At 40.9% G+C, this 288,358-nt stretch overlaps 1 protein-coding gene across 4 annotated transcripts; it reads right to left on the bottom strand.

The window, feature by feature from the left end:
• Positions 1-73,166: 73,166 nt before the first annotated feature.
• On the bottom strand, positions 73,167-231,489 carry Snx10 (sorting nexin 10). Of its 4 annotated transcripts, none has more exons than XM_071613858.1 (8): positions 231,234-231,489; positions 194,144-194,187; positions 181,818-181,904; positions 178,458-178,558; positions 177,997-178,095; positions 170,554-170,766; positions 140,986-141,067; positions 73,167-73,351 (listed from the first exon to the last, which is right to left on the bottom strand). In XM_071613858.1, the coding sequence occupies exons 2-8, from the start codon at positions 194,165-194,167 to the stop codon at positions 73,304-73,306; spliced, it is 654 nt and encodes a 217-aa protein (XP_071469959.1). In that variant the 5' UTR covers positions 194,168-194,187; positions 231,234-231,489; the 3' UTR covers positions 73,167-73,303. The 4 variants fall into 4 exon arrangements, with proteins under 4 accessions (XP_071469959.1, XP_071469962.1, XP_027788447.1 ...); XM_071613861.1 differs by lacking the exon at positions 73,167-73,351 and adding an exon at positions 118,023-120,760; XM_027932646.2 differs by lacking the exons at positions 73,167-73,351; positions 140,986-141,067 and adding an exon at positions 158,607-159,634 and having other exon boundaries at positions 231,234-231,486.
• Positions 231,490-288,358: the final 56,869 nt, after the last annotated feature.

Below are 288,358 nucleotides of genomic sequence, written 5' to 3'. Positions count from 1 at the left end.
CGCAAATAAGAAGCAATTTCTTTTGAGAATCAAATGCATGTGCTCACGCGTGCGCACACAGACATAAACATACATTTGGAACAAACTTTTAATTTTCAACTTCAAATCCAATTCTTTGATTTCTAAAACCTGCTTGTCTAAAACAACCCAAGAGGAATTTTCTGGCAATTTTTCTTTCAAGAAAATTTCACCATCTATTTTCCCCAAGAGCTACATCACAACCTTAATTGGGAAAAAATAGCCAATTTTAATGAGTTTGGTTTGTTCATTCTGTAACTGTTCGTAGCATCCTCCTGTTATTCTATTCAGCTGCCAGAATGCCTTTCATGAAACTGAAATCTGATCAGAGTAAAATTCCCTTCAAAAGGTTTTCCTATAAAACAAGGTCTGAACGCCCCAGGCTGGCCCACCTACTCTTTCTCTGTTAGGCCTAATGCACCTCTCGCCCCATCTGAGTCTCCCAATGCCCCGCCTTGTGGCATAGGCTACAGTAGGTGTCTTGTAGACTCTCCAGGACTTGAAAGAGCCCGCCTTTCCCATTCTTTAACTAGATAACTCAGAATCACTGTTACTTCTTTGAAATCTGCTCAGTGTCCGATTCTCCAGCCAGTCATTGTGGACTCCTCGCTATCCTTGCTCTATTTGGGTTGGGGGACTGCTTCTCATGCCTCTATCAGAAGCCTGAACTTACTTCTATCATGGCACTTATTCTTTTTCATCAACCTGGGCCACGAAGATATGGATCCTCACGGCATGAAGATTTAATCTTGACTGCATGATAAAATGACCCAGAAAATCTGATTTAATTATCAGTGATAGGGTAGCACTGAGAATCTCAGGCCTAACCAAGGTTTGCTGACCAACTGATTGAATAGATGAATGAATGAAAGAATGAGAAACACATTGAGACCCACAGCCTGACACTCCACCATTCCTGGAGAGCTGTAACTCATACTTTCCAGAATTACTTAGAAATTGTCTAACAAGGCTTCTTATTCGTGCACCAGGTCAGGAAGCTCTCAGGTTCTTTGACTTCTTGTTGGAATTTAAAACCATGAACCAACTTCCACTTGGCTCAAAACACAAAATGAGAACAATGGTTCCCTCCCACAAGAAGGAACCTGGAAAATGCTTTTGAACTGGGTGTCACTAGATCCTCTTAGGTAACAGACAGCTCATCTCAAGTTCTCTGCCAGCTAAGAATTACAGAATTTTGAGTGACAGGAAGGAGTGATAGCACTGCCTGGTGACCACTGGTAACACCACCATGAACTAAATAACTCATCGGCTGTGGTTTGGATCTCAAATGTCCCCCACAGGCTCATGCATTGAAGGCCTGGTCCCCAGCTCTGCACTGGTTAAGAGACAGGGTCTACTGGGAGATCTTCCAGTCATTGTTGTGCCCTTGAAGAGGACATTATGACCTCAGCCCTTCCTCTTCTTTCATTCCCAGCCACTAGATGAATGGACTTCTCCCACCATGCACTTCCCACAATGATGTACTGCCTCATCACAGGCCCAAAACAGTGGGCCCAGTCAATCACAGACTGGAACCTCTGAAACTATGAGTCAAAACAAACCTTCTCTCTTTATAAGCTTATTTTATCAGGTATTTTGTTACAATAACAGCTGACTAACTGATCAACCTAACACAAGCTATACCTCAGAGAGAAGCTTCTTTTTCCCTTCCTTTAAGCCCCAGACCTGAGGTTATGGTGGAGCAAATTCCCACCATCATAAAACAAGGAACATCTTGAGAGGCTAGTCATGGAATGATTCAACTTAATTCCTCCATTGCTGACAAAGGCAGGCACAGAAAGAGAAAGGAGAGAGAGAGACCCCTTGCTAAACCCATACCACTTTGTCCTCATTCTGAGGAGAAAAAAGACAGAAGTCCTAGAGAGTTTAGCTCGCAGAGCTCAATCTAACATGCTATAAAATAGTTGGAGATCTCTTGCATTTGAAAAATCACAGCTGCATGCTCTGCCTTCCAGCACCAGGCAGGAGAAATGAGACAAACAAGCTTTGAAAATAAATCTGACTCTCTTGCGGCTCCAGATAGCCGACAAGTGTTCGTCCATCTGCCGCAAGCATTCACACTGTGAATTCATTGATTTGATAATACTCTCGCATAATTGATTGAAGACCAGACTGGCTTCTTGACTTGCCTCCACATTGCTGTCTGATACCTTCCCGGCATCGCTCTTTCTGTTTTATGTGTGATGAAGAAAGGAGAAACCAATGATTTTTTTTTCCAGCACTTTCTGATGGGGTGACACATTCACTGGTGGCTTTCTGGAGATAGTACACTGTTTGAGTTTTTGAATGGCAGCAATTGTTAGTTTTGTGCTTCTTTCTATGGAAATATTTCACTCCATCTTCTCCATACCAGACACTCTCGCCACCCTGGCTGTCCCTATTGCATTTATAACAAACAAACAAAAATACCTAGAGTTCCGCTGATACGCCTGAAGTCTCTCCCTGGTAAGAGGGAGCCTGGCAGCAGCCATCAACTGACACAGAACAGTGATAACCGCAGAATTGTCATATGAGATATTAGCCCGGGGAATAATACTGATCTTTCTCTTCTCAGCAGCCGCAACAAACCCGTCCGCCTCTCTGCTACTATGACATTCAGATGTCACCACCATTTCATTAAATGGAATCAAAACAGCTGTGAGGATTGCTGTTTTATTTTATAGCACAAAGTCATCATAACTTACTTTACAAAGCAGCTAGCTCTAGCCAGCGTGGCTGAAATGGAAGCGAGGCTTGCAAAAGGAGGAACATGACAGAGAGCAAACTGCTGAACAGCGAGAGGCTGGCGGAGGTGGGAGACAGCTGGGAGCCCCTGGCTGGCGGAAAGCGACCCAGGCGCCCATGATCATGTGGTCATTTGCATTTCACTATTAATCAAAGATCTACCAGAGAGCCAGTTGAGTTTAGTATCTACTAAACACACACCGAGATTACTTAGATTCAGTTCGGCCTGAGATCGACCGTACTGTGTGGCCATTCCTAGAGACAGCCGCTCAGGTAGTACAGCCCTCCAGTCCCGTCTCCTACCCATGATACCCAGTCCCTGGCTCTGACTCATGGAAAACCCCCACAACATATGGTGTGTTGTTTTGTTGGGGTTTTTGTTGGTTTTTTCGTTTGTTTGTTTTAGTGCCAGGGATTGATCCCAGGAGTGCTTAACCACTGAGCCACATCCCTAGCCCATATATACATACATTTTTTGTTGTTGTTGTTTTTAATTTAGAAACAGGATTTCTCTGATTGGGTGACACATTCCGCTTGCTCAGATGCTGAGGCTGGCTTTGAACTTCCAATCCTCCTGCCTCAGTCTCCCTAGCCACTGGAGCTACAGTGATTACAGCTGTGCACCCTTGCGCCCATTTGAAATATGGTTTTGAAATCTGGGGAGGCATGCCAGCCTCCTCAGCTGGACAGCATGGCCAGGGCAGTGCTAGGGGCCTAAGCCATTGACTTTCAAGGGATGCAGAGTCTGGATTGCATTCTGTCTGTGCCATGCATTAGGTGTGTGCCTCTGGAAAAGCTACTTCTCTGTAACATGGGCTTCTTGGGGAGCAGACCTTGTTGGTGCCCTGTCCTTACCTTCAGCCTTACCCTTTCCAACTTCATTCTTTGCCTTAAGGTTTTTGTTTTTGTTTGTTGAGAGGTTTTCTTGTTGTTGTTGTTTGTTTTTCTGGCAGATAAAGTGCATTGCACCTGCTCACCTGTCAGGACTCATGCACCAGAGAATTACTGTTCCCAGGAGCAGCTCTCAACCAATCAGGATGGGAATTGATATATAAATATGCACTGGCATGCATGCACTTCAGCTCCCTTGCCCCTTGGGTGGAATAATTCTAAGATGCAGGCTCTACATTGGCTCCTAGATTTCTACAGCAAGATCAAGCTCTAGCATACCACAACTGTCACGTGTTTAACAACAAACCCTTTATTAGCTGCCTTTCTTCTTTGTCTCGTTTTGCCCACTCATCTTCTGGGATTTCCTGAAATTATCTCACCCCACATCATATTTATACTATCTGGTGGATCAATACTACCTTCTGACCAAGTAAACCACTCACTGTCCCTCAGAGTCACAGTCCCACATCTCCAAGGACGGCACAGAAAATTTCTTTATTACCAACCAACTCCATTTTCTTCTTGACTTCCAATATACAGCTAGGAATATTTCCACAGGGTAAAAAGAAATCCATGAATAAATTGTCTTCTCTTAACCTTGTAGAATCTTGTAAGAATTCAGGCATTCAAAAAATAAGCAAATATACACTAAAGATGTAAACCTTAGTAATGATGGTACTTAGGAATTAACAGTTATTAGTGGGAAGGTTGATGTCTAGAGCTTGTTAGCACACTTAGTTGGAGCAAAGGTGTTAATGCAAGTAGTGTTTGCATTTATTTCTCATCAAGGCTAAATGAAACTAGGTAGAAGAGTCAGATCAAGTTTGTCTTCTGGGGAGAAAACCAATTCAGAAAACACACTCTCTTAATAGAGAGTCAGTTACATAAGAATAACAGCCAAACTTGTTATTAATCCAAATTATTTTAACTCTGGCTTTGGGGCCAAGGCCCTATGCAAAGGAGTTTCTGTGGGCTGGGCACCTGGGAGCCTCATGCAGCTATACAACCTGGTTGTGGGACTTCACACAGGCTACCATTTTCTAAATGGCAGACCAACATCAGCACCCTCCGGGAAGCTGATTCCTCTCTGACGATCTGTAATCTTTGGGAAGCCTAGTAACTCTGATATGTCTCAGGGTAGCACTTACTTCAATTCTTCCCCCTGTTTAATCAGTTCAAAGTCAGACCCATTTCAATGCTGATGGGCCAGCATCACTCTCTGGGAATACTCATGATCCCTTTTCTGTTCATTGAAGGGATTTAGGAATGCTTGGTGGACAGTATCTCATTGGAACCAATGAGGCCCATATAAAGCTTAAGGGATGTTGACAAGCCTACTCTAGCTGGCATAGAATTTCTTCCTCTGGTGCTCAGGGCAGCTCCATAACTTGCCCATGGATAGGCCTGCCACAGAAAATTGCCTTCTTTATGGTGGCAATTCAGTCTCACATCTGAGTCCTTGATAGTAAAAGGTATTTAAATTTAAAAGCATATTTGGATATAAAGTCTATGGAAAGTCCTCTCTCTACTAGTTTATTTGGATACTCACACCAAACAGAGACCTTGGGGCTGGCTGCTTCCTGCCTATTTCGTTTTCCCATTCAATCCATTTTCACTGAACAGGAGACATAAGCAGTGAAGCCAATATAGTTTTATTGGATCCAATGCACTGCCACTAAAACAAATATATGTACACTCAGGCCAATACACTTTTATTAAAACAAATAGAATTTAATTCAAACCAGCATTCAATACGTTTTCTCAAAGCAATGAAATTAAGCTCTACCAGTACTTGTGCTCAATATGTTTTCCCAATCAAATCCATTTGAACAAAGCGAAATATATTTATCATAGATAACACATTTTTATTAAAAACAAATTCACTGAAACCAAGTTTCCCTTTGAACTGATAGATAGAAATTCTAACCAATTGTACAATTAGATCATAGAAACAGATGTATTTTTACTTTAACAAAAAGCATTTCTATTGAGGTCCACTTTAAAACACACTAATGAATAATAAAAGTTGCTCTGACAACGTCTTCAATGAAGTATTTTCCAAAAGTATGTCCTTTAGGGTTGACGTACAATCTAGAATATAAAAAAGCACTTAGGGAAAAAGAATAGGGCTAGAATAGGATTGCAATAAATTCAGGTACTTAATGATTAAATATTAATTCTACCTGTGTATACTAAAGAGTGAATTTGTTGGATGTACATAAACATAATAAAGACATGTGTAGATGCATTTTTGGTTGTGTTTGATGCTTTACTACATTATCTAGAAAAATCTTCCTTATCAATGTTCAAAAATATTATCAATTCTTTTTTTTAGTTCACAATTAGATTTTATTTCCTTAGATTTCTTATTTCTTTTTTTATTAGTAGTTGTTCAAAACATTACATAGCTCTTGACATATCATATTTCATACATTTGATTCAAGTGGGTTATGAACTCCCATTTTACCCCGTATACAGATTGCAGAATCACATTGGTTATACATCCACGTTTTTACATACTGCCATACTAGTGTCTGTTGTATTCTGCTGCCTTTCCTATCCTCTACTATCCCCCCTCCCCTCCCCTCCCCTCCCATCTTCTCTCTCTAATCAATTCTTATCTGTCTGAGGATCACCATGGATGCCATGCTCTGTGATGGAGAGAACTCAATGGAAGGGAGATCATGTATTTGTGTGGCCGTTAGGAGGGAATTGCAGCCTTGGTTAGATCAAAAAACACAAATCTTTCAAAAAACCATGGGGGAAGAGAACTACTTCCAAGTGCCAAACACACTTTGGGAGCAACATATTCAATATGAGCAAGAGTATTCAAGTATGTTCCATGTCCTTGCAGGGCCACTGTGCTCCTGACACCAGGCTGACCCTCAGATAGAGAAGCACCTGCTCCCTACCACTTGCTCCCTGAAAGGAATACTAGCACTCTAATCTTCAGCTCAAACAAATCCCTCACCATCTCCCTCCATGGTGGCCTGCACACTCTGTCTTCTCTGCATCCCATTGCAGCCCAGAGCTGCAGAAAGAACCTGGAGGATAGAAAGAAAGGATTCTATTCCCTTCATTAAGCCGCCCAGAAAAAACTCTTATAACCAAAACTGTAGAATCCCAGTATTACTGCCTTCTTCCTGCCTGGAAAATTACAAAAAGTAACAGATTGGGCCTACAATTAATTGGGTAAATACTTCATGGACTTCTGGGGCACACTGGTCTCGAATGGACTGGATACTTCTCTGAAACACAGCTAGTCCTAGAGGATACCTGGAGAACAGATAACCTAAGATGTTCATCACAGAGTAGTTAAAAAGACAAAATGTTGAGAAACCCAAATATATAGTCCTTGATAATAAAAGGTATTTAAATTTAAAAGCATATTTGGATATAAAGTCTCTGGACTTTATATCCATAGGAGTGTGTGTGTGTGTGTGTGTTTCATACAGGGGATTGAACTCAGGAGCAATTTACCCTTTTATATTTTTTATTTTGAGACAGGTTTCGCTAAGTTGCACAACATGCTCAACTATGTTAATTCTGTTTGTCCCATAGGGTTCAAGATATGCAATGAGGTCACCTGGAGGGCAAAATGGCAGTTACCACCAAGATGGCCATAGTCATGTCAAGCTGGATCCTACACAGCATTCAAAGTGATTTTGTAGAGATATTTAATTGAGTGGGAAATATTCATGGCATATAATCAAATATAATGTGTTAAAAATCATATATAGTACAAATTTTTATCTTTGTAAAACAGACTTGCATGTTTATGCATAGACAAAATAACTGGGAAGATGATACTGTAAGGGTCCGGCGAAGCGTCGGAGAAAGAGACCACCAAGTGACTACTCATGCAATTGGCAGAAGGGGATTTATTGAACCAGCATGCTGGGGCTCCGTGCCCACTCAAGAAGGGAAAGCAGCCCAGAGCCCCGAGCAGGGGCTGAGCACTGCTTAAGTACACTTTTTTGGGGGGAGGGCGGGGATTTTACATACATCACAGTCTCCTTTAACAAATCATCATACACCGCGGGAAAATCAAACAATAATTCTGAGACATGATTAGTTCATTCATTGGCGGGAACAGGTCAGGAGGGGGTGATTGGTCACTCCTAAGCGGGGTACACATTCAAACTGATTGGTTTTAGACCCTGCAATGCCTACGTGCAAGATCACACAGAGCCCTGAATTATTAAACAACCAAGCAGTCAGGGGGAATATTACTGGGCGGTTCCAAGCATTGTCTTAATAGCTACAGGAATTTCAGGTTAACAATACTTAATCCTTTACATTTTAACTCAGGCCTTGCAGCCTAGAAACTTTATACAATGCCCGGTCTTTTACACTTTAATTTCAATTTCTTTTACCCTTACAATACTAAAATGTTAATAGTAGTTAAATGAGTATTATAGAATTCTGTCTTTTGATCCATATTTTATAAATTTCTTACAATGAGTATATAATACTTTTGATGTAAGAAAATTTATTTTAAACAAGATATTTTTTCAAAGGTATTAAGTCCAATTTAAAAGGCAGTGACCCAATCTTGGGTTTGCCTCTATAATTTTGATTCTGTCTTTTTTTAAGAAAAAAAATCAATATTCCATGTCACATTCTTTATCTTTTTGCAAGACTCTATTTGAAGGCTTTGTTCAACTGGCCAACCAACATGGACTTAAACAAGAACAACCCAGGTTGTGATTTCCACCTTGAGTTTGTCCCAGGAAGCAGTGTGGTCAGCACAGAAGGTGTGCATGCTTGGTTTTGTCAGAAAATAAGAATTATGATGTTCATAGTTCATAGGTGTTCCAGATTTCCCCTTTTGCCTTATCTCAGATCTGTTGTTCCAATGATCTCATCTCAGATGTCTGGATTTATCTAATTCCTCGGTTTTCATTTGATAATTTCAATTCTACTTTCTTCTGCTATCATTCTGTTTTTCATTGTGTTTATTTGGGAAATAGATTCAGTTTTTCATTTGGAAATACATTTCAATTACAAAAAAATCCTATAGAAGCAAATTCTAAAACAATATTTGGCCATTATTATGCAAAGCCAGCTCCCTTTGCATGCTTGGGGGCTTGGTCCACTCATAGCTAAGCTGGGTAAGTGACATCTGAGGAACATCCATGGAGCGGATCTCATTTCCCTGGCTGAGGTGCAAGGGCTTCTGCCTGACACTGACAAGGACAAGTCAAATTCCTGCTTGGGGGTGCAGCTAGGGCAGCCTTCTGGGACTCTGAGACCTGGGAGAGTGAACCAAGGAACGGAAGCTTTCCTTCCTCCTTCCTGGGGCTCCACAGTGTGCCCTTCCGCAGGGGATCAGTGCTTCTCAGCATGTGGTTCCTAGTAATAGGTTCAACCTCTTAGGAACCAGTGCTTCTCAGCATGTGGTTCCTAGTCACAGGTTCAGCCTCTTAGTTCAACTGGGTCCTTCTTAGGTGTTTACCTGGACCCAACAGTGAGACTGGAGAACTGGGATAAGAAGGAAGAAAGGAAGAGGAATGGTGTGATGGCAGGGGGTAGAGAAAGAGATAAAGATAGACGCACACAGAATACATGGGACATGTTGTCTAGCTGCATGGAAACCCAGGTAGAAATAATGTGATATCCATTGCATTGTTTAAGGTATAAAAGGTAGAAATAAATAAAACTGTCAGAGTTGTACACTTTCCCATCTTCGTTATAAAACATTGAAAAATGAAAAGCAATTGGCAAGAAGACAAGTGTTTTCCACCATTTCGTTTTCTTTCCCCAAAGTAATGTCCCCATGAACCTTGGCATTGAGATGTCCTGTTTTCTATACTGATATCTATAGTCACTTCATATAAATTCACTTGAAAGGGTCACATAGAGTCCTTCTGGTCTGCCCCAAGGCCAAGGTTCTCTAGTCTGTACTTCCTCAGAGACTAGCTTTCCTTCCTCACTTCCATTCAAAGCATCCCACTCACCAGTCTTCCTTGTTTTCAAAAGGTGCCTACTCCAGAAGTTGTCTGTGTCTTTGCCAATGGAACCACCTATGACCCTTTGAGGAAGGCCCTGTATTATACAGGTGGAAACCAAGCCTCAGAGAAGTTGAATAGCATGACCAGGGTCACACAGGTCCTGTGTGATCTGGATGACTGAGCTAAGCTGCCTCCAGCACAGATGCACTACCCAGCTCCTTGCTGCTGTCCTTCACAATCTTAGGAATCATCTGGCTCAGTGTGCACCTGGTGCAGTAGAGGAAACGGTTCCACAGAGGTAAAGTGGCTTGCTCAAGGTCAACCCAAGTGTGCCAGTTACTCGGGCTCTCTTTAACTCCACTGTGCGGCGCAGCTCATTATATTAAATTATTTTAGCTAATATATTCACATGCCAAAAACCTGCCACCAAATTTACTGCCAGCATTTTCTAAGAGAAAACAGCTTAGTTCCAACCTCTTTCTCCATTTTTATCATTATTATTATTTTCAACCAAAGGCCTAATAAACAGCACAGCTGTGGTTTTGTTTCATGTCTTTTCATTTCCTCATTTCCTCTCCCTACCCTGGGGGGTGAGGTGGGGGTGGGGGGTGTGAACCAGTGTGTGACAACAGGACTCTGAATGGGTCACCAGGAGAAGGAAAAGGCCTGGAAGGACAGGAAGAGAATCAGTGACTTCTCCCTCTCCCTCTCTCTCTTTCTTTCTCTGTCTCTCTTTCTCTCCTTCCTCCTCCCTTTCCACTCCAATGTCTTCCCTGTGTCTGGGAATCTACCCTCAGTCTGTTGGGTTTGGGAAGTGACTGAAGTCAAAGGCTGACCCATGAGAGAAAGAGGAGATAGACACACCAGGGAACAGAGAAGCATTTTGAAACCTTACTCCACCCGCCATGGTGCAGGGAGTGAGTTGACCAAGCCCCTGCCCATTGCTGCTTCTCCTAGCTTGGGCACATATCAATTGCCCGTTTGAAGCCCGTTTGAATATATTAGCATTCATGGTTTCCATCAAGAAGAGAGCCCAGTCTTAGACATTTAATATTTATTGGAACTTGGAGATTTAACTACTGATTGAGATACATGGGATGGATAGCGAGTGCATGGATTTGAGAATCAGATGGATTTTGTTTTAAGTTGGGGGCAAGCTCCAGACTAACCTCCCCACTAGTGGTCCTGGAGAAGTGATTCAACCTCTCTCATCTGCTAAATGGGCCACTAGGCACTGGCTCTCGATATCTATTTGTTGAATTGCAACAAGAGTATTCAAAATCATTTGTGTTTTCAAGTTTAAAAATAAGAAGAATGACCCAATTCCTATCCATTTTAGAATGCAATTTTTCAGTTTAGAGTTCAAAGGCAACAAAGATCCTAATGTTAGGTAGGAGTGCAGGGATGCGAAGATGGTAGGGGCAGGATACAACATAGGGAGGTGGGTCACCATGTTCCATATTCCAAGACCCATCACCATGACAACTCCCACCACAGGTTCAGTATTCTAAAATGACCAGTGCAGGTAAAGTGGACAGTATTCCAATTAAATATTCTAAAGTAACCAATGAGGGAAAGTTGGAGCGCATTCTAATCAGGTACCATAGGGTAACCAATGGGAGCAAATCAGGTCCGTATGAGGAAGAGACCACCTTACAGGTCGAGATACAAGACACAAATCTCCAGACATCAGGCCTTGAGCCTTTCTCCCTCTCTCTGCCCACTCTACCCTACCTTACTTAGTGCTACTTCCATCTTCACCTTCAACAAATCTGTACTTTGCCTGTTATTTCTGTGTGTCTTACTCAATTTTTTGCTTGGAACACTAAGGACCTGAACCCCAACTGGATACCCCAACAATAGCACTAACAGCTAAATATCCTTGGGGTAACCCTAAAATAGATTAGGACATCTGCAAGCTTTTTCGATGATCTTACACTGAAGGCAATGCCCACTGCCCAGTCAGACCTCCTCAGGGTTTGTTAAACTAATCTGAATTAGCAGCACCACCTTAGAGTAACCACTGCATGAACATGCACACCCACGCTCATTCACATAGCCACAGAACTCACACTCAGAGAGGGGCGAATCATTACCTTCAGCTACAATGACCTCCTACAGAGCTCCACAGAGAGTCTGAGTTGTCTCCCCTTTATCCTAACAGGCTAGAGTTCTCAATGTTTATATCTTCCAAACCCTAGCAGACATTTTACTGAAATCCAAAAGTGAATGTCAATGAAGAAAAGGATCAACTAAAGAAAAAAAAATAGTGGGGTTTAGCAGCTGTTTACCATATTGCAATTTCAACCAAACAAGCCTATCCTTGTCCCTCCTGGCTCGGCCAGCAGCAGGAGCACACTGGGGCAGATTTCAGTTTTAGAAGGCCTCCTAATGTCATTTGGGCAAATTAGCTTACATGGCTGGACATTGTGTTCCAGCCACAGAGAATGTTCTTTTCCTGTCAGAAGTTCCAACAGCCCGCTGCCACAGTGAAATACCAGGAACCGCTTAACATTTTTCTTGATTTCTTTAAGAGTGAACATTAGACATATTAAGAACAACAACCCAATCATTAAGCCCTGTGTGGTTCTCCTAGGAGCCAGCTCTAACGCTTTAATCAGGTTATGGACAACTCATTCTTATCCCAGCCATTTATCTTCTTTGTTTACGCACACACCGAGCAGCATTCTTCTTAGCATCAAAAAATAGTAATCAAAATTGAAACCAACAAAAGACCTTTCATTATTTACGGTGTTAAGTAACATCTATTTGCTTTCATTAGTTTCCAAACAACAAAGTACACCAGTTCTGATTAAACCTGGCATGTGTTAATTATACCCGAGGTCTGGGGTTGTTTTGTCTATTCTAAAGGATGACCTAAAGGTGAAGCCTGAGCGGAAATTTGAGGCAGCCAGGCCAGAAGTCACCTGCCTCTGTGCACTTCCTCAGTGAAAGTTCCCAGCCTCCGAATGACAGAAAGGGGTGTGAGCTTGTCACAGAAAGTTACACTTTTTTTTTTTTTGGTCTGTTTTGTTTCCAATCCCTCAGCTTTATCACCCGTTTTATGGGCTGGAGTTAAATGGCAGTACAATGCAGTTTGCTCTCTTACTGCTCAGCACTAACTGCCATGATGAGCCATAATTAGAAGTAAAACCACCACATAAATAACATGGCAGAAAAATTGCCATGAGGAGAAGCCAGACTTTGGTTATGGGAAACTTCAACCAGTCCTGCGTATCCATCACACTTAAGGGCCACCGCGTGTTTTAGCCCATATTTGTCTCACTAAAGCCAAAATGGGAGCCATTTAGACTTTCAAATAAGCTTTTGAAAATAGAGAGTGCAGGTTTAAACAGACTGTCTGCTGCTAAGTGTGATGTAGAAACCCATCCCCAGGAGGCCAGACAGCTGCAGGGGCTGAGAGGGGGAGCCCAGAGGCCAGGGAGGGACAGAAGCAGCAGGGAAGAGCAGCCAGGACTCCCTTAGGGCTCACACACTTCAGTGGCAGAGCCCAAGGTCCCCCACCTCTGAGCACAGCAGCCCAGGCTTCCTCTGGGTAAATGGGAGCTGGGACTCCTTGCAAAGTTACTTTCAAACCCCACCCTTGGTAATGAAGCCCGAGCAAGGAGACTAGCATTTGGGAGCTCCTAGTATCTCCTATGTTTTCTACATTATTTTCTTTAATTCACAAAACAGCCTTAGGAAGTCAAGGGAAAGGAAGAGAAAATAGTGTTCTCTTGAAAATGGCCTTGAAGAAACAGTTAGCTTTCTGCTTTCAGACAGCCCATTTGCAAAGAGGCCAAGAAATTCAAGAAATGAATGTTAAGGACTGAGGCTTATCAAATGGAGGAGGAGGAAGGATCCCAGCGATTTCTTCTTCACCTGATTTAGCTTCTATTATACCAAGGATCAGGAAACAAACCCACAACAGTGAACTGTAATAGAAGGAATGCTTCATTTTGGAGTGTTTCTCAAAGCCTAATTCATTTTTTAAATTCATTTAAGTATACTAAGTAACATCACATATGTGTATTTTTCCATGGATTGTTAAGATCCAAGAATTGTTAAGGGCTGATCTTCTGTGGAATGTAAGGGAACATTCCTCTGGATATTCTAAAAATCCACATGCATTCTCTAAGGAAGATGGTTTGCTTTCTCCTTTTCTTCCTTCCTTTTTCAGAATCAATCAAACGAACAAACAAAACTCAAAAAAAAATAAAGCAAAACAAAATTCATTTAAAGACCCCATCTGAAGAAGTTTCTATCATTTTGCTCTAAACATGCCCGGTATTAAGCAATACATTAAGTGAAGTGGCGTCACACTTGATCCAGCTTCGTTTCACACGTGGATTTTGTCTGCATTTAAATCTCTGCAGGCCACATATTGCCTGACACTGAACATTTTTAAAATTAAGATATGAAGTGCACCCCCCCCCCTTTTTGTGGACCTGTTATATTCTAACAAATTTACAACACGTCTTAGAAAACACATAGCTTTGCCAAAGTTGGTGAGTAGCCCAGCATGGTTTATCTCCAGCCCACAGCTCTTTCCCTGAATTCAATACTGCAGGCACAATTTAATGCAAACCCAATTTATGACTTAATGCTCTAGGGACCTAGAGGGAGATTGTTACATTATTCTTTTCTAATCCTATTTGTGTTTTAATTTGCTAAGTCTGTAATGAGGTGCATGCCTTGAATAGATTCAAGATCTTTCACATTGCTTTTGACTTTGTTTAATATAATAGATTTTACAGTTTGCATTAAATACCTAGGTGCTACGGTCAGTATTATCTCTTTATTTTCTCAACTAGAGTGAATAAAATTACACCGTGAAAGTAATTGTGTACATGTTTCCTTGTTTATTGTAATGGTTTATTTCCTATTATAATTCTTGATTCAAATTACATCTGGTTCTCCAAAAGTCAATTCTCCAAGGCCTCCGACTTCCCCTTTTCATGCAAGTGTAAGCCTCTGAAGCGATTGGAGTATTGGCTGACAATTGATTCGTTGAATAATAATAGAATAAGTTTTCTAGTCGAATTTATGATGCTTCAATTAAACAGAAAGGAGGAAAGGGGAAAAGAGCAGGAAGGGAGAAAGAGAAGAAGGAAGGAAGCAAGCAAGGAGAGAAGGGAGGGAGGGAGGTGCCTGCTGTGTCACTCTGTGTATGTCGCTGTTTTATTTCTGGTGTTCACCTGAAACGTACCATCCCTAATCAGAGCCGCCACATCACCCAACTCCACAGTGTGTCATTTGCTGTCCATAACTGTGTTATAGCCAATTATAGCTAAATTCTCTGTTCTGTATGCACAATCAAAGGGCGTCTGGAATGCATTTTGCTATTTTCTGAATCCTATTATTGCAGACATGTTTATTACATTCAGAAGATGGCTTTCTGAAATTACATTGGAATTGTACAACCCACCTGCCATCCACAAACAAAAGGACCTAAACATTCTTAACAAGGAGAAAGTTCATTTAGTTTTTTCCTGGTAACTTTTCCAATGTTATTTTCTCCTATACCCTTTTTTTTTTTTTAAAGACTCACTGCCCAACTTTCTCTATATTTTAAAGATAACTAAGCTCTCCAGCTAATATTTATTTTTAAATTAATAACACAGCAGGTCAAAAAGGAGTTGTAAACTAGTTTTTGGCTCCTGGGGTGGATGCTGTCTGTAATTTTTATTATTAAATTTTTTCTCAAACTATGACTAAAGGGATTATAAAATGGATCCCAAATTAAAACTATTTGATAGTGCTAAAGTAGCTCCTTTGGGTTAGATGGCAAAAGAAAATATTTTCAAGTTACGTCCTTAAATTTCATTTGGGGCCATTTTAAGAGGAAAGTAGATGGTGTTAGAAAGACACATGATACCTATTTGAAAACGTAGCACCTCATCATTAATTATTAAGGGAGAAATGAAAGTGTTTCTAAACCAAATACTTTCCTTTCCCTTACACTGAAGTTTATACTCTTAAAATTTTTCCCCCAAGCTTACTTTATTACTGGCATTTGCCTCGCAGAACCAGGGGATATTACTACCTTTTTATTTGCTATTTTTACAGGACCCAACAAAGTGCTTTTAAAATATATAACCACTTAATTCAAGTCAAGTTTCTTCAATACTCCTTTCATTCAAGCCCTTTCTAATTTGTTTTCCTCCAGCCAGGAGCCTGGAGAAGACACTGTGATTTATGTTTTCATTTATTTATTTTATTTGGGCTTTTCATTTAAGAAAAGAAATTCTGCACAACCCCCACCACCCTCAATTCTACATCATCTCACCCCCATCCTATCCCTCTGCACTCAGCCCAGTGAGACTTCTTCAAAGCCAGACTACGGATCGATGACTTGGGAGCTTTGACCATGCACTGAGAAGGCCTGGCCTGGGCTCCTTACACCATGAGTGGCAACACCCAGGGATTCAGAGTCCATCGGGAGAGCACAACTTCTCCTTCCCATTCTTTATCCCTTCCACCCCACCCAGACAGAGCTCCAAATGCACAGCCCCAGAAGAACCAGCATTTCCCTAAAGATGATAATTGTTTTGTATGGAGCTTAAATTTCCACAAAGATATGATGAGAGGTGTGCATCTTGACCGCAGGAAAGATATTACCATTCAAATCAAGGTATTATTTTTGTTTGAGGGCTGGGGAAGACGGTGGGCAGAGAAAATTTCTTCATGAGGTATAAGCGCTCCAGCAGCCCTGGGCTAAGGCTCAGCTCCACATCCTACCAGTGATTCTGAGTTATTCTTTCTGCCTATACTGATCCATTGATCCAGTCTGTCAACCAACACTTGTTAGGCACCTACTGTATGCCAAGCACTGAGTGGATATCTACATAGACAGGGTTTCTGTCTGCACTGCTTAGTGGGGCAGATAGACAGGCATTTGCAATAAGATGTGACAGGCATGATAAGAGGGGAATCCAGGGAAGCCTTGAAAGTAACAGATAAGTGACACGAGATTGGTTTCCTTAAGGACAAAATAGGGGGTACTACAATACCTCGTAGTACCTCGTGGGGTCCCTATGAGACTAAGTAAATTAATGTACAACTATGGCTTTGCATTGCTGATCGCATAAAGTAAAGACTTGGTTTTAAAAAATCAGTAAAGCAATTATTGTCATTATTGCTAAGTACCATCCCAAGATTCCCAAAGAAATTAATAATTAGTAATGTGACATTTCACCTGCAAGAAGATACGAGCTTTACCCTGTAATTCTAATTCTTTTTTATAGCAAGAACTAAACAATAATGTCTGTAGAACATTAAAGCAAATTTGAAGATAAATGAACTAAAATTAATAGGCTCTCTCAAGTAAAAATCACTCGCAATCGAGTCTTTATCCAACACCAGCCCCTGTATGATATGACTTCAGTTCTACTCACATCTTCCCCACCAAAGCTTGGATGTCCCCAGTAGTAGAATGTTCCCCCTAGGGTCTTCTTACCAGTTTATCAAAGGTAATAAAATTTAATTCTATTTTAAAATAGTCAAGAAGCATTTGTAAATGAATATCTACACATTGAGAATCATATTTGCTCATCATAACTTCAGAAACACATGCTTGCAGAAACAAACCTTGACTCCATCCACAATCAGACAAAACTACCCTTAGGAGACCACAAGTCACCCCAGGAAGTGCTGTACCTTGGGTGACCCAGTGTGGGTAATGGAGTTCTCCAACACAAATCCTGAAAAGAATAAGATATTCAAGTATTCATGTACATGATCTTTGAATACTTACATAAAGGTCACAAATATTTGACAATAGCCATCTATTAACTCAGCTGAGACAGAATTCCTCTTAGGGGAGAGAACTGCCTTTGTTTAGGTAAACACTTAAATGGACCATTTTGGCAGCCTTCAGATGGGACCAAGACAGGTAAATTGCTTTGAATAATAACGTGGGAGGAATTTTGAGCTCTGGGTGGAGTCTAAGAAACAGTGAAAGGTGGGGGAAATGTTTTGACAAAAAGGGAAAAAGCAGCTAGGCAGTGGAGGAACACAGGAGGAAAGCTAGCAGGTTTACCTCAATGAAGCCTGATAGAGGAACTATTACCAAGAAAACAATGTTTAATCCTCAATTCTATTCATCAGTTAGTGATTTGCTAAACTGGATTGCTAGGGAACATCTACTATACACATGCATGTGCACTCACACACGGAGGTGTTGCTAAGGGTCTATATACATTGCCTGAGTAGTGACTGGAGACCCTTAAGGGTCTACCATGGGATAGAGAAAAACAGCCTTGAGGTCCAAGAGAGACTCGGAAGTCAACAAGAACAATCAGCTAGAGGAAGAGACCCTAAGAATGGGAGCCCCAGAAAGTCACAGAAATCCTGGGCAAGGCAGTGAGATTTGTACAGCCTATGGACAAGAGAATTTGAGTGAGTTTTACCAGAGCTGAGCTATCTTTATGTGTAATTATAAAAGCTGATTCTTTTTTCATTGGAAATTCTTACTAGCTCAAGGTAACCTGAAAATATAAGAAGCTGTACCAGATGAGCCTCACTTCAGATTTTGGAATAACCGAAATATTGGAAAGACCAAGGGGAGCCTACTTTTTCATCTTCAGAGATACCAGCAATGGCTCCTTTGTATGTTAATAATACGGTCCCTTTAAGTAAAACCCTGTCATCAATGAATGGTTGCTGATCTAATGACTAATTGATGGCAAAGAGTCTCTAATGACCTAATAGCTCATTAGGGTTGACTGAGCCAGCAGGGGTGTTGGAAAATGTTTTGAATTCCACTCTGAGGCTTTGTAAGTTTTTCTGTACACATGTCAGACCACTGCCTAGTTTATTAAATGCACAAATATGAAACCACTTCAAGGAGGGGGCAGATCCATACAAATAAAACTTGGAAGTATAAAAGTAAATACGGAACCTACACGACAGAGCTGTGTCACACTGCCAAAAGCACGTTATGAGAAGCTCAAGAGGGACATGCTGGGAACCAAATGGGTTCCCTATAGGTAACTACTTATGCCAAGAATTGAGTTGTCACCGTGGTAGTGTGGAAACAGAGTGGGTTAATTCACCATTCATTCATCATTTAATAAATTAATGTTTATTAAATATTGATTACCCATGTGGTGATATATAGAAATACTTTATATACATTAAATGGAGTTACATTATATGTACTTTAAATATCATACAGCCAGTGAAGAACAGATCTGGAGTTCAAATCTAAGTCTCTCTCCAAAAAATTAATTATATTTTTCTTATCACGTTGTTCCCTATTAAAGTTGAAAAACAGTTGAGCACCTTACGTTTTGGAAAAATATTCATTTCTAAAGATAAAAGAAAAGGTGATTATAGTTAGTATCCATTTAAAAACAAATAGCCAATTCCATATTTTATAGCAAAGAAATAGCATAATTTAAATATTCGGGGAAATCCAAAGTGATGATGGTAAATTCTCACTCCGTTCTCCTTTCAAACACAGAACCAGCCACACCTGGGCTATTACCAGGATAGAGTGGATGCTCAATGAATGAATGGGTTCTCTTCCTGGCAACAACCCCACCCACTGCTAAAGCTGAAACTGCCCACAAACAGGGAGGAAGATGAGAAGCAAATACCCTACAAGACTGACCCATTGTGCAAAAGTCTCGTTAAATTTAAGAAGACACTAATTATAATATTTTTCATCAGTGCAACCAACCACAACCTTCTGTTTCACTGAAGTTTTAACTGAAGGCAATCATTGGAGAAGCAACCAGCATATCAAGAACACAGCCAAGGGACAGATGCCGAGGCAGAGGTATGTCCATAAATTTGGCCAAGATATTTAGTTTCTAACTCCTGTTGCCATAACTGCTCTGGGAGGCACAAGTTTCCTGGCAGTTCAGGTGTGGGCTGGCAAACAGAGACCTGCTGGTGGAATCCTTGCTGGAGGATGCTGAAGACAGGTGCAAGGGATATGAACAGGGTTCTCTGAAAGTCTCTGCCACATCTTCACTTTTTCTAGGAGAATGTTCAGAATAACTCTCAGCTCACATGTGTCCATGAATGCACAGAATAGGAACATATTTTCACCTCCGTAGTGTGCAGTGGATGCACCCACCCAGTACCATGAGAGTATATAATAGCTACATAAATGTCCCAAAATATGCCAAGATATCAAGAGGCAGCTGTTCATCTCTCTTTTGAAGGATGTAGGCAATGTTGGTTGACCTCTATTATAGAACCGGCATAGATTAGCTGAAATAATACTTTAACAGTTTTTTAGTACCCAACTATATGTTCTGTTATAAGGAATAGCAAATGTTTAATCATAAATATTTTAATGGCTTCAGGGATTCATGGTATTCAATGACCGTGTTAAATGATAATAATCACATCTGGTTTATTACTATAGTAATTCAGCAGCTTCTCTTCAGCAGTTATTTTTTATTATATGTGCTGTGCTACTGTCATGGTCATTTATAGCAGTAATATTTTAAAGTGGCTCATTTGTTTGTTTAAGGACAGTTTCACAATATATTTCTGTATTAATATACGTTTTGTACTATTATTTCCAAGCTGCCACTGGAAAATTGATCCTAGCCTGTTATGACTAGAGAGGCGGGAGACACCAAAAACGTCCAAACAGAAATGGAGTAGGGGACCATATGGGACTGTCCTGCACCCACTGGGATTATGAAACTGCTGTGAAGCCTTATTCATAAAGAAATGCACTAAGAAAGAGTTAAGAAGTAATAATAAATGTAAAGAGAAGACCACAGATTTAGGAAGCATCTCCTGTAAAAACTGTACTGCAAAGGCCTCTGGGAAGAACCCCAAGACACATGGTTTGCAAGTCCGAAGGTGATCTTGGAGCTTTTTGGTTTCAATAACAAAATTATATGGGGGAGGGGAAGAGTGAACTGGCATGAACTTGCCCATGTGAACCGAGGGCAGCTCAAGGTCACCCACTGCCTGGCTTAGCCACTGACATCAATTTCAGGTCCACTCCCTATGGCCGTGGGAGTGAATGCCAGGCACAAGCGAGCAGCCTCCCCTCCGCATCTGTTCATTCGAGTGGTCCAGAGCAGCAGGTACCACTCAGGCTTGTGCGTGAGGCTGGCTGCATCTCTGCCCCTTCCGTAGGTGCATGCAAGGTGCTGCTTGTAATGGGGTAAATATTGGCCCGAAATCATACATCGTTCCATAGTAGGGAGGGGGAGGAAAGGGGTCTTAATAACCCTGGGGAGTTAATCTTCTGTGACATTCTGATGAACCAGGTTGTGGAAATGCAGAGGAGCCCGAAGAAAACTGCCAGACTCTGGCTCTGCTTCCTCCTGCCTGGATCCTGATTGGTTGGGTGACAGAGGGCAAATGGCTTTTACGGCCATGAATGATGTATGACCGTAAAATGGTCTGTAACCAGAGGTGCCAACTGACAAGCCTGCTGATTTAACAGACACCCAGGGTTATGTTTGTAGAGACGCTTAAGTAAACACGTGCTAGGTCTGAGGCCGTTTACTAAGCAATCATTTCTCTTGCTCTTCCTTTCCGTTTTATTTTACTTCATCATAAAAATGAGGATAGTAAAGCTACGATTCCCTTTTTTATAATAATGAAGATTTACTCATCGCGATGGCTGTTCCTCTTTCTCCACGGCTACTGTCTGGCTCTTTTCCCTCTTTCTACCTGCAGGGGTTGCTGTGACAGACTTGGGGAGCCCCTGCGAAGTTGGAAAAGCAGCCACTTGAATGTGCTGCCCCTTGGGAATGGGAGAGATGTTGTCTAGTTTGTTTTTGCATTTGGAGAATTAGGAAAAGAAAACTGTGTGGTCACAATTAGATCAGTGGACCAGGAAGATTTCTGTTCAACTACAAATCAGCAAAGGTGTCTGAAGACCAGAAAGACAAACTTCCCACAATGGTCTTCACACTGGGAAATATTCTTGGAATCCATTGGCTTCTGCAGCCTTGGGTTTCTCTAATTCATTGGCTACTCTCATAGCAGGGATGATTAATGCAAAATCAGATTTAGGTTTGGGGGCTTGATTTTTATATGGCCACTGAAAGGTAATTAGAGGAATGTAAATTTTCCCTAATGTGGAAGTTTTCTCAAATAAATTGATCAGAAATCTGTAAGGCATCATAGAGTAACTCCTGGCTATATTTACAGAAACTATCTACATAGACCCATTGGTTTTATGTTCCAATCCGAGTGAGGAAGGGCAAACTAGTTCCCTATTTTTTTCCCACTGGATGTCAGCTGTGCCTCAGCATCTCTTTCCAGAGGCTCCAACAAACACTACCCATTTGTGAGAGTTGGCCCTCAAGATGAAACCTATTTGCTTTCCTTCTAGAACTTTCAGCTCTTTACTTCCGAAGACAAGAAATCTAAAGAACTTGAACTTTTCAGCTTTTTCTATTGCCTGGATTAAAACAAACACACACACACACACACACACACACACACACACGAAGAGGAATATTTATTTTTTAAAGAAGGTGTAACACTGTGGACCCACCTGATTCTGGTGATTTTTTTCAGTGATAAATCTTTAATCAACTTTTTTCTATGGTAATTGATCTGTTCAAGTTTTTATTTCTTCTTGGATTAATTTTGGTAGTGGTTAGTTGAATGTCAAATGGTTGCTGTTTTAGTGGTCCTGACAGCCAGTTTGGGAATTTATTCATTCTTCCTATTCTCTGTATGTTTCTTGTGTCATTTATTCCAGTTTTTCCTTTAGTGATTTCTCAGCAGAGTTTCATTTGTTTTCTGTATTGTTGTTGTTATCACAGTCATTTTTCTAATTCCCAAAGATTAGTACTTGGATTTTGATTTTTTATTTTTGAACTATTTTAATAACAGAAGCAGGGGTCACCAAACTATTATACATGAACTGCCACAGTCTGGCTGGGCACAAATCACGAGCCACCACACAGCTTGTAGATTCAAACAGCAACTCTTTATTCCCGAACTCACACCAGCCGTCTACAATCACGTTCTGGGGAAATCCACGTTCTCTGCCCAAATCCACGTTCTCTGCCCAAATCCACGTTCTCTGCCCAAATCCACCTCCACTGGGCTTCTATCTCCAAAATACACTGTCTGAATCCCATGAGAACTCAAGGGGAACTCAGGCAGCAGGATACGCCCTATTCCCGGGAGGAATAATCTTAAACCTTAAACCTGGAACCTAAACCGGGAACGCCCTAATCCGCCTTGGTCCTTGAGCAAGGTCACCTACATTCAATGTCACTGCAACATGGGGTATGCTGGCAAGGAAATTGTCATACCTACTTACTTGGCTAATGGCTCCCAGCATCTCCCCACTTCTGATTAATTAAACAACAAGCAATGTGGCTTAAGGACTGTGCCTGGTAGGTTGTCCAATTCAACATATGGTTCTTACCCGTCATCGGAAAACTGACCTTTAGGCGTCAGCCTCCTGTCTTAGGTTGATACCACTGCAATTGAATCATACCCGTCACTGACTACCGGTCCAGCATACAGCCATACTTGTGGATAGGTCTATGCACCAGTGGGGGGGTGAGGTTCTTTGCCTCACCTCTGTTGGCCCCCAAATTTGGCCTTGGTGCCAGTGGGGGAGTGAGGTTAATGTGGCTTATGGACCGTGCCTGGTAGGTTGTCCAATTCAACATATGGTTCTTACCCGTCATCGGAAAACTGACCTTTAGGCGTCAGCCTCCTGTCTTAGGTTGATACCACTGCAATTGGATCATACCCGTCACTGACTACCGGTCCAGCATAAGCCATTGGCCCCCAAATTTTAGACCATCACTAGCAGAAGGGAGGAGGATACAGAAATGCCACGACACCAAGCCAATTGACGGCTCCTTGGGAAAAAATTGCATCACTGGTGACACCATCAGCAAAGATATGTCAGCACTACCACAATTAACATGGGGTGCGCTGGCAAGGAAATAAAAATTGCATCACTAGTGACACCATCAGCAAAGATATGCCAGCATTACCACAATTCGCTGCACCAAACGATAGTTACATAGTCCAGGCAAGTTCTGCAAGCAGTTCAAAGCAGAGGACTCTATCAATATGTCCATTTCCTCCCAAAATCCGTTTCCTCCCAAAGTAAGTTGACTCTTTGATTGAGCATTACTTGTTGAGTTCTTCACCGGCACTGGGATGGAGATAGGAATTCTGGCAATGATGCTAAAGAGACATTATCCTGAAAAGAATTATTAAATATAATGAAAAGGAAAGGTGAAAGTAAACAAACAGGTCTGTTAACCTACTTTAAAAACAATCCTTAACAGCTGTTTACTTAATTTAAATTAGTAAACAAACAGATCTGTTAACCTCCTTTAAAAACAATCTTTAACAGCTGTTTACCTAATTTAAATTAAACCATTTAAATCACGTGAATAAAAATAATAATAATTCGGATCCATTTTTTCATGAGCGCTCCTCATATAAGAAATATGGACATACGCACATACAGACATACAACACAAAACACAAGAGTGTACACAAACGTACAACACATAAGAAAATAGTAAAGGCCTTGTAGCTTTATCTAGGTGAAATCTCCATTGCAATGTTTAAAAACTCCACAGTCAAAAAATAAAACTGATCAGAAAAACATTAAACTAGGTTTGTATGAGCTCAAAAAATAAAAATAGAACCTTATGATGTGGAAAAATGCAATAATAAAATAGCTATTGAAAAAAGCATCCTGGTTAATCATTGTCGCAGATGTAAGAATGGCCAAGCTGGAGTTCTGGATATCAGCTGTTATGGATTTGAGTCAAATCATCTTCTTTTCGATCTGTAGAGACTGTTTTAGTTAATCTCTCTGGAATCCAAATGGGCTGCTGTTCTCCCTGTGGAAAAACACAAACAGACCCCCGACTCCAGACAATCACTGGGTCAGGACCTTTCCATTGTCCTGTTAGAATATCTTTCCAAAGTACTTTAGGCTTATGTACATTTTTTGGATACATATGTCTTTCTGCAGCACTAAATCCTGATGAATCCAAATTTAAAAAGTTTAGAGTAAAAAGCGTTATTTTAAGTTTATCTTGGGGTGATATATACCCCTTTCCAATTCCCTCTTTTTGCTTTAATAAGTATGTTTTAATCTAATAGTTGTCTTAGCTTTTTGCATTTTCTACCTGAAATACCTTACTTGAATCCTATTATCTTCTCATTTTTTTAAAGTAATGCCTTTAAGATTAACTAGGCTTCGAATGATGCAATAAAGCAATCTTTTTTCCACCATGAAGGTATCTCGACCACCTTCAATTTAACCTTTTAATTATCATCTATACTGTACTTTTAAATGTACTTTTTCACCACCTACAACTTCACTCTTTTAAACGAGGCTTAGATTTTGTTTAAATCGCTTCAATGTTAGTTTACATGGCTGCCCTTCAACCAAAGGCTTTTTTTTTTTTTTAACTCCATTGAGAAGCTTTGTCTCAATCTGCCATGTACAAATATCTTTTTCTTCTTTCTTCCTTTCTCAAGCTTTTAAAGTTAAGTCTAGTTTCCTCAAAATCTTTTTAAATGGCATTTTACAACTTTTTACTTTACCACACAGAGATTATCTCATCTAGAAACATTTTTTTCCTTTAACCTTTTATATTAAAATATATTTCCACATCTTGAATCTTTTTTTCTCTTTTTTAACCGTTAACCCTTTTTATAAATTCACATTTTGAAACAACTCTTATAAAATTTCTGATTTAGACAAATTACTCCACTTTAATAAGATGAAAGACTTTTATGTTTTTTATGATACTATAATACTATAATTGAAACCCAACTGAAAATTTTTCTACTCTTTGTATATAAATTACACATGATAGAATCTTAACACTTAGTAACCTTGTTTTAGCAAAGACATAGACCAAAGCAATATTAAACATTTTTCCATTTACCAATTTATGAAAACACACATAATGTTTAAATATATTACCTTATGGAACTTAATAAGTAAAGAGTACTTGATTTCATATTTAGTGGTTGATATTTTAACACTTTAGCTTTGTAAATTAATCAGATGTCTGTATAAACCAAGATCTTAGACAAATGTAGTAAACAGAATTAGCCATCTCTTTCTTGTTGAAGAAAAATCCTTCTACAGGATACCATGATGGTCCCATTGATATACTTAATAACTCGTCTTTAAAAAGCCATGGGCTACATTTTTGTATTGTATCAACATATGCCCTAATTGTTCTTGGTCTCACTGGGGTGCCTCCTTCCTCTAACAATTTCTCTTGCTCGGAGGCAAACAACTTCAAACCTTGAGTCAACCATTTTCCCCAGTTTGCCTGAGAAAGTTCTAGGAACAGGCAACTTGAAATAAAAACAAAATAAATCAAAACGAGAACACATTGTTTTTTGAATTGGTCACCCATTCTTTCTCTCTTCCTCAAGGGTGAGAAATTTCACTTACCTCTAAGCTTCAGAAGTTCCCCGCACGGGCCGCCAAATGCCACAGTCTGGCTGGGCACAAATCACGAGCCACCACACAGCTTGTAGATTCAAACAGCAACTCTTTATTCCCAAACTCACACCAGCCGTCTACAATCACGTTCTGGGGAAATCCACGTTCTCTGCCCAAATCCACGTTCTCTGCCCAAATCCACGTTCTCTGCCCAAATCCACCTCCACTGGGCTTCTATCTCCAAAATATACTGTCTGAATCCCGTGAGAACTCAAGGGGAACTCAGGCAGCAGGATACGCCCTATTCACGGGAGGAATAATCTTAAACCTTAAACCTGGAACCTAAACCGGGAACGCCCTAATCCGCCTTGGTCCTTGAGCAAGGTCACCTACATTCAATGTCACTGCAACATGGGGTATGCTGGCAAGGAAATTGTCATACCTACTTACTTGGCTAATGGCTCCCAGCAATGAACCACATTGGAACCACAATCTGTTTTTGTATAACTTGAGTGTTAAGAATAATTTTTTTTTACCTTTTTAAAGGATTGTAGACAAAACAACCAAACAACAAAAAAATAAATCTATGGCAGAGACCATAAGGTCCACAAAGTTCTTACCTTTTACCAGAAAAAAAAAAAAAAAAAGCTTGCTGATTCTTGAAATATTCATTTAAGGCTATTCTTCTACCTGAGTACAGTTTTCACTCTGTCCCATAAATTTATATACTTTTGTGACTTTCTCTTGCTTCCTAGATATTTTGTTAGTTTACTTTTTTATATTCTGTCTTTTATCAAAGGATTATTCAAGTACATTTCATAATATCTAAATTATTTATGTCTTGATTATTTATGTCTAATTTTATCAGCTCACTGCAAGAGAATGTGGCTGCTCTTTGTTCTTTAGCTTGATCTAGAACCTTCCAGTCCTTTCCTCTGACTGGTTGTTTCTGTCTGTTCCTGCAGGCATTTGGGTTTACTACTTTTCTAGTATTTCTTAACCTTTCTAAATCAATGTTCTTCTTTCCTCAACTACTTTTGATAAGATAAAATCTTGCCCTCCTTTAATAATAATTGATATTCAATCTAAATAAAATATTAGGAATAAAATAAATCAAAGCAATGGAATAAACCATAGCTCTGTTCTTGAAGTGCACACTCTTGAGACACTGGCTCCATCCCTCAGGTTGACTGTCATTGCTTCATAGAAAATTGCTGTAGTCTAATAGCTTGCATTTCTGGCCTCGAAGAACTCTGTGGACTTCTTCTTCACTGTGTGACCTTATTATAATCCAGGTGACAGAGCTCCTGATGGAACGTGGGTGATATATACAAATGTATTTGAACCCATGCATTGGCGAATCTGTTAGTTCCACAAAATGAAGATATTCAAGAATTCAAACCTTTTAAGAAAAAGTGACACTTCTGATACAGTGAATTCTGATGCAGGTACCCCATAATCATACCAGTGAATCAGATAGAATAAATGACTTAATTGTCTGGGTTTTAAGGAAATAAATTTTCAGTCTGCATGAGCTATACAAAACTTGTCTTAAACCTCATAGTAAAAACCGCAGGTTTTAGCCCAGAAAGACAGCTGGCCACTCAGTTTGAAAGTAACATTTATCTTTGCAAATTCACCTGTCCAGTCTCTGGCTTCAGTTCTACAAAAACATAACTTCATCCATGACTGCCAGTTGATAGCACTTGGGGACATTGTTTCAGGGTAGTCACAGAGAGACTAGTCTTGTAAACAATATTCCAACTCATTTATTAACCATTAGAAATGGAACTACTATGTTTATAAAACAGTAAACATGTACATGACTAACTCATTGCAGTAATCTGTCCTATAAAGTCATTAATACATTGCACCTCTCTTCTTTTTGTGATATTTTTATAGTTACATTAAAAGTACCACTGAATTCATCAGTAGAATGGATGAATAGAATTCATCTAGTGGAATATGATTTGGCAAAAAAAAAGAAAAACAGATAAAGTACTGATACATATTATAACATGAATGAACCTTAAAAACATGCTAAATTAAATAACCTTGCACAAGAGTTGCCTATTGTATCATTCCCTTTATAAAGCGATTAGAACAGGCAAATATTTACAGATAGAAAGTAGATGAGGGCTGGGGTTGTGATCCAGTGGTAGAGTGATCGCCTAACATGTGTGAGGCCCTGGGTTTGATCCTTAGCACCACATAAAAATAAATAAAATAAAGGTATTGTATCCAACTACAACTAAAAAGTAAATAAATATATAAATACATAAATAAATAAGAAAGTAGATGAGTGGTTACCTAGGAATGGAGAGAGAATTGGGGAGTTGGAAGTGAGAGGTAGTTGCTAAAATGTATAGCATTTCTTTCTTTTCTTTTTTTTTTTTTAAGTTGTAGTAGGACACAATATCTTTATTTTATTTATTTATTTTTATGTGGTGCTGAGGATTGAACCCAGTGCCTCGAACGTGCTAGGTGAGTGTTCTACCACTGAGCGCTAGCCCCAGCCCCAATGTATGGCATTTCTTTGGGGGATGATGAAAATATCCTAAAACTAACTTTGTTGATGGCCACAAAACTCTGTGACTACATGAAGAATCTTTGAATTATATACTTTCAATGGGGGAATTGTATGTTATTGAATTACATCCAAATAAAGCTGCAGTAAAAAAAAATTTTTTAAAGGATCACTGAGATAGTTTTGGGTCATTACTCTTCTGGGTTGATATTTCCATATCTTTGTATTTTCATACGTAAAATGAATTGTATTTTCATCAAGTTCGTAACCTTCTCATGGTAGGTGGCAAATGTTTAAGAAATCAAGCAAAACCCAATACCTAAAGCCTGGAACTGTGTCACAGCCACGAGCATCCTATTGGCCAAGCAAGTCATTTGGCTAAACCAATGTTATGATGAGAGGATGTAGAGTCTGCCTGCTCTGCCAAGAGTTACTGCCAATGTCAAGTGGGAAAGGCTGTGGGTGCATTATTCTATTACAGGAAGGGGATGGAGAATCTGGAACAATAATCAAATTCACCACAAGTGCCATCTTCTTTCTTGGGGTGGTAGGGTGTGTGGCCCTGACACAATGGAATATTGGCATGTTTCATCTCCTCAACCTAGCACACCAAGAGCATCTCCTCACCTTCCACCTTTTCTACCATAGTTTTTTTGTTGTTGTTGTTTTTACTTGTTCATTTTTAAACTACTGAAAAATAAATTTAACCATTATTTTTGTGTTTCACAACTTGCAGAGCTGATTTCATCTACTTTGATAATTATCATATTTCCAACGTTTATAATTTTTTTCCTCCAGAAAATAAGTGGATATATTAGGACTTAAATTTGACTGAAAGTAACAGAGACCCAAAATGACACCATCTTAAACAAAATAAAAATTTGTCTCTTAAAAAATACCACAGAGAAAACGGTTCAGGTGGTGTGGCAACTCTGCTCCACGAAGTCTTCAGGGATCCAGGCTCCATCCAGGAGTAACTCTTTAGGTCATGATCCAAGACGGTGATCACAGCACGCACCTTTCATGCATCAGGGTGAAGTAAGAGGTGAGAAAGAAAGAGGCAAGGAGCAAGAGCTAATCATTAGGAATATTTCCAAAAGCTGTCCATTTCCATTTAGAAATCTCTAAATATCTCATTTGCCAGAGTTTTGCCTCATGGGATAACTGGGAAATATAGTATATATTCCAAATGACCAGGTAGTCAGGTAAAAATGAAGAGTTGAGGGAGAGACAGAGAGAGAGAGAGAGAGAATAAATGGATGTGGTAGACTTCTAACAATCTCCGTTACAGAAAAATTGTCCCCTATTCTGTGGCCCTGGTATTACACAAATGGTTTGGGTGTTCATCATTTTACATGATGAATATTACAGTTTCTTAGACAGTAGATTTTAGAAATATGCCATTGCCTAATGTTTATATCTCTAGACCCAGGAATCATGCTATTGGTGTTTAAGTCTAAGTAGCCTTCTGTAATAATAGTGTGATGGAGGGTTAGTTTCTCCTCTTTATTTCAGTTTGTTCATCAGTAAAAGGGAGATAATAGTAATACCAGCTTCAGAGTGTAGATCTAAGAATTAAGTGAGCTGACCCATGAGCTATTATTATTAACTGGTGTCTACCCCTTTCCTTCTGCAATGGAAATCTGATCCCTTAAACCCCTGGAAAGTTCTCTTAGTATCAATGTAATAAAGGTCTGAATCCATGGCACGGTTCTTTGTAGTCTATTGGTCTCTCCTGGTTTGTCTGGTGCATCCCCCACATGTAAGCTGCACTTACAATTCTTAGAACAGGGAATGTCACGTTTTCCCATCCTCCTCTCTGCATTCCCTCCACCTCAAAGCTTAACCTTGTTTTCCAAAGCTGCCCCTCTCCTGGCTCTAACATCTTCTCTGTATATGGGATGAAGTGGTGTGACTGTGCTCAGTGGAAGTCTCCCTGCATGAAAACTTGGTCCTCTGTGCACAGAAACCTAGAGTATACATATCTGAGCCTAGGATATAGAACTCAATATTTGCCAAAGAAATGGTGAACGTATCCAATCCTAGACAAATATTTGTTAGGCAAAAAAAAAAAAAGGAAGAGATGTTGCAAAGAAAGAGTTTAGAGTATACTTTTTCCAAGTTATATATTTTATAAAGCAAAACCAAACCATAAAATCCAATACCAGTAATCACTTTACAAATAGGAAGAGTATCTGTTTTATTAATAATATATTACAGACACACTGAGAAATCTAAGCCCTCTTCTTCACGTCAATGTGTGTTAACTATGATATACTTGCCCTATCTGCTGCCAGAAGGCGAGTGCTTCATGGCGAGGCCAGGAAGGGCACCGCCAGCCTCATCAGAGAATGGCTCTGACTCAGAGCTTGGACATTTCCCTGTCACATACAGGTAACAGGTGATTTTCACAAGAGCGGCAGAGTTCCACATATCATCTGTAACTTCACCTTTTCCTTTTCAGCAATGATAATGCCTAACATTTAAGGAACCTTCCCCTGGATCTACAAATGTTAGGGGGGCACCTCACTTGACTCTGAGCAACTAAGACCATTATGACCCCAATGTCACCAAGGAGGAATTTCTGATCTGGAGAGGGAAGTGGTAGAGCTGGGAGGTCAGGCAGTCCCATCCACTCTTTAATAAGGACTGCCTCTGTAAGAAACATCCAGTACAGGTGTGAGAGGAGACAGATTCACTCAGTGGGAAGAAATGTATCATTCACAACTGGAAATAGTAACAAACTTGTATGTGACCTCTTAAGTTATGGGACAATGCTGTCACCACCTGCAATTGAGAGCCTTGCACCAGCCCTTCTTTCTTGCCCAGGTGGTCTGAACTGGGAGTTCTGGAAAGCAGTGTGCAGATGGGAAGGCTTTGGAGTCAACCTAACTCAAGTTCAAATCCAGCTCCTCCACTACCAAATCTCAGCAGGTTCCCATCTGTGAAGTGCTCTCATGAGATGCCCTCAGCATTAAATTAAATTAAATTGACTAATACACATAAACATCCCAGAACATAATGAGCTGCTAAAAATGCTGGCATTCTCTTCCCTCTCCAATGTGGGAGGAAAAACCATAGAACAGTTATAAGTTATTGTGAATTGTGCTGCTATAAACATTGATGTGGCTGTGTCCCTGTAGTATGCTGTTTTTAAGTCCTTTGGGTATAGACCAAGGAGTGGGATAGCTGGGTCAAATAGTGGTTCCATTCAAGTTTTTAAAGGAATCTCTATACTGCTTTTCAGATTGGTTGCACCAATTTGCACTCCCACCTGCAGTGTATGAGTGTGCCCAACCTAGATGCCCTTCAATAGATGAATGGATAAAGAAACTGTGGTATATATATACACAATGGAATATTACTCAGCAATAAAAGAGAATAAAATTATGGCATTTGCAGGTAAATGGATGGAATTGGAGAATATCATGCTAAACAAAGTAAGCCATTCCCAGAAAACCAAAGCCTGCATGTTTTCTCTGATAGGTGGATGCTAATCCATAATGGGGGTGGGGGGAGATGAGTGGAGGAACTTTGGATTGGGCAAAGGGGAGGAAGAGGAGGGGAGGGCATGGGGATAGGAAAGATGGTGGAATGAGATAGATAGACATCATTACCCTAGGTACATGTATGATTGCACAAATGATGTGACTCTACTTTGTGTATAAATAGAGAAGTGAAAAATTATGCTCCATTGTGTACAAAGAGTACATTCTGCTGTCATGTATAACTGATAAAATAAATAAATAAAAATGAAATAAAATAAATGAGCCAATTATTCTAATTCAGCTACAATTGGAGTGGGAATCACAAATCAAAAGTCTACACCTAAAACAAGCAAAACACACCTGACCTGCACCCCTTAGTCTCGAGACTGCAAGGGGCAAATTAGTTCAATTCAGAACCAAATTCTACTACTTTCTAAATGCAAGTAATTGCCAAGTGTAAGAGATTAATCTTTTAGAGTCAGTTTAAATATGTGTGTGTGTGTGTGTGTGTGTGTGTGTGTCTATTTGAAGCAACTGAGTTCCAGCAGCCATTCTGCTAAAGCCAGCAGAAATATCTGCAAGTAACCTGCCCCACACCCTGGCTTCTCCCAGTGAAGCCAGAGCTTCCCAGTGAGCTTCTCAGAAGTTGGGGAGCAGTTGCTAGAGACAGATGGGAAGATTTTGTCAACCCGACAAGAGGTCCAAGAAGGCATTAAGTGATGTCCTGAGATTTCTAATGAGCAAGAAGCCAGTTGTACTGCTATAATAAAAGGTGATCAAAGGACATGCAGTGACCAGTCTTCAGGCCACTTGCCAACTCCCCCTCTGGACATGCAGATTCCTGCCCCAGATGCATCAGCCACTTTTCCACATGTGATTGATTCCACACAGGCCACAGTGGCGAGAAGAGGCAGAAAACACAAGTGTGGATAAGCAAAGAGCAACATCCTCCAGAATTACTGCTGTAGTGTTCACAGTTGGGGGTGTTTGTGGTTCATCCTGGAGTGGTCGATGTTCCCTAGGTGCTCACCCTCTGGGTGCTCACCACCGCTGCCCACACCTCCCCCCCACACACTCTAGGCCTGGCTCCTTGAGGGTCTAGACACCGAAGTTCACACAGGGAAGCTGGTCCAGGGAGAAAGCTACACATTGTACCCTCAGGGCCCACTTCCAGTGCCAGGCCTTCACGATGTCACTCGCTCTTTGGACTTGGCACCCCCCTGTGACACAGTGCTAAATGACCCTTACTGCCCAGATGAGAAAAATTTGCAAAGTCTGGGTTAAAGGCAGAGGTGTACAGTCAGGCTTGCCTCTGAACCCCTCATCCTGCCACTCACCAGCAAAGGGTCCCTAGGTGAGTTCCCCTAGCCTCATTCAGCCTCAATTTCACTGTCTGTAGAATAGGGATGATACTACCTACCAGGGAAGAGAGGATTTACAAAGACTAAATTAGATAATGAATGAAAAGTGCTTAGTGCAATACCTAGGCCCAGTAACTCTAAAAATGACAGATGTAACTATTTCCAAACTAATGCCTAGATGACGGGGTCAGTGTCACTCACAGCAGGCAGTGCATTACTTCTTCCAGCAGGATGTGGAATCCAGTGCTGTAACATCTTCACCCCTTCCTCTCCTATATTTTGCCCCATGCTAGTTATTGTTCACAGCCTGAGATCAAGCTCAGGGTACTTTGTTGTTCTCAGAAACCTCAATTTTTGTATCTTTTTCAATTTTCATTTTACATCTCCTGCTCACGCAGATTCTATCCATCCTTTTTACCCATCTTACTGAGTACCCATCATTCTGGGAACACCAAGCCTGACAGAGGAGCCCCAGCAGTGAATTGGAGCAGTAAGTTCTAATTGGGGAGATAAATAGAAAACCCAAAAGTAAAGTCTACCACACATCAGAGGGTGATAAGTACTATGGGAAAACTCAAATGGGGTTGGGAGAGCAGGGTGGAAGAGAAAGCCCCAGGGGACCACCAGTGCCATGAAAACCAGCCTGACAGGAGGGTCTCCTGTAGGATTGCTCACAGTGAGCCCCCTCCTCCCACCAAGGTGCTGGCTGAGCAAAGAATCCCAGGAAATCCAGACATCTGGGGAGGGGCATTCCAGCCAAAGGGGCAATGAGAAGGTCAGGGGGCTATAGCAGAGTTGCAATTGAGGTCAGAGAGGTAATTAGAGTGGGGTTGGCTGATGGCCTTGGTGACCGAAGTAAGTATGTGGACTTTTATTCTGCATTAGGTGGGAAATCTTTGGAGAGTCTTAAGCAAAGACATGGCATGATCTGGCCTGTTCTCTAAAGCACCTGGCATCTATGTTGAGAACAGACGGTGGTAGGGAGGGGTGTGGGGAGGAGAGCAGCATGGGAGCTGTGAGGGGCTGGGCTGTGGGGCTGTGAGAAGTCATGGGATCCTGGGTGGGGCTTGAAGTTCTTTGGAAATAAAATCTTCCCTGACAACCATCAGTTTTAATCCTGTGCTGTTTCTCCTGGGGATCCACCAAATTCTCAGGAATATACTTAAGTGCAGAAACCATGCATAGAATTTAAAGAAAACCAGAGTTTGGGGAAAGACAAAAATGTGTCTGGTTTTTCAATGACAAGTCAAAATCAACCGCCTTGTAGATCATCTTCTAAAAATCACGCAGGTCCAAGTTGCCATTTCTACCTGACACTCCCTGGGAGCAGTGAGCATGTGCTCTCTACAGGCAAACCCTCTTTACTGTCCCCTCCTTTTCCTCTGGGTCCCTGCAGAGCTCTTTGTAGATTTCCTGGGGACGACCTGACACTGTGGGGACACATACACATTGATTCCTTTGACTGCCACTCTCAGCGCCTGGGGACAGCCAGGAACCCAGCCTGCTGGCCTTGCAGAGTCTCCTGCTGGGCCTGGGACTCCGGCCAGCAGCAGGTTGTGGAGTCTGCAGTGAAGCGAGGGCAGATTGCTGGAGTTTGGTCAAGAGAACAGATGTGCGTGATGGGCCAATCTGACCACAGAGAGACATTCCCTGTACCTTTTAAAGGTGCACAATTGCCTGGTTAAGCCAAGGTAATTTGACACACATTACCTTCTTCATAAACAGACAGAGAGAGAGAGAGAGAGCCCTTCCTCCCCGAGGGTGTGTGAACGGTAGGAAGGGAAGCCAAGTATCTCGGAAATGCCGCAGCACAGCTTCGGGGAAACAAATGTCCATGGAAAGGGCCCAACAGCATATTAATGGCCTGGATGTTACCACACCCAGGCCAGAAGCAAGAAGCTATTGATCGTCTGTTCACTCTTCATTTCAAGGCCCGAGTGGAACCATCTTTTCATGGGGGGACAAACCTTCCAATCCATTTAAAGGAGCCTCGCCTGCAGACTTCCTCTGCCTTGTGAACACCCACCTGGTTTCTGTTCTCCTTAGCAGTGCCTGCTACTTCTAGTCACCTCAAGGATTCCCAAGGAAGGGAACAGCATCTTTATTCTGAAATGACTGAAAATAGAGCAGGGGAGACCAGGTGTCCAGTAAGTGGAAGACCCAGGGCAATAGAGCAGGGATCTGAGAGGGAATGAGGCGAGGGCTGCACCCCCTCCATTTTGCCTGGAATATTCTCCATCCTCTCTGCCACTATCCTGCCATCTTCAGCCACCCCCAGCTTCTCCTGCAGGGCTGAGCTCAGAGTCCATTGCTGGGTGAAACCTCCTTGAATCTGACCTCCCCACCACCCACACATCCCTGCTGTCTGCTCTTGGGAGGGGCAACTCTAGCACAATTCTTTTCCATGCTTCTGCCTTTTCCACCAAAGTATTCACAAAGCTCAGCTCATAATGTGTGCTCCGTTCATATGTTCATGAAATGAAAGCCTGGGCTTTGACTTATCTGAAGGAGATTAAGGGGAAAGTTTCTACAAGGAGGTAGAACATCACCTCTGTAAGGAGGTGTGACATCCAGCCAAGGGCTTTTCATGACATGTGGACTAGAAAGAGTCCTGAGATTATTCAAAATATATGCTTTTTTTAAAAAAAATGTTGATTTTTGAGATATGTTAGTTTTCCCAGCAGGGGAAAGCAATGTGATCTCAAAGTCTGGACTTGGTAACTGTGTCACCAAGGTGGAGGGGGTGAGATGCAGGAGTATGGCAGGTGTGAGCAGATGGGGGAATTTTGGAGCATTTCAAGGAATTTGGTTCTGACACATGGAATGCAGAGGAGAGAGACACTGTCCCATGAGCATGAATTCCTGGAACAAGCTCAGGTGCTCAACCCCTGGGGGGAGGTGACTTCAAGAAATGCATTTTCACCCTGGAATCAGCGGGGCAACACAGAAGCCAGAAGATAAAAGTCAGGAAGTCTCTGAGCAAGAACTTTTCCAGGAATAGAGTTCTAGAAAGAAGGGAAACATAGGAGAGTCGCAGGATTAACCTAGGCCGCATTCAAAGATGTGCAATTACTCTGGACACTTATAGGAATGCCTTACCTTCTAAAAAATCCCCACACTGCAGGAAGGGAATTTGAATCATAAATCTCAAGTGGTGGTTTTGAGAAGGAAAAGGTGATAGTGATTTACTATAAAAGCACCATACGACAGCATTGTCCACGGGTTCATTCATGGAGCAAATACTCTTAGTAGCAAATATGTGTAAGATATTCCGTTGGGCACTCTGAGGGCTGAAACATCACTGTTCGTATCCATACTGTCAGAGCTTAAAGACAAAATGTCAAGCATACTTTATTAACTATAATCAAGGTTAAAAAAAATGATTAATGTCACAAGTCAAAGTCCAGAGGAAGGTGAGGTTGTTTCAGAAAAGATTCTGTAGGGAAAGTATCATTTGGGCTGAACTTTGATAGATAAGTAGGAGTATGTTACTTAAAAATTTTGGACAGGGTCCTGTACATCACGAGTGCTATATGAGGGCTTACTATTAATATTACAATTGAAGCCAACACACTTGACACTACCCAAGACAATTCAATCTCTTTTCTCATAATGGTCTTTTGTGCTGGAATATCCTTCCCCTTCCCAACACCTTTCTTCCTGGCCCTATTTGTCTTTCAGGATCATCATCTCTCTACAGACATTCCTCAGTTCCCCCAGTATCCTGCCCTCCATCATGCCATCACTGTGGTCTGGACACTGAGCACACCCTAACATACCCACCACCCAAGCAGGGTCCCTGTGTGGCTTCCTATATTGGTTGTGAGCAACCAGAGGGCCCTGCCTGGCTTAGGTTCACTGTCACTAGACCCAGGCCGGAGCAGACACTGGATAAATGGAGATGAGAAATGAAACCAGAGGGTAAATGAGATGGCCACATGTCCAGAGCAGAGGTAAGGGCCAGAGATAGATTGCAGACTGTCTAGAGTTTGGAAGAAGTACAATGAAAACCTGTGCCAGCGAGGAACCCTGCTTGCCCAGGAGATAGACCCGGAAGGTGACTTGAATATCACTGGGCCTTCCCTTACTCATTGTTCCATCAGGAAAAAAAAAAAAAAAAAAACTCCCCTGTTGTCATGGAGATATCTTGTCAAGAACAGATCTCCTCTGTCAAGATTCTTGTCCCTTCACCACACAACCTTCAACCCAACATATTAACATACAATTCCATGGTGTCTTTTTTCCATTGCCTGCACACTGTCTCAATCTATTTCCTACTCCCCCAAAAAGGCAAGGTGAAGGTAGATATTGATCCAGGGATGTCTCATCCAGAATCACATGTGAATTGCCACAGATTGCTCCCTATGTGTCCAGAGAGGAGGCCCAAAGAAAGAGGGGACATTTTGAAGAACTCATGAGGAAAGAATAAGATCTATTGTTTCACAATTGAAGACACCAAAGGACATGCAATTTTGTATTTGCCTGTTCTCTCTCTCTCTCTCTCTCTCTGTACCAGGAATTGGACCCAGAAGTGCTTAACCACTGAGCCACATCCCCAGCGCTCCCCCCCTTTTTATTTTGAGGCATGGTCTCAATAGGTTGCTTAGCCTTGCTACATTGTTGAGACTGTCTTTGAACTTGCAATTCTCCTGCCTCAGCCTCTGGAGCTGCTGGGATTACAGGTGTTTGTCACTGTACCTGGTTGTTTGCTTGTTCTCTAAAACATGGGTCAGGCAAGATGCATTCTGCTTCAAAAATTAAAACAAATTGGAATACATTCTGCTGTCATATATAACAAATTAGAATTAAAATATTTAAAAAATTAAAACAAAAAATTCACCTCTGCCAACTTACCAAATACCAAGAGGTGACACAGCTTAGTGTCACAAGTAGTTTCTTCCTTTTCCCTAACTTCCAGATTCCTCTCCAAGAAATAGATGCTATACACCAAGTTTTTGCTTTCTGGGTGGTTTCATGACACACTATGGGCATCACTCCCATAGCAGAAAGCCTTTTGATTTTATTTATTTACTTTTATTATTATTATTTTGTGTGTACACATGTGCACATGTATGATACTGGGGATTGAATCCAGGACCTCATGTATGCTAGGCAAGCACTCTACCACTGAGATACATACCCAGCCCTTTTAATTTTGTATTTTGAAACAGGGTCTTGCTAAGTCACCCAGGCTGTCCTCAAACTTGCGATCCTCCTGCCTCAGCCTTACAGGTGTACACCACTGTTCCCATTTTAAAGGCTTTGGGTGGGGCGGGAACTGGGATTGAACTCAGGGGCACTCGACCTCTGAGCCACATCCCCTACCCTATTTTGTATTTTATTTAGAGACAGAGTCTCCTGAGTTGCTTAGTGCTCACTTTTTGCTGAGGCTGGCTTTGAACTCACGATCCTCCTGTCTCAGCCTCTCAAGCTTCTGGGATTACAGGCATGTGACACTGCCCCTGGCTCAAAAGCTTTTTATTTTAGTTTTTTTGTGAGGAGGAATATACCCAATGCCATTCCAGAGCCTTGTTTATAACAAAAGTCAGCAGCCTGTGTTATGAAACACACACTATTTGTCCTTGAAATATAATACTCAAACAAAAAATATATATATAGTGTGTTTACTTATAAACTCTTTTCTATTTCACCAGACAGTAAAGTATGCTGACTCTTCATCAGACACTTTTCTGAAGCCAGTGTAGAAATTCCTGTCCTTCTCCTGGTTCTAACAAGAGGCCAGTCTGTTTCACATTCTACACCACTATAGAAATTCTGGAAGGAGAAGGGAGACAGAAAATCTAGTATTTATAAGTCTGAGGTGTTGGGTAGATAATTAGCCAGTCTCCTACCTGCCCTAAACATCTGGGCAGAAAAAAAAAATTCAGTATTCCAAGTGATTCTTTCAAGGATAAGAGAGGAGTCCTTCCTCTTTATGACTGTTGCTGCTTTCCCAGAGGAGCTATCTATTTCCAAAAATGTATTTGGACTCACCATGGACACCAAATGTCCCTTCCCTTAGAAGAAACAGACAATTTGAAATAGAACCAGAAGGTTCTTACTGCCCAGTGGGGAGGGCAAAATCTCAGTAGAAGCGGCTTCTGCCTGAGTTGCTACTACTCCCCTACTTGACTTTCTGAGCCTCAGTTTCCTGATCTGTATGTTATAGTACTTCTCTGAAGAACTGGTGAGCTAATTCCTGTGGTCTATAGGTGCCAGAGAAAAAGAAAAAAAAAAAAAAAAAACAGAAAAACTTCCTATGACTCAACTCCCCTTCTGAATGTGAGCCTGCACCTTGTCCAAGAAGAGAGCAAGTGGTGGCTGACTCACTGTCCTCCATCATACAGGTTGCCACTAAGGGGGTGTACATTCCTCCCCAAGTGATCCATTTGGACCTGGCTGGTTTGGGTAGGAGCCATGCAGGGGGCAGTAACCTCTGTCAGACTTCCCCTGGTGACTCCTTCTCAGTACCTCTGCCTGAGAGAGCCGACACGGGGCCTAGGCTCCAGGCCCACATGGCCTCTCAGGAGAAGTGGTTTCAAGTCTGAGGAGGGACACCCCCACTTGCTTCTCCCAAGCACTTTCTCTTTTCCTTGTATCTTCTATATGCTGATCAAATTGGTCCCCTGAGGTGATGGATATGAAAGCTGATGGAGAGTGAGAGAAATATCAGGAGCTAAAAGAAAGAAGGGTCTCACTCAGGTAAAGTGTTGGGAACATGGTGTGTGATCGATTCATGTTAATTGTTGCAATTATAATTATTATTATCTGGAGTGGGAGAGTTGGAGAATGAGGAGCCCCAGTTTGTGGTAGGAATTAAGGCCTTACCACTAGGCTAGCCACAGGGGGCCACCTTCCTCCCCTGCTGCTCAGGGAAGCAATGCCAGCCAATTTCCAACTCACGTGACCTCGCTTCCATCCAAGACAATTTGAATTAATTTTGTGCATGAAATTTGGTGGGAGGCAGTGCCAAATGTTTAACTGAAATCAAGATGCAAACTTCCCTTCATCTACTCGTTTTATAAATCCTGTCAAAAATAAAATAAAAGCCATTAAGTGCATCTGGCAACATTTCTCCTCTATGCACCGTGCTATAGGTCGTTCCTGATTCTCTTATTCTCTGTTTGCAAGCCCCCTCCTGCTCTCCAGTATTTGTTCTGGTATATTTACTGGTCCCTGGGCAGGCCCGGCACACTGTCAGTTCTACTGATGTTGCCAAGCCTAAGATCCCTTTTAGGGACTTATTTTATTTAAAGAGCACCCCATTAATGGGTTTAATGGCCTTTCAATCACTTAGCGTGCATTGTCAATGAGGGAGAATCGATTTTCTGAGAATTCCTGTTCTTGGGGGAAAACAAACAGCTCTTCCTTCCCGTTGCAATTTGGCCAAGGAACAGATGATGCAGAACCGTGCTCCAGCCGAGATTCTCAAAGCTTTCCTTGCAGCGCTGCGGGCCTGCTGGCTCATCCAGCACCACACTGAGCAAGACTTGGGGATTGTACTCACTGGGCCATGGGGCACCTTGCCTATGAACCTCGGCTGAGTTTGACTGCTGCTCTCCCAAAAGACCCACTCCCACTTTAATGCCACCCTATTTGGTAAAGAATTGAATCATTATCTGTGGACATTTATCAGATCCTCAGGGTCCACACCAATGGATAGGAAAGAATGGCTGGCACTCTAATGTCCCCCAGACACAGACTTCTTAGAAGGGCCTGACGTTTCCACCATCTGGTGCTCCACAACCTGGAAGTGGCCATCAAGCACATACACTCTCCCTGGGGGAAACTTGAACTCCATCCATATCTGCTGATGACCTTCTGTGTGTCAGATCCTCTGCTTGACACCAGAGGAGATACATGCCATGACAGAAGGAAGACTGAGCCTCGGGCCACACTCAGCACTGGCTCGTGCATGTTAGGATGTTCTGTAGGAGTTGCTAAGAACAGCTCTCTCCTGGTCTCCCCACCCAATCCTCTCCTCTCTCTTCTTCTTCCTCCCTCTCTGCATCCCCCTCCCAAGAATCCTGCCCAAACCCCCACATCCTCAGCAACAGCCTCACCTGGTGGAAAGTGAGTAGGCGAGTCCCCTCCTCTGCTATCTGTATGCACAGCGATTCTCTCCTCAGCTCTATGTGAATGCTATTACCACTGCTGTCCTCATTTCATAGAGAGGGGACATTCAGTTGAAGGGAGATCAAGTCATTAGCCATAGAACCAGATCCATCTGACATGAAAAGCTTTTCTCTGAAATCTATGCTTACTTCGTCTTCTCTTGCTCCTTTCAGGGTACCTGCCTCCCCCTGGGAGTCCTAACCAGCAGGTGCTCACTGTCCTAAAGTAAGAAAATGAAGTTCCATCCTGTGCCAAACACCTCATATAACTTTTTTTCCCCTCAATCCTCACAAAACTACCTCAAGGGATAGAAAAAAGATATCATGGGTTTAACTGACTTGCCCAAGGTCTCACAATTATTAAGCAAATAATAATGAGGAATGTTCTAGCATTGATTGAAGCCCTATTACATGTCTATCACTGGGTGAAAGTTTTTGTATCTATCTCTCTCTATTTATCTATCTGTATCCTAGCAAGGTAAGTATTATTTACAGCTTATAGATGGGAAAACTGAGGCTCAGAGATTAAAGGTAATTTGCCCAAGGTTATCAGTCCAGGATTGGTGGTACACAGCGTTAGAAACCAACATGCGATGCCTGTGCTTATAGTAATCATGTCATGGTCATTTCCCAAAGCCCATGTTCTTTCTATTGCATCAAGCTGCTTCTGTCCTCTCTTGGAACCTTTTGGAAAATGGTTTATAAGTTTCTCCAAAACCATAGTTAAAGCTGAACCCGGGAGATTTCAGGTTTTGTGGCAGAGCTGTCTCTTAACAAGCTCCCGCCTTGAACTGGAATCTCATTTGCATTTGTCCTTCTGCAGTAGCTTCCAATTCCCAAGCAGAACACAATTTAACTGTAAAATTCACCTTAACTAGGCAGCTGTCTGCTGCAGTCAGGCACTGGGCTCAGGTGCGACTCCCAGTAGGCTCCCCCAGAGCAGCGTGCCAGTCTCTGCAAAGCAATATAAAGTCACCTCCGAGAAATTAGATGCCACTTGGAAGAGGCACCTGCTGCCAGGCCCGCTTGTTGTCAGTTCAGAAAAGTGCAGGGGGCGCCAATCACGACTCAATTACTCCCAGGACTTCTCTCCTGAAGGCTTTCCTGTCACTTAGGAGAACTGATGCAGGGCACACTACCAAATGTCCTCAACCACAGGTGTTACTTTGAGATAGTTAAGGGAGGGTTTGTGGGTTGAATTGGCCTCCTTTTACCACCATGTCAAAAGGCCATCAAAAGGAGACATGCCAACAGCCAATGGGTAAGATGATACTACTTGACATCATCACCTGCATCTCTGCTGTGTTTAGGGCATGATACTGAGGACCACGAAGGTAAAGCAAAGGGACCTTCTCATCCTGCCATGACCCACCATTTAGACAGGTGCGTGGAGTGCCCAGTGGAGCAAGATGAGGTGCCCTTAGAAAGGATGACACTAAGTCCAAGGACATCTAATCAGAGCTTCAGTTGAAACACAGGAAGCAGATGAGATTATTGAAAAACTATAGAAAATAACAAGGAAGAGGAAAATGCCCAGGAAAGAAACTTCTACAGATGCCTAAATCCATGGACAGAGGAAATGGAAAGGACGTTCCAAAACAAGAAAAAGGGAAAAGAATAATGGCATGAAATCCCAGGAAGCCCAGGGTGACAGGTGGGAGGGACGTGTCCCTAGTATCCAATGAGACCAAAATGGTGATCCAGGAGAAAAGGTCAGGGACTGTTAATTGTGGGGCTGCTGAGAAGTCTTGGAAAAGAGTATCAAGAAGGGGCAATCTGCCATTTGCCCAAGGTCAAGGAGACAGGGAGGTGGTGAGGAAAGTAACTAGAGAGTGGAGACTACTCTTGAAAAAGAGGCAGGGCAGGGCAGGTCCTGCTTTGCAGGCTGAAAGAGACAGCATACTTGCAGGTCCCAGGAAAGGAGAGCTAGAAGGTCCCAGGGGAGAATGTGTTCCTGATGGGGCAAGATCCAGGGCAGCAGGAGGGACCAAGGGCATGTGGGGACTCATTCAAAGTGGGAAGGTACAAAGGCCCTTCAGAGACAGGAGCAAGGAAATAGGCAAGAAGCTGTTGTCACTTTGAGATGGAGAAGGGGATGTGGAAGGAACTGGGGACTGGCCCCTCTAACTTTGTCACCATCACAAATCACCTCTAATGGGGTATGGTACTGTCACAACAGGTGGGACTGTCCTAAAGTAGAAGACAGTGCTAGAGGAATGGAAAGAGATCACTTACATTCATTTTTCAACAATCCGATTTTCATCTTATTCTTTTCTGGCTGGTTTTCTAAAATTACATTTATAATAATGGCGAATGCAGTTCTTCCCCCTTCCCCATCTTCACTTCTCAGGAGCATCTTATAACCCTCAACTCAAGGATTTGCTTCCTCCTGTTACCATCAGCTCTAGAACCCACAGGGGCCAGTCATCCAGTCTGAAGGTGACCTGGGTCTCTCTTTCTCACCTCAGACCCGTGCATCTCAGCCTTTGCATGGCTCACCTGCAAAAGCATGAAAAGTGAAAACTCAAACCAGTTTATTTTATTACTTATTTTGGGATCTAACCAAACTATTAGTTCAAATGATATTGGGGGCCTAGCTCAGATCTGCAGCTATTTCATTAACCCTGAATAGGGTCACTGCCCGTGGTTAGTCCTAAAACCAGAAGGATGAAAATGTCTGTGGGGAAAAAAAGACACCTGAGTGCAAGTCCCACTGGCAGAAGTCTAAGCTCATACCTCTTGGTTTTTCTGGCCATCTTCTTGCAATTTACCCTGAGTCTCACTCTCTCATGAGAACTATCTAATTTGAGATTTCAGTGTGGTGTTTTCAGACGAGAAGCACTGACAGTATTAAGGGACCAGAAGTTCTTCCAGGCCCTGAAGTGTGACCTAAAGGAGTTCTTCAGCCCTGTGATGGCTTCTAATGCTTCAAGCTCTGCTCTTCTACTTGGAGCACAGGTCACCATCTGATGATGGTGCCTGGTTTCTGTTTCCCTCTTACTGAACTTCAAGAGGTGTGCATTTTCAAAAGGCTGCGATAGATTGTGACATCATGCTGGTAGGTTTGTAAGATGCTGTCACTGGAGGAAAGGAGTAGGAGAACCGAGGGTGCCTCCCAATTATTTCTTACAACCGCATATGAATCTACAATCATCTCAAAATTAAAAGTGTAATTTAAAAAGGGGAGGGGAAATGGGGAGTTATTGTTCTCAGTGGACATAGATTTTTAGTTTTGCAAGAGGAAACCGTTTTGAAGATCTGTTATACAACATGAACAGGTGAACTTGACACCACCAAACTGTACACTTGAAAATGATTGAGATGGTAAATTTTATGTTATGTGGTTTTTACCACAATTTGAATTTTTAAAAATATTTTTTTAAGTTCTCAAGAATGTCTGACCCTGAGAGCAACAAAATCTAACAATTATTTTCACATATTCAATACAGCCACCATAATATCTAAAATTTAAAAACTGACAATGCCGAGCGTTGTTGGGATATGGAGGAAATGGAATTCTCATACTCTGCTGGTGGGATGAACAACTGCTTTGGAAAACAGCTTGGCTATTTCTTTTGTAATTAAACACATACTTATAATATGATCCAGAAGTTCAACTTGCAGAAATACATGTCTACAAAAAAAAAAAAAAAAAAAAAACTTGAATGTCGTGCCTCTATTCAAAATTGCCCCCAAAATGGAAACAATCCAAATGTTCATCAGCAGGCAAATGGACGAGCAAATTATGATATCTACAATGAAATCTGTCGTACAATGAATGATTAAAAGTACTGATACATAACAACATGCATGCATTTTGAATTTTGTTATATGTATTTTGGCACAAACATTTTTTTTCTTTTGCAGTACTGGGAGTTGTACTGAGGATCTTGCCCATGCTAGGCAAGTGCTTTTATCACTAAGCTACACCCCCAGCCCGACATGCATGAATTTTTAAAACATGCTAAGTGAAAGAATTTAGATGCACAAGTCTATGCCGAGTGACTACATTTATTTATTATCCTAACTCAGGCAACACTGGCCTATGGTTAGAGAAAGCAGATCTGTGGTTTCCTGGAGACATGTGTAGTCAAGGGTCAGGACTGATTGCAAAACAAAACAAAGGAACTTTAGGGGTGACAGAAATGCTCAATATCTCAATGGTAGTAGTGGTAACTCAGGTGTTTATGTGTGTGTATTTCATTTCACATGAAGAACACCTCAATAAAGTTGATTTTTAGAAGGAGAAAGCTCCAAAACCTTTAATCTGTTGAAAATTTTAAAATGATAGTAATAATAAAACCTAGCTATGGTTTTCTTATACTCAGTAGCCCGACAATAGGCACCCTGAGTCAACAAACTCTCACTTAGATCAGCCAGTAGAGGGAACTCTTTCTCAAATTGGGGCTGGGTCAACCCAATGACCTACCAAAAAAAAACTTGAATGTCGTGCCTTTATTCAAAATTGCCCCAAAAATGGAAACAATCCAAATGTTCATCAGCAGGCAAATGGACGAGCAAATTATGATATATACAATATCTCCAAGCTGTGAAGATTTGACTCACTTACTGTCTTCACCTGTCCCTTCTCCACAGGTACAGCTACTTAACCCCAGTAGGAGCTCAGACTACACCAGTTGAGAAGCTAACCCTGTTCTCACGGAAGGGCAGGGGAAGGAAGAGTTCTAGACCGGTGTCCAAGCTTCCCACTGTGGTCCCACTCTGAACTTGTAGCCAAGGTTGCTAATTATTAAGAGATGGCTGTGGCAGGGTCTTTGTCCTTATTCCCCAGCCACAGCAGTCATCCCTGCCATCATGCTTTTGCCTCCACCCTAGGTGTCTGAGAGTGGGGTCCTGACTTGTTTTGCCGGTTGTTCTCTAACCTGTGCTGTCTAACACCAGCCCAGCCCAACCTGCCTGAACTGCCATTCATCTACAGCCATGATGTGGTACTTTGTGTTTTAATAGGACCACACCTAGGACACCCTCTTGCAAGAACTCCTAGAAACCTGGTCTTGCCCACTTCTGCTCTGCCTCACCCCTGTCATGCCACTTGCCTGTACTGAGTGTTCTTGTCACCAATTCCTGGTGTCTTCCAAGATTTATGAGTCCCAGATTCATCCCCAGGGATGCCTTCCCACCACCACTCTATTCTGGTTCTCAAAGGCTTTTCATCAGAAAACATGTGACATTTGAAAGTCATGATGAATTCTCCTAAGTAGAAGAATTACATAACAGTATTTCAGTTTCATAAAGATTTTCTTGACTTTCATGTGTAGAAGTGACTTGAGAGGGACAAAAGTGAAGACAGGAACATTCATGAGGAAGCCACCATGAGAGCCGGGGGAAAATGCCACCTTAAGCCTTACCTAAGATGGTAACAGTGGAAATAGCAAGAAGTGAACTTACTGGAGAAGTGCTAGGAACATTGAACCAGTAACACTTGGATGTAGGTGTTTCTGGTTTGACTGGATGGTGACAAGGTCACTAAGAAAACACACTACAGATAAGGAAAGCCCAGTGTGGGTCTGGGGAGCTGGGGCATGCTGCTTTGTACATGTCAAGTCAGAGGTGTTTGTGGGACACAGGTGAAGATGTTGAGCAGGTGATACCAGCACTCAGAGGAGAGATCTGGGTCAGAGATACAGGTGAGTGAGTCATGGCCCATAAGTGGTTGTTGAAAACATGGGTATGGATGAAGTCTGCCAGCAGAAGTGTATTGCATGACAGGAGAAGGGGACTGAGAACCAAACCCTGGCAAACAGCATTTTTGCAATGGGCACAGGTCAGGAAAAGCAGAGAGTGGCTAGGAGGAAAACCAGGATACAACTGTAGCAAAATAAGGTTTCCAAACATTTGCCCATCCTGGGCTTGACATCCTTTGCTGCTGTTGCCATCTTGTTTTGTTTTACAGTAGTGTTAGAGTCTGTAAACAAGTCAAAATAACACCTGGCATTTTGCCAGGGGAATGTTAGAGTTCGTAAACAAGTCTGGATGGTGCCTGGCAAAATGCCAGAGGGAGTGGTTTGAGAAGTAACAAAAGCGAGCCATTAAGTGTGGAGATTCCTGATTGGTTGACTGATGTATCTAGTTTATGCTAATTAGATAAGCTGTGTGGAATGTATAAATACTGCTCCTGTCCTGCAATAAATGGCTTCCACTCCTGCTGTATCAATCTACACAAGTTGTTCGTCACCCCCCGGTTATTTTGCAGCCAGCCGGCCTTCTACACAGTAGATAGTTTTTCATTAGATAGTTTTGATGGACACAATATTCCAGAGGTATGTTCCATGGGGAAACTACTTCACACATTCTGAACTTTATTCTTCTAAAAACACAGGCAGCATACCCTGCTGGATCACACTGAACTGGTCAAATAGAATAACCTAAAGCTTTGCAACAATTGATCAACCAATCAATCATTATTGAGCCTGAATGTGCTAAGATTTTATATGCAGGGGTATAAAATTGCTGGGAGCCATTAGCCAAGTAGGTATGACAATTTCCTTGCCAGTGTACCCCATGTTGCTGACATGTTGCAGCGACATTGAATGTAGGTGACCTTGCTCAAGGACCAAGGCAGATTAGGGTGTTCCCGGTTTTAAGATAATCGTGTTTAGGGCGTTCCCAGTTTAGGTTCCAGGTTTAAGGTTTAAGATTATTCCTGCTGGGAATAGGGCGTATCCTGCTGCCTGAGTTCCCCTTGAGTTCTCACGGGATTCAGACAGTATATTTTGGAGATAGAAGCCCAGTGGAGGTGGATTTGGGCAGAGAACGTGGATTTCCCCAGAACGTGATTGTAGACGGCTGGTGTGAGTTCGGGAATAAAGAGTTGCTGTTTGAATCTACAAGCTGTGTGGTGGCTCGTTGTTGTCTTTTTGGTCTAAGCATCCTGTAGTTTTTCCTAAAATGACAAGAAAAACACCTATCATGAATGCTCCAAATATATTCACTGATGGGTCAAATAATGGTACAGCAGCAGTAGTTACCCCTGATCAAACTTTTACATTTTTAGTACCCAAACAATCAGCTCAAAAGGTAGAGCTTAATGCAGTTTTACAAGCTTTTTTGATGTTTAAAGATTCTGTATTTAATTTATTTTCTGATAGTCAGTATGTAGTTAATGCTATAGTATCTCTTGAAGATGCTGGTAGGATTTCCCCTTCTTCTACTGTTTTCTCTTTGTTTTCCACTATACAAAGTCTAATCTGGGACAGAAAAGATCCATTCTTTATAGGACATATTAGGGCACATACAGGATTGCCTGGAGCCCTTAGTTTAGGCAATGATTTAGCAGATAAAACTACACATGACATACATATTTTCTCTACATTTGAAGAAGCTACAAATTTTCATAAAAGGTTTCATGTTAATGCTAATACTTTACAAAAGCGTTTTAAAATAACTAAGGAACAAGCCAGACATATAATAAAACAATGCCACAGTCTGGCTGGGCACAAATGCCGCAGTCTGGCTGGGCACAAAATCACGAGCCACCACACAGCTTGTAGATTCAAACAGCAACTCTTTATTCCCGAACTCACACCAGCCGTCTACAATCACGTTCTGGGGAAATCCACGTTCTCTGCCCAAATCCACCTCCACTGGGCTTCTATCTCCAAAATATACTGTCTGAATCCCGTGAGAACTCAAGGGGAACTCAGGCAGCAGGATACGCCCTATTCCCAGCAGGAATAATCTTAAACCTTAAACCTGGAACCTAAACTGGGAACGCCCTAAACACGATTATCTTAAAACCGGGAACACCCTAATCTGCCTTGGTCCTTGAGCAAGGTCACCTACATTCAATGTCGCTGCAACATGTCAGCAACATGGGGTACGCTGGCAAGGAAATTGTCATACCTACTTGGCTAATGGCTCCCAGCATAAAATCACCATTACTAACCCCTAGAAACATACATTATGGTTAAAGAGATCAGAGATAGATGTATAGATAAGTACAGGTGACCCTGTTTTGGTTGTCAAGATCAAAACTTGCTGCTCCCCAAATCCATGCATACTCTTTCATGTCTACCTGCCTTTACATGTTCTCTTCCCTCCATGTGGGATTCCCTGCTGTCTTGAACCAATTATCAATTCAATGCCTCTCCACTCCAAATTCACCCTTTTTGCCTTCTCTGTGAAAATGAATCTGGGCCCTTGAATGGATCTTTCCTTCGCCAGCTGCCACAATGTTAATCTGTGTGGGTAGAGGGTGCTAGAGAGACATTCAGGAGGCAAGGGGTTTGCTTTGCTGTCTCCTGTGCTTGCTCAGCAGGCTTCTTAGCAGGTTTCCCAGTCCCCAGCTTCTGCAGTACCTAATTGAGAAGCTGCACTGGCATGCCTTCTCTTCAGACAATTTCATAGCCAAGTACTTCCTGTGAGACACCTTTCCTCATCATCCTGAGGAGGGGAGATTCTGGCAAGTTCCAGGTGGCAAGTTTCACTAGCGTGGCCTCATAGCATCTTCTCTGCCAATTATGAGTCACAATCAGGTCCCCTCTAAGAAGATCAGAATTCCAGACCCACACATTATGGCTGCTCCTTATACCTGATATTCTCATTTTCTTCAGCCCTCTCCTTACTTCTTACCAGATAATACCTTGTTACTAAAATCCCGATATAGGCAATAATTTATATAAAGTTATCCCTGTTCAGATTATAGCACAGTTTTGCTCTCCTGATTGAACCCAGATGATATACTTCCATGATGCTCCTGGCAACCTACTTGAGCAACATTGTTGTACTTTGCCTAGCAACAGGCTCAACAGATACATGTTGAATGCACCTATAAGTTCATCTTGGCCTTGAATGGGGGTTGTTAAAAGTGTGGCACATAACACAATGTGAACTGATTTATATATTTTTCTATAATAGAGAGGAAAGATTTATACACTGTGAAATTTTCCTACCCTATCATTATTTTCTTAACATTCCCACTCCTATTGCATGCCTCCTGAAAACACCTCAAAGTACATATTTAACTTTCAACAAAAAGTAAATAAAGACTGTCAGATGCGATATTTTAGTTTTCCTAAACCTTTTGAGGCAACTAAAAACATCCATTTTTATAGTGAATACATGAATGAATGAATGGGTGGATGAATTCCACAACTGTTTGGAAATTATTTAGGAGCCAGGTTGGCAAGTGAGCCTCCACTTCTTAGCTTATTAATGATCAGAATCCTAGAAAGGCCAGGATTAGGAGACCCTGGATTTGGTGTCTTAGGGACAGAGGCTGGCCCCCTTGGAGTCCGTTGTCCAGACTGAGTCTTATCAACCCAAACAAGGCATTCTTAACCACGGCTGCCCCCCAACACAGCTCTAACCTGTCACTACACCTGAACTGTCAGAATTATAAGTTCAGAAATATTGTGAAACTTGGGGTCTCACACCCCCCTGTAATTGGCCTCATCTCATGGTACAAAGATGGGGACTGAACAACATTCCTCCAAAGATATTTATCTTTGAGTTGCTATGAAAACCTTAGCAAGAAAATATTTTTAAATTTTTTTAATATCAAACAAACATGTATTTAGTCTAACAGTTTCAAAACCCTGGTTTCCCCATACAGATGGATAATTCTAGTTACCTCAGAAAGTTTGAAAAAACTCTCAAAAAGATTCCAATGAACAGTCTTCTTTTTTTTTTTTTCCCAACGAACAGTCTTCATTTACTTTATTTTAAAAATTAAAACCATGCTTTGTAACACTTCCAAAGAGTATGAAGTAGGAGCAGGAATGTTAAAAAAAAGAGAAAGAAAAAAATAATGATAGGGTAGGAAAGTTTCAAAGTGTGGAAATACTTCATGCACATCATAGGAAAATGTATAAATCAATTCATGTTACCCTGGTACCTGAAACACCTTTAACAACCCCAAAACAAAAGCATAAAAATCATTATATGCATACACAGAGACCCACACACACATGCACACATACACACACATAACTGTTTGCCTTGCTTCATCTTGCCCACATAGATTTTATATACATATAAATATTTGTATGTGTTCACAAATATACTCCTATTGTATTATTTATCACACTATTTTTTTACCTTTTTTGCTATTTTTTGTTTCTATATTCTTCCCTCAGTTTCTCCCATCTGCAGAATGTTGTATATAAAGATTGAAAAAGTTAACATTCATAAAGTTTTTGGCAGAGTGCCAAACCTAAATTAAGCAATATTTTAGAGTTAAAAAAATAAACTGAGCAGGAATAAATTTTAACTATGGAAGCAAAGGGCTTGCAAACTGAAAACTACAAAACATTGCTTAAAGAAATTAAAGATATAAATAAGTGGAAGACATTCTGTGTTCATGAATTGGAAGATTTAATATTGTTAAAATGTCAATACCATTCAAAGTAATCTATAGATACAATGCAATCCTTATCAAAATCTCAACAACCTTTTTTGCAGAAATAGAAAAAAAAACACCCTAAATTGTATATGGAATCTCAAGGGACCCTAAAGTTCTAAAACAATGTTGATAAGAAAAATAAAATTGGGGCTCTCCCCTTTCCTGATGTTAAAACTTGCTGCAAAACCACACTAATGGAAACAAAGTGGCACCAGCAGAAAAACAGAACAAGGGGGAGAGACTAAAGAGTCAGAAATAAACCTTGACATATATGGTCAAATTATCTTCAAGAAGGGTACTGAGTTCATTTGATGGTGAAAAGTTTGTTTGTTTGTTTGTTTTTCTTTCAATAAATGGTGCTGGGAAAACTGGATATTCACATGCAAAGTAGGATCCTTACCTTACACTGTTTACAAAAATCAACTCAGAATGGAGCAAAGACCCAAACATAAAAGCTAAAGTTATAAAACACTTTAGAAGAACACTCGGGGGAGCCAGGTGTGGTGGCCCACGCCTGTAATCTCAGTGGCTCAGGAAGGTGAGCCGGGAGGATAGTGAGTTCAAAGCCAGCCTCAGTAAAATCGAGGTGCTAAGCAACTCAGAGAGACCCTGTCTCTAAATAAATACAAAATAGAGATGGGGATGTGGTTCAGTGCCCCTGAGTTCCATCCCTGGTACCCCCAGCCCAAAGAAAGAATCACACAGGGGGAATGCTTCATGACATTGAAGTTGGCTATGATTTCTTTCTTGGATATAAAACTAAAAGCACAGGAAACAAAAGAAAAAAAAACAGATTAATAGGATCTCATCAAAATTAAAAGATTGTGTGTATATAAGGACACTATCATAAGAATGAAACGGTAGTTTATGGAATGGGAAAAATATTTGCAGATAACATATCTGATAGGGAATTAATATCTACCATATATAAAGAACTCCTACAACTTAACAACAACAACAAAAACCTATCTTAACATGAGGAAAGGTTAAAAGTACAGAGTTTCAGTTTGTGATGATGGAGATGGACAGAGGTGATGGTTGTGCAATAATGTACTCAATGCCATTGAATTGTAGACTTAAACATGGTCAAAACAGTAAGTTTTATGTTATGCATATTTTATCACAGTAAAATAAATCTGAAAAGTAATAAAAATAAATTAAAAACAGGAAATTGAGTATTTCTTATGTTCCAAGTGCTGCTCTAAATGCTTTTCATGTGTTCTTCGAGTTGATCCTCTCAGCAGTCCTATGAAACAAGTATTATTATCCCCATTCTACAGATGAGAAATGGAGGTCAGAGATTTTAAGTGTTTTTCCTATGGAAGTGAGAAGAGTAAGCAGTAGAGTTGGGAGAGGGAACCCAAAGAGTCAGGCTCCTGAATCAACCTTAAGTCACTGCCAACACAAAAGAAAGGCCAGCTACCTCCCTGTCAAGAGGAGAAAGGTCTCTTTAAGCATTCTATGAGAAAAGGCCTGAGGGAACTTGTGTTCTCTAAAGACACCTGGCAATTACTTGACCCTTCATTCAGCTACAAATTCTTTGAAGTTTCTTTTAAAATAGAGTAACTAATGCTGTGGGTGAATCATTTACTAGAATACCTGTACAATCAGGGTTTGAGGAAAATTCTAGACTGAAAATTCCAAAATGTTAATGTTTTACCAATGTGTAGGCTGGTTTGCAATCTATTATTAAGTAGTAATATCCTAGTCTTTAATCTATTAGTAAATCAAACTAATATATTATTAATTAATAGTATGCTGTGTTTCTCTCTCTCTCTCTCTCTCCCCCTCTCTCTCATCACAAAGGACCTGTAAAATATTTATTGAGCGTTTGTTCTAAGCTCTTTGCATGTATTATTTAATCCTGACACCATCTCCAATTTATTGCCAAGATATTGTCCAATGTTGAATAGCAAGTCCTTGGAGAGTTGTGAGTCATACCAGTTTCGTCCAGATCCTTCCTAAAAACTAACTTGCCCATGACCTTGGGAAATTGCCTTCCCCATCAGGTGGGCTCCTTTCTCCTCCTCTGTCAAATGAAGGAACTGGGCCAGATGTAGGAGGTTCATTCCAGCTTGAGCACCATCTAGTTCCTCCTCCTTGCACACAAAATGATCTTCCACCAGGGCTTCCCAGAGGGCACCCACCAACACCAAGCAGAGCAAGGCAGAAACCACAGTGATGACCTTGAGATGTTTCGCTGCTCTGCCCTCCTCACTCAGCCTCCACTCTTCACCACTCTTCACCGCACTAACCTATTAACCTCCAGTTACCTAGGAGTCTCAACCAACTTTACGAGGTCTCCTCCACCCTCAATGACCCAACAAGTAAAAGCCACAGATAAAAAGATTTGAGATCCAGGAGGAGAATAGCTTTCTTGATATTTTACTTACACTTTTCTCTTTCTTCCCCTGGAGTCACAGAACTTCTGGTTTATGAATTTCCTAACAAGCTTAGGCAGTGATGTACTGGTAAATATTTAACCATCAGGCCTGGGTGTGTGTGGGAATCTCGATTGGAAGCATTTTCTGAGTTCTATAGTTTATCTGTTCCCACCGTGGCTGATATCACCTACCAAAGCAAAGTCACTCATCAGGAGATTGGAAAGAGATTGGGAACCAGGAGGAGCTGGCACCAGGATACCATGGAATCTGGATCAGTGATCTTTAAGCCTTGCAGCCTGAAGTATTGTTAAATGCATTTATTCATTGATACAATGAACTTTCAAAAAAGTATACTTGGAATATGAACGTGTTCCTAAAAAATAGCTACTTTTTTCAAATAAAACCCCTATTGAGCTTATTACAAATTGTTATTTTTCCAAGATTTTCTCAGATGTTTCTTGGGACAGGACAGGTGAAATGATGACTTTCCTATTCTCAAATAAATGACTTATCCAAATCACATGCTATAATTACTTCTTCTGGGTCAACAAATTCTCAGAACATTCTAAGCATTGGGGAAAATGGCATCAGAGTAGCTTTGACTAATAAAAAAACCCAAATCTGCTTATTGTTGAAGGTTTACAAAACCAATGCAAGAAAAAAAATCACCTCTGTAAAATGCTAACCTTGACATACACCTTCTATACTACTTTTTCTCTGCATTGTTATATTCAAGATACATGTGGAATGGAAAAACATGGCCTCTTTGCTTGGATTCAAATCCAAGTTTCACCACTTATTTGGTATGTAATCTTGGGCAAATGACTTAACTTCTCTGTGTTTTGGTTTCTTCACTGTAAAATGGGATTTACGATAATAATAATAGCAGCTATTGAGAAGATTGAGCAATATACATTCAATATCCAGAACAAGATACAAAATTCTATCTAAGTGTTATCAGTTATTATCATCCAACACAATCAAGGATTTTTAAAATATTTTCCAGACATCTTCCCAACAAGATCGTGTAGTCCTGACATCATTTTTGCAGTTCCCCACAATGCCTTGCACATGGTATGACTTTAATAAATTCTTGCTAAGTAAGCAAATGAAGCCAAGAATTGATTAAACACAATTGATCAATGTGACTCCAAAACATCCAGTGCTACAAATAAACTATTCTGTCTTCAGGATCTTGAGCATACTTTAAGTCTCTACCAGTCCTTCTGAAGCTAAGGAAGACACTAATGAATATGGACATGGAGTAATTTGTCAAAGTTATCAACATACATTTATGTTCAGTAATGTTTACTTAATATAAACAAGAAAAAAATGAAAACAAAAAATAGTCTAAATGTTCATCGGCCAAGGAGAAGTTGAATAAAGTTGAATATCTCATGTAACCATGAGATATTTATGCTTTCTATAAGTATTTAATCACATGAAAAAAGAAGGCCCTACTTGTAGTAAGTAGGAAAAAGTGGCATATAAAGTTGTGTAAACAATATAACACCAATGTTTGTTTTTCAAAAACATGTTTGCATAAAAAGAAAAATTAAAAGAGACTTAACAAGAACTATACCAAAAAACTCATTAATAGCTTAACTCTGATGGGTGGGATTGAAGGTGATTTTTAATTTTTTTTTCTTCTTTATATACTTCTATGTTTTCTAGTTTTTCTAAAAAGGATAAAAAGAATAGAATTGCTATTAAGCAAAATAGATCTGACCTTGAAATTGGTGTCTCAGGAACAAAGCTGTGTGTCCCTCTATGCATATAGATTCACAGTGTAACCACCTCTGTGGATCTGCTTCATCACCTATCCACACACCTGCCCAGTCTGAGATTCACAGCCAACAATCCCCATTCCATTCCCAAATTCCCAAAGTATCCCCAAACTGACCTTACAGCATAATCCATGTGTTGCAAATATGACACCAACATCATGGTACTTGGAAAGACCAATGATTGTCTTAATTTTTCACCCTTTTCAAATATCTGGCATTGGGCAAATATACAGCCAAGTTCATGTAGACATATCTCAGCTATTAAAAACCAAGCACATTTGTGTTATCTCCTGCCCTTGACGTGCCTGATACAAGGGAAGCGTGATTGAGGATCTTACCCATAAGGCTGAACAAATTCATCTTTTGAAATAGGCCACAGGAAAATCCCCGATTGGATTTGGGTGATATATATTAAAATCAGCCAAATTTGGGTAAAGTCAATCTCAATTTAATGAAATGCAAATTCTATAATATTTGTTTTTAAGGAAAGTCATTTTATTACTTTCAAATCCACAGGGACTCAAGGTATAATATTGTGAGTCTAAGCCAAGGTAGAAAGTACATAATAGGCCCCTGCTTTTAGGAATAGGTAAGAATTGTTTATAAGAGCCTATTAATCAACTATGATTTTGTCCTTCTGATGTGTTTAAAGACAACTTATTTGAGATAATAAAAACAAAGCCAATTATTCCCTTAAGTAATACAATTTTCTCAGTCTTATTTTCATTCTAAATTTGCTTACATCAGCTCCACAAAACAATCTTGGGCCAAAGCCCACCTAGGTCATCATCAATGTCAAACAGCTGGCTAAATCAATAAGATTCTGTAGTACAGCTAAAAGATGGAGAAGGAGGACGAGGAAGAAGAACTGGAGGGGGAGGAGTTGGAGCTGGAGTTGAAGAAAGAGGTTGTTAACCAAATATAGCTAGAGAAATGCAGGTATTTCCATTCGATCTCCCCTTGCTGAAGGACCAAGCAGAAGTTCTACTTTCATTCATGAAAAAGAATCTCATAAACCTTGGACACTTCACTGGATGGGATCAGCCCCGAGAGAAAAGAGACAGGACAGCGGGTTGGCAGTTCCAGAGACACTTTAGAGGAAGAAATTGCTAAAACTAAGGAATATTTTAGTATGGACAGAAATGTATTCTCTCAGGTGTTTAGTTGATAACTTCATGGAGGTCTGGGATTGTAGCTCAGTGGTAGAGCACTTGCCTAGCATGTGTGAGGCTCTGGGTTTGATCCCCAATACAGGGGGGAAAAATTGTGGCAATAATATTTACCTAGCATTTGTTTAAACACCCAATTCTCAATCTCTGCTTTTTGTTCATTTTTCTCTTCATTCTTTTCTTTTAGGGGAAGGGGTACAGGGATTGAACTCAGGGGCACTCGGCCACTAAGCCATATCCCCAGCCCTATTTTGTATTTTATTTAGAGACAGGGTCTCACTGAGTTGCTTAATGCCTCGCCATTGCTGAAGCTGGCTTTGAACTCATGATCCTCATGCCTCAGCCTCCCGAGCTGGGATTACAGCATGTGCCACTATTTATTCTTATTTTGATTGCCTTCCCCAATTAGAATGAAAGCTTCAGGAAGAAGTGGATTTTTTTTTAATTTTTTATTCTTGGTTGTTCAAAACATTACATAGTTCTTGATATATCATATTTCACACTTTGATTCAAGTGGGTTATGAACTCCCATTTTTTACCCCATATACAGATTGCAGAAAGAAGTGGATTTTGTTTGGTTTTGTTTTATTTTTTGCTGTACAAAGTTAGAATGTGCCAGAACATTGGAGGTGGTACCAAAAAAATAAAAATAAAAATTGTTGACTGACTCAAGTTCCCTCATAATCAAGGAGGATGCGTCTTAGTGAAAGTCTATGGTAAAACAGAAAAGCACTGGATTCCGATTTCAAATTAAGTGGCACTTTGCTTGGTTCGTAGCAGACACTCCTTGCCCATTTTTAGTGTGGACAGCTGGGTGGAGGATCAACAAATATGATAGTGGTAATTCTTCTTATCTGTAAAATAGGCTAGTTGTTTGTTAACAACTAGCATTGACATTTGAGTGGTTCCGGAATTCTTCCTTTAGTAGATGTAGAAAAAAACTGGAACAGGGCAGTGAGAATCCTAGCAGTATAAAACAAAGAAAGAAATCATTTAAACTTTGGTGGAAATGAGAGGAGACAGGAATTGGGCAGAAGTGTATGTTTTTATTCTGTCTAGCAGTGCTGCCAAGTCAAGGCGTGTGAGCAAAGAGACAGGCGAGGGCCACAGCAGGTGACCCAGTGCTGGCTTGCAATGAGATGTCCATGAAAACCAGCTTTCAGTTTCACTCCAATGGCCTCCTTGAACAGAGAAACAGTCATCTGTCAGGTGAGGTAGCAAAAGCCTTGCATAGTCACTCTGGTCTCTGCTGGCAGGATCTTGGTTCTGGTCCTTGAGACTCAAGGGCAAGTAGCTTGTTGGCTCGTCCTGCTACAAGAGACGGAGCCTTTGCTGCACAGGTGGCCTCTTCTTGGGCCTCACAGGCTAAGCTTTTGGACTTGCAGGGTAGGTAGCTTGGTGAAACCTGGATCCTTGAGAACACAACACCATCTTCTTTGAGCTGGGAGTTGGGGGCAGGCCAGGATACCTCTGAGCAGGTTCACTTTGGGTCCAGATATCTTGGGGAGCTGATGCTCTTGAAAGTGTTTCTGACACTGGAAAGTAAATCTGAGTAGAAAGAGGTAACTAGAATTGGTTCAGGGGACTTTGGCTACCAGACATTCTTGGATGGCCAGTCCCTTTCCTGGTGGCTGTGTCCTAAGAAGATAGGTCAGGATGAAGAGCAGAAGGAAACCACAGGCCAGCATTGGGGTGGGACTTTGGCCCCTTCAATAGCAGCAGGCAGGTTTTGGAAGATGTTCCAGGACCCAGAGACACAGCTCCTCCTGAAGACATCAAAAATACCCGCTGGAAGGTAACTGGGGTCACCTGACTGAGAATCGAATTTTCTTCCTGTTGTTGCTGACTTGGTTGTGGGAATCTCAACCGAATGCTGTGGTATGCTTAAGAAAATTACCTTGTTTGGGGACCTTAGTCACCCTGGCATCAACTAAGTGATTCAAGAGGCAAATTCTTTTCCTACCAAAAAGAGACCATCAGGCTTCCATGGGACAGCCACCATTTCTGTGAATGTGAATTGCTCTAAGTCTCTGTGGCTGCAGGGCCTAGACCGTGGGAGACTAAACCGTGGACAACCTTGAAAATCAAGCCTTTGTATCTGGAGCTGATAAGAAACACCAAGAGTGCCTTTCCCCCAGGCCATTATTAGCACAAACTCTCCTCTGGTAGGAGATGGTGTTCTTGCCTCTGTCTATAGGGATGGTAAGGCTGCACAGATGTCCTAAATACAGAAAGGAGCCGAGAACAGCCTGCTTGTTGGCTGATTTCCTACTTACAGTGCGGCTCTCAACAGGAAGGTGCAACTCTTGATAACCCACATGCAAAACAACTCTTGCTGAGATGTGGCAGATCTATGATTCCAAGTATAAGTATCCTCCCTATGCCTTTGTATGATTGTTATTCTAGGGAAACAGTTCTTGGTAATGAACATACTACCCTCATGTTCACAAGATCACCTCTGGCCTCTAGTCTCCTTAGTTGTTAGAATCTTAACTCCTGGGAGCAGTGGTTGGCACTGTTAGTAAACCAGATAAGGCAAACAAAGGGAAAATATGGTTTAGGGAGGAAAGATCTGGAAACTGCTTTCAAAGGAAGAATGAATATGATTCCATGTCTTACTAACCTTGTTGCTCAGAAATACTACTGAGAGTCAGAACAAGGAGAAGAGGGGGTCCAGAGCAGGTTCTGGGCAGGGTGCAGCTGGGGCTAATCTCAGTTGGGAGTGGGGTTGGGGGATACAGTTGACCACATCCCTGGATGTCTCCCATCCCATGAAAGGAGATGTGACCAAGGCACTAGAGTTGAGGTACTAGTGCAGAAGGGATTCAGGGTCTCCACCAGACTGTGGGTGATAACATGGTCCCTCCTTTGTCCCTTCCCACAGCTCATTCTGGGTTACCAGGAGAAGTGGTAAACTGCCCTTATCATGTCATAAACTCAGCCAAGCTTTCCTCCCACTATGCCTACATCCCAGGGTCCCAAACTGTTGGGTCCCCTAAAAGAGCCACTATTTACTGACATTGCCTAAGTGCTAGAATAATGTTCAGCACACACCAGGTGCTTAAAAAAAAAGATGTGGAACAAATATGCTCATTGATCTCTTCCTGTGCTAGTCATTATGCTGAGTTTTACATGATATTTCATTTATTTTTTTCACAGGACCCTTGTAAGATAAATATCAACTTAGTTTCGGGTGATGAAACAGAGACTGAGAATGTTAAACAAATTTTTTATGGACCTATCACCTGGTATAACAGGAAATTGAGTCTGCTCCCACCCCCGTCGTCAAACACTGAACTCTTAAACAATTATGTTGCTTTTTTGTTCCATCATACACTGTGGGTAGGATCTAGAACCAGAACACCCGAAGGAAGGAAAGACAGAAAGTGAGCTGGCTTTTTGCAATCCCTCCCTGGTAATGGCCTCTTGGAACTGGGACGAGGGCCCAGGGACCCAGAGAGGCATGTTATGGCTGGTCTCCAGTTGGATGACCTGTTTCCTTAAGATTCTCAGTCAAAGTTTTCCCCGTCCTCCTGCCTCTCAGCCTTATCTTTCAGGGTAATTGGGTTGGGAGGAGTGATCTGTGGAAGTAAAATTTCAAATTAAGTTTCTCAGGTGGAAGATAGTGTCATAGATGGCACCTTATTATTTCATTTACAAGTTATTGTTGTTTTTTAAATCCAGGATGGTTGCATACAGCTGCTTTTGAAGTTTGGTCACTAGGCCTCCAATGTGAACACTGAGTGTGTGTGTGTGTGTGTGTGTGTGTGCGTTCCTTCAAGATAGATTAGCTAAAACTATCCACCTGGAATCATGTTAGCAGAGCTTTCAAATGGATGTCCCTGTGGAGCAAGAGGCTTCAGCGTGCACCAGCTAACACCATTGTTGAATGGAGATGTCCTAGCAGAAGACACCGTCCCTCCTGGTACTCAACTGTGAGTCTCCACTAAATCAAGTGTCCTTTCAGTTTTCCAGAAAAGCTAGCTCAAGATCCAATCCACCAGCCTTTGTAGGCTGGATAATCCAAACAAGAGGGTGTAGGCCAGGAAGGGCCGGGAACTAGAGCACTCCCCAAAACTGTCCAGCTTATTCATGTCCTTCAGCCAACCAGAAGTGAGTCCCACGAGAGGCTAGGGAAAGGTGCTGTGGAGAGTGTAAAAACACCAAGCTGCTGCCCTCTACGCTTTTCGTCCAGTAAGGGAGACGACTTACACACAACCAGTGAGCCACCAGACAGGCCTGGACTAGAAGTGTACAAGAACTGGCGACGTTGTCCCAGGCTGGCTGACTGGGAAAGATTGAGAGAGACGTGGAAGGCACTCAATGCCTTGCAAAATGACTTAGAAGGGTGGAGAAGGAGAAGCACCAGGGAGGAGTGGGGACATGTTTACGTGTGACAAGAGAACGCTCAATTATCTGTCATTCATCCCAATCTGAATACTGAGGTGTGCCATAGGCTGGTTTGGCAAACCCTGCCTGCAACTCCCGAGCACATAGGCATTCCTGGTTTTGTCTTCAGGACATCGCATGCCCACAGCTGCACAGCAGAGGCTGCCCTGTCTGGTAAGCCAAGTGCTGACCCAAGCCACCAGCGGACTCTGACCTGCGACGTGAGAAACCTCTGTGGTTTGGCCAGTCCTTCACACAAGTAGTTTCGTGATCAGAGCCCAAATTTAAATTGGCTCAAGTTTGAGGTTCCCAAACCCCACCGTTCACCAGCAATCTTTTTTCTCTAAGTGTCTCAGAGGTCCTTTCATTAGCCACCGCTTACCCTGACATAGCAACCACAGAGCTCCCTAAATTTGGATTATTATGGCCCTTACCACTGTCCCCAACTGGTCCTTAGACTAACTCATTCACTAAAAGTTGTGAAAATGTGAACTCTTTGACCCACGCATTCCATTTCTTAAAATTTATCATTGACCAATTTTTCTCTTCTTTCCATTCTTTTGTTTGTTCGTCTAATGTGTACCAGGATTCTTTCAGGTGGCTGGGACTGCTTGGTATAAAGAAGCCGGAAACTCAAGGCTCTGAATAGAGCCTGTGCTGTTTGGTTTTCTCCTGAATTCAGGCTGTTTTTTTCTCTTTGGCGAGACATATCTGTAATACTCTCAGAGAATACATAATCACCGTGTCATGGTATAGACGAGAGGTTGAGTAGGAGGAATAATTTCTAATGTTCCTCTAATGTTCTATCTATAAGTACAGTTGACAACAACTAACTGAATATTTTTAAATAGTAGAGAGAATTTTGAACATTTCCAACACAAAGAAATGACATGTCTGAGGTGACAGATATGCCTGTTTCCTTGATCTGATCATTACACATTGTGTACATACATCGAAATGTCACACTGTACCCCATAAGTATGTACAATTACTATATATCAATGCATAATGTTTTTTAAAAATTCCATTGACCATGATGCAGACACAAAAGGACATTTACAGAGAGAATAGAAAAAAAGGAAATTGTTCCAGATTGGAGCTTTTAAAATGACACATCATTTCTCACAAGCCTCAGGGATGAGATGGGGTGTGGATGCCTAGCAGAGAGAGAAACGGACAGTTTATCTATGCATGACGTGAGAACCTTTATGTACCCAACATCCACACCCCCCTCTCTTCACCCAAGGAGTTCGTTATCATTTTTTCCGTGGCTCTGTGGAACTTTTGAGTAAGAGTTCTTTGAACAGAATGTTCTGGGACAGCAAAATTTTGAAAACCACTAGTTTTCTCAAGTTTTCTACAGTGTTCCTATAGTTAGTCTGGAAATCATCCAGACTGAGGATTTTTTTCCATGTTCTTCTTAAATCTATCTTTTTATGTTAGTTAATTGGCTTCAATGATATCTGATCCATTCTGGGTGTACAATTAATGAACAATAATAACATTGACATGATGAGTAGAAATCTCATTGACCACGCAAGCATGGCAGAGAATAAAAGCCTTAAAACCATCTTGCCCAATATATAATGGGAATGGGTGGACTGGCTTAAGAATGCAAATCAAAAACAACAATAAAAATCATAAAGTTTTAACCAAATAAATGTGAATTCTCTTTTTAACTTGTTCTTTTTAGATATACATGACCATAGAATGTATTTTGACATAGTATACATACCTGGACTATAATTTCCTATTCTTGTAGTTGTACATGATGTGGAGTTACACTGGTCATGTATTCATATGTGAACTTAAGAAAGTTATGTCCAATTCATTCTACTGTCTTTCCTGTTTCTATCCCCCCTCCCTTTCTGACATTCCACTTTGTCTAATCCAGTGAACTTCTGTTCTTCCCCCACTCTGTATTGTATGTTAGCATCTGCATACCAGAGAGATATCCACATATCATCCCTTGGTATTTTGGGACTGGTTTACTTCACTTAGCATGATAGTCTCCAGTTCCATCCATTTATTGGCAAATGCTACAATTTCATTCTTCTTTATGGCTGAGTAATATTCCATTATGCATATATACCTCAGTTTCACAGTTTTAACCAATGCAACATCAATTCTTGAAAACATTTTGTTTAATATTTTCTGGGTTTCCACAATGTGCTGGTTGACAATCTCTTTTGTCTATTCTCTTTACACCTTAAATTAAATTAATTAATATCCAAACTCTTACCATTCATATACCACCAACATGGTGATTTTTTTAAAACAACATCTGCAGGCCATTTATATTACTGAATATTTTATTTAAATATGTTTATTTTGTATTTACATAAATTTATTTTTAGAGAAAACTTTATATTACTACCTGTAATAAACACTTGCCATAATAGAAAGTAACTGAAACAGTGAATTCACAATAATGAAAATGATAAATATTTAAATGTAAAATTCTCTTTGATCAGGTATGGGTACCATGGTTTGGGAAACATTTGGCTCATATCACAGTTGAGAAATGATAAAGCAGGTAAGGGTGTCCCTGTTCCCTGCACCTTGCCTACAGATCACATGTACGCACACACCCACGTTCCCCACTCCCTTCTACGCCTGTTCCTTGGTTTAAGGTAACACTAAATAATTGATAAGGTATTAAACTCCTATTTTTGCATATTCATGAGACTATTAATATTTCAAAATTCAAATAACAAAATTGTTCTTGAAATTTTAGACATAATGCAAGAAAACTATGCCATTAATTCAAATCACATGCAATTGTTGATCTACTGACCACTTCCCACTTATAAGCCAGTCCTCATATCCTCCTACCACAGGCTCATATTTAGATTTTCTCCAAACATGGAAATTTGCCCAAGAATGTATTAAAGGTGTTAAGAGGGCCTTTTCAGATTGTGATGACATCCCAGCAAAAAAAAAAAATACAGATCAACCACCTCATTAGCATATATCACACCTATGATTATATCTCCCCCATACACTCAGGAAAGAGGGCTGGAAGATGGTCATGGAGTTTTAATATTAGATTTACATCAGGGATGATGGCTGTCACTGCATTGGAGTGGGGCCTTTGTACCCCAGCTTGGTCAGTCATTAGATGCAGGATACCCAGGGATGGGTTTAACTTGGAGCAAGACAGCCATCTTTGGCCAAAGACCAAAGGATTCTGCTGTAAGCCGCTAGTAGGCTGGAATATTGGTGAGTGGATAAATGACATCTCAGTCTTGAAGGAGAATAAAGGAATTGCACCATGGCATCTGCTTCTAGATTGGAACCCTGTGCCTTGCTCCCTAGCCCCTCCCACTTGATGGTAACATGAGTAAGCCATAGGCCTAATTCTCAGGCAATTCCTAGCTGTGATGACTCAGGAGGCCTACTGGTGTGTGTGTGTGTGTGTGTGTGTGTGTGTGTGTGTAGCAGGACATGCCACATAGATGTTTCTCATTCATCTCCCCACTGAAAAAATCCTGGGCAGGAAACAAATATGGTCTCAATGCCTGCCAGGTTATCAATCTTGAGACAACATTCAATTCAAGGTTATTTGAACAAAAATAAGTTACAATCTTTAGAGAAGCTGAATTTCCAGAAAGATAAGGGCACTAGAAGGTATGAACTGGGGTGAACCTTATAAGCAAAGTCTCAGGCATCTTTGGTTGACAGACTAGTCAAGCATTTCTCTCCTTGGGGTTGGGGAGATCTACATGGAGCTGGAACTTCAGTCCAAAGCCAAAGGTAGGAGAAGAGCTCGGACTGCAGATTTACTCCTTGGTCAACTTTCTTCCCCAAAGCCAGACACACAAGGTGAGGGATAAAGCAGAAGTCACGAATGGTTGGCCTGTATTATTTATTTTGTTCTTAGTAAACAGTGGAATCTGGAACCAAATCTGTCCTTCTATATATTCTTCTCAAATGGCTCTGACTCAGGTAGAGAAAAGACCACCGCCATTTTGTACTTGGTGTTGAGGACGATGAGAAAAAGTTTCACTTAGGACTCCTTTACTAACTGCAGGGTGGAGCCCTCATCGTCTTCAATGTGGGTGACTGAAGTTATTTGTCATGAAGAAGTCTGACCTGGAGTTTCTCCAAATGAGACCAGAAATCCTGGGAAGACCCAAGGGAAGGCCCAGCAGAGGAGCCCAGTGACTTTTAGTGATGGCAGCAGGTTGGCCATGTGACTGGAATGAGCCACCTTCTCTCCCTTGGTACACTCTCTCCCAAACCCTAAGCTGTGCTATTTCTTACAGAAGAGAGACAATCTCTGTGTGGAGGGGCTGGGCAGGCATTTGATTTTGGTTACAGACCATTCAGAGAAGAGTTTGAGCTTCTCCACGAATATGAGAAGCTGCCTGAGTCCCTCATTCTAACTGGATTTTGACTGGTTCCTCCAGTGGATCAGAAAAGTCCTCTGTAGCATAAAAGTCAGCGTGGCAGGTGCTACACAGTCGCTACTTGCTGAGCCTACAGTGGGCCAGGTTCCCTGCCAGGTCTGCCCGTGTCCTTCCTCATGCTTGATCCTTCCAAGCACCTTCTGGGACAGACCAGATCATTCTCTTTTCACCTAGAGAAACCAAAGAGCAAAGAAATCAAGTTATTTGCAATGGACTCCCAGACACACACCCCATAAGAGGCTGAGTTGGGGCTTGAACCCGGGTCTGCCTGACTCCAGCCTATTTCTGTTGATGGTCAGAAGGCCAGCTCTCCTGCTGCCAGGATTCCACCCTGCAGTTGTCTTGTCCTTTAGATAAAAGGGACATTTAATGGCAACTGGTAATATACTCACAATGAATCCCCTCACCTCCATGCCCAGCTCAGGTGCCCTGGGCTCCCGTTGCCTCAAGGACAGGGGCTTCTCCGCCTCTTTCCAACCTTCCCAGTCACCCATTGCAATGCCCTCAACACAGCAAGAAACTCAACGAGCATCCGTCACTGACTGGCTGGTTGATGTACAAGTGAGGCTGTAAGATAAATCAGCCCGGGAGAGAGCCGGCCCATATTTTCACCAACTGGCAGTGTGTCATTCTAAATAAAATCCTTGTATGTGCCCTGTTTGATTCTTGGGGCCCAAACTTGCCTTGCTTGCTCAGAAAATCTGGATCACCATTTGATCATGTTATGCTGATCATTTATTTAAAATTTTTATTTTTAACTCAGGGAGAAAATGCCACTGCTAATTAAGCCTGAGACAATAATTAATACCTGTCACGGGTGAGGCTCCTGCTCCTGATGGAGGCACACTGGCCCGTGTAGACCCCAGTACGAGTGGTCATACCTGTTTATGTATGACTTGTCCTTCTCCATATTTCACAGATGATAGGATACGGCTCTGCATCTCTTCATGTTAATTCTATTTGAAATACTCCCCACCAACATCTTAGGCCTCTGCCATCTAATAAGTGCAGCCAATTTATTGATAGTAAATCTAGGACAAGACAGACTCACGTTGATGTGGGCCACAGGGCATTTAAATTAAACAGGAACTCTCCAGCCATCTGTGTTTTAACTTTTTTATGCCTTGATAATAAGCCCTGTTTAGAATAATTTGCTGTGGAAACTGGGACTTCGTGACTGACAGAGAAAGGCCGGGTATAAACAACCCAAGCAGGCCCCTGAATTTGCGAGAATGTCAGGCGAATTTAGACTCATCATAAAAGAATTCTCAGTGACTGTATTTCAATATGACACTTTTATGGTTTTTTATTTTCTAGCCCATTGCAGCCCCAGAGCCCTGGCATGATTTATATAGCCTGGCAGTGCATAATCTTTTGTATAAGATATACAGGCCTCCGGAGGTTTAATTTCTTTCCTCACCGCCACTGACAGCATTTGTGCTTCCCTTCTCTTCTATTTTCATTTCTAATGAGATATTGGACTTTGCTCAGTGAGAGGTGATATTTCCACATTTGCAGGCTGACAGGCTAAATCACCAGATCTCAGTGGTGAGGATACAAACCCATTTAAACTGTGTCAAAATATTCATGGAGCCCCATTGATTTGGGCAACGGTTATTAGGAAGCTATTTGGAAAGTTCAGGTTTAATTTTTGGAGCTTTCTGCTGCAAAATCACTCAGTTACATCACAGAGAAAATGGTATCAGAAGAATAGAGAAGAGTGAAAGGTGTGGGGTGTTGCCTTTCTTTGGTGGGGATTATTTTTAGTACAGAGATGACTTTTGTTTCAAAAATAAATAAATAAATAAAGCCCAGAAGATGTATTGGTAAGTATATGGCAAGAAGTAAAGTAAATTCTTCCCATTGCATATAAATGAATAATATGTCAAGCCATTGAATGTTTTTTTTTTTTAAAAAAAGCAACAGTGAACGCAACTGACATAGGAGATTAATGCTTTGCATTGCTACACTGACTTTTACCTCTGCCTTTGATCTTAAATCTAGCTGAAACTATTGCGACAGGAGTTTAGTCGTCTAAGTGGGATGGGTTCAAATAGCCCTGGTTCTCTTAGCATTCAGGAGTGTCACAGAGGAAAATTCCCATGAATGGGGGAGGCGAATGTGGCTGTCCCTGTGGCTGTCAGGATGGAAATGCAACAAATGGCCATCTGAAGGAATTTGGGAGCTCCCAGCAGACCTCAGGAAGTGCACATGGCTGAAGAGACCCTTGATGCAAGCCCAATGGAACAAAGTACTGAGATGTCCTTGGACACAGCAAAAGATCAAAGTCCTTTGATGGGACCAAGAACAGTTGACCTTTCAATGGTAAGGTCACTTGCAATAGTTGCCTGATTTACAACCTGGGACTTTATAGGAAGTTTATATTTACTAGGGTTCCAGAGTTCACAAGGACCTCATTAAAAATGGCACACACAACATACATACACACACAGGGGGAAATCGCTTGGGCAATTTGCGGGCGATAAAGTGTTTTCTGTACCACTTTACAATAAGTGGACATTAATGATTGCTAAATTACAGTGGAATTCCTATGGAACGGCATATTACATTCACATTAATACCAAATGAGTTCATTGTGAGACACGTTATTATAGCAAATATCACAGGAATTAGTGAGGAATTAGGAAATGCCAGGGCAATTAGACCCATGTGGGGAGAAGTGGCCACCCATTCCGATGTTGGGCCACTCTAAGGTCAACACCTTCTGGCCCAGCTTGAGTGAAAACATTGGCACAGAGAGGTTTGCAGAGCCCTTTCTGCACTAACACACTTGGGAGCTTCTCGTAATTCAAGATCCAAAGTCCCCAAGGGTAACTGCCATGTGAGTTCTCTGAAAACCGCATCTCCCAGATCTGGGAAATGTACGCAAATAGGGTGAGAAAGTCAGAGTAAATGTAAATTAGAAATCCTTGCAAGTCAAATTTGTTAAAACAGTGGAACAAGCCACTTGAGAAGTGTTACAGAGGCTCCCTCTCCTGGGTGCTTTCAGGGCAAGCTTGGCATGGAACAAGCCTCCTGATGATCCCCGTCCTCCAAAGCCTGAGGACTTGACCTCTTTGAAAGAAGCCAAGAAAATTCCCAGCACAGGAGCCATTAAGCCATTTCTAAAGCAGCAGAGCCCTGCGGCAACCCCCAAGTCCCCGATGTTCTGCTAACTCACACAGCTTCCCCCTACTCCCCTAAAAACAGACACCCAGATATCCTCTTAGAGCAGGCTCACAGGCTCATATGTACCAAAATATGATCCAAAACTTATGCATCTCCATAAGGCTATGGGCCATGAGAAAAGAAAGCCCTGTCTCCTTGCTAAAAGTCATTCAGTCAAGATGTCCATAGGAAGAGCCCGAGTGGGCATCCCTGGCAGGGGCAACCCAGGTCTGCGACAGGCTTGTCTGGTTGTGGATCCTCTCTCAGTTTCCATTTCCTGAAGTACAAAATGAGGTTGATAGAGTAGCTTTGCAAAGCTGGTGGTGAAGTTCAAAGAAAATATTGTTGATGTGATATGCAGCACGGTTGCTTGTAACTAGTGAGAATATAAACTAGACCTTTAATGAGTGTGACCTTCCCTTCTCCTGCTCATCCTTTCTCCTCCTCATCTCAGCTGCAGTCTTCACCAGGCCCAATTCGCTGGTCTTGCATATCAAACACAGGCTGGCTTCCGAAGACTATGCCATAAACAGAAAAGATGGCCAAGGGACAGAGAGACAAGTTTTGCCACCTTCCTAAATGTAAACTGTCAAAGAGTGTTTTGTGCAAATAAAAAAGAAATTCCATCCTAATTTCTAATCCCAAAGTATAAGGGACCATGGAGTCTTTTTTTTTTTTCCTCTCTCTCTATTTTCTGATCTTTCTGTGTTTTACTCTTACCATGAGTATTTTATGTAACAATTAGTTGACTTGCTCATATTGAGATAGGCTATTTGTTCAGCCTCTTTGAGCACTTTCTGAATATAGGCTCTGTGCTAGGCAAGATAGCACGTCAGGGGTATTCAAGAGGACTGTAATCCAGCCAGAAAGATAAGCCCTGAGGAAGTTTGCTTCCCACTTGGGGTTCCCATGGAAAAGTTCCCTGTTTATATTTGTCAGTGTCATTAGGGCAGTGAATGAAGGTTTCACAATCTGCTGAGAAGGGAGGGGCAGGGAAAAACTGTCTCTCTGGATAAACTGTAAGCTTACTGCACATATATTTGTAAATTTTTACTGATTTGGAAGATATATAGCACATCATTTACAAACAAAAATAAAATTAGGGCTAGGGATGTGGCTCAGTGGTACAGTGTTTGCCTAGCATGCACAAGGCCCTGGGGTCAATCCCTAGCACACAAAAATAAATAATCAATTAATTAGATTAGCATGACTCTTTATTATAATTCCTAATAGTCAGTGGATTCTCTCACGAACAGATTTGCCAATTTTGGACAAACTTTTCTAACCCTTCCTATTGTAGGTTGCAAGTGAGGAATAAGAATCTGTTGTGACACAAATAGCACTGCCATTGTCATTTACAGTAATGAGTAGAACAAACGTGAAAAAGATGAGGACATCTGTCAAAACCACATATGTTCCTCAATGACAGGAGTGACTTCTTTGCTGAATCAGATAAAGTTTTCAAACACTAGAAGAATATTTCCTCAGATTTTTGTGCTATTCACCATGTAATAACTCTAGACATGACACCCTTTAATTTCAATCTGCATTAGTAACATTGTCTCCATTGCTTTCTTAACTCTACCTACTACAAAAACAATAAATGGAGGACTGGTTTACATCATTTCCTCATTTCTGTGATGTAAACACTCCAGCCATGGTCAACTTGAAGTAGCCAAGGCAATGTCACAATTAGGATAAGACACATAGTATCCATACTCACCATTGTATAATATTTCTACTACGTAAATACAATAAATAAATTCTAGACACAAATAATAAAAAAATAGAAATTAATGTTTTAAGTATTTATTATCTTTCTTCCTTGTTTATTTATTTATTTATTTATTTATTTATTTATTTATTTATTTCCAGGGATTGATCCCAGAGTCATTTAACCACGGAGCCACATCTCCATCCCTTTTTCATATTTTATTAGAGTCAGGGTCTCACTGAGTTACTTAGGGCCCCTCTAAGTTGCTGAGACTGGCTTTGAACTCGCAATCCTCCTGCCTCAGTCTCCTGAGTCACTGGGTATTATCTTTCTTTATAATAAATAGACTTTATTTAATTGAGAGTGTGCCATGAGCTTTCTTCCTAACTCCCATTGGGTCCTCGTGTCTCTGCCCCTCCCCTTCAGGAGCTGCCTTCCAGTGGGTGTTTTCCAAGAGGAAAGGTGGATACAGGTTGTATAGCCTAGGATGCTCCCTCCCATGGCAGCATCTTATCAAATCTGACCCTCCTGGAAGCCCAGATGTTTTCTCCAGTGACCCAACCTCCTGGAGGTGGCTCTGCAGCTTCCTCAAAGGCACCATCTTTCTCAGGCCCCTGGAAAACTTTGTTATTGAGCATTCATTTGCATAATTTTTATTCGAGAATATTTTTCTTCTTCCTCCCCTCTCCCTCTTGTCTCTTTACCACAAAATAGTATTATGCAGCTAATTCTTTTGGAGAGCAGAATGCAATGTTAATATTTCTGGTTTGAGCCTTTCTGTAAATTACTACTGAGTAAATTATTACTCTGAAACACTTCTTTATAGTAGAGCCAGAAGGGGAGGAAGAGGGATGGAGAGAGAAGATAGAACAAGGAATGAGAACAGAGGAGAACTGTAGGGAAGAGGGTGGGGTCTGGGTAAAGAGGCAGCCTGTGATCCCCTGCCAGCTCCCTGCCATCCCCTCATTACCAATCACTTGAGTCCACTCCCAGCCCCAAGCCTTCTCCTGAGCATCGCCTGAGTAAATTACTTAAAATTCAGAGCTCTGGGCCCCTCCCCTACACCTGCCACAGTTTGGGGGATAGGGGCTCGCGAGCTTGCTTTTCAACAAGTTCCCACAAATAATTCCCATATACCCTCAAATTAGAGCCACTAGGTTAGATCCTATGCTGGAGAGAATCTGACTTCTGATGATTTTGTAATTTGAGAGTTTTCACATGGCAAGTGAAGATGGCCTTGATTGGTTGGTTCGCAGGAATTAGGCCCCTTCAAGAGTAGAGAGAAATTAATAGTACAGAATGGTGTAGCAATTCTATTTGTAAGCCAAAATAGCAGATAAAAGTAGGGAAACCTGGCCTAAACGACAGGAGAAGGCAATAATCAATATACTAACATAAAACAATAATGCAGCTGGTACAGTAAAGCCATCCCACAGGGAGCCATCGAAAGCATCATTAGTGTCCCGCTATAATGAAGCCCACAGAATGCAGCTCGCATTAGCCAGGGCAAAGCCTCTTCAATGCTGAATATTCTGCCACGTTGCAGGCACATTTATTTTATTTGAAAGAAGAATGGTCCTGTTGCCAAGCCATCAGATGGTAAAAAGAGATATATTTGATGGATAATAAAAAAGGGTCTGCCATAGCCTCACAGAATACGTTTCTAATGAAAATGCTTCTAGCACATGGAATTCGTCGCCTGATGTGTGGATACCTGCAGACAAGGCGAGGAGGGACTTGGAAAAGTGACTTAGGGTGAGTCAGGAGTATGGCTGGAGAAGGGGAGACCATTATTTTTAACAATAACAAACAACAACAAAAAAAGCCACTCGACAAACATCACTCACTCTTTCTCAACCTGTTCTTGTGATACAGACTGACAGCCCTTTTAATATGAAATAAATCAGGCAGGAGAAGAAGTGTCTGGAAGAACATACAGATTGAGGGCTGACTGACAGAACGCCCCAAAACGCGCTCTGTTTGCATTTGCCTTTGTAGCAGCTAACTTGAAAGGATGTCAGGTGCTTTGAAAGGCTTCCAGGATGCGCTTTGAACTTGGAGAATGCAAATGCAATGTGCTTATTTGAGGATCCTCTTCACACTGGAGCCCTGCTGTGTGTGTGCCACCAAGAAACTGGAGCAAACGACCCTGCAAATAAATTCAAGATGCCGTTCCAGTCTCCCTCCTGACCTTGGGGTACAAAGGTATTTCATTAAATATCTGGTTTCATACTTAGTTAGGACCAGCTCATCCTCCCAAGCCAGGGCACTCACACCAGAGCATTAGGTCGAGTCACTTCTCACCAAGAAAACAGGCTGGTAACGAGCTGTGACACCTTTCAAGGAGGCGTGTGGTCAGCAGGCATCCCTGTCAAGCACTCCCTCACCTCCGTCTGACCTGTGAGATGCTGAAGTCCCTTTGGTTAGCTGTCTTCTTGGATTTCCGGGACTGTCTGGTGTCCACAGTGATTCTACAAAGCAAATGCCAGTCCCCATCAGTCATGAGACAACCAAAGTCCGTTTCAACATCTCCCACCACACAGGGGAAGTTAAGTATTTCTGCTGGGAGACAAAAAGATGCTTGAAAGGCAGGGGTGAGTTAGGAGTGAGCCTGATGCTGGAAGGGTGTCCTTATTCCTAAGCCCCACACCTGTCCTTTTCAGCACCTTTTCTCCCTTCCGCCTTGAGAGCCCACCCAGTCTGCACACCTGCCAGGCATCCAACCTGCAGTCCGCTCCTGGTACCCTGCTCCTTGTCATTCAGCAGCAGTGGCTGAGCATCTATGAAGTCCTGTTCAACACCCTAGATGCTAGAGCTAGAATGACACATAAATCAGACAGGGCTGCTGTCTTCATGGAATTTACATTCCAGTGGTAGACAATAAAGAAACAAAATGCTATTGCCAACAAGTATAGATTGTGGTAAATACTACAAGGGAAAGAGAGTCAATCTAGTAAGTGGAGCTTCTCCCACCCACCCCTGCTAGCCAGGAGGCCTATTTCTGTGATGTGAACAGATACAGTCTGCCAAAGGAGGTGACACTCATAATGTGAAAAGAACCCAGCTACATAACCATGAGCAGGAGAACAGACCAGCCCAGCTAACTTAAAGTGCAAGGGAACTGAGCTAGGGAAACTTTTGAAAGGGCTGAGAATCAACAAGAGGTTTGCATGGCTAGGATGGAAGAGAGGGGGAGAAGGTAGGGGAAGGCCAGTTTGGAAAGGAGAGTGGGACAGCTATTGCAGGGCCTCTACTGGGCTTTGGAGCCAGACCCTGTGTCTGCCTCCCAGTGCCTGTGTGACTTTGGACAAAGAAACTGACCTCCCCAGTGGTCTCCAACTGGGCCAGTAAACCTGCTTCGTAGCGCTTACCTCATGGGGCTTTGGGTGAAGATTACAAGAGCTGAGGTTATGTGTGCAAACTTATTTTACACCCTGCTTGGCACGGAGTCAGCATTTAAGAAATGTTAACTGCTGCTATAATTTTCAAAGACTTGGGTTCATTTTGGGGTGCAATGAGAGTATTCAGTCAGCTTCCTGGGGCCACTCGAAGCCAGCGTACCTAAGTTCCCTATGATGTCAGGCCACCAAAAGCATTTGAGTGCAATTATAAAGAAATTACTTTCCCAGCAATTAATCACCAGTATAAGATTGCCAATACACATCATCGCGGCATTATGACACATGGCATCACACGAGCAGAATACAGAGTAGAAAGGAGGCCATTTGTAGCTGACCTTATTCAAGTCGAATCAGCTCAATCAATTGAAAATCAGTGGGAGTTTTGCCTGAATAAGGGTCAAGACCAGTTATTGGAAGGCATAATAAAACAAGGGGATGTTTTTAAAGATATTAGATCTTGTAGTAATTTTTCACAGATACGTTGAGGTAGTGCCTCCATAATTCAGGAAACACATTGTTCATAAAGGTTTTCTAGCTAGTCCATAAAGTCTATCTGCAATTTCTTACAGATTCAAGAACAGGGTAAAAGGTAAAAATAGCCAAGGTATGTACCTAAAACTGAAGACTTTTCACCAACTAACTACCAGTTGTGTGCTAAATTGGATCATTGGGGCCTTTAGGGTAGCAAGATGGCAGGAAATACCGGAAAGTTCTGCAGCCTCGTGTTGGCCATCAGATTTGCCCTCCATCTTGAAGTCCACCTGTGCTTGAGAGAACGCAATTAATTCAAAACATGGGCTTAAACTAGTTTTAGTCAGAATTATAAAACTAAAAAACTAGCTGTTTTGCATATTTCAGAGCCAACGCTATCTGTGGGTTATTTGCTCGTTTAATATTATCTGTGAATTCTTTTCCCTCAACTCTCTGAAAACATCAGCAAGCAACTAGGAGAAAAGGCAGCTTGAGCCTGCTATGATCTTGTAGTGGCTCCAGCTACAGAATTTTCTCCTCCCCCATCTTCTGGGTTGGTTGGCATCTGCAGACTCCTTCCCATCGAGGTTTTTAATGGCTCCAACAACATCATTTGGATTTTGGAACATGTTGATCAGAAGACTTTTATAAAACATTTTATTTGTCTAATTTGGCAAGTGTGCTTCATTCTGAGTAGGGGACAAAAAGTAAAATACACGGTAGACGATAAAACAATTTGAGAACAGAATCAAATCTTGTGTTCTTTGTATCTTTCATCATATCCTGCATTTTCTCCAATAAATGAGCACTATGTAATTGGTAAGTTACAAAGGAGTTAAATTGCTTTGTCTAGACAGAGAGGATTGATTTGGAGTGTGTGAGTCAAACTGATGAACCTGAAGTTCAGAGTCTATGCATGAACGGTGAGAGTGATCTTCGACATGAAAGCTTGGTACATAATCTACAATAGATGTTACACAGTTCAGAGGGAAATCAGCTGAAACTTTGCAGTAAAAAGGGTCCTGAAATCCTACAAGAATGCAAAAGTTGGGAAATGTATTTTGTACAATGAGCTTGTGGCATTATTCAGGTTTGAGAAGAGGTCAGCTAATGGATAAGATATAGTTGCCCAGTTTTCTAGAAAAGTGGAGTTTGAGTAAAAAGCTTATGTGCTAAAAGTGTGTCTGGGGTACAATCCCAGAGAAGCTAAAGTGAGGGAAAGGAATGAGTCAGGGGAGGTAGGAGGATGAGGAGGTAAGGTATTAAATGGGGTTCCACTCAGGCACAAACATCCCAGTTGTGCAGGATGGTCTTCAGAGAGGTCGTCTGAGTTACTGTGTTTCAGGCCATCTGTTAGAGGAGGGGCAGTTGGGGGCAGGGGGCAGGAAAGGATAAGGAGAATATTTATTCACCAATTCCCATACCTCAGCAGTCAAAAGTTTCATCTCACAGGGTATTAGCCCCTTGTCATGGTTAATTTTATGTGTCAAGTTAGAGGATATTTTTGAATGAGATTAACATTCAAACCAGCGACAGCCTGCCATCCTCCAGGTGGAATGCTCCATTGGCTTTCCTGAATCTCAGGGTAGATTCAAGGGGGCCCACCCCAGAATTTGGACTTGCCATCTTCCACAATCACACAGGCCAATTCCTTTAAATAAACCACTTAAGACATATAGTTTTAGTCCATTTATACTGCTGTAACAGAATACCTGAGATTAGATAATTTATAAAGAATAGAAATTGATTTGGCTCATGGTTCTGGAGGCTGGGAAGCCCAACAGCCTGGTGCTGGCAATCGGGAAGGACTTCATGCTGCACAACCCCAGGGTAGAAAGCAACAGAGAGGTAGAACAAGAGAGTCAGGGCCAACAAATTCACTACCACATTAACTAACCTGCTCCCATAAGGATGACATTGGTCCATTCATGATGGTCTATTATGGGTCCACACTGTTACATTGGGCATTGAGCTTCCAATGCCTGAACTTGGGGGGACATAGTCAAACCAAAGTATACATCTATACATCCTGTTGGTTCTGATTACCTGTGGAACCTTGACTAACACAGCCCTGTATTTCCAAGCTGCTCATGCAGAGGTGCAGAGCAGGATTCCCCATAATCTTATGAGTCAGTGCCAAGAGGGAGACCCATGGACAGCCATGAGAAAGGCACTTCCAGGTTTTACCCATAAAAAGCAACCATCATGGAAGCTGAATGAAGCAAGTAACCAGTGGTGCAGGCAAGGGGATATGAGGTGAAGCCTAAGGAGCAGGTAATGTGGAGAGAGATGCCAGGACAGGTTCTGACTCTAGGATAAAGTCTCTAATAACAGTCTTATGGATAAAATGAATAAATGTGTGCCCATTTTCTTTTCTTTTATTTTTTGGTACCAGGAATTGAACTCAGGGGCACTGAGCCACATCCCCAGCCCTATTCTGTATTTTATTTAGAGACAGGGTCTCACTGAGTTGCTAATCACCTCACCATTGCTGAGGTTGGCTTTGAACTCGTGACCCTCCTGTCTCACCCTCCTGAGCGGCTGGGATCACAGGAGTGCACCACCGAGCCCAGCTACATGTGCCTATTTTCAAATAGTAAGACAACTTATATTCAAAGACTATGCATGGTTTAATTTCATTATCTAGACTTCAGGAAAGCAAGGTGGCCCATCTAGCTTTTAGTGCAACAACTTTTAAAATGAGAGCATTGGATTGATGATGAGCAAGTTTCCTCCCAGCTCTGAAATTTCTATTTTTCTCTATCATTTGGACAAAGATAAAGGAATTTGAGAAAGATACAAATAAGGCACATTAAACACCAAATTCAGAATTTTCAAATATTTCATTGATAGAACTAACAGGCCAAAATCAATATGATGAAATTTAGCAAAACTGAATGACAACTAATTAGAACAAAACAAATTTAAATTTTAAAAAACCAACTAAATGACAAGTATTACAATCAATTCTGCAAGGACAGAATAGGAGAAATTTGGCTTGAAAGTTATCTGTTTTTAACAACCACCACCAACCTCGGAACTGTTAATGATCTCAAAGTCAACAAATGATTCAGTTGATGAATAAGCATGTCCTTATTGGAGTTTCTTCACTTCAAGAAAAGATAGAGATGCTGGATCGCATGCCCTCTGACGAGCCACCTGAAGATTCTAAGGTTCATTGGTACCGATCTCCTCCCTCAGCCTTTGCCCCAGCACAGTCAGGACGGTTACATTATGGAGCAGGCACAATCACTGCAATGTCAAGTGCTCCTATATGATCTTGATGGGGTCACTAAATGGAAAAAGGTCACTCTGAAGGCCTTTGGTTTTTCCTTCCCCTCATCCCCAAGGGGTAATTGCTCTGGATTGTGGCTCCCCTGCCTTGTGTATAAAGTCACCTAAACACAAAGCTCACAGCCAGAAGGCAGTTTTGGGAACCCTCGCTCAGCTTTTTAAGAGTTACAGGCATTAAAAGGTAGTCCCCTGGAGTGTGCGGCCACTCTGCTGACTGGAACCGAATCCATCTTAAAGTTGGAAATATGACCCAGTGGGGGACAGACTGTGATTTAATGCCACTCAAGTACTACAGGGCACACTTCTTAAAGAAACCATTGTAAATTATTTGTGGCTAATTCTGCTGGTGGATGGAGGGCATGGTATATTCTCAAGTACAAGAGCCCAGCTTGTATCTAATAATTGTTATATCTTCTCTGAAATTTACTGCCGATGTCTCAATTTTAACAATTTAAATAACAAGCTTAACCAAGTGGAACGAGGCTCAGGCAGGCTGGCGCTCTGGATGAAAGAAAGCAGGACAACTCTTATGTCTGAGAGCATTTTTACTTTGACATGAGCAGTGACACACAGAGATGAAATCTGGTTAAAGCGGCAGCCTTCTCAGCCCCATGACAGCTTCTTAGGCTAAGCAAAACAATTTCAAGAGAGTGCACACATATACTTGTTAACTTTACTTAAGAAGACTGATTAGAGACAATGCTTATGAATATGATAATAAGAGGTGGGAACCGGAAAGGTAAGCCATGGAGCTGGGTAATTGGCACTGCTGTTTTCTTCATTACTAATGGATTGCTCAGGGGTCTTAATCTGTGGGTGCACCAGTTTGTTTAGGAGCTAGATGGATCTCCTCCACGCTCCAAGGATTAATGGTGAGAGCACATTTCCATTTTACCTGCTGTTGAGTGATGTTGGAACTATGAGTAGTCTGGTAGATTATATTCTCATTCCCCTCTTGAGACTATTTACTCCATATCCTGGGAAATTCTCCCAATTTCAAAAGATGTTTCATGCCTGAAGTTATCTAACACATGCAAAAAAAAAAGACCTATTTTGAAGGGGTATCTGTGCCCGTGGAGGCCATAACTGTAACTTGCAACTTATAGACTTGCAATTAGCAGAATTTCTCCCAAATTGTAGGACCTTATAGAAGAGTGAAGGGACAGGTCTGAGAGCTGAAAGACTTTGAAAAGACCACTTCACCTTTGTGGACCAGTGCTTCCTCTTCAGCAAGTAAGGAACTGGATTCTGATCTCAAGTGCATTCTAGCTCCACTGTTTCTGATCTTACGTGCGTAATCTAAGGGCACTTTGAACTACTTCAGGTTCATTATTTAAATTAAATATCAAAAGTTTTAAGGTAGCCCAACCACTTAACCAGTTTAACAGTTTCTTAAAATGTTAAACATACATATACTAGATGAGCCAGCCATTGCACTCACAAGAATCTACCCAAGAGAAATGAAAGCCGAAGTCTATGCAGAGTCATGGACACAATATTCACAGCAGCCTTATTTCTAGCAATCCCAATCTGGAAACAACCCAAATAATCATCAGCAGGTAAGTGAATAAATTATGCTCTATGCATGTGCTGGCACGCTCAACAACACAGGCAAGTCTCACAATAAGTATGCTGAATGAAAGAAGCCAGACCAGAGGACATACTGTATAACTCCAGAAAATGGAAATTAATCTATAATAACAGAAATGAAGATCAGTTGTGGAGCTGGGGTTGTGACTCAGTGGTAGCATGCTTGCCTAGCATGCATGAGGTACTGGGTTCAATTCTCAGAACCTCATACAAATAAATAAAATAAAGAATCATCAACAACTAAAAAATATTAAAAAAAAAAAAAGATCAGTTGTTGCTTGGGTAGGGAGGGCCACCTGGAGGGAGGGGTTTCAAAGGAACACAAGGTGATAGATATGTTCACTATCTTGATAGTGATGGTTCCATGGATACACATGTATTCAAGACTTATCAAAATATACACTTTAAATATGCACAGTCTATTGTATACCAATTATACTTCAAGAAAACAGTTTTTAAAATCTAAATATTATGCAGACACCTTAATTTCAGCTCTAAGTATGTATCACAAAAATGGTGGTAAGGTATAGCATAAAAGGCATTCATTGCAAATCTATTTATAAATACACAAATAACTGGAAACAACTTAAATGTCTAAGAGAATTCATTAAGTAAGAGTGGCATATCCATATATTAAGTTAAGATGTAGCCATTAAAAGTTATTCTGCAGACAAAATATTCTTGTCATGAAAAATGTAATTTACTTTTCAGTTAAAAAGAAAGGTGCTTTTTCATATGTATATGCCAATACTTGTGCAATACTTGTTAAAACCTCCTATGTTGGGGGTTGTTAATTAATCACACTTCTCTCTTCATCTCAGAGTTAGAAACCAATTGAGATACACTAAAAAGAAAAATGTAAACTGGTAGAAAAGAATTCTTGAGCTTCCCAGAGCTGTGATGTTGGGCAGTATTTGGGCCTGAGATGACTCTGCCATACTTGATATTTCAGGATCTGTGTCACATACCTCGTGAAGTGGCCATTTGGGGACATTACCCATCTTTTATAACAGTGCTACCCTGAAAGTTCCAAAGTGCTCAGTAAACAAGCACTTTTATTTTTTCTTAGCTGATTAAAAGAGTGGCATGAAATGATTTTTCTAAAATACCCTCAACTTAGCATCCTCATGAACTTGACACTCAGGCATGCCCCAGATCAATCTTTTCAAATTGATTAAACCAAAGCTTCAGTCTATTACAAAACTGAAGTTACCAAAATGATAGGCACTTGACTATCTAAAGCACTTTTTAAAATATTTTTTAGTTATCAATGGACCTTCATTTTATTTGTTTGTTTGTTTGTTTGTTTATATTTGGTGCTGAGAATCGAACCCAGTGTCTCACACATGCTAGGCAAGTGCGCTACCACTGAGCTACAACGCCAGCCCTATCTAAAGCATTTAACAACAAAAAAGCACATTCAATTTAATAGTACTATTCATAATATAATTACATTTGTTTTATGTATTAATTTATAAAGCTTTTCCTTTCCTTTCTAGAAAACAAAGTTGTGTGTAAGCCATCTTTAGTAGTATCCTATTATCAACAACTATCTATCCTATTATTCAATAACTATTTGTTGAATCAAAAACAAGACCTTAATGAAACATTCTTACCCTCTGGAGGTGCAATGCACTCTGATGTTTTCTATTCCACCAAATTCTTTTTCATTTATGTAAAAAAAAAAAAAAGTAACAAATGGCAACCCACTAATGTGACATAGCCACCACTAACAAGTAGCAAGCTTCAGCTTGAAAAGCCCTGGAACCAGGAGCCCTGAAACATGTTCTGAAAGGAATGTTAAGTCTATCCCTCACTGAAAATTATAAAAACTTTGTCAAGGTGAAGCAGGGGCTTGGGGATGTTGAGGGAAAACAGGTGAGCACTGGGCAGCAACTAGGTCAGGCAGAGGAGGGCCACTGGGTGGAACGATGCCAACACAGAGCAGCAGGGCACTGTTGGCCTAGGGCAAGGGCACTGCTTTCTGGGAGCACAGCTATGCTCTGTGTCTTGGTTCCACAAGTGCACACGCTGCCCCCAATGTCCTCACACAGGAAACCATTCTTCAAATCCCAAAAATTTTTGCAATCAAAAGTCAGTGGGCACTTTGCTCCATTGTAAGTCAAAGGGTCAGGAAGAAGGGAAGACAAGGGCTATTTAGCAGCTGTGAAAATCATGGAGTAACTTGGTAAAGGAAAAATCCACTCAGATCCACAAGGAGCACAAAAGTGAGGAATTAAACAACTTTGTAAATAAAGGGATCATTACTCTCGATGCATTAATACACACTTAAGACCTATTGAAAACTTCCCATTTCAAGATAAATGAAGAGCATTAGCAGCTCATTTCCCAAGCTGAATGGGCTGTTTTTGCAGCCTAGTGCTGGAAGCCAGAGGCCTGGGTCAGCTGGGGCTGGCTCAGGTGGTGGGGGGCTCCATGTTGGGGATGCAGAGGGAGAAATCCCTGCATTTCTGCTACTGTGAAGGTTGCAAACAAAGCCCTGTTTTTCACTAAAGGAGGTGCTCAGGGCACCCTGATGAAGTTGGGAGGAAAGTTCTACGCCAATGCATTTGCCTCCTCCATGTTCCTTCATCATTCACCAAATAAGTATACTTGCTCCATGTTTAAGAGGTGCTGGGAGCAGAGGCGCTGCTGTAATTGCCTAATGGGCTGGCAAAATGAGGTGTGAGGCACATCGGTGTGAATAAAGCGATAGCCACAAGTTTATTAACATTGAAAATTAAAATAAGCTGGGCCTAGCTAGGCAGCCTTTGCTGAAATGAATCCCATTATCCCTCTAATAACTGTGCGGGGCTCCATTTGATGCCACCCAGGGGGTAGAGAGGCCTCAATACAGGTCACCTCTCCGCCAGCTTCAGGGAGCTGAAATTCTCTGGTTCGCTAGTAACAATCCCGGAGGAAATACAAACATCCAGCCTCCCTTGCAGCTTCTTTCCGCTTAAATCCCTCCAGCATTTGAAGAGCTGTGAAAGGGGAAGACTAAAGTGAGTTAATGTCTTTCTAACCTGGGTGCCTTTTTAAAATAGTTGCTGAATGGAATTCACAAAGGTGTGCGGTAGAATTTTGAATTGAACATTGCCAGGGCTGTGGAAGGAAATTGGGCTCCTACCTATGGCCGAGCAACCATAGGTTGTTTTGCATTTTGACCCAATCATCAAATATTTCTAAATGTCTCTTGCTAGAAGTAGAACTGTCCTTGACCTCAAAATCATTCCCTCTATGTAAGAAACCAGGGTGTCCCAGTAAAGTAATCAGAAAACAGTTCAGTGTATGCTCCATATACTATCTGCAGCAATTTCTCTCATCTTAAAAAAAAAAAAGTCCTCTCTGAACCTCCAGTTTCAGCTCCTGACCCACTTAATTGCTCCAATTTGCAGAACCATTCTTCAAAAGACCTGTCTACACTGGCAGGCTCCATATCCTCCCTCTATTTTTTTTTTTTTTTTTTTTTTTTTTGTACCAGGGATTAAACCCAGGGACACCTAACTGAGCCATATCCCCAACATTTTGTTTTTATTTTGCTAAGTTGCTTAGGTCCGCACTAAGTTGCTGAGGCTGGCTTTGAACTTTCGATCCTCCTGCCTCAGCCTCCAGAGCTGCTGGGATTATAGGTGTGCACCACCACGCCTGGCTTCTCATTCACTCTTGAACTCACTCCAGTCAGCTTCCCACTCCAACCCCAACAAAACCTTCACCAAGGACAACAGCATTGTTAAATGTGATGCTGGAGCCTCCATTCCCATTTGGTTTGGACTCTTGGCAGCTTCTTTTAATTTGGCTCTCAGAACTGCTCCTTCTTCATCTCCACCTGTTTTCTTATTTTTTTTTTCAACCTCTAAATCTGAGAGCATCCCAGCAGTGAGTCCTTGAACCTCTTCCTTCTCTAAACCGTATCCCTAGTTGATCTCATACAGCCTAACGGCTATAAACACCATCTATTTGCTAATAAGCTCCCAATTTATTTCTCCACCCTGGACCACTACCAGAGTCCAGAGAGATCTCTGCATGAATGTCAAGGCATCTTGAACTTAATAGTACCAAGATGAACTTCTGTTCCTGCCCCACCTTCCAACCCCCACCACACACATATCCAACCTGCTTCTCCAGCTGTTTTGTCAACTAACGTCACCCTCTTCCCATCCTTTACAGAGGACCATGACCTTATTCATCCTTGACCTTTTCACATCCTCACCCTCCAATCCATCAGAAAATCCAATTGACTCAATTTCCAAATTGTATCCTGACTCTGAGCCCTTGTTACCGCCTCTATTGACCTCTCCCTGCTCCAGACCACTGTCCTGCCCCAGGATGGCTGCAACGGTCTCCTAACCGGTCTCCCTGCCTCCACTCTTGCCCCAGTGCCGCAGTCTGGCTGGGCACAATCAGAAGCCACTTGTCAAAAGAAAGTAACTTTATTTTTAGAACCACACACGCCAAACAAAACAGCCTCTCAGGAAAAATCCTCAGAGCCTCAACTGCCACCACCGGCTTTTCACAAGCCTCTCTCTCCCCCGACAAGCTTCTTTCCACCTCCCACAATCCTCCTGCTCTTGAGGCCAATTGGCTGGGTCACGTGGGCGGAGCCAAAAAAGTCCCCCAATGAGCAGCTCCGTGGTCTGAAAGGGCAGGGAAACAGTCCAATGAGCATCACCGCAGAGGAGCCAATCAGCTAGATGTTGCTGGGGCCGAGGAGCCAATCAGCTAGATGTTGCTGGGGCCGCTGTGAGCCAATCATCAGCCGGCAGCTGGAAGTTTGCTGGCAGCTGGAAGTTTGCTGGGGCCCCTTCGGCTGTGGCTCTCAACACCCCAGTATGGGCTATTCTCAGCATATAGCTGGAGCCATCCTTTAAAAATAAAAGCCAGGTTATGTCACCTCACTAATGACTTCCATCTAATGACTTCCCAGATCCTTCAGAATAAAACCAGCCATTTTACAATGGCCTAAAAAGTCCTATGTTCTCTGGCTCCATCTGCCTCTCTGATGCACCAAGTATTGTCCTCTCCCCTTTCACGCTGCTAAGCCACCCTGGCCCTTTGCTCCACCTCAACACACCATGCACATCCTGCCCTTTGCACTCACTGTTCCCTGGGCAGATATGCAGTTCCTCACTGAGATAAGTTCCTCCTGACCTTCCTCTTGTTACCTAATTACCAGAACCTTCCTTAACCACCCTGTATGAAACACACACACACACACACACACCCCTTTTTTTCCATTCAATTTTGTGTTAAACCAAATTGTACTTGTTTATGTTCTCACTACTCCACATACTTGTCTTCGTCCCCACCAAAGTACAAGCCCATTTGAGGCAGGGACTTTCTTACTTTGTTTTGCTCACTCCTGTGTCCATTCCTGATATGTAGTAGAAGCTCGATAAATATTTGCTGAATGAATGTTATTTGTCAATCTACTCTTTTCTTTCTTCTCTCTCTCTCTTTTTTTTTTTTTTTTTTTTTTTGCAGTACTGGGAATTAAACCCCAAGGGTGCTCTACCACTGAGCCAAATCCCCAGTCCTTTTTCTTTTTTTTTTTTTGAGACAGGGTTGAGACAGTTGATAAGGGTCTTGCTCAGTTGCCCAGGCTGGTCTTGAACTGGTGAGATTTCTGCCTCAGCCTCCCACATAGCTGGGATTATAGGTGTGTACCATCATGTCCTGTACAATCTGCTTTTTTAGGTATCTGCCATCTACAAGGAAAACACAAAACCTACCTTTGCTCCAGATGTGCACTGCGAGGTGACTCAGCATGGAAGGTCGCAATAATTCCTACGGATGCTGCAACAACTACACTGAAGACATTGTTGCTGGCATCTGCCTTTCCTCCATCCCCATGCCCTTCAGGGTTACAGAAGTGTGTTTATTTCTGCCCTCTTTATCTCCTTGCCTAAAATGCCAGCTGCTACCTTGTTGTCTCCCTCCAAACCAAAAGTAACTGACCATAACCCACAGTCCCTGCCCATCAAAATGAGGGGGCAGTGGCTTGGACATCGAATCTCATCAACAAATATCATAACAGATATCCATTTACTTACTGTATGATCTTAGCCAAGTTTTTGAAATCTTCTGAATCTAAGTTTTCTTAAAAATAGAATGGGAAAAGCAAAGCTAGTTTGGAGAGTTATTATGAGGATTAAAAGAAATAAAGAACAAACAATGCTTGGCACATAATACTTGCTCAACAAATGTTGGTTTCCTTTTATTCCACTAGAAGATAACCCTAGAATTATTTTGGAAATCATCCTTTTAACCTGATCCTTTGACCTTGATAACCCAGAGACAATGCCAGGCCAGGGTTCAGCAGAGATGGAAACCAGCTTGTAGCTGCTCCTGTTTAGGCCATTCCCTCCCCCAACCACTCTTCCCCCTTCACACAAGCCCACAGAGGGACAGGCTGCCCTTGGCACCCTCTTGCATTTATGGCAGTCTTTCTCCGTCCTGCAAGGGTGGTGAACTGAATTCAAGAAAATGACAGGTCGTTACAAATATATTTCCTGTTGTAAAATAAAAGGATGTCCTTGTTGAAAAGCCAAGTGACTTAGTTCAGGAGGAACTGTAAATGATAGGCACAAGATATCACAAATGCAGAATGCACCTGTTACACTTTGATATAATATTTTAAATATACATGTGGCATTCTAATATTGATAGATGGGGATGTTGGCATGCATCCTTTAACGGGAATGCTCTCTGACAGTAAATCTCCATTACTCAGTGCTCTATTGATTTGGGTTCATCTCTAAAAGTTCAGACTTGGAGAATACTCAGGCCAGGTCTCCACCGAGAACAACAGCATGGAGAGTTGGTAATTATCCAATGAGTTCCAGTAATTACGCAATGAATTACAAATTGTCTACACCAATGTTTCCTGGAAGGTTTAATCCAGCAACACACTTGGACTTTCTAGGACACATTTAGGGTGGGAGACTGGAGAAAGGAAAGGTCCAAAGCAGGTCCCTGTCCAGTGATCATTGCCCTTACATTTATCCATCTACCCCTCCTCAGTCCAACACACTCTTGGGAACACACACAAATTTGCACAACTGTCAGTCAGTTCTGTCATCATTCCTTTTTTTCCTCTAAGGTAAAAACTACTACTAAAAGAAAAAGAAGAAAACCCTAACTGGCTGCATTCCTTTGGGTAAATCACTAGCTGCACCAGATAGCTCAGCTCATGTTCTTTGATGACTGTTCTCAAACCATGACATCCACACAGGTCATGGACTTCTTCATGAAGCCACAAAATAACAGGCTCCATCCCTGAAGCTCACCTCGGTCTAAGTGCAGATCTCTGCTTCTCGAGCCATGTTCTTACAAAGATAAGAACAACACGTTGCTCATCAAATTTTCTCTAAGGCATATTTATTGTGGTTGTGCCCAGGCTCCTGCAAACCCACCGTTGCTGCTCATGATTTAACAGAGTGGAGCCACCATGAGTTACGCACCCTTCGTTGGAGAAATCATTTTCCTTAAGTTCAGTTACAGGGGAAAAAAAAAAACAACTTATCAAAATGAGTGACTTCCAGAAGTTGTGCCATTCTGATGATGAGTCTGAAAATGACAGAGAATCTTCCAGATACTTCAGAAGACAAAACATCTTCCGCACTTCCAGTGGTACTTCCCTTTGACTCTGTCATAACAGATATCCATTGTTTTTTTCTTTTGTATCAGATTAGGACAGCACTAATTAAACTCCTGAGATTTCCTTTTCCTTTCTGGGCCATGATTCATTTCTAGCTAGACAACCAAACTAGGATGAACTTGAGGTTTGCTCTGGAGTAACTACAGGGCGAGAGACAAGCTTGTCAAAGCACTTATTCCTTAGTGAATTTGTGTCTCCTTCTGGGAACACACACAAATTTGCACAACTGTCAGTCAGTTCTGTCATTCCTTTTTTCCTCTAAGGTAAAAACTACTACTAAAAAAAAAAGAAAAAGAAAAAGAAAACCTTAACTGGCTGCATTCCTTTGGGTAACTCACTAGCTGCACCAGATAGCTCAGATCTGGAGCATTTCTTACCTCCTCATGATCACAAATGCACTTGCCACAAAATCGGGGAGTGTGGAACCCACTGGAGTCGAGGAAGTGGGTGAACTCCTCCACTCTGCTCCAGTGGGTCTCCATCAGTCAATCATGAAGCTAATTGGTCTCCCCGAGAAGCTTTACAGGGCTCTTTAAGACCTTCTCAGATCCTCAACCATATTAACACATGCGTTCCATTGAGCAATCCATGCAGCACCCTTGCTGGGACACAGAGAATGGGAGTCTCTCACCAAATGTTTATTGAGCAGCTGTCATGGACCAGCCCTGCACTAGGGCCTGGCGCACAGCAGTTAGGAGGGTAGTTGCTGCTCTGTGGAGCAGAGAGCCCTAGGCTTGTGGTTAGAAGCTCAGCATTTGAAATTATGTTCCCTTGCTTTATGACTTTGAGCCCAATTTAATTTAAAAAAAAATGGAAGTGATACCTCTTCCTACCTATTTACTTCATACAGGCAGATAAACTTGTTGACGTGATTTTTAAACTGACTGTGGGAATTTAAAATGCTTTCCTTCATATTCAAAAGAATTGAAAGCAGAGACTTGAACAGATACTTACCCACTCGAGTTCATAGCAGCATAATTCACAAGAGCCAAGTGGTGGGAACAACCTAAATGTCCATCCACAGAGGGATAAACAAAATAAAGCATATACATACCATGGCATACTAGTCAGCCTTAAAAAGGAGTGGAATTCAGACACATGCTGCAACCCAGATGAACCTTGGAAACATTAGGCTAAGTGAAATATACCACATTCAAAAGGACATATGTGATTTCACTTAAACACAGCATCCAGACTAGTCAAATTCATAGAGACAGAAGGTGGTTACCTGGAGCTACAGGGAGAGGTCATGAGGTGTTATTGTTTAATGACTATGGTTTCAGTTTAGAAGAAGTCCTGGACATGGATGGTGATGATGGTTACACAACAATGCCAATGTACCTAATGCCACTAAACTAGGCACTTAAAATAGTACAGCTGTGTCAAAACAGGTGCCAAGGGAAAGCGGTAGCAACTCCTCTTGGAAGAGCCCCTGCCCCTTATCACCCCATCAGTTTTGTGCATTCCACTGTCCAGGGTGGTCCTCGGCTCCTGGTCAAAGGCTCAGCACACTGAGAATGGCCCAGCACTTCGTGGGCCAATCAGGAGCACGGCATGCAGTGAGAAGTCACTCTCGGGAATATTCGAAGTCAGCACCATCTGCCTGACTGTTTTCTGTTGGAAAACGTTGTCAGGGAGCAGCTCAGCAACTGAAGGCTACTGATCAGCCCTGAACAAAGACAGGGAACGCTGTTTAAGTGGCACCAGGATAAGCTGGAATTCTCCCCGAGAGACCTGGATCCTTGATATCTGTCAATCACAGAGGTGTAATGTCTATGACTTCCATCACCATGTGAGGATGTACCTTTCAAGAGACCCATAATTTCCTAATTCAGCTTTCTCTCCTTTGAACAAAATTTGGGTGGATCCCATAGCATTTGCCTCTGAGATCCTCCTTCTGTCTTCCTTCCATGGCTGAATGGCCTCCTCCTTTTTGATCAAAACATTCTTGCTTTTGACTTGCTGATAATGTTCAAGTTAGTTGCATTGAGTGTGTGGCCACGGAGCTCTTTCAGCTCTTTTGGATGCCTCTAGTACCTCATCTCTGATCCATTTTGTGTTGAAGGTTTGAAACTCAGAGAAGAATGACAGCCCCTCTTTATAGAGTTCTTGGGGACATCTCCTAAAATCTTCCAACAACTAATATTACCCATCATTTCCAGTTTTCTCAGTACTTACAACAACTATTATTACTTACAACAACTACTATAACCCATCTTTTCCAGTTTTCTCAGCATATGGGTAACTAGGGAGAAGCTAAAAAATCTCTTTGCTGTGCATTTGGGCTGGGAAGGCAAAGCAGAGACGTCTCTAACAGTGACTGATGCAGAGATGATGATCTTGCTGGAGAGGCAGAGCCTCCCCTCTCACATTCCTCCCTCAGCTTGGTGTGCCAGCAATTACCCAACGTCCGTGACAAATCACAGGTAAATCCCAGGCTGAGAGCTCAAAATGGACTTTGGATATTTCTCTTTCTGGCAGGCTCTTGTGGAACAAGGTGAAGGATTGCCAGCAGTGAGGATGTCTTCATGTAAATCCACCTGGTGGAGGTCAGAGATGAGGGCCCAGGGTGAATTTTACCTTAAGCAGACCAGATCTTCAGATAAACAAAGGGAAGCATGGTTTCAAACCTGGTCAGCTTCTTAATCCTCTGTAAACACACACATCACTCACTGCAAATTCTTGTCCCAAACTGGAATTCTCCACAAGAAATCAATTTATGAAGGCAGCTGTTTCTTTTCTCACGTGTCTTCTGTTAAGCAAACCACACAGCACAACTGGCAAGATTGATGTTAATATTGTAAAGTCTGTAATAATCCAAATTAATTCCATTGAGACTTGGAAAGGTGAGATGGAGAGAAGGTTATGCTAAAGGAATGATTGTCAGGAGACAGTCTTAATATTGCATTCTATGATACCTTTAGCATAAGAACATGGACTTGGGAGTCAGTCTGAACTATGGCCAAACCTCAGCCCTTCTATCATGTCACTCTGGGACAGGTTAAGCCATTTCTTAATCATAAAATGGGATTATAGGATTTGATTAGAGAATTAAATTAGAGAGCATGTATCAAGAGCCTGGCAGATCACTTGGCACACAGTGGGCCCTTAACCCCATGTCCTTAGATGACTCTGTGAATCCATATCTTTGATAAATACTTTACAGTGCTCTTGTGCTAGGTCTCCTAAAGTCACGTGGATAAGCAAGCATCTAGGAAACCTGAAGGAAGCAATCTCCCACCTCCATGACCCCAGAGCATAGCACAATGTTAAGACTGATTTGATAAGAAATCCCCTGTCCAGTTGCCACTGGGAGCAAAGCCCAAGAAGTTGTCATACAGGGAAGATGGGAGTGTCATAAGTGACCAGGGGTCGGGGAGGTAGCAAGAAGGAGAGCTTGTCCTTGATCTCTGGCTACATCCCATGACTCTTTAGGATGCCTCAACCCCTCTTCACACCAGAGAATGAGGACTTTGGAGATACAGGTGATACCCAGCAGGGCAGGCTGGAGAGACAGCTGACCGAGAGAGATGGAGGTGGAAAGAGACCCTGGGTCCCTTTGCTTCTCCTGCTTTCCTCAACAGCCCCAATAAGATTGTAGACACCCCCCCCCCAAAACTAAATTGTTTCCTTTTTAAGCTGCCCTCACATTTGGAACTCCCATAAAGACAGCAATAAAACGAGAGGTGCCCTCAGATTACCATTCGCAGGTGTTCAAGATGCAGCGAGTCATTCGAATCCCCCCTTAGGCCAGTGGATTCACTCCATCTGTGCCAGCAATTCAGCCGGGGCCCATATTTTCTAATGTGCAGCTTTCCCAAAATGTCTGTTTCTCCTTTTTTTATTATTATTTTTTTTCATACCAAAGGAGAAAAATCAGTGTTTCCACCCACATTATTAGGATCCAAAATAGCCCCTGTTCTCCCCAGCCCGTATCATTGCTCCATTACACGTACATTTTGTGCATCAACCTCAAAGGTTGTTGTTTTCCTCCTGCTTCTCTCCTTTCATTATACCATATTTCCAGTTATTCAGTATTTTGTTCTCATTAGAACACTGCTTGTCACATGTTTTCACCAGAGACATTCATCACCAAGGTCAAAGGGTGAATATCGTGATCTATTACGCTTAGAGGAATCTAATGAAAAGCCACATAATTATCCAATTTAAAGAGAAGCATGTAAAAAAGAAGGGGAGCACTTGCTATAATTTAAATTGTTTTGTTTCCCTGAAGCAAAATTCAGCACCTGATTGACAGGACCTAATGATAATTCTTATTGATATGGTGATGTTAATTGTGGGGAGATATTTAATAAGTTCCATATTCAGGAGGTAAATGCGTGCTCTTAACCCGCACCTGAACCTGATTTTGGATGCAGCATGGGGATGAGGTACAGATACAGATAAGTGAGCACAAGTGGATTTTCAGTCTTGTGTGGCAGAATGGAAATTGGAATCTTCAGAATCTATTAGGAGAACAATTCCACAGTTGCTCACACTTTTATAAATTATACTGTATATTATAGAAAAGACACAAAGTCAGGGGAGTTGCCAGAGGAAGGAACTGTCGTGACTTTGCAGAGAAGTTTATGGGGTGGCATTTGGTGATGGTGGTGACAGTGTCGTTTTCAACCAAAGACACACACCATCAAATGTGATCTGTATTCATTTCCAAACAAAATGCACTAATGAAATCCATGTCCTAAACCACCCCTGTCACCCATGGGTGAGGATGACCTTGCAAAAAAGGAGGCCAACTTTGAAATATAGGTTCAAATAAATTTTAAAACCATGAACAATCCCCTGTGAGAAGGCTTTCATAGGTCTAAATTCCAAAGGAAATCATCCATGGGGGCTGAAAATATCAACCAGATCTGTATCCCATGAGCTCTCAGGGATTCAGGAAACAGATGCTGGGGCTGTGGATGAAGCCAAGGTCAATGCAAACTTTTTTAGAGGTCATTTCCCAATTATAACCTGGGCAGGAAAAGATGGGTCTCCAGGTCTAGCCATGCACAATTAGATTCTAAGCCTCCCCTCACTGAGAAGCTATGTGTTGCTCATGTTTTTAGCATGTGCTGAAAGAAGTTTTTTAAGTACTAGAATTTTGAAACTGAGTCTGCTATTTTTGTAAGACTATGCCATCTTTTGGGAAATAATAATCACAGTCATATTTGAGCAAAATAATGCAAAGTTTAAAAAAATGAAAGCTACTCTAAAGTCAAATAGACTTGAACAAAGTGACTTAAATCTGAACTCAAGTTATGAAATTGAGTTTAAGTGTTTTTTTGTTTTTATTTTTTTGGTAGTTGTAGATGGACAGAATGCCTTTATTTTATTTGTTTCATTTTTATGTGGTGCTAAGAATCAAACCCAGAGCCTCACACATGCTAGGCAAGTGCTGTGCCACTGAGCCACAGCCTCAGCCCCTCAAGTTTTTTTTTAACTCCTAATTAAGTCAGTCTTCCATTTTTACTTATGGAAAAAGAATATGACATGATAAGCATTATAATATGATATCCTGGTCAATATAGTAATTCATGAACAAGCATATGTAACTTCAAAATAATCAAGCCAGAGATACCTATAACCTGAGTCACAAATGGGTCCCTGTCACTAGGAAAGTTATCAATCTACAAATAGAAGCACAAGAGCCAACTATTAAAAGAATGTCACATACACACACACAAAAGAGTGATCCCCCTCCCCATACTGAGGATTGAACCCAGGGACATTTTTGCTTTTCTTTCCTTTTCTTTTTGTCAGGTACCATGGATTCAACGCAGGGGCATTCTACCACTGAACTACATCTCCCGTCTTATTTTGAGACAAGATCTCACTAAATTGTCCAGGCTGGCCTCAAACATGTGTCCTCCTGCCTCAGCCTCCTGAATAACTGGGATTATAGGCCTCATGGACACAGTACAAGAATAATTTTTAATGAACAGAATTTCACAATTGTTCAAAACAACACAAGATAAGATCCTTCTTGGGCTGGAAATGAGTATTAGAGTACTTGTGCTTAGTAGCATGTGTGAGGCACTTGTTCCAATACCTAGCAATGCAAAAGGAAGGAGAAGAAGAAAGCTTCTTCTTCAGCCTAGCAGCTGGAGGCTGGCATACTGTGGGTGATTGACAAATGAACAAAATCCAAGAATTTTCCTTTTTCCTAAAGGTATGGTACTTTATTATTTTTTTCTTTTAATACACACACACACACACACACACACACACCCCTAAATATACCTTGGAATAATCCAGGTATAAGTCATATTGACTTTGAGCCAAGTACTTACCTTAACTGAAGAAAAAAAATCAAGTTAATTGGAGAGAACCAAATTGATCACAGGTTATGAAACAAATGGCAGCCGAAACTGCTGCTATGATTTTCAACTTCCTAGGCCAATGCATTACATCATGTTCAGGAGATTATACTTCCTCTGAAAAAGACTTCTAGTATCTTGCTAGCCAAAAAGCCATATGCCAGCAAATTGAAAAAGAGTTCAGAGAAAAGCAGTAAAAATAATTAAGGAGGCCCTCAGACTGACTGATGGAAAGAGATGAAAATTATTAAGTATGGGCTGCTTGGCCCACTAAAGACCTGGGTGGTTATAGAAATGATATGCAGCTATCTGGAGGGACAAGATTCCCGTCTGAAGTGGGCATTAGTCCACAGAGACTAACAATGGAATAATAAATGCACCAAACCAGGTGATGCTCCAGGCCCAAAACTGGAGCCATATCTGCCCTGGGAAGTTGCCAAGAGCCACTCTGCATTTCTGTGTGTCTCTTGGTGAGGGGTCAGAGCCAACATAGAGATCAAGATGTCACCGAGGTCCCCGCATTTCCACTCTGGTGCTAACCATACACTTAATCTATGCCAAACATCTGGATCCTTGAAATGTCCTGAAACCCAAAAGGGAAAAGGTAAGAACCGGTTAACATCATAATTCAAATTCCAACTCCAATACTTCCCAGCTGAGTGAATCAGCTGGGAGAGTTACTCAACCTCTCTGAACCACTGTTTCCTTATTTGTGAAATGGAGGTAAGAATAGTACCCTCTATAGCACTGTTTATGAAATTCTTCCCATAAAGCACTTTGAGGGCCCAGCCTGCAGTAAGTGCTCAATACATAGAACATATAGTTATTGTTTATTACAATTACCAGTAAAGGAAAGAAAAAACATAAGGCTCAACAAAAATCAATATTCAACTTCCTAGGCCAATGCATTACATCAATAGGGGTTCTAGGCCCTAAAACAATCACCCAAGAGTCCTCTGGCCTGAGGGACTAGGCCTGTGCCTGAGCAGATCCCATAACACTTCTTTTGCTAATCATTGGTCTCACCCCCTGCCCTCAAACATGCCAATTTCCTTTATGCCCACTATAGGTTTGGGGAACAAATCTCCCAGGTTGCCCAGGAAGGTACTGATTTATATCTGTTGACCCAGGATAACTATCCATAGTACACTTGTTCTTTCATCAGGGTCATAGTTTTGATGATAAATGAGATGGTTACCTTAGTTCAAGTCTCTCAACATCTTCTTTTCTAAATCTTTTCCATCCTGCACCACAACTTGATAATGAGTTCCTTAAGTACACTGAAGTTACTGATAAAAGGCAAAAAAAAAAAAAAAAAAAGCAATTTTCATCAACTCTGACGTTTCTTCAGTCAAAGATTGAGGGTTGCTCTGAGCGTTACCACCTCAGGGTCTGGTGAATGAGTGCATGTTCACCTGAGCTGCATAGTACCCACATTTCAATGCGCTCAGTTCCAAGAGCCTACCCTGTTAGTCTGTCCTGGACAGATAAGCTCTCTTCATCCCCATTTTAATTATAGTTGTTTTTTTTTTTTTCTAGAAAATATCCAATGCTAATCTATAAGATTTTTTTTTCTTGCCTTACTGCATTGGCTAAGACCACCAGCATAATGCAGAATTGAAATGGTGGTTTAAAAACAAAACAAAACAAAGCACAAATGAAACTTTACTTCGGATGTTTTAAAACATCCTTCTTTTTATTCTTGTTGTGAAAATTCACTGTACAAAATGAAGCCAGCCCTGTCACTCCACAAGGATCTGTGAAGAAGACAGGGAAACAGGTCAAGTACACCTGAGCCAGGAACACTTCCACGGAGCCAATCCAATGAAACAGCGTTCCTTATCTTTAAGACCATCTTGACTTAGAAACTGCCCACGGAACGGCCAACTATGATCTTGAGTCTAGCTTTACACAGTGACTACGGCCACTGGCCGATCCCAGCTTGCCAGCTCCCCCAGGCATGACAAGTACCTTCTGAAATAACTTGCATAGATTTCTCCACCCTCTATAAAACTTCCAACCTTTCTTTTGTTCTCTGGACAAAAGAGGCCACTCTAGCCCGAGCACCGTGCCCCAATGGCATTTCTATTTTTTTATTCCCTTTGGGAATTCCTTTATTGCAGATCCATCTCTGTATTGACCTTGCACAGTGTCTGGAGTCAGGACAGGTTTAACACTAGCTCCCACCTTTACCTTCGGTACTACTGCACACAAATCACTCAATCTCCCCAAGCCACGTTCTCCTCATCTGTAGAATGGCATTAAACATGCAGATCGTCATATCATCTACAAATTCTGGCTTTATTTCTTCCCTCCAATCTGTATCCTTTTCTTTTTTTCCTTGCCTTACTGCAGTGGCAGAGACCTCCAGTACAGTGTCAAATTGAAACGGTGAGAGCATTTCTATTCTTATCAGAAGAGGGTTTAACCTTTCACCACTAAATATGCTCCCTGTAGATTTCCATAGATACCCTCTCAGCTTGAAAAAGTTCCCTTCTTGTCCTAATTTACTCCATGTTGAGTTTTGACAAAAGCATTTTCTCTATTTATTGAAATGACAACATGCTTTGCCCCCAATTCTGTAATCTCTTAGATTACAGAGATTAATTTTCAAATGTTTAAATAGTCTTGCACTCTTGGAGTAAATGCTGCTTAATGCTGAACTTGATTTGCTAATATTTTATTAATGGTTCTTGCATCTATGTTACTGGCATAATCCTATAAGAAAAATATCTTCATACTCTCTTGCTATATTGGAGAATCAAATGAGATTTTGAATTTTAACATGTTTTGTAAACTGTAAAGTACTGTCACATACAGACTCCAAAGCTGCTGCATCTGCTAAGGATGATGACAGGGCATGGCACTGAGTCGATCCTTACCACAAAGCAACCGAGAGGCTGGTCAGGAATCAGCCTCTGTGACTCATTCCCACCCTTTCACAGATACAGTCAGAACTCTCAGCCTGTGACTTTGGCAAAGATGTTCTCTAGAAGCCTTTGCAAGAAATCCCTGATTTTAAACAGTCTCTCCTGTTGTCAGACCACATCATACCACATGTCCTGATTCTGAGTTTAAGAGCAATAGGGGAAAAATACAATGACTTATTCTTGCTTAGAAATAAACTCACCTGGGGCTGGAGTACTAGCTCAGTGGTAGAGCACTTGCCTTGCACACATGAGGCACTGGCTTCAATCCTCAGCACCAAATAAAAATAAATAAATAAAATAAAAATATTTTTTAAGAAAAGAAAAAGAAATAAATTCATCTGTCACTTTCCTGGATAATCAGAGAGTCTCAAAACATTTTTCCTCAATATGTCCAAGCATGGTAGGGCTTATGATAATGTTTGTGGTTTTAATACATCTATAAATATTTCAGTCTCTACTTGAGGAGTTCAAAGTTAATAAGGTTTATCGATTTTGACAGCTTATTGAAAGTATCCTAATTCATATATCCCTCACATAATCCTGCGTGTTCTTCCATTCATTTATTTCCTTGTCAAATGTCTACAGAGCATCTACTACATGCTAGGTGCTAGGTGCTGATCTAAGTGCAGGAGATGTGGTGGGAACAAGATGGGCAAGGCCACAGCCTCCTGCATCCAGTGTTTTCAGACTCCAGGGCTCACGTGGAAGCTCTGTACTGGCTGCCAGGCAGACTCTGGATCCCTTTTCAGGACCACATTACTCCTTCCCCTGGCTTCAGGAGTTTTGACTACTGAGAGCTCGCATCCCTAAGTCTTGCTCTTGGCCAAAGGGAGCTGTCTCCCAAAGACTGCATTACCTTCCAGGGGGAAGCTATCCATCACGACTGGTAGATGGGGACACAAAGGCCGGCCCACTTATTCTCAATGTAGGACAACTCTGAAGGGCCATCTTGAATGGGGATCCCAACTTCACCACAGCTCAACCCTTCTTCCTGCCCCATTCTGCCTCCCTGACCCCTCCCTCACAGGTAGTGTTTCCAGAACACTCTTCAGTCAACTTCCTGCACACAGATCCCCATATAGGGTCTCTTTGCAGGAGGAACTGGTTTAAAACAAGCCCTTTATTCTTTTAAAATGGTATCTCTGGGAGGAGATGAACTAGTAACTTCTTTAATTTTTTTTTCAAATATAGTAAAACTTAAAAATATACCAGGATCTAAGTTGTAAAGTCCACTGAAAAGGAAGAAACATTTTTTAAAAAACTGAAGATTAAGACCATAACTGACAGTTTTTAGGAAAATCATTTATTCCCTTTAATATATGCCCTCAAAAGTTCAATCAACAAACAAAACCACCCACCATCATGGAGCCAGAGTTTCAGGAAAATTCCTCTAACATTGAAGGTTCAGGTATGAAATGTCACAGAAGCGCATTTTGGAAATAAGTATAGCGCTGGTAAATGGGAGGACGTCTTGGTTCTGAGGTGAGTCACAGCTGCCTCAATATGTGAGATGGCATTTCTGCCTCACACAGGATCTTCTATAGCAGAGTGACCTGGAATCTTCACATAGAGAGGATGACTTACCTGATGCATGATTCATGACACTCATTCAAGTTTGGTTTCTTTTGGATGGCAGAACAAAATCTGTCCACCAGGCATTGAGACATCACAAGCCATAGGATGCTTTCAGGTGGGAAAGATGAGGCTACTCTACGGGCATAAGGACGTCTATGGTGTGGTTTCCCACTACATGGGAGGTGCTCTAGGGGTGACTCCTGGAGATCACTGCCTCCTCTCTTGTCCTTACAGTAGTGATGACACCAGGTAAAATTGCCATGCCCTGATGATCTACTCACTCATTTAACAACTCTTCCATAGGCAGGCTGAAAGCTAGGCCACATAGCAAAGACATCACCAAACAGACTGGTTCAAAAGAAGCACAGGTTTCTTCTGCACTCACGTAACACTCCAAGGCAAATGGTCCAGGTCAGGGGAAGCTCTGCCACCTGTGGTCCTTTAGAGCCTGATATCCTGGTAGGCCCAGATGGCCCATAGTACTTACTCCCACAGAGTTTACTATAGGATGGGGAAGAAGATAAGTAAGTCAGGCTGGGGTTGTGGCTCAGAGGTAGAGCGCTCACCTAGCATGCATGAGGCACTGGGTTTGAATCTCAGCACCACATAAAAATAAAATAAAGAGATTATGTCCACCTATAACTAAAAAATAAATGTTAAAAAAAGAAAAATAGATAAGTCAGCAAGCAATTACCAAATGTAAAGGTTCAGGAAAAGAATGAAGATGGCACTATAATAAAGAATAAGATGCAGGATGAGAGGATACAGAGGGTTGCTGGGGAACCAGCAGAGAGAACATGGTCAGGTGATATTTAAAATGCATCACTGCAAGACAAAGGGTACTAGCTGGAGGAACTTAGCGTCCCAAGAGCCTGGAGGGAGAAAGCTGGGTATATATGAGGCCAGTCCAGAGAGTGGGGCTGGAGCAAAAGGAATGAGAAGAAGTGATTTGATCCAGGGACACAGAGGCACAGTAGAGCAGGATCCTGAAGAACCTAGCAGGCCACAGCCAGGAATTTTGATATTTAAAGTATAATAGGAAGGAAGGTTGTGAGATATGATTCACCTTTTTTTCGCATTTTTATTAGCATATTATTGTTGTAAATAATGATGGAATTCGTTGTTACGTGCACTCAATAAAATAATATAATTTGGCCTATATCCACTCCCCTTTTTAAGATCCCTACAGTTACAGTAGGGAGAAGGTGGCCATGATATAACTCATTACTCTGAGAAGTGAATTCTAGGGCCAAGAGATTGAATGTTTAAATACTGTCTCTAAAGAATAATTTTAAGATGAAAAATGACTTCCCTGGTAGCCACATCTTCTCTAGGTTTCCAGAAGGTCTCTGAGACTAGTGATGTGGGACAGTAGCCTGAAGCCATGGTCAAAAGCCAGAGCCTTCAAACCAGCTTTGCCAGGGAAAGATGAAGCAGGAAGAGCATTTCAGGGAGAATAGTGATGGATTTTATGTCAAAGTCACTTCTTATCTCCAATATACAATCAATCAATACATTCTCATCATCTCTAGCAATCAGAAATGCAAATCAAAACTACTCTAAGATATCATCTCACTCCAGTCAGAATGGCAGCTATTATGAAGACAAACAACAATAAGTGTTGGCAAGAATGTGAGGGAAAAGGCACACTCATACATTGCTGGTGGGACTGCAAATTGGTGCAGCCAATTTGGAAAGCAGTATGGAGAATGCTTGGAAAACTGGAAATGGGGAAACACCATTTGACCCAGCTATTCCTCTCCTCAGACTATACCCAAAGGACTTAAAAACAGCATACTACAGGGACACAGCCACATCAATGTTAATAGCAGCACAATTCACAATAGCTAAACTGTGGAGCCAACCTAGATGTCCTTCAGTGGATGAATGGATAAAAAAAAATGTGGCATATACACACAATGGAATATTACTCAGCATTAAAACAGAACAAAACCATGGCATTTTGCAGGTAAATAGATGGCATTGAAGAAGATAATGCTAAGTGAAATCAGCCAATCCCCAAAAAACAAATAACGAATGTTTTCTCTGATATAAGGAGGTTGACTCATAGTGGGAGGAAGAACATAGGAGGAATAGATGAATTCTAGATAGGGAAAAGGGGTGGGAGGGAAAGGGAGGGGGCAGAGGATTAGCAAGGATGGTGGAATGTGATGGACATCATTATACAAAGTATATGTATGAAGACTTGAATTGGGTGTCAACATATTTTATATAAAAACAGAGATACAAAAATTATGGTATATATGTGTATTAAGAATTGTAATGCAAAAAAAGAATAGCATAACCTTAGATTAGGTAGAGGGAAGTGAAAGGAGGGGAAGGCAGGGGATGTGGGGTTAAGAAAGATAGTAGAATGAAACAGATATTATTACTGTATATATGTATGTGACTGTATGACCAATGTGATTCTACAATATATATACTCAGAAAAATGAGAAATTATATCCCATCTAAGTATGATATATCAAAGTATATAAGTGCAATCTACTGTCATGTATAACCAATTAAAACAAATAAAAAATTTAAAAAAAAAGAAAAGAAAATGCAGGGAGCTGGGGGCCAGAGTTGGTTTCTCCTTGGGATGTAGAAGGACTAAAGAGTAGATGGATTTTCTCTGGGTTTTTGTTTATCTTAACATAGAAAAGAATAAAGATTTATTTGTAACAGAAATGGGAAGCAAATATACCTAGTTCATCTACATTTTCTTAAAATTGCAATCAGCAATAATAACTAAAAAGTTGCATCATTTAAAGTCTTTGCCCACATTACTTCCATGAAGATGCTTGGTTGAACTGAATTTTCTTTTTCTTTTTAAGTACCAGGGATTGAACCCAGGGGTGCTTTACCACTGAGCCATATCCCCAGCCCTTGTTTTTTTTTTTTTAGAGACAGGGTCTCACCGAGTTGCTTAGGGAGGGTCTTGCTAAGTTTCTGATGCTGGCTTTGAACTCCCGAGCCTCCTGCCTCAGCTTCCTGAGCTGCAGGGCTTACAGACATGCACCACTGCACCTGGCTTGAACTGAATTTTTTATAAAAGTTTCTTAATAAGTAACTGGGATCAACTGACTAAAAATTGAAATTTGTAAGGGGCTTGCATGTTAACTCTCCATCATCATGAAATACTTAATACAGGCTACTTATTAAGTCAAGAGAAATAGTTTTCCCTCACAGATTTGGAGGTTCAAAGTTACAATGTCAGACAGCCCTGTTGGTTTGGTCTCTGGTGTGAGTGGCAGCTGGAAGCACGTGGTGGCAGGAATGTAGGAGTTAATGGTCTCAAGCTGGAGAAGAAAGAGAATGAGAGTGGAAGCATTCCCATAATCCCCTTTGAGGGCACGCCCCCAATGACCTAAAGGCCTCCTATTTGGCCCCACCTCCCAAAGGTTCCACCACCTCTGCCTTGGTCCAGAGGAATCCTATGGATCAAACCTTCAATCACAATGGATCTTTGGGAGATATAATTAAACAATTAACCCACACCACAGTATTAAACCATAGCATCCCCGCACCCACATGTTAACTCTTCATGAATCAGAAGCATTTAGATCTTTGAAAATAATTGATAGGCCCTAATGATTCAAGGGGCCTTGATTTCTCGAGCCCTTAGTTTGTAAAATTGTGCAACTTTGAATGAAATGCTGCACGCTTATAAATAATTCTGAAACCTTGGAGATAAAGGGTATTTCAAACCTTTGTTATGAGAATATACATGCAAACTGTGTCTGCATTTACTCACATTCTGAATTAGTTGCTGTGTGAACTAATCATCTCAAGCATTAATGCTTGGCCTTGGGATGAAATTAAAGGAGAAACATTTAGGCAGAATCATTGGAGAATTACCCTGAAAGTAAGATCACTAAATCCATAAATATTTTCCTAAGGGAGAAAGTGAAAGTATCATCAGTTTTTAATTCTAAATAGAACCAAAAAAAAAAAAATTAGCCTTTGGACCATAGAAAACAGCCTTGTGACAGAGCACTGAATTATGCTTTTCCTACCTCTCCTTTCCATTGTAACGAGCATTTCCTAATTTATTCAATGAAGAAATATAAAATAGAAATCTGCATTAGAGGTTTCTGATTTGTCATCCACAGAATAGCTGAAGGAACTTTACTGACACAGAGGTGTTATCTGGGCATCCATGTCCCAAATACACAAACCCCAGCATGCCAGACCTTTCTAGAGAATTAGGGATTGCAAAAAAAAGAAAAAAAGAGCATGAGAGGAGTTATGCAAGAGGGAGAGAATGGAAGAAAAACAGGAGAAGGAAAGCTAGTGGAGGGTACAACTTACTGACCACTCTTTTTTTTTTTTAATTTTTTTTTTAGTTGTCAATGAACCTTTATTTTACTTATTTATATGTGGTGCTGAGAGTCGAACCTGGTGCTTCACACATGCTAGGCAAGCGCTCTACCACTGAGCCACAACCCAGCCCAACTTACTGACCACTCTTGACTTCCTAACTCTGCTCAGAAAATGCCCACTCACAGTCTTTGCCAGAGAGGAGACTTCCATTCCTGCCTCGCAGGCATCTATTCATTTATTGACTAATATTTACTGAACATTTGTTATGGGCCAGACCCAGAGCTGGGCCCTAAGACTACAGAAGTCAGGCATGGCCCCTTTCCTCAAGGAAATCATAGTCTCTCCAAGGAATGGAAACAAAAAAAAAAAAAAAAATGAGTTATCTGTAAAGAGCTCTAAGAGAGGAAAGCACCCTGTGATGAGAAACCCCAGGAGAGGGGGTGATTTTGCCTGCCTGGAGCTTCAGGGCAGGTTTCAACCAGACCCTGAATGATGCTGTGCTTCCCCACGCAGCAAAGAGGAGACAGCAAGGGGCTGCGGCAGGGAGTAGCAGGCGATGGGCCATGAGGGGAGGCGAGGTGCAGACTGACAATGACCCAGCAGATGGCCAAGCAGTTAGGCTACATTCTGCAGCCAGCGAGGAGCATTTATATCGAAGAAGTGGCATCACCAAGTCTGGGTTTAGAAAGGCCAGTGGCAGCAATATGAAGGAACCATCTTACATTTGACCTTGGGACCTGTCCTGAGCAGAAGATTCTCCTCTCCAGGGCAATTGTCATCGCTGTGAGAGCCCTTCTGCATTCTGCATTGCTGACTTCATCCCGGGATGCAACAATGTCACGTGTTCACAGAGGCTGTGGGTCATTGGACAGGACACAGTGGGGATGGCTTTTCTAGAATCACAGCTGGGAAGACCCAAAGCCTGGGTGACTCTATGACTGGGAGCTGGAATCATCTGGGGTCCAGTGTAGGGTAGCACAAAGTCCAAGAGGGTTGCTCACAGGCATGTGCTCAAAATTGAGGCCAGCGCAGGTCACAGAGAGTCAGGAGTCAAAGATTTGGAAGCTCAGTGTCTTTTACTTCTTATGGTGTAACAGGCAACCTAATAAACAATTCCTTGGTCATTCCTGTTTACCTCTTTCTATCTTGTTTCTTACTGCATCATCCAGCTGTGACTTTCAAGGAAGGAAGGAAGGAAGGAAGGAAGGAAGGAAGGAAGGAAGGCCTCCAAGATATGACCTGTTTAGCCCTTTTCTTTTCAACCTCAATTCCCTAAACTCCATTGCTTAGAGTTGCTCACAGAAGTCCCCTTGTTTCCCCTCTTACCTTTCCACAGACTGTTCCCTCCACTAGGACTTTCCCTGTGTGCCTGGAAACTTCTGTTTTGCCTTCAAGATTCAACTCTAACATCACCTGGTCTCAGAAACCTTGGCAGAGTCTGAAGATGCCACTGATGCCCTCCTGCTCGCCATTCCTCTCACACGGGGAATTCTGGTGCTTCTGGCAGCTGGTGGCTGCCACTGACTTACCCTGACTCTCTCACTAGCCTGCAAGCCCTCTGTGCTCTAGAAGGGTGGAGAATTTTTTTACTCTCCTCATGCTCTCCTGGCCTCTCAGACATCCTGGCACATAGCTGACGTTTAACCCATCTGGATTTTTCACAGTAACTTTCAAGATGACCCTTTATATTTTTATAACCTTTTATAGAACCTATGTTAGGAAAGTCCATGTAACATTTTTCGTCTTCTACAAGAAATGATCCTCAGGTATTAGCCCCACTTAGAGATGAGGAAACAGAGGTTAGAGACATGAGATGATCTGGCCAAACTCACTGAGCAAGAGAGCGGCAGAGCTAAGACTTGTTCCTGGGTCGTCCCGTCTCTCAGAACTGTTAGGTTACATGATAGGCGGGTGGCACTGAGCACCCAGCCTCCATTTCAAAGATTCACTTTGGACACAGTCTTCTATCCAGTGCCCAGGGTCACATCCCAGTCATCAGTTCCTGTCTGAGCACCATTTGGAGGGTAAAAGGAGTCCCCCTGAACTCCCAAGAGTCAAGGGGAGGGAGCACTGTGAAAGGTCACTCGGGGTGGCCTCTGGCAGCCTGACTCAAGTTCAAACTGTGGTCATGTCAGCAGGCCCGTGGTGGGAGGGGAAGGGATGGGAGATTGAATTATTTCTTCTGCAACCTCATCACTGGCATTGACTTGCAAAGCAAATCTTATGTCGGAGTCTGTGTCTTATGAAAAGCATCATAAAAACCAGAACTATTGAAGCCCAAATTAGTGAGATCTTTAGTTTTTTTTGAATTGTTTAAATTTTAGTTGGATTAATTTTTTTTAACAGGAAATATATTCACAGTCTGAAGCTCCAAAGACACAAGGGTGTGTACAGTGAAAATTGACCCTCCCATTTTTTGTCTCCTGTCCCCAATTTCCCCTCTCCAAATGTATTTCATAAATATTCAAGAACACACACACACACACACACATTCTTTTCTCACACTTTAAAATACAGGGCAGACTATTTATACACTGTTTGACATCTTCATTTTTTTTCACTTAACATATACCTTGGAATTCCTTCTACATCTGCATACAAAGAGGTGCCTCCATCTTTTTTATAGTTGTACAGTATCCCTTTATACAGCTGGGCAAAATTTAACTAGTTCCCTATTAAGAAGCATTTAGTTTGCTTACCATCTGTTGCTATTAAAAGTAACACTGCAATAAATAATCTTATAGCTATATCATTTGTTCACATGGTAGTACATCCCATAGGACAGATTCCTAGACTTGGAACCACTGTATCAAAGGGTGTGAAGGTACATTTGTCATTCCAATGGGGGGTGCTGCCAAATGGCCTTCCACTAATTTATATTAATTTCAAATTCTACCTCTGTCCCTATGGAATCCTCTGTTACCTGTTAATCATCAGGGATGATCTGACGATTCAAAGAAGCCACAAAACCCCAACCAATTCCCTGAATTTAAAATATGAAAGTAGCAGGGAGTGCAAATCAAAACTACAATGAGACACCACTTCCCATCCATAAGGATGACTACAATGCAAAACAAAACAAAGAAAATATGCACTGATGAGGATGTAGAGTAACTAGAACTCTCGTCATTGTTAAAGGGAATATAAAAGAGGTGCTATTGCTTCAAAAATAGGCAGTCTCTTGATCAATTAAACAAAATCACCATATGACCCAGAAATTCTATTCCTAGGTATATGCTCAAAAAAATTTAAAATAGATATTCATACAAATACTTGCACATGAATGCTTATATACTTGGCATTATTCACAATAGCCAAATTGTAGAAACAACTCAAATATCCACCAAGGAATGAATAAATAAGATGTGGTATATACCTACAAGGGAGTATTACTCAACCATTAAGAAGATTAAAATTCTACAGACACCTCAGAAGGCTCTCAATATGTGACTTATAGTGTTCTTGGGGACCATTTTTCTTATGTGTCTCTTCTTACATAGAAGCTCAAGTTAAAACGTTGGCAAGTAATCAGGGAATTGGTACCATAGGAAGAGTACTAGTTGGATTTACACCCCTGGAGTGCAAGAACTGTGCTGAATATGCTATAAAGGAAAATATTGGGGAATTCTGGAAGATTCGGGAAGGTGTTTTCATATGATCAATCTAAGGCTTCACTGAAATTTTAAAGAAAAGTATCAGTCATTGCAAAATTTTCTTTTGACCAATGAAGATCAGAGGAAGATACAAAGAACTTGGTTGCATCTGTGTATTGAAAAATTGGAAGCATTATTTGCTCAACAACAATTACAAATGCTTGTAGATCATCCATAATCACCTGTGATGTTTCTAGTCATCATCAAAACTTTGTGAGAGCCTGCTCTGTGTCAAGTACATTAGATGCCATTTTGAATAACCTGAGTAAGGTGGCCATAGTTGCTGAACCACCTTTCTGAAACAACAACAACAACAAAAATAGACTCAATTTAGTTTTCCTGAACTATTTGTTTTACAATTGCTGGGACTGAATCCAGAGCTTTGTGCATGCTAGGCAAGTACCCTACCCTCCCAGCCTGATTTTCCTGAATTCTGTATTCCCAAGTTCTGCACTCAACTCTTTTTTTTTTTTTTTTGAGTAATCAATTTTTTAAAATGTGCATTTATGAAAATCAAGTACTAAGTGATTAAAAAGTGGAGAGAATTATAAAATAAAATCTTTCTTTCAAAAAAAAAGAAGACTAAAATTCTAATATATGATATAACATGGAAGAACCTGGAAAACATCACACTAAGTGAAAGAAGCCAGACATAAAAATTGACATACTGTATTGCATTTATATGAAATATTTGAAAGCGGTAAATTCGTTGAGACAGAATGCAGATTGATGGTTGCCAAGGGCTAAGGGAAGGGAAAATTGGGGAGAGACTGCTTAGTGGGTACCGGGTTTCCTCCTGGAATGATGAAAATGTTTTGAAACTGGACATAAGTGATGGTTACACTGCGAATCTACTAAATGTCATTGAATTGCACACTTAAATAGTAGGTTTGGGGCTGCAGTTGTGGCTCAGTGGTAGAGTACTTGCTTAGCATGGGCCAGGCACTGGGTTTGATCCTCAGTATCGCATAAAAATAAATAAATAAAATAAAGGTATTGTGTCCATCTACAACTAAAAGAATTTAAAAATAAAATATTAGATTTATATTATGTAAATTTCACCTCAACAAAGGAAAAAAATTAAGGTGGAGGTGTCTTCATGTCCACTGTCCTTGACATTCTTGGTCCCTGCCTTTCTGAATCCCTCATGGTAAACTCCTTCTCTTCGTCCCCTCCCAGTGAACTCCTGTCCCTCCTTAGTCCCTCTCAGACTGCAGTGCTCAGTTCTTGCCACCAGAGTAGCCACAGATGGGACAACACAGTAGGCCTCTCCCCCAACCCATCATGGCTGGGTGACCAGGAATGTGCCGCAGACTTAGAGCCAGCACCCTAAAACTTCCTGATGATCCATGTCATGGGACTGGTGCCAAGTTTGGGGGAAAAGTATGGAAAGAAGTGGATCAATCATGATGTCTGTCTCTCTCAAGATGTTTGAAGGAAGGTATTCCACCAATCTAGGTGCCCTTCAGGAGACGAATGGATAAAGAAAAGGTGGTACATATACACAATGGAATATTACTCAGCCACAAAGAAGAACAAAATTATGGCATTTGCTGGTCGATGGATGGAACTGGAGACTACCATGCAGAGTGAAATAAGCCAATTCCAAAAAAAACAAAGGCTGATATATGCTCTGATATGTGGATGCTAACACACAATATGTGGGGGTAGGAAATAGAAGTTCTTTGTATTAGACAAAGGGGAATGAAGGGAATGGAGCGGGGATGGGAATAAGAAAGACAGTAGAATAAATCGGACAAAACTTTCCTGTGTTCACATAGGAATACACGGCCAAGGAAACTTCACATCATGTGCAGCCGCAAGAATGGGACCCTCATTAGAACAAATCATACTCCATGAATGTATAATATGTCAAAATACACTCTATTGTTATGCATATCTAAAAAGAACAAATTTTTTAAAAAGGAAGAAAAGGCATTCTACACAGAAATGGTGAGAAGTTGAAGGGTGCCATGACATCGAGCCAGGGCCATGACAATGACAAGACAGAGACACATGAAATCCCATATTAGGAGGGGAAAATGCCTTGAAATAGACAGTCAGCAGAGAAAGAAAGAAAGAAAGAAGGAAGCAAGGCGCAGAGACATGTAGCGTGTGGTGAGAGGCAAACCTTGGAGCCCGGGAGAGATGGAGGCTCCCTGGGATCCTGGCTCCTGCCCCACATTGGGCACTTTGCCCTCATTTTCACTGACCCCTTTCTCTCTCGTCATCCCAGGTGACAGCCTGACCTGACTCCCCTGTGTGTGACCTAGCATCAGGGTCCCTACCGCTGCATCCTCAGTGTCCGGGCACATGCTCCTGCCTGGGTCATCAGCCTCTTTCTCTTTACCGCCTCCCTGGCTCCCGGAGTTTACTCACTGCTGATGTTCACTGTGTACCTGCTGGAAAAAAATGAGTGCACGAAATTTAACCCATAAACATGGCTGGATAGCATTGTGGCTGATGGGGCATTTGGGAGCTGTTCTTCTCATTAAATATCAGTTTAAATCCACACATTTCTACACCCTGGGTAAGGAATGGCATTATCACGGTGCAGCCTCTATCATGGTCCTGGAGTAAAATAGCTGGAGGAAAGAGGTGGAAAAGAGACAGAAGGGGTCAGTGGGGGTGTCTGTAACATTTTTTATAGAGATTGTTTAACTACAGGCAAATACCTGTAGTCACCTGCACGCACTAAGTTCGGTTGACAGTAGTAGCATCTCACACACAAAAGAAGGTGCAGCTGGCTTGAGTCTACACTTTGTTCTGTCTGGCTGGTGATGGCCTCTCCTGAGATAGAACACTTTAAACTACACATGAGGAAGAAGTTTCCCACCATAATGCAGAGTTGTGTCCTTCCATGGTCTGATGCCACACTGTCCTCCTCCCCACTACTGTGTTAAGGTGCTGGCCCCCAACTCAGTGCCCCGCTCTGTTCTAGGAGCACCTGCAGCTTTGCAGCACCCAGAGCCCGCCCCTGGACAGGGTAGCTCCAGAACATTTTCAGACACAGACAGGAGATGGTTCCCGGTGCCTTTGTCTCAGGTACCAAGCCAAGCTACTGGAGCAGTGGTCAATCAGCCCATTGGGGTCTTGTCATTAACTGGAGAGAATTCCAACTGTGAAGGAAACAATCCAATGACATGGCAAAAACGAAAAGGAGATAGTCTGTATGTCATGTTCTTATTCTGTACAAATGACCAAAGGCCTCCTTCCCTGTGCGTTCTCTCACGTTGAAATTCACGAGTCAACCTGTGCAAAGGGCAAGAAGAAGTTTCAACACATACTGTTTTACTCCCTGTGACAGAGACTATTCGAGCTCACCAAAAAGCCTTCATTTCCCAGTCTGCCTCGCTCTTAAGGGCCATGTGACTAGTTTCAGAACTGCTCAGCTCAGGACTGTGAGGAAAGTTCTGTGACTGAGGCAGTCAAAAGCCAATCTGCCTGGGTGCAGTGCACACGCTGGTAATCCCAGCAGCCTGGGAGGCTGAGACAGGAGGATCGCAAGTTCAAAGCCAGCCTCAACAATGGCAAAGCACTAAGCAACTCAGGGAGAGCCTGTCTCTAAATAAAATTCAAAATAGGGCTGGGGATGTGGCTCAGTGGTTGAATGTTCCTGAGTTCAATCCCTGGTACTCATCCCCTCCCAAAAAAAGCCAAAAAGCCAGTCTGCTGCTCCCTCTCCCCCACCCTCTGTTTCCCCACACTGTAGTTTCATAGAACATAGTCATATGTTCTGAGAGCACAGCCCCAGGGTGGGAGAAGGAGGCCCACTGCACCCAAGACTCTAGGGGGTTGTGTTAACGTGCACTGGACAGCCTAGCCTGGTTCACTCCACTCTGGGCCTCACAATGTAAGATTCTAGGTAAGAAATAGTGCTGTTTTCAAAGAGTTTGTAGTCTAGACTAGGAGACCAGGCATTCAAGTTCAGGTCACAAAGTTGACAAGTGGGTCTAGAGAGCATTCAAACAGAACCAGCCCCATGCAAGGATGGTTTTCACCTGGGAAGTAAAATCACAGGCTATGGGCACACAGGTAAGGCCTCAAAGATATAATTTCACAGAACAGAAGGTGTTCCATGCATATGGTGACCAAGCAATACTGAGTTGTCTCATTAACTTCTAACTTTGTGAAAGAAATTATGTAAAAGCATACAGGGAAATAGAATAGTGTAATGATTCCTTATTCTACTTATCACCCAGCTGTACAATTATCACCTTTTGGCAGTGTGGTTGTGTCTACTCCATGCCTTTCTTTCCCTGTAGTATTTTTTTTAATTATCTAACAACCAGTCTGTAGCCAATATCCCAGATTAGCTAGCTAGCTAGCTGATATCTATCTTTCTCTATATTTTTACAGTCAGTTTATTCAAATTAGGACCCAAACAAGGTTCTGAACATTGAATCTTGCTGATATGTCCTTAAAGTCCGATTGCAGCTGTAATAGTTTACTCACTCATACATTTTTAAATGCCATAAACAATAACTTTGAGAGGTGCCAAAATAATGCATTTTTAAGGCTCTGACTACATTGCTATCACAAAAGGGCAAAAGAAATCTTGTAAACATCAGCGGAAATATCAAGAGCCACCAAGTTGTGTTAGGTTTGCAGAGTCCAGAAAGAAGGTGTTTGATCAAACATCATGCAGCAAACACACATGACAGGTGGCCACATGGGGAGTCAGACCTGAGACCTAGATGGGCCCTTCAGGAAATGCCTTCCCAAAGAAGAGAAGCTACACAGGACATGGGTCCATCTCCTTAGTCTCTGGTGTGCACATAGGCATCATTCTGAGATATGAGAACAGTGGGAACACTGTTCATTTGTATTTTGTCAAATGAAGAAGAATGTGACCCATGTCTTTGGTCCCCATCCTTGGTTTCTATGAGGCAGCAGCCAGGAAAGGTATTGGACAATGCTCCTGGAAAGGAACAATTGCCACCTCAGGTTGAAACCTGTGCCTTTGGCATACTAACTGCAACACTACCAACCAGGTGAGCAAGTGTGGCCAAAGGTCTGTTGCTGCAAGATTGTCTCATGGCCAAACTCCAAATTCAGATGATCACCATTTAATGTTAATGCAGAATTGGAGAGGATCTTGGAAACTGAGAGACATAAAGAGAGAAAGTAAGGGACAAACACGGACAGAGATGAAGAGTAAGGAAACACCACATCACAAGAAAGAGGCAAAGGCATCCAGAAGAAGCCAGAGTAAGGGCTAGACAGAGAGCCACCAGGTGAGACCCAGAGGAGCAGTGGAGGTAGGTACCATCTTTTCAAATCTGATGGTTTTCTGGAGAACCCCATACCAAAAATAAGTCATCCCAAAAGAAACTCACAGGTAAGCCACCACCTCAACCTCTGGGTTGCACACAAAGAACACTTCAGCCAGCTTTGCTGAGTGGATCAGGCTGTGTATCCAGGATAGGTCTGAACAACCAGCCTTTGTTCTATTTTCCTGCTATGGGAGAAACAGACAGAAGAAATCAACACGCAACATATCAGATATGGGTTATTGGTTTTGAAGAGGACCCAAATCCCAGAACTACGCCAAAGAGAAAGTAGAAAGGGTGAAGGAGAAAACAGAAGCAGTGTCTGGGTGATATGCCAATTAAGTAGACTTGTTTAGAATGACTTCACAAGGCAAAGTGATCAGGGCATGTAAATGATCAAAAGCATTGGGACCCTCTCCCATCAGTCACAAAAGATGCTTAAGGCCGGTTCCTTTGAATGCTGTTTTAGTAGTGGTCTCATACAATACATCTTAAGGAACATTTATACTGTGTTCACTGTGCATTCAACTGTGGCCACTTCAAAGGTTTAGCCAAGTATTTTATGGCCATGGTAAAGGGTTCTTATTGATTTAAATTACAAGCTTGGCTCCCGTCAGCTCCACTTGAGGGCAAAAATGCAATAAAATATCCCACAGCACAAGAGACAGACATATCGCATTGAAAATCTTCAGAGATCCTTTTCACCATAATCATTCTCAATGATATTTATTTATATGGGCAAGGTTATCAGAGAGATTTGTCTACGATCTTTAGGCTGTGGGGGTTTGTCTTGGTTTAAATGTGTTTGCTTTTTAAAAAAAATCTACTTCTGACCCCGGCCACAAAAAGGTCATAAGTGCATGCCATGTCCCTGGGCTTAGAGGCACACACTTCTCCCTGGCTCCTGACAGAATGGCTCACTCCAAGAATAGTGACATTGACGTACTGGCCATCACGGCTGAGGGATTATGGTTTTCAGTCCTCCGATCATTTGCATATCCAGCAAGCCAGACTCAGATGAATGAGAGGTGTCAAAGCATGAATGACAAGCCAATCAAGGCGATGGAAGGCTGTCCCAGGATTAAATGTCAGGGAGACAAACTTCACTCTGGAGACAGAACATGCTTTCTGGTGGAAGACTGCAGGAAATTGAGAGGGATTCAGAATCTGTCAATACGCAATGCTGCTTACGCTACTCACTGAGCCCTGTGATGATCAGCACAAAAGAATTTGCCTTGTGCTAAGAAAAAAGCAGAAAAAAAACAAAGCAGGATACTCTGGTCTGCTTTGTTCCCTGGTTCCTTTATAATAATTTGCCTGAAACATACCCAAGACGGAGCTAACCCCTGGACATACACAGAAAATAGCAAATGACTATTATGTATCTGACATTTGAAATAACATGTTTCTGGAGGGTTGGCATTACAAGAGTCATTTCACTTCAAAATGTTATTCCTAATGTAATTTTTTTTAAAATTCATAAGAGGCACTTGCTAGAATTCAGTGTAGCACTAAAGTCACTCAAAAGACAGAGGTCAAATTCATTTCATTTCTTTTATGTTTTCTTCTCTCTGCTAGATGAAATAAATGATTAAGCCTAGAACACTTGGCAGTTCAGCGAATGTGCTCCGTGGCACCATTACAAGATCGATTTTCTCAATACAGGAGTCTTTCTAGGGTGCACATTGCTTAGCTGACATCTGTCGCCGTTGTCATGGCAGCGCTCTCTCCAGCATAGTGAGAGGTCAGGCCTGACAGGGAAGGCCTCACCAGCTCTACCCCAGTCACTTCAAGGTTAACAGCCAATGGACCAAAGAAATAGGCAATTATAGTACAGTCAATTCCGGTTAAGGAAATATCTGAGAAGTAAATATGTCTGATAAGTGGATGGAAACCAAACAGCCAATGCTATTGATGCAATCCCATAATATCGATACCATTTTGTAGCGCGGTTGGGTTGTTCCTTATAAAATTTCCATGCTCAAAGAAATCCTCGCAAGAGAGAGGATAAGCAAAACTTCATTACACTGCCCTCAGCTCCTGTACTTCGAAGGATAGCATTCCCACAGATGAACAGATGAACAGCAGAAGAGTAAAGATTCTTCAAGGGAAAAGTGCACACCCCTGGGTCTCCATCCTCTGTTGGTTTAGTCCCCTGATATTTCCCCCTGGAAGTCTGCCTAAAGAAGATTCTGAGCAATTCAAAGGAAATTGACATTAAAGTAATATTTCTCATTGCCACCTCATATTTATTACTTATCAGGATGAAAGTCCTTCCTGTGGTTTCAACAATCATGAAAAATATCACATCATCCCAAAAAAATTCCAAATCATCATACGTTAAAATTAATAATTTCCAATGATATGCATTTTTACTAAAGTGTGATTTTTGATAGACAGAGAAAATGTATTATTTTAATAGACATTCATTGGACAGAATTAGAAAAATGGCAGGTGGAACTAAAATGTAAAGATTTTCAATTACAAGTTGCATAGCCCAGGAACTCAGCTACTGACAATGTCTGCAGGGAGCACTTCTTGGAATTCATTTTGGTGCATGCATTCATGTTACCCATCCCTGACTAAATCTCATAGTTAGTGCAAAAAGAACTTTAGATTCCATCAGACACCTGAAAGATTGTCAACGACTTTTCTTCAGCTGTGAGATTTTGTTACAAATGAAGGAGAAGGGGAAATTAAGAGTGTGTGTATTTGATATAACATCTATTACATACATAACATATAGGGTTATGTGTGTGTTCATAGTGACTGTTGAGGTCTGTGGTTCATCCTTGGTCAGTTCAAAAGGCACAATCTCTTTCAGCAGTGGTCAGATTGCACTTTGCCAACTCATTTCCCCAAGTCCCACTTATTAACTGCAGCCAACTTATAAAAGTTTCATGGGCTGAAGCTGGCTTAGCACCTAAACTGATGAGCTGGTGCTACTCCCTTCAGCCTGATAATCTCTTGAGGGCCGATGGCTTCATTTGAAAATTCAGCAATATTTTAGAAGGGTTATGTGTGGATGCCAGAAACAGTGCCCTATTCGAATTAGCTTAAGTTTAAAGGATTTTATTATAAAGATTCAACTAACAATCCTACAGAGGATTAGAAACATGAGAAGCAAATTACATGCCGACCAAGTAGCAACTAGAATTGGAATTGGGATATCAGAAAGCAGGGATCTTCTTGCTACACATACTTCATCTCTGCCGTGCTTGTCTTGTTCTCTCTTTACCTCTCTCTCCAGACCGACTTCTACTGCTTTCAACATGATGTACCGTAGCATGCCCTTTCAGTTCTAGCACCATCTACCTCTCACTCAGTTTTTCAGGGTCCCAATTCCAAGTTCCCATAAGAATCTGATCAGCTCAGTCCAGACAATGAATTGGCTGTCCCAATGTCAGGTGCCCATTTGGATTGAATCAGCTGGGATGGAGGTAAAAGCAGGTAAGGGGTTATGAGAAGGGTCATGCAGATTAAGGGTAACTGCCCAGGTCCTCCCTTTAGCCAGGGCAAGGCAAATACTAAAAACGTGTCCTTGCTGGGCCCAGTGGCTCACACCTGTAATCCCAATGGCTCAGGAGGCTGAGGCAGGAGAATCAAGAGTTCAAAGTCAGCCTCAGCAAAAGCGAGGCACTAAGCAACTCAGTGAGACCCTGTCTCTAAATAAAATACAAAATAGGGCTGGGGGTGTGGCTCAGTGCTCTAATGCCCCTGAGTTCAATTCCTGGTTATACTCCTGCCCCCCAAAAAAAGTGTCATCTATGTCTTCTATAAGAAACAAAGATGATGCACATTAAAAATTCCCCACATGCCCCCAAATGTCACAGGTAAACAAGTATTCTAAAGCAAAGTGATGCTGATTTGGTTGTCCAACAATCTAATCATGAATCTGTGTTACTTGCAGCATTGTCAGAGTCATTCCCGTCAGTATAAAATGATCACCCCTGAAGAAAAGTGGAAAGAACTCCTCCTTCCTACTTACAGGAGGGAAAGGCACAAGAAAAAACGGTCCTCGCCCTTCCCCACAGGCGTTCGCCAGCCCTGCATCCCGGGTCCCACTGCACACTGCCTTTGCCCCATGCTGCAGCTACACTCTGCTGCTTCCTGTTTCCAGTCAAGCCCACAAGCTCTGGTTCCCAGTGCCTCCTCCCTCCATGCCTTGCCGCCATTCCATCTTCTCTCTGAGCCACACTCCAGTTAAATACAGTGAACACACGGAAGCTTTCACAGAATAACCAGAAAGGAATGAATGGCCTCAGAAAGTGGGGTTATTTTCTCAAGCAGATAGCTTAAATGGACACTGGATGTCATTTGGTAAGAAAAAGCATGCAGGGTCTGTCCTTGAGGGCCAGCTCAGATGCCAGCTCCCCTCATAAAGTCTTCCCTTGACTACCCAGATGAAAAATCAATAATCTCCCCTCTGAGGAAGCATTTATTGTCTCTATCACAGTTTCCCAAATGTGAGAACATGTGGGCCCTTGAAATGACAAGTCCACAGACCCCGATCTAAGAAACAGCACATTAAAAGTTAAGCTCTGCCACATGAGGGGCGCCTGAGCCATGTCGAATCATAAACTCAGGAGCTGGAACCACATGGCAGTTCTAAGTTATTAGTCTGAACTCCAGGTGACCCAGCATATTCCTCAACTAATATTTAGATGATCATCGAAATAAAGGCACAAATCATCACCCTCATTAAAACTCAATTTTAAATACCTCATTGTTCAGGACCTGCATCGTCTGGCATGCCCAAAGGGTTCTCATTCCACATGGGCCCATGTGGATTTAACCAGATGCCACCTCCACAATTCCTAGTTGACTCTGTAGCACTGGCTTCTGAAAAACGGAATAGCATCTATAGCTTGGTAACTTATATACCTTCTGTATATCCTTGGTCAAAACGTAAATCCTGGACTTGTTTTGGATAATGATAGTTTTCCAACTGGTTCACTTGTAAACCTCAACAAAACACCCCTTCTAGCTGGGCATAGTGGCAATGCCTGTAGTCCCAGTAACTAGGAAGGCTGAGGCAGGAGGATTACAAGTTTGAGGTCAGCTTCAGCAATCTGGTGAGACCTGTATCAAACCAACAAACATAAACATTTTTTAAAGGTTGGGGATGTAGTTCAATGATAAAGCAGCCCTGGGTTTAATCCCTAGGACAAAAAAATAAATTAATTAATTAATTAAAAAACTCTCCCGGTCTGGTACAAGAGTGCAGAAAACTACTTTATATATTCTACATGATATATACATATACTTTTATGTATATATATATATATATATATATATGGTACTAACTCTGTTTAAGGATTTTCTTCTTATTTTTCATTTCTTGTCAAAATCAAGGATTACCATGGCAGAGATAGAAATTAATTTTTTATCCTTTTTCTTAATTATTCTTCTTGGGATGACTTTTACAGACTTATGCAGTAGCTAATTTTTTTTCATCCTTTATCCAGTGTGTAAGATGCCAAGAATTGTGCCAGGCAACTGAGTGTAGAAATATTTTATCATCTAATGAAAGTGTCCGATATGTAAATAGATAATGCAATGGAATACATTCTGCAAACAATTTATATATTAAAGACAATGAGAAAGAAGAATATTATTTGCACTCGCTTAGTCATTTCAGGAAAGTATCAAAAAAAAAAAGAATATTTCAAGTTGAATATTGTATTCAACTTAAACCCAAATCCAAAGTGCTACCTAAAACAGCAGGACGTTTTTTCCCTGACAGTTCGGGTGGATCAAAGAACTGGAGGGCCAACTTAAGATTTCTCATGAGGTTGCACTCAGATTACTCACATGGCTATTGGCAGAAGGCCTCAGTTCCTCTTCTGCATCCCATGGAGCTGCTTGAGAGTTCTCATGAAATGTCAGATGGATTTCCCCAGAATGAGTGAACCAAGTAAGAGAGAGAGAGAGAGAGAGAGAAGAGAGAGAGAGACAGAGAGATAGACAGAGACAGAGAGACAGATAGAGAACATCACAATGATGTTTCCTAATGTCTTAATCCTGGGTATCTCACATCAATCATTTCCTGTATATTTTACTCATTGAAAGTTACCAGGTACAGATTGCACTTAAGAGGATGGCAATTAGTCCCCATCTTTTAAAGAGAGAAGTATCAAGGAATTTGTGGACTTATTTTAAAATCACCACAAAGTATTGAAGAATGGAGAGGAGCTCTCTGCAGGAAGATGAAAGATGGTTAGAAGGAACAGATGCAAAGAAGTGGAAGATTGGGAGTTACAAGAAAAGTGAGGGGTTCACTGAGGTTTTCAAATTTCCTTTAGCCTTTTAATTAGACAAAGTCTTATAAGGAAGTCTATGATGCAAAACAACTTAAAATAGTTCTGCTTTGGTTAAAGCTGGATGAAAGGAGGGAATTCCAACTCCATGGCAGTCTTTATAAGAACTCCCTAGAGGATTAAAACTTCATAGATTTGTCTGAAAACCACTGCTCTGTGCAATAGGCAATAGTGTTTAGCCATAAGTACAGAGTCTCTGTTAATCTTTGAAGTATCAGATAATAAATTATGGTCTTTTCCAAAGCTGTAACCAAATAAAAAGTAGAGAAAATTCTCATCAAAGGATTAGTCATAATTCAAGAATATTTCAACTTATCAGTGAATTATTTCCCAAGAGTTCACTTGTAAGAAGATTCTTTAGAACTCTGTGTATCAGTTAGCAATAGCCAACAAGATGCTGTATAACAAATCATTCCAAACACAGTGACTTAAAACAGATATTATACATCTTCATATATCTTCATATAGGCTGGAGATCAGTCATTTAAGCTGGTGCTTCTTTCTGTAGCTCTTCAGGTCAGCTAAAGGGTAGCAAAGAGACCTTGGCTCATGGAAGTGACACAATCACAAAAGGGCATAAAGGGCAAACAGAGAAAGACAAATCTTCCCAAAGCCTGTGGTCAGGACTGGTACACTTTTGTCCTTGTGTCGTTGGCGTAAACGATTTTCTAGACAAGCTCAAAGTCAAGAGATGAGAAAAATTATACTCTCCTTACATGAAACTAAAGCAAATAAATAAAGTCTTGGAGCCACTCATTTGATCGACTACATGGTGAAGGCATTATTCATAAAAAGAAAAATTTGAATCATACTTAAGAACCAGCTCATGAAAACCAATTTAATGCTAAGAGGCATAGCAAGAGTGGACTAGAATGCCAGTGGTGTGATACTGGCATGTTTTTTAAGTAAGCTACATTTTCCTTCCCAGTTCACTTGCCTCACAAGCTTTCAGCAATGCTCACCTCTCTCCCCATGTGCTCTGCATCTTCGTGTTTACCTGAAGCCCTCACCTCTGTGTCTTACCTTCACTTCCCCTCCCCCACTTTATTTAAGCCCCTAAATTCAGAACTCTGACTCCTTCAGCACAGACCCTCCCCATTGATTGCCAAAAGGAAAGTCATCTGATTAAAGCAATTCACACTCACATGCAAATGACCCATTACTTCTTAACTCTTTCTGACACACTAGCCTTTTTAAAGGGGGGGGGGGATGTCCTATAGCTCATTAATCTTCCCTCTGGTGATATTTAGATCAAAAACACATTGATAAAATGTTAGTCTAGGATGCTTTTGGAATGGGCATGTGCCGTAAGTAGGCCCTCTAAGTTATTCCCATTTTGTGAGGGTAGTGTCATTCCTACATGTGGAGTCTGCACATTGGCTTCATTATTCTCAGTTCTGATATCTTCTTTGCCTCCCTGTGCTTCAGTAGGGAATTGAATTCATGAGGAGAAGATAAATGTCTGAGTTATGATTTACATCTCATTACAGGACGAGTGTTGTTTCCCATTTGGAATTTACTCCATAGGCCAAATCTTTAAAGACTTCCATTTTTTTTTTTTTATTTCAACATTTAAAGATGACATATTTCACCATGAAATATGCCCACTTTGATTTAGGAAAAGCTTAATGATTTGGCCCTCATTGGGTTTTCATATGAACATCCCTATTTTATACAAACAAATTATTATCTTGAGAACATTGTTGTTAATCATCTTTGATAATGTGTTTATCGTTAAAAACACATCATAAAGAAGGGTTCCAAGTATTGCATTTTAGTAACATCACTTTTCCACCCTGGTTAAATGTATGCCTGCACAGACAAAGGGAAGATGAAAGTTGAAGATGAGAGATACCATGTAAGTGACTAATCTGTATAACTTGGGCCCCAAAATAGTTTATTGATCCTGAAGTAAGAATTTATATTTGGTTCTTCATTTCTGCTGATTTTTTCAAGAAAAAAACAGCAATGTCTACACACCTATGATAGTATTATTGTATCATATTTTAACAATTTTGAATAGCCTTTAAAATAGTCAATGTGCTCCCCCCTTTGCCAAGAAAACTCTAGTACCTATCCTTCACCACATGAGGATGAGCCATGAAGAACAGTTCTTCTTCAGTCTTGCCAAGTGCTGATAACCACAGCATTGATTTTAAGTAGAAAATGTTAAGTTAGGATTTTTAGGATGCTTTCAAACTTTCTTTTGAAAGTGGTGCTGGGGATTGAACCCAGGGCCTTGTGCATGTGAGGCAATCACTCTACCAACTGGGCTATGTCCCCAGCCCTTAGAATGTTTTCATTCAAGAACTCCTCACATTTTTTTTACATTAGTCAAATTGGTCAAATTCCATATTACTCAAGAAAGAATGCTTATTCCTTGCTTCTTAATGACCAAATTTTGATGAAATCTAAATAGAGTCAAATTGCTCAGTGAGGAGAACTATGGAAAGTTGTGTATGATATGGATTATGATCAGAAAGGTCAATTCCACACCTCAAGGGGCAGGATGATCAATCACCCATAGCTGCCCTTATCACTGGCATTTAGAGGGAACTGGTAAGTGAATGGCTAGAACAAGGAATGGGGTTCAAAACAATGTCTGTCACTCTAGAGTCTACATTATCAGCCATGACTTGGATAAGTTTTTTAACTTCTGTGTGCCTCAGTTTCCACCCACTAATTAGGAATAATAGTATGTACCTCTTAGAGTATCTATAGATTAAATGAGTCCATGTGTAAAGTGCTCAGAACAGGGTCTCCAGCATGGATAAGCATGAAGGGTTTGCTGTCATCACTGTCATCATCATCATCAGCACCAGCAGCAGCAGCAGCACCATCCTCTGTGGATTCCTCTCAGCCACACAGACTCTTTCCTCTTAATTCAGATATTTGAGAGCAGCTGAATCCGTTCATAGTGATTCAAATTCTTGAGTTCCTTTTTGAACATGGCTGTTGGCCAAGTAGCTCGATTAAGATCTTGCAAGATCTAACAAAGTTGAAGATGCTCAATCCCTATGAGCTAGCAATGCCACACTCAGGCAAGTACAATGGAGACACAGACCTGTGTACCAACAGACGTTGATGTTAGAATTCTTGAGGCAATGTGGTTTATAATTAAAAAAAAAAAAGGAGACATCCAAATAATCATCACAAGAATAGGTAAGTCTTAAAGTATTTATACAACAGAATAACAAACAGTTCTAAAGTTGAATAAAGGAGATGACAAGAATCAACTTGAACAAGTTTTGCAAACATAATATTTGTAAGGAAATATTGAGTGGGGGGAGAAAGCAAGTCATAAAAGAATATATTAGCATAGTTACAGTGGTCCTAACACATGGTTCAAACACATGCAAAACTTGTTTTTAAAAAGCAATAGAATGATATACAAAATAATCATAGTGGTTACTTCAGGGAGTAAGGGTAAGTTATTGGAGTCTCAAGGGTATTAATATATTTCTAAATTTGTGTGGGTAGATACATAAACATCATAAACATTTCACTGCAAAGTTTTGAAACTCACACATTAAAGGTTCCTTTAATGGAAGCTCCTGTTAATGCAAGAATCTTCAGAGGTAAGGAGAAGCTTTCCTGCACTGGGACCTTCCCCCATGACATACTGCCTTCATGTTGGGCCCAGAGCAATGGCGTTGGCCATCTATGGACTGAGACCTCTGAAAGTATAAGCCCCAGATAAACTTTTTCACCTCTAATTTGTTCTTGTTGGGTATGTTGGCCACAGCCACACAAAAGCTGAACTAAAATACATATATTATGAATTTATATTTTAACATTTGATGCAAAAGTTTTTCAGCAAAGAAAAAAAATATTAATAAAACCTCTGCCTTGCTTAGAGTCTCAGCCCCATGTCTCTTGGGTGGCATTTCCAGACCCAGATTCTCCCCTCCAATGTGCCAGGGAACTGTTCTGTGGATATTCTCTTCAGGGATGTGCCTGAATGCATGGACACATCTTGCTTCCTCTTCTATTTGATCCTCCAGGGTTCCCTCATTCAGTACATTTGCTTCTGTAAACCATCCATAGGTTCTTCTAGAAGGCAGAGAGCTATAAATCTTAAAACTTGAGAAACAATAAGGGAATGGCACCTCTGAGATTAAGACCCAAGTCTCCTGATTATAGGTTCCATAACGGAACATCATCTAAATGGGATTTAAATCCATACGTGGTGTTCATTAGGCACCAACATGCAAGATGAGCACTACGGAGAGAGACCTGAACTGCAGAAAGCTCCTGCCCAGAGCTCACTGCAATCCTGGGAGCTGGTCCTCAGAGTAGCCATGAGCACTGGTGGGCCCCTCCCAGGCAGTCACCCACCCACAGCTTTTCTTTGCATTATTTATTTATTTCTAAGACTTGGGGGTGGGAAAGAGAGGAAGAAAAGGAAATGATTTTTCTTCTTAATAGGTTTGCTCTTCTTGCTCTGGGTCGAATCAATGCTAGTGGGATTGAACTCACTCCCTAATATCCCCTTCCTCCAACTGCTTCCTTGCATTGTAAATAATTCAGACAAAATAAAATAATCATGTGGTGGTAATTACCACTGCCCCCTCCCCAAAAATCAAGGCTTCCTGAAGTACCACCCTCCCTTCTGGATGCTGCAGCAGCCTTAATGGCGCCTGTGCTGAGGGCAAGTTGAGGCCAGGCTGTGTGTGGCAGTCGAAGGGAGGGCAGCTGTTGGGTCATCAGTCCTGAGCAGAGAGCAATGAAGTGATGCCCCGGTGGTTCCATAGAAGTGGCTGACACTCTGCTCAGCTGAGAGCCTGGAAACAGCACAGATTTATAAGGCCTTTCTAAACCCAATCTTTCTGTGCATCCTAATTTCCATATTTCTATCTTTGTGAGTGGGAATAAAGCTTTTATGACCAGCTCTAAAGCATATACACGCACCTTTTTTACCCATTCTCCTTTCTCGATATAATTTTTATTTAGTGGGTTTATTTCTCCATGTAAATACCTTGCTCACCTGTGCAGGCCTTGTTAACAGGAATCTTTAAGGGCAAAGTAAACGGTTGTTTTACTTCAGAACATCAATAAAGTACAGTCAGATTCAGCACAAGGTACAATATAAGAATGAGCTCTCTCGATGCTGTAGAACAAAGTGTCGGCAACTCACCAAAAAAGGGGAAAAAAAGAGTTCTCCAAACAAAACTGTATATTCGAGCAGTAGGGGTTGAAGGCTGTGTGGTAGGAGACATCTCATTTGGATACTGGTAATTTATGGGTAAATCTCAGCTTAATAATAGTTCTTTGCAAAAAGATTCTCTGCAGACTCATCAACTTCATGGAGACTTAAAGAAGCTGTAAACAATAATTTTGAAAACAGCATGGACAGTTCTGTTATAATCCCAGCTTGCTATTGATATCTGGCATGTGGCCTTTAAATAAGATGCTGAAAAAAAGAGACTGAACTCATAAACAGCAGACAAGATCCTGGCTCCTTCTTCTTGCTTTCACTTAACCTCTGAAGCTTCTGGGGAAGAACCAGATGAGCAGGGGAAGTGGCTTTGAAGCCCCAGGGCTCCTCAGGCTGCCCCAGCAGCATGGAAGAAGTCCACCCTTTCTCCCTGATGTTTTCTGTTCACGGGGTCAGTGGTGTCAAAGACAAGAGGCTCTAAACCCCACTTGTCTGGTGCCTTAGTCACTAGTTATGTGTGGCTGTTTACACTTAAATAAAATGTAAAATTCAGTCCCTTGGTCACACTGACCTCATTTCAAGTGTTCAGTAGCCACTCATGGCTAGTGGCCACCATTACTAGATAGGGCAGACACAGAACATTTCCATATCACCTTGGAAAGTTCTATTGGACAAGGCTGCTATAATGCAGACACAGTGTAGAAACTTGGTAGGTGACCAAACTTGCCACCTGAGGACAGTCTGTGGGAAGGAAGGAAAGGGATTCAACCTTAAGTCACTTCCAAAGGGAACTTTTCAAATAAGTAAATATCCATGGGAAATAGTTGCAATGCCTAGGATTTTTAAAATTCTGTTTTTGCCCTAATGTGTCTTAAGATAGAATGACAGGGCCAGATGCAATGGTGTATGCCTGAAATCCTAATGACTAGGAAGTCTGAAGTAGGAGGTTGGCAAGTTCAAGGCCAGCCTCAGCAACTTAGAGAGACCCTGTCTCAAAAATAAATAAATAAATAAAAAGGGCTGGGGATGTAGAGGTAGAGAACCCTTGGGTTCAATATCCAGTACTGCAATAGAGAGAGAGAGAGAGAGAGAGAGAGAGAGAGAGAGAGAGAGAGAGGGGAAGGAAGGAAGGAAGGAAGGAAGGGCATTTTCAAGTACTTAGTGTATCTCCCAGTTTGGTGAATTTTGCCCTTCTATTTGTTTTCTTATTAGTTGCTAACATAGGGAAATTTTTGAAGAGAGGAGAAAGAGCAAATTCTGGGGAATTTTTTTTTCATATTCTATAGAGAAAATAGTGAGGCAAAGATAGGAGAATCTTGCATTTAAATCCTGCAAATTCGATTGTGTAGAATGAATTCCAGAATATCAGCATTTCATGACAAGGTGAGAGATGGGTGCCATCCCCTACTGTTCTACCTGAGAAGGGACCAGCTCCCAGTCTGAGGTTTCTGCCCCTACCTTATCTGATTCCAGGATGACTCCACTGGGGGCCAGGGACTGTGAAAGGGAGGGGAGTTACAAATGACCCAGACATAAAATGCCAACTTCATTATTAACTCAGAAGTGGGAAGAAAAACAACAGGAAGTCCTGCATGGGCAATCAGCAGGGGAGGGGGTGGCCTAGGTGAAATCTTAATGCTGCATAAACCATCAAGATGCTTTAAGATAGAAATGATTCCAGCTTCGTCTTTTTTTTAATGCCACATTTAATACAAATATTCAGATACTGAAAAACATCAATATTTTTACTTTAAAATATGTGGAATATGGAATATTGGTTTATTGCCCTTAATATCACCATCACTGAGAAAAGAGACATTCATATTTCTTACACTTATATTTTGAATAAGAGCAGAAATTTCAAAAGATTACTTCAGACATCCAGGAGTTTATACATTGGTTTCAATTATCACTAATCTCTTTTAGGGAACTCTGTTATCTGGCATGACCTGTGTTCACCTTGATTTTTCACCTCAGTATCCCATATATTATGTTTTTTATTTGGGGTGGGGGCTTGCTTTTTGTTTGTTTTGTTTTGGGGTACTGGGGATTGAATCCAGGTGCATTCTACCACTGAGCTACACCCCTATCTCTTTTAATTTTGAGACAGGGTCTCACTGACTTGCCCAGGCTATCCTTGATCTTTCAGTCCTCCTGCCTAAGCTTTCTGAGTAACTGGGATTACAGGCATGTGCCACATCTGGCTCTTTCCCAGACAATTCTTTGGTGTTTTGTATTTTATTTAGAGACAGAGTCTCACTGAGTTGCTTAGGGCCTCATTAAGTTGCCGAGGCTGGCTTTGATCTCGAGATCCTCCTGCCTCAGCCACCCAAGCCGCTAGGATTCCAGCTGTGCACCACCATGTCCAACTTATTTGTTTTTTATCACTTTATTCAACCATGCATGTTTCTTCTTTTCAACAAAAAATACATAATGTCCTTGCTACATATAAGACACTGACTGAGATACTGTGGTAGATACAAAGATGCATGCAAAAAATGCAAAACCTCCCCAGCTAATGGGCAAGTAAGAGGTTCATTCAGTCATTTTTCCTGACCAGTATTTACATGGAGGATTGTCATGCCCTGGGCACTGTGCTAGGGTCTGATTAAGCCTTCTTGGAAGGTTGGAAGGTTTTGCTGTCTCAAGGGAGGGAGAAATAGTGCCATTATTATATAATAAAGGCAGAACATAACAATGACCTTAAAAATACAAGAGAAAAAATGCAGTGGGTTCAGAAGCAGGGGAAGCTCAGGTCCAGCTGAGAGAGCACAACAGCTTCATGGAAGAGGAGACCTTTTCCTCTCTAAGGAGAGAGGAAAGTCACCGGAGGTGGGTTAAGTCAGGAAAACAGAAAAAAAAAGGAGGACTGTGTTTAGAAAATCCTGGGTCTCCTAATGGACCATAAATTGAGTAAAGGGAAGTAATAGAAGAAAAGAGCAGAAAGGCTGGTCACAGGGCAGGACAGGGGACCTGAATGCTGGGCAGGGCCAGAAATTCACTCTAATATCATCCCACTCAACAGTGGAATGCAGACTCCAGCACCTGCCTGTGCTAATGAAGGGCTGTCACTGTATCCATTCTTGTAGATATTTAGGAGCCTCTTTTACGCCCGCTCTGTGATTGGTGCTCCCTGTTACGGGAAGTAATTATATCATCAGTTATAGTGCCAGGCTGCCCAGACACCAGGATCTACTTAAATTCCAACTTCGTTCCTCTCCTTTTCCTAAATGTTTACCTGATAGTTCAATTCATCTTCAGAGTGATAGGTCTTTCACAAAAGCTGCACAATTGCCCCAGGAAAGTGAAGGAAAGGATTCATTCTCAACCAGCAGAGACTTGGAGCATGGGTGGTGGGAAGAACCCTGGATTTGAAGCCACAGGACGATTTAGGCTTGGCTCTGTCACTTAGCCACTGGGGACACGGGGCAAGCATATGCATACCCTGAACCACGATTTCTCATCTTTCTATACAATGGAGGGAGATACTGATGTCTGTCTTTACCAAGCTACAAAGCACTGGGGGAAATAGAAATTAGCATTACATTTAGATAAGAGTTTGGAATAGTTAATATTAGTTCATCATCTGACAAATATCAGTCCAGGATAGCTTTTTCTTTGTGAATAATGTCCTTTTCCTCTTCAAAGTATCAATTTCCTTTCAAATATAGAGCTACTACTTTTTAAAAATATTTACATGCCCTTTGAGGTGATTTATTTTGTTCTTTTCTGGTTCTTTCCTTCCTAGCTTTAATTTGCTTCTTATTTCATTTAGGAGGTAGCAAAAGATTTATTTTGTGATTTAAATTTTGAAACTGATCACAAATTTATTGAGTGTGTTTAAAATTATGTTCTTGGCCCAGAAGTATACAATAGCACTATTAGGCATGGACCTTGACCATGAAGATATTGTAATCTAATTACTCAAGATAATTTATGCTGTGGAATTGTGTATGCAATTAGAAAAGCAAAACAAAAGAACAATGGCCAAGAAGGGAGTACATGTGTCCAAAAATGGAGTAGGCATGTTCTGCACAGGTCAGGAGGCCTGGGAAGGATTTGAATGGCAGAAGGTGAAGGGGTGGGGGTAATGGTCATGAGCAGGACTTGCCTGTGGGCTTGAGAACAGCAGCCAGGGGAAGTGGAGAGAAGACATTGAGAGTCAAGGGGAATTAGATGGGATCAGATCATGAAGGACACAGAAGTTCAACTCATCAACAAATACAACTTGATAATTAAACTGTTTGGGGCTATTATAACTCACTGCTATGGTTAGAAGATAAGCAAGATACTCTCTCTGCTCCAAGACACTAGTCTCCTAAAGAAAGAAGAAAAGTATTTGCATCCACCAATTTGGAAGATCAGAGGAAGCGGTTGGGGAAAACCAAAGACACAAGCCAACCAATCTAAAGTAAGTTTTTCTAACTATTGGTCAGACCATTGCCTTCCTGTCGTGAGAGGAGGCACTGGAAACCACGCTGTGGGGGGTGGGGGGAAGAAGAGATGGCAGTATGGAACGTGTGGGGTAGGGTCTGGTAGGACAAACCTCTTGGACGAGCGCCTGAGGACCATATATCTTGGGAAAGATACTTGGAGACTATGTTTATAAATATCCTGTTTCTCCCTAAGCTGATTTTAACATCCATCTGCAGACCTTGCCTTATAACTTATAACTGGCATTTGCCTGGTAGAAGCTCACACACCTGAAACTAGGTGTGTGATGAATGCTAATGAACCATCCCTTTACTTCCCTCCTACCCACCAACATATCATGAGATGTGAACCAAACATGCAAAGGGATAAGGAAGGTACAGGTCCTGAAACTGACAAGGCTCAGCCACGATTTCTGGGCTGCTTTGTAGGATCAACTGAACAGCACTTGACAGATCTTGTTTCAAAGGTAAAGAAGGGAGCAACTTGGAGTACAACTAACTTCCATGCTAATCAAGGTGAACACAGCCATGACATAAAACAGAAAGCCACAGGGCTCCGTGTAACAGGACCAAGGACTCAACTTATCCAGCTACCTTGTTTCCCATTTGTAATTAGAGTCACAAAGAAACAGCCCCCTCTCTTGCACTACCCCACAAGCAGAGCCCAGACAACATCCTCATTTTCAATAACTCTTCCCCTTTATCTCACTCTGCCTGATGCCTAATAAGCTGATTGCTATTTACTTTGGACCAACAGCTAATCTGTTAATGATTGATTTTAAATTTTTACAGTCATTTGTCTCTGGCAGGACCTGAGACTGCAAAAGGCAGTCCTTTCCTACCTGATGAATTGGCTTTTTCTTAAGAGGGGAAAGGAAAAGGAAAGAACAAGATTTAAGCCAAAACTCTCCGTGGTTGCATTCTGCTGACAAACAATTGGCATTGGATGAGAAATTTCAATGGGGGGAGAAACAGAGGAGGGGGTGACGAAAATGGTTACTTGCCATTTCATTGTCAGCAAATAATGTAAGTGGACATTTTGCTAATGGTGCCATGGGGCAAAGACCCTCTGCAATACAAAGTAAATTGCAATTGTACTATAAATTTAAAGAACCTAAAATTCTTAATTAACAAAATTGATGCTCATTGCCTGGCCGAAATGGGATATCTAAACTGAAGCCATTATGGTCCTTTAAAACAATCTAAATTGCATCATATGATCTATGCGTGTGTTTTGTAGGATATATGCAGAAAAGTGAGTTTTTCTTTCCATTTAAGAGAGAGAGAGAAAGAGAGAGACTGTTGAATAGACAACAGTTGTTTTAATTGGTATCACCCAGCAGTGCTCAGCAATTTAATCACTGCTTCTAAAAATGGAACCATGGACAACTACTGTGTTCTGAAAAGTGGAAGGAAAGCCACGCACCACAGTGCTGTGCACATTTATAAACACTGCTTCTCGCCCAAGTTAAGCTTTCCTCCGAGACACCATCTCTAATTTTGTAAATAAGAATGACCCCCAAGGCTAGCATTCCCATCAAATATTTATTAAAACGCACCCCAAGACCTCTCATCTCAAAATGGAATTAAACGCATCCAAGTGTCTCTGCAAGATGAGAGTGATTTAAGACGCCAACCAGGACTGGCTGAATGGAAAGGAAGGACACTGGGAAACGTGGGATTTGGGTATCTGGAAGTGGTGGCAAGTCTTCCTGGAGAGCCGGTGCCATAAATTAACAGATGAGACATTTTACAGAGCCTCTAAAAGGAAAGACTAAACTGTTTGAAGGATAAAAGCCCTAATCTTATTAATATTTTAGATCCCACAAGACACTGAGGCTCCATCTGCCATCAGCAATACCCGAGAAAGAATAGAGGCAGCAGGGGAAAAGAAACCGCGGCCTCCCAAATGGTCTGCTGACCTCCTTGAGAGGCAGATGTCATGTGACAGTGATTGCCTATCTCAGCAGACATGCTGGGAACAGGAGAAAGTGTTAAATATAACCAGGTGGACAGTGATGAATTGACATACTGAAAAATCGAACGCTTCAGTAATCAGCCTAAGGATCTGATATCAACAACATTTTTCAGTTTTGTCCAAATTCATTGAAAGGTGTGCTTTAGCAAGTTCACTTCTCATTGGTAAGACCTTTCATCTTTATGCTGCTTTTCTGATTGGATTCGGTGTCATCATCGCTTGGGGTGGCTCTGTGCACAAAAAGCAGACAGACTGTTTGCTTGTAAGAGAAGGGAGACTGGGATGAGCACAAAGATAAATACATTTTTTACTCCACCATTAATTAAAGAACAATTAAATATCTATCATCATGGTCATTTAGAAAGAATTATGAAAGCCATGCTATAGAAAAATGTACCAGGTACTGTGTTCCAACAGCACAGGAAACCTGAAATATTGAAATACTGCCCTCGATTCTGCTGTAAGAAGCTGCTATAACTATAATTCTAATTATAGAACTCTAATTAATGTCTACATGGCTTCAGATAACTTCATTAAATCTTCAGAATATTTGTATTATCCTAAGACAATCTCTATCTATTAGGATAAAGAAATCCTTTAAAACAACTTTTTTTTTTTAATGCTGCTGATGTGCTTTTCTTTTTATAAGACACAGAAGTCATAAAATTTACTTTAAGGTTTCATTCATCTCCATAGCAGTTTCAAAAATTCTTCAACTAAAAACATCTTCCCCCAGTACAGATACAGCACAGCTGACAGCCAAGGATCACCCCCTCCTTTAAGGTTTACATAAAAACTGGCTCAAGACTTCATCCCACATCCTGTGGGAAGGCCAGTATCCTCCCCTAATGCCTGAGAATCCCTGAGAGCTTATATTCTCAGGGTCACTGCTCTCACCAATGGCTACTTGTGGCTGCATTCTTGATCTCCCTTGTCTCTCAACTCTTATGGCTGCCCATGTGAACCTAGGTTTTGAATGTAACCTCTTTTACTTGATTTCTGCCAAAATGCCACTCCTAGTATCTATGGGAAGCAGACTTTCCATTTCCTCAAGTCCCTCATTTGTTCCCACCACTTGCCGCCATCTTGCCTTTTCCCTCACTTCATCCCACTCCCCTCTTCTTTCCTCTCTGCTCCCCACACATCCCCAAATTCCTGTAAACTTCTTCTACAGACTAGTTTGCTATCTCTTAGCCCAGCCCCAGACCATCTAGGCTATCTCCTGAGGGCCTTATCTTCGTAACCAAATGCTTCCATTAAGGTGGCAGACAGTCTCTTCCCTGAAAGGAATTCCTGACTAACTCTCAAAATAACAGCATTTTCCTCCAGGCTGCCCATACATTATAAGAAGATCTGACTCATTCCTGAAAACATTCAGGAAAAAGAAGTACAAAGGAATACTAATTTTGTTATGAGCACCACAGGAAAGTATGAAAGGTCTAAAACAGGGATATGAAATCAGAAGTTGGGGGCACTAGAACTTGGGAGCAGGGCATCTGTCTTCAGATTCACCCCAGAAAGGATCAATAAGAGTATTAATTCATGTTGAACTGGTAATGAGACTCCATCCTGATATTTTCCTAAGACTCTAAGCTCCTGGCTTTTCTTAGAAAGGTCAGGGTGGGGACTCCATAAGTGGTGTCTTGTGTACAACTAACTGATTTTCTATTACAGACTAAGCCAGTACCGGAGATGAAGCAATGACCTGCTACTTGGAGGAGTAGAAAGAATTCCAGGAACTGACAAGAAGTCAATTGCTTTCCCTTCACTCTCAGTTTGAATGCAGGAGATAAAGCATCTCTCCAATACTCAGAAGATTCAGGTTGCTCAGAGCTATATGGATAATAATGCAAGGAGCAACTCACATGCCCGTGTTAGATCTCCAGCCTTAACAGAGTGGCAAAGTCCCAAGACCATGAACACAAATAGAAGGTGACTCAGTTCATTGCAAAAGTCAGACACACCCCAACCCCTGGTGGAATAATTCATGCAGAAGAAATTTATTTTTAAAATAGCTAAACAAGTGCTAGTCAATGCATTTTCTTCTGACTCTGTGGCAAAGTAATGATGATTTCTAAACAAAAGACAACTAGATTCAAACCCAAACAAAAAATTTCATCTTCATGCTGGAAGTACATATTCAATACAACTACGTTTAATTGAGTGGGAGACAAAGGTAAGACTGTCCCTCAGTATGCATTGTAATCAAATCATTGCACACTTCTTGAGAGTGAATTGAGTAGTTAATTAACAACAGATTTTGTTAAAATATTGTAACCCACTAGACATTTACCCTTCTATACTATGGCTGCTCTGTCAGAGAAGACATGCTAGGTAAACTTTCCCATGCACTTAGGGAAATGCTGCTTTTCAAGGGACCTGGAAAAGAAGTCACTTGCCACATTCCTAATCATAATTGGTTTAAAAATTCCTTCAAATAAGAATACTTATGATCCAGTCTATTCATGCTGAATTCATGCATTCAAAATATGATAATAAATAGCAAACATTATATATGCTTAGTTAGCATATATGAAGTTCTTATAACTTTATAGCATTATATATGCTCTATATTGCTAATTATGTACTCATCACAACACTGTAAGTTTTCTATAAATCTCATTTTATGGATGCAGAATTGAGATATGGAGGGATGGTATAACGCACTCAAGGTCTCACCACTAAGAAGTAGCCAAGCTGGGGTTGAACGCAGGTAGTCTGGCTGTCCAGGATTCACAGTCTGATTCTGTGCCATATGTTGTCTCCAGCAAATATGGGCCCCCACAGCTTGGCCTCAACAGCCTCACAGTAGTAGCACTAGAAATAAGGGCATGCTTCCTGTGGTCTGAATGTGAACTTAAGTATCCTGAGGTCTGGGGACTCAAGAAAAGCTCACAAATTCAAACTCATTGCAGAAAAGGTTGTGGAAACATTAAGGGAATTTGCATTATGAAGTATTTTAGGATATATACCAATTTGGATAATTCTAAATGCATATATCTTTGACCATTGGCCATTAAGTGTCACATATAGGTTAAATAACAGGGCTTAAATAAATAGATAAATATATTTGCATATGATATTTTATATGCTAGAATATTAAAATCAATTTCATACTTTTTCTACACTCCTACTTGAACTGTTCATTTCTTTTGAAAACCATTTTTCCCTTGAAAATACCAAAGCTAACACTGGCCTAGCCAAATGAACTAGTGCACGCTCTGAATTAATAGAGGATGCATTTAATGAGATTATGCTGCAACAATTATGATTGATTTGAATCTCTAACTTAATCCACAAAATAGTGTAACATTGTGAAATAGATTTTACCCTGCACCATCTTGCTTTAGGCATCTCCTTGACATAGCCAGCTGTGGATCCAATACACATTTATGTTGGAATCTGGTAACTAGGTTTGATACAATTCTCCCCAAATGCCTCAAAATACATTTCCTTCTTCACTTAATTTCACCAGCCCTTTATTTGCATGTATCATAAACACATGTTTTTTCATGCACTTGCTTAATTTTGCTTAATCATTCTTTTTTATTTTTCTCCAAAGAATAGGTATATCTGACACTGTTGGCTGCCCTTTCCTCTTCCTTTTTGACAAAGCCCAGAATCTGTTCCCATATCTACCTTTCCCACACATGACTCTGGGTTAATCCTAATTGGGCCAACTTTGACCTTGGTTTAGACATGGCCAAGTGAGCAAAATTTAGCTAGATGGTTTTAAGGGTAGGTTTCTCCACTCTTGAAAATAAATATGATAAGTGAGAGAGGCTCTCTGTGCTTCTGCTGGCTATTACTATGTGTAGATGTGATGCCTAGAACAGTAGCAGCCCGTTATGACTATGAGGTAATCTAGAGAAGAAAGATGAGAAGAACCTGAGCTGAGGATAATGTTGGTGAGCCATCAACTTAATCAACCACAGGAACTATTTCCAAACTTCCCATTGTAGTAGGTTGATTCAGGGTTTTCCGTTGCTTAGAGCTGAAAGTATGTACGGGAGACTGCAAGAAGCGTGAAAGTATACTTTAATTCATTTGTCCAACATACATTAAGTATTCACTGTCACCAGGCATTGTTCCTGAACTTGGAGGTAGAGCAATAAATAAAACAGGCATCTTCTTATCTTTAGGAGATTATATTCTAGTGGGGAATTCACTTTGTACACTTAGCTCGCCACACAGTGGGAGAGAGAGGACACCCTATGCTAGTAGAATGGAAAAGAGGTCACATTTAGCATGCATCAGAACACCTTCCAAAAGCTGTCTTCTTCAGTCGCCACAGTCACATGGTGGGGTTACTATTAGGGTTGCTATTAGATGAGGATGCTGGTGGGGACTTGAAGGTCATAAGCAGCAGAGTCAGGATGAAAACCCAGATCTGACACTAACTTTGACACGTTTTCAGCTCTCCAGGTCCACCAAGCCATCAGGGTAAGGAAAGGGTCAACAGTGGCCACAGAATGAAACAGCCAACAGATCTTGGTATGCCAGGATGTAGAAACGTCATGAACACCCATCTCCTATCTAGTCTCAGGCCACGGTGTGCCCTGTAAGGACTGTAAACAGGACAAAGTAATAAAATTCAGGACAATCCCAAGTGGATGGGCATCTGGCAACTCTGAGATAAACACTCCCAGCTTTTAATGAGCTGGCAGCAGGGCAGGAAGGAACAGAGACTGTTGCTCTGGAGGGTTTGTGATTTCCTGACCTGTCAGCTCTGATCCATGCCACCAACCTGCAAGGGATGTGGCCCCAACCTCTGTAGAAGACAAACGCAAAGAAGTCCTGCACCACAGATAGGCTGATAAAAAGAGGGGAGCCTCTACTCAAGAGCTGTGTTTTGTAACAATAACAAGGAAAGGAAACCTTCTGAAAACTTCTGCTGGGGTGCTGTCTAGGGACACAGTGATAGTGGCTTCCCTTTACTGGTACATGCAACACAATGCACTAAGTTCTTTCTCTGTAGGAACATATTCTGAAGTCCATTGTATTGTTATTCCTGACTTTTACAGATGAGGAATCCAAGACACAGGAAGTTTTAGAAATTTGACAAAGGTCTCTGAAGAAATAAGGGAGAGAGCTGGGGTTTCAACAAAGTCTGTCTCTTAACACTGTTCTGCATTCCTCTCTGTGCGGGCGTTTGGAGATTCAAGGCCCATGTGCTTACATTCTCTCCTCTGATCTAGGGGAGTTCTCAGCCTATCAAAGAAAGACCAGTTTTCTCCCCTGCTTGTTTGCCTGTTTTGTCCAGCTTCCAGGGTTCCTAATATACCAGAGCCCCACAATTTGGTCTCTCTCCTAAATGACCATCCCCTGACCATTTCTTAGTACAGCAATTTCCAATCCATATGAAGATTTCTGAACCTCCTCTTAGTTTCTATATTTGTCTCCTTGTGAACCAGCAGCACACAGTTCACAGAGAGATTCTGGCACAGACCAAAGTGAGCATAGCACTGATCTAGGACAGTTCATCTGCAACCCCCAAATCCTGGAGAGGCGAGAAGGACCAGTGGCTAGTGGTAAGGTTTTGCATGCAATGTATGCAATCTCCAAGAAAATTCAACATTCAAATGCCCAAGTGAAAAGGGAAAGAAGGAAGCAAAGACATTTTATTAAAAGGTGACTCACCCAGATCTAAAAGCATCTTCTATGTTATGAATAATAAGATGCAATTGCCCAGGAGTAGAAGAAATAATTATTATTTTTTTTAAACAAATAATTTAAATTTAATTACTTTTAAGGCATTCTCTATAATAGCATATGTACAGCCACTGGAGGATATATTACTAAAATACTAAATACCATAGACTGGATAAATGGATAAACAGACATTTATTTTCTCTGGAGGTTAGAATCCCAGTTCTTGGTCCTGCATTGGCTGTTTCTAAGTTCTCTTCCTGGCTTGCAAACAGCTACCTCCAATTGTCCTCACATAGCAGTGAGAGAGTGGCCTCTCTAGGACACTAATCATACCCAATAAGGTTCTCACCCTGATGACCCCATTCAACCTTGGTTACATCCATAAAGATCCAATCTCCAAATAGAGTCATATTGGGATTTAGCATTACAACATGTAAATTTGGGGGGTGGGGCAGTGAGACACACATTTTAGTCCATAGCAGGTGACAAAATCAAATAATTTTGATAGGAAAATACCTATGATATGTCAAACAAAAAATAAGATTAACATACAAAATTATATATTCAGTATGATTTTATTTCTCACACATAAAAATCTTCTATTAAGAAAGAACTTTATAAATCATCTTGTCCTTAATTATAAAATGATAGCAACTTGTCTTAATCCTTTTCTGTAATGTGTTTATTAATGTCTTCTTCACTTAATTTAGGAAAGTTGTTACAAATGAATTCTCACTAAAATGTAAATTATTGATAACCTTTATTATATCCCAGGAAATATTTGCCTTTTAATGGGAGACATAGTTAGCTGTCAGGAATTCATTGTCAGACTTTAGTAATCAGTTTGGGTCTGGTTTAGAGATGAGGGGTGCCCCAAAAACTCAAGTGTGAAAAAATGCAAGAAGATTTAGAGGTGAAATGATTGAGTCATGAGAGTCTTAACCGAATTGGTGCATTACTCCACTTGAATGGATTAACTGGGTGGTAACTGCAGGCAGGTAGGGTGTGGGTGGAGACACATCTCTGGGGCATACCTTTGGTATATATTTGGTCCCTCTCTCTGCTTCCTCATATCATGCTCTGAGCTGCTTTCCTCCACCACATTCTTGCATCTGGATGTTCTGCCTCATCTCAGGTGCAGGGCAGTAGAATCAGCTATCTATGGACTGAGACTTCTAAAATTTCGAGCCCCAAATAAACTTTTTCTCCTCGATGTTGTTCTTGTCTGGTCTTTTGGTCCAGCAACAACAAATAAATAAATTTTAAAAAGCCACAGACTAAAACAAGCATGGAATCATTTTTTTAAAGCAGGCATCAAGTAAGGCTTTTTGGAACCCCTGATGTTATATGAAACAAGTCCCCAAAGCCTGGACCCAGCTAGTCTCCTTTCAAATGAAAAAAATTAGGGTTCTTGCCTCTAACAACAGTCCACGAAACCAAGTATACAAATGGCTGCCTCTCTCGTCTGTGTAGGAGGTATACATGTGGAAGCATTTAACTATTTGGGATTTAAAACTCACCTACTTCCCCAAGAATTTGAAAACACTTAGGAAAATTAAAACAAATAACAAAAATTAAAACAATAACAAAAGATAGATATAAAAAGTTACTCTGATGGAGCAATGAATTTAGTTTGTTTCCCTCCCAGGACACAGGATTATTTTTCACGCTATAAAATTTTGCTGATTGATTTTATCCCCCATAGCACTTCCCACAGTAGGTGTTCAGAATGAATAAATTTAATCAAAGCGCATCAACTCTAAGGTTTAGCTATCTCTCCCTAGGGAAACTTGAGAAATCAATACCCAAATTATGAAGTATTTTGTAAATTCCAAAGCAATAGCTTATTCTGATAGTCATTTTATTTTTTTCCACTAAGCCATTTGAAGCATCTCAGGCCTGAAATACATTATGTGTTATCGCTTTATAATGTATTTAGAAGTCAACAGACTTCCCTTCCCCTCACCTCACCATCAGATGATCCACATAGGTCAAATTTGGTGTCAAGCAAATTAAAGTGTTATTTTATTATCCAAAGTAATTGTTTCTGTATTAAAAGGCCATTATGCTGAATTGGTTATGTTGGTGATTACGCCATTACGAATGTGGGGCTAACTATCAGTTGAGCTGAATGCCCATGTTTGTGAACGTCTTCTTTAAGCTTTCCCGTATGTGGCAAATCATTCTTAACTGGGTACTCCAAATGGTCTGTGTTCCTCAGATGTATTTTTCTAAGCCATTAACACATTGAAACCCCTCCTCCAACTCCCCAGTCGATCATTAATTAACAGGGTAAGAAGAAAGAAACGGCCTCCCATTGAGATGTAGCTGGGACTACAGCAAGGATGGTGCTCAGAATCTGACAGCCATTGGATGGGATCTCTTATTCACATCATATATGCTATCATTTAGGAGGTGGGGCACTGTCAGAACAGTGCCTTTAGTAAGAGATTTTTTTAAATTTGTTGGGAATGAATACTTATTTGAAAGTTTCAAAGAATTTCAACACTGTTAAAGAATTTTGAGACAAACTCATTAATATGACCTGCAGCTCCCATATCTGATAACCCACTAAGTGGTAAACCCCACATTAGGTAATTCAATGCTTACTAATTCTTGTAAGATTTCCTCTTTCACAGATGGGAGGCAGGGGAAGAAACTTAGAGAGAAGAATCTATCCAAAGCCTTATGGCAACTTGAAAATAATATCAAAGATCCACTTGGGTTTGTCCCTAAAACAGACTTCTATGCAGATCAACTCCCTAACACCAGAGCAATCCAACTCCAAACTCACATTTGATACCTGAAGGTAACTTGTCTAAGCACATAACTAAGCACTATAAATCAACAAGACTCTGTGAAATTCCCATAAATAAACTTGAGAAGAACAGGAAAGATCTGTTACACACACACACACACACACACACACACAGGATAAATGTTCAAACAAAGAAATCATATCTTACTTGCACATAAGATTCAAAATTGTGAAGAAGTTAATTCTCCCCCAAAAAGGCTGGAGATACAGCTAAGTGGTAGAACACTTTCCTAGCAAGTGTGGGTTCAATCCCCAATTCCTGGTACCATAAAAAAGAAAGAAAGAAATGAATTCTGCCCAAATTAATCTACATATTTATTTAAATATAAGTTGTATAAGTTATACAACTCTTGGGGTTGGGGTTGTGACTCAGCGGTAAAGCACTTACCTAGCATGTGTGAGGCACTGGGTTCAATTCTTAGCACCAAATATAAATAAATAAAATAAAAATCCACTGACAACTAAAAAATATTTTTTAAAAAAATTATATAACTTTAATAAGAAGTCCAACAGGAGTTTTGGGAATTTTGAAATGTGATTCTAAAGTTCATCTGGAAGAATAAACATTCAAGAATAGCCAGGAAATACTTAAAATGAATAGAAATAAAATATTAAAATTTGTGGTGCTTCTGCTGAAATATAGACTGATCAAATGACCATGGTAGGGCCCAGAAAGCATATGTGTGGATATTAGTACATAGTCAAAGGAGCATTTTATATCAGTGGAAATAAGATAAATTATTCAAGAAATGGTCTTGAAAAAGCTAACTAGCCATTTGGAAAAAAAAAAATATGGAGAGCTGGATCCCAGCCTCATTCTTTATATTGAGTTAAATTCCAGAGGGATCAACAATTTAAATGTAAAAGTAATAGGGGAAAACAGATGAAGATTTTTATTACTGGCAGCCTTTCTTATCATGAATCAAAGGCCAGAAATGAAAACAGAAAAACTTTATAAGTTTTATTTTAAGAAAATGTAAAAGCCCTGTAAGCAAGAAAAAAAATAAGCAAATGATAATATGGAAAAATATTTGCAACAAATATGATGTTAAAGAATTAATATCACTAATATTAAAAGAATATATAAAATACTTCTCTATATTCTAACATTGCTTGATATTTTTACAGTGAACAGAGAACATTTTTCTACTAAGAAAAATAATAAAGTTCTTTTTATTTTTAAAAAGCAACATTTGCTACACATACTTACTTCTTCCAGCAAGTTATTTACAGTACTTAGAGGAACCCAGAAATAACTTCAGATCACACAATCACAACCCCAGAAGAGAAGGGATTCTCAAAATTGGATGGGGGTAGAGAAATTTTATTGATTGGGGGTAGAGAAATCTGCCTTTAAAATTTAACATTATCAAGTCTACTAATCTTGCTTTATACTAGCATATAAAGTTATAGAACATTTTACCTACAAAAAAAAAAAGTCTGAATTTACTAGGAGCTGTCAAAATACCAGTGCTTCTTAAAACAGCTACATTGAAGAATTGATTTCTCTGATTTACAGCTTTGGTGGCCCCTTAAGGTCAGATACTAAAATGTTGTTGCCAAAGGAAACTTATTGTCTAGATTTTATCCTCACAATCTCTTACATTTTGTGCCAGGAAAACAATACCAGGGTATCACACTGAATTCTCTGCAGCTCCATGGTATGAAGAACAATGGCAGGATCTTTCTTGTTAAGTGACTCTTACAGGAACTCAGTGTGACTCTCATTTGTCAAAGATACCACATGTTTTCTAAGATGGAAAAATAAAACTGATTCTTTCTTGGAATTTTCCTGATTCATCTTGACAATCTGATTCTTTCATAAATTTGGAATGACCTTTACACATTCTGAGTGTACCAACTCAATGCTGGGAACTTCGTAGGCTTTAAGTATTGAGACACTAGTACAGTTCATTAGGGACACGTGACTTAAAGCTATCTTGTTAGGTTAGAACTTGACATTTCAAGTTAATTGATGACATGCCTGGATTTAAATGTAATTTATGAGATATTTCAATAATTGAATTTTTAAAGGAATACAAAATACTTAGAAATTTATCATTTTTTCTAATTGTTTCCTCTCTCTCTCTCTCTCTCTCTCTCTCTCTCTCTCTCTCTCTCTCTCTCTCATTTTTACTTTTAGGGAAAGTAATAGGTCCTATTACCCACATGTTTAGGCTTACAGACATTTCTCTCTTGATGCACAGGTATTAGCATACTAGATTTTTTCTAAAAAAAAAATTGCAAGGTTTTCACCATTTACTTAACATCAAGTCCCCTTTCCTTCTTCACTCATTCTCTTAGTCAATCCTTACTGACCACCTGGATATGGTCCACTTACTTTACTTGATCACAGGCACAAAACATTTTAGAATACTCATTCTGAGCAAGAGAAATTTCTTCTTTCCCAAACTTCTTCAAGAAGGAGCCAAATTCCATAACCACAACATAGTTCAATAAATATCAACTCTACAACTACTCAATAATGTCAATAATCTTGGTAAATGGTTAAGAAAAAATTCAGGGTGATGTCTTACCAGTTGTGGACAAACAAGCAACATTACTTTCATCTGGTGCTCGTGGCCACATAGATGGGGTACTTTTGTGATCTTCTATGACCAGCGATTCACCCGTGATGAGGGAATTTGGTGAAATCATTGAACTACTAAAGGAGGATGTCTTGCCAGCACTATTGGTCTCTATTTGGAGTCTTGAATTTTACAAAGGAAAGCAAGAAATTGGAAGGGCTGCCCCAGCCATCTGTCCCACACATTGATATTAGGGATTTCCAAAATAGCTTCCTGTGAGATCATCTCTTGTGTGGAACCCATGGTGAAGACCTCCAAGGGGGACTCCTTGGAGATGGAGCCCTTAGCCAGTCCCTGACAGGTGGTTCCCGACCCCTGCCACACACCCAGAGATAAATTTGATATTTCATTGTTATGGAGCAAGGACTGGCCAATGAGAAATTTAATATTTCCTTAGAAGTCAAAGAGCAGCATAAGGTTGTTGATAATATGAAGACAGAGAACTCTTACTAGTTTATATAACTTTTCAGTGAATATTTGCTGAAAGATGAAATAATGTGGTATAACTCCAATTCTCCCATGTTATCAGGCTATACCAATATTCAACTAATTTCAGTGTGATTTGTGGCTCAACCATTTCTTATCTTGACTAACGGAACTTCCTACTTTGTAGTGTAACTTCTGTACTGAATTTATCTGAGACTCCAGTGTTGGGTTCTCACCATAAAACTGAGCAGAAAACTTAGTGGGGAAATCCACTCTTGAACATTAGAAGCATCCTCTGTGATAAAATGACATGTTGGCCTACAATAGAAAAATAGACACACAACTGTTAGTTGGAATATAAGATGATTAACTTGGCAATACTATCAACATTGTAAATGTACATCTCTCTGTCCCAGCATTTCCACTGCTAAAAAAACTTATTTTATGGACATAATTGTGTGAATTTAAAAATGCAAATGTATGAGAATATTCATTGTAGTAATGGTTGAAATTGCATGCATTTAAAAATTGTTATAACCATGCCTTGGAATTCCATGCAACCACTAGAAAGAATGCAACAGATTTAAGTGTGCTGAGAAAAAGAGATGTTCAACACATTATTAATTGAAAGAATAAGACATCGAAGAATACTGTTTGACATTAACCCATTTGTATAAACAAAGAGTAGAGATATACATTTGCATATGCATAAAAATGACTGGAAGAAAATACAAAAAACATTAATAGTGGTTGCAACAGTGGTAGCATAGAAGAGAGGAAGAGAGGGCGAATTTTCTCTTTTGTTTCATATATTTGTTGCAGTGTTTGAATTATTTGACCATTAAATATATTACTTTTATGAGTTTTAGAAGTATCTTCTATCTTACCACCTTCTTCTTGTTTTACTTATCTTAGTTTAGCCAATAGGCTTTTTCAGGTTTGAGATCATTTATTTTATGTTGGTTCTTTCTCAAAATCATGTATCCCCCTAGCTTATTCTCCCCAAAGCACTTTTTCACTTTAAATATGATCTTTCCCAGGTCTTCAGTTTATGATTAACCAAATGAAACCACAAGTACACAGACCCCCAACCCAGCATTGAGTAATAAAACAGTACGTGAGTGGGGGGGGAAATGATAACTCAATTGCATCCATCACAACATCAACAAACATTAGCAATGCCACAATGTCATGATGCAGGAGGTCAAAGACTCATGCGCCCTGTGGGACTTAACTGGGGCAGTTCTGGTTCTGCCATTAGGACCATGAGCACTCCAATCTCAAGATACCGCCATTATCTCCGGATCATTGCCACGATAGACCCAAACAACTCCAGTCTATCGTGTCAATGTGTATTTGGGGAGTCTTTAATGCATGGATCATTGGCGAGCTCTACCATAAAAGCCCTGTAGGAGCCATGGTCGTGTGTGGAATCAATGCACACTCAGGGACTCCCCCATGCCTGGATCATTTGCAGCGCATCGTGTCAATGCATACTCCGGGAGCCCTTACTCTGCAGCCTGTGCTAGCTGAGGAACAATGTACACCAAAAATACTTATGAAATAGTTGTTACAGTGCATACACAGTATTCACTCTTCTAAATGGCATGTCAGCAAGTTTAGTGTGCAACAAATAATTCCTAAAAGGCACAAAACACTCCTAGAGGCCCAACTTCATACATGGACGATTGGCCTATGGAATTGTGGCATGGCTGTGGGGGAGTGTGAGTTTCTTCACAGTGAAAAAGGGAAAAGGAACAGATAGTCTTGCATTTTAAGCCACTTCCTCTGCTCAGTGTTGTCAGGGTTATCCATAAAAAGCCAATTACTTGCTAATTATTTGTCCAAGCATTTGATGCTTAAGAGCCAAGGGATAGATGTTCTCTCCCTATTCCAAACCATCTACAGAGGAAGGTGAGAGGTCAGGGGTAGAGCTAGAAAGTTCCCTGGGTTTTCAGCCTCCAGACCAGCACTGTCCAACAGAAATAGAATGTGAATTGCATATGTAATTTAAAATGTCCTTCACAGGCACATTTTTTAAAAAAAATTTTTAGATGTTGACGGACCTATATTTTATTCATTTATTTGTATGCATTGTTGAGAATCGAACCACATGGTGCTCTACCACTGAGCCACAACTCCTGCCTCCATAGGCACATTTTTTAACCATAAAAAAGGAACTTTGATTATAACTGTTTGATTTCACGGTAGGTATCGAAGATATTATTATTTCAATGTCCAATCAACATTTTAAAATGTTTAATGGGACGGTTTACGCTCCTTTTCTCAACACTGAGTCTTCTTTACAATGCAGGGTTTTCCCGATGTAGAAACATCTCCATTTAGACCAGCCACATTTCAAGTCCCTTGTGGCCAGGACTGTGCGGGTGGGCAGCCCAGCTGTAGCGGCCTGGGGAAATGAATCCCAGGAGCTTAATTTTCATTGTCTCCCTTCAACTACCTATCTCAAGGCAAGTAAGTGTGTGTCTATCTTTCCACCTCATTTCCTCGCCAGCGCTGTGACAGCCTTTTCTTAGCAGCTTGAGTAGATGGGTATGTTTTGGTTTCTGTAATAATTAAAAATGACCCACAAATATGCATTCAGAAATAGGAAAGAAAACTACGTTAGGGTCCCTGTGATAATGCCTATCTTAGGTCATCTTTCTTGGAGATGGAGCTGGAGAGGGGGGGGGCTGGCTGCTGGGAGAAGGGATAGAGAGGGTGGGCATGGCATTGAGGGTGAAGGTGGTGGCCTCGCTACTCCTAAAGGTGCCACCGGCAGGCCAGCGGGCCGTGCATCTCAAGAGGTCACTGGCACTCTTCTAGACCTAGGAGGGTCGCTGGTATCTGAGGTTGAGTCTTGCGGAGACACAAAGCGGGAGGGCGACAGGCGAGGAAGACTGAGACAAAGAGGCCGCCGAGGCAAGGCAGGCGTGCAGGGGCGGGAGGCCCGGCGCGGGCGCGGCGCTGAGGCTGTCGGGGACACTGGGCGCGGCGACGGCGGGGCAGGGCGGGCGCCGCTCCTCCCGGGACTCGCGGGACGCCGGGGCGGGGGGCGGGAGGGAGGCAGGCGAAACGGGCAGGTCGATTTGAATATCAGGCTCTGCCACACTCGGGGTGCCGCTGACAACTTCATTACCTCCGCATATAAAAATGACTGCCGGGGAATGCAAATGGCTCACCCGTCTCAGCCGCCTGCCTCCGTTCCGCCGCCGGCTGCGGGCGGAAGCCCCGGGAGCCCGGCAGCCCGAGGCGCAGACACGCCGCTGTCCAACATAATGAACGGCCCGCGGCTCCTCCTCCCGGCGGGCCCGCCCGCACCGCCGGGGCCGGGAGGAGAAGGGGACGCGCGGGCGAGTGGGCGAGCGCTGCTTAGGGACTAGGGTTTGCTCGTCAGGGTGAAGCAGAGGCCCAGCCTCTTGACTCCGTTATCCAATTAATGCTATAGAGAGGTCAGAATATAAGGGTAATCAATGGGGTACCATTTTGTAACCTTGAACCTCATGGAAAAGGTTCGACCCCACTATTCCCGGTCCCAGTTTGGTGATCAATTTGGATGGACCTAAGAATCCCTGGCGCCCCATTTTCCTCTACTCAGCTAGTAGAGAAAGGGAACGTGCTGCTTGCTCCCAGCTCCCCCAGGTCTTCGCGTCCTGCTGCCCCCAGGAGGCTGCTGTGGCACTGTACAGGACCCTCCGGCCAAATCCCAAGTCTGATTGGGTTCCTCAAAACTAAATCAAGTCTTAGGCTGAAGCAAATCAGTCTTCACAAGAGCCTTTCTTCTTTGGTACAAAGAGGGAACGACTCACTCCCTGGCAAGAAGTCACCTCTGCCTCGTGACAGTTCCGGTTATCACCCATAGACCCCTTGTGAACTTCTGGATGGCAGGAACTACGTCATTTTTTAGTAATAGAAATAGAAACCGCAGCAGCAACAGCACAAAAATAATAGGGCACATCTTTTGAGGATGCACCCAGCACAAAGCACTGCCAAATGCTTCACCTGTCTTACTTTTATCACAAAACCCTATTGCTCTCCTGGCAACTCTCTCTTTAGCTAAGCCTTGCAAGGAGCCCAGGGTAACCCAGCCAGGACCGTGTCTGAGTTCTCAACCACTCAGCAATGTTTCTTTTCTAGGCCCTTGTAGTTCACACTGAAGTCCTGTATCTCCCTCCCCCAGCCATTCCTCCTTCTCCCACCTTGGCCAGGGATAAATCCTAAGTGGTCTAAATCTGTTGCAACCAACCCATTCCCATGTGCAGGGATTGGTTTGAAAAAGAGCACATGACCAGTCCAGGCCAACACCACTTGTGGGCTATCTGCTGCTGAGTTCTGGGAAATGCTTTCTTGTTCTATAAAAGAGGTGGAAGCGATGCCATTACTTCTGCTGGATGATGTGAAGGCCACCTGATAACCACAGAGGAGCCAGGCAACAAAGCTACCCTTTGTGGAGAATTGCTAAGGTACGTGCACTGAAGGTGAGAAAAATCATATTCTAATCCTATCTCTACTATTCATAAATTCATGCAGCCTGGTGTTGATTCTGGAATATACTTGAGGTTCATTCCTTCTGTGAACAAGAGAAAATATAAAGAAGTAAACAAATGAAGATTGCAAAATTCAGTCCTCTCTATGTTTTGACTCTTCATCAGTGTCTACTCCTGGATGCTTACATGAGATCACATTCTGTACTTCCAGCTTCTCTTCCTGCATTCACCTCCACCTCACTCAGGTTTAAGGCTCTAAAATGTTATTGTGGTTTGGATCTGGAATTTCCCCCAAAAGTTTATGCGTTGAAAGCATGATCCCCAATGCAACAAGGTTCAGAAGTGGAGCTTTTGAGCAATGATTAGGGCTCTGACCTCAACAGTGGATTAATCCATTTGCTGGATTTGTCCATTGAGAACTGAATGGATACTGAGTCGGGGTAATTACAGGTAGGTGGAGTGTGGCTGGAGGAATTTCCCTGGTGTGTGTCTGTGTGTGTGTGTGTGTGTGTGTGTGTCTCCATCCCACCCCTCTCTGTCCCTCCTTCTTTCCTTTCTGACTGCCAAGCAACTGAAAGCTAAGCAACTTTCCTCCCACAGCCCTTTCACCATGATGTTCCCACCTTGGAGCTGGCCAGCTATGGACTGAGAAACCTCTGAAACCATGAGCCCAAATAAATCTTTCCTCCTCTAAGTTGTTCTTGTCAGGTGTTTTGGTCACAGTGACAAAAAGCTAATAGCTGGAAATGGTGGTGTACACCTGTAATCCCAGCAGCTCGGAAGGCTGAGGCAGGAGGATTGTGAGTTTAAAGCCAGCCTCTGCAATTTAGCGAGGCCCTAAGCAACTCAATGAATCCCTGTCTCTAAATAAAAGAAAAGGGCTGGGGATATGGCTCAGTGGTTAAGTGCCCCTGAGTTCAATTCCCGGTAACAAAAAAAAAAAAAAAAAAGCTTACTATCACAGCATTTTTTCCCACTCCTTTTTCCCTCAGGACAACATTTCTTTGCTACACAAGCAGGTCATCTTCTCCAGAAGTGTCAGACCCCACATCTTGCCATCCTGCACTCACACATCCAGGTGTCTGAGCTTGACTGTCTTTGAAATCTTGCTTACTGGCCTATAAGTCTTTTATCTAGGGAATTTACATCTAGTTTTAAACCTTTTGGGGAAATAATGGCTACTTAACCATCATGTAGTAGTTTCCCTTGGCAACTGCTCTAAAACAGAATCCAGGGCTGGGGATATAACTCAGTTGGTTGAGTGCTTGCCTAGCATGCACAAGGCCCTGGTTTCAAACCCCAGGACCACAAAAAAAAAAAAAAATCCAAATTAGAATGGGAGAATTTTTATTGTTTCATTAAAATCATGCACACTCTTCATTTAAATATATAAAGTAGGTACTACATGTTCTATTAGTTCACCTGGAATCAATAAATGGTAACTGGCTCAAATAGCTGTTTCCTACTGCTGAGGAAAAATAACCCAAACTCCTTAGCAAGATCCTCCGCGATTTGCACCAACCCCAGGACCAGCCTTGTTTGCCCACTAACGAGTACCCCCAAACCATACTTTTGCATTTCCCCTCTATGGCCTACACTACAGTGTTAGATGCCCACATTCTCTGGAATGTTTTCAAACTCTGCCTCCAACCATTCAAATACCTATGGATCCTTTCAAGTTCAGATTAAAAAAACACCTCTTCCAAGAAGCCTTTCCCATTTCTCACATATAATTGTACTAAATATTGAGTTATTTAGTATTTGTCCTTAGCAGTATTTACCATATGTTTTATTTATTGATATCCAGTATTACTTAAGTAAGGCACATTTCTAAACAAGCAAGTAAAATGGACAATAATGCAAGCAAGTAAGATGGACAATAAATGTTTTCTGTAGAATTGTATTAACCTCACTTCCAATTTAAGAATGAGCTGTTCTCTTAGATGTGATAAAACTTCTTAAATCTCTTACTTTAATTAGATTAACTTTGATTCACGTAATTAAAAACTTGTATCCACTAGCATCAAGAGCAAGAAATATATAGTATCTCATATAGGAAGTCCCAAGGTGGAAGATACAAGGTTGGTTAATCAAGCAGCTCAAAAATATTTAATGTTGTCAAGAACCCACATTCTTCTCTTTCTGTTCTGCCATCCTCAGCTTGTTGACCTTGTCCTAGACCGTTCTCCTCAAGTCTCAAAATAGCTGCCATAGTTCCAGGCATTGCTTTAAAGCATGGCAAAGTCCAGTCCCCCTACTCCAAAAACAAAAACAACAAAATTGAACTGTTCTTATCTTAAATTTCTTAAGAAGAAAATTATGCCAGAAACTCCTTAGCCTCTTTTGTGTCTCAAATTGGCCAGAATTGTACTCTCAAAACACTTTACTGGCAAGGGAGATAGGATTATCTAATTGGAAACCAATCAGGATTTACTCCTGGATTGTATTGAGGAGAGGAGAACAGGATGACAGAGAAGGAAATAGGACAGGCAAGGCCAAAATAAAAGCTGAATTTTAGCCAGTCTCTTAGTCCTCTATTTCTGCATATAAATCATCCAAAAGTTTAGTGGCTTAATTCTTTCATTTGTAGACATCTGAAAATTAAGTCATAAAAATAGCAAACAATTCATTTGACTTAGCAAATAATTTGATAACAGATTATTCACTTTTTCAAAAGCCTGTAAATTACAGAAGCATTTGAAGATGAAGTTATTAAATAGCCATTCCCCTCTTTTCATCAAAGCAGATAGGAAAATGATGACATACATTCTTTGTAATGTCACTTTCTTACACTGAATAGGACTTCTAGTTCTCTTTTAATTTTTTTTATATATATAAGGCAAGAACATTTTTAAGTGGTGGCTATACCCATGGACTCCCTTTTGCAATGGTATCTTCCACTTTTTGTTTGTCTGGCAGTGATTAGGGCTCTGACCTCATCAGTGGATTAATCCATTTGCTGGCACTCAAGATTGAACCCAAGGGTACTTAACCACTGAGTCACATCCCTAGCCCTTTTTTATATTTTATTTAGAGACAGGATCTAAGTTTCTTAGGGCCTCACTAAATTGCTGAGGCTGTCTTTGAAGTGATCCTCCTGCCTCAGCCTCCCGAGCCGCTGAGGTTGCAGGCTTGAGCCACTGTGCCCAGGGTACCTTCCATATTCTAATAAATGTATCAGTGCCCCTGTAACAACAGCTGTCAGATGATGAGTGCTGGCACATATACTACCTCCCTCCCCACTTTTATCAAGACACCCATGGAATTGCTTGCACACAATCTAATGTATTCCAACTCCATTTCTGTGAATCATAGAGCGCTAAAGCCAGAATTACAGTCTCTTCAACTGACAGATGAAGACACTGAGACCCTAGAGTCTAGAGAACTTTCCAGAAGTTGTCATGCTAGTGATGTTAGTGGGATCTCACTATCTTGTTTCCTGGTTGATCACCCTTTATGCCACACAGTGCTATTAATGATTAACTTTAAGGACAGAACTAACTCTAACCAGGTTAGCAAGTCAGATTCTTTAACAGGACTTGGCGACACCCACTCAGCCAGGTTCCCCCATAGGGTCAGAATTTGCACTGACTCCTCAAGGACGACAGGTGTGTCCTCTAACCTGCAGCCCATCCTCCCCAGAAGTCCCACCTACTCCTCCCCTCCCCCACCACTCACAGGGATCTGAGGTCTCCCCAGATCTTATTTTATTATGTGCCCCACTATCCCATACAAAGCTGGAGCTCAAGGCCATACTTGACAAGGTGCTTCTGTCCCCGCTCCATTCAGCCAGCCTTTGAAGAAAGAACACAGCTGAGGACACACTGCTGGCCATATGGTCACCCTCACTGTGAGTTTAAAGCCAAATCTCAAGATGGGAATCTTATAGTTCAGTCATAGAGTAGGTTTTTGCTTCTCAAACGTTGTTGAATTTTCACCCTTGGATTAATTGTTTGGATTTCAAAACCCTGGAGCCTCTTCTCTTTTAATATGGATTTGTTCCATTTGCAACATTCATTCAAACCCACAACACATTTGTTCAAATCATACATTTCTAAATAGGAAAACATAAAATGTGCTCCCATTCACTAACATTTTTAAACCATGAAAACACAACTAAAAATGGTGCCTGGCTGCTACTTTTCTTCCTCTTCTTCCTTTCCCCCTCCTCGTTATTCCCTTTCTTCTTTTTTACCCAACAATTGCTATAATCCACACTAACGAAGTAGACTGTGTATAGAATTTTCTTCACTTAACATTTCTCATTATTAATAAATTTTGCACTGACAACTATAAAGTGAACACTTTGGATTTATGCACCTAACCTAATTACATATGCCGCATGTACGCATTTCATTATTTACTTGACAGATTCATTCCTTGATATCATAAATAATTAAACAAGAATCAAATATTAACAATCAGATGCATGTTAATTCTCCTCAAATCTGTAGAAACAAACTATATTTTTATCTTCAGTTCAACAAGCACTGATTAAAATTTCTTCATTAGGCAAATTTCATAAACAAAGTTCTTGATCTACTTTTACTTTCATTGAAAATTAAACCTGGAACAAATTATCCCAGGATTCCTTCATGGGGAAAAAAATGAATATAACAGCATTTCTAACAAACCATTGGTATTGCAATCTTTCATGAGCACTGTTGTATCCTATATATGAAACATTAATCTGTGTGTTTGTTAGGAATTTCCAAATACAATTTTTATTATGAGCTAGAAACTAGCACCATAGTGGTTGTTAGTAGTATTATTACCAAAGGTGTCTTGTCTGGTGAGATGATGGTTTTAACCAAACAATTATTTTATAACTTGTTTAAAGAATACTTTCCAGACATTATGGATAATGGTAGAACTCAATTTATCTGAGCTGAAAATTTACTCTGGGGTCAAAGTATAGCTGTTGCTTCTTCCATTTTAATGAGTGAGGTTTAAATTTTTTTATTCATGTATATCAACATCTTCATTGATCAAACTATTCTCACATTTTATCAAATTTGCTTTGGTAGAGCATACCAATACAATTTCATCATTTAAAAAATATTAAAGATTCATAGATAGCCACATTATTCATAATACAAGATTAATGCCAGTCTGACAGGTTTTTGTAAAGATCTGACTCTTTTTTTCCTAAGTGCACATACCATATCTATATGAGATGTACCTCTGATGCTGCATATTGATTACTCCCTTCTCTTCTCTTCTAATGCTAAAGAGAAAATATTATAGAATGATTGTCAGGGTTAGTGTGTCTCTGACCTACACATGTACTATTAATAATTTATGAGCTGATTTGAAATACAGCACCGGGAAACCAACAGACTTAGGACCACTGCCGCTGTCTAGAGTGACATCCATTCGGGGCTGACAACATGTGAACCCATGTTTTGAGATTCTGTTTGTTAAAATGCATCAAGACAAAATTCTCCAAGTGCCAGAGTTAACTGATTGGAAGGAAGCCCTGCTACTTTGTTAGAAATTTCAAGTACATTTATCTCTTTTCATCTGATCCTTTCCATGACATGAGATTTCCTTTTAAAATTATATAATCAGGGTGTTAACTTATAGTGTCTATAAACACTAGAGAATCTAAGTTCAAATAACATGGAGGTATGAAAAGCAAAAACCAGCGCTTTCTCCTATTTTCCCCACGCTTCACAGCCAGAGCCTGTCTGGTATGTCTCCTTCCAGACTGTTTTCCATGCTCCTGCCAATATAGGGGAGGTCGTCTCCTCTACCCTCAGGAGTAGCATTGCACTTGACAGACTTGCTTCTTCCACTCCACAGAACCTCCCACATCCATCTGGAGCTCATTTTTTTGAATAACAAAAGAGTGTTCCATTTTATGGATATGTGGAGGCTCATTTCCAGTGCCCCTACTAATGCATTGCTAAGGTCTCTCACGATTGAAAAACAAAAAATGGTGCCACCTTCACTGGAAATCCATGCTTACAAACTTACTGGCCCACTTACTTGGCTGAGATAGATTCCCAGAAGTAGAATTGCTAAATCAATAACTGAAAATCTCCATAGACTATTAATTAGGCAAGAATATATAAATACTCCTTTTAGGATTTAAATAGCATTATGCTTCATTAATAGATAAGCTCATAACATTTTAAGTACACTTTTGAGGGAGTATACTTTTAAAACTTTAATAATATGGAGTCATTTGGGAAAAGATGAAAATTTTAGTTACATGAATTTCATGTGTGAGTAGCTTTACATAAAAGCAAAATAAAGCCTACATTTTTAATGCTGTAGCAACATGTCATCAAGCTACATGTCTGTATATATTATTTTAAACATCAGTGTCCAAAGCAGCCAATCTTCATTTCAGCAATGCTACATATAACCAATGCTTTAAAATGTGTGTTGATAGAGATTGACAACTGTTCAACCATTGAATGCTTTTCAAAATATATTCAAAGAATTGTATGTTTGGAAACAGTTCATCTAGGACATCTAATTAAAAACAGTGTTGTTGGGTTTATTTGAGATCATCACAAGCAAGTGTATTTGTAAAATTCTCTGCTTTTCCCCTAAATTTGTTTGAAGCCTTCCACCAACAGTGCAATGGTTACCTAGAGTGTCTGTCAAGTTCTATTATATGAACTAGAATATGCTTTTAGAAAAGATGCCTTGCATCTGATGACAGGCACTTCCTATCTGCCAGGACTCAGAGAAATTGGAACATTGATCATTTCTTGTAGAGATTTTCTTTAGCAGGATGATAAAGGGAAACCTTGTTATGCCAAATGACTTACTAGTCAAAAGTAGCCAGGACATTGAAACCTGGAAACTAGTTAATGGTTTGTAACAAGTCAGAAATAAAGATGTTCAACCAAGAAAATGACATTAAGCAGCACTGGCTACAAGAGGAAAGAGCAGCCTGTCAGAATCATGCGAGGGCTGTGGTGACAGGTAGACAATAACATGGGATGACACTGGTTCCTCTCAGTGGGGGTGTTTTCAACAGCTTTCTCTTGGGAGTTTCCATGCACTTCCTTTGTAGGAAATCTTTCCTCTAAAAATGGCAGCAGACCCCTTGGAGGTCTTATTAAAATTCTTCTTCTGTGTTATAAAGTGCATTGTATGAGGCAGATGACAGTACCCGAACAGTTAATTCTTCATTGTATAAAGGAAAATGGGAACAACAGTCACGCCAGTGAGGTGGCCAGGCAGCTGACATATCCAGTAGCGCTGCACAGTAGGCATCGTGAAACGGGAAGAGAACCCAAGGGGAGCGTCAGTCCCCAAGCCCACCTAAAATGGCAGACAGCATGAATCCAAACAGAAACGGTAGGCTATGTAATGAATATTTCATATTTCAGTTTGGTATCCATTGCATCTGCAAATGAGTTTCGCGAACTAGCTTAAACCTCCATAGTGTAGAGTCGGTGCAATAGCATCCTTGGGATCAACATGGTCTTCACTTTTAAGAGAAATTTCCTTCCATTCACTGTCTGCCACAAAAGTGCAACAGTGTACCTCAACCTGCCTCATTATGGGCTGTAAAGGACAGATAACAGAGAATCGAAGGACAGCAAAGAACCCAACAATGGCTCCATGAGTTCCTTCATGTCAGTCACTTTGAGAACTGAATTTCGACCTTATTCAGAATAATGCTATTTTATTTAACCCTGTCTTAGTATAGTTATATCATTTCATGTATGTCTATTTAAAGTGTTATAATACCACTAATCTAATTTCCAATAGAGTAATAGCTGTTAGCACAGTCTTTTAAGCCATTTCTCTCTGTTTTTATTCTATTCCCAACATATCTTAGCTGTATATCAAAATAAACATTTCATAACCTTTTTCAGCTAAAATTTTTTTCCACTAATGTCATTTCAACCAGTGGGAGGTCTCTGTTTTCCACACAGCAGTTCTACATTTAAAATTATTTCTGCTATAGATTAGCTGTCCCTTGGTGAGCTATGAAAGACAAAATCTTAGCCTCTTTAAGCCAATCTTGTTTGACAGCATGCAATATTTACATGAAATAAAAATCAAATATTTGTTCTTTTCCTACAAGCTGTCAGCACAAACTTGGGTTGTGTAGAAACCTATTCAGACAAACAGAATTGATATTTACTACGTGATATATGATAAAAGGTGGATAATAAGTAACACCAAAGATTATTTTAAAAGGAAAAAATTAATGTGTCTTTTAAGAAACCAGAGGTGATGATGTTGTGCCATAAATTATAAGGTGCATCAACAACTAAAATTTCTTTGTTTATTTGCTTAACGAAGCATGGGCTTAATTTTTGCTGCTTATTTGCCAGAGTATTAACTTTAAGTCCATCACAAAGATATAGGTAAAAGAAAATGTTTGTTACTCTAAAAAGTTTCCAATTAAGGTCCTCCTTGAGATCTTCTCTCCAGGGAACTTTCTAATAGTTAATAGGAATGCACTCTGTAGTCAAGCAAGCTAAGCATCCCTGATATCACTGCCACCTAATTAGGGCCACAGAGTCACCACCTCCAGTTGCCCAACTAAGTCATGCTTCTGCTTAAGAAACTGGTCATTCCTAAATAAGTAGGAGCAGTGATTTGCTAAAAAAAAAAAAAAAAAATGCTTTCATGGCAAATTCTTCTCTCTGGGATTTGAACTATCATGGCTGCTCTGGGGTCTGCCTCAGGCTGGGGGCAAATTCCACTACCTTATACTTACTCTGCCTTGAACTCAAAAAGACAGACTCGTTCTGCTTCCTGTGGACAGTGTCCCATCTGCTGAACACACATTTAATACATAAACTCCATTTCCAGGAATAATACCTACCGGTATTAACAAGAAAATACCATCTCTACAAGATTCCCTGAAAAGAAACCCTGTCAGTGCCACTCATTCTACCTTCAAAGACAAGTCTTTGTAATTACTTTCTCCTCTTCATTGCCCTGTCTGGATAAAGCAACAAGATCAGGAGAGCCTATCCATTTTCCCCAGATACCTTCCAAAATGCATGTCTGCTTTGCAGGCTGAGATCAGAAATTTCATTATCTGTATTTGTATTAGTAATTCACTGCACAAAGAGAACAGGGGGCAGAGGAGGAGAGCAAGCATGGAAGCAAACATCAGACAGACAATTGTATATATGCAAATGCTTGCAAATTTCTGCCAGCCTCTCCCTACGTATAACCAAGCAACATGGAAGTCTATTCATCCTTCCAGCTTCTTTGCTGCCAAATATGGTTGTGGGCTTGGAGGAAAATATTCAGAAAATGTTAAACTTGCAGCCACCAGGACTAAATCAAACTCAAAATCTACAACATCAAAGGCTAATGCATAAATAAAATCAGGGATTTTCTAGAAGGAGAGGCTACAATGCAACCTCCTGGCTGCAGAGGATGAAACCCCCCCCCCCCAGATGCCATGCAGGGGGCGGGGGAAGGGAATGGTTGCTGGTAGCTCTCCAGCCCAACTAACAGCGAACTGAAATGTTGCTTCTTGTCTTTGAGGTTTTGCATTTGCATAAACAGCCTAAGCAAGAAGGCATATTTAAAACCAGAAACCGGCATGATAAAGAAAATGCCTCAAACTCAAATTCATAAATACAAGTGCTCACGTTCAAATAAATTTGCATGATGACTGAAAATGATGGCAAGAATCATCATATATTTTGTCTTAAAATCAATTATTCACAAATAATAAGGTTATAGACATCTGCATGACTTCCTTTAGTCTATACATTTATTCTAATCGTTGAAAATCAATAATAATAGTAATGGTTCACACAGAGATATGTCTTTCCCATGCAGTAATTCAATTCATCCTCAAAATTATGTTTGAAGGTATGGTCAGTTATACCCATTTTACTGATAAGGAACTGAGACTCAGAAGTTCAGTGATCTATTCAAATTCATATAACTAATAAGTAACAGGACTGGACTGACTGAATCCCAAGCACTGTCACACTGCTATATTTTGAGAGTCTCCTCCAAAATTGATCTTGGAACTTAATTGCCATTCTAAAGGTACTGAGAGGTGGACTTTTAAGAGGTAATTAGGTGATAAGAGCTCTAGCCTCATCAATGGATTAAGGCTGCTATCATGGGAATAAGTTAGCTAATCTGTGGGAGCAGGTTAGTTAGAAACAGATTCCTAATAAAAAGATGAATTTTGTCCAATTTTTCTGTATTGCATGTGCTCATTTGCCCTTCTGCCATGTTTTGACTTGGCAAGAAGGCCCTCACCAGAAGTAGCCCCTTAATCTTGAACTTTCCAACCTCCAGTAATGTGAATAAAATAAGCCTTTATTGTTTATAATTTACCCAGTCAATGGTATTCTATTACAGTAGCAGAAACAGACTAGAACACATACCATATACTGTACGATGCTACCAAAGAGAATTCATTCTATATCGGGTGGTCTGGGCCAATGTGACCTCTCTACAACATTGGACCCTATTGCCCATGGCTGCCTCCTTGAGACCTTCTGCCTTCTGTATTCTTCAGAGTTGTCCTTCATTGGTTTGCTTTCTAACTCTTGGATTTTCTGTCTGTCCACCCTCTTCTAGATCTACCATCAGTGAGCAATCTCACCCACTTCCATTATTGATTCAGTAAATATTTTTGAGTACCTCCCAGGTACCAGGCACTATTCCAAGTATATGGGATGATACAATGAACAACAGCCTATCCCCCTAGACAACTGCAACTTCCATTATCATGGGAGTGCAGAGGAAATAGAAACAAATAGATATCCATTTAGGTGTATGTGATAATTGTTAAAGAGAATATAAAGTAGGGAAAGGGATGGAGAGGGTAAGGGCAGAGTAGTTGAGAAGGAGACTTCAATGTAGGGCCAAGGAAGCCTTCACTGAGATAATATTTGTATAAAGATGGCCAATTTATCCTCCTCCCCCCATTTTCATCTCTGGGCATGTCATTTCTTCCTGTAGCCGCATTTCAAAATCATCACTGCCACACCTGAATTCATGCTCTTGTTCCTGCTACACTTCTTCCTGTGCTCCCCACTCTGGTTAACAGTACCATGATGCATTGCCCCACAAACATGCACACAGTCAATAAAGATTTAAGGAGTACCTTCCAAGTGATGGCACTATTCTAGGTGCTAAGAGAACACACGGGTCTTGTAAGAGCTGTTTTCTCTTTAAGAAGCTGTATCTAGGGAAACCACAGAAGGGGTGATCAAGGATTGACAAACAGCTGAATTATATCCCAAGTCTTCCATTCATGAGCAATAGGTCTGTCTAATATAATGGGGATAATGCTACCCACCTCAGATTAATGTTATAGAGATTAAATGCAACAACACAGACAAATTGAGCAAGTGGGTGAATCAATAAACAGTGAATAATGTGCTTACTGCAGTTCTTGACAAGAGAAGTACCCAGCAGGTTTAAACAGTGTCATCCTGGCCCACTCTCACCAGTGCTCAAGACGGTAGCAAGATAGCTTCCCACAGTTCCAAGTTTGCATCTTATCCCACCAACCCAGAGGATAAAAGACAGTTTCTTTTCTTAACAGTGATAAAAAGAAAATCATTGGTTTTGATGGGGTCACATGCCCATTTTTGAACCAATCATGTAAAGCTAGGAAAATACCATTGCTCTGGTTGGCCAGGCTTGGATTGCAGCCCCCTTTGATGATGGAGGTTGAATCAGCTTCATTCAAACCACAGGCACAAGGGCTGAAGGGATGGCCCCTGAGAAACACCTAGAGATGTGCAAGAAGAGAGCAGGGGGTGAGCAAAACAAAGGATACCCACTGCCCTCAACTACGGCACCTAGTACATTCTGTCTTGAATCATGGTTAGATATTTTCCTGTATATCTACCCTCAGATTGAGATCCCCTGAAAACAAGGGCTGTTATGCTTATCATCATAGCCCCTGGAGGACTCAGATCAATTTTCTGAATATACATGCTTAATAAATGTTTGTTAACATGAATCAATTCATTAAACTAGTCTAAACTGGTTCTCTAGTTAATTTAAATTCTGTGGTGTCTTGTTCTCTCTTTTTATTACACAAAAATACATAAAATCACAAACACACATATTTTGTAACACCTGAAAAGACCTAAGAGTCCAGCAGCAGAAGCAAATAAACCATCTTCATCATTTACACACATATTGACTTTCTGGTCTCTAAAATCCTTATCTCAACTAGTTATACACAGCTGAGAAAAAGAGCAAGATTCTGTGGTGTTTTTCTAAGCCACTTCATTTTGCCATTCTGTTTCTATTCAGTAAATGTTGCATTTGCTGAAAATACAAAAGCATAAGACTCACAGTAGCTTCTCAGGAGGTCTCAGTATGTGATCATCATCATTTGGATTTTACTACAGTGTAGAAATGTCTTTGGTCTTTTCTTGAATAATTTAATTTCAATCTCTATAATCTTTTTCAAGTCTCCTCCCCACCTCCAATTCTGTACTTTCAAGAGAGGCACAACTGCCCAGTTTTGTTTGTGGCTAAATGTGGTCTGTGACTGAGTCATATAGTGATGTGGACAACTTTCAGATAATCTTAAAGATGTCTGGGTTTGACTTTAAATAGTACAGCAAAGGGGGAGGGCATCTTTGGAGGAAACAGATGACACCTTTTGGCCATATAAAGATAACTGTTGAAGCTGAGCGAAGGGTGCATATGGATATGGAGATATATGATATTTTTTGTGTGTGTTTCAAAAATTCCTATTGGAAAACAAATTAAAAGGGGTCTCCCCCAGCCATGCTCTTCCTTTTCCTTCTTTCTGGCTGTAGAGGGGACTGATTGGACCAATCTCAGAAAGCACACCTTGTGGGTGGCACAGCCTTTCCACCAACCTGGGTCCCTGAATGTCTTCCTGAAACCAAGATTGCCCACCTGCTTTGGAGAATTATCTGAGAGAAATGGATTTTTTTTCCTCCCATTTGAGCCATTACAACCTGGGGGTTCTTTGTTACAGTTTCTGTGTTCTCCAGATAACACTACCTCTTTTTTATTTCCATTCTATTTCAAAACAATCTCTTTTAACAGACAGTACAATCTCTCCTGCCTTAACCAACACTCTCCTTTTTTCTGGCTCTGTTACAGGTCAACACAATGCTAGAAGTCAATAAGTTTTACTATGGTTACATTTTTTGGTTATTGTTCTTGCTCTGGAGGTCAAGCTCAACCACAAGCTCTACAATACCTACGTCCACTAAAAATAACCTTAAATTAAATTGCTCAAAATACAGATCACTGACAAAGCCTTTCCACGAATGTCACATTTGAGTTTGGAAGTCAATTATTTAATATAGTTATAAACAAGCTTTTGACTCAGAAAAGTACCAAAAATTACAGAAGCAAAACTGAGGATGAAATAATAATGTTAAGCACATTTCAAATAGAGAATGAAAGGTTAAAGAAATTTTAATTTAAAAAAATATATATAAAGTACAGTAATATTGTAAATTGTAATATTGTAAGTAATATTGTGTGGTGAGTGGTGCTGGCAGACTGTCTTTAACTGCAAGCGTATATTCGATCACACCAATCATCAAATACAAACAATCAATGTAAAAAGTGTTGGGTGTGTAGGAACACCCCAACTATCATTGGATGCCCACTAACTAAACACTATAAGCAAATCACACAATCCTAGGGCAACCACGAGCTCCCAAATACCTCCAATGCCACACCATTTCTCTTAGCCAAAGAACAGACATTGTCTGGTGGTTCTCTCCAGCTGATGGCTGGACATCAGGGAATGGTGAGGTCAGTCCAGGGATGGACAGCAAGGAGGCCAGTCTCATCAATATTCTGTTGTACGTTGGTGATTGGTTTCACCCAGTGAAAATCAATGTCCATTGGTTATGTCCGGTGAGGTGATGTAACTGCAGCTGGGCGTGTTCTTTGTGCACGTCCATGGAGCTGTGTTCCCCATCAATTGTAACCAGTCATTGCTAAGGATGCCTATGGCTAGTGCCCCTTACAGCTCTTTATCAATTACAAGCAGACATGACTAAGCAGTTCAATGGCTGCTGTTCCTTATGTCCAGCAAGTTAGTGAGTCCCAGCATGTCCCAGCATGTCTATAGCAGATGCTCCTTACAATTTATAAACTACCTTGTAGGTTGACTCTGACCTGTAGACCTGTTTTTGTCTTTCTCTTTCCAACACTGGAACGGTTCAACAGTGTTTTCAGGTGTCCTCCTGCCCTGGTAACCTCACTCCAAGCCCCCTTACACATTTACCCTAAGGACTAAGGGACTTGCCTATAGGCTGGGCTGAACATAGAACATAGGGCATGTGGACATAAAAATGATTTTCTCAAAGAAGTGGTTAACATTTGTCTATTGTTCCTTAGAAATAAGATTGCTTCTCACACCGTGGCTTTTAGGGGAGGTCTCCTTCAGGTCAGGAGATGAACGTGATAGGTAGACCTACAAAGAGGAAAACAAAAATTGGATTCAAGACAGTGTCCATTACTTATTGAACCTAAACAGAATTATGAGTTTCAGGAAGCTATCTACATGGCCTTCACTCTGTTCACTACCACGACAGACAACTGGTAACGGCTGCTCGCACCCTCCAGCCCAGCAGGCTCTACCATCTGTCCCAGCCTCCACTCCAGGAGAACTTCTCTCTCTTCCAGACCAATTCCTAGACTGTGCTGTGGGATTAGGGTGAGGAGAAACCCAGCAGATGGGAAACTACCATGTCACATGTACCCTGAGAGCTGCTGGGAGAAGATGGGGAAGCTGGAGGGGTGGTGAAAGGGGGGAGAACAGAGCCAGTGTGGGCTGGGCTGGGTCTGGAAGTCTGGAAAGTTGTCAAGAGTTTGAAAAGAAGCTGAAGAAGGAAAGGGACATGAAGAAGGAAGGAAGGAAGAGAGAGAGAGGGAAGACAGAGGCTTTGTGTTTTTTGTTTATTTTGTTTTGATATCAGGGATTGAACCCAGTGGGGCTTAACCACTGAGTCACATTCCCAGCCCTTTTTTATATATTTTGTTGTTGTTGTTAATTTAGAGACATAGTCTCACTAAGTTGGTTAGTGCCTCACTAAGTAGCTGAAGCTGGCTTTGAACTCACCATCCTCCTGCCTCAGCCCCCAGAGCCATTGGGATTACAGGCATGAGCCATCATGCCTGGCTGGACAGAGGCTTTTTTTTTTTTTTTTTAAGAGAGAGAGAGGGAGAGAGAGAGAATTTTTTTAATATTTATTTTTTAGTTTTTGGCGGACACAATATCTTTGTTTGTATGTGGTGCTGAGGATCGAACCCGGGCCACACGCATGCCAGGTGAGCGCACTACCGCTTGAGCCACATCCCCAGCCCAAGACAGAGGCTTTTTTTTAAAGAAGTTTAACAGGGTTAAAATTCAACTTCTTGGTGTTTTTTAGGAGATCTTAGCAAAGCTTTAAATTAGTTTTTCAATGACGTCTTTTAAAAATATGTTTTAGTTATAGATGAACACAATACCTTTATTTATTTATTTTTATATGGTGCTGAGGATTGAACCCAGTGCCTCACACATGCCAGGCGAGTGCTCTACCACTGAGCCACAACCCCAGCCCCTTCAATGACTTTTTAAAAGTCAGACTGGCTCTAGCCTTATATGGGGTTCTATAACACAGCAGCAGACATTTGGAGAAAGCACTAACCTATCCATATTGCTAGGGTGACAGCCTCTCAGATACTTCAATTTGCTCACTGGCCATTTATTGAGTGCCCACTCCACCATACATACACTATGCTAGGTGCAGTGTCTAATGAGAAACAAATCAATCAAAAGAAATATTTAACCAAAATATTTCACTGAATGATCTCTTGGTCAAGGAGAAAAACAGTCCCAAGGAAAGCTTTTTTTGAACGTCATATAGACCTCATGAATGGGTAGTGACATCACCATTTCAGTGGCCTGCCAAGGAGAAATGAGAACCAAGACACTATTACTTGGAAAGAAGTACACAGAGGGTTTTTGTTTACCCTTGGGAAATCTGATGTTTCCCAAATCCAAGAACACAGACATGTCTTAATCACCTACTACTCTGCTCTAAGCTCTTCTGCCACAGGAAAGGGGCTTTAAGAAGGGTCTGAGGGCCTCTTATGTACCATTTGATAGTAACTCATCATAAACTCTAGAATGTGCTCTTGTAGTCAACTGTGGGCTGGTGCTGGGGAAGGGAAAGGGGGTCCAAAATGAAATGAAGTCCTCACCCTCCAGGGACTATTGCTGAAGAAAGGCACAGACAGGTGATGGGCTCTGGATGCTGTCAGAGAGGCATGTAGAGTTTAGGAAGCATATCAGGCCACCAAAATACAGAGGAAATCTGGCTGGGTATGGGCAGAGCAAGTGTCAGAGCACAGGGAATATTTAATCAGAGTCCTGGATAACTAGTAGGAACTGGCCAAGCAAGAGGGCTTTGGGAGGGGCAGAAAGAGACCTTCCCAAGCAGACAGAATATGCAGTGATTTCACTTGCACCTCATACCTACTGCCATGCTGCAGTATTATCTCAGATTATAAAGAAGCAAACTCTGAAAAGTGACTTGCCCCAGGTCACTCATTTTGTAAGCAGTGAAACTGACATTTAAACATAGCACCATACGTAGCATCTGCCTCTCTAGACAACCTGGTCTCTAAAGAGTAATCTTTCTCACTTAGTGATATCCACTTATATCTCGCACCCTGGCCTCAAAAACACCCATGGTGAATGCAAGTGTCTCTTAATCATTCTAAGAAGAAATCCAAAGTAGTATAGTTTTAAAAAGATCACAGAAGTTTAGATTCTCCTCTTCAAATCAGTTTAGAGAAACTGCATACAGTCACACACACAGAGTCACAGGGAATGGTAACATATCAAAGACACTGAGATGTCGTGCAGAAAATCAATGTTAAACTTTGCTTACCCCAATGTCTGAAATGCAATTGACTATGAAAACCTCATCCTGTTTTCCTACCCCCTTTCTTTTTAACAGTTGCATCCCTCAGAACTAGTGTTCTAGGGAACACCTTTAGGATATTCTGATTTAGTCTTATTGTACTGATGAGGACACTGAGGTCCAAAGAATTTGGGACCTGCCTTTAAGTAAAAAAAAAAAGCCAGAATCAATTCACCAGACCTGCTTCCAGATCCATACTCTTCTCTGGTAAATCTCTTTCCAGACCCACACCCTCTGATAAATCGCACTTCAACATGTCTATTCCATACCTCTGATGAATAAACAGCACAAGCAGCACAGGAGTTGACAACCTTGCAATTGTCAACTTACAAATCACCCATTTAAAAAAATACAAAGAAATCCCTAGGTGAGAGCTGAGATCATGTACACAAACTTTGAGTATGTTTATAAACACTATTAATCGCCCTTGTCATGGTTTATACTAGTTCTTCCAGCCTGGCTGATATCAGTTGTTTATCTTCATTGCCATCCACTGAAATAATAATACCAATAACAACTTCTAGCTCTCATTTTGCCCTCAATGTGAAGGATAACATTAATATATTGATGCACATTTCTAGTGTTTATCTTTATACATTCATTTAAATGGAACAAAAACTGAAGAAATCACTCGTTAACAAGATAATCAAAATCAAACCTCTGTACCAAGTATTTCATTGATATATTAAATCCCATTATCACTAACTAAAAAAAATTATTTGTTTTGGAATTTGGCTGGAATCAAGACAACCAAAAACAGATAGAGGGTCGGGACTGAAAAATTTTAAAGGTAATAAGCAAATTAAAAACATATTTCTAGGATACTCAGTACAAAATTTTGAGAAGTATTTATGAATAGCAACATACTATGAAAGGTCAATTGGATTTTCTTTCTAGTAAGTTAAATATTCAGTGCTTGTGCTCTGCATTTGTTACCAAAGTCTTCTTTATCAGCAGAAGAAGGCAAATGATACCCTGCAAATGTTTTAAACGTGCAACTTTGCTTATCTTCCTGTATTAATGTTCCTTATGGCAGTTGCTATATTAACCTTATCACACAGCACAGCAAAAGGGAGACCTATTGTGAAGGGAGGGGGGAAAACATTTCATTTAATCTCTGGGACCATTTTTTTTTTTTAGTTGTTGATAGATCTTTGTGTGAGTGTGTGTGTGTGTGTGTGTGTGTGTGTGTGTGTATCTGAGAATTGAACCCAGTGCTTCACACATGCCAGGCAAGCGCGCTACCGCTGAGCCCCAGCCCCAACCCCTGGGACCTTTTATTAACCTAGCAGTTTTCTGATTGTCAAGAGGGGAAAAATTAAAGTTAGGCTTTTACTAGGTTTTCTTAAAATCTCAAAGAGAAACTAGACATTTGCAAATGGGTAATTCATTAAACCCCATACAATGTGAAGAGGACACAGATTAGATTATCGACTAAATGCTCATTATGTGAGTTCTGGGTTTCACAGGGTCCACTAAGAGCCTTGACAAGGAGACAGGAAGTGGCTCCTCCTGAGAAAGTCAATCTCTCCTTCAGAGCTTGAATCGCTCATTTATGGATGTGACACTACAGGAAATCCCATCTGCCCCTGGTAAGACTTCTATTTTCCTCTTCATACACTATCTGTGTAGACATGGAGGAAATTCAAAGGCTCCATCTTTTAATTTCTTTTTAACTTTGACAACAATATGTAACCTGACCTGAGCCCTTTTCTCTTGAGGTGCTTGATAAAGCATCTAAACTTTATGACTGAAATTAATATTTTCATTCAACTGCAAATGCTTGAACTCAACACACATATTAGCTGGGTGAACATACGCCTCTTCTGTTTCTTATGCCAGGTAATATGCTTTTTCCTTTTTTTTTTTTTTCATTATCCCTTTAATGCAGAGCAGGGCTACTGATTACAAAGAGGCAGTTTGACTCCAGCAATAGGTCTTCTTCACTAATCCTCACTGTCATGGAAATTCCAGCTGCTACAAGAATAAGAGGCTCAATCCATATTTGCCAGCTCTAATATGAAATCTGTCAGAGCCCAAATTAATGAGTTCCAAATTCCTTACATCACGATAACAGGTTAAGACTGGTCAATTAATTACATAAATCCTTCCCGATTCATTGTGCGTTTGCAGCCCAGATTGTGTCTTACATTACTCCATGACACAAGGCCTTTTGGCTCCTGTTGTTCCGCAGAAAGGCCCCATTTAAGTGGAGGCTGACTGCCATGGCAAAATGTTAAATGTCACACGTTAAATTTGCACTTTTCTGTAATTGCTTTTGTTAAAAAAAAAAAATTAAATGAAAGCACAGGGCTCCCAGTGTACCACTGTGCAGACGGCTGGAATTGTACTGAATGAATCCTAGGAAAGGCAAGTACCTGTTTTATCTCCAACAGTTCACACAGAGCCCTCTGTAACCAATTCTCTATAGGTAGTGGAACCCAAAAACGCATAATTTGTGAAAATAACCAAGTTTCCTGAGATCTGTAGCAATAAAAAATACACATTTGGAAGATGTTTTGCTTTATAAAAGGATTAAAATGGGCTTCTCTACATGACTTCCCTTGTCTGTGTGTATACACACACACACACACACACACACACACTACCTGTGAACCTAATCACTTGAAAAGAAAAAAATATATTATACAAGCATGTATAATATATTTGTGTTAGGTCTTGCCTTTAAAAAGATGTTCCTCCTGGCTTTGCTATTTGGATTTGTAAATGTAATGTTAACAGAGGGTAGAAGAATTGAGGGCCTAGAACAACTCAAAATCATCCAGGTCAAAGCTTTTCCTTCTTAAAACGTCAAGATGTGCTTGGAATCAAGCCAGTGGGAACTCGACCTGGAACTATAACCTCAGGATTCCTAGCATAGTCTCCCTTCAAGCCACTGCATTTCTTTGTGGGGTTTTTGCAGATAGGTGTTCTGTACCGAATGCAACCCGTTAGGGTTGTTTCCTGAATCATTTTACGAGCGAATAGATGATTCTCTGAGCACAAACTGAAACCTATAAGGGCTGCAAGTGCTTTCCACTGGGGAAACACTTCGGACAGGAACATTTCAGACACAGACAACTAGCCAGACCCAAGGCTGCAGGTTCTCGGGCTGACGGTCCTCTGCGGCCGCCGCACTGGCCCTGCAGCGCCGCCCTCTGTCCGCCAGAGGCCTTGCACCTAGTAGTCAACGGCCGAGCGCTTCTTTATTCTGGGGCAAAAAAAAAGAAAAAAGAAAAGAAAAAGAAAAAAGCTTCTCTCTTCTGTCCCCAACCCAATGGGATAGGGGTTTTGTAGCTCTTCGCCCGTGTACGTACGTACGTACACACACACACACACACACACACACACACCAATCTCACCCACGGCCCAGTCGCACCAGGCTCGACTGTACCCTCCCTCTCCAAATGAAAAGAGGCAGGTTAACACGACGACACACCGGCCAGGAAGGTTTTAGGCTCCCGGGGGGACTGGAAGAGACCGGGGTTAACATGTGCAGTGCAAGTGCAGATGAGAACACTGAGGATGCGGGGGTTTGCCCTAGCCCAGCCGCGTCCAGGGCGCTCAGGGGAACGCCCAGGCCATAGCCGCATCCAGGCTGAGCACCGTCGGTCTCTTGGGCGCAAGAGAGAGCTGTGCAGCGCGAGCATCTGCAGAACAAAGACACGGGTTCGGCCCCAAGCTGGGGGACGCCGCCTGCCTCCGCCCAGCGCTGCCCGCCCGGACCCAGCCAACGGGCGGCGGGGCCCCCAGCTCCGCGCGCGCGCGCTCACGAGACCGGCAGAGGCCCCCGCTGCGTGGAAACCCGGAGACCCGGAGGGTCACGGGTATTCAAGATGCCTTCAACCCCAAACCCTCCATCCGAGGGCCTTTTGCAATACTATTATTTTATTATTGCTTCTCTTTCCTAAGCAACCAGAGTTGTCATTTTAACGCTGGAAGGGGGCCTCGTGGTGCCCACGCTTGAAGCAGGTGGGGCAGGGAGCTGAGGTCTGTGCTGTAAATCGCTGTCTTTTTGTGGTGGTTGTTCCCACTCACCACCCGCCGCCCCCCTCCACCCGTTTTTTTTCCCCTCCCCTTTCCGCAGCGCAGTTGCTATGGGTTACCAGGGCGGTTGCCATGGGTTACCGGTCCGAGGCCGGTTGGCTCGCTACCTGCTACCCAGTCGCCGGCGGCGGCGGCGGAGCGGCCAGGGAGGGGAGGAGGCGAGAGCGCGCGTGTGCGGGACGCGGCGCGGGGGGAGTGTGCGCGAGCCGCTGAGGCGCCGCAGCCAACAGGCGGCCGAGGGTGCAGCCGCTGGAGCGCCACCGCCGGTGGGGTGGGGGGCAAGGCTATAAAGAAGGCCCAGAGGTAAGAAACTGGCAAAAACACAACCACAAGTTATGCCCGTGCTGTGCCTCTAGCAGCAAAGACAAGCGGTGTGGGGTTTTGGATGCATCTACACTTCTCGTCGGGGGAGAAAGGGTATTTTCCTCTTTAGCATAAACCATTTGCATAGTGTCTTTAGACCAGCGTTTAAATTCAGCAGAAAATTGTGGCTTTTTTTTTTTTTTCCTCTTTTTCTCTGTATCGTTTGAAAAGAAGTCTTTGGAATTTCAGAGAAAGAGAAAGGGTCATTAACTACTAGAGTTTGTACAGCTGAAATAAATTAGTGTCCAATGCACTGTTCATAACAAGGATCTAGAAAAGTTTCCAGCAAGAGTGAAGAGCAATTGTGTCTGACTTAAAGGGACAATGGTGACTCGTTTGTAAGATGCATACGGCAAAGAATAGAGCCAAAATCCTTTGTAAATATATCAAATTGTAAAGAAATTGTTTCTTATTTACATCCTAAATTTTCTGAACTCCAGTTCTAAAACTTATGTTTCTTATGACCTTTATTTGCAAAGAAAATTGTATGTATGCTTTTAATGTCAAATTGCAATAACTAACTTCAGACAGTATTTGTATTTGAAACTGTGTTTATATATAAGAAAGTAAGAAAGGGTCTATATTCCAAAACAAAACCACAAATTTGTACTGAAATAAATCATTTCCTCTGTTGAAAAGATGCTGCATTACATTTCGATATTAAGAGAGAGACTATTTTAGAAACAGAATAAGCTTTTGATATTTTAGAGGCCTTTCAGGAAAAGGGGTCTTCCTTATGTCTAAAAAAAAATGGTTCTTTACAGTTCAGATATTAAAAACCTTTTTTTGTAGCAGAATTGTTCAATAATGATGAATCCTTAAAGCCCCCAAAATCATAAACTAAGTTCAAAACAACGTCCAGTTTACTGTTGGATATAATGGTAATTGTGTCTAAGCTAAATGAATTTATTTAAATTCTTAATTGTCATATATAAAGAAATTTTATTTTACTTTTATATGCTTCATACCTCTTGTTTCTATTGAATTATTCAATAAAATCTGATCTAGGCTTGAAATGCACTGGCAAGATATCTAATATCTTAAGGTACAGCTGCATAAAGATAAGCATTTGTGTGTTTCCCTAGTAATTTTTTAGACTTGAAATTTCAACTAGAATCAAATCACTTTCTTCCAAGTAAGATTATAAGAGAAGTCTTAAGTAACAGGTTGTTGATTTTTATTGGTTATATATAAAGCCAGCTCTAAAACAAAACATGTAAGCTGGAATTTTAAGTGGATAGTTTACCCTTTCAGAATTAGCCAGGGAAATAGTTTTGCTGTGTATAAATCAAAGCATCAGGATTACAATGTTTTAAATTTAAGTTACATTTAAAAAAGAATATTAAATACTATTCTATTTAGTTACATAATTAAACAAAGCTTTTAAAAATATGCCAGAGAAAGGATAAGAGATAAACAAAACCATTGGGAGTTGAAGTTCAACTAAATATCGGGCTGCAAGAAATCAGTTTTAAGAAGCCAGTGCTTAGATATCAAAACAGCTGAACCAAGGAGGCAAATATATACAACTAAAACAATAGTAAATCAAGTTTTACCAGTTCTTCAAAAAAATATATATATACTGATAACTCAAAAACACACTGAATTTAGTTATACATAAGAAAAAATACATTTTCTATGTAAAATAAGTGATACAACAAAGTTGATTATTTTTTCATGTTTAATGTGAAAAGGATGATCTCATGACATTTACAAACCAAATACTAGGCATTATGTAGTATTAATTTTGATGGCTATGTTACATCAAAAAATAATGTGATAATTGGTGGCACAGTATGATTTTCAAAAGTACTATAAAACAGAAATATTGGGAATTCAAATACACATTACTGAGGAACTGGGGATAGCTCTGCAAGGCCCCAATGGCAAACTTTACATGTTAGCAAAATAATCAGAAGTTGCTAAATTCTTTTTTCCTTGTATTAAAATAGTGACATAGATGACAAATAATAGGATCTAAGATACACTAAATTAAAATACTTATACAAGTTTAATAATGTTTTAGACCAAACCAAAAAAAAGAAGAAGAAGAAGAAGAAAGTAAAGAAATTAATCTTATTCTAAATTTAATTTTTTTTTCCTGTTGGTTCTTAGTCCCCCCCACCTCCCATCATTGGTTCTTTAAAACAAAGCAAAGACTTTGTGGCACAGTAACTTTAATTAAAATTAAAAAAAAAAAAAAAAAAGGAAAAGTCTGCTTTTTTTGTAGCCTTTGCTGTCTTCCATATAGACTGGGTAACATTTAATCAAAGCAACAAGTTATCCCTGTTATTTGAAATATCTTCCTGTTAGTTCCACAGATATATTTTGTACTATTAAATGAGGAAGAAAGTTGGATAATTATCTCAGGAATATGCTGCCTTGTCTGAAATTTGAAGTTCAAAGTAGTTTATCTGAGACATCTTATCTTTGGGCCATTAAGACAATACATTTCATTAAAATTATACCAATCTTCAGGCAGATGTCTGAAAAAAAAGGGTTCTTAAGAAACAAATAATGAATTTTGAAGTTAGCAAGTTGACATCCTTTCTAAAATTACGGGAATAGTTATTCAAAAAATTAAATTTGTAAGTTTTTACAAGATCATTCTAAAATAAGTAATAAGTAGCCACCACTGATAATAAAAGTTATCTAATGATAAGAATTACATATTTGGTCAAAAAATAAATTATTAACCTGTAATGCTAATTACACAATAATGAAAACAAACTGTTTCCAGAAATCATTTGCTTAAGCTGATGGTTGGACAATGAAAACATATTTCTGAATCTACAGACTGCAAATACAAGTAAAAGTACTAGCACTATTTGTTTTTTCCCCTAAGCTGTAAGCATTAATGTTTCTATTCATAAGATAACATTTTCCTTCTAAGTACGAAATAGATAAAATAGTGGGAAGCTTAAATACTCTTAAATATTTCAATCAAACACCCAAAGCAAAGTATTTTGCCAATGCAGGGGAGGTATCCACAGAATATCAGCCACATGTCTGAGAGAGGCAGTCTGATCTACGGGGTTACTGTTCACAGTGGCTAACATCACATGCGCTGTGTTTACGGGAACTGCTCCATTGACGTGGAAGGAATGCCCTATCTGGATTTTATATGCTCCCTGTTTACCTATCTTTTAAAATTCAATAAAACCAACTAGGTTTTCTTTTAAACATAACTCATTTCACTTGAGGGCAATATCTTGTTTACCAATAATATTTGGCAATAAAGGATAGTATGGCATTCACAGGCTTTTAGCTTTATACAGAAGCTTGGCTAAAAGTTAGACAACATAAAAATGCATACCACTAATAAACAATCCACCATCTTTAAGAATTTAAATATCTAATATCATGAGAGTGAGCTTTAGGTAAGAATATTGCAATATTATATTAGCAAGCTTTCTTCTCTATGCCTGGACACAATTTGCTATTCCTAAGATAGTGACATTAGAATTATTTTTCAGGATTCCTGTGGAGCTGTACTTATTTTACATCCATGTGAACTGCTGTCATCACTACTGTGTCCAAGCCCAGAGGATGAACTGGAAAAGAAGAGAGGGGGAAAATAATAAAAAGAGGAAATTGGTTTTCACAACACACTCAAAGCCTGAGTAACAGAGGAGAACTTTAATTATCTCCAGTCACAAAGAGAGACAGGAAATTTGGACTTTTAATTAGCCATTTGGAGTGCAGTTGGATATTTTTTTAGCTAGATAATTTAAACGCGAATAATTCAAGTCTGACTAAATGAAAGTCACATAATCAGAATGCAGATAATTGAATTTCTACTGCATTCATTAATTCAGTGTGGAGGTGTGTGTGAAGACTACTATGATGAGCTGTCACAGCTCAATAAAATCTCAGTCAATTAATTTTTTCATTATCTTAGTATTACATCAACAAAAAAGCGAAGTATGTGTATATATCTATACACATGCCTGTGTGCACTATGTGTCGTACAAATACGTATATATTAAATCAAAACGCAAGGAAATACCTTTCTGAATCGTAATCTACATCATTTTCTTTTCTCCCTTCTTCATCTTCTTCAGGGAAACGTCTGTTCATCAAGGCAAATTTGTGAATTGCTTCTTCCACCGAGTACTTGGTCTGCCCAGAAACACAGGCCTCAATGTCGTCTGAGTTCAGATGGCTCTGCAAGAAGAGGTGAAGGCTGCTATCTGAAAGCAAAAGTGCATTCTGCAGGACTCTATGTAAAAGAAAGAAAGGAAAAAAAAAAATAATCGGTAAACTGGGGACGGACGGATCCCGGGAAGGAAAAATAAAAAACCTTAGAAACACACCACAGAGTAATTTCTGTACTGCAGGAAACTTTGCATCAATTATGGGTTCTTCCCATTAAAGGGATGAAAGCATATGTTAACTTTTATTCAATTATTTGGAAATTTAGGTGAGTAAAAACATGAAGCTAATAGTTAAGAACATCTGTTAAAAGAATAACTTCAAGGACATTTGTTCAATTTAACCATCTGTTATGACCATGTGGATTAATTATGGAAATATTTTGCTTATATAGTCATAGGAATTTATTCTACTTAAAAAAATTTACTGCCAACAGCATGTTAATTCAGGCATCTTTATTGGATAGGCTGTCACGAAACATCAAAACTTTTAACTACTATTAAAAATTATACGAGAAATTCAATATATTTCTCAGCATGTTTTACATTTTAAAACTTCACACGTATACATATGTTCATAAGTATATGCTTATTGGGGCTCACTTTTTTTAATACCCAGTTCTGATTAGAAATTTCTCCAAAATCTTCAGCAGCACTGCATCTCCATATCGTCAAAACAAGTAACCAAATAAAATTGATTCCAGCCAATTTTACCATATAGAACTAAAATATGATAAATTTGTGCTCGATTCTTACTAAATTTCCCCACGACAAATTAACCTTTACAAAAGTAATACAGATTTCAGCTAGTGTATCAGAAGTTCATGGAGGACTAAAAACTACACTGTAGCAAAATCTGTACATGCTTAAACTCATATTATCAGTGAATGTGTTTTTATCTGAAATACATGTCTGAGAATAGGAAATCAAGTATAGACTTTAACAGAAACTGGTTTTATCTTCATAGCAAAGGTTTTGATGTATGACCATCTAGTCTTTTTTAATAGTTCAATTACGGTATAATAGGAGACACAAAGATCAGATATAGGAGATAATACTAGAACACTAAACCTAAATATGATTTTGCCTAACATGGGATTTTTCACCTAGAGATCTATGAAAAATAGATCATATATTTCAGACCAAATGAACCTTACCTTATATTTTGCATGTTTAAACAAGTAATTAGAAAAATAAATCTCTCTGGCCATTAATATCAATTTAGTTAAACTCCAAGGTCATTAGAACACCAAATCCTTTTTTTTTTTTCAAAATAAAGCAATTATTTCTTCAAGAAAGCAAATGCACATATCAAAACTAAACTCTAGCCACCACCTCCTTTGCTTCAATAGGTTTATAAATGTAGTTTGAGAAAGTATTCATTCATTACTAGTCTGCTAAAACAAAAACTAAGACCTTTGTGCTTTTTAAGAGAAAATTTCAAGCAAAGCAGCTAAATACTTCCCCTCTCTGTGCCCTCTGCCCTGGGTTCTCCCAGAAGATGACCATGTCACAGGATAAAGATTAATTTACCATGTCCAAGTAGCCAAGTAGTAAAATCCCTTTTACTACTCAAGATTTATTTTCTACATTTGTAAATGTTTACCATTTTGTTTTAAATACTTCAAATTAAGAGAAGAGTTATATCGCAACAACCCACTTATATGAACTTGGACTCCCTGTGAAGTTTGAGCAGAGCATTTCCTGTGGCCTCCTGTCGGCAGTTTCCTGCCAGCCATGGGACAAGTAACTGTTCATAGGATTGTGCTCGCAGCTTTGTGTCTGTTGGAAATGTGTTTTATTTTCTTTATAAAATAATGGGTAATCTTTAAAATTGATTTTAGATGGTTTGAGGCATTGCACCACAAAAGTAATGAGCACTAATGTCAATGATATTGGACACAAATTCATTTTAGCTTTATTTCACGTCCAAAGCAATTCTACTGAGCCTTGAACTGCTCACACACTGTTATTAACTTGCTAGTAACCTAACACATGGGTACAGCAAACAAAAGTGATCAGAGTCCAGGTTGATCAGGACCTCAAGGCTACTGTCCTTTTTTCTTGAGCTATAATTCAATTTCCAATTTTACTGTACATTAGACTCATTATTTCCCAGTGTTTTCTGCATAATACTGCCACCTAGAGGACACACAGTTAAAAAGAGAAGGGGCTGGCGGCCCAGCTCACGTACATGGAAGAAGATGAGGTTGGGGAGGAACATTCCCACAGGCCAGAGTTTCAAAACCAGTGTGTCTTCAAGGCATGGTTTTTGTTTGGGGGACCTCTTTTCTCTGTGGCTAAAGGTATGCCACCATACTGCATGAGCATGAATCTTAAACAAGCAAATCTATTTTAAATATGTTTACGCTTTTTATTTTACAGTCGGATATTTCATTGCAAAATTTAAAATGAAAAATTTGCAAAGTGTTTCCCCCATTTAGTTCAGTGAGCATGATTGGTTCCTTTAGAGTAATAGTCAGTTTACCATCTATCAAAGAGGGTTGTGACTGCCACAATCATAATACTACGTCCTATTTTTTCCTTAGTCATATTTGTGCCACTTTTCCACAAACAAATCTAATAGCAGAAAATCAACTTCAAACTCAATATAAAGAATACTTTGTAAAACAGTCAATAAAATGTCATTGTTAGAAGGCCCCATAAAAATAAATATATATGATTTTGAAGCCTTTATAAAAGGAACAAAAAAACAGCCTCTAGAGTTTTAAAGGAATTTCTGAAAATATATTTACAATGAGAGTCAAAATTTATTCCTTTCTCCATAACAACTTTAAAACAAAGCAAAATCTGCTTTTTCCTTGAATTGGACACAGTTGAAAATCTGGTTGTCCTCAACATGATTTTATTAGGTGTGTTACATAGTGGTTCAGTTGGGAACAATATACAGCTACACAAAATCATTTAATCCTAACTAAAGATGTCCTGAGTCTACTGAACCCAATATAATGATATCTATACACATCTGTACAGTGTGTGGAACGTTAGCAGTTTGATGTAGAAAAAAAATTAATTCAGCCTCTTTACCTCTTACCAGGAGAAAAAATTTTCTAAATTTTAGAAACCCTATAAATCTTCACTGAAGATATTCATGATCTGTGCTGTGGTGCCCTCTATTGAACACAGAGACTTATAAAATGTATGTATGTGTGTGTGTGTGTGTGTGTGTGTGTGTGTTTACAACTAACTGTAATGTTTCAGTGGTAGTCTTTTATTTAAAAAAAAGAAAACTAGCACATGTGAGGCACTGGGTTCGATCCTCAGGACCACACAAAAATAAATAAATAAAACAAAAGTTTTGTGTCCATCTACAACACACACACACACACACACACACACACACACACACATATATATATATATATTTAACTTTAAGAAATACCAAACCACAATAATCGTAGGATGAATGTAGTTATATTAATAGGAGCATTCAGTAAAGAGGGAAAGCCAGCTCCCACCCATGATATCTAATAAATGTAAAAAATTAGTCTGGGGCTGGGGATGTGGCTCATGCGGAACGCACTCGCCTGGCATGCGCGGGACGCTGGGTTCGATCCTCAGCACCACATAAAAATAAAGATGTTATGTCCACCAAAAACTGAAAAATAAATATTAAAAAATTCTCTCTCTCTCTCTCTCTTAAAAAAAAATTAGTCTGAATTCCACTGTTCATAGTTGGAGACTTACCAACAGAGTATAATAATTTTAGTCCATATCTTTCTTTTTCCTGAAACTATCACAAGTGACTTTCAATTTATAATTAGGGGAAAGAATATAAAAGGAAGATTATAGTCCAAGATTGAGGAAAAACAAATACATTTGAAAAATTCCACAATCATACTGGCCAATTTTAGCTAGCAGTTGAGAGTTCTGCTAATTATAAACTTGCCAGTTCCTAGAATTAATAAAGTACCTCCACTTTTCCTATAATTTCCTTATCTGAAAAACTGAGATAAAACCCAATTCCTAAGACTGTTGTAAGTACTGAGATAAAACACGTAAAATGCCAAACACATAGCAAGTGTTCAATAAATGATATATTCTTATTTGTCACCTAATCAAGCAACAGTTTTCTAATTCCTCTATGAAGACAGCCTGAATTTGTACTTTGCTGTTAAATATGCATCATTTCACAAATGACCATAAAATGAAAAAAGTACATTTTATATAACACACATACACATAAAGAGACATTTTGGTTTCACTGAGTTTGAACACATATAGTGCTTCTGGTTCATAACTTCAAAACTTACATAAAACCTCATTTTTAAAATACATGCTAATCCAGACATTATTACCCTTTATATGTGAGTGATTACACTACTAGAATAACTCTTAACCACGTACAGCCAGAGGAATGAAAAGTTGTGCTCCATTTGCGTACTGTATGTCAAAATGCATTCTACTGTAAAATAAATAAATACATTTTAAAAATAAAAATATGTGCTAAAAGTCTACAACACAAGCTTATGTCACATTTTAATGTTGTGATTCCCAAAGGTCCTCTACAAATAAGACAGGAGGTATTTATGGATAAACTTACTTAATGGGTAAACAACAACACCTTAAAGGATGCCTGGCTGGGTCAGGTACGGTGCTGAATTACACAGCACATGCAGTTTCCCTACATGGGCTTGGGTAGATGAAGAGAAGGAGCTCTGGGGACAAAGACACAGAAGATGGCTATTTGTGCACAAACCAAAGAACAGGAGAGTTGTGCGTGGAAATCTGGGGGTCACAGAAAGGAGAGGCCACAGTTTAGGTCAACTGAGTGGTATCTGACTCCTTGCCTCCTGCAAGTTCAAAGCATGGAGAAGCATCAGCTTTCTAATATGAAACTAATTACTCTGGAAACAAACATTCACCTACTATTGCAAAACAAATAACATACAAGTGAGCTGCATGTCTGTTGCATGATTTCACTTCTAGATGATCCAGATCCAATATTAATGAATTAAGCCACAGCCCTGATATGCCCATAGTGCTTCCCCATTAGAATGGAAGCTTCGAGGACAGAAGAATTTGGGTCCATTCTGTGCAGGTCTCTATCCCTGGCACACAGCCTGGCCCAACGCAGTTTCTTAACAAATATCTGTTGAATGAAAGATTACCATAGGGTTTCCAGAGTCCTTTCTGAGCCATCATCTGAACAGACAACCACCGTGAGGTTGGCAATGCATAGAATGTATTACCCTGTTCCACAGAAAACCGAAGGAATTAAGGGACTCGAAAGAACTAAGTGAGGGGCTGGAGCTGGAGCTCAGCGGTAGAGCGCTCGCCTCATACATGTGAGGCACTGCGTTCGATTCCCAGCACCACATATAAACAAACAAAATAAATAAAGATCAATCAACAACTAAAAAAAAATTTAAAAAAAAAAGAACTAAGTGACTTTCAAGATTCTGTAATTAAGAAAAAAATCAAGAGCCAAGATTTATGAGAGACCTAGAACCCAGGTCCTCGAGCTCCTAAACCAGTATACTTTCCATACGACGTCTGCAAATAACCAAACAATACTGTGCACAAAAATGACCTGCACAAGCACAATTCCATGGTGACCAAAGGATACTCACTGGGGTCGTTAATTTGGGTAAAGCAATGGTAGATGAAAAGGTTGTGTTCAAAACAATTAAATGACTTCTAGTCAAAAACACATGCCCTATGCTTAACTAATGACAAATACAGGGACAGGTGCTGTCCTTTAATCTCAAATAAGACTATACTACAGAAGATAAGCCACTCCTCGGTGCTGGCCAGGATTTGGGGATTCAGACACCCCCTCCCAATTCTCCCTGGTGATGGCCAGGCCGCAGCTTCCCTGGGGCAGCATCTGGAGTGAAGGCTACTCTGCAAACTTGGGCTGTGGGGACCTTATCTTAAGGCCATCAGCCACCTGGGCCCCATGGAAACAATTAAAATCAGAGCTGTCCCCAAAGGGGAAAGGCAGAAAAAACTTGACCAGCTCTTTGTTCTGTCCCGCTTGTAACACCCAAAAGAATACCACAGTAATGTTTTCAAAGGCCTCGGCTCCTTCCGTTCTCCTGGTCTCTTCTCTTCATATTTATTCCTCTGACTTATCTTCCTTTCCCTGCCCTCTTTCAATTTATAAGCTTGAATCTCTCTGCGTGTCTCTATGACCCCTTCAGAGGAAAGGCACTATGTCAATCTAATAGAAATAAATATTAATATTCATGTGCATACTTAATACCCAGAGCCTTTATGAGTGAGCCATATGGGGAGAAGGCAGTATATTATTTCAGGCTAGCTCCAGGGACCTATTTAGTGAATTCAAAAGGAGATGATTTCAGATCCTGAAGCCACTAGAAAAAAAAAGCATGAGTGTTCAGGAGACCAAACCTGCCACTAACTAGTAGTCACATGGTCTACCCCATTTCCTTGTCTATAAAAAAGGGACTTAGAAAATAAGCTCAATGCTACTTCATGTCTAAATGCATTAAAACAATAATTATCAATACTTAGACATTATATGCCAGACACATCATATACCAGATACTACTTAACGTGGGTGCTTAACGTGCATTAACCCAACCAATCCCCTCAACGACCTGAAGGGTAGGTTACCCCATTTTACAGATGGGAAAACACAATTGCAAAACCAGGATTTGAACACAGGCAGCCTGGCCTGTTTGCAAACCAGAGTGGCACAAGCCTCCTGTTGGACGGCCATTCTGTCATTTCAATGAGCGAGACAATGGAAATCCTAGTAGTGTGAATTCAAGTGGCTCTATGGAAGTACGGCTCTCACAGAGAACTCTATAGAGTTAACCCACTGGGATTATTCAAACACCACCAATACTCCTTTACAAACATTCCCTCTAAAGGAAAAAAAATCAAGCCACTCCCTTAGAAGAGCCCTGAAGGGTGTGAGCAGACCACTGTAAAAATGATTTTGGCCTGCCAATCTTAAATGCTGTAAGGAAGACAGTTTTGAAAAAGTGCCTTTTTAAGGCACATTTGTTTCTTGGCAAATTTTACTTCTGTCAGCTGAACTCCCAAGTAATTGGTATTTGCTTTACATCTCAAGGGCCCAAATATTTATCCTCTGATTCAATTATTCATTGTTCCTTTTCACAAGACTCAGTCCCAAATGTGTACCATGTGAGCCACAAGATGGCGCTCTAATACAGGCAATGAACGTGTACACCTTGCTGGAGAGCACAGAGGGCATTTCAGAAACAGAAACGTCCTCCCAGACAGGACCAACTGACCCCTACTGAGCAATTTGCTGTCTGACCATAGAATTTCCATATACTTACTTTCTGAGGAAATCTTCCAAACCCTGGCGACGCTGATCAACGTGTTGGCGATTGTTCATGTTGAAAAACAGGTTTTTAGATGGAAGTTCTGGCAGTTGTCTTATGAGAAAGAAAAAAAAAATTTTTTAATGACCAAATCAAGGTGACTTAGTTACAGAAATCCCTTAAAAAGAAGGAAAATTATGCATAATAATAATTAGCACACAGCTATTATATATGCAGAAATCAATTAACTTTTTTAAAAAATATTTAAATATTTTTTGGGTCTTTCATGGTCAGTATTTGTGAAAACATGGCAAATTTCAAATTCAGATGCAGTAGCCTCAAAACTAACTAAAGTCATATAGGCAATCAAGAAGCCAATAAATCATTTGTATTTTATATACTTAATGCATATCAATCTTTAAATAATGACTGTCATAATAATAAAGTCTCCTCAATATGTTCTTTAAATTACTTACACCAGCAATGCATTATTTTGGAGTCTCTGCCTCAGCCACACGAATTCTCTATATCTTCTGCGTACACAGGATGTTTTCATTGTAAAACACATGCTATTAGTCTGTATAGAAAAATAGAAAAATAGGATCTTCATCTGAGGAAAAAATGCTTTCCTTAAAACTCATAATAAAGATTCAAATATTCATTCTAGATAGGATGTAAACCACCAAAAATATATTTACATTTATGCCAATACTCTGAAATCTTGCATGTAACTCACCAAAATCTCAGCCCTGAGGTCAGCCAAGATGGCATTCGTGAGAAATGTGGTCCCAGGCTGTGCATGGCCCAACCACACCCTGAGCCCTGAAGGAGTCTCCTGCTCATCTAACTATGAGCATTGACATCAAGGATGAATTACAAAAAAACAAATTCTAAAATGCCAATGACCATTAAGAACTCCTTGACATGGCTGTTCCTAGGGATCACACAAGTCACCAGGTATCGTGAAATCACTGCTCCACTGGAGAACAGCATTTCTCTTCTCTATTGGACACGAGGGGGAATGCAACCCAAGTCAAGAGGGAGGTGCAGGGATCGTGGGGATGGGCATGAGCATACAGGCAGAATAGGCAGATCCAAATTCCAGGCTTGGTTCTGCTAAAGGACAAGTCACTTGGACTTCAGTTTCTTGAGTGGTGAAACAGGGACGGACTAGTACATACTTATTTTACAGGGTGGTTGTAAAGACTGACAAGAAGCACTTGACAAATGTTGTCTACCAATATTATTATTAGTTACTAACAGTTGATTTCCTTGTAGCTATCCTGAGACAGACTTGGAAAAGGCCACTTATTGAGTCCCCATTCTAAGCTAAGCCCTAACTAATGCTTCTCCTTGGGGTAAACACAAGATGGGTAAATACTATTCTTTGGGAAAAACAAGAAACTGACAAATATTTTTGTCTACTGGTTTCAAAAAAAAATACTCCTATTCTCTATTTACTCTCTATATTTGTATTAAACTCTATTTCATAATCTTTACAATTCCAAACGAGAAACTTATTTTTCCAATAAAATCTGTATTACTTCAAAAATTATTACTCTGCCAATTAATAAGATCAGCAGCTGTTTTCCTTGGGAGATCTAAGTGATTATGTGCAACTGTTCCCATGAAATGTCTGACATAGTACCTGATATGTCTGAACTTTATAAAGTTCAGAAAACCTCAGGTCACAGGGAAGTTAAGAGATTCACCTTCACAGGAGCCACTGGTCTAAACACCATCTTTGCTGACATGGCAGCAAACATGCTAGAAGGAGTCGAGGGCACAACAATGTTCTGTGGTTGGATTTCCTAGCACACCAAGGTCTCACTTTGAGGTGCTCCTCAGGGACTAAGCAAGCAGGCTGTGTTACACCAGAATTAGAGCCCTAATGAGGTTTGGGCAGATCCCCTTCCAGTATCTTCCCCCCAGAGAATACCAGGCCACTGCCATGCCTCCTGACATCCCCATCACAGGCTGGGTCAACTTAAATTCCCTTTAATTTCCCTCCTCACAGTCACTGGATGTTAGTAAACAAAGATCCACCTCATACCTATATCAGAATAAGGTCTATCTATGAGCCCCTTCATTCACAGGACAAGTTCAGTAGAATATGAAAAAAATTATATATATATGAGATGTACTACCCAGCTCTATCACCTACTAGTTTAAAATTCCAAGTAAATGTCAAAATTTCAGAGTCCCCTGATATTACTTCCCTTGAGGTTAATTTAAGCAAGTTAATCACCAACTTCTCTAAGCAAAGCTCCATCAGTACAGCATCTAACAGAAGCCATCTAGAACTCTCCAGCCCCATCATCCACTTTGAATTGTACAGTGGGCAGGCGCCTCTTCAGCATCAGACCATACTGAGATCGCTAATTGATGAAGTTCCTTGGAATCTGTTTGCTAAGTTTTGTTCATTGTCAATTTATTAGCATTTCAGAGACGTGCCAGAATACCACCAAATAATTTGTGGAGCCCCATAATTTGGGGCTCCAGATACAGGTTTCTGAATTCGAGGCATGGTATTCATTAGCTTTCACCATCTTCTGAGAATAATTAAATTTCATGCCTCCCATAAGATGGGTGATAAGGACTCAATTTTTTTAGAGGCAGTTAAGGGCAACTAAAGAATATCATTGTATTTCAAATGCTTATTCTTATATGCTCATAATTTTCCACACAGAACACACCTCTGGTGTGAGCTTATGAATAAAACCAGAAGAAAATAAAAATATATAGCATACTCTCACAAACATTTGCAATGCAACCACTAAATACAGGCAGTTCTCAATTTTAATTTGGTATATTTCCTAAATTGGAGAATTTTGAAAAGAAAAAGAAAATTTATGACTCATGTTGGGGTGTCTCATATACCAACTTAGCTGTTCACAATGATAAGATTAAATGATGGCTAAATTTTATTTCACTTGTGCTACGTTGTCACAGATAAATTCTGAGCCAGTTCCTATTCTCCTAAGAGAAGTCTGGACTAAATAAATTGGGAAAAGAGACTATCTTCAAGATCCAGGGCCAATAAACCAAGCCCATGGACCCAGTCTGGCCTGCCACTGTCTTTGCAAATAGTTTTACAAAACACAATTGATTGGTTCACTCATGTACGGTCTAAGGCTGCTTCTAACCTCCAACAGCAGAAATGGTGGCTGAAGAGAACAGAGGCAAAGGTATTCAGAGCCTGGCCCTTCATGGGAAAATTTTGCTGAGCCTTGTTCAAGATGATCACAGAAGGCCACACACCACAAAAACCATTCAACAGATTACAATACATGGTTATTTCCAGATAAGGTATATCATTTCTAATTGCCTACTCCTGATGTTAATTACTCAGAATCTAGATTAAGGCAAAATAATTGCATATATTCATTTCCTACTTTCTGATTCTGTGTATAAAATATTACCCTTCCTTCTCCCAGGAACTCTGTATCCTCTCAAAACTTCAGGTTTATCATCCAATATATTCTCCAGAAACACATTATAACAGATCATAAAGAAACATCATTAATGAGGTATAAATACTCTTAAGCCATGAATTTTAGATGTATTCACATCTTTATAAATGAAGGCAGTAAACATTAAAATATTAATATTTTTAAAAGGTACAAAAAGGATGTCACTAAGCAATTTTCCAGCTGTAGAAATCATCTTATTACTTCATTTACGACATAAGCATTAGTTGTAACCATTCAAATTTAGCTCTTTGAATTAGGAAAGCTTTTATAAGTTTTAATTTTAATTATCTCAGAGCAATCCATAAAACAGATGCTGCCTTAAAATTTCTGATTTATTACATTGACCACAGATTGCCTACTTACATGGATACATATCTCATAGTCAATATATGAATGCCAAAAGTCCTCCTTCTGAATCCTAGGATCTCGGACCCAGACGCTGACAAATTCCTGTAAGGGCATCACAAAGAAATATGTTTCAGAATGGCAAGTAAAGACTGGAAAGATCTGAGAGAAATGACTGTATGAGAACAACATTAGCCAACGTACGTGTCATACTTTAAAAAAAAAAAAAAAAGAAGAAGTAAAGTTCATGAATCAGGCACCACAAGCAAGTTCAGAAAACACTTAGCCACAAGTGGAATTTTTAAAATAATGCAAAACTGACCAGTCCTGCTTACAGGTAATGTTACAGGTAACTGAAAACAAACAGAAAGATATGCTCTAAAACTTATTTTTAACTTGTAATCATAAAAAAAAAAAAAGTTTATAGTTTTCACAAATTTTAAATGCAGTCATTTCTTACTTTCATTATCTCTAAATTAAAACTACTGGCCATGTCTGACAGATTTCTTTCTGGAACACAAATAAGGAAAGGCAGCCAAGGTCAGGTGCAAAGTAAACAATGAGTTGAAACTGACTATGTGTGAGCAGCCCAGCCTCGAGAATCTGCAGTGGTGACTTACTGGAAAGATGAACACCCTCTCTTACACAAGACTTTCCTATTTTTAAAATATATTTCCGACATATTAAAGCAATTCATTCTCATATATTTGTGTTCCAAGTAAAAGAGATGTTTAAAAAAAAAAGCATCGCTATGGTTAATTTTTGTGCCCCTTTTTAAAGATAAGAACAGGCAATAGGAGATGGCATTGAAACCAATACTTTTTAAAAAGTGCTCTTTACTAAGTTTAAAATATGAAAACATATGCAGCAAAAGAGTATTGTTTGGCATCATAAATGTTCATATATAACTCATTCACTCAGCAATCACAAATTTGCTAATGGAATTTTAAATATTCTAACTTTTTGTTAAGATTGGGGCTGTCAGCTGACACACAGGCCTCTGTCTGGTTTTAGCACGTCCAAGAGGCAGACTGAGAGGCTGAGCCCAGGTTCTTTCCTCTTAGTGTACACTTTGCACCAGTCACCTGTCGCTGTGGGTGTGTATTTAAACTCATTTTCCTGTAGTACTTTTTTATGCAGATAATAAAATGGGAGCTTTCAGTCCAGAGTATATTTTAAAAGCAGCAAAGTAGTCCATATTCCCTGAAAATACTTTCCGCCACCTATCAAGTATCACCTTCTAAGGCATTATATACTTGATTCTTGCATTTGAGACTTGTGTCCTACTGCTTGCCCTCAGTATATAGGTATTAAACTGCTTGCCCTCAGTATATAGGTATTATGAGATAATGTCCCAAAAAGGTATATCTTTTTTTGTTTGGGTTTTTTTTTTTTTTTGAGGGGGGGTACCAGGAATTGAACTCACAGGCATCAACCACTGAGCCACATCCCCAGCCCTATTTTGTATTTTATTTAGAGACAGAGTCTAGCTGAGTTGCTTAGCTCCTGTCTCAGCCTCCCAAGCTGCTGGGATTACAGGCATGCGCCACTGTGCCTGGCTCCAAAAAGGTATATCTTAAAAATCTCTTCACTGTGTATTTTTTAAATCAATTTAGAAGCAGAGAAAAAAAAATAAGGTAATAGTAGATCAATACTTTAAACATTTTAGCCGTAATTTCTTTTTTTTTTTTAGAGAGAGAATTTTTTAATATTCATTTTTCAGTTTTCGGTGGACACAACATCTTTATTTTATTTGTATGCAGTGCTGAGGATCGAACCCAGCGCCCCGTGCATACCAGGTGAGCACGTTACCGCTTGAACCACATCCCCAGCCTGGCCATAATTTCTTAAAAGCATATTCCAAATTATAAGAAGAACTATAAAAATAATTTTAAGCAAAGTATCTGTAATGTCCCCTAATTAAATTTATTGTGATTGAGTCAAGGATAGATAGATCCTGCCCAAAAATTTAACAGAAGGAAAACCTAGGAACTCTGCTTCTTTGCTTTTAACCTTAGTCTTGAGTGCGAGCGTGTGTGTGTGTGTGTGTGTGTTTTAAACTCATTTTCTTGCAGTCCTTTTCACATATACACAGTTCTTAGAAGAAATCAATGAATCAATGAACAGAAAGATCAATAGGTTAGGAAAAGGAGAAGACCATAAGTCCACATCCCCCCTGCTGCCTCCCCACCCTGCACATACTCAGCGCTGAATTCTGGCTTTCACAGATCTTGGGCATTTTTGCCTTCACAGATCCTTTCCTCCACACAGACACAAAATTTTAAAAAAAAATCACACTTTACAACTACACTAGAATACATACAAATACATTAGTATTACATACTATAGCCTTTTTTGATCTAAAGGTTCATTCTTCTGATTTTAAAAGGAATTTAAACATTTTCATGTTCTCTAAAAATAGTGTGTGGGCCCTGGCACCCTGCCTGATGCAGAACTGAGGGATGGATCCCAGTCACAGGTCACATGGAAGCCACGCTCCCTTGGAGGATGTTGGCAGGGTCATTTTTCCCTTGAAGAGGAAGACATTCTTAGATAAGACAAAAAGGGAAATTAACTATTTCCAACAGCTCAGTGTTTCCCTCAGTAGAAGGAAAATAGGCATCTGTTACTGAAATAGTGGGTCTTCATCCAAATTGAACAAAAAGACAGAAACATATTTGTCAATTTGTCACAAATCTGTATTTAAAAAAAAAAAAATAGGGGCTGGAGTTGTAGCTCAGTGGTAGAGCACTTGCCTTACACACGTGAGGCACTGGGTTCAATCCTCAGCACCACATAAAAATAAATAAATAAAGATATTGTGTCCATCTACAACTAAATATATATATATATTATATATTAAAAAAAAAAGTTTCAAACTAAAACCAATAAAATCCAGTTACTGCAATGCCACATACCCCTGGCTACCCGACATAATTAATTGGTAGCAATGGCAAACAGTTCTCTGAAAAGTAAGGGCTGCCCCCTACTTTTTATTCACTATCACCCCAATGTCAACATATAAACTCTGAACAGCATGTCTCTCTTAATGGAAACAGTACTGAATTTCTTGTCATGAGCTCACTTTTTAAATTATAAAAGTTATTCACTGAGCTTCTGTTTCTACATCTGGAAAAATGGGAATAAATGTCTGTCCAACCCTGTTTGTGAGGTGGATCGAATTGTAAAATATTAGTGAAGGATATTTTTCTTTAAGTACTACAGGAATGAAAAGTGTAATTACATAGAAAGAAAAAGGCTACTAGCATTGAGGTCTTTCCTACAGACACTAGAATTAAGAAATCAATTGCATATCTTTTTTTGAAGTAACAATTACTAATTTAAGAACCCATTGTCAGAAGAGGTAATCCCAGTGGCCCAGGAGGCTGAGGCAGGAGGATCATGAGTTCAAAGCCTGCCTTAGCAATTTAGCGAGGCTCTAAGCAACTCAAAGAGTTCCTGTCTCAAAAAAATAAAAAGGGGCTGGGGAATGTGGCTCAGTGGTTAAGCACCCTTGGGTTCAATCTCCAACACCAAAAACCAAGCAAAGAAACCCAATAGCAAATACTCTAGCAGCATGATTTTTCAGAAAAAGACAGTTATATCTAAGAGTTAACTAAAGATTTCACAGTACTTATTCCACCCAGACACTTTATAATATTTGAAAGAGGAATGGACAACACAGTAACAAATTACAGTAAAGAATTTCTTCCTCTTCTCAGTGTGTTCTCAGACCTTATTATCACTTTAATCTTTATATAAGGAAATGTACATTGAATTAATATTCTAAATCCATACAGGGGAAAAAGGTCTTCTAAGAACACAGTTATGCATTTTAAATGTACACTCAAAATTCATGGTGGCACTAGGATTCCAATTTTTTTTTCAGTTCTGAAAGGTTTTTTTTTGTTGTTGTTGTTGTTTTGTTTGTTTTGTTTTGTTTTTAAGAGTGAGAGAGAGAAAAGAGAGGGAGAGAGAATTTTTTAATATTTATTTTTCAGTTTTCGGTGGACACAACATCTTTATTTTATGTTCATGTGGTGCTGAGGATCGAACCCAACGCCCCGTGCATGCCAGGAGAGCGCGCTACCTCTTGAGCCACATCCACAGCCTCCTGAAAGTTTTTAACTTGGTTTGAATGATAAATATCACTATTCTTTTGTGGATGGTAGACTTTTCTTCCTTTTCTATTCCCTGAAACATTACTATACCCGATGCACCGTCCCAGCCTGCTATTCTTTATACCTGTTGCAATTTTAGAGTGACTTCATCCAAACAAATTCAACCACCCTGCATGAGCTTGTAGCTCTCATAGCACCACCCGTCCGTCCCATAAACACTCAGTGTCATAAACACCATAAACATCATTCTGTTCCTCACCTCAGCGAAGAACATCCTCAACAATCCCAGTCAGACTTCTCTTTTTGACTCACCCCCCTGCCAAATCCACACTGACCAAAGCCTTAAGATTCCCCTCCATGGAACTACCCACAATTCCATTTCCTCTACCTCTGCCTTCGTTCAAGGACCTCTTGCCCAACATTAATTGATCTCTGGGCCCATATCCTATGTACCCTCCACACTAAGACAAGAAAGCTCCAAAACACATCTGATGATGTCATTTCCCTGGGTAAAATCCACCAAAGACTCTCCCATAATCTTCAAGATCTAGTTCAAACACCTTAGCCAGCACAAACACCACTTTCAGGACTTCCCTACTACTTATCTCAAAGGCTAAGCTTTCTCTCCTTTTTTTTTTTCCCAAATATTTTGTTGTTGTTGATGTACCTTTATTTTTTATTTATGTATATGTGGTGCTGAGGATCAAACCTAGTGCCTCAAACATGCTAGGCAAGTGCTCTGCCACTGAGCCACAACCCCAGCCCCAAGGGCTAAGCTTTCGACGTTACACACTTCACACCTCCATGCCTCTGAACAAGCCCTTCTCTCTGGATTGCTCTCTGCTTCCCCACCATCACCCCTTTTTTTAACCTTCTCTTCTACTATTTTTGGCTAACTCCAATTCATTTCCCACTGCAACTCAGTCACCACTCCAGGAAACCCTTGTCAGACTCTCCTGGTCTAATTCATTGATTCTCCTCTGAGCCCCTAACGTCATATCTTGGGCTCAGTCCCTACTCACCACACCTTGCTGTCCTATACTCTGATCACCTGTAGGTCTCCTCTATCAGAAGCTATGTTCCTACAGAGCAGCTCATGCTGTCTTGTGAAACTTGAGTATCTAATGTATCCAGTGTCCTCCATTAATATCAGTTAATGAATAAATGAAAACCTGCAGGAACAAATAAATCACCTTCGAGGGGGAAAAAAAGAAATTAAACTTCTGCTGAAATAAAAACCTCACCCACATGGGTTCTTGCACTCCATGTATTAATGATAAGTTATTTCACAGCTGGTTTAAAGTTTATCTTAATTTAACAAACCTCTTCCTCTAAGAGTGTGCCAATTAACAGCAGAAGGCTACCAGAGCAATGCTTAAGATCTATGAGAACAAACTGGTTTCGAACACCCTAAAGAACTCTAGAAAAGCCTATTTACATAGAAATAATCGAAAATCATTCTGATATCTTCAATAACTTGGTCCCCTAAGACGTGTACCAGGCAACAATTCATTAGCCTAGTTGGAGTTAAAATATGTACTTTGAATGTAATAAAAGTACATTTATTTTAAAATATTCTATAATTCAGATGGGCCTCTCCTCCCCCACTCTGCAATTAGTAGGAATTAGTGAAGTTTCACTACACTTCCAGCTAAGAACAGCCCAGCCAGGCAGCCGGAGTTCACCTATAATCTCTTAATTAGACGCATCCCTCACGACCTGCCCACCATCCTTCAAGGGAATGTTGACAGCCTGTCAGCCACAGAGGACAGCCCCAGAGTTCCATACCTACCATCATATGGATTTCCTATGGAAATGGCTTCTGCAGCAGCGGTTAGTCAATTTAATAACCTTATTAAACACTTTAATGACTTCTTGGGCCTAATGACTATATTGGGTATGAAAGAAAATGCCAGGAAGAGTAGAATTAAAAATTTAAACTAACTGATCCTTCCTGTTCCCCCTGTGAAAACAGGCTTCTGAAGAAAGTAGGCCCTTCGAAAACCTCATTCCTGTGTCCTTTGGCAGTAACCACTCTGGGTTGGTGGCCCCAACCCAGGTTCAACCTTTATTTCTAATTTGCCTTTTCTCATAGCCCTGATGTGAGATGAAACTAATAATAAAGAAAAGCTGTGTTGTACAGGGTACTGACATGCACCAGGCACTCTGCTTAAACATTTTCCTTTAATCTTTACAATAATCCTAAATGCTCAGCAATATTATCGTCTTAATTTAATAGATTAAAAAAAAAAAGAGGCTTCTAAAGCTCAAGCACTGGCCCAAAGTCAAATGACCAGTTAAGGCTGAGCTAGGTGTCGAACACAAGTGTGCCTTGTTCAAAGCCCGTATGCACAAACAGATCTAGTTAAGTGGTTCTTTAAGCAAAAGAAAATACGAGGCAATGTCCAACTTTACTATAATTGCATTGTTTGGGGGGAAGGATTATCTACTGTGCTATTAGATAAAATACCAGTTTAAGCAAAATGCTTTTTGAAACTCTGTCCCTCCCACCAAGGAGACCTCAGTACACTTAGTCATCATGTTTGCCCAGGTTCCTCTTGGCTGTGACATTTTTTCAGATTTTCCTTGTGTTTGATGACCTTGACAATTAAGAGGAGAGCTGACCAGGATGTTTTGAAGATTGTCCCTGAATTAGGATTTGTTTGGCATTTGTCTTAGGATTGAACTGGGGGGTTCTGTATGTCTGAAAGCCCACAGAGATAAAGTACTGTTTTCATCAGGTCGTACGGAGGGGGCATGCCGTCGTCACCATGACTCCACGGCTGACGTGGACCTGGATCACCTGGCTAAGGCAGTGTTTATCCGATTTTTCTAATATAAAGTTTCTTTTTTCATAGCTTAACGAATGTGAAGATGAATTTATATTCACTATTTTTTCTTTTTTTAAATATTTTTAGTTGCAGATGGACATAATACCTTTTTGTTGTTGTTGTTTATTTAGTTTTTTTATATGATGCTGGGGAGGTCAAAGCCAGTGCCTCATGCAGACTGGGCAAGCACTCTACCACTGAGCCACAATCCCAGCCCTAATTTTTCTTTTTTTTTTTTTAAGATACTTCTAATTTAATCATCACTGGCCAAGTATTTCTTGAAATCTATGTGAATGCTCAGCTGGAAGGGTGAGGTATTAAACTATAAATTCTCTATGCTCGCAGTTTTCTAAAAATGACATATACATATTATCAAAAGAGTAGAGAGAAATAACCCAAACTTTCGTTTTTTTCCTTAATACTGTTCCAAAAATGTTCTGTAATGAACAAAACTTTTAAAAATTTGGAAGAAGGAAAAACAAAAAAAAAAAAAAAGAAAGATCTTTCTTGGGACTGGCTCAGAAAGCAGAGGAGCCCTTGAGTGACAAACCTCATGCTCAGAATGTCTGCAGCATTCTCTGAAACCTGCTGTGTACTCAGAAGGAATAATATTTCTAGCTGCTTTTCTTTTCTTACAGAAGACTGTGAATTCCCTGCTATGGAAACCACACTTTTTTTTTTTTTAATGGGAAAACTTAATAACCGGGTATAACAGCAGGACTGAGAACCGGAAGAAACAGATATAGGAAGAAAGGGGGAGGGAGGGGCAGAGAAGAAAAGATATGGGAAGGAAAGAACAAATTTAGGTTTGAGGGAGTGAGAGACTGGCTTTTTGTTTGGTTGGTTTTGTTTTTAATACTGAGGATTGCACCCAGGGCCTCGTGCATGCTAGGAAGCGCTCTACCACTCAGCTACACTCTCAGCCCTCTGAAAGGATGTTTGTCTTTTTTGTTGTTGTTGCTGATTCCCTTCAAAATCCTCAGTATCACAAGACCTGAGGAGATAATTTTTATTCTTTAATGATATTTATTGGTTTTAGCCCAGTCTGTTTACAATTAGTATCCCAATATCAAAACCATGCTTTGAGGCTGAGGCTGTAGCTCCGTTATGGAGCACCCACCTAGCATGTCTGAGGCCCTGGATTAAGTCAACAGCACCAGGTGGAGGGTGAGGACAGCTTTCTTAGAGCAAGTCCAAAATGTTACTGGAGGTCAGCATAAGCATATCTTGAACACATTAACATTATCCCTAGAGGTCATTCCTCCAAAATGAGATGGCAACACATCTCTCCTGTCTCCCTCATAGCACCCTATCTCCTGCCTCAGTGGTGGGGTCCCAGCGGTGCATGGAACTCCCCCCTAGGCCCATTCAGGCCTGCTCTACTCAGGGTATTTCCTGCCAAGGAACTGTTGGTGCCAATAACTAGTAACTGCTGTTATTCCCAGTATGGACTCTGTGCATTTTGAAGGAGGAAAAAAATCCTTATCCTAAAAGGAGAGAGGCAAAAAAAAAAAAAAAAAAAATCAAAGCAAAAACTAAAGGAGAATGCAGCCATCATGATCTAGAAGAACAAAGATGATCTGCCCCCTGCCATGAACTCAGACACAGAGGATGGGGTTTCAGCCACCCTTCAGGTCTCAGCCCACAGGGAGGAGCAAGCCTAGCTCCTTCGTGAAGGAGCTGCAGCCTACCAGGTTCAAGGCCAGAATGTTGGTCTTCGTGAAACAGACCGTGACCTGCGGGAGGAAGCTGTTCATTCACACATTGCAGAAGACGAGCTTCCACCAGGCCGGGGACCAGGGCCCTTAGTAGTGCAAAGAAATCAAACTGCTCATTCTGGACATTAAAAAATAAAAACAGCAAAAATGCCTGACTCCACAAAAGATGCTGTCTGAAACGTATTTCCTGTCACAGCCACCTGCCTTTCCATTTGGATTCTGGGTTCTGTCTCATTAAACACAAGAGTTGATTCAGTTGAGTCCGTCTAATTATTCTTATTAAAATATGTAACCATAATATTTTAATTGTAAATTAAAGTTGCATGCATGAATGAATCTGAATTCATTTTAATTTTACAATGGCCCAATGCCAAGGCCTTTTTATGGGGAAGATCCATCAGCTCAGATACTGCTGTCCTGGGAATTCAAACCAATGTGCAAATGGAACGTGTTTAACTAACAAGGGAGACTCTCACTCCCTTTTCTCTTCTCCCTAGATTTATTACAGTAATAAAGCTGTTCTAACAAGAAAGACTGCATTTCCCAAATCTTTAAAAAAAAAAAAAAAACACCAAACTTCTAGGTTGGCACTACCAGTTATGTAGAACCATCTGAATGTCAGACTATCTGAATCTTGAACAATGATGGCAAATAGGTCTTAATTCACAGGCCAACCTCATGATTCATAAGTAATATCTGTCATGGGTATTAAGTGGAGAGTAACTATGCAAATATTGTATCCTTGGGATAGATTCTACAACAATCGGTAATACTGCATTTGACCCTTACATGGGTGATAAGGCGGAACCTGACTTATTTTCCACTAAACAACAATCAGCCACTAGGATACTGAAAGGCTCAACCAAAACCTCCCCTATTCTAACAGACATTGACTACAGGGTGCTGTTAGGGTAGGCAGGGGGTAAGGGAGGCCATAGAAAGCCTCTCCTTGATTCTAACCTGAGGCCTGAAGGAGAAAGAGGCGTTCGCAGGTCACCACATTATGGAAACTGAAGGAAAAGATAGTTCCAGAAGTGGGGAAAACATCTGAGAAAATCCAGGCGACAAGAGTGCATAGAGCATTCAGGCTACAAAATAAACTCTAAAATAAGGAGTAAGAAGGGCCCTGGTGTAGGATAGGGAGCAGGAGGAGGTAAGTCTGGAGAAAGAATCTGACTTGAGCCCTGCAGGGCTTATAAGCCACGTGTCCAAGTTCTGACTCTGCTCTAAGAACATGGATTAGAGGTCAGATCATTCCAGCTATATGTAGAAATGGAAGGATGGGTGGTCAATTATAGTACATCCAGGATCTAGCCTTGGTGCATTTATTTCTTGCTGAGAAGCTAAAGTAAATTTTTGAACATTATACCTCTTTCTGCTTGCAGTATTTTTTTCCTTTTCCATTTAAAAACTTTCCATCTTGGGGCTAGAGTTGTGGCTTGGTGGCAAAGTGCTTACCTTGCCACATGTGAGGCACTGGGTTCGATCCTCAGCACCACATAAAAAAAATAAATAAACAAAATAAAGATACTATGTCCCTCTATAACTTAAAAAAAAAAAAACTTTCCATCTTAAAATTCCTTTATGCTGTAATATTAATATGTGGGATAATATTAATGTATATTTATAAGAATGGACATTTTCAAGGGCAAAAACATACTTTCTTTATGTAGGCGACTAAAACTGATGTCTGGTTTTTAGTCATTGAGTTGGGTTTTTTTTTTTTTTTTTTTTTTTTTGGTACTGGGGATTGAACCCAGGAGTACTTTACCACTGAGCTATATCCCCAGCACTTTTTATATTTACTTTTGAGACAGGGTCTCACTAAGTTGCTTAGGACCTCAATAAGTTGCTGAGGCTAGCCTCAAATTTGCAATCCTCTTGCCTCAGCCTCCCAAACTGCCGAGATTCTAGGCATGGATCACCATGCCCAGATCATTGAGTGACTCTATAATAGAAATCAAGCCCTCTCCCACCCCACCAAAGTTGCTTATAATCAGAAAAAAAAAAAAAAAGCCTTTGCTGCTTTCAAGGGTAGCCATCCTCACCCCACCTCCCAGGAAGAAAACTTTTAAATGTGCCTTTGGAACAGGGTTGGTGGTGGGCACAAGCCCACTCCCCTGGTTCTTTCTTCTTCTTTTTTTTCTTTGCAGTCCTGGGTATTGAACCCAGGGCCTTGTGCATGCAAGGTAGGTACTCTACCAACTGAGCTATATCCCCAGTCCCAAGCCCGCTCCTCTGGACAGCCAGCCTGGTATTGGGAGGCCTGTGCAGATGTGTTACAAAGAACTCACCCTATCCAAAGAGGTGTGGACTCCCTGGCAACTGGGAGACGATAGTCTCTAGACCTGGGGAGTCCCGCCCAAGTGACTTTGTTTGCCTCAGGATTTGGCCACTGGACAGTCTAACAACATGATTACCACAGGTACTTTGGGCCATGCTGTATCTGTTCTGACCTCCAGAAGAAATGGAGATTAAAGGTACAGTTGGCTCTCAATGGGACTCAGTCACTCTCCATATCTGTGGGATCAAGTATGGATCAGAAATACACATCCAGACTTTTTTCTCTGATCATCTGTCTCTAAACCATACAGTGTAACAACTACTTACATAGCACTTACATTGCATTTGGCATTATAAGTAGAGATGATTAAAACATGGGTTATGTGCAAATACTAAGCTGTGATAGTAAAAGCAAATGTGACTCCATTTTGTTTTGTGACTCCATTCTGTAAAACAACTATGCCAAGGAGAAGGGTCATGACTGGGGCAAGAAGTTCTTTTCCTTTTGCTATAGAAACCTTTGAGAACACGGAACTACCTAATGGGGCATTGTTTCTGTAACTAGGGTAACTGGGGTGATTGGGCTAACTGTGATTGGTTAGGCTTCCCGCCGCTTGAATGCACTCTCCCGCTTCTGTAACCTGGCTTGCTTGCATTGGCTAAACCCTTTTGCGGTTTTCAGGCTTATAAGGAGCCCCCTTGCAATTGTTCGGGGCTGATGAGGGGAACAGTTTTATGTTCTAGTCAGTCACCACTAGTGTGCTTCAATAAAGGCTTGATTCGATTATATGTGAGTGGTCTGGAAGTCAGTTTATGAAACCCCGGGACAAAGCTTTAACTATAACAATGCCATTTTATACAAGGGACCTGAGAATCCTCAGTTGTTGATATTCATGATGGGTCCTAGAGCCAATTTCCTATAGATACCAAGAGGTCAAGTGCTAGCTTGACACCTAGATGAAGGCTCAGGAGTTACATTCTGGAAAGGACAGCCTTGCCTGAGCTCTGGCGGGGAAGGGGGAGGACCAAGGTCCAAGAGGTAACAGGCAGAGCAAAACTGAAACTAATGGCAGAGTCCCCCATTTATTTCCCAAAGGTGGGCGCCATTCAGGGATGAGTCAACAGAGTAGAAAACCAAGAAGACAGACCAGAGGGAGACAGTGCTGAGTCACAAGACAAGCAGTGGGCGGCAGAAATCCTCTGCAGCTTTGTCACTGGAACCAAAATATGAAGGTCACAGATGCTCCTATGGTGGGAGTGGGGAGCGTACAGGAGGGTGGGTCATCGGCCCTCTTCTGAGAAGCCACAGGTTTATTGTTAATGAATGAAGCACTAATCTACAGTGCGTCAAATCACACAGGTGATTTATATTCAGATTTATGATAACATACCTCTTTCTGTTGTTCTGGAAACATCTTCACAGGACACGATCAATCTGAAAAATAAAATGTCAACATTAGTGATACAGAACCTCCACACAGGAGTAGACATGCCTCTTGTGGCCTCCCTCAGACCCTCACAGGGGAATCTCTGCTCCTCCCTCGCTCTCACCTGCTACTGATCTGATGAACATCAGTCCACACTGGGCATGGGAGTGTGGACTGTGGCCAGACCAAGGCAGTCAGATAATGACAGATCCTCAAACTGCAAGGCCAATCAGGCTGGAGTCAGAGCCTTAGAGAACTGAGGGAGGCTAGAGATATTGGGGAGTGGGGGGTCATGAAATTTGGGGAAGGGGTGCCAGTAGGCAGCAATGAGACAGACAGGAAGGAATAGGAAATGATACGCAGAGAGATCCACCCTGTGGAAAAGCCCCAGTATTTTTATTGGAAACTCAAACCAAAGACCAGGTCATTTTTGTGACACTTAATCTACCCCAAATGTCAGATGAGATGTGGTGGGGCCCAAAGAGGGGTGAGAGGACCTTGACTAGGACCTGCCAGTCAACACAGCCAGCCTGTCATTTGATTCTGGACCCCGTATGTCCCTGGGGTTGTTCTATTGATATTTAAACTCCGTTTATTACATAAGCTCATTGGAGTTAACCCCTGATCCCTACTTTAAAAAATTTAATTCCCTCCCTCTATCCACACATATGTACGTGTTCTTACAACAGAGCTATGACTGCAGGATTGCTATTTCCTTTATGTTGATAAGACTAAACCCATTTTCTAAGAATTGTCATTCACAAATCTTTCCAGAGTTTCTACTAACGTCTTGGTACTGTGGGTAGGGAAGAGGCAGAACACAAGCTCCAGCCTCCAGGCCCACGTGGAGTCACTGACAAGATAACCCAACCTGCGTGGAAAGTTCTGCCACAGAGGAACAGTGTACCACTCCGTGAGCTGCAGGCAGGCAGGTAGGTTTCCAGGGAAAAAGAAGTTCCTCTCTCCTAGAGAAGTCAGTAGAATCCAGAGAAAAGGCAGGGGGCACCTGTGGAATCTCAATGTTCAAAGAAAAAAGGGGGGGGGGGCTGCCAGGGAGACAGAGGTGTGACAATGACTCACATAGATGATAACAAAAAACATGATGTTTGGTCAAGAGATGGTGACCGAGCCAGATCAGCCGAGAGACAGGGTTCTGGGAGGGTAGAGTTGAATTGTGGCTGCCACAAAGATATGTCCAAGTCCCACTCCTGAGACCTGTGAAAGTGATCTTATTTGGCAAGAAGGTCTTTGGAAATATGAGGCATGGAAGGATCTGCCCCCATGGCTTCCAGAGGGAGCATGGTCCTACTGACACACTGATTTTTGGACCTCTGGATTCCATGATTATGACAAAATAAATTTCTAGTTTTAAGTACCACATTTGTAATAATATAGGAAAGTATTATAAAGGGGATTTCTGGGGAGTAGACTGGAAAGACCAGCTGGGGCTGTCACCAGGGCGAGGAACTCATGCATTGGTTCATAAGTAAGTACAATGGAGCTGATACCATGCGTCCTGTGCATGGGGTGAGAAAGGTGGCTACTTCCAGGGGCTTCCAAAAGCTGTGTTAATTTGGAATCCTCAGAAGCTTATCACCTACCCTTCAAAAAGAAAACCTCTTCACCCCTGTCCCCAGAGTTCCTGTTCAGAGGTTCCTCCAGAGTACATTGGTATGTGCTCTGTCCATACCTGGGCCTTACTAGTTCACTGCCCAGCAGGGGAAAGTCTGGCCATGCTGAACTAGAGGTGGGAGGTTCAGAGGAGAGCAGAGCAGGCCCAGAGGTTCAATATCTACACAACTGTAAGGTAGGAAGGATGTGAAAGGACTGGACAGAGCACCCTGTAACAAGAACAGAAGAACATACAACAAGGATGAATCCAGAGGCTATTAGGCCAAGTGAAACAAGACAGTCACAAAAAGACGAACACTGACGAAGCCCCCAGAGTAGTCAGAGACGGAAATAAAGTGGTGGTTGCCAAGGGCGGGGGAGAGGGAGAACAGGAAGTTGTTCAGTTGGTACACAGCTTGTTTCACAAGATGAAGAGTTTTGGAGATTGGGTGCACAACACTGTACACTCCCAAATGGTTGTGATGGTGTATCTTATATGTATGTATTTTACCACAATTAAAGCAAACTTTTAAAGACTGGAAGGACTCAGGAGAAAGAGGCTTTACTGAGGAAAGCAACACTTAATTCAAGACCTAGCAGACAGTGTGATTTAGCCAAGGAAACAAAAGAAGAAAGTTGTTCTAGGCTGAGGGACTGGCCAGAGCAAAGCGGCAGAGGGTAAGAAAGAAGAGCACGTCAGGCATTTGGGTTACCCATGGAGTCCTATGTGAGAGGGAAGCTGGACTTCCCATATTCTCAGGATCTGTGCTTCTATAAACCACATGCTGCACATAGACGTCCGTCTGCCCAGGTGGATCCTCTGCCCACAGACCTCCACCCTCCAGTCACCCCACTAACTCCACTCTTCCGTGATTCTGCAAAAAACCACTTCCCCTCTCCTGCCCCAGCTCTCTGCCCCCATTACACAACCACGTTGTGCAGTTCCCCGCTTACATTAACCTTGGTGGTGGCATGAGATCTGTATATTCTGTCTTCCCATTTGACTGAATTTCCCCAACAGAGAAGATCTATGCTTTTTATGTAACTGAACTTCACCACCATCCTGTTAGGGGGTGAGGGTGAGTATCCTCACTCCACAGATAAGAAAATGGAAGGTCAGAGAGATTCAGCTGCCTAAGGTCTTCAAGTGAGTGAGCAAGTTCAAGTCTAGTTTCTACTTAAGCCCATCTGCATACCAATTCTGGTCCCTCCAGTGCCTGAGGCTGCCCTTGTGAAGGTGTGATATGAACACACTTCATTCTCCCCATAGGGCATGAGCTTTCCTCACCCAACACAGAAGGTAGAGGTGGATTCATACCCTGCCTCATGGTGGAGAGGGCCTTTGTAAGAGGAGGGGAGACAAGTATATTTATTAAGGAAACAATTTTTGTGTCTTTCTTTTCTTTGCGGTTAGGAATAGTCAATCCTTAAACAAAGTCCTTGACCCTGTATACCTTATGGATATAGGCCAGGTTCCAAGAGCTGGGGGCCTGAGCCTCAGAACAGAGAGAGAACAAATATGTGTATCTTTCTGGTCTTTCTCTCCATGTCTCACCATCTTGCTTTGACATTGCCTCCTCCAATGCACTTTCACCCTGGTCTTATAGCCATCATGACAGCACATTACCTTTTTAATGTTGAAGAGACTCCACCATGGGACAACTCTGCCCAAGGAAAAGCATCCGTCACCTACCCTGTTCCTTTCCCAAGACAATTCTGCCTCCACAGAAAGCTATTACTATAGTTTGGATCTTAAATGTCCCCCAAAGATCCATGTGTTGAAGGTTTGGTCTCCAGCCTGTGGTGGAAGTAGGAGATGGTGGACCCTATAGAAGGTGAGGCCTAATGCAAGGAAGTTGGGTCACTGTGAAGATGCCCTTGGAGGGGATACCGGGATCCTGGCCCCTCCTCTTTTTCTTTCTCTTCCTAGCCACCATAAAATGAGTGTTTTCCTCTCCGACACATTTCCCCCATGATGTGCTCCTTGCCACAGGCCCAAAAGCCATAGAACCAACTGACCATTACTAAAACCTCTGGAAAAGTGAGCAAAACAACAACAACAAAAAAACCTTTCTTTCATGTTACTTATCTATCTCAGGTATTTTGTCACAATGACAGCTGACTAACAGCTATTTTACAAGAAAATTACAGACAGAGTCGTGGTATACAGGAGATAGATGGGGTGAGACAGGAACCTCAGAGAGCACTGGGGAGAGGACCTGAGTGAGGAGTTGGCTGAACAGTATAGACCACTTTCAGAAGGACCTAAGAAAATGGGGTGAGAAAGGTGGCTACTTCCAGGGGCTTCCAAAAGCTGTGTTAATTTGGAGTCCTCAGAAGCTTATCACCTACCCTTCAAAAAGAAAACCTCTTCACCCCTGTACCCAGTTCCTATTCGGAGGTTCCTCCAGAGTACATTGGTATGTGCTCTGTCCATACCTGGGCCTTACTAGTTAGTTCACTGCCCAGCAGGGGAAGTCTGGCCATGCTGGGAAGTTGGTATTATGCCCATCTTCCTCCGTTGGGAGATGGCCCAAGGCACTAAGGGCCCCACAGAGGCCCCTGGGACACACAGAGGAATCAGGTCCTAGTACTATGTTTAGTAAACAACTCCCCACCTTACATAAACAGAAAATCAATATGAAAATTTTTGAGGAAATAGTGAAAGATATAAGCACATAAAAATTTAAATCAGTGCATGTTTCAAAATAGAAACAAATAATAAAAATAATGTAGTATATGACAAAGATTAATATTTTTTAATTATTAATCTTTGTCAGATACAAATCCATACCTAAATATTTTTGTAAAATGTAGGTAAAGGCCAGGTGCAGTGAGTGGCACATGCCTGTAATCCCAGCAGTTTGGAAGGATGAGGCAAAAGGATTGTGAGTTCAAAGCCAGCCTCAGCAACAGTGAGGTGCTAAGCAACTCAGTGAGACCCTGTCTCTAAATAAAATACAAAATAGGGTTGGGGATGTGACTCACTGGTTGAGTGCCCCTGAGTTCAATCCCTGGTACCCTCCCCACCCCGACAAAAAAAAAGAAGTGAGCAAAAGTTATCAACCCACAAAAAAGAAGAAACAACAAAAGATGGCTAAATACAAGTTATAGGAGGCTGTTGATTTGGACTGAGCTCCTGCACTGTGCCCAACAAACCAATCAAACCAGAATGGAGTCACTCCTGCTAAGTGCCACAGGGTCCAAATGAACTTTTAAACAGGTTAGTGTTCAAAAACAGGAGATTCACAGCCATCAATCAGAGGGGCTGTCTACCTGAGCCGGCATGATGCAGCAGTCCACTCAGTTTTAACCCTATTGGGAAAGTAACTTTGAAACAATCCACTTTGTTCCTTGTTTCTGTTTTCTTCAGCTCTCTGCTGCTTGTAAAGCCAACCTCCTCTGCACGGCTCATCAGAGGGCTTTATCTAAATCTTTACATGAGATGCTCCCCATTCATGATTGTTAAACTAAATCTGTTATAATTTTGTCTTTTAACAAGGTGAAACTCCAAATGCCAAATGTCTTCTTTGATATAATGAGAGCAACTAAGAACAGAGCAGGGAGGAAGAGCAGGAGGAAAAGATTAACATTAAACAGAGACATGAGGTGGGAGGGAAAGGGAGAGAAAAGGGAAATTGCATGGAAATGGAAAGAGACCCTCAGGGTTATACAAAATTACGTATAAGAGGTTGTGAGGGGAATGGGAAAAAAAAACAAGGAGAGAAATGAATTACAGTAGATGGGGTAGAGAGAGAAGATGGGAGGGGAGGGGAGGGGGATAGTAGAGGATAGGAAAGGTAGCAGAATACAACAGTTACTAATATGGCATTATGTAAAAATGTGGATGTGTAACCGATGTGATTCTGCAATCTGTATTTGGGGTAAAAATGGGAGTTCATAACCCACTTGAATCTAATGTATGAAATATGATATGTCAAGAGCTTTGTAATGTTTTGAACAACCAATAAAAAAATAAATAAATAAATAACAAGATGAAACTCAAAAAGAAAGCAGAAAAACCCACTTAAGGAATAGCCATTTCTACAAAGATGATACACAAATGGCCAACAAGCATATGCCAACATACTCAACATCACCAGACATGAGGGGAATGTAATCAGAACTAAATGAGCAGGGCATAGTGGTGCACACCTGTAATCCCTCTGACTGGGGAGGCTGAGGCAGGAGGAACATGAAGATCAGCCTCAGCAATTTAGCGAGGCCCTAAGCAATTTTGCAAGACCCTCTCTCAAAATAAAATATTAAGAGGGCTAGTGATGTGGCTCAGTGGTTAAGTACCCTTGGGTTCAATATCGGGTACCAAAAAAAAAAAAAGAGAGAGAGAGAAAATTAAATGAAAGTTCACCTCACATCCATTAGGATAGCTACTATTTTTAAAAAGAGAGAAAGAAAGAAATTAATGAGTGTTGATGAGGATATGGAAACATCAGAACCCCTGTGCTGGTAGGAATGTGAAATGGTACAGCTGCTGTGGAAAACAGTACTGCAGTTACTAAAAATATTGAAAGTAGAATTACAACACATTCTGGCTACCCCACTCCTAAATCCATACCTAACAAAACTGAAAGCAAGATCTCAAAGAGATGTGTACACTCATGTTTATAGCAGAATAATGGCCAAGAGGTGGAAGTAACCCAAGCGTCCATGTGGCATTTACACACAATGGAAAATTCAGCCCTAAAAAGAAATTCTGACATGTGCTATGACACAGATATACCTTACAGATATTATGCTAAATGAAAGAATCCAATCACCAAAAGATTTATCCTTTATGATTCCACTTAGGAGGATTTTAGATAGTCAAATTCATATAAACAGAGAGCAAATAGGGACTGGAGATGAGGGAGAAATGGAAATTCCTGTTTACTGGCTCAGTTTTAGTTTTATCCAGAGAAAGATCTAGAGGTCTGCTGCACAGAAATGTGAATGCTTGACACTGCTGAACCCTATACTTAAATATGTATAGAATGGTAAATTTGGTTATACATTTCTTACCACAATTAAAGTTTTTGAAAAAAGGGTTAATAATCTGTTTAAACATTTGACCTTCCTATTAATAGAAGTTCAGATAAACACAAGACACTGTAATTTTGTCTTTAAAATTAGAGATTTCTTTAATCATAATATCCACTGTTGGCAAGGACTGTGAGAAATGGGAACTAAATGCTCTTGATAGGAATGTGAGCTGTTTCAACACTTCTGAAAGATAATTCAGCCATATGTTTCAAAAGCATTTCAAAATTATTTATATTATTTAACTCAATATTTTGACCTCTGAGAACCAAAAAAAAAAAAAAATCAGTGCAACATGCACAAAATATCTACATACAAGAATGTTCAAAATGTGGTTTTATTTTGTTTTGTTTATACTGGAGATTGAACCCAGGGGTGCTTAACCACTGAGCAACATCACCAACCCTTTTTTTATATTTTATTTTGAGAAAGGGTCTCACTGAGTTGCTCAGAGCCTTGCTAAGTTGCTAAGGCTGACTTTGAACTCATGATCACCTCCTGAGCCGATGAGATTACAAGTGTGCACCATCATGCCCGGCTACACAATGTAGTGTATTTTTTTAAATGAAAGTAAATGGAGGGCTGGGGCTGTAGCTCAGTGGTAGAGCGCCAGCCTCTACCATGTGTGAGGCACTGGGTTTGATCCTCAACACCACATAAAAATAAATAAATAAAGATATTGTGTCCACCTACAACTAAAATATATATATATATATATATATATATATATATATATATATATATATATATATATAAAGTATCCATAAATAAATTTTTTAAAAATGAATTATGGTACAGCTATATAACAGACTACCTTACAGCTATTGTAAGTTATGTTATAGAAGAACAGTAAATGATTAAAATGATTCAAGAGTATTATTAAGTGACTTTTTTCAAATCTGTATTCATTTTATTTACTTATTTAAGAACAGGAGCTTATACATGACAAAGTTAATAGTGATCATTTCTGAATGGTGGAATTATGACTTTTTTTTTTACTTTCTACATTTTTAAAAGATAATGCATTTGTTACTTCTAAAGTCAGGAAAACATTTTTAAAAAGAAAGTGAAACCTACTGTGCTCGATTACTTTTATAACCTCCCCGCACCCCTCACCCCACAGCCCTCAAAAGAAAAGAAGAGTAGCTTGGTTAATTTCATTCTTTCTGTACTTCACCTCCTACTACAATGTTCGGCTATTTTTCTATTTAAATTTCGAAAATTCACAGATTTCCCACATTTGTGTCATAAGGATTTCCCATGGGTGAGGTTACTTTAAATTCAAAGTTCATTTCAGGCCAGTTTCTCTCACCTCAGCTCTGGACACCACCTATGCCCTTTGCACTGCATTGTGCAGGTCTGCAATAAGGTTGGGTCCTCACAGATCTCCTGTGGGGAAGCTTCAAGGCCAGGATCCAGTTCCAGGCACAGCTATATAGGAACCCTCCTTGTGTGACCCTCCCTAGACACTGATGATGGCATCAAGGGGGAGTGAGTGCTGGACTCCAGGGAAGCCAGTCCACAGATGAGCTTTTGAGGTTTTGCGCCCCTGTCTCAAAATAAAAAAATAAAATAAAAATGATTGGCCAGGCGTGGTGGTGCACACCTGTAATCCCAGCGCCTCGGGAGGCTGAGGCAGGAGGACCATGAGTTCAAAGCCAGCCTTAGCAACTTAGTGAGGCCCTAAGCAACTCAGTGAGACCCTGTCTCTAAATAAAATACAAAAAGGGCTGAGGATGTGGTTCAGTGGTGCCCCCTGGGTTCAATCCCCAGGGGGCTTACTTACTTACTTTAGGTGAACTTACTTACATACAAAAAAAGTGCTTGACCCTATTAATCATAAGAGATATGCAAATAAAAACCCAATAAGATGCCACTTCATTCCTACTAGGCTAGTTAGAAGCAAAAAGTCACCTAATTATGCTGGGGATGTGGCTCAAGCCGTAGCGCACTCGCCTGGCATGCGTGCGGCCCGGGTTCAATCCTCAGCACCACATACAAACAAAGATGTTGTATCCGCCGAAAACTAAAAAAAAAATAAATATTTTTTAAAATTCTCTCTCGCACACTCTCTCTCTCTCTCTCTCTCTCTCTCTCTCTTAAAAAAAAAAAAAGTCAGCTAATAACAAATGTTAGCAAGGACATAGAGAAATTGGAACCCTCAGTGGAAATAAAAAATGGTATAGCCTCTTTGGAAATGAGTCCAGCCATTTCTCAACCCTGGTACACCCAGGGTTACCACTTGACTTCAATGATTCTACACATAGGTATATATCCAAGAGAAATAAAAACAAGCTCCCACAAAAAAACTTATTTTTGTGAACGTTCATGCCAGCATAATTCATCACAGTCAAAAAGTAGGAACAACCCAAACTACCTCAACTGACAGATAAACAAAATGCAGTCTATGCATACAATGGATTACTGAGTAATAAAAAGGAATGTCATTCTGATACATGCTACCACTTGGATGGATCTTGAAAACATTACACTAAGTGACAGAAGCCAGTCACAGAAATCCACACATCAGTCTCCATTCACATGAAGTCCAGAATAGAGTTATATACAAACAGAATGTGGAACACGGGTTACTTAGGGCTGGGGAGGAGATAGGAACCTAGGGGGACAGGGGAGTGATATCTAAGAAGTACAGAGTTGTTTCTTTTTGAGATACCGAAAATATTCTAAAATGGACTGGTGATAGTTGCACATATCTCTGAATATACCCAAAACCACAGAACTGTACCCTGAATGACTGAGTGGATTGTATTGGTATGTGGATGACAGCTCAAATTAAGCTGTTTTTTCAAAAAGTGCTACCTGAAACCCTGAGCCTGTCCCTTTTATAACTGGGCCTAGTGTACAGAACACCCCCCTTCTTTGGAGTCACAGTGTCTGGCCAAGCTGAAGTTTCTCCAGAGATGACCCAACCCTCGGGTTCTCCCATCACCACCTGAATCCTTCCTCTTCCATCTCCTCTTCCAACCCTTCGCTCCGCTGTGCCTAGGGAATTCTCATCTGAGAGCCGGGGGCTGGCAAGTACCCACATTCACTCTCCTCTCGGCAGCTTTGTATCAGCTAGGCCCTGGCTTCTCCACCCTTTCCTTCTCTTGTGCCCGTGTTTTGTCCTGTCAAACCCATAGCTAGCAAAAGTGGCCCCAAAAGTGGCTACAGGGGAGTTCCCTCAAGGGAGCGCCCAAACCCCCCTGAGATAAGGCCCAATGGGATTACAGAGAGCAGTGCCTCTCGCCAAGGTAATCAGGGTAAAGCATTTTTTAGGTGAACTTACTTACAGAAAGGCTGAAGTGTCACTGCAATGGTCAGAGGGCTGTTCTACAGTGAGAGAAGATGTCCTCCGCAACAGGGTCAGGGTGTAGAGTTTATAGGAGGATGTAAGGAATTTCGCTCAGAGCCAGTTTCAGTGCCTTGGGTAAAACCTCAATTTCTTTATCGGTGCCAGATCCTGGGCTCCAGACACCTGAAGCTGGCCAGGTTACACAGCAGTTCAAGGCATTCTGGTTTTCAATCAGGACACAGAAAGATAGGGGAACCAAGGGACCCCACAATTTACACCCAGATGGCTCTTATAGTCTCACGTGCTCACCTCTCCTGGGATGTCCCTGAGCTGTAGGAAAGAGTGGAATGGCACATAAAGACCTTTTTCCTAATTATATGAAACACTGCAAACACAACCCACACCAAAAGTAAATACAGATGCATGTTATCACAACCTAAAATCACTTTTTTTTTTCTTTTTGGTACCAGGGATTCAAGCCAGGGGTCTTAACCCCTGAGCTATATCCCCAGCCCTTTTTTATATTTCATTTAGAGACAGGGTCTCACTGAGTTGCTTAGGGTCTCACTAAATTGATGAGGCTAGCTTTGAACTCACCATCCTCTTGCCTCAGTCTCCCAAGCCACTGGGACTACAGGCATGTGCTACCACACCTGGCCCTAAAAATCACAGGTTTTAAAAAGTTTACACAGTGATTCAAGAAAGAATCCTGAAAGCTGTCATCAACTCTTTTCTTTTCCATCCTTTCCAAATCTGATTGGTCACCAACACCTGACCATCCTCTCTCCTAATGCCACCTAAACTGTTCCCTTCTCTGAGCCTCCTATGCTGCTGGCTATTCAAACACTATACATTTCTCTTCTAGACTCTGATTTGTTCCATTAATTAAATGGTACAACCTCTCCCACAGGCCTTGGAGATAAATATCTGCACCCTGACCACTTGGCATTTATTTTTAATAATACAATTTCAGTTTAAAAAAAAAAAAAAACATAACATTTTTCAAAAATTTCTCTAATTTTGTTTCATAGTAAAAAGCAGATCCTGAAAACAAAGCTTTAACAGCTCATATTACTTTGGGAAAGACAAAACAGAACAAGCTTGCAGAGCCAGCTAAACAAGGCCTTGGGTCATGTAGAACCTGAAGGATCCTAATCTTAACAGTCACAGGAGATGGTCACCACGGGCCTGGGAGTGCTTTTCTAATTTCTTTATTCATGAAAATCTAAGGAGAAAAATGGTCACAGTTTCCAGGGTTCCCTGCTTGATTATAGCCATTCTCCAAGGCCACATTCTCCCATGCCTTGTAGACCCCATAATATAAAGGAAAAACCTCCAGCAATCTGAATCTTACCACAAGTGTTCCTAGACCCATGACCAAGACTTTAAGGGCCCACAGCCAAATGGGGAAAAGAAAAACAATGTGGTAAACTTCTCATAAAGCTTAAATCTCTCAATTTAAAGGACTCAACTTTATTCTGAGACTATATTTTTCCTGTTGGGGAGGGGTACCAAAATATTATTTTATAAAATAACAGGGCACATATCTGATAAAGATAGGCAGGTGTTTTATCATTTATGTAAAAATCAAAAAATTAGCTATCTTGTACAAGATCCCCAATCTTCTTTTTTAAATATTAGCAATTCAAAAAGCCCACAAATCTGAGTGCCCCTCATCTCCGTACTCCCTGAATCCTCTCCCAGAATGTGGATTCTGACAGGGTCTTCCTGGGTCCTTCGTTGTACCAACTCCAGTCTGATAGTATTGGCTGTTTAGCGTGTTAGGAAAGATCCCGAGGATGTGAGGGCAATCTGGCTGCGACATCTGTCACCCCATTGATCGCCAGGGTTGATTCGGCTGATCTGGCTGGCTAGGCGGGTGTCCCCTTCCTCCCTCACCGCTCCATGTGCGTCCCTCCAGAAGCTGCGCGCTCGGTCGAAGAGGACGACCTTCCCCGATAGAGGAGGACCGTTCTTCGGTCAAGGGTATACGAGTAGCTGCGTTCCCCTGCTAGAACCTCCAAACAAGCTCTCAAGGAAAGATCCCGAGCGCGTACCTGCTCATTGAGGCAAGGCATGCTCAGCCAATTAGCTATGTCTGACGTGGCATTGAGGAGGGTGGGAAGGACATGGGAGATGGAACAGAGGAAGAGTGACATGGGCAATGCATCTGACAAAGGGCAGCCTGGCTTAAGACATGCCAGAGCCCAATATTGAAACCACTTGGTAAAATATAACTGAAAAAAACTTAATGACTTGCTCAGCCCCTTAACTAATAAGCCATCACAAAACACAGAAAGGAAAGTACTACGAGGTCACAAGGTTACTGAGTGGTCAGCAGGGCTCACTCACTACCTCCTGGTCTGTGATTCATTTCATGCCTCAAGGAAACTCCAGGCATCTGTCCATGCTGAAGCTGTTCCTTCCAGGGTCTGCCTAACACCTGAAAAGAATGCTCAGCCTAGTTAGGCTGACCAGGAAAGGGCTCAGCAGGAAGTAGCCACACAGCTGACCAAGGAAACACAGCCAAAGGCAGTCTTTTTCAAAAAAAGCTAATCTTGTGATCTCATCAGCAATGCAAAGTCCAAAGATTAACAAAATACTGCAGGAAAACAAAGGCACTGAAGAGCAGGAATAAAAACCAAGACTGGCTTCATTCTAGGAGCAGAATTGGCAAAGAAGAGTTCTCCGTGAAACACATCTGGACTGAAGCAGATTCAAGGTTAGCAAGCTGCTACCTTCATGAGTTCGAAAACGATAAAATCTTTGAGAATCATCATCCGCATGGATAGCTCTGCTGAGGCTCAGGGCTCTGAGCTACATGTTGTTCCACCTGCCTCGCAGAACAGGAAACGGGCACCGAAGACCCCATCTGAAACAGGCCACCACATCTGGACACAGGGTAACTGACTCCAAAGTCTAGAGCTTGCATACTCTTTGACCAGTGTCCCTGCTCCTAGGAAGGAATCCTGCAGAAAGACCAGCCCTGGGGGCAAAGTCACCTGTGTAAGGCTTTACACAACATTGAGGCAAACCAAGTGCCTATTATAAAGAAATGATTAAATCAAGTAGGACCCAGGCATGGAACACCCTGTAGTTCACAGGAGAGGGGTAAATCTTAGTGCTGAGATGGGAAGGGGGCCACATGCACAGAATAGAAACAGAAACTGCTGAACAACAGGTAGAGCCATTCCACTGAGAAAGTCGGTACATACACGTGACACGTGACACACTTACCTGCCTACATATGCACAGAAAAAGATCCCAGGAGGATACATGACAAAGCCAACAGAGGGGGAGGGACTTTCATTGTTACTACTTTATGAATCCCTGGATGGTTAACAGCTTTTTAAAAATATATACTACCTTTTTTATTTAAAATATAAATAAAAAATACAAATAACATCTACATACATAAAAAGAAACAGAGTCATCTTTACTCCTCTTTTGCTGAATCAGGAAAAACCATTTACTAGAAAAGGCAACAGGCTGGGGAAGTGAACCCTGCCTGCCTCCCTCTAGCAGCTTTTGACATTTTTCCCCGCCTTCGCTGGCACATCAGGTTGTATTTTCCGCCCCCCAGTTCGGATCAAAAGCAACACTTAATTTTTGAAGCAGGACTGGCATTCGAAGATCTGTAGAGCAAACCCAGATGGAGCAGAAGTGAGAGAAGCCCAGCCCAATGGAAGTCTGGTGATATCAGACACTGATAGCCACAGCTCCCAACTCTACCCGTCTTGCCTCCACCCTCTTTAGATCTATTATTTACCCGTCTTGCCTTCACCCTCTTTAGGTCTATTATTTACTTATCATTTATCTTCTCCTTGCTTCCAGATGGGCTTGAAGCAGTTCCCAAATGGGTTTAGGGCAATGAATAATAGTTGACCTGAAAAACTTAAATTACTAGCACAGGAAGCAAGGTGCAGAAATGGCAAGAAGAAATCTTTTTTTTTTTACCCCATCAAGATGGAACTGAAAGCAACAACGGAAATTCCTGCCCCTGCCAATGCCTAAACCAAAGCAAATGTTTTGAAGGGCAGGAAGGCAGTGTTGAAAGACATCCATAGCTGCAAAAAGATCCTCATGTCACCCACCTTCCAGGGGCCCAAGACACTGTGGCTCCATAGGCAGTCCAGATGCCCACAGAGGAGTCCACAGGAGAAACAGGCTTGCCTAGATTGCCATGGACAAGCTCCCCTGACCGGAACCAGCCAGGAAGGAAGAGGACAACAACATACTTCTGTTCACTGAGGATGTGGAGGCCAACAGGCACCAGATCAAACAGGCTGTGAAGAAACCCTGTGAATTGATGTGGCCAAGGTCAACACCCCATAGACCTGATGGATAGAAAAGGCATATGTAGGACTGGCTGCTGATTGTGATGCTTTGGACACTGCCAACAAAATTTTGCTCATCTAAATAGTCCAGCTGGCTAATTCTATGGGTTTTTTTTTCCAACATCAAAAAGAAATAAATCAGGGGTGGTAATGCAGCTTCTGTAATCCCAGTGGCTCAGGAGGCTAAGGCAGGAGGACTTCAGGTTTGAAGTCAGCCTCAGCAACTTAGCAAGGCCCTAAGCAACTTAGCCAGGCCCTGTCTCAAAATAAAAAATAAAAAAGGGTTGGGGACGTGGCTCCATGAGTAAGGCCCCTGGGTCCAATCCCAGGTACCAAAAACAAAAATAAAAACAAAACAAAAAAAGTAAGAAGTGTCTTTTTTAATAGATGCACAGGGATCTCTGTACATTTAGCTATAAGAAAAAAACATACAACTGCAAATTATGTGGGGGAAAAAAAATCACTTGGCAAAAAGCACACAGTACTGGTACGGAAAGTATGCATTAGCCTACTATTCATGATGCACTGCCATGGAGAATGTAGGAAATATGATGTAATTCCACCATGTCTTAAAATTCTAGTATATTCCAGATGTATTACAACTGCTTCCAAGAAAGCCCCACTCTGAATGTGACCTCACACCAACGACTCCATAAGAACCTTTCTCAGGACTGGGGCTGCAGCTCAGTGGCACAGCGCTTGCCTGGCATATGTGAAGCACTAGGTTCATTCCTCAGTACCACATAAAAATAAACAAATAAAACAAAGGCATTCTGTCCATCTACAACTACCAAAAAAACAATTAAAAAAAAAAAGAACCTTTCTCATGTCTAAGATGCTAAGGACGCTTGGCCTGTTTGAAGACCATCATGAAATGTCCCTTCAAAGTCTCCTTTTCTCCTTTCTTTTTTCTTTTTCTTTCTTTCTTTTTTTTTTTAATGGTAATGGGGATTGAACCCAGGGACACTCTAACACTGAGCCACATCCCCAACCCTTTTTTTTTATTTTATTTATTTATTTATTTATTTATTTGAGACAGGGTCTCTCTAAGTTGCTTAGGGCCTTGCTGGCTTTAAACTTACAATCTCTCCTGACAGCCTCTGGACCCTGGTTCAACCCCCAGTACCAAAAAAGCCATGCCCAGCTTTTATTTTTTATTTTGAGACCATGTCTACTAAGTTGCTTAGGGCCTTGCTAAATTGCTGAGGCTGTAATTTGTGATCCTCCTGCTTCAGCCTCCAGAGTTGCTAGGATTACAGGCATGTGCCACCGCACCTGGCTTCAAGCACCTGGCTTCCATTTTTCAAGTTAATTATTCCCAGCTATTTAATAGCTTTAGCTACAGAACAAGAGAAGATATAAGTAAGTGTCTTTGTGAATTTTCAAGTAACACGAATGGAAAACAGAAACAGTAATAAAAGCATCTGCCACTTAGTGGTCAGCCCCATGCTGAGTATGTGCCTCTTTTAACAACTTCCCTATTTACAGAAAAGGACATTAAGACTTAGAAAAGTGGAGTAACTTGCTCAAGGTCACCTCCACAAGGTCACCAATTTGTTCAAGGGCAATGGTGGAATTCAAACCCATCTGTCATTAGTTACCTTGAGTCACCTGCCAGACAGACTCAGTTATAAGCTCACTATCACGGAAGAGACTGCCCTAATTCCCTCCAAGGAGGACAAATCCTGAGGTGCACTTCCCCTGCACCACATTCCTCTGTAACTCTGAGCACAGTGCTATTTTTACCCCCATTCTAGTAAATATTGAATATTGGGTCTACCTCTCCACCAAACTGCAATCTCCAAAATGTACAACTTCTCATTACCCTTATTTATTTAGATCTCTGGCCTCTGTAATAGTACCTGGTACATAATAGGTTCCCTGTTCACTGGTTTAATGTATGCTCAGAAATCACCAGCAGCTTAGGGCACTACGCTAAAGAAGCACAGCCCCCAGGGTCCACCCATGTGTAGGCACAATGCCAGCTGAGCAGAGGGGCAAGAGAATGCCCAGGGGATCTCGAAGTACAAAACTCACAGTGGTGACACAGAGCAGCACATTCACATTTGAAGGAGAGCAGTGTGAGGGATGGTCTCTGGGGTCATGCCACCTGAGCCAAATCCTACGAAGTGCCCAAGGCCACCTGCTTAACCTCCACATACGTAATATCTTCATCTATAAATCTGATTAACAACAGAACCTACCGCTATGTAATTACTAAGGAACAAATAAATAAAAAATACCTTAGACTAAAAGCTTGCTCTTTATTTTTTTTTTTCCTAATCTTTGGTAGTTATAAATGGAAAGCATGCCTTTATTTTATTTGTTTATTTTTACATGGTGCTGAGCATCGAACCCAGTGCATCACACATGCTAGGCAAGTGCTCTGCCACTGAACTACAACCCCAGCCCAAAAGGCTTGCTCTTAATAAGCACATAATAATTACCATTGCTAATGATTGTTACTATGTTAAAAAAAAAAAAAATAGAATTCCTGTTTGTCATTTGTTTTCCCCACTGGACCAAAAAGCTGTAAGAAATAAGGAGGAGGGCTTTCTTTCCCTTTGGTCACTTAATACAAAGCAAACCATTATAGTTAAAGGATAATGTAATTACACCAATGATTCATCATTCCCAGCAATGGCCCTGGGTTTCTCGACAATCTCGGGTAACTTTCAGGTTTGAAATCATGTGATTCTATGTCAATTTACTTCTTAAGCTAGACCAAGAACCCAAAAATCTGCTGTGAAGGAACAAAATTTCATTTTTTTACTCCAAGTAAAATATTACACAAGCAAATAGGTAAATATTACACAAGTAAAAAGACACAGTCTAAATATAATTTGATACAAACATCAAAATCTCAAATTTGACAGCTTCAATTCTATCTGTAAAAAAGGAAGCATCTCTTTTTACAATTGCTTTCCTAATAGAAAAATAAACTCCTTTGATCTTGTATTTTATTAGCTATCTTGCAACTAAAAATACTATCAAATATTTTGTGATTTAAAAAAAAGTTACAAAGGCATTGTTGACACAAGTAACATTTTAATATGAACCTGGAAAAGTATGAAGTTGAATTTCCTGGCTATGATAATGGCACTAAGATTATCTATAAGACTGCTTTTGTTTCAAGATTTGACTCCTCCTTACAAATGTTCTCGTGATCGTATCTACAGGTCCTTCTGTGCACTGAAACGTACAAATTACTTACTGTTCATCAACCCAGTTCGTACAATTTTGTTTGCTTTTCTAATCCATTCTGCTTGCTTCTTTCTGTTTTATTCTTCCTGCTCTTTAAATCTATAATTCTGTTCCTCTCATATCTTTTTTTTCTTAAAATACTTGAGGCAAAATCACAGGCAGTTCACAGGCTATGTTTTTTACACTCAACTCTGAAAGTGAAAGCAAATGGAAATAAAGGAAACAAAAATAGTTGTTAAATCTCAGCATTTCACAACAAGTCTGCATCACAGGGAAAAACCCCAGGGTTTTATAGCAATATGGGGTTTTTGATGGGGAGGGACACCAGGGATTAAACTCAGGAGCACTCAACCACTAAGCCACATCCCTTGGTACATTCTTGCCCTGCATTTTATTTAGAGACAGGGTCTCACTGAGTTGCTGAGGCTGGCTTTGAATTTATGATCCTCCTGTCTCAGCCTCCTGAGCCGCTGGGATTACAGGCATGTGCCACCTGTAAGCAATATGTTTTAAGCAAGTCATACAGAACCATCACATAGTATCATAATATAAAATATTGACCCAATAGAAGCACTAAGTCCTTTCTAAGAATGGACTAGCCTCTGAAAACACAGCCCCATAAACAAGATGTTGCAGTCTAGTACAACAAAAAAGAAATGATTTTTTTAAAAAGAAAATTATATTTACTACCTGCCCTTCAAGTTCTTGAGGGCTCAGGTTCTGCTTATCAGTCCAATGACCAGGCTTGGTTTCATAATTTTTATTTTTTATTTTTTATGCCACATAGGAACAGTGAGACTTAAGAGGAAGGGGAAGGAGAAGACAAGCAGGAGGCAGAGTTTTGTTATATGAATGTTTAGGCAGGGCTGGGGATGTGGCTCAAGAAGTAGCGCGCTCGCCTGGCATGCGTGCGACCCGGGTTCGATCCTCAGCACCACATACAAACGAAGATGTTGTGTCCGCCGAAAACTAATAAAATAAAATAGAATATTAAAAAAAAAAAATGTTTAGGCAAACAGCCACAATGGTTTCAAATTTATGTAACTCCTAAATGATCTACCCCTTTACAGTCTTTATAGGCACATAATTTCTCTGACTATTCTTTTATATCGAGAGCATTCCAGATATTGTAGGTTCTCCTGTGAGGGCAAAACAAACATAAAAAGCCCAGGTAAGAAAATGCTCTGCCAAAAAAGGTGTTTCAGGCAAAGTGAGATGACAGCCTTGGGGACAAAAGACCAGTTTACTGGTTCTAACAAGATTAAGTAAATGTTATATCTATAGCTAACAACCTGTGTTATACACTGAATAGTTTAAGACACTGAATAGTCTGTTAAGAGGGTAGATCTCATGTTCTCACCACAATAAAATAAATTTTAAAAAAAGAAAGAAAAGATTAGCTATCATCTGTTGAGTGGTTTTCTAGTGTGCCCTCAGGGACAGCTGGGAGTGAGAAATGCCAGTACCCCTAAAATGCGGCAACACAGACTCCACCCATGCCCCCCCTACACACACACACACACACACAGCCGCTTCCTCCTTTGCCAGCTAACTTCTACATCCTAATTCCTCTGTGTGCTTCATGTGGTTTTTGTTTGTTTTTTAACATCCCACTCTGCCCTTGCCTAGGAGACACAGCATGGTATACAATCATGGGCAAAATCCTCAAGATTATACTCTCCAAGAACCTGAAAATCCTAGTAACTCATGTGCCCAAAACCAGCTCTACGTGCCAAGCAAGAGGCCAGAGACCCCAAATGGCCACCACACAGACCCAGGCTCACCCGGGGGCGCCCAGCCACCAGGGACCTGCCAACAGCACAGGCTGAGGTTTCTGCTCCTCTCCCTGTGGGGACAAGTAACAAAGAGTGACCAACTCAAGAGCCCCACTGGGTGTTCTCCCTCTAGGCAAACTGTGGAGTGTGGCCTAGAGACTTGCAAGAGGCTGACCTCAAGGGACTCAGGGATGGCCAAGGGGGTGAGGTGGTCTAACTATGCTTGGGGGGGCAGCGCAGCCTGTGGGTGGGGAGCACCCACAATGCATTGTGGGGGTCTGGCACTCATAATGCACCAGATGGCGGGTCTGAATCCACGCACACCTGGGGCGTGGGTCAGGGAGCCCAGAGACAGGGAAAGGGAGTGACTGCCGCTCTTTGTTAAGGTTGGCTGCTCAGGGTGGCGGACAAACATAAAGGGAGTGGAAAGAAGATGCGAGAATCACAGTTCAGAAGTTCAACCCACCTCCCCTCTTCTGGAAAGCTAAGCACCCCTCTACTGTACCAGCCTCCTGCTCAGACTCCTAGGGCACTGAGTGGACACTCCAAGGCCACATCCCAAGGCCACCATCATCTGCTGCACGCTCCTCGACGGGCTCACTTTCTGCTTTTCTCCTGAGGGCTCTGGGCTCTGACCACACCAGTGAGACCCCTCTTCCTCTCCTGGCCAGTGGACATTCCACTCTCTCTCACTGGCAACCCCTGCCTCATGTGGCTGAGGCAAAATATCAACAGCAAACAGAGCCCTTGGGATGGCCAGGATCCCTGCAAACACTTCTCATGTGAACTCATTTACCCCACACGACCACCTTCGAAGGGACACTGTTGGTGTTCCCACCTGAACAATGAGGCACAGAGAGACGATGTGACTTTCTCAAGGTCCCACTGCTAGTACGAGGTAAAGCCAAGGTTTAAATCCATTGTCAGCAACAGAGTCTCTGCTCCCCACCCACAGGCTGTGCTGCCCCTGACAGCACAGTTCAGACCACCTCATCCCCTTGGCTATCCTGAGTCCCTTGAGGCCAGCCTCTTGAAAGTCTCTAGGCCACACTCCACATTCACCTCACATGAGGATAATCCTCAGCTTCTCTCCCCACCTAGATAAGAAGGCCCATAAGAGCGAGGCTTCATTTCCATATCATCTCTGTATTCATTTTCTATTGCCGCTGTGATAAATTGTCACCAACTTGATGGCTTGTAAAAACATACTTTTTTTTTTTTTTTTTTTTGGTACCAGAGATTGAACCCACGGGCACTTTAACCATTGAGCCACATCGCAGGTATTTTTATGTTTTGAGACAGAGTCTCAGTAAGTTGCTGAGGCTGGCTTTGAACTCACAATCTTCCTGCCTCAGCCTTCTGAGTTGCTGGGATTACAGGCATGCACCACTGTGCGCAGCTTACAACATGCATTTTTCTTTTTTGGGTGGTGATGAGGGTGTGCCAGGGATTGAACTCAGGGGCACTCAACCACTGAGCCACATCCCCAGCCCTATTTTGTATTTTATTTAGAGACAGGGTCCTCATTAGCTCCTCATTTTTGGTGAGGCTGGCTTTGAACTCACGATCCTTCTGCCTTAGCCTCCCAAGCTGCTGGGATTATAGGCATGCACCACCATACCTGGCTACAACATGCATTTCTTAAGGTCAGAAGTTCAACATGGGTCTCTGCAGGCTACAACCAAGGCATCGGCAAGGGTGTTTTCCTTCTGGTGACAATCTGTTTCCCTGCTTCTAGGAGTGCTCACTTTCCTTGACTCATGGCCCCTTCCTCCATCTTCAAAGCCAGCAACTGATCATCTCTATGACCCTTCCATATCTCCATCTGACCACAACCAGGAAGGTTCTCTTTTAAGGACTCACGGGATTAGATTGGACCCACCTGGATAACCCAGGATAATCACCCCATCTCAAGGTCCTTAATATGGTCACTCCTTGCAAAGTCCCTTTTGCCATGTAATGAAATCTATTCACAGGTTCCAGGTACTAAAATGTGGACATCTTGGAGCCATTATTCTACTACCACCAACTTTGCATATAAACCAATGGAGCCTCCCCCTGACAAATACGGGATTGATCTCCGTCACACTCCAGCTGAACCAACTCCTGGATGCCAGAGTTATGGTCCTTTCATGAGCCCTTTATGTGCTGTGGCCTCCAAATGACAAAGAGCTTTTTAAACACCCCTTTTAACACGCCCCCCCAATAATGAGAGCACATGATGGATACAGATTTTTGACATTTAGGGATAGACCACAACGCTAACAAATCAAAGCTAACAAATGAAATCCCATTTCAAAACTATTTTCCTTTTTGCTTCTTAAAACATAACAACTTGTTTCAAAATATAAAAAAATCACAATATTAAATAAAAATTCTTCCTCTCTCCCTGTCTCCTAGGCATTTTTGTATCCTTCCAGAGGTATTTTATGCATATGCAAGTAAATGATAGCACTACATACATCCCTTCCTGTTCCCCCCACTCCTTTTTACTTAACAATGTAGACTGCTCTACATCTTACTTTTTTGCACCTGCATTCTATTCCACTGTGCAGATGTACCATAACTGATTTCACCAGCCCCCACCCATCACTCTTATGCTAAATCGACAGTGCTCCATGAATACTTGTGAGTACATCTGAGGGATATTTTTTTCAGTAAGTGTAATTTCTGGGTTCAGTAAGATAATGTGAATTATTGACTATAATAGATATTGGCAAGGTACTCCCTGCAGAAAATAGTTGAATGAATTGTTTTCCCATATCTTTCCTAACATGATCAGTTTTCAAAAACTTTTTTAGGGGCTGGGGCTGGGGCTCAGTGGCAGAGTACTTGCCTAGCATGTGTGAGGCACTGGCTTTGATCTTTAGCACCACATACAAAAATAAATTTTAAAAAATAAAGGCATGCTGTCCACCTATAATTACAAAAAGAAAAGAAAAAAAAAAAAAAAACTTTTTTACCCTTGCCCATCCCAGACAGATGAAATATAGTCAAGTGAAATTTAACTGGTATTTTTTTTCAATTATGCATGAGATCAAGCACTTTTCATATGTTAAGGAGCCACTGATTTATTTTATATGAATTATTTGTTCATATCCTTGACCATTTTCTTATAGTTTTTATTTGATTTGTAGGAGTTCTTTTGTGCTAGGGAGATTAATATTCAGTCCATAAAACAGTTGCAAATATATTTTTCTGGTTTGTTTTAGGTAATGAATTTTATCCTTCTTTTCCTTATGGCATCTAGGTTTTGCACCGTATGTAGAAGCATCACTCCTACTCCGAAATTATGAAAATTATTCTCCTTTGACTCTTCTAGAGAGATTACTCATCCATATACAGTGAAAAGTTCTGTTCTATGGTCATGAATTACACTCTGGCCATAATGTGCTATTGGCCATAATATATGGAAACTAAATTTAATTTTCTTAGTAGCTTTTATTTTGTGAAGCTCTGCAGTTATAAATCACCATCCCATGACAGCTGGTGAGACAGGGCAGCACAAGACTTATTTGCCCTGTTTTACCAGAGAGGTTAAAGTCCTGCCCAAAGCCACACAGTGTCATGAATACTCAAACTCAGAACTTGTGAATGTCAGAAGCTGTTCTCTCTACCTCCCCCCCAACAGCCTCTCTTAACAAAAACATCCATATGCATTCAAACCTTGAGGTCATCTCTGAAGCCATTTCCAAATAATTTCAAAAGAAGGTGAATCATAACTTTTCTAATCAAAACCAGCATTTATTTAAGTGGGCCACACGGTGATCCAAATAAAGTGACTCATCCTCAAAGTCTGAGCCAATGTCCCCATCAATGGACAGAAGTCCATGTGCCTATATCATTCTGCCAAGTAAGGAACTTAAATGTTCCCGGATCCCCAAGGACTCAAGAGTGGATAGTAAGGAGCAGAGTTTCTCGGTGTGGGGAGTAAAGGAGGCGAGGGACATCCGAATCACGGGAGGCTTTTTTCAGATCGCGTGTACCCCAATACCCCCTCACTTCACAGTCCCAACCAGAAGTGCACCACAGACCCCTCCAGTGTGTAAATAATGCAAAACAGTTGAAAATCACCTTTCCAGAACACAAGTCTGCATCTGGGCAACCCCTGATGCCATACCCCTACAATCCTCCAACCAACCCCTTAACTCTTCTGTACTCCCTGATGTCCATTCACAACCAGATCAGTCCAGGTTTCCCTGCCTTGGGCCCTTTGTTCCTCCACCCAATTCACCATGGTGGCCCTTTCCCATCTGCAGGCTCCTCATCCACACCTCCTCCTTCAGGACTTTCCTGACCCCTCATTAAAGTAGACTCTTCCAGTAATGCTCTAGCTTCTTATTTTTACATTTGATTTCATCACAGTTGGTATTATTTTATCTACTAATCTGTTTTCTTGTTTATTATCTGTCATCTTTAAAAAGTCCCCTGAGGGCAAGGACCTTGTCCAAATCATTCATGCTATAACCCTAGCACTTAGCATAGTGCCTGGCATACAGTCAGAGCTCAACAGGTATTGAATAAATTAAATTGGATTGAATGAGTTCCAGCTCTTTCCCCATCTCAGCATCACCATCAAGGTTCTGAGCAGCCCAAAAGCCTGGGATGGACAGGTGGATATGAGGATCACTCACCTGGCCTATCCTCCTCGCTCACCTCCCCTCGCTCATGATTAATCCTTCCTCTTAAGAGAAAAGAAAGTGCTTAGAACAGCCCAGAGTGGAATACCGAAAAAAAACATGTTTTCCTCAGCTATTTCCTATCTTTTCTCTTGACCTCACTCCACTGAACTGTGGAGGATGAGTTGGGGAATAATGTTAAAATTTTGCTTTTAGAAATCAAAAGTAGGAAATAGAAAAGACAGAATGAATCAGATATAACTTTCCTGTGTTCATATATGAATTCATGACCAGTGTAACTCCACATCATGTACAACCACAAGAGTGGGAAGTTATACTTCATGTATGTATGAATACACTCTGTCATGTATATGTAAAAAGAACAAAGTTTTAAAAAATCAAAACTAGCCTAGCACAGTGGTGCATCCCTATAATTCCAGCAACTCTGGCTGCAGCAGGAAGATTGCAAGTTCAAGATGAGCCTTGGCAACTTAGCAAGGCCTTGTCTCAAAATGAAAAGGGCTGGGGGTGTAGCTCAGCAGTGGAGCGCCCACTAAGCATGCATAAGACTCTGGGTTCCATCCCTAGCAACAGAAATAACTAAACAATAATACAATAAATATAGCAATCAAACAAAAAATAACTGGTTTACTAAGTTCCACTGTATGAAATCTGTGACATGAATTATCCTTTCTATCGTGACAGCCCCATGAACCAGGTATCACAATTACCCCAATTTTATAACCAAGAAAATGTTAACCAGTCCTGCAGCTCTAAGTGAAGAAGCCAGGATTCGAGTCCCAGTGGACGGACTCAGAAGACCCCTCACTCCCACTGCATGGGACCCCCCACGAATAACAGGGCGCCCACTTCCTCCTTAGTAATAAATACTCAAAAGATAGCCAGGAGTAGAGAATGTCAACTTTAAAAACTAAGTTATTAAAGGCTCAAATGTTTTAGGGATGTGGGGGCAGGACCAGAGTTCTGGGAGAAGCTAACAGCCAGACATCTGAAAATGACATTCTCTTCTTTGGAAAGGAGATAACACAAGACAGACCTGTTTAGGGTCATTAGCTATACAGGGCCCCTTAAAGATAACCTATTGTGTGATAATTCTAGGTTTGGTTCTAGTGAGGGATTTTTTTTTTTTAATGACTAAATAACCCTCCCTGAATTCTAAGACATAAAGATGCCAAGACACAGATATGAATCAGGTCACTTGTATTGCAAAGCTCACTGTATGTGCTGAAAGAAACATCACTCTGACTGGGCTCCAGAATGCTGGAGAATAGAGGAGAAGCAGGACTCGACTTTGCTACTGACATTAGGACAAGCACAGAAAACAGGACCAGCGTGGGGTGGTTAGGAAGCACTAATGACCTTGTGTACTAATTTCTATATCAAAATAGACTCTACTGTCATGTATATCTAAAAAAGAATAAAATTAAAAAAAAAAAAAAAAAAAGCAGCAGCAGCAGCAGCACTAACGGGGCTGGGCATGGTGGTACACACCTGTAATCCCAGTGGCTTGGGAGGCTGAGGGAGGAGAATTGGGAGTTCAAAGCCAGCCTCAGCAAAAGTGAGGTGCTAAGAAACTCAGTGAGACCCTGTCTCTAAATAAAATACAAAATAGGGCTGGGGATGTGGCTCAGTGGTTGAGTGACCCTAAATTCAATCTCCAGTGCCCCTCCCCCAAAAAGAAACACTAATACTTTGTGGGAAAAATAGGAGCTCAGTCCCCAGGAGTAGAGGGCCTGTATCAGCAGGATATTGCAATATAGGTGTAGAAGGGCTGCGGTGGGCATTTTGGCATGGGGGAGTCCTTGGATGAGGAGAGAGGAATATGGACTTCTATCCTGTTAGAAGGCAGGGACAGAGTACAATCATGCCTCTTATAAACTTGGCTCCATGACTGTCCCCCTGAGGATGCCAAATCCAAGGATATTCAAGTCCCCGACATAAAAGGCAAGTATTTGCATGTAACCCATGCACACCCCCCCATATACTTTAAATGATCTCTAGATCACTTATAATACCTAATACAATGTTTACACATCAATTCATTCACATGGATTCAGTGTAGTATTCAGTGCATGGCAAATTCAAGTTTTTCCTTGGAATTTTCTGGAATTATTTTTTTCCCAGTCATGATTAGTTGAATACATGGATGTGGAACGTCAGATAGGGAGGGCCAACTACAAATGAAAGCCCAACACAATGGCAGTGATTCATCTGGGGACAGGTGGAGGAAGAATTGATAAGGAAAGAAATTACAGGCCACGTACTTCAACCGGGGGCTGCTGGAACACACCAGGCAGGGGAAAAGCCACGGAAAAGTACCTGAAAACAACAAAGAAGCAAAGCACAGGGGATTTTTGCAGGACAGCGAAACTACTTTGCATGATCCTATTCTGGTGGCTACATGTCTACAATGACACGTATTATACGTTTGTCAAAATCCAAAGAACATCATACCAAGAATGAACCCAACCACAAACTCTGACCTATGGGTGATAAGGACAGGTTAATGTAGGTTCACTGATCATAAAAAATGCACCTCTTTGTGGGGAGGCTACACATATTAGGAGGGCACGAGGTGTACCAGTCTCTGTACTTTCTGCTCAATTTTGCCGTGAACCTAAAACTGCTCTAAAAAAAATAAACAATTAAGATAAACGAATGATAAGAAAAGCTTGGACAAAGGGTATGATAGAGAAAAAAGAGTCAGGGGTGACTCAGAGACCAGGTGATTGGAAGAAGAATGGAATCACCAGGAGGATGAGGAAGTTGGAAAGGAGTCCTGTTTTCAGAAGTAAGAAAGATTAATCTGACTGGGAACATGGTAGATGAATATAGGACATTCGTGCAGTCCTGTTTGGGGCAAAACAAGAAAAGGGTATAAGGTACATAGATTAGGGGTAAATTCAACATTCAACGTTCTACTATTTTTTTTTTATTTTTTTAGCTGTACATGGACACAATACTTTTATTTTATTTATTTATTTTTATGTGGTGCTGAGGATTGAACCCAGTGCCTCACACATGCAAGGCAAGAACACAACCACTGAGCCACAACCCCAGCCCAAATGTTCTGCTTTTAAACTGAGAAAAGTCTTTAAAAAAAAAGAAAAGAAACTTAACAACATCCAGGAAATCACCATCTTTACCCAATATGTCCCCTCTGTGGTGAAGCCCTGCTGCTAGAGAGGGGTTTCAGTTACTTGTACAAATGGGAACAACCAGGAACTATGTGTGATCTACCCGTCAAGTCTGAATCTACCTAAAGGATCACAATCCAAATCTGGAGAACTGGCAAGCAAGAAGATTTCACTTGGGAACAAGGAGTGTGCCCCCAAATTAAGCAGGGGGATATGATGGGAGGCAGTATAGTTCCTCAATACCAAACCTCCTGGCTGTGCATTCACATCCTGCCCTCTGCCAAGGGAAACTTCCATCTCTCTGTGCTTCAGTTTCCTCATCTACAAAAAGAACATGACCGCCAGCTTCGTGGATCTGCTGTGAAGACCACATGAGCAAACATGGAGACATGTGCCTGACACTCACCATGCCAGCTACCATCAGGGTTCATTTTCATTTTGAGGGGTACTGGGGATTAAACTCAGGAGCACTCGACCACTGAGCCACATCCCCAGCCCTATTTTGTATTTTATTTAGAGACAGGTTGCTTAGCACCTCGCTTTTACTGAGGCTGGTTTTGACCTTGAGATAGATCCTCCTGCCTCAGCCTCCTAAGCCACATTTTCTATCTTAGTCTTGCTACTATCAGGGTTCATTTTTTATCTTAGATTTTTCCAAGCCCCCCTGAGGTGAAAAACTGCTGAGGTGCTTTCCTCTTCACCACAGAATATTTCTTCCTTAGAAACAACAATTCTATTCAACTATCTTCTTTGTCAGATGGGAATTTAATACTCAGGGTGCAGAATGTTTTAAATCTACATGCTTTGAAACACGATCACACATGTGAACCACACACTGTGGCCACTCCCTGCAAGTCAAATCATTTACTCATGAACATTCAATACCTGGCCAAGTTGAAGAAGCTTAAGACACAGAGAAGCAAGTCCTTCTAAAAGAGGGTGAAATGCCAACGTTATTATTAGCTCTATTTGCCATAGGTACTGCAATCCAAGGGCACTTGACATGTGTCTAGACAGCCTAGCCAAGTTCTCAAAACAGAGGTCACAGTTTTGCAAGGTTTCTCAAACAGGGAAATAGGCTGACTAGAAAGTCAGCATCTGGTGGGCACCTCACTGGAAATCATTACCCTGATTTCCCAACGCAGGAACTTTGTGTGTTTGGGCACAATGACCTCAGTTTTTCTGGGTCTGATTACCAGAAGGCAAGCAGATGAAAAGACTCCAGGTGGTTTGCTGAGACACAAGACCTATGGTGACAAAGCCCCCAATCCAGACAGTGACCTCTCACCTTCAGTTATAGCAGGTACAGCCTGCCCACTCCCGCCAACCTCTTCCAAATGCCATTCTGCCTAAGAGCTGCTCATTCAAGAAGAAATCAGAAGATAATTATAATGCAACAGAAAACTCTTTTGAGTGTGTCCTATTTGTAACTTCAAGGAGTATTGGTTCCCTACATACAAAGCCCTCTGTTCTGTCCTGTACTTTGACCCACTGGATTTCCATTTATAAGAGGAACTGGGCAGTATTTATAGTTTTAGAGGGAAAAGACCCTAGAGCTCAGGAGAGAGGGAGACACAGCAGTTTCTCCATGAACCCAGTGAAGTCTACTGACCTAACAAAACCCACAATGAGAGTGGATTTCTCCATCCATGAGGGAAGGGGCTGTTTGTGCATAGATAGGTAAAAGAGAAAAAGCCCAAGAGCCCTCCCCACCCACATTCCAGGGAATTCGAAGAACACCTGAACAAAGCCTTGGATTTTCCTGAGCCTGGGGCCTAACTCTCTAAAGAATAGGAGTCCAGCTAATTGGATCTTTCTTTTTCTAAAGCAATTAAACAATCTGCTTTTACTATTTAACATCCAAACATCACAGGAATGCATTGAAAAACAAAGAGATAAAGTGCAGCCACCCTCATTTGGGTTCACCTCAGACCTCTTACAAAATATCTAAATTCTTCCAGGAAGAGGTGATAAACTGGGATTGAAACTGGCATAGTGATAATTCTGGTATGTCTCCCTTGACACACCTCCACTTCTTTTGAGATCAGTCCCCAGATTGTGGAGCTTGTGCAGTAGGATCCCATCCAGACACACCCCCATTTGCTCACACTCCTGGCCCTGCCACCAGGCTACAAAGCTGGGAGCAACTCGGGGGAGCAACTTGTTTCAATTTATGTTCTTCAAAAGATTACTCCAGGGCTGGGTTTGTGGCTCAGTGGCAGAGTGCTTGCCTCGCACATGTGAGGCACTGGGTTCAATCCTCAATACCACATAAAAATAAATAAACAAAGTAAAGATACTTTGCCCATGTATAACTAAAAAAATATTTTTTAAAAATATTTTTTTCAGGGGGCTGGGGATGTGGCTCAAGCAGTAGCACGCTCGCCTGAAATGCATGCGGCCCGGGTTCGATCCTCAGCACCACATACAAACAAAGATGTTGTGCCCGCCGATAATTAAAAAATAAATATTAAAATTCTCTCTCTCTCTACCTCTCTCTCTTTAAAAAAAAAAAAAAAAAAATTTTCAGGGCCAGGTGCGGTGGCACATGCCTGTAATCCCAGCGGCCTGGAGGCTGAGGCAGGAGGATGGTGAGTTCAAAGCCAACCTCAGCAACTTAGCAAGGCCCTAAGCAGCTTACTGAGAACTGTCTCTAAATAAAATACAAAAAAGGGCTTGGATGTGGTTCAGTGGTTAAGTGCCCATGGGTTCTATGTCTGGTACAAAAAAAAAAAAAAGATTACTCGGCTGTCTTTGGATTAGAAGGGAACGAGAGATTCACCAGAAGTTGATGTCAATGTACATGAGGGCTACTACCTGAGACAAAGGGGAAGAAAGCAGAAATAGGATCAGAGAGGGCAATCAAGACCCTGAGAAAGCTCAAGTGTGGGGAGAAGACGAGACATAATGGATGGCACAGGGATTGTTCAGACGGGGGCAGCACAGGAGACTGCTGGGGGCTAGTAGGAACAGAGTCAAGATGACCAAGATGCTGAAGGAGCTCAAAGTCATGAGCCCACATCTGCACTGTTCCCCTTCCATGTTCACACAGCTCATTTTATATTCTTCACTCTGTGTTCTTTTTCTTACAGAAGACTCCAAGCTGTCAAGTTTTAGGCTTCACAAAACTGGAGAGAGGAAGATCACCATGTTGGGCAAGTTCATCTGAGATGACTTGAGATATATTCAGGGAGCCACAGTCAAATTCATTGTTAAATGTCTAAACATGGAGGTCTCAAAAGAAAGCCAGACATCTGCTCTTTAGAGAGTTGATGATCTATCAATGATTTAAAGTCATGGAAATGAATAAAACCAGTCTATCCAGTATTTGTCACACCCTTAGATCACCCAGAATGAGATAAAGATTCCCAGGTCTCATCCTGGAACTACTGGATTAGAACACTGAGTCCCAGAAACTGGCTTTAACAAGTGTCCCAGATCATTCTTATATTCAAAAATCACAGATATGCTGGGCATGGTGGCACAGGACTATAATCCCAGTAACTTGGAAGGCTGAGGCAGGGGGATTCCAAGTTTGAGGCCAGCCTCAGCAACTCAGTGAGACCCTGTCTCAAAATAAAGTAAGGACTGGGGATAACTCAGAGGTAGAATGCTCCTGGGTTTGATCCCAAGTGCCAAGAAAAGGAAGAAAGAAGACCAAAAGAAAGAAAGAAGGGCTGGGGTTGTGGCTCAGCGGTGGAGCACTTGCCTAGCATGTGTGAGGCACTGGGTTCAATCCTCGGTACCACGTATAAATAAATAAAATAAAGATCCATTGACGACTAAAAACTACTTTAAATAAATAAAATGCATTGTGTTCATCTACAATTAAAATATTACCAAAAAAAGAGCGCATGAGAGGAAGGCAAGCACTTGAGTGGAAAATCCCAGGTTGGCCACACCGATTACAAGTAGAGAAATCCCAGGGACAGGCACTGGGAGCGGCAGTTAAGGGCTCTGCAGCCCTTGGGAAGCGTGATAAAAGGTAACTGCGGTGTCTGACTTTTCAGGTCCAAACAGTTGCCTTTGAGCCTTACAATAAGCCACCAACTTGCTGGCACTAACTTTAGGGGGTCCCTCTTCCTCATAACCATATAACCAGCAATAACTAAAGCACAAAGGGACAAAATTGACAAGTACCGTAAATCTTATTATTACTGCAAATTCTTATAGGATCTGCCACCACAAGAGCCAATGCGTTTCACTCGCAGCAGCTGATCTTAGCTGAGAATCCAAATCAGTGTTATCTTCACCTCTCTTCCCTCTCTCACTCACCCCCACGCCCCTACCAACACCTTCTCTCTTGTTTCCAAGATCATCAGAAATAACTTCGACCTAGAGATGGCAAAATTGGGCTTAGGGGACTAAGCACAGCCTTTCTATATGTGCAGCAAAAAGGGTCACAGGAACTAGAAGCAGGGAGGGACAGAAATCATGGTGCACCCTGGGAATGAAGCGGTGCTGGTGAAAAAAATAAAGGCTAAGGGTAACCAACACCAAGGTCAGTAAGACCACACAAGGGTCTCGGCCTGTGCTTAGCATGGCTGGGTCAGGCTGGATTGTACGATGCTTGAGACCAAGTACAAGGATGTGAAAGAGGAGGCCAGCCACAGGTAGGCCACATGGAAAACACCATACTAAGGCACAGTTCCTCTTAGGGCTCCTGCTGTCCCTGCTGGGGTCAGGCTGGGTAGGGTCTGTCTCCTGAGTGTAAAGGAGGGGCTCTCAATGCCATGTCAGGGCAAGCACCCCATACCGATGACCGCTGTCTAATGACACTTGAGGCTTAAATTGTGTCTGTCCACATTTTCTCTGATACTCAGGAAATCCGTCCAAATGCCACAGGGTTCTGAGCAAAATCAGGCACAAAGAGGCACAAAGAAGGAAAATACACATTTGAGATGGAAAAAAAATGGGAAAGGAGGTTAGAAAAGGGGGGGTGGAAATAACCTGGCAACAGTGATCTCAAAATTAAAATGCTCTGAAGTTTTACATTTACCTCATGGTTTTTGTAAATAAACCAAGACAAAGGTCTGCTTGTCCACAATGTCAGTGAAAAAATTAAAACTCAGCCCCCCAAATTACAGCCTTTGAAGACCTCCATGGAATCTGAGTCCCCGGACTGAATAATGTACTCAGTATGGCTTTTAAATTTTTCCCTTAAATTGGACATGGTGGCACACACCTGTAATCCCAGCAACTTGGAAGTCTGAGGAAGGAAGATCACAAGTTTGAGGTCAGCCTCAGAAATTTAGCAAGGCCCTAAGCAACTTAACAGGACCCTGTTTCAAAAATCAAAAGGGCTGGGGATGTAGTTCAGCAATAAAGTACCCCTTGGTTCAATTCCCAGTACAAAAATCAATAAATAAAAATCCCCTAAGGTGGATACAGTGGTGCACACCTGTAATTCTATTGACAGAAGTCTGAAGCAGGAGAATCCCAAATTGGAAGCTAGCCTCGGCAACATATTAAGACCCTGTCTCAAAATAAAATATATAAAGGGCTGGGAATTTAGCTCAGTGGTAGAGTACCCCTGGGTACAATCCCCAGTACCAAAAAAAAAAAAAAAAAAAGTCCCCTTAATAGTGGTATCAGAGAGAGAGCCATCTTGGCTCCAAAAGCAAACAGGTGGAAATTTTAAAATTGAGGGCTGGAAAATGGGTATGTAAATAACTATGGGTTCAATTTCTATCTCCTCTACCTGTTCAAGTTATAAAATCTCTCTGAACCATAGAAAATGACTACAATTCCTATTTCACAGGACTAAATGAGATAATGTAAATCAATGCCCAGGGCAGTGTGTGGTACATGGTGAGTACTGAATAGGTGTCCCCATCTCTTTCCTAAAACATGGCATCATGACAAACAAACAAAATGTTCCTGGAAGCAAGTCACAAAGCTCTATGCTTCTCCTTGTCTCTGGCCTTTGGTGCCCTCTTTTATTTCCCTCACTCCCTTTTATGTTCTTCCATTCCCAGAAAACCAGAGCTTCCTAATAGAGGGTACCTTGGTAGCCATTAGGGATATATTAGGAAATTTCCAGCCTGAATCAGAAAAGTGCTCGAGACTTTCTTTTCTTATTTTTTCCCCCAGTACTAGGGATTTACCCAGGGGCACTCTACCACTGAATTATATCCCCAGACCTTTTTATGTTTGTTCGTTTTAAGACAGGTTTTCACTCAGTTGCCCAGGCTGGCCTCAAACTTGCAATCCTCTGGCCTCAGCCTCCCAAATCGGTAAGATTACAGGCATGCGCCCACTATACCTGGATCCCTTCTCATTTTCCTAAGGATCCAGACTCCCTGGGAGGGGGTAAAAATAAAGAATCAAGACCATCTACATATGTAGTTCAATATAAGTTCCACTGTTAACTGCCAGATTTCAGGAATGCAAGAGAATATAGACATCTCTAAGCTATACAAGAGCAGGAGACATGGACTGTTAATGCTAGACATTCATGAAAGGGGACAAAATTAGTTTTGCCTTATACCTAAGAAATAAAATTTAACTGAGTAACAAATGCTAATTGTTTTTAAGTGCTTGAAGGCCACATAATCTAGGGTAAATGACCTTCTGCTTTAAGCAGTTTTCTTAACACAGACAACTCCTGCCTTCAGGAGTGGGGGCTGGGACAAACCTTTGAAATTAGTAGAAAAGATAACTGGGAATATTCACCTAGAAATTCTGAGGACGGGTCCCTCACTCAAGTAGAGACCAACCCTCACCCAGGCAGGGGTGCTATAGGGAGAATATGAGATTAGAAGCCAGGAGAACTTAGTGTGAGTCCCATGTCCACCTCTAATTGCTGCATAATTCAGATTAAGTTATTCTGCCGATCCACCAGACCTCAGTTGCCTCACTTATAAACAGAGAAAAGTGGAACACAAGTTATTACCAACCTGTCTTTCCATAACAAGTGACCCTTTTAGGATCTGAAATTATGGATCCTCTCCCCTAGAATAATACACTTTTGTGTGTAAACATCAGATCATATACTTTTTTTTTTTCGTACAAAGGATTGAACTCAGGGCCCTCAACCACTGAGCCACATCCCCAGCCCTATTTTGTATTTTATTTAGAGACAGGGTCTCACTAAGCTGCTTAGTGCCTCACCTTTGCTGAGACCAGCTTTAAACTCGAAATCCTGCTGTCTCAGCCTCCCCAGCCGCTGGGATTACAGGCATGTGCCAACACACCTGGCCAAAAAAAAAAAATTTTTTAAAGGAATCACACATTTGCAGGGGTGGTGGTCACAGACTCCATAAAGCCTATCTCTGTATCCCCAGGATCAAGATACCCAAGGCCTACCATTGGCTTTTAAAAACAAAATACAACAACAACAACAAAAATGTATGTAATCACAAAGTCTTAATTAGAACGGAATCATCTACAGAACTAAGAGCATCCTCTGCAGAAACTGGGAGTGGGGAGTGGTTACTTAGGGAAAATAAATGGAAGTACCAATAAGAGTTGCCCTTGCCTTGGGAAGCCCTTTACAGTCATTCACAGGGGAGTGGCTAAGAATACCAACTCTAGAGCAGGACTGTCTAGTTCAAAAGGAGGATCTACTAGTTATTTGATCTAGGGCTTTGTTCCTCAGTTTCTTCAACTGTAAAAATAAAGAGGAGAAGGATAAAAATAATACCTATCTCAAGACCACTTGATACAGGGCCTAGTACACACTGACCCCTAAATAATTATTATGTTTTATTAAATCTGGGGCATATTGGCTGGGTGGGGTTAAAATTGTGAGCTAGGAGTTTGGGGAGTCATAAATACCTTGATTCTTTAGCTTCCTCAGATGTAAACCAAAGGCAATAACAGAATCTGCCTCATAAGTTTTTTGTGAGGCTTAATTAAACTGCCATATAAAAACTCTTTGGGGGGATGCTGAGAATGGAACATGGTAAGCAAGTGCTCTACCACTGACTGAGCTACGTTCCTGGCCCATAAAAAGTCCTCTTGCAATGCTTGGCTTGTAATAATTACTCAATAAATAGCAGGTATTGTCATTAACTCTGGAAGGGGGAAGGATTATCATTACCTTTTGTTTGTTTGTTCATTTCGGAAGAAAAGACAAAAAAATGTTATGGCCACAACACCTCAGCTAGCAAGCAATTGTACCAAGATTTCAACTCAGCTGGGTCTAAAACCAGAAGTTATAACCACTACCCTATACAACCAGGTGTTGGAACAGGATTTGGAAAACACGTGTGTTAATTCATACCTACTAGAACTCTAGGAGATAAGACAGACATTTGGCAAAAGCAGTCCAAAATTTGAAGAATTTCCCATGGAGTCAATGATGACCTTGACCAAAGCCCCCTCTTTGCCACTTTTAAACATGAAAGACCTTGTAGGCTGAACCCTGATCTCAACCAGTTCTTTGCTTTCACAAGTAGCTGTTAAACCACAGCCCGACACCAAAAAAAGAAAAAGAAACCATGACTTTATTAGCAAAGTAAATCCTTAAAATGAAAGTAATGTAATGTTGGGTCTGTGGAAAGATCAAGAGTGCTCTAAAATCAAGTGGAAGTTTTTGTAGCAGAACACAAATGTTTCTCTTGAATTAACACTTTCATTTGGCAAACAATGAAGTTGTTTATTTCTATTTTTTGGATGCCAAACTAAGAACGACTCCTCAATAGTAAAATAAGAGGAAGTAGGCAGCACAGCCCAAAGCAGTGGTGAGAGAAGCAATAGGTCACAGGCAAGAGACTCATCACCACCACCAAGAGCCACCTCCTTGAAAGGCAGGGTCAGCCTGAGCTACTCTGTCAACACGGATTTCTTTAACTGCAAAGTGAAAACAAAATGGACTGGCAGAAGAAACAAGATGATCAGTTAAACAGAAGTCGTTGCTAATCATAATTTCACATTTCCATATATTTATATATTTCTAAGTATATTTTACTTTTCAATCTTTATTCAAGGCTGCCCTATCCTTTAGTCAACTCCTCCTTTAAAAATAAATAAAGGGGGTCTGGAGGGTGGAGCAGTAGAGCACTTGCTTAGCATGCTCAAAGGCCTAGGATCCATCCCCAGCACCACAATCAATCAAGGTCCAGCTGTACACCTGCCTTAGGAATAAGCGTCACTGGAAGTGATGGCAGACACCTCAATCTCACCTCCATTCTCCCATTCAGAAGCTCTATCAGAGATGGACCAAAGGTTCGAAGAGTCCCATGTCACTGGGACCCACACCCCACAGGAACTAGCCAGATCCCAGGAAAAAAAGCACAGTGTCTGCAATCCAAACCCTGGGCCCACTGCTCCCAAAATAGGGTGGGGCAGGCAGAACTCTGGAGTGGAAGTCGGAAGCCTACCAGGTTCTGGGCCTCCTTCTGCTCCCACTTGGCTATCCCTGCACTTTCCTCCCAGACCTTAGTTTCTCCTTCAGTACAATGATAGGTTTGATGGAAATCACGTGAAACCTCCCTCCTGCTCTCGATTTCTGATTCCATTATTCTTACATATAAATGTGCTTTGCAAAAATAAAAGCCCTTCCTTTCAAACAGGACATGTTGCTCTACATTCTGCGACCATCCCCCTCAATAATCCGTGTAATTTTAGAAAAGTATGATGCATCCAGAACTGAAAAACAGGCTGTTGCTTTCCTGTGTCACCAAACCTGACACTGTGGATTTTCTCTCCAGCCTTTTCCATCAATCCCACAATCCCACGGAAGAAAAAAAAAAATCTTGCCTACCCCTCCGGATTTCTAAACTCAAAGCTACCTTTTCCTGAATTAGAAAAGAAAACAAAAATACCAACCCAAACCCGGCCAGGTGGAAGATGCCACAGCACTAATTTGGAATCGGAGATTCCACCTCTGCCCCGCCCTCTCCCCGGGGTTCTTTTTGGCCACCAATCTTTAGTTCAACTCATCCCTCTATCTCCCCTAGTTACAAGTCAACCATTTCTTCCTCCCCAGCACATCTCACATGGAAAGGAGGCAGCTCCCGGGCTCCAACCCCAGGGGACTCAAACCTCCTCCCAGCCTGCTAGGAGTCGGCACCTGCGCGCAGCTGGAAGGGCCCCACGTCTTCCTGTGGGAAAGAAGGGGCGGTCGGCTAGTCCCCGGGCCGAGGTGCCCACTCCCGGTGCTGGGGAGGCCTCCGCGGCAGGTCTTCTGTCACTTACGGGCGGCTCCTCCCGGCAGGGCTGGGCAGATCGCACCAGCCGGCGGGCCAGCGGCGGAGTTTGCTGACTCAAAGGCGCGCGGCGGCGGCGGCGAGCGCACACGAGCGCAGCCCCGCGCACGTAGCGGCCCCGCTCCCGCGCTCAGCGCCTGTCGCCCGCGTGTGGCCGCAGGGCCTCCGGCTTCCGCCGCCCGGCGCCGCCAGCCCAGGTGCCGCCCTTGGTGCCCCGCCCTCTGGCCTGGTGGACACTAGAGCTGACTGCCCGCGCGGCTGGCGCGCAGGGTGCTGCGGCGCCTGGAGTTCTGTGTCATTTAGTCACCCCTTAGCAGTTTAAGTGGCTGAATGACTGAAGGTCGCCTAATATTTCATTTTCAAGCTTGAATTTTTAGACACAGCAGCAGATTATCATTCGGTACTTGCTCCGGGAGCCCGCCTGCCTTATCCCAGAAATCGGGGGAAGAAAGAAATACCCCCATATTTTTTTCAGAAGCTTAAGCTGAAAATGTGCTATAGACACTTTTGAAATCACCACTTGAAAGCCACCTCGGGCTAGCTAACCTGGTCTCCCTGGGTGCAGGGAGAACTGATGAGTGGGGAGGGGATTGGATAGATGATGTGGTAAACAAGAATAGCAGGATGTTAATAGGTGATGGGCGTATGGGCTTTCTTCTTTTTTTCAACTTCTATGCATTTTCATAATAAAACGTTTGGGGATAAAACTATGAGATCCACTAAAGGATCTGAATCGTTAAGGCATTTCCCAAATGGCACCTTGGGCTGTCACCTGTTTGCATGGAAACTCGCAATAATCACTTAAACTGTTAAGGGGTGACTAAATGACACAGAACAATAAAGGTAGCCTAATATTTCACTTTCAAGCTTGAATTTTACCATTAGACACAGCTGCAGATTATCATTCCGTACTTGCTGCTGATTAACATCGAGGGCCATTCGAGGTCTACCTGGAAAATGTACATGTCTCTATTTCACAACTACACCTCCTATGTTGTTTCATAGCACAACTTCTAAAAATAAGTTTTATCTTAGATCCTGAACTTGTATCTCTGAATCCTAAATCACTAGTATATAATTTCATAAAATTGCACTTGAGTCATAATGTGTGCATGTAATGAATGTAACCATCATCACTTTTGAAGACCAAATTAAAGTGTGTTTTTCAAATTCTTGTATCTTTGCTCCATAAAGAAAAGCATTAACTGGGGGAACAAAATGCAACATGCATGTAAGATTCTAAAAGATTCCAAGATCTTATTTTCTAACTTATTGTCAAGAACATGACTTTACAATTGTGGGCTGAGTAGCAAACAACCCTTGGAGAGTCTACAGGAGGCCATTAAAATATCTCTTAGAATTATGACCCTAACAGAAAGGAACTTATGAAAAGAATTCAGAATAGAAAGAAGCTATAATGGCTGGCCTGATCCTGTAATCCTTGAGGCTCAGGAGACTGAGGCAGGAGTATCCCAAGTACAAAGCCAGCCTCAGCAACTTTGCAAGGCTGTAAGCAGCCTAGTGAGACCCTGTCTCTAAGTAAAATAATAATAATAATAATAATAAAAAGAAGCTGGAGATGTGGCTCAGTAAGAAATATTAGAAAAGAAAAGAAAGGAGTTATAATGGATTTTTTGAACCAATCTGATTTAAAAACTGTCATTTACAACCCGAATCCAGGGGTCTGACGTAAGTGACAGCCACCTTTTTTAGGTTGTAAAATGTTTGTGATACCATCAGTGGGACTGGGTAAATCTGGACTCTGCTGTAGTTAAGAAACCCTGCCTGTTGATAAGATCACCATAAAATTCCTTTTAAGGTCTGGGGATGTGGTTCAGTGGTAAAGTATTTGCCTACCATGCATGAGATCTGGGGTTTGATCTCTAGCACTGGGAGAAAATTGCTTTTAAGAAAAAATATCAAAATTCTCACCATGTGAACATTTTAACCCTGAAAAGAATTGAGTATATTTATGAGATTCAAGTCTATGATATTAATATTTTCTTCTAAGAAATCTAGGCACATTTAAATTCTATGTACATGTAATGTTTAAGAGAATTTACCCTATTGGAATAACCATTTGTCTTGTAGTTTGTTTAAGATGTGTAACTTGATTTTAAGGTAAAATATTACTATTAGCAAACAGTATGGAAGCACTCAACATAAATTAAAATTTGCAACATTTATAAATGTAATTTATCAGTTGAGTTACTTATAAATCAACTAAAGAGCCCAACAAGGAAAACCAATACATTTAATTCATAAATGAAAGTTTTTAAATGAAGGTAAAAATGTTTAGAGGTGATTAAGTTTGTTAATGGAATAAAACCCCTTCTTAAGTTGTGTTTTGGTTTGGATGTGAGATGTCCCTACAAAGCTCCTATGTTAATGCAGGAATGTTCAGTGGTTAAGCAATTAGATTATGAGAACTGCAATCTAATCAATTCATTCTAGTTTGAAAGGATTGACTGGGTAATATCTGTAAGCAGGTGTGGCCTGGCTGAGGAGGTGGGTCACTAGAGTTGTGCCCTGAAAGGGTTCATTTTCTCTACAGCCCCTTCTCCTTTCTCTGTCTTTCCTGTTTGTCATGAAGGAGCAATTCCCGCACCAGGTTGTGCCCTTCTGCCATGAAGTTCTGTCTCATCTTGAGCCCAGATCAATGAAGTCGGCCTACCATGGACTGAACCTGAGCCAAAATAAACTTTTCCTCCTCTAAGTTGTCCTTAGCAGGCATTTTGGTCACAGCAATGAAAAGCTGACTAACATAAGTTGTTAAAATTTGGTGGAATTGCCTGGTGCAGTGGCATATGCCTGTAATCCCAGTGGTTTGGGAGCTGAGGCAGGAGGATCATGAGTTCAAAGCCAGCCTCAGCAAAAGCGAGGCACTAAGCAACTCAGTGAGACCCTGTTTCTAAATAAAACACAAAATAGGGTTTGTGTTTTATTTAGATATAAATAAATAAAATGGGATGTGGCTCAGTGGTCGAGTGCCTCTGAGTTCAATTCCTGGTACACCCCCCCAAAAAAATTTGTTGGAGTTCTAAGTAGAATAAGATTAATTATCCAGCCTTAGAAAACTAAGGAAGAGGGGCTGAGTTGTGGCTCAGTGTTACAGCACTTCCATAGAAGGTGTGAGGCAGTGGGTTTGATCCACAGCACCATATATAAATAAATAAATATTGTGTCCACCTACAACTAAAAATATTTTTTAAATAAAAAAAAAAACCTAAGAGGAATTATACTATGAAACTTGCAATTTCAATAAATATAACATTGTAAAAATAGAATCATATAATATTTTCTGTCCACAAAAACTATTTTTGGATGCACCAAAAAGTTTTTACATTAATAATTGCTACCATTTCTGTCTTGATGTGAGTGCCTTATACTGGGGGAAAGGTGGTATTTTGCATCTTTGTACCTAGGACTGACTGTAGTGGGAGCTCTAGAGAAAGCCCTCACTTCCCTGTTGTATTTGTGGTGGCTACAACACTGATAAGCCTTCATGAAGCTCTGTTCTCACCTAAATCCTGCCTTGAGTGACTTCTAGTGTTAGGATATCTGGATTCAAATCATGGCTTTACTACTGCCTGCTTGGGGATCATGGAAAAATAACTTAAACTTTCTGGGCCTCATTTCCTTTCTGAAAAAGAGGGGATGATAACACCAGCACCAGCTTAGTATTGTGCTTGTGAAGGTTAAATGAAACACCACAGGAAATGCTCTTAGAACTGTGCTGGTCACAAAGTAAGCACTCTGTAAATTTTAGCTGTTATCATAACTTGATCCAATCTCTCCTGTCTCTGACCTAAGTACATTGAGACACATGAAAAAAAGCTGTCTTCACTCCCGCCTCTCACCGATCGGATCCTTCTTCCATCTCTTGAAAAAATTGCAAAATCCACAAGGCAGAAAAAATGGAATTTGCCTGGGCTCAGTGTTCAGAAATTATAATTAGCTGATACTAAATACTAAGACATATTTAAAACCATGCTATTTGTTTGTTTTGGAGACAGGGTCTTGCTATGTTACCCAGGGTGGCCTTAAACTTATGATCATTCTGTCCCAGCCACCAAGCATCTGGGATCATAGGCATGTGCCACCACACCCAGCTTTTAAAAACACTGGAGTTTTTAATGTGCATAATGGTCTTGCCTTCTTAAAAAAACACTGTCATAGGAGCTATTTATATGTACAAAAGATGATTTTTATTATTCATCAAACAACTAATAAAGGAATGTGAAGGAAAATGTAAACAAATGACAATTTGGATTTTGATTTCTGATCTTGCAACAGATTCATCTGTTTTCAAAAACATAAAGACATTCCAGATTAATGTAAATAAAAATAGCCACTGTTGGACATTAATGTTTTTTTCAAAACATTTCTTCTGTGTATTCTTCCCCAAAAAATGAGACTAGAAAAAAATTTTTTCAGACAGCTTACCTATTTGTAAGATAAAGGGGCCTAGACTGCCCATCCATCTGCCCAATTCTCCTCTTCCTTATGTTTGTTAGTGGGCTACTATTCTCCTAGTTAACATCCAAAATCTGCTAACTTTGGTACTGGCTTTGCATTACTCTCTTACCCTGGCACTCTGTTATGGTTTGGACATGAGGTGTTCCTGAAAAGCTCCTGTATTAATGCAGAAATGTTCTAGAGGTGGAATGACAGGATTATGAGAGCTGTAACCTAATTAGGCCATCCTTGTTTGAATGGACTGACGAGTGATAACTGTAGGCAGATGGGGTGTGGCTGGAGAAGGTGGGTCACTGAGTCTTTCCCCAAAAGGGTGCATCTGCCCTGCGGTCCCTTCCCTTCCCCCTACCCCCTTCTCTTTTATCCCCCTCTCTATTTCCCAGCCATGATGCATCCCCTTACCTCAGTACCAGATCAATGGAGTCAGCTGAACAAAGACTAAGCCTCTGGAACCGTGAACACAAAATAAACCTTTCCTCCTCTAAGTTATGCTTGTCAAATATTTTGGTCACAGCAATGGCAAACTAACATTAAATAAGGATGAAGATGAACCTGATGCTATTAAACTTGTAACCTCAAAAAATCTAATATTGTAAAAATAGCAACAAAATAATATTTTCTGTGCACAAAACTCCAAGCTCCAAGATCCATACCTTGATCTTGGCTGGATTATGATGGGACTCACCCTCTGCTTTCTATTCTCCTCCCAACATGTTCCACACTCCCAGAATCCTACCATAACTTCTCCATGGTGACCAAAGTTAGCCATTTTTATTTTATTTTTTTTTACTTTATTTTTTTTTAGTCATACATGACAGTAGAATGCATTTTGATATATAACACATACATGGAATGTACATACATCAATCATATTGTCTATTCTATCTGCTGCCCTTCCTATCCTCCCTACTCCTCCCCTCCTCGCCCATCCTTTCTCTCTATCCAGTCTAATGTGATACAAAAAGTTAGCCATTTTTAAACATCATTAGCAACAGAACCTTTCTTCAAATGAGCCCTACTTATAAAACAGGAAAGACTGTATTTCATTATTATACATTTGTTTGATGAATTCAATTTTGTAACATTTGCTCATATAAAGACATCAAAAGACATGAGAAGGTATCTTGTGAAACACCAACATTTGAATCAAGGGTTTGATTTCAAACTTCTAATCAGTGTCAATATGCAATTTTTTTTTAATATTTACTTTTTAGTTTTCGGCGGACACAACATCTTTGTATGTGGTGCTGAGGCTCGAACCTGGGCCGAACGCATGCCAGGTGAGCGCACTACCGCTTGAGCCACATCCCCAGCCCGCAATGTTTTTTTTTTTTTTTCTCTTCATTCACTATTGAGAACATGCTTATCTATTCAGAGAAGTACTTGCAAAAGATAACAGTTTGTAAACAGTTTAAGTTGTCCTCCAATCCAAACAACAATCCTCCCTCAGTCTCTGTTGGCAATTGTATCCAGGACCTCCAAGGATACCAAAATTCTGCAATGCTTAAGTATCTTATATAAAATGGTGTAGTATTTGCATATAACCTTCATATATCTTCCCATAAACACTATATCATCTCTAGATTATTACAATATCAAATACAATGTAAATTCTATATAAATAGTTGTCATACTGTATTATTTAGGGAATAATGGCAAGGGGGGAAAGTCTGTACATGTTCCATACAGAAGCAATTTTCTTAAATATTTTGATTTATGATTGATTGTACTCACAGATGTGGAACCTGTGGATATGAAGGGATGACTGTATTCAGAAAATATTGAAATTTGTGTTTCAAAGATGAAGCACTGAAAATATATAATACATCATCATGCTCTTTCTTTTTATTTACTTGTGTTTATTTATTTATTGCACTGGGGATTGAACCCAAAGGCATTTTACCACTGAATTACATCACCAATCCTTTTAATCTTTTTTTTATTTTGAGATAGTCTTGCTAAGTTGCTCAGGCTGTTCTCAAACTTACAATTCTCCTGCCTCAGCCTCCTAAGTCACTGGGGTTACAGGTGTACCCCACCACACCTCATCCCTATTACAAGTAGAAAATTCAGGTAAAAAGGCCAATCCTTACAATAAGTGCCATCATGCCTATAATGGGAATTATCATCATCCAGGATGTTATATGTTCACTTGTCTTTGAATAGACAATAAGAGCACACATCCAAAGAAAGAGGTGGGTACCTTGCCTAGAATCTCACAGGATGCATCATGTCATAATACTAGAGTGATGTCCTGTCCATTCTGGTCTATCAAAAAAGCCTTAAAAATAAATAAATAAATTTCTTAAAGCCTTAATAAGGAAAAGGGAGACAAAGAAGAGAAGGAGGAGGGGAACAAAAAAGCTTTGCATTATCAAAAACTGCATTTTTAAAAACATTGGTTTAAATGATGAACTTTATGTTATTATTATGAACCCAAAAGAACAAACTGGTTAGTTAAAACTGACAAAAAACAAAGTTTGGTATTACTGAGCATATCTTGAACATAAACTCAGTCCCAAGTCATCTGATTTCTAGGTCTTTGATGTAAATTGCAGTGTAGGATAACTAGCACTAACAGTCAACCAACAAGAGACCAGTGAAGAAGCCAACCCCAGGACAGAACAGATAGACAAAGGTAGTACTAGTTCTGCATCATGGGTGTATTACACTCAATGACCATTTGGAGGCAGTAGAGTGCAGTGGTGAAGGCTCAGACTCCAGCACCTAAAAACTTCCTTCTACAATCCCAAAGCTTCTACAGTCCTTCCTTCCATATCTATGAGGATTAGGATTCATTCCAGGACCCTTGTGGAGGATGCTCAATTCAAAAACGCTCAGGTCCCTTATATAAAACGGTGGTGTAGTATTTACATATAACCTATTCACCTCCTCCCATATACTTTCAATAATCTCTAGATTGTCTACAATACTTAATAAAATATAAATACTGTGTAAATAGTTGTTACATTACATTGTTTCAAGAATAATAACTTTGGGGCTGGGGATGTGGCTCAAGCGGTAGCGCCCTCGCCTGACATGCGTGCGGCCCAGGTTCGATCCTCAGCACCACATACAAACAAAGATGTTGTGTCTGCCGAGAACTAAAAAATAAATGTTAAAAAAATTCTCTCTCTCTCTCTCTCTCCCACTCTTTAAAAAAAAAAAGAGAATAATAACTTTAAAAAGTCTGTAGGTGTTCAGTAAAATTCTTTTTTTTTTCCAAAATGTTCCAATCCTTGATTGAATCTGAGGATGCTAAACATGTGGATACAGCCAGATAACTTGGACAAGTCATTTTACCTGTCCAGCCTAAGTTTTCTTAGCTGTGAAATAGTACATACCCAGTTGATTGCTATTAGTGAATAATGTATACAAACGTTTAGCCCAGTACTGGTCCAGAGTAAGAAAGGACTTAATAAATATTACCTAGATGTTATAATTTTTAATGCACATCTTTCCTGAATAAATGGTTACATAATATCCAAAGTTCATATCATAGAAACTTGTGCAGAAGAGGATATACTTATATGCATTTAAACAATTTTCTCTTAACGGAGACACACAGGCTTCATTGTTTGGTGCTCGGAATTGAACCCAGGGCCTTGTGCAAGGCAACCACTCTACCAACTGAGTTAGAGCTCCAGCCCACACAGGCCTTCTTTAAAAAATAACTCCCCCCTGTTTATGTCTGAAATGTCTCTGAAAGGATAAACTTTGATGAGAAGTAGATGGAGGCAAGAGTGGGAGGAAGATAACTTTTATGTCGTTTTGAACTATGCAAATGTTATAAAGTGCATTTGAAAACAGAGAGACAAGTACCGAAGATGCTGCGAGGGTGGAAAAACTTATTAACAGGAAAAAGGCATACAAATTTATTTAATACAAGTTTACATGACATGGGAGTCCCCATAAGGAAATGAAGACCCAAAGCAATTATGGTCAATCACTTATGTACTGAATTAGACAAAGTATAGTAAGCTCTGAGGAGGCCTAAAAAATAAGAGTTATTTTAAAAAGATCCATATCAAACTTTCTTGGTCTTGACTTCTCATCTTTGATGATAATAATGCTGCATCTTTCATGTGTGATTTTCATCTTCTACTTTTTTTTTAACAATCACTTTCTTTTTTTTTTAAGAGAGAGGGAGAGAGAGAGAGAGAATTTTAATATTTATTTTTTAGTTATAAGTGGACACAACATCTTTGTTTTGTATGTGGTGCTGAGGATCCAACCCGGGCAGCTCGCATGCCAGGCGACTGAGCTACCGCTTGAGCCACATCGCCAGCCCTCATCTTCTACTTTTAAAAAACTAAAGGAAATTCTGAGTAATCTTGTAGTTGCTGTTTTTGTTTTGTTTTGTTTTGTGCTTTCATTCAAAATCTGCCGCAGCCCGGCTGGCTGGGCAAAATAACGGGGGGGGGGGGGGGGGGGGGTGACGAACAATTTGTGTAGATTGATACAGCAGGAGTGGAAGCCATTTATTGCAGGACAGGAGCGGTATTTATACATTCCACACAGCTTATCTAATTAACATAAACTAGATACAGCAGTCAACCAATCAGGAATCTCCACACTTAATGGCTCCCATTTGTTACTTCTCAAACCACTCCCTCTGGCATTTTGCCAGGCACCATCCAGACTTGTTTACCAATGCTAACATTCCCCTGGCAAAATGCCAGGTGTTATTTTGACTTGTTTACAGACTCTAACAAAAATCATCAGTATGGGGCTGGGGATGTGGCTCAAGCGGTAGCACGCTTGCCTAGCATGCGTGTGGCCTCGGTTCAATCCTCAGCACCACATACAAACAAAGATGTTGTGTCTGCTGAAAACTAAAAAATAAATATTAAAAAAAAAAATCTTCAGTATGCCATAGCAACTTATTTGGTGGTTGCATATTCTTTTTTTTTTTTTAATCAAAAGTGTTTACATGGTTTTTTTTTGAATTGGTAAATTCCTTTCCATAGGAGTCATATCAATTTTTTATTGATTTTATATGACAGCGGAATGCATTACAATTCATATTACATATATAGAGCACTTTTTTTCATATCTATGATTGTATATAAAGTATTCACACCAATTCGTGTCTTCATATATGTACTTTGGATAATGATGTTCATCACATTCCACCACCATTTTTAAACCCCCAAGCTCCCTCCCTTCCCCTCCCTTCCCCTCTACCCTATCTAGAGTTTCTCTATTCCTCCCATGCTCCCTCTCCCTACCCCACTATGAATCAGACTCCTTATGTCAGAGAAAACATCCGGCATTTGTTTTTTGAGGATTGGCTAACTTCACTTAGCATTATCTTCTCCAACTGCATCCATTTACCTGCAAATGCCATGACTTTATTCTCTTTTATTGCTGAGTAATATTCTATTGTGTATATATGGCACGTTTTTTTTAATCCATTCATCCATTGAAGGACATCTAGGTTGGCTCCACACAGTTCAGCTATTGTGAATTGTGCTGCTATAAACATTGATGTGCTGTGTCCTTGTGGTATGCTGTTTTAAAGTCCTTTGAGTATAGACCGAAAAGAGGGATAGCTGGGTCAAATGGTGGTTCTGTTCCCAGTTTTCCAAGGAATCTCCATACTGCTTTCCCTATTGGCTGTACCAAGTTGGAGTCCCACCAGTAATGTATGAGCATTCCTTTTTCCCCACATCCTCGCCAACACTTATTGTTATTTGTCTTCATAATAGCTGCCATTCTTATAGGAGTGAGATGAAATCTTAGAGTAGTTTTGATTTTCATTTCTCTAATTGCTAGAGATGATGAACATTTTTTCATATATTTGTTGAGTGATTGTATATCTTCTGAGAAGTGTCTGTTCAGGTCCTTGGTCCATTTATTGATTGGGTTATTTGTTTGTTTGTTATATTTATTTTTTAGGTGTAGATGGACACAACACAATGCCTTTATTTTTATGTGGTGCTGAGGATCAAACTCAGGTCCTGCCAGTGCTAGACAAGCGCACTACCGCTGAGCCACAATCCCAGCCCGTGTTTAGCTTTTTGAGTTCTTTATATACCCTAGAGATTAGTGCTCTATCTGATGTGTGAGGGATAAAAATTTGCTCCCAAGATGTAGGCTCTCTATTCACCTCACTGATTGTTTCTTTTGCTAAGAAGAAACTTTTTAGTTTGAACCCATCCCATTTAGTGATTCTTGATTCTAATTCTTACGCTATAAGAGTCTTATTAAGGAAGATGGGGCCTAATCCCACATGATGAATACTAGGGCCTACTTTTTCTTCTATTAGATGCAGGGTCTCTGGTTTAATTTCTAGGTCCTTGATCCACTTGAGTTAAGTTTTGTGCACGGTGAGAGATAGGGGTTTAATTTCATTTTGTTGCATTTGGATTTCCAGTTTTCCCAGCACCATTTGTTGAAGAGGCTATCTTTTCTCCAATGTATGTTTGGGGCACCTTTGTCTATTTTGTGGGCTAGTCTCTGTGTCCTCTATTCTGTACCATTGGTCTACCAGTCTGCTTTTGTGCCAATACCATGGTCACATATTCTTTTTTTTTTAATATTTATTTTTTAGTTTTCGGCAGACACAACATCTTTATTTGTATGTGGTGCTGAGGCTCGAACCCAGCGCCGCACGCATGCCAGGCGAGCGCGCTACCTCTTGAGAGCCACATCCCCAGCCCCGTCACATATTCTTAACTCCCTCAATCTGAACAGACAACTTACAAAAGAAGTACCAGTATTATATGTTTCGACAGTCAACTTAGTCAAAAAAAGCTCAGAGTATTATGTGTGTATAGGGGGTATTTTCTTGCTCTGCTCATAAGAATGTAAATTGAAGAAATAATTTTGGAGAGCAGCTTGGCAGTGTTCTACCAAAACTAAAATCATGCATAGCCTGTGGCCCAGCAATACCATTTCTCAGTATCCCTCCTACAGAAACCCTCACACATGAGCCTGCGAAGGTACATACAAGGATGGACATTGCAGTATTGCTTGTATAAGCAAAAAACTGGAAGCACATTCAATGTTCACCAATGCAGAAATGTTTAATCTGTAGTACATCCATAGTGTAGCATACTATGCATCACACACACTCACACACACACACACACACAAATTAGTCTATATGCATTTGACATTGAGAAATCTTGAGATATGTTAAGTGAGAAGGGCAAGATTGCAAGTAATACAGTGTGCACTATTTATATAAAATAAGTTTAAATTATAAAACTTGTCCTTTTAACATAAATACATATATTCCAGCATGTGAGTATATGGTCTAGAAGGACAATTTCAGATTTTCCAGAGGTTCTCTGGGGAGGATGACCCAGCCGTGCTATTAGCCCAAGTTTTTCAAGGCTCTCTCTCTCTCTCTCTCTTTATTTTATTTTATTTTTTTTTATATTTGGACACAATATCTTTATTTCACTCAATTATTTTTTACATGGTGCTGGGGATCAAACCCAGGGTCCCACGTGTGTGAGATGAGCACTCTACTGCTGAGCCACAACCCTAGCTCCATCTCTCTCTTTTTTTTTAACTTAATGCTTCTTTTTAAAATTATTTTTATATATGTTCAGTTGTTGATGGATCTTTATTTTATTCACTTATAAAATGAATAAAATGCAGTACTGATACTCGAACCCAGTGCCTCACACATACTAGGCAAGCACTCCACTGAGCCACAACCCCAGCTCTCAAGGCTCTCTTTCTTCCAGACAATTTACTGCTATCAGCTGCAACACTGTCATTTAAAAACATCAAAATTTATTACCCTGTGACTAGTGCCCCCTAGGATTGTTCATGGCACCACCTGCATAGTTATCCTGTGACCATCAAGGACATTTCCTCTAATGATTGAGTTTTTTCACAATGCCACAAATCTGGTTTTATTCTGAGTCTGTACAAAATAAGTTAACTGGCCACATGGATAAAAACCAGTAAGTTTTCAATGTGTTATAATTTTGTATGTAACACACTTCAGTGTACAAAGGTGGCTAAGTTCCAATAAATTGGGGTTTGTGAACTATGGTATGGTTATGTCATTATCAACATCAGAGACATTGCTTCCAAGTTCAGGGAGGATTTTAGCAGTAGTGACCCTTGGATACTAGACAAATTGGTTGCCTTTTACATCCTTCCTTTCAGATAGCAGGAGTGCAGTTAATTCTTGCATATTTTTTTTTTTTAACTCAGTACAGGTAGTGCCAGGGAGGGATTAATTTTCTTGCTCTTTTTATTTGCAATAGTGATTGCTCATCACAGCCTAGCATATCTTTGCAATATTAAACAATTCAAATTACTGTTAGGTTTCTATATATGTGGGTTTGGACATAACATGAGTAAAATGTGATACTGATTTTTTTTGGGGGGTATCAAGGATTGAACTCAGGGGCATTCAAACACTGAACCACATCCCCAGCACTATTTTGCATTTTATTTAGAAACGGTCTCACTGAGTTGCTTAGTGCCTCATTTTTGCTGAAGCTAATTTTGAACTCACTATCCTCCTGCCTCGCCCTCCCAAGCTGTTGGGATTATAGGCATGCACCACCATACCTGAATGATTCTGATTTTTTACATATTAAAATTGTGAAGAATTTTCTTTGTTTGAAATATTATTTTTAATCACATCAAAATGACCAGTGTAGGCAAATAATTTTTTTAAATTCTATGTTTGTTAAATATAATGAAGTTTCAACCCACCATATTAGCACACCTGTCTAATCCCAGCTATTCAGGAGGCTGAGGCAGGAAGATCACAAGTTCAAGGCCAGCCTTGGGAAACTTAGTGAGAACCAGACTCAAAAGAGAAAATTAAAACAAACTAGGAATGTAGCTCAGTGGTAGAGTGTTTGCCTACTATGCATAATGCCCTGGATTCATTCAATTCCCAGCACCATTTAAAAAAATGTATATATATTGTATATACATGTGTTATTTTGCTTTTTAATTCTAACAATTGATATACATTTATATAATTTTTGCTCTTCAATTATAATCATTGATATTGGATGTTTTAGAAGAATAATTTGGGAAACATTGAATTTTGATTAAAAATATTCAAATTTTGTTCATTTTGACTTATAACCACATCTTATTTTTAGACCTTTACTATCAATAGAAAACAAATTACATGACAATCTTAATGATGATAACAATAAAATCAATAATGTAGCTAAAATGAAAAATTATGAAATAAACATGTACTAATTTATGGATTATGAAAGCATGTTTTATATGTCATTCATATAAGCATCACCAGTCCATCAGCAGAACACCCAGACATGCCCAATAATATTAAATTGAGTCATCTTTGATATTTTACCAAATGTCAATCACTTAAAAAACATGAGTATGAACATATTTTTCAATTTTGACACTATGAAGGTAGATCTGTCAAGGTGATAGAATAGATTATAATTCATTTAACAGTCAGCTTGATTTATAACTTGTAAACATTTAGACATTTGATGAGTGTCTCTATTTTACACTTGGCCCAGGACCTGCAAATGTTAGGGGCACAATTATGGATATGTGGGGGAGGGGAGTACAGAATACCACACTATACATAAATATTTCAAGATATACCATAGACCTAAATGTGACAGACAAAACTAGTAGCTTCTGGATGAAAACTTGCAGGACTTTGAGATGCACAGAGGTGTTATTTTTGTTTTTTTTTTTTTAGTATAAAAAGCATTAATCGTCAAGAAAAATGTGAGGAATTGCAGACATTAAAATTAAGAACTTCTGTTCATCAGGACACCATTAAGAGGCGTCGGCTCCGCGACCGAGTGGCTGCCGTGGCGGGGAGCTCACAACCGCAGACTTAGGGCTCCCTCCGGATTAGGGGTCAGGTGGGAGGAGCGAAGCTCAGGGGCCGAGGGCGGCGACGCGAAAGACCTGTAAACCTCCAGTCCCCTTCGCGATCGCCACCTCGAGGTAGTCCTCCGGCTTCGCAGCCCGCAGTCCGTCCCAGCCCACGCCCAGCGCCCACCCTATCCTTCCGCCTGCGCACTGCGGGTCGGGATCCTGCACCTTCTCCCACCAGTGACCCGACCTAGCTCTTATCCTCATCGCCTTATCACCAGACTTGCGTAAATGCAGCCTCACTGGGGACCCCTTTAACACAGTCAGAGCTCGGATCTGGGCCACATTCCTTAACTCATCCTCACCGCTCTGGCAATCAAGGCTAGCACTAGAGCAAAACTCTCCCAAACCCTTCAGGTTTATCCTTTTGTGGCTCGGCTTTCTCATCCTCATACCCCTCAAACCCCTACTCAGTTCCCCAAGGTCTGCTCATCCCAAACAGCCTCCCTCTGATCTCCTCTCATTGAAGACCTACTACCAAAGTGCGTGCCATCCTTTCTTCTTGGCGACTGTGATTACATCAGCCTTATTCAAAGTCTGAGGTGTACTTTCTTGTCCTCACAGACTCAGCCCCTAACTTCCTAGCTCACCGTATACTTCTTTTCCCGCTCCTACCTTCCTGAGCACATCCCATCCCTAAGTCTTTGCTAAATTATCCCTCAACTCTTGCTGCCTCTGTTCCTACCACCACCTCCCAAATCCTCTTAAAAAAAAAAAAAAGGAAAGAACCATTAAGGGGGGGGTGGGGGTGGGGGGGGGGCTGGGGTTGTGACTCAGTGGTAGAGCACCTCATATGTGTGAGGCACTGGGTTCAATCCTCAGTGCCCCATATAAATAAATGAATAAAATAAAGATCCATCAACAACTAAAGATATATATATTTCAAAAAAATAGTGCTTTTCAATTACTGGATTTATTAAAAAAGAAAAAAAAAAAAAGAAAGAAAGAGCTGGGCTTGGTGGCGCAAGCCTGTAATCCCAGCGGTTTGGGAGGCTGAGACAGGAGGATCGCAAGTTCAAAGCCAGCCTCAGCAAGAGCAAGGAACTAAGCAACTCAGTGAGACCTCATCCCTAAACAAAATAGGGCTGGGGTTATGTCTCAGTGGTGGAGTGACACTGAGTTCAATCCCCAGCATCACAAAAATAAATTAATAAATAAAATTTAAAAATAAAGAAAAAAAATAACCAAAGTGGGAGAAGACATTTGCAATATATAAGTCTGACAAAAAAAAAAAAACTTATATAGAGACTATACAAACAACTCCTTAAAATCAATTATTTTTTTTAAAAAGCCAAGAGCAAAATGGGCTATATCTCAAATTTCCCAGAAGATGATATTCAATTGAACAATAAATGTATAAACATATAAATCTTGCTGAGGATGTGAAGCAACTGAAATTCTCAAAATCCACTTTGAAAAGTCATTTGGTATCATCTGTTAAAGTCGAACATACCTGCCGCAGTCCGGCTGCAGCAAAATAACCGGGGGGTGACGAATAACTTGTGTACGTTGATACAGCAGGAGTAGGAGCCTTTTATTGCAGGACAGGAGCAGTATTTATACATTCCACACAGCTTATCTAATTAGCATAAACTAGATACATCAGTCAACCAATCAGGAATCTCTACACTTAATGGCTCGCTTTTGTTACTTCTCAAACCACTCCCTCTGGCATTTTGCCAGGCACCATCCAGACTTATTTACGAACTCTAACATTCCCCTGGCAAAATGCCAGGTGTTATTTTGACTTGTTTACAGACTCTAACACATACCCATACTCCATGACCTATTAAATGGATATATGCCCAACACACATAAGGTTATAAATATCATGCATATAAATGTCCAAAGCAACACTATTCAAAATATCCCCAAACTATCAACAACTCCAATGATCATCAGTGAGAGAGAAATCAATTGTGATATATTTATTCAACACTCAGAGTGAACTTACACCTCTTGTTATGCACAATAATATGAATGAGGCTGCAGTTGTAGCTCAGTGGTAGAGCGCTTGCCTAGCATGTGTGAGGCACTGGGTTCGGCCAGCAACACATAAAAATAAATAAATAAATAAATGGTACAAATTGTAATAACATAAAAAAAATTATAATGTTGAAGACTCTCTTAAGGACAATATTTAGTGAAGGAAACCTAACACAAAAGCATATATAAAATACAAAACAGGCAAAACCCTATAGGGTGAACTACTGAGGTCAAATCTGTGGTTCTGCTGGAATCAAAGTTGTCCTGGTCTCCCCTTCCTAAGATTATGCTTTCATCATTTCAGAGTTTTGCTAGTTTCTTGTACTGCCTCTCAAGTTTCCTGATAGGCATCAATGGAAAATGTACATGGAGCTTCAAGAATTTCTCTTGTTAACAGTTACATAAGTATGGATTGCAGGAACTTGAGCAATGTGACATCCATGGGTGTCTTGAATCACCACAGGCAGACCTTTTCCCCCAGACCAATGTGTCCTGACTTTACATCCCTCTGAAGCATTCTTGAGCCAACAACAGATTTTATTTGGCTAAATCTAGCAAAGAGGAATGAGGCCTTTGTGAGCAGATTTTCTGCATTCCAAACTAGATGCATCTGTTGCACTGATTCCTGCAGAGCAAAGCATTCTTCTCATTGAGCATACCTTGTACACAGTTTCCTGAACTGCTGCTAAGTCACCTGGCCTCCTGATCCATAATACAATTAAGAATCTAGTGCAGGTCATGCAGCCTCATTATTATCATCATGAGGAGCAGTGGCAGGAGCATTTTTTTTTTCTTTTGGAGCTAATCAAAAGGAAATACACATGGGGCTCAGCTTGTGGCTCAGAGCTGGAGGGCTTGCCTAGCACGTTCGAGGCCCTGGGTTCGATCCTTAGCACTACATAAAAATAAATAAATAAAATAAAGGTATTGTGTCCAACTACAAATAAAAAATAAATTTTCTTTTAAAAAAGGAAAACACATTGGGTAGAGCAAGACTTGGGAATGAGGTGAATAGAGGGAGAATATCTTTACTATGTATGACTCAGTCCTTTTTTAAAAAAAAAGAAAACTCAAGGTTAATGGCACGTTATTTTGTCTGCACAAAAGCATTTTATGTCAAAACAGCATCAGCTGTGACTAGCTGGCATCAAAATAATGATGTTAACAGGATTGCAAACTGTAATAACAGGTCACATGCAGTCTAACTCCTTTTGCTTTTTTATGTTTGATTGCTGACAGCTTTTAAGTCTCACACTTCTCTTTTCCCCTTCAGTCTCACATCTGGGGAAGTTGATTTAAAAAAAAAATAGTTCTCACCATCTTTGGCACTGATAGGCGATTCCAACACACATGGAACCCTGTCCTGACCCTCCTTCCAAATACATAATACACCCAGGCCAGCCTTTTTTTCCTATTCTCTCAAGCTGTTTTCAGACTGGCTATTCTCCCCAGAATGTCTTATTATGTATAATAAAACTTTTTATGTCCTTTGGGGGAGGTGGGATTTGGCATCATTGTCTCAGTACCCCAACAAAATTTTGGAGGGGTGTCCATTCTATTTCTTCCAGGTGGCCTTAACATGAACCCTTAGCAAATGTCATTTGTTTTAAATTTTGAGGTAATTAATTTATATCAATGTGTTGCATATATTTTAATATTAAATTTATGTTAATATTCACATGACATGTATGTAAACGGCATGTAACATGCAAGTATCATGCACATAACATACAATGGCATACACAAGACACATGGATAGCATCTTTATGACATGCATGTGGTGTGCAATAACATGTGTGTAGCATACAAATGACATATGTGCTGCATGAATGCAATATATGGAGTGCATATGGCATGCAGAAACATGCATATAATATGCAAGTGACATGTGTGTGATGCACAAATAACTACATGTGTATAATCTGCAAGTAACGTGCAAATGATGCCTATAATATACAAATAATATGCATGTGACATATGAATAGCATATGTATGACATATATATAACATGCCTATGACATCACATCATCTCTCTGTGTGTGCCTGTCTCTGTTTCATAATTCCCCTTTTTATAAGGATTCTGGTTATATTGAATTATGGCCCTCTTTAATGACTTAATTTCCATTTGATTACTTTTCTAAAGACTCTATTACTAAGGCTGAGGACATAGCTCAACTGATAGAGTGCATGCCTTGCATGCCCAAGGCCCTGGGTTCAGTCCCCAGCACCAAAAAAAAAAAGACTCTATTACCAAATAAAAGATTTGGTACTATATTACCAAATAAAAGATTTGGTAATCTATTACCAAATAATAGATCACATTCTAAGATACTGGGGATTTGAACTTACACATGTCTTTTTTGGGGAACATGATTTAACCCATAATGGTGCCTATAGAAGGAGAGCAAAAACTAAAGGAAGGACAAGGTAGGGGCAGAGGGTGTTCCTTTCATGAAAATGGCTCAGAGAACAAGGGTGGGATCACTGCTTCTCTTTGTAGGGAAGGCTTTAAATAAAGGGAAGGCTTTCTCCTCCAGCTAGTATTTGATAGCTGCTAAGCAAGTGGGCCTCTTGGTGACCCTTGTTGTGCTTTTTCGTACCGCATTTGGGTGCGGCACATTCTGGATCAGCCCACTGCAGGCACCATTTCCTCTTCCCACAACCGATATTAAGTAGAGTAGAGAGACTATGGCGTTAGTGATAAAGGGTATGAGGTGGATGTTTTATTCTCTAAGTCTGTTTTCTTATCTGTAGAAATAATAATAATACCTAGCTGCCTCTTGAGGGAATGCCTGTGGCCTGTGGTAAATCCTATAAGGAACACAGTCCCAGAAAGGTGTCAAAAATGAGGATGGCTCAAATAAGCTCTTCCTTCACCGTCAGTCCCATCCTCACTCACTCCATGTGGGGATTTTGAAGGGATACTGAGGTCTTTTGCTGAAGCAAACTATACAGTACATGTACCAGTGGGTGAAAAGGACACTTCTCCAGAATGCAAATTTTTCCAGCTGCTCTAGAACTCTTGCAGAGCTTTGGAAAGTGAACCAACTTGTAGAATAGGTGGCTAGCAGATTGACATTTATTGCATCACCAATATTCTCTTTCCTCTGGAGGCCCCTACCTTTCTTATTGCCTTTGATGGATGTGGAACCCGGATTCTGACCCTTGCTTCTCTTCATCTCTTGTGTGGAGGCAACCAGCTCTCATGATGAATTGCCTCTTCTTTTAGACTCCAAACCTCCTTAATGCCTTCTTTTTACAGGATTTAGCTCTTGTATTCTCCAGAGTCTTAGATTTTATTACAGAGCCATTTTATCACTTAAGAGCAGCATGATTTTGCCACATCTAAAATTCCAGGCCCAGCTGACCAAGGTAGATATTTCTCAAGTGCCAACCAGTGGGACTGAGGCCACACCCAGAGTTCAGAGAGGCCTGTTGAGCCCACTCCATTTCTCCCCTACTGCTGCCCCTGCATAGTTTCTCCCTGTCTTATTCTCAGCTAAATTTCAGCCTGTAAAAGATCACTACTGACCTTTGTGGTCAAGGATATGCAGGGATGAAAGTGCAGCTCTCTGTCAAAAGGAGACACAGCAAGAGAATAGCGCATCTGACTTGGGAATCCTGAGTTTGAATCTTGACTTTGTTACTTGGTGGCTATGTGACTTTAGACAAGTTACTCAGTCTCTCTAAGGTCGTCTAAAATGTCTAGTCTTTTCAAATGATGAGAGGCAGAAAGATGGTGGAAGCAAGCTAGGCGGTAAGTCCTGATCTCATAATACAGAAAGGAGGCAGCGAGGGAAAAGTCACATTGAGAGGTGGGTGACAAAACAAATGCTCTAAGACTCAGTATTACAAAGCCCGTGACTTAGAGAGACTGGAAGATAGATTGCCAGAGTAGAAAATAAACTTAGAGTCCCCTAACACTGAACCTGAAGCTGGGTATGGGAAGGGGGGAGGGGCAACAGAGAGAAAGAGGAGGGAGTGGAAAATCTTCGAAGCTCACCCACTTATAAGCATTTGGAAGGACAAACAAAATTTAAAGCATGATGGTAACAGAAATGTCCTTGAAACAGAGCAAACAGTTCAAAAATGAACTGGGGGGTCCATAGTCATCATATATATATGATGGGGTTACATCTGTAGCACACTTATATAAATAAATTAATTAATGTACATATTAATTATATATAAATTTTATAATATACAAATCATAATATTATATGTCAGGTACATTTATAGTAATGCTTCAGTCATGATACTTTGAGTAGTCCCTTCTTGAGAAAGGAACCTCAACTTCCCTCTCCCCCAGGATCCTCCCCAGGTATCTTTGGAAGCCCAAAGGGGTCCTCTTGCTTATCTATAAACATGACATCTTCAATTACCACTTGAAATCTCCATATTCTTCTTCCTCCAACAATCACTTGATGATGCCTGCTATCCATGAATTTCCTTCAAGGAAGCCCACATTCATTGATCTGACAGAGGCAAACTGAGAGGGGAACTTCATCTCTTTCGTCTTATATGAGCTTTGGGCCTGACCTTGGCCACAGGTTCTCCCACATTGCTCTGCAGTATATGACAGACACAGATGGCCCAACTGGATGCAGCCACTGCCCTATCACTGTGCAGGAAAGAACTGGTACAGCCTTTCCTCCATTAAGGGTGGCTCTGGGAAGCATTTCAGGAACTCAGACAGCTTGACAGCTTCAGGGTGTTTCTGCTCTACTTATAAGCCAGGAGCCATGGTTTCTTCTCTGTTCCCTGCGTGGCACTAGCACTACTCCATAAGCCTTCTCCCAGCAGCAGCCCCATCTCCATGGCAACAGAGAGGCCTGAAGGAACATTCTCTTAGCTCCCCTCCACAGGACAAAGTTGGGGTGCTAACAGGTGAGCTCATTAAGGAAACACAGGAAATATGAATGAAGAGAAACAGGGAATGCAAAGGAGCATTAACTAATCCAACAATGATCAAAGTAAAAGAACAGAATAAAGTTGACAAAAATAATAGAAAATGTGTGACGATGATAGTGCATGATAGAACATCTGGTGAAAAAAGGCAGGTTACACAGGTATGTAAATTATGGTTTCATTTTTGTTTTCTCAAAGGAGTCATTTACAGTACATATACATGTGTAACCACAATCTTATTTTTTGGAAAAAAAAATGATCATTTCCCTCCTCCTCCTCCTCCTTCTTTTGTTTTGTTTGTTTGTTTGTTTTTGGCAGCTAGGCAAGTGCACTACCATTGAGGTACACCTGCAGCCCCTTTTCATTTTCTTTGTGAAAATAAATCCGACTCTAAAACTTTCTCTACTGGATTGGTGGAAAAGTCAGGCATGTTGTTGTGAAGCCAGATTTAAAGTTGGTGTAGTTAGGTAAATCGGGTCTAATATCAAGTAAAATGAAGGCCCTGTTGAGAATGGAGCCCAGGAAAGCAGAGCAGCACTTGGGGAAATTGAAATGTTAATGTTCTCAAGGCCCAGAGCTCATTCTAAAGAAATGTTAATGAAGCAGCTCTCAGCAAACCGGCAGGTGCTAATCAGAAGCGGCCCCAGGCCCTTCCGGCCCAGATTACTCCTCTGGCCTATCCGCTCCTCACCTTTTGGGTCTCCCCACCTACATTCTATCACTGCAAGATAACAGAACAAAGGACAGGAACATCTACAGAAATGCGGGAAAGCTGGGCTGGGGATGTGGCTCTAGCGGTAGCGCGCTCGCCTGGCATGCGTGTGGCCCGGGTTTGATCCTCAGACCACATACAAACAAAGATGTTGTGTCCGCCGAAAACTAAAAAATAAATATTAAAAATTCTCTCTCTAAAAAAAACTTAAAAAAGAAATGCGGGAAAGCTGAAAGAAGACCTTGTTATGCTCGAATTCCGGACCATAAACTACTGGGAGGGTCATCTGGCATCCCAGGTATTTCCCTGTCTCATGCTGATTGGTGGCTGCTAGGGGGTTGCTATGGATCCCCCACCTAGCCTGACTGAGTCAGGGACACCTGGCGCAGCAGATCTCTCCTGTTATTTGTAGATAACCAACTTAGCAGGGTGGGAATGTGCCTAGGAGTGCTCTGTGGGTCTTTCCAAGGACAAAGGTGATGTCCCTTCCTTGGACAGGCTTTGCTCTGAGGTAGAGGCTGGTTTTTCAACCTTACCTATAAAAGAGGGAAGACATCCCCCATTCCACGGATTCCACCTCTTGGGTCCCCTTCTTCCTCCGGGAGAAGTCTTTTCTGCTGTCCTTTAATAGACTTGTAATTTCCACTCTGACCTTGCCTCGGAGTGCTTCTCTGGTGTTATACTTCAGCATTGAGGAAGCAAGGACTCGTCACTGGTAACAGCGGTAACAGTTGTATGTTACCTTACCTTGGCAATAATCCATTTGCTTGGCATTTTTGGGAAATAAATTGTTACACATTTTCTAGATGAGATGAAATACTACCCTTGTTCACCTGGAGGATTGTGGCAACATAATCATGTGCAACAAAGTTCTTATCCATGATTATTCAAAGGAGTTAAAAGTCCCACTACTAAAGCCCAATACTTCACAGATAGGGAGACCTTCGGAATTCACAGATCACTTTTCCTTTTATTTTACGGCAATTGTCAACTATCTTGCAGCCCAGAAAGCAAAAGAGGACAGGAAATCTTAGAAGTAGGCATCATGACACCAAAAAGCAAAGAAAAAAACTTTTTGAAAAGCAAGTCTGAACAGATCCCAGAAGTTCCAGCAACACCACAAGGCTGATGCTCCTCTTCCCCAACATACTGTGAGCTGCTAGGGGCAGGAGCTGTGCCTTCAGGATGCTATGGTTCCAGACAGCCACAGGCTGCAGGCTCTCAAAAAAGAGTTGAGGAGCTAGGGATATAGCTCAGTGGTAGCTTGGGCAAGGCCCTGCGTCTGATTCCCCAGTCCCACCAAAAAGAAAAAGTCATTAGGACTAATTAGAACAAATAAAATAAATAGATAGATAGATAGATAGATAGTCATTAGGTTTAGGATGAGAGGGAGGAAGAGACAATGGAGGGACCCCTGCCAAGTAATCGCAATTGGCTGATCCTACAGGCAACCTTACCTCTATGCAAATAAATTCCACACTAAGTAACAAAAGTGTGTGCTGCGGCAAGGCAGGGGTCCAGGAGATAGGATACAAGGATTTTCCCTGTAATATCTATTCTCTAAAGCAAAGGGAATCTTGCAAAGATTTTATGAGATGAAACCAAACAAGAATGCCTTAAGCATTCCCACAAGTCACCTAAACAGAAGGTCGCTTTTCTAGTACATCGTCAGCAAGCCCAAAGAGGTTATATCTTGGTTCTGCAATGTTTCACAACTGCACTATCCAGAGAGACTGTTTTAAGTTTACAGTTGAGAGAAAATGCAATTAACTATAAAACATTCCATTCTTTTGTAATGCATACAAGTAACATTTAAGTGTTCAAAGCAGCAAGGAGACAAAGCAATCACAGTCTGTCCTGTTCCAGTAGTTCCTTTGGAACCTTTATCTTTCTTCAGTGTCACAGTTTGTGAGTCATTCTTCCTGGAAATTAGTGAAGATCAAATGAAGCCAGTCACAGTCTGTCCTGGAGAATTTCTTCCTATATAGAAATTAATGTACTTCATTCAGCATTATATTAGTTCTCTGGTATAAAACATCATCTACTTGTTTTAAAAACACCATTAATATCTGCTTTTATCCCTTCATAATTACTTCTGTGCAAGAAAGACCATCAAAGTAAACATAATCATAGGTGATCATAACCTCTCTTTCCCCTGGCTTTGGTTTATATTTATCTTGAAGTTTGTTTATGCTTTTAGCAGGTACTTGTTGCCCATGAGTCTTTGTCAATTCACAAGCTACTTTTTTTTCCCCAGACATTGTCCCTTTCCTCATGGAGCTAGCAAGTTATCAGAAAAGGTATGCATTAATCTAATAACAACAAAATTAATAATAAAGTATAATCTATGTTAAAAGTTATGAAGGAAAAGAGTTATTCATAACTTTAGTTTTATAAAAACCCAGAGAGCTGACCCTGTCTGGAGGAATCCAGAAAGGTTACAATGGCAAAATGGGACTTGACATGGTATCTGGGAGAGAGTTCAGGTGTTTGGAAGAGCATGTGCAGGGGCCTTGTGACTGAAAGCCAGCCTTATTAGGGTGGCCAGAGATGAAACTACAAAGAGATGAAGCTATAAAAGTGATTATAGGGACTTTGTAGTCAGATTATTGGCTTTGAAAGTAGAGAACATGGCATGTTTTTTAACAAATATTTAGAAAGCAAAATCAGCATTCTTGATTGACTATAAGTAGTTTACTTGGCAGAAATTTAAAAAAAAAAAAAAAAGAAGAGTATTATCCTCATAGTGTGGAGAGATAGCAAGTTAGAATGGGAGAAGCCTGGGTTGTAGAAGCAAAAGTTCATTCAATTTTCTGCTCTGCTGCTTATTAGCTTGTGGCGTTGAATTTGCTGTTTAACCTCTCTGTGCTTTGATTTCTTTATTTAAGTAATCCATGTTCCTGTCACTCTATAAACTCAAGTGTGTAAGAAATGTTTTAACTTTTTAAAAAAAATCAGCCAACTTTCTCTTGTTCTTCATTTTGTTTGATTTGTAGGAGGGAAATTCAATCTCATTTATTCCTGGAGCTACCTCTGCTATGGTTGAACAAAGATCCTGGGATTTTTATATGGAGCTAAAGCACCAGAGTCCTTGGGTTATCACACAACAATCTGTCCTAGCTGTTATCATACCACCTATTGTTTCAGCTTACAGGTGTTAAGAGTCTGTAAACAAGTCAAAATAACACCTGGCGTTTTGCCAGGGGAATGTTAGAGTTCCTAAACAAGTCTGGATGGTCCCTGGCAAAATGCCAGAGGGAGTGGTTTGAGAAGTAACAAAAGCAAGCCATTAAATGTGGAGATTCCTGATTGGTTGACTGATGTATCTAGTTTATGTTAATTAGATAAGCTGTGTGGAATGTATAAATACCGCTCCTGTCCTACAATAAAACGGCTTCCACTCCTGCTGTATCAACATACACAAGTTGTTCGTCCACCCCTCCGCTTATTTTGCCCAGCCAGCCGGACTGCGGCATACAGGGCCCTGCCACTTTATGCCTTGCAGGAGGAAAGGAAGCTTTGGTAAAGCCCAGAGGCCATTTATAAAGGTCCAGTCCCTAAGGGTACCCCCAAGCCTATCAGCCTCCCCTATCCTAGGGCCTGCCAGAACATAAAGTGTACAAGGCAGCCCTTTCAGGCAGTCCTGAGAAAGAAGGGCAGTTTGTAGCCAGGACAAACAACATCTTTATTTTATTTTTATGTGGTGCTGAGGATCGAACCCAGCGCCCCACACATGCCAGGCTAGCGCGCTACCGTTTGAGCCACATCCCCAGCCCAAAGTTTTGATAGCCCTTCTCAGGGGACCCACATACTTCCATCCAGGGATCCTTCCCTTCTATCTCATAGCTTCTCAGCCCTTCCTGGTCACCTTGACTGTCTCCATGAATGCTCTTAAGAGGGGCAGAATGACACTGTTTTCTGGGAGGGAGTGAAAGGATAAAAGAAACTGAAGTTAAAATGTAAAGGACCAGGTATTGTAAAGTTTCTAAACTGCACTCAGAACCTGAAATTCCTGTGGCAGTTAAGACAATTCCCAGAACTGCCCATTAGATACCACTTAGTTGCTTAACAACCTGGACCCTGTGCAGCTCGGCTCCTAGGCACCTCAGGGCCCAAACCAATCAGTTTGAATGTATCCCCCTCCTTAGGACTGACCTATCACTCTCCCCCGACCTGTTCCCGCCAATGAATGTGCTAATCATGTTTGAGAGTTGTTGTTTGATTTTCCCGCGCCTCATGATGATTTGCTCTGATGTATGCAAAGCCCCCGCCCTCCCCAAAAAGTGTACTTAAGCACTGCTTAACCCCTGCTCGGGGATCTTGGCCGCTCTCCCTTCTTGAGTGAGCACAGAGCCCCAGCGCGCTGGATTCTTCAATAAACCCCCTTTTGCTGTTGCATGAGTCGGTCTTGGTGGTCTCTTCCTCCGTCGTTCGCCGGTCCCTTACAGGAGGATAACCTGAGCAAATCTAGCTAAAAGTCAGATACATCATCCTTTTCCCTTCCCTGTAGATCCTAGAAAAGTGATAAGCTTCAAAAACAGGAAGAAGAAACAAAGTTCAAGCTACAACAATGGAGACTGTGTTTGGGAGGGGAGAAGGAAGTTATGAGTCTTCCAGAGTTCTGCTCTCAGCCAAATGCATTCTCCACGTGGCTGGAGTGCTCCAGACAGAACCACGAGACCCAGTGGCAGGCTCCTGTCAAGGCCGAGGTTAATTTCTCTCAGTCAGTCAAGGAGCAACTGCTGAAAGAGGAGGTACATACAGTAAGCACAAGTCAGGGTAAACATAGGATTCATCCTGATGAGGAAACACAGGGGTTAAAGCAGGTGAAAGAAGAAATGGAGCAGGGCTCTGTTATTTCTCCCCATGTATCTTTCCTCCTTCCAATATCAGATTTTTCTACTCAGCAGTTTAAATCCATCCTTTATAGTAAAGGAAGAAAAAATGTGTCCTTAGAGTTTTGATTTTTTCAGAATTGTTTTGAATTCTTGATGTTCTAGTCAGTTCTCAATTCCCTACATCAGAGGTAGAGAGATCTCAAGGGGCAAGAGGATGCAGCAAAGCAAGAGTTGGGGACATGTTTAATTTACACATAGGGCTGAGCACCATAATCCCAGCTCAGGAAACTGAGTGAGGTAGGAGAATCACGAGTTCAAAGCCAGCCTCAGTAACTTAGGGAGGCCCTAAAGCAACTCAGGGAGAGCTGTCTCTAAATAAAATATTTAAGAAAGCGCCTGGGATATGGCTCAGTAGCTAAGCACCTCCGAGTTCAATCCTCTGTACCAAAAAAAAAAAAATTTACAATGCAGGTCCAGGTTCCCACTCCAAGCTCTAGCCGTCATGAACACTATGGCAGGGTAATATTTTAAAGATATTATCTTATATCCTTTCTTCTCTCCCTCAGTGTCTCTCTGCACAACTCCCCTTCAAGCAAAAGTCAAAAATATCAGTTGAGCTTTCTAGCTTTGTTTTACTCATTTATTTTTTCACATGGTGCCTCTCACATGCAAGGCAAGCACTCGACCACTGAGCTCAACCTCAGCCCATTCTATCTTTTGTTCCCAAACTCTAAACTTATTGAAGGGCTGGGGATATAGCTCAGTTGGTATAGCTCAGTTGCATGCACAAGGCTCTGGGTTTGATCCCCAGCACCAAAAAACAAAACAAACAAATGTAAGGGTCCCGCGAAACGTCGGAGAAAGAAACCACCAAGTGACCACTCATGCAATTGGCAGAAGGGGGATTTATTGAACCAGCATGCTGGGGCTCCGTGCCCACTCAAGAAGGGAAAGCAGCCCAGAGACCCGAGCAGGGGCTGAGCACTGCTTAAGTACACTTTTTGGGGAGGGCAGAGGGCTTTGTATACATCAGAACAAATCATCATGAGGCGCGGGAAAATTGAACAACAACTCCTAAACATGATTAGTTCATTCATTGGCGGGAACAGGTCAGGCTGGAGTGATAGGTCATTCCTAAGGAGGGGGTTACATTTAAACTGATTGGTCCAGGCCCTGCAATGCCTAAGTGCGACCACACAGAGCCCTTATTAAACAACCAAATAGTCAAGGGAAATATTTACTGGGCAGTTCCAAGCATTGTCTTAACAGCTACAGAAATTTCAGGTTTTGCAGGTAGCATAGAAACCTAACAATACCTAATCCTTTACATTTTAACTCAGACCTTGCAGCTTAGAAACTTTACAACACCCGGTCTTTTACCCTTTAACTTTTACGCTTTAACTTCAATTTCTTTTACCCTTACACAAACAAATAAAAAAACTATAGATGTACCCAAAAGAAACAGAGAGAGAAAGGAAGTCTTCCTGGGGAGAATGCATTTGACCAAGCAGACAGTGGTTCAATTAAGAGGAAGTTCCTTTTTTCTTTCACAGCAAGAAGTCTGGAGGTAGGACTCTTTCTACCTTAGGCTTCCTAGGCTCTTTGATACTGGAGTGGGTTGTTGTCTCTGAGTCTTCTCTGCTTTCCTATCCTGACTGCGAGAGGGTTGCTGGCAACACATCCTCCCTCCGCCATCTCGACTGGGGAAGCAGGTTGGTGTAGCAGCCATAGCCAGCATACCAGTAACACCCGTGGCCTGAACCATTTTCATGGATATTGGCCCAACTTCTGGCCAGCAGCACCTATTGACTCCTTGCCTGAGAGCTCTCACCAAAAATGCCCCCAGGAGCAGTCTGCTGGGCAATAACTAATGAGAATGGGGAAATAAATCCTGCTTCCTTACCCTGTAATCATTTTGAAGCCATGTTCTAAATTGTTCCCTAGTTGAATTATACCAAAGTTATCCACACTGGAAATTTGCTTGGTAATTCCATCTTGTACTGAATTTTTGCCTTGGCCTACATCACTTCTCTCCTCCTTTACCAGTGTTTCCTAAGAATATCTCCCCAATAAATGATTGATGCTTCAAATCCTGCTTTCAGAGTCTACTCCTAGGGGAGCCCAAACTGGGACAGGGACAAAGGGAGGGGTATTGGGGGCAGTCAGTGCCAGCAACAAAGCAGGCTTGTCCTTCTTGCTGCCTTTACGTGTGTGTGTGTGTGTGTGTGTGTGTGTGGTGCTGGGGATTAGAACCCAGGGTGCCGCAGTCTGGCTGGGCACAAATAACCAAGCCGCCACAAAGCACTTGTATGTTCAAACAGGAAACTTCATTGCCCGAACTCCACCAGCACTCCATGCACACTCCCAGGGAACTCTCTCAACCCTTCACTGGGCTCCAGCCCCAACTCTCTTGGAGGCGCCTGAGGCAACAAGAGCCACCCTATTGCCAGACAGCAAAGGTCTATATACAACTGAATACACAGCTTAATTTAACCATTATTATCTCAATGGCTCGCTGGCTTCACCTCTCAACCACTCCCTTCTGGCAAAATGCCATTTTCATCCCGACTCAGCTGTGGCCCTCAACACCAGGGCCTTGTGCATGCAAGGCAAACACTCTACAAACAGAGAGTTATATCCTCAGCCCTGCCTTTACTTTTTTTTTTTTTTTTTAGTTGTAAATGGATCTTTTATTTATTTATTTATCTGTGGTGCTGACGATTGAACCCAGGGCCTCACACATGCCAGGCAAGCGCTCTACCACTGAGCCACTACTCCAGTCCCTGCCTTTATGATAGACCCAACCTGATCTTTTCTTATAATTGGGCATCTCCCCACAAAACCATGAAAAGATAATTTCAGCTTTACTATAAATTACTGCAAATTCTGAACCTGCTTGTGAAAAACCAGCCTCTATCTCAGAGCAAAGCTGTCCAAGGAAGGGACATGGCCTTTGTCCTTGGAAAAACCCACAGAGCACTCCTAGGCACATTCCCACCCTGCTAAGTTGTTTATCTACAGGAGAGATCTGCTACGCCAGGTGTCCCTGACTCAGTCAGGCTAGGTGGGGATCCATAGCAGCCCCCTAGCAGCCACCAATCAGCATGAGACAGGGAAATACCTGGGATGCCAGATAACCCTCCCAGTAGTTTATGGTAGTTGATAACCTGTTGGGAAACCATCTAGTTCAGCACATACACCCCTCTTGGCTTAAACCAATCAGTTCAAACTCAAACGAATACCCCTTTTGTACTGACCAATCACCCCTACCTAACTTGTTCCAGCCAGTGAATGTGCTAATCATGTTTTAGAGTTATTGTTTGATTTTCCCGTGGCCTGAGGTGATTTGTTATGCTGTATGTGAAGTCCCTGCCCTTTTCAAAGAATGTATATAAGCTCTGCTCAAGCTGTTCTCCGGGCTCTTTGCTCTTTACCTCTTTGAGGTAGGCTTGGAGCCCCAGCATTCTGGACCCCCAATAAACCCTTTGCTGTTGCATGAGACAGTCTCTTGGTGGTCTTTTCCTCTGACGTTCGCCTGACCTTTACACTTGGAATGCCTGCCCGTGCCTTGAACTCACCCATGCCTGGCTCTCTGACCAGAAAGCAGCCCTCTCTGAAACTTAGTGACACCTCATAAATATTGGCTTTCCCTGGCCGGACAACGACCCTCTCTGAGGCTCTAATGGTCCTCATAAATTCTGATGTTGGGGCTAGCAAAAAATGTAAACTACCATTAGTGTGATGCTTTGTAACCCCCCTTTGTGTAAATTTCTGGGCTATAAAGCTGGGCTTCAGGAAAGCTGGGGGGCTGTCTTGTTCCCGCCGTTTTGGGAGGGAGAGACAGCCCGGTCGAAATAATAAGCTTGCTTTAATTTGATTTTAATTGGAGTCAGTGGTCTTTTCTTGCATCCTGGTCTAACATTTACTTTTGATTGGAGAAAAACTTTTGTTCAGACTCCTCTTATTTATTGACCCAACTGGGTCTTGGGGGCACCTGTGCTGTTAGAGAGGCTGGGAAAGCTGGCCCTGGTGGAGGATGGGTAAGCAAAAGGGGGTTACTCTTGGTTATTGGGTTAGTTAGTATGTTGGTTAGGATCAAATTTAATGAGAAGGGACAGAAGAAACCCAAACAAGAGTGACTTAAACTAGATAGAAGTATATTTCATGCACATGAAAACTAAGCAGGGGAGCTGGGGTAGAGTGTTTGCCTCAAATGCACATAGGCCCTGGGTTCAATCCCCACACCACCAAAAAAAAAAAAAAAAATTTGAGGAGGGGGTTAATGCAGTGTTGGTTGGGGCTCCAAGCTTTGATTTTCTTGCTCTGTGCTAGTGTTTCAATCTTAAATGTCTGGTAAAGGCCTGTGTGTTTAAAGGGAGATAAGAGAAACTTTAAGAGGCAGAGCCTAGTGAGAGGGCTTCAGGTCATTGGGAACATGCCCTTGAAGGGGCTAGCTGGACCCCAGTATCTCCCTCTTCCTCCCTTTTACCTCTAGGCCAGGAAGTGAAAGACTTTGTGTTGTCACGTGCTCTGGCTATTATGTGCCATCAGTGGCTCATAAGCAGGAGGCTAATTGGTCACAGACTGAACCCTCCAAAACAATAAGCCAAAATATAACTTTCCTCTTTATAAGTTGATTTATCTCAGATATTTGTTATAGTAACAGAAAGCTGACTATCTATTATGCATAACTTCCAATCCCAAAATCATCACATAGCACAAGATCACTGTCCTATGTAGAAGGTGCTGTTCTAAATGCTCTGTATGGATCATATCATGTAATATTCCTAACAACCCTATGAGGCAAATGCTATTATTACCTCCCTTTTACAGATATGGAAACAGATAAGTAACTTGCCATGGATCACATGGCTACTAAATGGCATAGCCACAGGTTATCTGGTTTCAGAACTTAAGCTCTTAAGCCACATTTTTTGGATAATATCTTCCTATCCAGGAACATTGCTCATGACTTTCTTTGCATTTATTTAGGTCTTCTTTAATTCCTTGCACTTCTTTTATTAGTTTTATTACTAGGTTCTGTTTTGCTACTGTTAATTATATCAGTTTGGAAATTGTATTTTCTTAAAGTCTGGAGTACATGAATATAATTGATTTTTGTATATTGACTTTATATCCAGTCATCTCCCTAAATTTATTCATTATAATAATTTGTTTGAAGGACTTGGAGTTCCTATGTAAACATTGACATCATCTCTGAGTAAAGCCAATTTCATTTTTCGTTTCCACTCCTGATGCCTGCTTGCCTCTCTACCCTCTTTCCCTCCTTTCCTCCCTTCCTCCCTCCCTCCTTTTCTCCCTTCTTTATCTTACTACACTGCTTAAATCTCTAGTGCAATTTAGAAACAGATAAGTAACTTGCCAACAAACAGAAAGTAACTTTCATTCAGAAATGAAAACACTGAGCATCCTTTTCTCGTTCCTGGTTTTATAAGAAAAAGTTTCTAAGCCAGGTGTTATGATGCTGAAATCCCAGTGCTCTCATAGGCTGAGGCAGGAAGATCAAGAGTTCAAAGCCAGCCGCAGCAATTAAGCAAGGCCCTATGGAATAGCGAGATTCTGCTTCTAAATAAAAACATAAAAAAAGAGCTAGGGATGTGGCTCAGTGGTAAAGTGCCCCTGGGTTCAATCCCTGGTAGAAAGAAAGAAGGAAGGAAGGGAGGGAGGGAAGGAGGGAGGGAGGAAGGAAAGGAGGGAGGAAGGGAGACTTTTTAATATTTTAATAAGAATGATGTTTAATACAGGTTTTTGTATATACTATTTATTTGGTTTAAAAAAAATTCTCTTTCAATCTCTAGTACAGAGAGAGAAAAAAAAAGAAAGGAAGGAAGGAAGGAAGGACAGACAAACAGATAAATGAGAAAAGGAAATAAAAGAAAAAAAAAAGTCCTTTCTTGTAGTGGTGCATACATGTAGTCTCAGCTACTTGGGAGGCTGAGACAGGAAGATAGCTTGAGCCTAGGAGTTGGAGGCCAACCTGGGCAACTGGGCAACACAGTGAGATCCTGGGGTGGGGGGGGGGGAGAGAGAGAGAGAGAAAGAGAGAGAGATAATTTATTCCTGTTTTGCTAAAGATTTCTTCATGAATACTTTTTCTATAACTATTGAGAATATATGATCTCTAAACCATGCATGGTGGCTCATGCCTGTAATCCCAGTGACTCAGGAGGCTGAGGCAGAGTTCAAAACCAGCTTCAGCAATTTAGCAAGGCATTTAGCAACTCAGTGAGACCCTGTCTCTAAACAAAATACAAATAGGGCTGGGGGTATGATTCATGATTCAGTGATTAAGTGCCCCCCTGGGTTCAACCCCTGGTGCAGAGAGAGAGAGAAATTTAAAAATTAGATGAAACATGTCTTCCAGGGATGAAGTGAATTTACTTTGTAATCTTTTTTACACTTTGTTTATTCAGTTTGCTAACCTTTTTTTTTTTTTTTAATTTTCATACTTCTGTTCATGAGTGAGATTGTACTGTAATTTTAATTTCTTGTACTTTCCATATTTAGTTTAGGTATCAAGGTCACACAAGTCTGAGGGAATGCATTGAGGAGTATTTCTTTTTATATTCTTTGGAAGACTTGTATTAAATTGGAATTTTTTGTTCCTTGAAAGCTTAGTAAAAATTTCTTGTAGGTATGGTGATTGTTTTATTTTTAAACAATGTTTTCATTTTTTGTTTTTAAACAATTTCAGCTTATAAAAGTTGCAATTATACTATAAATAACTTCCAAATGATCTCCATCCAGATTGTCCAGTTGTTAATATTCTATCATATTCAACTATTATTTTCTATATATATTTTGGGGTGGTACTGGAGATTGAACCCAGGGGTGCTCTACTACCAAGCTACATTCCCATCCCTTTTAAATTTTATTTATTTATTTATTTACTAGGGATTGAACCCAGGGCCACTTAACCTGGGTTAAGCTTAACCCAGGGGCTGGGTTAAACTTCAGCCCCTTTTTTAGTTTTTATTCTGAGACAGGATCTCACTAAGTTGTTTAGGGCCTCACTTTGCTGAGGCTGGTCTTGAAATTGTGATCCTCCATAATCCCAAATTGCTGGGATTATAGGTGTGTATCACCATGCCCACCTATGTTTTTTTCTAAATAATTTAAGAATAAATTGCAGATATGGAGTTCTATTACCTCTTAATACTGTAGTTCTTAATATTAAATATTTCCTAAAAACAGAAACACTCTCCTATAAAACCACATACAACAACAAAAAAGAAACTGACATAGATACTATATTTTCCTTTATGCACAAATCATATTCAAATTTCACCAGAAGTTTCTATAATGTCATTTATAGGTCTAAGGACAACCCATGGTCAAAATCATACATGGCTGTTAAGTCTCCTTGGTCTTTTTGATCTGGAATAGTTAGTTCTTCAGTCTTTTGAGTCTTTTATGACCTTGACATTTTTTTAAAAGAACAGTCTAGGGCCGGGGTTGTGGCTCAGCAGTAGAGCACTCACCTAGCACGTGCAAGGCCCTGGGTTCGATCCTCAGCACCACATAAAAATAAAATAAAGATATTGTGTCCAACTACAACTAAAAAAAAAAAGAGAGAGAGAGAGAACAGTCTAGGTATTTTGTAGATTATCTAAATTTGGGCTTGCCTGATGGTTCCTTGTAATTAGAAGCAAACTGCACTGTTGGAAAAAAAAAGTATTCCCATATTCTCCTCATGCCACACATGAGGAATCACATGACAATTTATCCAATTACTGGTGATGTAAACTTTAATTTTTTTGGTACTGAGGATTGAAACCAGAGGCGCTTACCCACTGAAATTCATTGCAGCCCCCACCACCACACACACACTTTTTTTTTACCTTTTATTTTGAAATAGGGTCTCACTAAATTTTGCTTAGGGCCTAGTTAAATTGCTGAAGCTGGCTTTGAACTTGCAATCCTCCTGTCTCAGCCTGCAAACTACTAGGATTATAGGCTGGCACCACATGCCTGGGGGTCATTCTTGCTGTCACCAACAATGTTTTCACAACTAATATCTTTGACAGACACGTCCTTGACATTGAAGCCCACATTGTGCCCAGGAAGAGTTTCACTCAGAGTTTCATGGTACATTTCAACAGACTTTACTTCAGTTACGATGTTACTGGAGCAAAGATGAAACATCATGACGGGTTTGAGAACACCAGTCTATCCTCACAGAGACAGTGCCAATACCACCACTTTTGTAAACATCCTAGAGGGGCATAGGTAAGAGTTGGTGAGAGGATGTAATCCAGAGTTCCCAGGAGTGTGGTTCCACTGGCATTGCCAGGGGGTTGGGGGGTAGGAAGTGAACACAAGTACTTAACCACTGAACCATATCCCTAGCCTTTTTTTTTTTCTTTGTATTTTATTTAGAGACATGTGTTGCTTAGGGCCTCACTAAGTTGCTGAGGCTGGCCTTGAACTTCCAAACCTCCTGCCTCAGTCTCCCTAGCTGCTGGGATTACAGGCATGCACCACTGTACCCAGCAGGCATTGCTGTCTTTTTAAAATTTTTAAAATTATTTTAAAATTTTTTTAGGCGTAGATGGACACAACACAATGCCTTTATTTTTATGTGGTGCTGAGGATCAAACCTGGGTCCCGCCTGCACTAGGCCAGTGCGCTGCGAACTCTGAGCCACAATCCTAGCCCCAAAGCATTGCCGTCTTTATGGGAAATTTGCCATCCCTTGCCCCTAGGCATGTCAGCACTTGGCTCAGCATGTTATCACCACTCCAACCAGAAATGGGTACAATGCTACTGTGCTGGGTTGTAGCCCATTTTTAAAATGTAGTTGCTGACTTCCTCAATGATTTCTTTTTTCTTTTTCTTTATTTTTTCAATTTTCTTTTTTAGTTGAAGATGGATACAATACCTTTATTTTATTTATTTATTTTTATTTGGTGCTGAGGATCAAACCTAGTGCCTCACACATGCTAGGCAAGCGCTCTACCACTGAACCACAACCCTGGCCCCTCAATGATTTCTTTGTATCTCTTCTGGCTGTAGGGCAGCTCAGTGGAATCCATTTCGTGAACACCTACATTGATTTGTTTCACATCCAGTGTATGAGCTAGAAGGCATGCTCACAGTCTGATGATTTTTAGAGATACCAGCTTTAAATTTAGTGCCAAATTTAAATTTAAATAGGAACAATCAGGACAACACAGTCAGCCTGACATGTTGTAATCATGTCTTTGATTAAATCAATGCATCAATGATAGTCACATAATATTTGCAGGTCTCACCTTCCACAGGAAGGTGTTAGTAGTGATATCACACTCACACTCCATAGCCTGGAGTGCAGGACAGGGGGAATCAAGGAGAAAAATGCAGAGTTGAATAATACCTAAAGAAATCATCATCCCCCAAATCTAAGTGGTCCAACTGGTAACTCAAGACCAGATCCTTGCTAGTTCTAATAAAAGAGGAGTAACATTACCTGTAAGATCATGTCTCCTCCTGTTGCCTATATGGAGCAGATACAGCAACAGCTGTGCCCCCATACTACATAAGCCCCAAATCTGAAAAATGACCCTGAATATAAAATCTGTCCTTTAGTTATTGTTGTTGGTACCAGGGATTAGACTCAGGGATTCTTAATCACTCAGCCACATCTCCAGCCCTTTTTATTTTGAGACAGGGTCTCACTAAATTTCTTAAGGCCTTTTTAAGTTGCTGAGGCTGGCTTTGAACTCACAATCCTCCTGACTCAGCCTCCCAAGTCACTGGGATTACAAGTGTGCACCACCATTCCCAGCCTGAGTATAAAATATTGATGAATTTATTTTATGATTTGAAAAAAAACAACTAACTAGGGGGTTTAGAAATGCTCCAACAACTAGCCACATTTTCACAAAATCTGTCTGAGGAGAGACCAAGAAGAGAAGGATATTTTGACTGCATTTTTTCCCCTTAAAGACATTCTTCTGATGGAAATCCTTCCATAGTTTCCCAGTACTGAGTAAAAGCCAAAGTCCTTTCAATGATCTACAAGTTTCTACATATTGGACCCTCACATACCCACAGTCAAAGATAGATTTAAAATCTGTCACCAAGCAGTGTAAGTCCTCATCTGAAGTGATCCCAGCATTCTGGAGTTTCATGGCCAGATTTGTGGCTCTAGAAATTTGCTTTTGTCCGTAGCTCAGAGTTAAGCAGACAGACTTATGTTGACGGTGACCATGTGTACTTGTTAATTTACAATGGAGAGACTATAAATTTGCAGTGAAAGAGATAAGTGATACCTCCAGTTATCGGTGATGAGTTCTACTCCCTCACACTTGAAATATAACATTAGAGAAGCACAGCAGGGTAACATCTTCCAGAAAGGAGAAGGGGGCCATAGCGGGTATTCTGGTATCCCAGAAGCAAAGGTGTTCTGCCTCTTTTATAGGTCTTAGGCTTCCTTTATTCTGTTCTCTTCCCCTTATTTCTCTCCTTCATGCTTAGTGACTAGGCCCAGGAGATGGGATGGCCAAAAGGTGAGAAGCAGAAGGGCTAGAGGGGCCAAGTTGGAGTGATCTGGGATGGAAGGGGGCATAATTAACAACCCCCTGTAGGGATGGACAATCCCTGAAACAGATTACCTTAGCAACAGGTTGGAGCTGCTCCAACAGGTTGGGCAGGTGATCTGGATAAGGGTGGAGAAAGGGCTCAGAAGGAATTAACATTTCAATTATTCCATTCCCTTGCCTATCTGCCCGTCTAATTCTGGCATGTCCTCTATTCATTGTACTCCTAATACCTTGGAAATCAGGATGGGTCCTTGTTCCTGTGGTATTGAAGGTTAAACACCCAAGAAACACTGAGGCAAGCATAGAAAACAAGTTTTATTTAAGAGAGAGACAGAGATAGACTTCTTGGGAGAGAAGGGGACCCTAGGGCTGGGGGAGGGGTGAGTGGATGTGTCTTGCCTTTTTATAGATCCCAGGTGTCCTCTCCCCCAAACCTGCTTACAAGCCTGAAGACAGGAAAAAGCAGCCCAGGGGGTGATCATTAGCAACTCCTGGTGTTGGCAGGCTATGTTAGCAACCTATTTCCTTTTCTTTGATAATTAGCCAATTAGCCCTCATCTCTCCCACCCATCATTTACCAGCTATGCTGACCACCTGTCCTTTACCCGGTCTCACTCCTTTCCTGCTTAATAGGCAGTTATTGACTGTGCTAGTTTTTCATCACTATGACCGAAATACCTAAGCAGAACAACTTGGAGGAGGAAACTTATCACCCACTTCCTCCAGCCATGCCCCACCTGCCTAGTTTCTACCCATAATCCACTCAAATTAATAGTCCATCAAATGGATTGATCCTTTTGTGATCCAAAAGGATGGAATCGGTCAGTGTAGGGACTGTAGGGAGTAGGGTGGTGTCAGATGGAAGGTGTTATTTAATCCAGGCATTAGACACTTAGGTCCTAAAGCAACTCAGTGAGATCCTGTCTCTAAATAAAATATGAAAACAGTCTGGGTAAGTGGCTCAGTGTGTAAGTACCACTAGGTTCAATCCCTGGTACAAAACACAGCCACCTTGAATTAGAGAGGATCTAAAGTGCCATTCCTACATAGCCCAGGAAGGACATGTAAGAAATGGTTGTAGTGGGAAGCTGTGGACAAACCACTTGGGTCCACCTCTACCATTCAGGAAACCACACCAGCTCAAGGATCAGAGAAAGAAAATCTGCTTAGCATTGTTATGCTTGAATTCAGGACCCCCAAAAGACCACCAGAGACCAAGATCGACGTAAACAGCAAAGAGGTGTTTATTGCGAGCTAGCTCGGTCCTCCCACGGACACACAATAACTGGTGATGCTGAGAGGCCCCAAGCCCAGGGTTTGCAGCAGTTTTATACATTCTTTGGAGAAGGCAGGGACCCCCACATACATCATAGCATCTCTTAGCAAATCATCACACACCGCGGGTACAAGAGGGGGATTCATTTGAACTGATTGGTTTAAGCCAAAAGGGGTGTTCAGGCTGAACTACATGGTTTCCCAATATGTTATTAACCACCATAAACTACTGGGAGGGTCATCTGGCATCCCAGGTATTTCCCTGTCTCATGCTGATTGGTGGCTGCTAGGGGGTTGCTATGGATCCTCACCTAGCCTGACTGAGTCAGGGACACCTGATGCAGCAGATCTCTCCTGTTATTTGTAGATAAACAACTTAGCATGGTGGGAATGTGCCTAGGAGTGCTCTGTGGGTCTTTCCAAAGACAAAGCTGATATCCCTTCCTTGGACAGGCTTTGCTCTGAGGTAGAGGCTGGTTTTTCAGCATCGCCTGTAATAAAGACTAATACAAAACTCTTTGGCCCCTGTCTCTTTATGTCCAGAAATTTCCACCTCTTAACAATGAAAAGAATTTCAGGTAGTGTGATTAAATTAAAAAAATGGGCTGGGGAGCTGGATTGTCTAAGTTTGGATTCCAGGTCCAGTGCTTATAAATTGGGCATTTTGCTAGACATGTGTCATTTGAACTTCATTTTTATATATCATTATTGTGTGGGGCTCAGACTCAGAAAACAGATTTTGGGTCTCAGCAGGTGGAAGAAGATACAAAAGACAGTTGGGATAGTAGATGTGCTTTATTCATGTAACAGGGGTTCACTTGATGTTTTGACTATGTCCCTTGTGGCATTGAAACTTACATGGTTTTTTTCTTTTTCCCAAACTTCTTCTTCCTGACTTTCTCCTCCCTGATCTTCTTTTCCCTATCCTTATCCCTGATCTCCTCTCTGATCTTCTCCTTCCAGATCCCTTCTTCCTAATTACATTTTCTCTGAATCACCTCTTTAACGCGCCCCACCCCCTTCCTGCTAATGGGCAGAAGCAGAATCACAGCCTTTGGGAGAGAAGTCCCCTGTGTTTCTCCTTTGCTAGAAAAGCAATAAATCTTTTTCCTGTGTCATTGTTATTGGATTGGCATTAGGGACAAGGATCCAGCTTTTGGCATCATTCAGAGGTTGCAACAGCCTCCAGTCTTTTTTTAAAAAAAATTTTTTTTTTTTTTTTTTAGAAATTTTAATATTTATGTTTTTTTAGTTTTTGGCAGACACAATATCTTTGTTTGTATGTGGTGCTGAGGATAGAACCTGGGCTGCAAGCATGGCAGGTGAGCGCACTACCCCTTGAGCCACATCCCCAGCCCAGCCTCCAGTCTTTAGCCCTCAGCCAGCTTTAAGCTTTAGCTCCCAGCCGGTTCCATTTTGCCCCAGTAGGTTCTGTTTGGCTCCAGTCAGCTCCACGCAGCCCCTGAGCCTTTTCCATAGGCCTTTTTATACACAGGACAAACAAAGAAGGCACAAGGCCAACAGGTTACATAAGTGGGTGCATGCTCCCAAGAAAATGTTTATGACCTTGAGTACATATGCTGAATCAGAGTGTTTTCTGACCTTGGCTACACACTGACCATGACATAGCCGATTCATGGCCTTGATTACAAACTAAAAATATAACATAGCCCTGCTGGAAGCCTCCTTGAGGAAGCCTAACTATAGCCATTTTGGTCCTGTCCCAACCATCATATAATAGTTTTATAAGAGTTCAATGACAATTACTGGCTGAGTCACCCACCCCCTGAAGACAGCTGAGAGAAAGTACTTAAGTGTCTCCTTTCTTTGTCTCTGCAGAAATCCTAAATCAAACATAGTTTCAGGGGTATGATGTGAATCTTTTGAAGACTTACATGGATGTTAATACTTCATTAATCAAGGGAGAAATATAGGAGTCATCTAATAAGGTATCATTTCTCTTTGAAAGATTATTCACTCGCTTGATTTTTCTCTCATTTTTAACACCCATGGTTATGGTTGTCAGATTAACGAAACTTATTTCATCCAATTTTTCAAGAGTTCTCTCTGTGAGGCTGGGCACTGTGGTGCACACCTGTAATCCCAGCAGCTCAGGAAGCTTGAGACAGGAGGATCGTGAGTTCAAAGCCAGCCTCAGCAAGGGCGATGCACTAAGCAACTCAATGAGACCCTGTCTCTAAATAAAATACAAAAATAGGGCTGGGGATGTGGCTCAGTGGTTGAGTGACACTGAGTTCAATCCTTGGTACCAAAATACAAACAAACAAAACAACAACAACAACAACAAAAAGTGTTCTCTCTGTGAAAGACATGATGGTGTGGGCTGTTATAATAAAATTCCATAAACTGGATAGTTTATAAACAAAAATTTATTTCTTACAATTGCAAAGGCTGGGAAGTCAAGATGTCAGCAGATTCAGCAGCTGGTCCCAGCCCATTTCTTGGGTCCTTGACAGTCATCTTTTCCTGTAACCAAACATGGTGGACGAAGGGAAAGCAAGGAGAGAGAGACGAGAGACAGGTAAGCAAGAAATGAAAGGAGACCAGGCAGAGATACACATGAGAGTTTATTTGTCGGAGTTGACACATGAAGGACATCTCTGTATAGGAGAGAGAGGCAAAACAGGCTTGAGTTCTGGGACTTTTATGGAGGAGGCTCAAGAAACACAGCTGGGTGAGTCCTAATGCCGGTGGTTAAGGGTTGGGTTGGTTTGAGAGAGTGGTGAGCCTTTCTCAGAAATGCCCGTGGGCAGAAAAGTGAAACTTTTTCCTTAAAATGATAACTGTCAGGGCTGGAGATGTAGCTCAGTTGGTAGAGTGCTTGTCTCCCTTGCACAATGTGCTGGGGATTGAACCCAGCACCAAAAAAAAAAAAAAAAAAACCAAAGAAAAATGGTGGCTGTCACTTAAGATGGCCATCTAGATGCTAAGCAAGGACCTTGTAGTGGAGGAGGCTAAGGAGGTCTCTTTTTTAATTTTTTTATTTTTTTGGTACTGGGAATTGAACCCAGGGGCACTCAACCACTGAGCCATGACCCCATCCCTATGTTGTATTTTATTTAGAGACAGGGTCTCACTGAGTTGCTTAGCTCCTTGCTTTTGCTGAGGCTGGCTCTGAACTCGTGATCCTACAGGTGGGTGCCACCACGCCTGGCTTCTGAGGTCTCTTTGAAAGGGCACTGACCCCTTCATGAGGGCTTTGCATTCATGACCTAATCATTTCCTAAAGCCCCCACCTCCTAACACTGTTACCTTGGAGGGTAGAATTTTCATGTGGGACTTTGAGAGAAGCACATTCAGTCTATTGCAGAAGGCATCTGTATTAATACGTTTTTGCTGTATTAACCGAAACCCCAAACAACGAACATTTATTATCTCACACAGTTTCTGAGAGTCAGAAACCCAGACGTGGCTTAGCTAAGTGGTTCTGAGTGTTTCCCATAAGGTGCAGTCAAGCTGCTGGCTAGATGTCAGTTACCTCAAGGCTGTCCTAGGGAATCAGCTCACTCTTGCTGGCGGTGGTTGGTAGTCCTGGATTCCTCACTGGCTGTTGGCTGGAGCCTTCATTTCCTCACCTGGTGGACCTGTCTGTAAGACCACTTACCACATGGCACCTTGTTGCCTAGAATAAGCGATGTAAAGTTGGAGGTGAGGTAGACAGCACCCAAGACAGAAGCTGCAATCTTTCATAATCCAGCCTTGGAAGGGGCATATCATCTTTTGAGCTATATGCTTTGGGTCCTGAAGAATAATGCTGAAAGAAAATAGGAAGGGCCTAGGTGTGAGTACCAGAAGGCAGAGTCATTAGGGGAGAACCTGGAACCTAGATACCACAGCATCCAATAATACCTACTGCCTTTTAACCCACTCTGATCTCCTGAAGAAAAAAAGAAACTCAAGTTCACTGCTAAATGGTGAGCTTACTACTTAGTCACTCTGGGAAATGTAAACTCACCCATGGTTTACCAAGTCCCGTGTCATTTATAAAGTCATATGTTAGAAGGAATGAGAAATTTTTTTGCTCTCTTGGTATTTTTTTTTTTTTTTTTTTTTTGAGAATTTCAATATTTATTTTTCAGTTTTCGGCGTTTGTATGTGGTACTAAGGATCTAACCCGGGCTGCAAGCATGCCAGGAGAGCGCGCTACCGCTTGAGCCACATCCCCAGCCTCTTGGTGTTTTTTAATTGGCATTTTGCCATGTTTTCTGTTGTGCTTATCTGACATCTGGACATTATTATCTACAAAGCACGCTTGATATTAGTTTCTTCATGATAAGTCTTTATTTCTTCCCTTGAAGCAACTAACTGTATAAAATCTTGCCAACTCTGTGTTTATAGGGTTACTAGTGTTTTTCCACATTAAGCCCCCTGAGGGCTATAATAATTAATAATTATTATATGTTAATATATTATAATTATTATATGTTAATGATTATGACACTTTTTAAAAAATAGAGTCTTTGTTTTCCTATGGGGGCTTAAATTCACATAGCCTAATATATATTAGAAAAGAAACACATACTATTTTGGGCATTTGAGTGAATTTAATATATATAATTTTAAATCTGTCTATGAATTTAATATATATAATCTTAAATCTGTCTATGCCTAAATTAAAGCTTCTACTAGCTAACCCACAATTTAACTTAAAAATCTGTGGATTAAAATTATTTTCAACCAAGCTAGGTGCAGTGGCATATGACTATAATCCTAGTGATTTGGAATGTTGAGGCAGGAGAATTACAAATTTGAGGCCAACCTTAGCAATTTAACAAGACCCTATCTTGGAGAACAACAACAACAACAACAACAACAACAAAACTGGGGAGGTAGCTCAGCACTCCTGGTTCAATATCCAGTACCAAAAAAACAAACAAACAAAAAATAATTTTCAACCAATATTCTGGAAAATTGATAAAATATCCAGAAAAAAAATAACACTTCTATTTTTACATTGTACCATATGATCCTAGGTGTTCTGTTTCTCAATAAGGAATACAAAAGCCTGATAAAGAATATTAATTCCGATGATATAAATGCAACATCAGGTAATATAAATCAATATTTTATTTAAGTTATGGCTTTGTGTTCTCATCTTTTCCCAAGATTTTTGTACAATTAAAGCATTACTTCTTACTATTCAAGGGAATGCATCCACTGTTGCAGAATTTAAGGGATCTCTTCCTTGACCTTTAAGCAAATACAGAAATGATTCCTGATCTTTTTTGAAACAATAAGCTGTGTCCTAGGTCTGGAGTTCTAGTCAGTACTGTGCCACTCTCTGAGGGGCCAAGCTGTCATCCATCCTGAGCCTTCCTCTGCTAACCCTCTCCTTTCCCCATTCACATTATCATCACCCACCCTGGCTGAGCAGTCCAGGTGAGGGTGCCTGCTGGTTTTCTGCTCTAGTCTCCTTCACTTTCCACATCTACTCATCAGCAGGCCCCATTCATCCTTAGCCCTCACTGTCTCCTGCCAGTGCAAATCCAGCTCTTCATTTCCTTTTTCCACAGCCCCCACTATAATGTGACACCTGTAATGCAGTGTCCTTGCTGGATGAAGTTCCTCTTTGGCTGACATAGTTCCTGCCTTCTTTCTGTCACTACATGTCCTCACTTCTGAGGTTGGCACACAGCTTGGCACTGTATGTTCCTGTAGGTCTTCTCCCATAAATTAAAATGAAGTCTCTCCAAAGCAAGGAGCCTTTTGGGAACAGTAGTGGCTGGGGACTTTGGCAGACATTTTATAAACATCAATGACTCTCAGCCAGGGGAGATTTGACAATGTCTGAGGATATTTAAGGTTGTTACACTGAAGAGGGTGCTGCTGGCACCTTGTGGGTTGGAGATTAGGGAAGCTCTTGAATATTCTGGAATGCACAGGTCAGTCCCCACAAGAAGGAATTATCCAGCCCCAAATGTCAATAGTGCTGAGGTTGATAAACCTTGGCATACATTCTTGTGTAGTCCTCACAAAAGCCCCACAAGTGTGATTATTATTATCCTGGTCCTTTCCTCAGTTTCCTTTCTCTGGACACTGAGACTGAGACAAGATAGTTTTAGGTTCTGTGTAGGCTTCTATGCTCTTTTTCTTACTACCTCCATCTTGGTACAAGTCTCTATTAGCTAACAATCAAGAACAGCTAGGACAGGTCTGATGTCCCTGCAGTTCAAACTTCAGGTTTGGATCTATTAGTGTGTGTGTGTGTGTGTGTGTGTGTGTGTGTGTGTGTGTGTGTTCGTGTGTTTAACTATCTAATTTTTTATTTTTAGTTGTCAATAGATCTTTTAATTATTTATATGTGGTGCTTTAAATTAAATCCTTTGCTTCACACATGCTAGGCAAGCACTCTACCACTGCGCTCTGACCCTTGCCCTCTATTAGTCTTTTGTGCGTGAAATTAGCAGTGACCTTGGACCAGGAATCAAACAAAAACAACAATAATGAAGAAAGACAGCCAGGCATGGTGGTGCATGCCTGTAATCCCAGCAACTCAGAAGGTTGAGGCAGGAGGATTCCAAGTTCAAAGCCAGCCTCAGCAAAAGTGAGGTGCTAAGCAACTCAGTGAGACGCTATCTCTAAACAAAATACAAGGCTGGGGATGTGGCTCAGTGGTTTAGTGTCCTTGAGTTCAATCCCCGGTACTCCTCAACCTGCTGCAAGATAACGGAAGGCCAAACAAACAAACAAAAAACACCTTGAACATATGTAGAAATACTGCTGTGTCAAATTATTTTCAGAAATTATTTTTTGAGGATGGGTATTGCATAAACTGTATCCTGATATAAAATCTGTTTTTCATTAAGTTTTGCAATCAGGATGTTATAAAATGTGCTCTGTGTAATGGCTGTATTGGGGATATAACTAGTGAAGAAAACTTTATTTAGCCATGATCCCTAAGGATAGATGATCTTCTGTATCCTGAGGCCAACTTGACCCCCTTCCAGGGCAATAGGAAGGAAAAGTTGAAATTGGGTTAATTTTGTACTGAAGGCAGTATCTTCCCAACAATCATCCATTCATCAATTATTTACTAAGCTATCTGTTCCACCTGGGCCTGGGTCTATTCTAGGTGGTAGGGACATAATGGAGAGACAAGCAGTGAGATTCTAATGAAGCTGACATTCTGGTCTGGATAATTTCTATCCACTAATGCAGACTGCAGACACTATGAGAGCTGCTTCTGCTTGGGCACCTCCTCCCCTTACATTCCATTTGATCATTGCATTTACACACTGCACCTTTTTTTAAAAAAAAAAAAATCCCTTAATGATTTCAATTCATATCTCCTCCCATAACCAATGCAGGGATCAACCTCAGTACAAACAGAATTTAGAGAAAGGAAAATGTTTTTAAAAGAAGAGGGTTAGGAATGAGTGAGATCCGGTAACGTAATCCAGAAACTCTGCTATTTACTAGAGCTTTTTTTTTTTTTTTTGTCTTTTTTTAAAAGTTGTTGATGGACCTTTATTTTACTTATTTATATGTGGTGCTGAGAATAGAACCCAGTGCCTCACACATGCTAGGCAAGTGCTCTACCATTGAACTTTTAAAACTCCGTTAAGATATTAGAGTTGCCATGAAGAGATGATAAGGGCTGGGATTGTGGCTCAGAGGAAAGAGTGCTCACCTAGCATGCGTGAGGCACTGGGTTCGGTCCTTAGCACCACATAGAAATAAAATAAAGGTATTGTGATAAAGATATTGTGTCCACCTACAACTAAAGAATAAATGCTTTTTTTTTTTTTTTAAAGATGACAATAAGTCACAGAACTCTTAGCTTCTGGCTGAAAATATTGAGTATTCAAAAAATTTGTTTTTCTTTCCATTTTTTTTTTAATTGTAGAGTGGTTTTTTTTTTTTAAACAGCTTTTTGAGAGTCTATCTCATGTATAGATGATAATTCTTCCCAAACAATGGATTCTGTATGTAGGAGCAAAAAGGCCATGAATTATTGATATGGAGTCAATAAATAATCAGACTAGTGCTTCCTTTGTTGTTATGATACAGTAACACTGTGTGATGCAGATGAACTGTTATATCAGAGATATTCTGAATTTTATAAGGTATCATATGGGGGAGAGAAAAGAATAGAAATTCACTGGGTTAGACAAAGGGGAAAGAAGGGAAGGGAGCCAGGATGAGAATAGGAAAGAAAGTAGACGTTACTTTGCTATGTTCTTATAGGAATATACGACTAGTGTAACTACATCATATATGAGCACAAGAATGGGAAGTTATATTCCATGTATGTATGATATGTCAAAACACAGTCTACTGTCAAGTACAAATAAAAATTTTAAAAAAGATGTCATATATGTACACCAACTGCATCTGTTTTGGACTGGAAATATCTGCTTTGTGAAGTAAGTTGAATTTTGGGTCAATGTCAGACAAGGACATTGCCCAGAATGAACCTGTGAACTCTGGTGGAAATCCCCTTTAGGCTCTGGGGCATGTGTGTGGAGCCTCATCAAATGGTGAACCTGAACCAGCTGCGTGTGTGCTAGGCATAGGGGTTAAACAGCGAACAAGACAGTTTCTGCTCCCTAGGAGCTTGTCAGGGGAAGACAGGCAAATTAGCTAGCAATTTTGTACTGGGAGGAAAGAGATGTGATGGGGTAGAAACAGAAGTTCATGAGAAGAATCCTAACTCATAAATTTCTTTCTGGGGGAAAAGTATAAAGGAGAAGAAAAAGGTAATGGAAAGCACAAGGAGGAAGGTAAGGAATTGAAGAGGTAGGTAAAAGTAGGGAGAGGTCACAGAATGTCCAGGCCTGTGTAAGCACCACACACGTGTGTTCTGGAGGACACCACGAGAGCTCCATCCTACCAGGGTCCTTGTAATCCTAACAGTGGAATTCTGTGTTTGGATACCATATTTTTGGACACTGTTAAAGTACACATATATCAAAAGGATAGAGAAGGCAGGCAAAGTAGCTCCTTAGCTTATAAATTTTACCTTGAAAAGCAGAATCCATTCTGAGGAATAAGAAACAGGAATGGTAGGTAGGTTTTTGTTTGTTTGTTTGTTTGTGGGGCTGTCAATTGAACCCAGGGCCTTGTGCATGCAAGGCCAGCAATCTACCAACTGAACTATAGCCCCAGCCCAGAACAGTAGGTTTGAGTAATTTTAAACCAACTTTTATTTTTGGTCATGCAAAACCTACCCCTACTGCACCCCCACCAAGTTCTGCATTAACTTAAAAACTCATGGTTTGAAGCATAGGTATGGGCCGTTTCCAGTGGAGTGCAACATGAGGAGTTCCTCGGCAGCTGGGGAAGAGGTGGAAGGGAAATCTCTAGAGAAAGGGGGGGAAACTCAAAATGAACTGTCACATAGGGCATGGTGGCACAGGCCTATAATCCCAGCAACTTGGGAGGTTAAGTCTCAATAATTTAGCAAGGCCCTGGTTTAGTAAGTCTGTTGGGTTCAATTCCTGGTACCAAAACAAATAAACTTCACAATTTTCCCAACATTGGCCATGGAAGGTAATGGTGTAAAAGAAGCTACGCCATGTTGGATAATGTCAGGTAAAGGCTTTTTTTTTTTTTTTTTCCAGGTAAAGACTCTTAACCATTTTTTTTTTTTTGCGAGAGAGAGAATTTTAATATTTATTTATTTTTTTAGTTCTCGGCGGACACAACATCTTTGTTTATATGTGGTGCTGAGGATCGAACCTGGGGCGCTTGCACGCCAGGCAAGCGCGCTGCCGCTTGAGCCACGTCCCCAGCCCCTACTCTTAACCATTTTTTAGGAGGAAAGGTTTACCTACAGTCTTAATCCTATGGAATAGGGGTAGTCAAACTATAGTTTTTAGGCCCAATCTAGCTCATGGCCTATTTTGATATGACCAGCTGCCTGTTTTTCTGTGTGATCCGAAAGCTAAAAATGGTTTTAACTTCTTTTTTTTTTTGAGACGTGGGTCCCTCTCCATGTTGCCCAGGCTGGGCTTGAACTCCTGGGCTTCAGAGATCCTCCTACCTCCATCTCCTGAGTGCTTGGGACTACTGGTAAGCACCACAGAAGTATAGAATTGATGATATATGAAATTTAAATTTCAGTGTCAATAAAGTTTTATTATTACACAATCATACTCATTCATCTATGGCTGCTTTGTACTATAGTGGCAGTGTTAGCAATTATACCAGAAGCCACATAACCACAAAAACCTAAATAATATGTACTATGTTGTGGTCCTTTAGAGAGTTTGCCAATCTCTTAGAATAAAATTAGTAGGCATTAAAAGACCTAAGTGATAATGTCTTATTTGGGGCTACTATCAATGAAATAATCTTTTCCATAAAAGTAGATCATTTAATTTCTTTTTTTAATTCTTTCTTTATTTATTTTTATTCATACATGACAGCAGAATGAATTTTGACATATAATACATACATGAAATGTACATACATCAATCATATTGTCAATTCTATTCTGGTGCCCTTCCTATCTTCCTTACTCCTCCCCTCCTCTCCCATGATCATTTAATTTCTTACATACCAGTTTACAAGATATTTTTCAAAAGATGTCTCGTACTCCTGACATTTGTATTAATCTTTAGGAAACATCACTAAAGCTAATTTAAAATATACACTAAATCTACATATGAACTCTTTAAGTTAGGGTGATATTTTATTTAAAGTGCAGGGGAAAATAAATGACGTAAAATCGGGAGATAACTTTTTAGTTAACCCACCTTACTTTCTATTCTCTTACTGGAATTATCTGTTCACTGGCTGGGATAGTCACTTTGCTAAACTTTAGCGCAGTTATTTAAGTATCTGTAGTATCTTCTATGCTACAAATTAGAGCACTGTGACAATTACAAAAGTTTTTTTTTTTTCTTCCAAGATTTAGTTGACCACTGTAATGCAAGAGTCCTTTCTACAATCATGAAATAAAATTCCTCAAGAAAATTTCTGGGCTAGGGATGTAGCTCACTGGTAGAGCACTTGCCTAGTACATGTGAGGCCCTGGGTTAGATCTGCAGCACCTTCCCCAGCCCCAATTTGTATCTAAATTCTAAAGCCCCTTTTCTGATCCACAATCTTCTAAAGTCTTTTTTTAAAAAATATTTATTTTTTAGTTATAGTTGGACACAATACCTTTATTTCACTTATTTATTTTATTTTTACGTGGTGCTGAGGATCGAACCCAGGGCCTTGTGCATGTGAGGCAAGTGCTCTACCGCTGAGCCACAACCCCAGCCCCTAAGTCTTTATCTTAAAGATTATGTTTACTCTGTTTGGGAATTAAACTGATGCCTTGTTCCTGTCTAAGAACAAATTTGCTATTGTGTATGGTTAACAAGTTAGAGATTATTTTAAAAATTCACCAGCTTACTTTAGTAATTTATCTTAGGGTTTTACTTTGAATTATATCTTAGAGATTGCTTTACATTTTGATTTTGGAATTTAGCAAGAACACTTTGTTTTCTGGGGAGGCCAGGAGGAATTATTTTGAAGATGCATTTCATCCTGATTAATTTATTTTGACTGATGCTTGGTTTTCTAATCTGTAGGAAATAACCACAAACCCAGCAGGGTCAGAAAGATCCCCAGGGGACCCCAAAAGAATTAACCCAAAAGTTGTAGCGTTGAAAGGCAGGGACAATAGCTATGGATGGGGCCTTCTTGCCAGTCCCTATACATAGCATCTGGGTTCTCTGTGGTATAAGCCACCAGAAAGGCATAAACTGTTTTCCCATCCTATTAGTTGACTGGGAAATCTGCCTTTAAGAATGACACTCATCCCCAGCCCAGCTTTGTGGAGTGAAGAGCATTCTAGGATTCAGGTGTTTACCCAGTTCAGGCCATTATGTATCAAATGCTCTCACATCCCTCCTGTTAACTCTGTAAGATGGATAATGTGATCATTGTTGATGTCACTCAAAAGTGTGTAGGAGGAAAGACAGATAAGATTAAGAAAGTTTCAGGAGGCAATAGAAAACGATATGATCCAATTAAAGAGCCTATGGAGGAGAAAAGTAAGAGGTGTGACTTTTTAAAAATTTAGTTTTATTTTTAAAGTTCCCCTAGTTTGACAAAAAAAGTATATATTTACATTGTATAATGTAATATTGAGTATATGCTGTGAAGTGATTAAATCAATTAAGGAATCACTTTTTTGATTCACTTAGCAATTTTCAAGCATATGACACATTACCAACTATATAGCCACCATGCTGTACAGTAATCTTCAGAACTTGTTCATCATTACTGTAACTTTACTAATTTACCCACACCATCCTCCTGCCCCGCACAACCACCATTCTGGTCTTTGCTTCTGTAGATTCCATATGTAAGATCATGCAGTGTTTGTTTTTCTGTGTCTGGCTTTTCTAACTTAATGTTCTCTAGACTCATTCACATGGTCACAAATGCTAGGATTCCCTCTTTTTAAAGGTTGAATAGTAATTCATTATATCCATTCATCTGACATTTTGGTTGATTCCATATTTCGGCTTTGTGTACAATGCTGCAATGAACATGGGAGTACAGATTATCTCCTTGACATACTGATTGTATTTCCTGTGAAATGAAAAAAGTGGGATTGCCAGATCATAGTGTAGTTCTAATTTTAAACCTCTCTGCTGTTTTAAGTAATAGCTATACTAATGACATTCCCACCAACAGTATCCAAAAGTTGTTTTCTGCACATCTTACTAAGGATTGTTATCTTTTGTCTTTTGGGTATGTGTGAGTGGTGCTGAGGATGGAATCTAGGGCTTTGTGATTGTTAGGCAAGAACTTCACCACTGCAGTACACCCCCAACCCTCTTTTTTCTTTTTTTTTTTTGGGGGGGGGAGGGAGGTATATCAAGGATTGAACTCAGAGGCACTGGACCACTGAGCCACATCCCCACCCTATTTTGTATTTCATTTAGAGACAGGGTCGGAGTTGCTTAGCACCTTGTTTTTGCTAAGGCTGGCTTAGAACTCTCAATCCTCCTGCCTTAGCCTCTTGAGTCACTGGGATTATAGGAGTGTACCACTGCGCCTGGCTTGTCTTTTTTATAATAGCCATTCTTACAGGTGTTGGGTGATACTTTATTGTGGTTTTAATTTGTATTTCCATGTACTTTATTGTATACCTGTTTATTTGGAGTGGGACAAAATACAAACATATAGCTGGTAAGGGGTTAATATCCAAAATATATAAGAAACTCAATAGCAAGAATGTAATCATATTTAATCTGAAAATAATCATATAAAAATTGACTTTGTATGTGTTTTCAGCTAAAAGCCTTCTCAATTTTTTTTTTTTTTCTTCAAATAGCTGGGCATGGTGGTTCATGCCTGTAATCCCAGCAGCTCAGGAGGCTGAGACAGGACATTTGCAAATTCAAAGCCAACTTCAGCAATTTAGTGAGATTCCTTCTCAAAACAAAACATAAAAAGGGTTGGGGATGTTGTTCAGTGGTAAAGCACCCCTGAATTTCATCACTAATACAAAAAACGAAAAAACAACCCTCCCTAACACAAAACCCCCAGCTCTATTAAAATGTAGTTCACATATCATATAGGTCACCCACTAAAAGTATACAATTAAATATGTTAGTATATTGGTAGGTTTGTGTAACCAGAGGTATAACTTCAATATAGCATATTTCTTCAGGATAGCTGAGTAAACATGATTGAATGTTTTTGTTTTATTCAATCCTTTATTTTTAGGACAGCTTTATCAAATGTTCTCACCAGCATGTCTTAAAACAAAATTGCCACCATTTTACACCTAGTTCAATACCAATCAAGTACAGAGCATAGTTAATGCTTGTTTCATAATAGCACCAATTTAAACCTGAGGCTGCTTGTATGAAGAACTACGGTTTCCATCATGGATTTAATTCATCCTTGAAAATGAACTTGTACTCACAATCCCTGAGTCCTTCTTACTTCCCCTCTTTCTCAGGTCAAAATGGCAGGGTGTGGGCCCATTCTAGTCCACTTTTCTACTATTAAAGAAAAGTCCTTATGCTTTTAAATAAATGAGAAGTAACAGAAGGAGAAGTTATTAACAGCATAGAACACAATGATAAGTACAAGGGAGGCTATTGCAGATTATGCAGGGTAAGCAGGCTTCATAACTTGGAGAAAAAAGAAAGTGTGTGCCTTCAGGCACTAATCTCAACCAACCCTCTCCATTTTTCAATTTTAAGTGAAATATAACTTTGCCCTATCTAGTCTCATATAGAATTCATATATTGAGGGCTGGGGATGTGGCTCAAGCGGTAGCGCGCTCGCCTGGCATTCGTACGGCCTGGGTTCAATCCTCAGCACCACATACAAAGATGTTGTGTCCCCCGAAAACTAAAAAAATAATAAATATTAAAAAAATTAAAAAAAAAAAAAAGAATCCAGTGACTGAAAGATACAATTAAAAAAAAAAAAAGAATTCATATATTGAACTTGATCTTAGGGGTTACTCTCCTTTTGGCAGACCTTTTTTATTTGAGCTTTTGAATGGTATATTTCAAGCTCAAATTTAAATCTAGGGTTTTCCCTCCAATCTTCCTTTCTGAAAATAGATGCAAGGCCTTCCTTCTTCCAGGTACTAGGAATACAGCAGTAAAAAAGACAAGTACTTGCTCCCATGAAGTTTAAATTCTAGAAGAGGAAAAAGCAAATATCAGAGGTCTTTGCCCTCATTTGCATAACAACTACCAGTAGGAAGATCAGAATCTTATTTATATGTCATAACAGAAGAGGGCAGTGTAATTTGCTCCAAGAATTCTCTATTAGTTGTAATGTTTTGGTTCTGGAAAGTTGAGAGGGACTTCTGTGGAGAACAACTGTGTCTTTCATTGTATTGCCACTTCACATAACAAACTGCAAAAAAGCTACAGCATTCCCTCAGCAAAGTATCCAAACTTTTCTCCTTTTCATTAGCTCATCAGAATTGTTTCTATTATTTAGAAAGTTTTCCTGGGGCAGAGGAATCAGATATCTTTGATAGCCAAACAAAGAGCCTAGAGAAGTGAAAAGGTAAAACAGGAACCTCATCATAACACTACATCCTGGAATCTATCCAGGTGTTCAGTTACTGAAATACCAATTTAAAAAAAAAAAAAAAAAAAAAAAAAAGCCTCCTTAAGGCCTTGATGGCATGGATCCTGAATGCAACATGTATCTTTTATTTACTATTTTATATTCCAATTTTCTAATGCTTATTGTCACCTGAACTTTCCCCGCTGGATATCTGTCTCTCATTTCCCACTTGATTTTCTTACTGCTCCTCATCAAAATGACTAAAGAGCACTAAGACACTAAACATGGCTTCAGAGCACTGAAAATATTGGTTTAATATATTCAAGAATTACCTATTTAGGGTATTAAGTTAGGTTTATCAGCATTCAATAAATGCACCAAAGAATAGGTAGAAGCTGGTAGATAAGTTTGAACTTGATCCTTATATAGGAGGAATTGAAATATTCTATAAAAGGGCTGGGGATGTGGCTTAAGCCGTAGCGCTCGCCTGGCATGTGTGTGGCTCGGGTTCGATCTTCAGCACCACATACAAAGATGTTGTGTCCACCAAAAACTGAAAAATAAATATTAAGAATCCTCTCTCTCTCTCTTTAAAAAAAAATATTCTATCAAAGATTGCTATGCAAGATGACTTATGGAATTTCAACATCATTTTTTTTTTTTTAGTTGTAGTTGGTACAATATCTTTATTTATTTTTATGTAGTGCTGAAGATTGAACCCAGTGCCTCACACGTGCAAGGCAAGTGCTTTACCACTGTGCTACAGCCCAGGCCCAGGCAGAGCACAGTGTACAGTGTTCACCTGTAATCCTGGTAATTTAGGAGGCCGAGGCAGGAGGATTTCAAGTTTGAGGTCAGCCTCAGCAGTGTGATAAGTTCCTGTCTCAAAATAAAAAATAAAAAGGGGTAAAGATAAAGATGTGGTTCAGTGTAGAGCATCCCTGGGGGTTCCATCTCCAGTACCAAAATAAATAAATAAATAAAGCTAAATTGCAGAACTTTTGAAGAAGGTTCAAAGGCCGAGCTTATGATCTTATTTTTTAAAAATGAAAACTCTCTACGCATTCATGGAGCTACAAGAATATTTCAAACATCAATGTTCTTGTCCTTATCTCCCAAGTCAAATTTCCTCTAAAGGAAAAGGGCAGATTCCAATTTTCATTTGAAAAGTAAAATTTGGTAGGCAGATCTAGGAAGTTCCAGGACACTAAATATATTTGAGAAGTTTTCTAAAAAACAAGAACAAAAGGCTGAAATTCTGTGCATTAGTAATATTAAGACAAATATACCAATCTTTTTCTGGAAAGCACTCTGATTCAATCATAGTACTAGTTGATAGCTCTTGGAAGGATACTGGACCCAGGCCAGAAAATCAGAGATCTTTTAAAGGATTTTGGAACTGAACATTGGAGACAGTGGAACTTGGTGCTTCTTACAAGCAGACTTGGGAATCTGGGATTTGCCAACCTACCCAGTAGTTAGTCCTGTTTTAGTTCATGAAAATCATTCTCAGAGACCTTACATAAAAAGAGCAGCAGAAATGAGATGGCATGTATCGGGGTTGTGCCAGTCCAGCATTCTAGTCGTTGTAAACTTAGAGTTGAGTTTGGTATTGAGGTTTGCAGTGGAGATTGGCAGTATCCAGTCATGTTATATATGTATATTCAGCTCTATGTGGTTTTTAAATGATTCATACTTATTTAACACTGAACACCTCATGAATATCATCCTCATGGGAGAGTAAGTAATTTGTCTAAGTTCATACAATAAAGAGTTGAGTTGGGATTCAAAATGGGGCTCTGAGAGCTCAGTGGTAGACACCTTCTTACCATGTGTGAGGCACTGGGTCAGTTTCTCAGCACCACATAAAAATAAATAAAGGTATTGTGCCCATCTACAACTAAAAAAATAATACCCCCTTAACTTGTTCCTTATTATTTAAAAAAAAGGGGGGGCTCTGAACCACCTCGTTATTGTATGTAGGCTAGTAATTACCATTATTTAAGCAAATTTGAGGTTGATATCTTCTACTTTTGGCCAAATTATATATATTGCAGACATATTATTACATTAATAGAAGGAATCAAAGAAATTTTTCAATCTATGTTCAAAGCTATTTTAGTTAAAAAAAACTTATAAAATGAAATCTTGGTTACTTTGCACCCCTCCACATCATTTTATATCCCAAACAAGTTTAAACACATATTGGGCAGTTACTAATGGACAAAATATTACTTCAATACAGTCTTTTCCTCTTTTCTTTCTACAGTCAATGCCTTAGTTTATACAAATGGACTTGATCTTTAATGTTTTTACCTTCTTTACCTATAAAACAGGGCCAAACGTGCCTTCCCCAGAAAATTAAATGAAACTTTAGAAAACAGCATAGTGCCTGGCAGATAGTGTACAATGTTAGGTATTTTTCGAGTAACTAAATACTTCTCACTGGGAGAAATGCCATGTACTCATTTTCATTATTTTTGCTTTTATGACACCCCCCCCCCCCCAAAAAAAAGCTCTAATGGGAAAGTCTCCAAATTAATATTTCATATTTTGTACTCCTGGTGGCTGATGACTGTCTGCATAAATGTTTTCAACCTAATATTATTTTTGAAACACACACATGTGCACAATACGAAACATCCAGAAATTCAACAACTCACACTATCCCCTTCCATTATTATTCCATTAGTAGTTATATTAGTGACTGTCACATACCTGAGAAGTAGAGGATGGGTCAAACAACAAAGTATCAAGATTAGCACCTACAACTTCCTTTTTGTAGCAAATTGACTACTGGAGCTTTTGTTAAAATTGCTTCTGTTATTGACTTAATATAAAAGTACAAGTTCACTTATTCAACAAAGGACAAAGGAGTTTATACATTATAAGGTTACACATATACTATTTATATTCTACTTCATATTGGATTATATTTTGCTTGATATCCAACTTTCCTGTTGATATAATAAAAATGCCTACTATAAGACAGCCTTTCAGTTTTATCTATTAAGACACAGAAATTTAAAAATAAAACTAAACATTTGTCTTCATTAGCTTGTGGGAGCACATAGCCATGTGTGAGGACAGCTGGAAGCCTTGAGAGTATTGTGGTTAAGGTGAATTAAACCTGGATGTTCTTTGTGACAGATAGGAAGGCCTAATAATGATCAGGTTCAAACTCATGATTTCCTCACATTTTCCTTTACCAACATGTATCTGCCTTAGTTCATGTTCAAGACATACTTTCACCAGCTGTATTGATGTCCTTCTTGAGAATCAATAAAATAGCAAGAATCTCTCATATCCAATATAATCTCAGACCCCTGACTATAAATACAAGTCAACGAAGAGAAGAAAATTTAAAGTATTTGTAT

This window comes from Marmota flaviventris, chromosome 1 (genome assembly GCF_047511675.1).
Source record: "Marmota flaviventris isolate mMarFla1 chromosome 1, mMarFla1.hap1, whole genome shotgun sequence".
Lineage (NCBI taxonomy): Eukaryota > Metazoa > Chordata > Mammalia > Rodentia > Sciuridae > Marmota > Marmota flaviventris.
The sequence above is the reverse complement of the archived record's forward strand: the minus strand, read 5'-3'. Positions and strand labels throughout refer to the sequence as shown.

Excerpts from the sequence above, each read along its gene's own strand:
- Snx10 (XM_071613858.1), bottom strand. The coding sequence starts at position 194,167 with ATGTTTCCAGAACAACAGAAAGAG. Across the intron at positions 170,767-177,996 it reads TTGGAAGATTTCCTCAGAAA|AGTCCTGCAGAATGCACTTT; the intron begins GTAAGTATATGG and ends TCTTTTACATAG. Across the intron at positions 73,352-140,985 it reads GTTTTCTGCTCAGTTTTATG|AATCACTGTGGACACCAGAC; the intron begins GTGAGAACCCAA and ends TTTGCTTTGTAG.